The sequence below is a fragment of the Rousettus aegyptiacus genome, unplaced genomic scaffold (genome assembly GCF_014176215.1).
Source record: "Rousettus aegyptiacus isolate mRouAeg1 unplaced genomic scaffold, mRouAeg1.p scaffold_m13_p_1, whole genome shotgun sequence".
Lineage (NCBI taxonomy): Eukaryota > Metazoa > Chordata > Mammalia > Chiroptera > Pteropodidae > Rousettus > Rousettus aegyptiacus.
Genome location: NW_023416284.1, coordinates 121,967,945 through 122,256,302, shown reverse-complemented (window position 1 = coordinate 122,256,302; position 288,358 = coordinate 121,967,945). Strand labels below are relative to the sequence as shown.

Sequence of the window (288,358 nt, the reverse complement as noted above, 5' to 3'; positions counted from 1 at the left end):
CTCCTCACTCTTGTCTTCATTTCTATGCAGTGTCATTAAAAATTACTATGTAGACATTTATGTTATCCATGGACAAAATGGTTTTACTTTTCTCCTTCTAATATTTGTGAAATTTTGTCTTGCCTTAGTGAACAGACTAAGATTTTTAATATAATGTTGAGGAGAAGTTGTAAGAGCAGATAACTTTGTATTATTCCCAATCTTAATATTTTACCAAGAATGATGTTAGGAGTATTTTTTTTTAGTAGGTACTCTTTATTATATGAAAGAAACTCTCATTCAATAAGGAGTTGCTGAGATTTTTAAATTATCTGCTGAGATTTTAAAATTACGAATGAGTGTTGAAGTACATCAACTGCTTTTCTACATCTACTGAAATTTATAGACATGTACACATTTATTCTGTTAATGCAGTGAGTTACATGGGTTGGTTATTTGATGTCTAGCCAATCTTGTATTATTGTACTTTTCTTTAATACATTGTTGAATTTGCTTTGCTAATTTTCAAAATTAATTTTGCCTATATAATCAAGAGTAATATTGGTGTGTAATTTCCTTTATCTGCAATGTCTCTGTAACAAGATTATATTGACTTTGTATGATGAATTGATAATATTCACTTCTGCTTTCTAAAACAAAAATATATAAGATCTGTATAATTTCTTCCCTAAATGTATGACAGAAATTACCAGTGAAGAGATATTGGCCTGGGGTTTTCTTTGTCAGAAGTTTTTAGTTATTAATTAAATTTATTTAATTCTCTACATTTCAATCTGTTTAATAACTACATATTTATTTTGGTAAATGTTTTTTAATAAGATATTTAAAAGTATTACTATATTAATAATTATATTTTATGAGTATATATATGTTCTTTTATTCATTTTGATAAATTGTGTTTTTCAAAAAATTTGTTCATTTTATCCAAATTATCAATTTTATTACCATAAAGTTATTCATAATGTTTTTCTCATTTTCTTTTTATGTCTGTAGAATTTCTTGTGATATGATTTCTTTTATTCCCAATGTTAGTAATTCGTGATTTCTCTGACTCTTTTTTTCTTTTACACATTTTAATAGACGTTTACTGTTTTTAGTAATCATCTCAGAAAATAAACTTTCACTTTGTTAATTTATCTGACCGAAGGTATGTTTTAAATTTTCATTAATTCTGCTTTTATTTTTACTATTTTCTTTCTGTTAATCTCCTTGAAAACTTATTTGAGACTGACATGGTTTTTATTTGTTTTCTTCATTTTTGTTACTTTATTTTTTTTCTGACTTCTTTTGTGTTCATCTATTTTTTTTTTTATTTCCTCTTATTAGTTTGTTAGTTTTTTGTTGTTGTCCTTCATTTGTTTGTATTGGTCATGTTTTTAGAAACATTACTTTACTGATTATCCTAGAAATTACAAAATGTAACTTTAGCTTAAAAGAGCCTACCTTATGTTAGTATTTTAATTATCTCCTGCAATATGAAAACTTTAATATAGTATAACTTCTATTGTCTCCTGCCTTGCCTCTGTGATACAAATTGCCTCTATTAGATATCTTTATGTCTGATATCTCTGTTATGTCTTTTGATTTTTAAATTTTTTTTCTCAGTTTCATTCTGGATATTTTCTGCCTTTTAATTTGCTAAGCCTTTTTTCAGCTATATTCATACTGCCGTTAAAGCTATTCATGTACTTATTTTTATAGCTTCAAAATGGTCATCGGATTATTTTCCTAGATTCCAATTTATAATTGAAGTTACTGATTCATCCAATTTATCCACATTTAGTTCTTTTTTTCCTTTCACATATTAAATGTAGTTAAATTCTTGTTACTAACCACATTATTAGAATCACCTCTGTGTTTACTTCTACTGGCTGCTTTAACTCTTCATCAGTCAAATTTTTCTGCTTCACAACATATCTAGTAGTAAATTTTGATTTATAAAGGACATTGAGGATAATATAATCTAGAATTTATGAATAATGTTATTTTCTTCTGAAGATCTTCCTGATTTCATTGAAGTATGATTTTAGAATTTATTAGGGAAAGTCTATTTCAGTTTTTCCTTTTCTTTAGAGCATAGTCCTTCCTCTTAGGTTTCGCAGCTAGGATAGATGTTCTCTGGAACCTCAACTCAATGCCAAGGCATGCATCCGGGTCTCTCCACTATGGCTGGGCCTGAATGTCAACATGTCTCTAACACTTAGTGACTTTAAAATATCTAATCAGTGCTCAGCTTCCCTTCAACTGTATCCTTTCTCTCTCTTTCTTTCTCATCTCCAATAGTCTTAATCTTTGCATGAACAGTTGGCCAAAGACCTAATAGGAATATTTCACAGGATTTTAGGACTTCTATTCTGCAAATACCTTTTCTCTAGTACTCTGTCCCCTCCTGCCATCTGTCTGTCCTGCCTTAGCAGTATTGAAGTCAATCTTTTTCTTCCATCCTGTGACTGCCTTTCTCTGCACTAAAGTTCAGAAAATTCCTTCGAACAGATCATTGATGTAAATATGGAGCTCATCTAATATATTTGCTTCCCCTCAAGGATTATAACTCAGTCTTAGTTGTTGCGTAGTGCCTACAGAGAGTTCTTTATAACTTTTTACATCTCTTTATTTAGTTCAGCTTACTTTTAACTTTTTAAGATTGGAGGGTAAGTCTGTCATAGCTAGAATCAAAAGGTACCTAGTCATTTAATTATTTAAAAATATTTATCAAAAGACCTAGTTTCTAAGAATCCAGTGATGTACAAAATAGCAGTTTGACTTTCAAAATCTTACGTTTTCATGGAGGAGAAAGGCAACTAGAAAGATATAGCATTGTGTCTGTCAAGGAATTTATGAGCTCATAAAGTACTCTAGAAATTGACTAAAAAATATTTTAAACTCTTCATGTAGCTTAGATTTACTGTCCCGTAATTTTCTACAGAATTGCTTTTGCAACAAGGTATAGTTAAAATATATGGCTCTGAATTTCTGGCGTAAATTATTCATCTCTGAAGCTGTTCATTAAAATATGATGAAAACTTCAGGTATACCATACTTTTTTTCTTAAAAATATAACATATTTCAATGTGCTTTTTGTCTTTACATACACATTTTGAGATTTATGACTATACAATGGTGGGGGATTTTTGTTTGTTTGTTTTTTGTTTTTGTGTTTTGTTTTATTTTGTTTTGTTTATGTCTACAGCACCCAGTCTTCCTAGGTAGTCCCCATCCAAGTACTAATCAGGACTGACCCTGCTTAGCTTCCAAGATCAGAAAAATAGTGTTTTTTTAAAAAAGAAATGTAGAGAAAATAAACTAGTCAAAGTAAGTCTAAATAAACATCTAATTAAAACAAACAATAACAGTATGCATTGATATTAGATAAAATACTAAATAATAGGTTGGGTTTGTTTTTTTTTTTTGCATAAGCAGCTAAAGTTGATTTTTCTTTCAACATACCAAGGAGTTAGCTAGCAGTTAGAACTTCCTAAAACTTTTCATTATAACTTCTCTCTTTTCAGTCAGTTAATGTAGGTTAAATCAGACAGTATAGAATACCTATTCTAGTTATAGACAAGCAGGTTTTAAATGCCCTTCAAAGTGTTGTATTTTATATACTAGAATTTGGTGAGTGACATAAGACTTTTATCATTACCAATACTTTCTAAAGGCAAGATATTTCTCAAATAAGTTGTAACAAATTAATATAATTATAGTTATGCTTATATTCTTCTTAATGTGGTTTTATATACCAAATTATTTGACATAAATTATAGTAATGCTTCTGGTATTTTGATGTGGTGAAAGGCTTACTATAGAAAGAATGTGAAAGCAAAAAAATAGAGCATTGCAGTTAATTTAGCATTTGTGTTATTTTATTAAGATGTACTGATTTGAGTTATTGCTTTCTGAAGCTTTTACCATATATCTTAGAGTACTTAGAAGACTTTACTTTTCCTGATCCTTTGAAAATATGACCTCCTAGGTAAGACTCAGGCTATCCTGGAATTATAAATTAAATTAGAGTCTTTTAGTTTTCTTTATCCTCCTTAAAGATCAGTCTGGGAAGGAAAATACTAGCCAAGGTTTCTCAGCCTCAGAAGTACTGATATTTCGGATGTAATAATTGCTTGTCGTGATGGATTATCCTACGTCTTCTTGGATGTTGAATAGTATCCCTCCCTTCTACCCACTACATTTCAGTAGTACTTCTCCAACTCAGCATGACAAACAAAAAAGTATCAAGACATTGTCAAATGTCCTTTGGGATGTGGGGAACCTATAAAATTGCTCTCAGTTAAGAACCACTGTTCTAAAGGGAACAACTTAATTCTCATTAGAGACAATGTTACTGGGGAATACATATCCATAGCAGCAAGATGATAGAGAAGAAATGGTACAGAGTATTAATAGGAACAACAGAACAAACCACTAACACATATAGTACTTACTATGTGCTAGGCACTGCTATATGCCTTTTACCTGTGTGAAGTAACTTAATACTTTCAATGAGCTTTCAGTTAGGTAATATTACCTGCATTTATACCTAAGGAAACTGAGGAATAAAAATCTAATTGCTCAATGTCATGCAACTAAGTGGTTTCAATCCTAAACAGCATATTTCCATCATAAGAGTTTGTTTGGTTGCTTGTTTTTAATATATCTTTTATTTAGAATACTTTTTATTTCCAAAATGTTGAAATGATAGTACCATGAGTTCCCACATACCTCATATCAACTTTTTCCTTTTCTTTCTCCTATTGAACATTAGTATGATACATTTATCTAAATAATAAATATTTATACATTACTATGAACAAAACTTCATAGATTATTCTTTCTTTTTTTTTTTTTTTTTTTTTTTTTTTAGTTTTACTTAATGTCCTTTTTCTCCTCCAGAATCTCATCCAGGATCCTACATTACATGTTGTCATCATATCTTCTTGTTTTAGGCTTCTGTAGACTATGACCATTTCTCAGACTTTCTTTGTTGTTTTTTTTTATTTGTTTTGTTTTTGTTTTTTGTTTTTTTTGTGACATTCATAGTGTTGAGGCATGCTAATCAGGTATTCTGTCATCAACTGGAGTTTGTTTGATATTTTTCTCATGAGTATATTGGGGTTATGGGCTTTGGAGATGAAGAGCATAGAGACAAACTGATCTTATCACATAATATCAAGGGTACATGTCATCATCGTGAGTTATCAATGTTAGTGCTAACCTTGCTCACCTGGCTAAGATGGTGTTTGTCAGACTTCCGTGAAGTTACTCTTTTTAATTTGTTTGTTTAAGTCATTCTTTTTAAAGTATAAAATTACTCTTTTTTCTCTCGTTTTACTATAGTACTTTCTGTAAGGAGGTCACTATGTGCGGCCCAAAATTAAAGAGTGAGAAGTTATGCTTTCCCATAAATTTATGTAATTTGTGTACATAAAGTCCTTGGAATTCTTCAACATGTGAGATTAATATCCCAATTCTTTATTTTTTCAATCATTTGGTTATATCAATATAGACTTATGGCTATTTATTTTGTATGTTGTATTACAATTCAGTACTTTACTTTTCATGTTACTCAAACCATTGAGCTTTGGCCATTGAGACTCTTTCAGTTGGCTCCTACTCTTTTTTGACATACTCCCATCAATGTGTGTGTGTGAGTGTGTGTGTGTGTGTGTGTGCGCGCACGCATGTGTATATGTTTTAAGCATTTTCTTAATTTCTGGCATTATAAGATGTTCCCTGTTCAGCTTGTATATCCCCTGCCTTAGCTAGAGTCAGCCATTTTCTCCTGGTTGATTTTATTGGAGAATGGTATTGGAAAACAAGATCTGGGAACTGGGTGTGCTCAATGCTACTGGAGAATCCTTGCTTCTAGGCCATCTCAAGTAACAGAGTAGGGGAATGTATGTATGAATATATGAACACTGTTTTGTGTTGGTCTCAACATATAATAGCAAAGCTATTGGCTCAAAGTGCATGAGACAGTCCCTAGGACTCCTACTACTTGTGGGCAGTCCCCACAGACATTTCTCCAACCAGGACCAGTGTTGTATTTGGACCAGACCTTGTGGTTTTAATGATTGCAAGATGCATCTCAGTAACAAACACCAAGGGACTTTCAAAAAACAAGATTTATTACTCACAGATCCTGGAAGGTATGTGGCATACCCAGATCCACACAGTGAGATAGCAGATAGAGAGGGAGAGAGAGAGAGATTAGGAACCTGGGGTTCTACCTCTATTGAGGTCAAGGATAGGGTGCCTGGAGTTTCATGGGTTCACTCTTTATTGGTGAATTTAAAACAGAAGAATGAGAAGGTAAAAGCAGGTCACTCAAGTGGTCTTTCTAAAACAGAAGCTTTATAGGTGGGGCAGCCTGGCTCTTTATTTAGTTGTGTAACCAGCAACATATTTATTCAAGACGGATGGCTTTAAAATGGATGCCTCAGCAATAAAAGCTTACTGTCAGACACATTCATTATAATCAAAAAAGCTAATTGAAAGATACTTACACTACATATACACATCTATAAATATTTCTATACATATCTGTCTGTATTTATAGTAAGCTTAATGTGAGTTCATATAATGTCTTCATATATAATCCATTCCCTCATGAATCATTCAAAGTTTCTTTCCTTGCTTACATGTAACCTCCCACTTTAACAGTGAAAAACCTGGCTCCAGATATCCTCCATTCATCTACTTAATTATTTAATTCTAATATAAATGTATAATAGTATAAAATCTTAATCTATACTTCTGAAGGAAAAAGTTTATTAACCAAAATACAATTCTTCTATGCAGTTCCTTTACCTTTAGTCATATAGTCTCTACCTATTTTAAAGTTTAATCAGCGAATCTTCCCCTCATGACCCTGAGTAAGTTTATTTTGAATGTTAGTAATATAGTTAAATTATTTTGTTACAGTCTGCATTCCAGTCTCAAAGATTTTTTAAAAATTATATACATTAAGGTTTACCATGTATGCTATAATATTCTATAAGTTTTGACAAATGCATAGTGACATAGTCACCAATACAGTATCATATACAATAGTTTTATCACCCTAAAATGTACCCTTTGTTCTACCAATTCAACTTTCTTCTCACCTCAAGTACCTGGCAACCACTGATCTATTTACTGTCTACAGCTTTACCTTTTCTGGAATACTATATAAATGAAATTATACAATCTGTAACACTTTCAGAATGGTTTCTTTCATTAATAATTACTCATTGAAAATTAATCTGGGTAGTCGTAGAGCTTCAGAGCTCATTTTTTCTTATAGTTGAGTAGTATTCCATTGCATGGTCACATAGACTTTCTCCTAGATTTCCATCAATAAGTTTTATAGTTTACGTTTTTACGATTAAATCTATCATCCATTTTTAAATTAAATTTTATATAAAATGTAAGTTCTGTGTTTAATTCTTTTGCATATAGATATCTAATAATTTCAGCACTATTTTTTGAAAGACTATACTTTCTCCATTGAATTATTTTTGCATATTGTCAGAATAAATGAAATATATTTGTGTTGGTCTGTTTGGGGACTATCTTTTTTTTCATTGATCTGTATGTTTATTCTTTCACTAATACCACTCTCTAGAATAATGAAGCTTTATAGCTTTTTTATCAGTATTTTGCAATTTTACACATAAAGGCACTGTACTTAATTTATAAGATTTTCCCATAAATACTTCATTTTTTGGGTGCTATAGTCAATACTATGCACTTTTTCTTATTTCAAATTCTACTTGTTTATTACTACTACATTGGAAAGGAATAGACATTTATATATTAACCTTTTATCATGTGACCTTGTTATACTCACTTATTATGTCCCTGTTTGTTTTTTTTAATTCTCAACAGTGTTTTACATAGATAATCATGTCATTTGAATAAGTACAGTTTCCCTAGGAAGCATAGCCTATCAGCTAAATATCAGGTGTCTTAGAATTGAACTGGCTAAAGTCAAAGGCCATGGGAGGCTAAAAGTTCTAGACACTATTCTTTAGTCTCATTAAGTGAGGTTTGAAGTGTTAACTCTCCTTACTTTATGAGAAAATTATCTTTGGAGGATATCAATATGTATGTCTGAAAACTTGTGGTGTGTACTTGAGTCAGTGTTAAAGAAGTGCAGATAAATTATAACTAATTTAAAAATAAAAAGTAAAAAATATAATTTTCAAAAAATATTCTTCTTAAAACATATGGTTCAAAGAACAGTTAATAAGACTATTTCTTATGAGCTGACAATAGCTACACAGAAAATGGATGCAAGCCTAGAAGACAAGGCAGCAGAGGTTTTCAGGTTAAAATTGATGTCATTGCAGGCTCCACAGGTAGGTAGACATTGGAGCCAGGTGCTCAGTCCCGAGCGCAGCTTTATAAAAGAGGTCTTGACAAATGGAAACTTGATTGGAACACTGAAATGTGAGTAATGAAGGCCTCTAAAAATATGCCATATAAGGCATTTTGAAAGAAATTTAGGGAGTTTAATCTGTAATAAAATATTTGGCAGGGGAGGAAAATATGCTTGCTATCTTTATGTACTTAAAGGTCTATCAGGTGCAAGAGAAATAAACATTATTTTGAGTAACTATATAGGGAAGGACCAAGAATAATATATATAACTAGAAACAATCACACTTTCAGTGCTCTATGACAACATATAATAGGACTGTTTAACAAAAGAGTGAGCTACTTTCATGGTGATCTCTCCACATGTGATTGAGAGCAAAATGACCACCTTTATTGATGTTGTGGAATATGAATACATTCTAAAGTACCTTTTGGTTGCAGTTAGGATATAATGTTAAAAAGAGAAAAAAGGAGGGCCACTGGGAGGCCAGAGAAAGCCACTGTTGGTGGTATAAACTGCAATGCTGCTAGGAGAAAGGTCATCTGTGGTATCATACTCAGACAATGAAGGAAGACCCTTATCCTCAAGCTCTACTGGGTAAGTAGCTTGTATAACCTTAGAAAACTCCCTTAGTTTCTCAGTTCCTCAGGTTTCTTATTTTTAAACAAAAGAATTGGACTGAATGGTAATTAAAATCCATTTTTCCCCTAAAATTTTGTCAGCGCAATCTACTTAGATTGCAAACCTCTGCCAAAACAACAGTAAAAACTTATTGGCATACTCACGTTAGCTGGCTGTGCATCATGTATAAATCTGTAAAGCCCTTATTATGGCTAGGCACTCAGTACATTTTCCTTTTACTTAGGAGCTCTGCTTGGGAAACTGAGCTGTTATAAAAAATGATCACATCTAAGGAAATGTTTTTTCACATGCAATATAGTGTATTTGGAAGGGAATTTTGTGGGTACTTATTTTAAATCTCTCATTTAGAAAATAAGAAAACTAAGGCAAAAAGTATATTCTGAAGTCAAAAGCTTAAGGAATTTCATTTAGCTGTATTTTAAAATTACCTGAAAGCTGAGCTTTTCTAATAATAAGAATATATTTTACTCTCACCTAGGATACTACCACTTATAAGCAAACTCTTTCCATGCTAAACCCATAATATTTGTGTGTAGTAGAATCATGCTCACTGATATCAAATCTGGCATTCCTTCTGAGGCTCAAGGAACCTCTATGTCCAGCACCTTTGCAGCCAGGCAACCAGTGACAGTGACACTTCACTTCTGGGAAAAGGCAATGAATTCCTGAGTGACTTTGAAGTTCTTTCTTCCCTGAAGAGAAGGGAACTAGCATAGAATTATCATTTTGTATTAGTTTAATGTATTTTTATGGCAAGAAATTCCATGATCAGGGACTAGGCAACTAAGGCTGCCTTAGAAAAAAGCAACTTAGATTATATTACTAATAAAAGAGATGAATGCCTAAAGAAGTTTTTATTAGTCCTTAAGCATATAGCCTGTGGAGATGTCAACATCCCTATATTTTTGGTATCTGAGCAGATTCACTAGTTTAATTGATGTGGAGTTTCCCTTCTTCACTTGCTGCTTCACCCAATTTTTTAAAATTACATTTTACTATTTTCACTCATTGTGATAGTTATCAGGCATAGCCACAGCTCTTAATTTTGCCAAAGAAAGTGAGAGAAAATGCTGCGTATCATTTCTGGGCTTTCAGAACAACCATATGATTTATTTCCTATCTTTTTTCCTGACTTGGTGATTTTGGAAGCATATGTCAAAGTGGAGCCTCCATCAGCCTGGGTCCCTGTGAGACTAAGTAGCACAGTCTGCCTCCAAAACATTAGACATGTTACATGAGCGAGAAATAAATGTTGATTGATAAGCCTCTCAGATTTTAGAGTTGTTCGTTACCACAGCATAACCTAGACTATCCTGAACAATGTGTATTCAGGTATATTCAGGCACAGTAGACCATTCTTCAGATAAAACTACCTAAGTTAACTCCCATTATTTTTTTTCCCAAGCATATCATAGCCTCTCAAAAAATAAGAATTGTATTTTTTTCTTTTTATTATTTCTTACTGCCCAATGTAGAGCTTAACATTTTGTACATTAATAATGATAACAATTATTATTATTAAATGGCATTGATAACTGAGTGGCTATGTTATGGGTATACCAAGTGATTCTAGACATGAATATCAAACTAAGTGATGTTAAACGCCTGTCAGTAAAAGCAAGGGATCATCTCTGGGGAAGAGGGGAATTGTCAGTCCAGATTTAGCACTCTGAGGGAATGGATTCAATTTATAAATTCAAGAGAATTCCAGGAGAGTAATTCAATTCCAGTGGAAGAGTTTCAGATACACTTGAAAATAGGAATGGCTAAACTAGAGCCCATAAACTGGTGACAAGGATTTTAAAATGGACACATTTAGGCAAAGTGAGAAGAGATTTTACACATGCACACACACACACAGACACACACGCCCAATTATCATTATGTAAATAATGAAAACTTCCTATCTAAATTATATCACAGCAATAGTTGCTTTGAAAATTTTACCCATTGATGGCTTTGCGGAAAATGTAATTGCTTTAAATTAGTTCAAATTGTATTTGATAACGTCTCAATGGCAACTTAAACGTTTTGTTCAAGTAATATTTTTTATTAAACATAGTTCTACATTTTCCTTCAGGGATATATTTGACATTGAAAAACTGAACCAATACACATATTCAGTCCCCTTCTATAGCTAGAATCTGCAAGCTCCCAAGGATATAAAAAAATGAGAAGAACTGACCATGTAATCACAGAATGGCATTTGTTCTAATGCAATCCATCCAGACTATACTGAAATCTTCAAAAATAAATAAAGTCATTTCTGGAATATATGGCAGTATACTTTTAGCTTAAGTTATAAAGATTCTAAAATAAAACAGTAAAATTAACTTAGTTCAAAAACAAACATTCGGATACAGAGTATTAAAGAATGGATATCACATCTCTGAGGAACTTAAAATCAGGCAGAGAACAGAAAGACCATAGGAGGTGGATATGCAGTGCTATGAATACAGAGAAGTGGGAGCAAATGTGGTTATGAGGTGGGATAGGGAAAAGAGGACAAAACAGATAAAACTAAGATTTTGTGCTATCGGTTCATTGGTCAGCAATTTAATGCACAACTCTTAGATTCTGACTGTACTAACAAACATCTATAATCCAAACATTGTGAAATGAGAATAGAAAACAAAAAATGGTTTCCATAGTGCAGTCTTCTAACAATGATATAATCTTGGAGATGTCCGACACTAAAATGGGATCATAATTATCAGGGCTCTTTTGAGTCTCTATTTTTTGGAATAAGAGACCTCCTGGAGAAAATTATATCACATTGCATAGTTTCTGACATGAAGAAACATAAATAAGTTATGCAATAGGAAACTAGAGGAAAAAAGCTGGGTTTGAGTTTTTTTTACTCAAGAAAACACAAAATGTTTCCTTAGTCCATCAAGATTGAAAAGATACGCTGTACATCTATGACAATAATTTAATTATGTGTTTCAAATATTACATAAAAATTAGGTAGACAGAATTAGCAAAAATATGAGCAGAAGTTGAGAACCATGTATTGCAGCCTACGAATTTAGAAATGAGGAAAATTAATTTTTATTTTAAAAGATAAAATAAGCATAAAGGAGATGAAATCATGAATGCTAACAAAAGAGAAAATGTTTTTTAATGCTTAAGGACCATCGAATGAATAAAAGGTACATGAACATGTATAAATGGAAGTGTAGGACAAGGAGATAATAGCTAATCAAGAATGGTCCAGGGAGCAAACAATAAATTGAAGTATGCTTTGTGGGTCTGGCCCTGTTAGAGAATAAGGCATAAGGAGGCTGAGGCCATTAAACATTCAAAATTACAAGAATTAAAAATGCATAGAGACCCTCTTTATTCTCGTTCCACGCTTACCAACAATGCTTCTTTTAATCTGACTTCATATGAGCTGCCTTTAAAGAGATTCTCAATCGAGTCACTATACGACAGTTATATTTCTTGACAGTTACTTTTCTCGTTGTAATGTCATGTCATCTTTTTTAAACTTCTAGAAATATTTCATATCCCATGCAATGCTCACATCAAGATAGTTATCATTCAATGATTAAATGTAGGGAGGCTTGTAACTTATGCTCATTAAAAATATAATAACATTTCTCTAACATGTGCGCAAAAGACACAAAAATGGAAAATTGGCAGCCACCTCAACCGAACTGCAGCCCATTTTGATATCTTCTGTTAACTAGAGGGACAAGGAGAAAATGTTATGGTAGTAAAGAGGCACTTTATCTAGGAGATGGTAAACACAGGACATAAAAGCTATTGATTCTTACTTTGATGCTTATACCAGAAGTGAGTGTTTGAAAAGTAAATGTGTTGGAGTCCTGAAACTCCTCTCGGTATCCCATTACACCTGTATTCAAAGTTTATTTCAAGCTCTGATGTACAAATAAAACACTTGAGTCCTCTGTGATCACAGAGAGAACAAAAATGTGGGTTGTGACCAGAGCCTCCCTACCAGGGAGTGGGTTGAGAGCCATGCAGTTTCTTCATTCTTCCATCATTCAGCTCCACCCTTGGACAGCCCAGCCTGTTGTGCATCTGATACAAAACCTGAGGCTGTACTCCTGCGAAACCATTGCTATTTTCTGAACCGAGGGCTCTAAGAACGATTTTCGTCAGGGAAATGGCTTTGTCTAGCAAAATTAAAAATGCCCTGGGAAGCACAAGGTGGAGTGGAAAGTTTAGAAAGGATGCTTCATTTCTGCTTTATTGGTCTGTGGGCAGCTGTTGCCATTCTCAGGGCCGTTAGGCATGGCAGTGGTGTCAGGAAGTCTAAATGTGTCCTGAAGTGGTAACCCTCCTTTTTGGCTTGCCTCACCTCTCCTCAGTCTCTGGTCTTGGGGTAATTTCCCAAAATGCTCAATATGTTTTATTTGGTTAGATGTAAAATGTGAACAACATGTAATCAGTATTGTAAAAACAATAATGATTTTAAATAATTTGAAAGCATTGAGTTCTAGAGAATTAAGTTTTAGAGAACTGTAAATCCGTTACTAATAAACTGAACCTCAGTTTATTATAGCTTCAGAGTGAGGAGGGCCCTTTGATAGCCTCTTAGTTCAAACTTCTCATTTAGCAGGTGAGGAAATAGATCTTTAAAGAGAAGGTAGGAAAAAAGGAAGCTAATTTATCATTGTTTATATTAAATTTAAGTGGCTAGTAAAATGCCTAGTGAGAAATATAAACAGGGCATCATAGTCACAGGGCCAGGCTTCCCTCTCTTTCTATATTTTCTGAGATATTATGGCTCTGATAAAGATCACACATTTCTGCCACCAAAAAAAGATTGTATTTCTTTGTTATATATTGGTAACAAGGAGGTTAAAACAACATCACTCCTGAATTTTCCACTGAATACTTACTTTCTCTTCAGGGTTACAAATGTGGCTCTGTAGCAGTCTTACCTCTTCTATGGCTACTCTTCACTCTTTGAGAAATTGCTCTCCAGATTTATAGACACAGTTTTTTGTAGAAACTTCCATCCTCTATATGAATGTCAGTGAAGTGTGACTGTAAAGCAAGCTGGGAAAATCATCATCTTGGGCTGTCATATAAAGCAGAATCCTTGGCAATATTCATAACCTCTAGTTCTAAACCTAGTTTCCTAAACTAATTCATACTTAACACTTTTCCTCTCATAATGGAGTTTGCTTATCATGTTATTAGCATAGAAGTGCTAGATCCTTTACTTTTTTATTCACATGTCCTCACACTTGTAATTGTTTCCTTAGTCCTGTGAGGAGCAATACAAACCCATTGCTGAGCCAGATATCTCTAAATGGTTACTCCATAAAGAGCCATCTAAAATTTGCAATTGCATTTCTTAAGAACTTCATTAATTTCTTGGCCAGGGGCCATTTTTATCTCCAGCCTCTGGAGAGGGTGGAAAGAAAATTTTGCTTATTTTTTGGCTCCTCTATGCCCACAGAAGGTAAATTGCTCAGAAATCCAGGATCAATCAACTACAATGAAAGCTCACACAATGTCCAAAGTGTAGGCACAAATTACTATTTATTAGCATATTTGTACAAATTTATGTCTTTAAATGAAGTACGACGTGGTGATAATTAGTGACCTATCATGACATTCTTTAAAGGTTTCTCTATGTAGTCCCCCAACAGAAGATAAAGCAGTTACAGGAGAATATTTTGTATATATTTTTCTTATCTTCTCAAGAAGAAAGCAAGTACTTTGAAAAGAGGAGGTATGCTTTAATCTATTTTTGTGTAGTACATAATACTTATACAGTATTGGACACATCACAGGTAACCAGTAAGCATTAGTTAGATGACCTTTAATTCTGCATTTTGTATTATACAAAAAATTACAAGGCATAGTCTCTCTCTGGGCTGATATAAGTATATAGCCAGGTTCTTTTATATCCTGAGAGAGACTGCACGGATAATCCTTTCAGGACTAATGGACATCGCTACACTGTAACAGTCCCATGTGGTCTGCCGGCAACCCTAAAAAGGTAACTTCAGCTCTAAATAATATTAGAGACAGCTTTATCATACTCTTTTTGTTGTTGTTGTTCTAGAATATTTTGCAACCATTTTTACACATTACTTTGGAAATTTTTACACTCTAAGTTTCCCTTGTAATATGCCTATAATTTTTCAGAAGTCACTATGACTAAACAAGGATACATGTAAGCAAGAAAAGTTACTACAAATACACTTCATCATTAATTCAGAATTTTTATTGATGCTCTGTGATGTATTTTTCAGGAAATTTGGTATATATCAAAAACAGAACAGATATCTCTGTCATCATTGAATTTTTATTCTAATGGAAGGAATTTATTTTTTAGGTGCAGTTAAATTTTGATGAATATTAACCAATTATTATAGAATACAAAATGTTAATCATTTTTGCAGATGTTTAGTTAAATATTTATTAAATTCAGTTATGCAGTTTTAGCATTTTAAGGCATGTACATACACATGTATATATGCATACATGCACACACTATATATTTATAGTCAATTCGAATTATCTAAATATAAATTATAGTATACATAATTTTATACATAAAATTTATATTTACACGAATATATATTATTTATATACTTACATATATAACATGGATATAATATCCTTTTATCTTTTTTTGGGCCCATGAAAAGCCCAAAGTTTCTAGACATTCTTTCTAGTTTATAAAAATGATAAAATGATTCTGATTTTAGTTCAATGTCTTGAATTAGAGAAATACAGTTTGGCTTAATATTAAAATTAGTTAATAAAATACAATGAAGAAAGAATTCTAGACTGGAGTAATGACTGTTACAGAAGGAAAAACACTTGTATACTTCTTCCTTATTACTCAGCAGAATACTTCTCTTCTGGCACTTCTGGTCACCACATGTGGGATTTTACCCCTACACAAAGCAATTTTCTGTGACACTAACAGGATGTACTACAGTTAATTCAATTCTGACACTAACCAGAGTTACTGCAGACCCCACAACTTAAGGACTACTCCCACAAGACTTTTACCTACTTCAGGCACCAATTGTAAGTAGTTAAGTCCCCAGGCCACCCACTCTGCTCGACTTGGCTACAAACTGGAGGTTCCCATGCCTCCCCTCCTTGGATTTGATAATTTGCTGGAACAGCTCACAGAGCTCAGAAAACACTTACTTACTTTTATATAATAAAAGGTATGATAAAAGACACAGGTGAACAGCCATATGAAGAACTACATAGGGCAATCTCTGAATGCAGGCTTTTCTGTCGGGATGTACCACCCTCCGGGTATGTAGCTACATTCACCAACCTGGAAGCTCCTCAAAACCTGTAGTATTGGGATTTTTATGGAGTCTTCATCATGAAGACATGACCCATTATTAACCCAATCTCTAGCTCCTCTTTCCTTTTTGGAGGATAGAGGATGAGTCTGAAAGTTCCAAGTTTTTAATCATGGTTTGGTCTTTTTGGTTGCCAGCCCTGATCCAGAATCCCACCAAGAGTCACCCAATTCAAACAAAAGACATTTCTATCATCTAGGAAATTTTAAGGGATTTAGGAGCTTGGCATCAGATGTTCTTATCACTCAGAAAATTGTAAAGGATTTAGGAGCTTTGTGTCAGGAACTGGGGCCAAAGACTATTTACAAGAGTTTTAAGAGCTTTGTTTCAGTGTGGGGATAGGGAGCAATATAGATATTTCTTATTATTTCACACTATGATGTTACAAAGCTTTAGTACCAACATGATAACAATACAACAATATAATTCACATTAATATTTCCATTAAGAACTAAAGCATTCAAACATTAAGGACATTTTGATGTTAATTAAATTGTGACATTTGGGTATAAATATATCTTTCACTATTTTTAAAAAGAGGAAAAACCCACACTAAAACTTAATTTCTTTTGCCACCTACTAAATTAAGATATGGATACAGAAGCAGTTATATTTGCTATTGTAACAAAGCACATTTTTAAGCTTAATATATTGGCAAATACTTGTCCATGTGAAATGTATTCTTCACTTTGATCTTTCCAAGACCTACAAAAAGAATTACAATCATTTTTTGTCATGGCGTTGCTTTCTGGTAACCTTTTTGGAGGTAGAACATGACAGCCACAGCTTCATTCCTTGTTGCCTGAAGTCACAATAAATTGTGTAGACATGTTCCAGGGTTAAATGTCTCCTATAAAGTAACTGACAGTGTTCCTGTAACTGACATTCCTAATACCAGATATAATCCCCTCACTTCAGAGAAGTAATTGTAGCATTCAATGTGTTTCTGTAGAGAATTTATACTTTTCAAGAACTGAAACTCTCTTAAGACTTTCTATATGACTGAATCTCAAACATCATATTTTAGATTTCGCCTTACACCTGAGAAAGAGAATGAAGCAGAACAACAGATCCACAGAACACAAAGGATCAACTGTCTCATTAAAGAGTAATCAAGAGAAAAGAGCACCAGAAAGACAGTAAAACTGAAGTTTCCAACTCCTAGAAATGCTATTCTACCTTCTTGTCAGCGTTTGGCTACATCACACCTCTGTATTTCATCAAAATATAAAATAAATAAACAAACCTACTGTGGTTTTTCCTTGAGGGCTTTGAAGAAGCAAATAGCCATGTGTGGGAGGTCCATATGGCAAGAAACAGATCAGCCTCCAGTTGATAGCCAGAATGAAATGGAAGCCCTCAATTCAACCTTCAAAAAACTGAATATTGCCACCAACCACATGAGTTTGGAAGTGGATCCTTCCCCAGTCAAACCTTCAGGTGAGAACTTAACCGTTGCTGACACCATGATTGTAAAATTTCTGAGGGCCCAGTGAAGCTGTGCCTGCCATCCTGACCCACAGAAACTGTGAGGTTATACATGCATTGTTTTAAGTAGCTAGGTTCGTAGTGATATTGTTATGTAGTAATAGATAACTAATATGTTGTTATTAACTATATTTCAGATGATGTGCTAAAATAAATGAACAGAAGAAAATAAATGTGGTCTGTAATTTAAGAGACTTCAAACTTGTTTTCTATGCAAATATTTAAGAACAGTATGAGTTCTACAATTTTGTTAGTATAAAGATATAGTGGGAAAAAAAACAGATAAAAATGGATTATTTGTCTGCAGATTGAGGATGTCTTCAAAGAGAAAGTAGGTCTTGAAGAATAAATTAGTTCAATGGACAGAGAAGACTGAGAAAAACCTTTGGGCTGTATGTCAAATAAAGATGAACTGACATGAGACTAATTTTTCCTTTAAATAGAAGAGAACCACCAAGTGATAAGTAGTTTTGTCTTTATGAAAGGGTATTTGTGGTGACAGGGAATAGGAAATTGTATCATGTGATGAAAAACACCATTTCATAAAATCAGCATGACTCACATTTTTTATCATTTTTTTCTCTTTTTTTTAGCCTTCCTTCATAGCTGCCAACTACCAAACACTCATGTGTGTGAATACACATACATACATACACAACTCTACTTTCTGAATATACATAAGAATACAAAGCATCAGTTTTCCAAAGGATGATTTCAATGCCTAGGATGGGTAGGCTATGTAATAATTGGGAAATGTGGCAGGACATAAGGGTAGGATAAGAATGCTTCTTTCTTTCTGTCCAGAAACTTGAAATCAACCTACAGAAATTAGAAGTCCACTTTTTGATAACTAATTAGAAAGTATTTCCCAATCTACCAATGTTCTATATCTACATATTTCTGACACTGCCACAACTTTATTAAAGGAAACAAAATTGGAAGCCCATATTAGATTGAGATTGGAAAACCAATCCTCTTAGCTTCATCAATAGAAACTCTCTAATATTAATGAAGGAGTAGAATTTATTTACGTTCTTTTTTTGTTCAGACTTTTGTTTTAATACACAAGCTTTGTCTAATGAAAATTTTTATTTACAGAGGAGTAAGTTTCCTATAAGTGTCCTCTTCTAATATACCATACTCAGCCTTGACTATCAAACCAAGAATACACTTTAAGGCAAAATACTGATCCTTTTGTCTTAAAGTTTTTTTGGTTGAACATTTGATGATCTTTTAATCAATATACACTTGTCATTTATGCTTTAACTTTAAGGAATTACATTTTTAAGCAATTCATTCACCAAATTCATAGGGAGATGAATTATATTATTTATATATTTTACTCTGGTTCATAATAAAACACAATTTGAAACATGTTTATGTAGGCACTTAAAGGAAATTATTAAAAATTAGTTTTTAACCTAGAGTCTATGGATATACTCTCTTGTCAGCCTTTCTTAAAATAAGTTAAGAATCCAAGTGTGGTTTTATCACTGGAGAAAACATACAAAGAAACTCTGCTCTTGCAGTTTCATCTGGGTAACATTTCACTACATCCCCTTTTGTCCATGTGGAGCATGTTATCAACTAGTTTCCTGCTTTAGCAAACAATGGTATATTTGTTCAATTTTTAACAAACCTTTTTCTATTAGGACTGCACACTCTAGCAGTCATGATTCTACTCATCGCTTTGTCTGCTGCCTTGGCTACAGCTGACTGGACCAATGTGGACACATGCTCCAAGTTGGTATAATTATATATATTTTTTAAACCTGGAAGTTGATATAGAGACTAAGAGATTTGTAACAAGTCTGCTTAGATCAACAAAAGGAATTAAACGTGAACTCAGGAAGCCAGTATTCTGATATGTACATGAATGAGTGAATAAGTAGTCAAGAAAATAAAAATGATTCAGACAAAGAGATGAAAAGATGAGAGATAGAAAAGGATGACTATCTAGGTTTCTGGTGACCTTCCAGTTACTAGTTCTAGTCATGACTCTAGTTACAAGGATCACCTGCCTTTGGTTTCCATGAAATAACTAAAATTTCATTAATTAAATATATTTAATTGTTTTTGCCTAAGTAATTTCAGTAACTTTCTGTTACTTATAATTCAGTCATGACTAAGACATTTCCTAGGTTTCTTTCACATGAAAAGAATAATTTTTAAAAAATTAAACAGAGGACTCAATGTATATTACTATTATAGATAGATGATGGATAGATATAGATAAAGATATGTAAGCTTACTCTCTCACCTACTGAATTAATTTTACCCCTTCAACCAAATATGTTACCTCTCTTTCCCATTTTTGTGCCTCCACAAACAGTATTTTGTTTCAGTATCTAATTGTAGATAAAAATATTATATAGCGCATGTTTTAAGACAAAGGTCTGTACCACAATGCTGGAAATACCCCTGAGTTATCAACATTCTGTCAATGAACAGTTTTCTGGTAACTTTTACTTAAATAGCTATTCTTTTATCTTCTTTCGTCAAGATCACAACCTTCAGGTTGATAATATCTATATGTGATTCTACATGTACACCTACACTGATAACTTAGTTTGTATCTATATCTATACTGATACCTATTTCTGTATCAGAAATTTCATAGAAATTGATATAATTCTTGCTAAAATGCAGATGCATTAGGCAAATAACATTCCCCTGATATAATAATTTTAAGAAAGGGGAGCGAGTGTCGGTTTATTATAACATGTACTTAGGTAAAGTTTATCTTCATAGTTTTCATTTCTGGATCTTCTCTTTGTTGTTGTTACTTCCTCTCTCCTCCATTTCACTACAGATGTCTTCATGAATTTATAGGCTTTCCACAGATGCCCTACAAACCCTACAAAATAGATTGTGATCTATTCTTTCTCCAGCAAGTTCAGTCCTAGTAGGAGAATAGGTGAGTGGTTGGTCAAATACTCACTGTCAGACATGAACATCATAGCTTCACACACAGGGACATTACAAAGAGGAAACGGCACTTTTCTTCAGCAGTCTTGATTTCTGGAGAGATAGTGTGGAGCTATGGCAATGATTAGTGTATGTCAGTACAGCCTATGATGATTGCATTCAGACAGGGAGGTCCATGGTGTGTGAGCAGAGACCAGCTTTGCCAAAATTCATTAAAACACCTGGACTTTCTTTAAGGATTCTTTTTGAATACAAACGTATTTCCCCATTTTGCAGCCTCAAAACTTCATAATACTTTCATCATTTGCCCTAAGCTTACTGCAAGGGCTTCCTAATACATGCTCTTGCTTTCAGTTATTCTTTTTCTTGGATTTATTAGGCAGCACATTGTCTAATTAATCTTCTCTAAATCTTATATCTTAATATCTACTAGTACTTTATATACAACCTAAGCTCTTATTAAAGTAAAGAATTTTACCTTAACTATAAAATGTTCTATCATCTAACCCATGTTATTTTTGTAATTGTTTTTTCTACTCTCTACACAGCTATTCCAGAAATTTTGCCATGCTAGTTACATTTCTCCCATATTTCACCCAGCCAGAAATTCTATATCACATTTATCTGATGACCCTCAATTTTTGCTACTTAGTATTTATCACTGTATATTAAGTGCTTTTCATATATTATGTCATTTACTCATATAAAGCCCTAGGCAACGTGCATTATAGTTCACATTTTTCAAGTGAGAACAGAAATATTTTACCCAAGGTCATACAATGAATTATGATGGGTTCAGATATGAAGAATATTTGTCTGCTCCAGAAACTACATTCTTAATGATTATCCCCAAAGATTTGCCTTCATTTCTCTGTGATCTTTTTTTATAACTTAAATTGAACTGGTTTCTATTTCAGCAATGTTTACCATATATTCATCGACTTTTCTATATTGACTTAGGATAGCCATGACAAAGAGAGAATTCTGAGATGTCCTCAATTAAATTATAGCAGGCCCAAGGGTACAAGAAAGAGAAAAGAAAGTTTAATCAGTTAACAACTTCTGGGCAAAACTAACAAAAGACTGCTTACATTACTGAATGTATGTTGAAACTTTGAATTAACTTCCAGGCAGCTCTTTCTGAGGTTATCTGGAGAAAGGCCAGGAGCCATAAACCACAAGATGCCTTGGCTTCTTGTTTAGGATGAACTTTCCAGATTTTTGTCCAGGACCAATCCAAAGGAGCAAACACTTCTTAATTATCGACTATGCACCTATTCTAGAACTAGCCCTGCTTCACCTCTTCCACCCTCTTTATCTATAACCAATGTAAATTCTTTCCAAACAACTTACATCTTTTTTCTCCACACTATTTGCATAAAAGAGTCTCTCAACTCCAGGACAAGGGACATGTCTTCTCCATCTAGCTCTGCTGCTGGTGGTGTAGACTTCATGCCCCAGGACCCAGTCCTTTACTGGCTAGCATTCGGCTTGATAAATCCTCTCTTTTTAAAAAGCTTTTGCGATGAAAGTTAATGTTTAATAGCCGTGATCATCCAAAATGGATTTGAGACGCTACTGTGGGAATCATACGTTCATTTCTGGATGAGTTCCACAACTCATTAGGTTGGCAGGGAGACGCAATAATGAGGAAAATATTCCTGTCTTCTAGTAGCTTAGTGCAGCAGAGACTATATACACCTGAAAAAAACATTTATCTTTAAGTTTTATAATTTGGGATAAATTATGAGACCAGTTAATAGTGGAGGAGTGGGCTGTGCTAGGCAGAATCAAGGAGACCTCTTACCCAACCCTCTCTCCTGGCTCCAAGTAGGTTAGTAAGATAAGAACTAAGTATATTTTAATGCCTAAAGACTATCCTGAGATTAAATGAAACAATGTATAGGAAGCTTCTATCTTGGCAAAAGGCAGTTCAATGTGTCTGTAAATAGGGGAGAAACCTAGAATTCATTTTGGGAAACTGTTTTTTTTACTAGCTTAATCATGATTAGTATGCAACTATAGATATAATTTGTATTCTATTGCTGGGCTATAGTAACTAGCAAATAAGCATAATTGATGTCACAAGTAATAATGGCTTGCTCTTGTGATTGACATATATCTTTGCTAACCTGCAATTTGTACAGGGAAAACAGTCACCATATTCATAAACATGTGGGCAGTACAATTTTATAATAGGCTGGATGCTTTAAAATTAAAGTGGAAAGATTCTCTCAATTTTAAAAGTGATAATTCAATAGGGTTCACAATGCCTGTTAACAATAGCATTTACTGTGCAACACCCACTCTGTCCTTGGTGTCATATTAAATGTGATATATCAAAAGAGCAATCCGCTTCCGCCCTTAGGAAATTTTCACCTCAATAAGGCAAAACCATTATACAAATCCTTTCCCCCTCTGCAAAATGCATTAGATGAAACTGACAAATATATTTGCAGTTGTCATACATTGACTCATTTGTTTGTGGACATAAGATAATCTCCAGAGTGATACCCATCTCACATGAGTTTGTCACTTGAATATATGAGAAAGGGTGGGATTGGCTTCACAAGTATAAAGGAAACAGTTATGAACAGAATCAAAGAATGGGCCATCTAAAAAGCCCAGGAAGAAAGTCGGAAGAAGCATAGGATTGAGGAAAATTAGCCATAGGCAAAACTTTGATTAGCGAAGCATAAACAGTAACCCAAGAGAAACATGGAATATCTGAATATCTTGAAGATAAGGCATTTTTGACAAAAGATCTAGAATCAGAAAATTATTTAAATTTACTAGAGAGTTTCAGAGTTCTGTGAACTTTCCAGTCCAAAGGACAAGATGAGAAAAAGTATTTTGAGAGCTTTGTTAGTTTTATTTTTTGTTTGTTTTTTTTTAATTAATAATTTTATTTACTTTAAAAGGATGTATTTACACTGTGTGTTCACTCCTCATAGTTAGATTTCTTTTTGCCACCACATATTTGACCCCCTTTACACCATCTGCCTCCACCCTCTCACTCCCCTCTCCCCTCTGATAACCACTAGTCCATTGTCCATGTCCCTAAATCTCTGTTTGTTTGTCCTGTTCATTTGTTGCTTTTAGGTTTATATACCACATATAAGTGATAGCACGTGATTTCCAGCTTTTTCTGTCTGGCTTATTTCGCTCAGCATGATTATCTCAAGGTCAAGCCATGTTGTCGCAAATAGCAGTATTTCATCTCTTCTTACGGCTGAGTGATACTCCATTGTATATATGTACCAGCTTCTTTAGCCATTTGTCCATCATAGGGCACTTCGGTTGCTTCCATGTCCTGGCCACTGCGAATAATGCTGCTATGAACATCGGTGTGCAAATACTTTTTCAAATATGAGTTTTCAAGTCTTTGGGGTAAATACCCAGTAGAGGGATTGCTGGATCATATGGTAGATCAATTCTTAGTTTTTTGAGGAACCTCCATACTGTTTTTCCACAGTGGCTGTACCAATTTGCAGTCCCACCAGCAGTGTGTGAGGGTTCCTTTTTCTCCACATCCTCTCCAGCATTTGTTATTACTTGTCCTGTTTATTATAGCTATTCTAACAGGTGTGAGATAGTATCTCCTGGTGGTTTCGATTTGCATTTCCCTAATAGCTAGTGATGTTGAGCATCTTTTCTTATAGTTGTTGGCCATTTGTATGTCTTCTAGGGAGAAGTGTCTGTTCAGGTCCTCTGCCCATTTTTTGACTGGATCTTTTGTTGTTGTTGTTGTTGTTGTTATTGAGTTGTATGAATTCTTTGTACATTTTTGACATTAAGCCCTTATCGGAGGCATTGCTTGCCAATATATTTTCCCCTTCAGATGGTTCTCTCTTTACTTTGTTGACGATTTCTTTTGCTGAGCAGAAGCTTTTTAGTTTGATATAGTTACATTCATTTATTTTTGCTTTTACTTCTCTTGCTTTTGAGATCAAATTCATAAAATCCTTTTTAAGTCCTTTAGTTTAGTTCCTATGTTTTCTTCTATGCATTTTATTGTTTAAGGTCTTATATTTAGGTCCTTAACCCATTTTGATTTAATTTTGGTGCATGGTGATAGACAACAGTTTAGTTTCATTCTTTTGCAGATGGCTTTCCAGTTCTCCCAGCACCATTAATTGAGAGGCTTTTCTTTCTCCACTGTATGTTTTTGGCTTTTTTGTCAAGTGTTTTTATCATAAATAGATGCTATATTTTGTTGAAGGCTTTTTCTGCATCTATTGATATAATCATATGATTCTTATCTTTTTATTTGTTTATATGGTGTATCACATTAATTGATTTGTGTATGTTGAACCCCCCCTGTGCCTCTGGGATGAAGCCCACTTGATCCTGGTGTATAATCTTTTTAATATGTTGCTGCATTTGGTTTGCTAGTATCTTATTTAGGAATTTTGCATCTCTGTTCATGAAAGATATTAGTCTGTAGTTTTCTTTGTTGTGTGTTATCTTGACCAGGTTTTGGTATCAGAGTAATATTGACCTCATAAAATGAGTTGGAAAGTACTGCCACCTCTTTGATTTTTTTTTTTTGAAGAGTTTGAGAAGGGCAATGATTTTTAAAATCTGACACCAAATGCAAAGGCAACAAAAGCACAAATAAATAAGTGGAACTACATCAAATGAAAACCTGCACAGTAAAAAAATAAATCATCAAGAAAATGAAAAGACAATCTACTAAATGAGAGAAAATATTTGCAATCATATATCTGATAAGGGATTAATATCCAGAATATATGAAGAAATCATACAACTCAATAAAAAAAAATCTGATTAAAAAATGGGCGGAGGCTCTGATTAGACATTTTTCAAAGACGACATACAGGTGAAGACGACATACAGATGATTAGTGATGTTGAGTATCACTAACCATTAAGAAATGGTTAGTTATTCCTGAAGTTACAAATGCCATATTTTGAGGTTAGTCATCAGTGTTTGCTAATTGCCGTCCATTGAAGTTAGGCTCTCCCCTCCACAGAAACTCAGAGGTAGAAGTATTGTCTTCCTTGATTACACTTTAAAAGGATGGCTCCCAGGTCTTAGAAAAATACACTCCTCTTGATAAAATTGGCTGGAGGCTATGAGAAGATTTACTGCATTTCAAAGGGACAGAGAAGGGATTTGTAATTACAGTGTTTCTAAAACTTCTGCTCTAAGAAAAGAGAAATCAAGGGCCTAGAGCCTGAAGGAAAAAAATCAAGCTAAGGGGAACATTAAGGCTTTCTGGGGGCAACAGTTCTAAAATTGCACACTTAGAGAGATTTTTTTTTTTTCTGAAATTGGTTGTATTAATTGAAAGTAGTGTTGATTTTAGATAAACACTTGTGAAAGGCTTCAGGGAGAAAATTAGGTCTGAACAGAGCTTTCTTTATGAATGAGAGTTTATCAGAGAGAAGGGGCAAAGGTATTTATGAGCAGAAGAAACTGTACATGAAAAGTCAGAGGCATCGAACCCCTCGGACATCGATGAGGGGGAGGTTGGTTTGTTGAGTTTTAGTTTGCTCACTGCTTCATCTGTAAATGTGTGTGATGAAGCCACCTACAGAAGTGGTTTGTGAGTATACAAAGCACAGGCCCTGAAATATAAGAGATAGACAAGAAATTTGTATATACTTTTCTGCTAGTTCTTCCTTCTTCTTATTGGTCAAGAAGCTTTATCTTTTATCTCTTTTTTTCCCCTGACTTTTACTTCATTTTATTTATTATTTTTTTTCCCAGAGTGGGGAAAATACTTCTGCTAGAGTTAATATTGTCTCCTAACTTGTGATCATTAATACCAAAGCATTTGTATTTATATCATACATTTGAGACATTTTACTTTTTTATATTGCCACCACTATAATATTGCCCCACACTAAAACAATAACAACAACAACAAACAACAACAAAACCCAGTTGCAGAAGGAATAGACTCCTTCTACTCGGGGGTAGAATTTTAGTGGCCAGGCTGTGGCTCCTGAGTCACACTCTAGGAAGCTGCCTTCTCTGCTCTCTTAATCAGGTTTGGCAATGAAAGTCTTCCCACCACCATTTTACATTGCTCCCAGGAGATCTGGGGTGAATACACCTTATGGAGATGAAATGAATATTGTTCTTTCCATCACCCACATTCTATTCCCATATTCTTACTCATCTTCCTTGTTTCCTCTGTATTTATAAATGCTTCCACCCCATCTTTTCCTCTATTTAGTTATTTTACACCATTTTATTTTCTTCCTTCACTCTCCTGCTTTTCTCTTTCTTTCCTCAGGACATACCCAAGCTCCTTTTGCACACCTTGGACTTCTCTCTTTTTCATTCTTTTCCTTAGCCAGTGAAATAGGTTAGAGCTTCATTCTTCAAAACAGTAACAATATAAAGCTGCACAGCAAAAAAAAAAAAAAAAAATCATCAACAAGGTAAAGAGAGAACCATCTGAAGGGGTAAATATATTTGCAAGCAATGCCTCCAATAAGGGCCTAATATCCAAAATGTACAAAGAATTCATACAACTCAATAACAACAACAACAAAAGATCCAGTCGAAAAATGGGCAGAGGACCTGAACAGACACTTCTCCCTTGAGGACATACAAATGGCCAACAACTATAAGAAAAGATGCTCAACATCACTAGCTATTAGGGAAATGCAAATCAAAACCACCAGGAGATACCACCTCACACCTGTTAGAATAGCTATAATAAACAGGACAAGTAATAACAAATGCTGGAGAGGATGTGGAGAAAAAGGAACCCTCACACACTGCTGGTGGGACTGCAAATTGGTACAGCCACTGTGGAAAAACAGTATGGAGGTTCCTCAAAAAACTAAGAATTGATCTACCATATGATCCAGCAATCCCTCTACTGGGTATTTACCCCAAAGACTTGAAAACTCATATTTGAAAAAGTATTTGCACACCGATGTTCATAGCAGCATTATTCGCAGTGGCCAGGACATGGAAGCAACCGAAGTGCCCTATGATGGATGAATGGCTAAAGAAGCTGGTACATATATACAATGGAGTATCACTCAGCCGTAAGAAGAGATGAAATACTGCTATTTGCGACAACATGGCTTGACCTTGAGATAATCATGCTGAGCGAAATAAGCCAGACAGAAAAAGCTGGAAATCACGTGCTATCACTTATATGTGGTATATAAACCTAAAAGCAACAAATGAACAGGACAAACAAACAGAGATTTAGGGACATGGACAATGGACTAGTGGTTATCAGAGGGGAGGGGGTGGGGAAGGAGGAGAAAGGTAGACGGGGTAAAAGGAATCAAATATAGAGAGGCAGGGTAGAGTGAAGTGGGTAAAAAGAATCAAATATATCGTAGCTGAAGAAAACTGGACTTTGGGTAATCACACAATATATATAGATGTCAAATTATAATGTACACCTGAAAATTATATAATCGTATTAACCAATGTTATTCCAATAAACTTAATAAAAAATAAAAATAAATAAAAATCATTGTCAGTACCCCCATCATGGAGTTTACCACCTAAGTTTTCTTCTAGGAGTTCTATGGCTTAGGTTTTACATTCAAATTTTTAATACATTTGAATAAATTTTTCTGTAAGTTGTAAGGCAGTGGTCCAGTTTTGTTGCCTGTGTCTGTCTAGTTTTTCCAGCACCAATTACTGAAGAAACTGTCCTTTCTCCATTGTATATTCTTGGCCCCTTCGTCATACATTAATTAACTGTATGTACGGGTTTATTTCTGAGCTCTCTGTTCTGTTCCACTGAGCTATATGTCTATCTTTATGCCAATAATATACTGTTTTGATTACCACAGCTTTGTAATAGAGTTTGAAATCAGAGAGCATGATGCCTCCAGCTTTCTTCTTTTTCAAGATTGCTTTAGCTATTCAGGTCTTTTGTGGTTCCATACGAATTTTAGCATTGTTTGTTCTATTTTTGTGAAAAATGCCATTGCAATTTTCATAAAATTTGCATTGAATCTGTAGATTGCTTTGGGTTAGAGTACTTTATTTATATAAAATAAATATCCCTTTCCTAAATCTCATGAGGTAGTCTTTATTAATCTCATATTATAGATAAATATACTGAAGCCATACTGATAATTTGCTCATGTTTACACAGAGATGGTTGAAATAGAAAGTTATAAATTCCATATTCTTGAATATATATCGTGGCAATAAAATGAAATAGAACAGAATTTACAGATCTCAATCATTTATGAAAAATATAACAAAGAATGAGAGTATGTAGGCTTAAGAACATTGAGAAGACAAGCACTTAGATAATCATTACATTTTGTTAGAATGAAGAGAAAGTGGCAAATATGTACATACCCAATGCAATAAAATTTAAATTAAATATGTACTTATTGTTTACTTTATTATAACTGTTGGGTTTTCTAAGCTTGTTTGAAAAACAGAGTGACAAGCTAATTTTTACTATAAAATATTTTTACTCATTTCAAGGCTTACTGACTGGTAACATTAAACTGAAATATATTTGTTATACAAAACCACATTTGTATGAATATTCACTGAAGGAAACTGTTCACTTGAAGTTGTAAACTATCTTTGCCATAGCAAGTTAATTTTAGCTACCAGCCTTGATAATTAGCTTAATATGGTCTAACTGAAATTGCTTCAATTAACTATATAGATATAAAAAATCTATGCAGAAATTCTTCACATTAGGTATATTAGCTAAAGGGAATTTCTTCTTTATAAAACATATATTTTACAGTAGAAAAAAATAATTAACTGTTTCAATAAGCAACATGGTACATTCAAGTGAGGGTAGTTCAGAAAAGTTAAATACAGAAACGGTTAATGAAACAAGCTGGCAAGGCTCAGGAAAACCAACCAAACATGGTAAATACCCTGGAGTCAGCAGGGAACTATTCTTACCTTACTTCTGAGAAGTTAAGAAAAGGAAGCAGTTATAAGCACTCAGAGAGAGAAGCTGTAGCTGTGGGCAGTGCTGTTGGACAGGTGTTGAGACCTTTGGTGGATAAGTGCAGTTAAAACCAAAGCAAGTGTACCATGAAAAAATGAAGAAATAAACATACTTCACTCTGCCAACTCTCTGATCTTCTGGTGACTCTCATAAACCCAACCCTACCAGAAGTCCTCTACAGGAGTCTGCATTCTAGGATATAGAATATGGCATCGAAGGAGGAGAATGAATATGGAGAAACAGAACAAAGTCTGTGGCTTTTATCCTTCAGCATCTACCCTCTTTCTTCATCCAGAAAAAAAATAAATAAATGTGTGTCCTAAACTCAGAGGATATGCAAGATCTTATCAGCTACCATATCATAACAGGGTCAAGTCAATTTAATCAAAATCACGCCAGAGACCTAAGCCAATAACCAAAAAAGGGAAGGAGAGGGAACTAATTAACATAATATATAGCTGATACAGGCTCCACTTTTGTAGGCAGTCAAAAGACCTTTACCAAGTAAAGTTTCATTCTTCTCTCCCCATTTCATGTTCTCCTTATGTTCTACTTCTAGTATCATAGTTGGACAAGTTGGGATGACCCAATATTTTACTTCTGTATAATCTGAGTCTTTGTTGTTCTTGACTTTATTGGACGTCTGTAGTTATTTATTGACAAAGATTACATACCAAGTGAGTCCAAAGAGGAATCCCAATGAATACTCTAGTTTTCAACATAGTCCTCTTGCACCTATTGTATAAATTCAACCCAATTTACTCTTAGTAATTCAAATAAATATGGGGAGCCATTGACCTCATTCTCTGCTTATTGGTTCAGTGACATGAAGAGCCACAAATTGCCAACGAGAAGTATCAACTTCCAAAGTGATGAAATGATAACTAAGGTCCCTGGTAGAAACAATTCCTTCCTGTACAGTACCATATAAATGAATTAAGTTCAAAATCAAAAGGAACAGTAAATTTTTTTAAAAATTGTTAAATGGAATATACTACTCTCTATGGGAGAGGCAATACCCTATATTGACTATTAATATAAGTCATATGTTACATTCTGTAGGATAGCACCCCAACTATACAGGGTGTGGTCTCTCAGTTGGGTTTTTAAGTGAAATAGGTTATTTCACCACTCTGTCTAGTGCCAGCTTTTGAGTAATAGCATGTATGTGAGTCTTTATTTAATAGGTGTGAGCCCTTCATGCACTTTCTTTGTCATAAAACGAGTTTTCTGGTTAGAGGCAATGCTGTATTGGTATAAAACTTTTTCATGGATATAGGAAACGAATTTTTTAAGTCAATGAATGGTGGCATTAGAAGTGTTGTGAGTGGTAAAGACAAGGCGGTATCTACTTCTATGACTCTTTCAGCTCACAGGCTATCTTCTTCTCGACTAAGCCTTGTACTTCTCTTTCTGGGTTGTGTTGAACTCTAACTCTCATTAAAGGTCTAGAAGCAATGAGGTCCTGAGAAGAAATACCATCTTTTTGTAAGATGAATGAAAAATCATTAAAAGCTTTAATATGAAGGATAAATGGTTCTCCCAGGTAGGGAAAGCAGGGAATAGGCTGCTTTCACAGATAGCAATTTTGGAGTTCAACATTCTCAAACTTTTCTGGGTATATTTATCTACCCCTGTCTTACATATTAGGCTCCCATTTCTTCCCCACTAGTGTCTTTATTTTACCGTAAGAGATTTGGCATTACTGTTCACATGATCATTGCTGGAATTATACCCTTATAGACCCCGAACTTGGTCTTCAACCATATCTATCCTTGGGCTACTGGACATAAAGGACTTTTTCAAAGATACCATAGATGTTTTTGTTTTCCCAACTGTGTTTTGAATTGGGCAATAATGTTCATTATTTCCCTTCTGTATGCTCTCTCAGGCTATCAGAAACAGCCAACCATTGCCACAATCTGTTTTAATCACTGTTGCCACCATAGTGACTAAGTACCACAGCCAATTCTTTGCCTACTCTTTGCACATCATGTACCATAATACTACCTGTGATGATCTAAATAATCACAATGACACTATGCAACTTATGTTATGAATTAACGCTTTCTTATTCCCCACCTGGCAAGGAAGTTATCCATGTGCTTCTCGAATATATGAGCATTCAAAACTGGGTTTCCAGATTTGGCAGAAGAATGAAGCTACTTCTAACATAAGACCTGGAAGGAAAGGTGTTGGTCTTTTTCTGAACTTGCTCTTTTTCTACCTTCCAAATTTAGGCTTATGATTTTCATTGGCCAGAGTCAAACTGAAGGTATGTGACAAGGAGCCTGTTGATGTAGTCCATACATCTGGAAAAGACAGCAGGGTGAAGTGGAATAACATGTATTTGAAAACTAGGCAAACAGAATAGTTAGCACATTTGTAGGTTATTTTAAAACACGATGCAGTATTTTAATCAGAAATGATGTTCCTGGGAATTAAACCTCAGTTGTTTGACTATGTCAATGTACTTCCCATTACCTATGAGGTATATACTCACTTTGATAACTGTATATGTTTCCTAGCTCACTGTCAAATCTCCTTGCAGACATTTAAAGTGAAATAATTAAATAACCAGTAAGCAGGATAAGATAAGCCAATAATCATCAATATCATAACTTTCTCTATTCACAGCAGGCTCTTTCAAATTTTATTTCTTATTTCTTTGCATACCATATTTGACTTGGGAATATAAATGGGGCTAAAAAAAAATTCAGTGTGAGTAGCTGCTTCAAAAAGAGCTAGCATAAGAAAGTAGGCCTCTATTCTCATTAGCATTTTTCTGATCCTTCGAGATTTAAGAATTATTCATTTACAGCTACTAAAGTCATTGGATAAAATAACTTGTTAAACAAGTAACAATCTTTCTCTCTTTTTCCCCATTGCCTGTCAGATCCAGCCACCGCCCTGAGAAGGCCAGGTTGGCATCCAGACCACAGGGGGGACTTGGAGGGTTCAGTGAGCAGTGTGTGGCCAGAATTGAATCTGCAAACACGATAACTGATTATGTCCATCTCATTTGTCTCTTCCTTGTGGAGATTTGAGGAATGTCAACCCACTACTTCTCCACTTGTCTCACTTTTCTGTTTTCCTGATTCTTTCTTTGTTTTCATTAGACAGATGTTTTCACATACAGTTAAAATTGACATATTTCTCTGAAATTCTACTTTAAGAAAATATAGTAAACATATTACAATTCTAATGTACTTCTAGATTATGAAAAAAGTCTAGATTCTCAGTTGCCTTGTTAATAGGAACAACAAAACTACATAAGTTCTTTGTAAATCCAGTGTTTGAAAAAATGATTTGGGAGTTCTTCATGAACTTAAAATGTTAAATTAGACTAAGTAATGTCTAATTTATATATAACACAGGTTTGAAATGAAATGATTTGCTACAACTAGCCTTTGCTGTAGCACATATACCACCGAACCTATTTGAAATAAAGGGTTTTTTTCATGATTCAAAAAAAATGTTAAATTAGTAAGTGCTTTCTTGAGGATTTTGCCCTTGAATCTACTAATAAATAGTAGGTTATAAGTGATAGAGTTACTGCACTCTTTTGTGCTTTCACTTAAGTACATTTAAAAAAATAGAGTCCATTTCATCTCTCGAAGACTTTTCCCACTTAGTACGGGACTTGACCAGTTAGTAATCCTGGTCCTTAGTTCTCATAACAAACTCATCTTGGTGATAGGAGCTTTCTCATTGACTCATGCCAAACCTACAGAGCCTGCACATTGATATCGGGCTTACTTCAGCCCTGTATCTATATTGTTGGAGTTGTGGTTTCTTTTTCTGCCCACACCTTCAAAACACACCTGTCCTTCCTCGTCATTGTATATCAAAAATCTACTTCTTTTGAGACATCTCAAATCCTTTTCATGAAACTTGTCTCAAGGCCTTCAACCCACACCAACATCACCTACAAAATGACTGCTTTTATATTATCATTAGTACCTCATTGCACCCTGGACTATGTGCTGTGGTCTAATTATCTAAACCACACAATGGAGTACTTTATTAAATCAGAGTATAATGTATTTTCATGAAATTCAACAATTTTCAGTCAATTTGTAATTCAATGCTTAATTTAGTGTTTTCCGGACTTCTATAACCTCAAAGGGTTGGATGCGGGTGTAGTTGGAGACATTATTGTATGCAGTTGGGGCTTCAGGGACCTAAGGACTTTACACTGAGCTGCTCTGAAATGCTCACACTCTCAGGTCAATAATTTCCTTGACTCCATGAATCAGCACCAAAATCTTCAATAAGGTAGCTGTAGGGACATGAGAAGGATTATCTAAACATGACCCAGGGAACCTACCTAGGGTTTTCTGGACAAAGTAGCTGGGACTGTGAGATCCAATTTTCCTCAGAGGTAGAGGCTTCCCCCAAGTTCAGCTTTGCATGGGACTCATGACTTGCCCTATGGCAAGGGCCTGTAATGTTACTTACGCCTTCAGGTTGCCAAATGCAGGGCATTTTATATTGCAGATAATGTCTATAAGGAGCTGAGACATTAGCCCTGACTCCTTTGTTCCAACAACCTCTAATCTCCTCATTGGAGAGGCTGCTTTCTCCAACCTGATCTTTAAAAAGGGGAAAAGAGGGAGGTATCTGTCCAATGGAACAGACATCCACACTGCCAGTTCTGCAGTACTTTGGCCCCAGAACACACTAGCGGATGATGAGGGCATTGAGGATCATGCACTTGAATCCTTCCTACTCTTGCTGACCCTTGGCTTTTTAAAAATTTCCATATGAGTTCTACACTTAAATCTTGCTATATAACTTTGACATTTGTCTTGAATTCTAGTGCAAGATAGACAATCTAAAAGAGCCTATCTTTCATAGCATAGGCTAAAAAATAATGTTAAATGTAGAGAGTGTTTTAATGTCTTAAAATATGATCAAAGCATTGTCTTGAGAGAGGAGATTCCTATAAATACCCCTCCTTTGTATGATAGGATGCTTTATAAAGCAACTGATCCTCTAAACAAACTTATGAGGAAGCAGAAAAGATAATCACCTCTCCCAGTCCTAGGCAGCACAATCTGCCTATGCATGTTTAGGTCGCCACATTGATATAAACCCTGTAAACTTCCCTACAGCCTATGGAAAATAAGTCCAAATTTCTTAGCTTGGCATATGAGATTTTTTAATGATCTAGCTGCTGCTTATCTCTCCAGACTCATTTCTCTTTACTCTCTAGCAACAAAAGAAAATCATGGTTTCAAAAACTTGCTATGCTCTTTCATGTTACCATGCCTACTCGAAGGCTCTTTCCTTTGCCTTAGCTGCTTCTAGTTCTGATGCCCTGACACTAATTAAAGAATGTGTTTCTCAAAGCCAGCTCCAGGCCTCCCTTGCAAAGCTTTCCTAACTCTCAACTCAAGAGCTATTCACCTTCCTGCTACACTTGTATTTTGGAGCATACATCTGTTTTACTCACTATTCTATATTGTATTTTTTTAAATTATTTTCCCCTACTGGATTGCTGCACACTTTGGGGTTTTATTCCTTTGTATCTCTAGCATCTAGCATGGGGCTTGATTCTCCCTAATGATAACTGATTATATTGAATCGTATTATTATTTTTTTTCCTTTGAAGGAAGAAATGGAAACTTGACCACTGCCATAGCTAACAAAAGTTATAGCTGATATATTTGAGGCTGTCTTTTCCCTAAGTTCCGAGTTTTTTCTACCAACACCACCACCACAACCACCACCACAAGAATAATATAAATGCTTTTAAAAGAAGTTACTTTTAAGCAACAAGAGGAGAATGACCAGATGGTTAGGGAACAGTTTCCCTTTTCACTTGATTCAGTCAATGTAACAGAGTTAACACTGAAAATTTTCTCAAAATGTAGCTTGGTGTCTGATAATTATCTTAAACTTATTATTTGATGATGAATAGTAGTGTTATCGATATCTAAATGCAATTATACCCTTATTGGCAATGTAAAATGATTTTTCACAGAACTTTAATTTTTATCTGATCATTTAAGTAAGAAGGTGGTATATTTACATTATTAGGACCAGTAAAATACTATTTTTCAATTTTTCATAATTAGTTGAAATCTATTCTGTAGTTTAAAAAACTTTGGAAATTACTATATACTATATTACCTTGTGTAGATTTATGAAACATATTAACAAACCAAACCAAGAAAACTCCCAAAATCTTAAAGTAAGCTATTAATTTGGTTTAACCCAATACTTCTCAAACGTATTTTCCCAGAACCTAACCTAGTATAACATCTAACAAAATCCTACTGATACTACTTGAAAAACACTTTTTTACACTGCACAGGGACTTGTAACTTAAAAAAAAAAAACTAAAAAACAGTAATTTATAGATCATTCATTAGTAAGAATTAAATGTGTCTGCAAAATCACTACTAACGAGACTAATTCTAAAATTCTAAACCGAAATGGAATCCATCACAAATAAGGTGAGACATTTCTGATAAGAAATCATTTTTCCTTTGCTCTAAAGCCCGGATATAGAGAATGGTCTAAGACATCTAGGTCACCTTTCCTTCAAGGAAAGCTGAATCCTGGGGCTCTGATTTAATCTGAATTGTGAGGCCCTGACTAGGGACAAAGGTTATGATGAGGAATGAGAAGCTGAGACCAATCAATACTAAATTATTGACTTAACTGAAATCTTTTAATTGATTTCAGTGCAACTAATGAATGTACAGTTGTTCATTCTGATTTTCCCATGATAGAAGTGACCACTTATGGTTCATTTCACAGCTGTGACAGAGTACTTGTATGGTTGTGTGTTGTCTGCTGTGCTGTATTTTACCATAAAAGTTGGGGCTGAGGCAACTGTATAAACAGTTAGTGCACAAGTTTCCCCCCCGTCCCATTAGCTTCAAATCTAGGGCAACCTAAATTTAAGTCAGTGAGAGATGAAACCAAATACCTAAAGTGCCTTTCATGTAATTATAAACCTAAAATAAGTAAAATTATCTTACAGTGCTAAGGTCTGTTTTAGAAAGCACCCATAAATAAAGGCTCATTTATTGTTATATAGAATGAAAATATAGTCTAGTTGAATTATAGCTACCTCATCCTTTTCATTTTTGTTAATATTTAATCTTTTCCCTAAACATTCCCTTACAAAACTTCCAGCACTGCTGGGGAAAAAAAAAAAAAGAGGTTAATTTCATTTAAATTATCAGATGCAGAATTTTGGCTTCTTAAACAAAGAAACAAAAAATTATCCCCTTTTAACCAAAAGAATTTTGAACACATCCATAAAGCAATGATATATTTTCAGTACCTACAGGGACTCTAAGAGCTAAAATATATTTTTTCTGATTTTGAGAGGCTATTTCCAAAGTTACATTATTATTTCGTTATATCGATGAATCAATATATTTAATATATTTAGTGATGGGAATATTATTTTACATTTCCTCACAAAATTGTTCTGGAGTAAAAATGCATTTGTTGAATGGCAGGATTCCTTAAGGAATGGGATCACTGGCTTCCCAATGGCAGTATAAGAAACAATTCTACATGGGTGCTTTTTCTCAAAGGGGATGCTTACCTCTTACAGCCAAAAAGCCTAGCAGAATAAAAAGTATAGTAAGATTGATCTGGTTCAAATCTCTCTTTAAAGTCCCTTAAGCATGTAGATTATAAACTTGACCCTCTGTAAAAAATATATATATATTTTTACAGTGACTTGAGATAGTAATCCAAAAATACTCGAGTTGAGCATGATAAGGAGGATTGTAAGTAAGGGATGTTGCAATTGTTGAGTGTTGAGGATAAACCTTGTGGGAAAGGTGCCATTTGAACAAAAGTAGGAATGAGGTAAGGAAAGTAACCATGTGGCATCTGTGAGGAAAGACTTTCAAGCAGAGGGAACAGCTCTTATCAAGTCCCTAAGGTGGGAGTATGGCTCAAGTATTAAGGAATTGCAAGGAGAGCAGTGTGGCTGAAACACGGGAAGCAAAGAGGAGAATAACTAGAGATGAAACTAGAGAGCAAAAGAGGGGATGATGGAGATCACATTAGGCCTGGTAAACCCTTAGAAAGACTTTTGACTTTTACCCTGAGTGAGATGAAATGCCAATAGTAATGAGCTGAGGAGCAACTGAATTTCAAAGGATCAGATGGAAATTGTGTAAAGAACAGAAAGTATAGGGTGAGAGTGAAAGGAGAGGGACCAGTTATAAGGTTTTGCAGTAATCCAGGTGAAAGATGATGATGGCTTAAAACAAGGAAGTATAGCTGCAAAGATGGCGAATAATAGTCATATTCTGGATCTATTTTGAAGATAGAGCCAAAAGTATTTCCTGAGAGGCTGAATAAATGGTGTTGGAGAAAAAGAATCATCAAGGATGCTTCCAAGATTTGTAGCCTGAGAAAATGTAATGATGCTATTTCACGTGGACTGCCATCCATCTGGGTTCCTGGTTAATGTGATATCCAATTATGGAGCTTGCACTTTAATGACAATTACCATGAGCTGCTTTTATTCAATTTTGTATCAACTCAGAAAATCTGATTTCAGGATTTTCTCCCTGAAGTTGTATAATCTTTGGGGTAAATCCCACTGAACAACTCAAAGCCAATCTAAAACAATGAGAAAAATGACCTTCTAGCGTTCCAGCGTGACATGTGTGACTACACTGTAGGTTTGGATATTTAATAGAATTCATCTGCACTAGGACTGGGCTGAGGACGTTTCCAGGACTGGCTAAAGAAAAATCTCTGCCATGGTTGGTGTCCAGAGGCAGATAATTCCAAGAGTCAAACATGAATCTTGGAATGAAGCCCAGCTAAGTTTGGATTCCCGTTCTGGCCCTTATGTAGTTAGCTTTAGGCTTTAGCTTTTTAAGTTAAAATTTAATGAAATCCTATAGAGCTCTTATAATTGCTGGTTCTTATTCTCTCCTCAGCCTTCTCCTGCTTCTGACCTGTGATCAAGTGCTGGTATTGATAGTCTTTGTTCTCTACTTCAGTGTCTACCACAAACGTAATTAAAGCCTTTATCCCTTGATGTTCCACCTGTTCCCTCTTGGGTACCTTTCATTAATTTCAGAAATGTTTTCTTCCCAGACTTGGTCAAATTATCATTCTTTCAAAGTAGGTTTTCTGTTGCTGTAATACAAAGCTTTCATTTTTAATTTTACTGCCCTTATGATTTATACAGTTGTTCCTATCTGGTATGTGGCAAATAGCAAGAACCTAATACATGTTCTCTCTTGTTATAATTATTATTATTAGGCAAATAAACTTCTGGATGCTCATAAGTAGGTGAAACATGTTTTTTACTAAGAAAAAGTAAGCTATAGATTTTTGTGATATTAATTGGGAAGTGTAATTTTAATAAAGCTTGAACCGAAGACTTCTTTTAGGCATACTTTCCCAAGTTATTGTTGCCTGTTTTCAGTCAGGAATGTCCCCATTGTCTGTCTCAGGAGTAATGCAACAGAGCTGGTCTTGGCTTTGCTTTGCAAACCTTTTGTGTTCTCATGTGCTCTACTTAGGTGTGGATCTGAGAGTTGTTCAGATGAACGAAATAAAAATAATGGGGATTGGGTAATGTTAATGGGAGTAGAAACTAAATATGCATCGAGGATCTGTGTAAAAGCAGGGGTTGAAAAATGTACTAAAAAGAAAAAAAACAAAGTCAATTCAGACTTTCCATTTTCATTTTTATCTAAAGTGTTAATTTGCTTAAAAACTTTGTTGTATTTTGATAGGCAAAGTCAATCCTGTTCACAATAAAACTAACAAAGTAATTTTAAATTAAATGTTAATTTCAGTGTTAATTGATAACATTTCTGACTCAGTTATTTTTCTCTGAAAGATAAAAAGTTTTTTTCATAAAAATGTTAATTTCATGTCTATTTTTAAAACTGAAATAATCTTTAGCACTTTTAACTCTCCACTTTGACATAGGGCTTCCACAGATTTTCGACAAATTACCGTTTGTTGTTTTTCCTTAAATACATGTCAGATCCAATTCTGAAATTAGTTAAATTTAGATATACAGTAAATGTAGAGTTTTCCAGAGAAAACAAACTCCATCCTGTGATTGCAAAAGTTAATTCATCAGCTTCAAAAGAATAAGAATTCTCAAGTCAATATTATTACCAAATGTGTTCATATTATACGTGAATGTAATGTATATAAGTTAATATATACATACATACACACACACACACACACACACACACACACATACATATTTGGTGAACAAAGATGCAGTTCTGAGCAGAGGCCTGGAAAATTCTTACTTTTGGGGTTTCTTACAAAGTCTTTGAACTATCTTTGTATTTCATTTTTATTTCCTTACTGTTAAGATAAAGATTTTATATGCCTTCCAGAAATGCTATAACAATCTTTCTTTAATTATTATTTAAACTTGTAGAAAATACACTCTTTGGCCATTATATACAAGAGTCAAGTAAGACGACAATGTTTTGCATTATATAAACTTTCCCATCAAATAGATTCCTGAATACATATTATTTGGAATTATATTGCATTTGGAATTGGTGACTCATGCAATAATAAAAAAAATGTAATTTAATGATTTAAATTTTTGGAATAATTTTAAACGGAATGTGATCTATGGATGTAATTACTTAGGTAGGCATATTTCTCAAAACTATAGTGCACTTTTGTTTACATCATAAGAGAGAAAATTAATAAGGTTTCCTGGGTTACTTTTTCCCAGACAATGTGGGAAGAAGTAGACAGACATTAACACTTTTATGAATCAAAGTAAATTGATTAGGAATTTATTTTAGAGTGCCTGAAAGTACAATGAAATTTCAGTCATTAGCCAGCCTGTTGTTTCGGTAATCTGTTCTTTGTTATGTTATTTAAATGCATATATTTTCCACACAGTTCCTTTTAGAGACTGAATGCAAAAGACAGCTCCCCAATAATAAAATACACTTTAGCTTTCCTAAAATAAATAATAATTTTCATCAAAATGCTTGAAAAAAGACTGTACATACTTTTCCAATGAATATATAAACAAAAGACAGTATTTATCATCATCAGTATCATCGTATTTTCCTGGCCATTTTTTTCCTCCTGAGTTTTTGGTCTTGTTCCTCTATCATAATCTATCTCAAATGAGTTTTCAAAAAACAAATAAAAATTAAAAACTGTTGCTCATTTAACCTCAGGTTGATATAATGCAAAAATTCACTAGTAGTTCACCTGCACATGGTATGTAAAAATTATGTGTGTAAAGAACATTATCATGTTACTATGAAAATGGAACGCTTGCAAAGATTTTCATTAAGCAAGGTAAGAGCTGCCTTACCCTCACCCCTGAAGAAATGAGCACATCTGGAGGACATGAATGCCGACTTCCACATGGATGATATAGTCCAAATAAATTCAGCACTCCTTTCTCTTTGCAATATCCACATTAGTATAAAGTTAGAAGGTTATCTTACCAGAATTCAGGTATTTTAATTTCTCGTTTTTCAAGCTCTTCCAATTTAAAGTGATTATTTCATCAGTGGCTTTTGAAAGTGTGGACAAAAAAGGCACCACATACTAAACCTGACAAGCTCAGAGGAGGCCAGCACAGGGGGCCTACAAATTCAGAGACAAAAAGTAACCACATAGGGTGGTCCAAACATAAAAATTACTAACTACAAGCAAGCCAGGGCAGGTAATCACATCCTGGAACTTTTTCTTTTTTTTGACAAAGGTCGATCTTCACCTTAAGTAAGCTTGTCTATTGTCTTTTTACATCTAAGATAATATACCCTTGGAATGTTACAGTGATTCTTCTTTCCAGACTCCTAGGGGCACAGTTCACCTAACAGAGAATGAGACCACAAGGTCCTTCATGGTTATCTTGTCCTCTGAATATCATTTCTGTATGCTGTAAATGTTAATTATTAACTCTCTCATGCACATCAATGTAAAAAAAGTATGTCCCTCTGACTTTTTATCCAATCTCAGAGAGTTCCCTGCTTTGCTTTTCCCCCTCCCTTTAATCTACCACCAATGATTTCATGTAACCCTCCTTATGTCTCCTCCTTTAATTCCATTGTATAAAACAAGCTGCAAAACTGCCATTCTCTGGAACATTTTCTTAATCTGTTGAGATTTTGCTTCCCAGAAATTGTCATCAGTTTAGCTTAAACTCACTCATTAAAATTCTCTACAGGTTTGGACAAGCACGAGCTGATTAAAGTCTGTACTTTGGTTGCAGAGCTGGTAAGAATGTGCTCTTAATTTGATAAATGTGCTTTCCTCAGGTGCTGTGCCATTTTGTTAAATATTCGAACATTATGAATTGTAGGATAAGTTAGATCAGTGGTTCTCAAACTATTGTGTGCATCAAAATCAGCTGGAGGAATTGTTAAAATGCAAATTGCTGGGTCTCATCTCAAGTTCCTGATTCAGTAGGTCTGGACTGGGGCCCAAGACTTTTCATTTTTAACAAGTTCCCAGTGATGCCTCTGCTGCTGTTAAAAGAATCACACTTTAACAATGAACCACTGGTTTAGAAATTAATTTTCATCTTCATTATATAATTTCTGTAATGCAAGTGACGTTTTCTTCTTTCCTGGATGACTATTCTCATTTTAATTCCCATCCTTTTTCTATGGGAACTCTTATCGCAAAATGATATGCTATGTTTGTGCTGAAGTTATCAAAATTAGCAGATGAAGAGATTCACTTGTTATGAAGATGCAGCACCACTGGGCTATCATGTCTTTGCTAAGCAACTGAACTGATCCTCCTTGGAGAATACTCAAAAGTGCTCATTAATAGACATATATTGACATCTGGTTTCTTTCAAATGTCAGGAGGCTTGATCTCATGCTTACAATTTAAAAAGAGTCAGATTAATTTCAAAATCATAACTTTTTTCAAAACCATTGAAGAACAGAGGTCACAGAGAAACCAACTAAAGCAAAATTTAAGAGATGATGGGGACTACAGGGATAGAAAAGATATGAGCATGTATTCACCTGCAGTAAATGCATTCAGACAGCAGTATGAAAAGTTAAGCTACAATAGTTGACAAAGCTGTCAGGACAGAGTAAAACTTCTGGGAAAGCAAAGCTATTGGAACACCTGTACTCTCTTGCAGGCTTTGTCTACATGAACTCTACTAAACATTCACAGAAAGATCATAAAAATCCTTACCTGTAATTGTGATTCAAAACTAAGATAGGGGAATATGAATCCTGCAAGAGAGGCAAGAATCTCCTCCCAGATGCTCCTCAGCTATCTCCTCTCGGAAGACTTTCTGTGTGGGGAATAGGAAAGAAGTCAACAAGTACTTCTCTAATCTGATAAAAGATGTCTACAAAAATCCTTCAGCTATTATACATTATACATAACTATGATAAATTATGAACAAGACGAGGCTGTCCTTTCTCACCACTCCTACTTAATATTACACTGTGAGTCTAAGCACAATAAAATAAGAAAAAGTAATAAAGAATAGAGGTTGGAAAAAAATAAATGATGCTCTCGCTCTTGCAGAGAATACGACGGGGCTATATAAGTAGAAAAGCCCAAAGAATCTGCTAGAAATAATAAATGAGTTTAGGAAGTTGTAGACTATCCCATCTAATAAAAAAAAAAATCAACCATATATCTACATACTAACAAAAAGCAATTTAAATTTAAAAATTTTAAAAATACCATTTGCAATAGCATCCCACAAAATGAAATATTTCAAAATAATATAACAAAGGGTATGAAGAATCTCTATGTTAAAAACTATAAAACACTAATTAAAAAACATCAAAAGCATAAATGAAAAGAGAGACGTACTGAGTTCATGGATCGGAAACCTCAATATTGTTAAGATCTTTGTTCTCCCACATATATTCAACAAAGGTTCTAAATCAATTCATTAGGAAATAATAAAATTTTCAAAAAATGTTGTTAGAACAATTAGATATTCACAAGCAAATAACAAACTGTATGTGAAAACTATAATACACTCTTTTCAATCATGCACAGAACTTTTGTAATTAATCATACATTGAATAACAAAGTCATATTGATGAATTTCAATGACTTGGAATTATAGAAATCATATTAGCTGGCTACAATGTAATTGAAGTAGAAAAGCTAAATTTTTATATGTTTACGTATTAAGAAACATTTTCAAATAATCTTTGAATAAATGAAAAAATTAAAATGACTGATCACATTTGAATGATCAAAATGCTACTTATAGAAAAGTTGTATATAGTTAAAATTAGTATTTGTGGTGAAGTATAGAGAGTTAAAAGCTAATATTATAAAAGAAGTAACATAAAATTAATAACTAAAATATATATCTTAATTATAAAAAGATGAAAATAAAACATTAAAAATAGAAGAAATAAAATAATTCATAAAACTAGAGATTAATTAACTATAAAACAGATGTATAACAGTGAAGATAAAGAAGGGAATAGTTGGTTCTTGAAAAAGATTAATGTAATCTTCTCACGATATTGACTAAGAAAATGAAAAAAAGAGGACCTGAAATCAAATTAAAAATGAGACATGAATACAGATGCTGTAAAAATTAAAAATATAATAATAAGAAATGTCTTTGTGTCAATATATTTGAATATTTAGATAAATTAAATAGATATAACTAATACATGTAAGTAAAAACTGCCATATGAAGACAAAACATAATATTATAATTATTGAAGACATTGAATTATTAAAATATTTCCACAAAGAGAACTCCAAGCACAAGGGATGTTACTGGTATATTCACCCAAAATTAGAACATTCCACTCTGGTAGATGATTCATCAATAATTTCTAGTCTCACAAAACAATCCTCAAATGTAAGTAAAGATAAAAAAAATTATTAACTTTTTTTTTTTTTGACTTTATGATGGTTAATTTTATGTGTCAACTTGATTGGGCCACAAGATGGTCAACTATCTGATTGAACATTATACCTGGGTTCATCTGTGAGAATGTTTCTGGAAGAGATTAGCATTTGAATTGGTAAACTGAGTAAAGCAGTGTCCATGACCCATAAAAATGAGCATTATCCAATCTACTGAGGGCCTGAATAAAACAAAAAGGTGGAGAAGGTCAAATTCATTCTCTGACTGGTTGAGCTAGGACACCAGTCTTCTGCTTTCAGTGTTCCTGGTTCTCAGGCCTTCAGACTTGGACTGAAATCTACACCATAGGCTCTCTGGCTCTCAGGTCTTTGAAGTATGTCACTGGCTTTCTTAGGTCTCCAGCATGCAGAAGATAGATTATGGGACTTTTTATTTTTGCCTTCATAGTCATGTGAGCCATTTCTTTGTGATAAATCTCATTAGATTATAATATATATTCTATTGGTTCTGTTTCTCAATAGAACCCTGACTAATACAGACTTGCATAACTTTGATATCAAAACCCAACAAGGAGTTTTAAAAGGAAGATCACAAAGAAATTTTACTTAGATACATAAATGGTAATGTACTAAACAAAATTTTAGTCAACAGAATATAGCAATATATGAAAAGTGTAGTTTATCATTATCAATATAGTTTATCTTAGGAAAGAAATGTGTTTAATGATATAGTAACTAAAACAGTAATCCATGTAATCATTTCATTAGATTCAGCAAACACATTTAAGAATAATAATACCACGTACTTTTATGAAAAATCTGTAGCAAGATATTAATGACAGAGAACATCATTAACCTAATTAAAGATACCTACAAAACCTACAGGAAACTTCATGCTTAATGATAAAAAGTTTAAAAAAATTCTAAAGCCAGAAATGAAACAAAGATTCCTACTTCTGCCACTTCTATCTATAATAGTACTAGAAGTTCTAGGCAGCTTAGTTAGACAAGAAACACACACACACACACACACACACACACACATAAGAATTGTAAAAAAAGAAAAACATCTTATTCTAATTACAGAAGTATTACAGTAATACCACTATTGACTATTCATTGAAATGTTTTATGAAGGGAACCTTGTATGTGGTATTTAATACATGGTTTAGCAATGAAATCATGGAATTACTCATGGAAGTATGTATACCTCCTTTTTTATGAAATATTCAAGCATATGCCAATACTGATAATATTAACAAACCATGAAAACCTAAAGTAACCTTTGAGGTGAGTCAATGTACCAACCCCACCTTTCTCACTGATATCCCTCTTTACTTTCCCATGTGTGAGTGTTGTGTGGTAAAGTCAGACCATCTTTGATTGTAATCCTGACTTTACCATTCACTAGGTGTGGGACCGCTCTCTCTAAGCTTTCACTCCATTAACTGTAAAATATGAACATTTACCATGTAGATTTGTTGCAAGAAATAATGAAATAATACAATGTATTCTATGCACCCTATCTATAATATATAATTATTTATATTACTGTCTAAATGTCTATAATGTAATTTTGATATATGTAAATCTCAGAAATAAAATGATTCCAAAAATAAACATTTGTTTTTACTCAGTTGTGAAAAAAAGCAAACTAGAATTGGCTTTTACCATTTCAGAAAAGTTATGATTGGCTTTAAAAATATTAATTTTTTGTATTGATTCAATCTTCAATTGAAAGTGCAACTGTAAACTAAGTGATAGATGGTTTATTTTCTATTCTGTCTGCTTTTCCTCCCACCTAACCAAGAGATAAGTGTAGTTTCAATCTGAGTGCGGCTGTTCAGTTGGCAGAGTCCCTCAGCATATAGACATCTGAATAACATCTGAAACCAAACCCAAGCATCTCTTAAATTGCCATAGTACATGCTTTCTTTTTGCAACCAAAATTCTTTTTTTTTTAAGTTGTTTATTTTTATCGTGCATCCAAATTTTTAAACAGTTCCACTCATACCACTCCTTCATTCTCATCTGTTGTAGTCATTAAATTTGCTACAATACACCTGTTACATCATCTTATGTTACTTCTACCTGGTTGCCTTCTCCTTGACAACCTTAGATTCTACTCCACAATAGTTCTATATCTCTTATCCCCGTCCTATGGCTACCGCCTCCAATCACACTTAGTGTGCTCCTCTTGGCTTGACAAAATCTCTGGGATTCTTCTACTGCCTTCTACAGGAGATTCTCTTAACTGACTCAGTCTATTCTCCTAGGTAGAACTAGAGAGATGAATTTAAATTAAGAACATTTGCAGTGAAATCAATCATCCTCTAAATATATTGCTCTAGATCAAACATGTAGGTTATCTATAGCCCTAAATCAAGTATGTGCAAAAGTTGTGTTTCAAAATTGGTCTCACTCAAGGCTGAATCACAATCTTTCCTCTTATAGTCTTTGTCATTGTAGTCTTTAACTGACTCTATTTTCCCACTTACTTTAGCCTATAGGAAAAGTGGGGTAAGATAAACACTAAAGTATATAATTCTTATTCTGCTACAGGGATGGTTCCGTGTGGAATAAGTGTTCTATACTGACAGAACTTTGCATTTTTTAAGAGAATCATAGTATTAATATATGAAATACTCTAATGTTTGAATGTTTGCAAGTAATAAAGATTCTTTAAATCTCACTGTAAGTCATATAAAAAGACACACACACAAGCCACGTTTGAGCAGTAGACCACCAATTTGAGACCTCTATTTTGGGATTTGACCTAAGGGCAAAGTCTGTTTTCTAGCATCTCAAAGGATATTTAACCTACCATGACTAAGTTTTGAATTTTATGTTTGGTGTAAATATATCATAAAGTAATAGCTATAATTCCGTATTTCCTCTTAAAGCTTTGAGAATAAGAAGGGTTATTTTTACTTAGTCTGGTGTATAACCTTAGCTCCATTCAGGTTTATGATCAATTTATATTAAAATTTTTGGAATGCTGTTTGCAACATTAACATTTCATATGAATTTGAAAAATGATCCATTTCTGGTTGCCAGGTTTTAACCACTAATAATATTGTTTTCTGGTATAACTCAGTTTATGCTTGAATCCTAACTCTTTTTGCTAAGCTATTGAAGATGTGACAGCAGTGCAAACAAGATTATTATGATGCATCAAGTCATTCCAAACCTCTATAATGAGAAAAATGCCCTCACAAAAAGGAACAGATATAAAGGAAGGAATACATATTCACCAGTTTCACAGATTCATTGACATTTCCTCACTATACATAGGAGACAGTCATGACATCTGAGATAAAATATATTCAAAATCTAACTGTTATACCTAAGGCATAACAGCAACCACAGATGTAACTCATGGAAAAAACCCTAAGAAAATTCATTGATTGGCAGATGTGTCTCTCCCATTCCATGAAGTTCAAAAAAGGTCCTGAATGTTGCTAAATAAAGCCTATGCAATGAATTTAAATAAGCAAACTCTTATAGGTCAATTTTATTATTTTTTAATAAATCAAGAAAGGCTACATTCTTTGAGTTAAATTAACCTTAATAAAATCTTTAGGCAAAGAGCTTAGCATTATGGTCAATGCCGCTAAGGCATTTTTCTACTAATGATTATCATTCATGGAAACTTATAATTCAAAGAGATCCTTGTCATCTGCCGCTAAGGCTTTGATCAACTAGTAAAAATCTTCTTGGCAATTTTCCCAAAGATTCTTATTAAAATGTTCATTTTTGAAATTTCAGAGGAGTCTAGCTTCCATCCAAGTTTTCTATTTCTCTATTTTGAATAATTATGCAGAAGGAGTTTTTCCTTCATTCTCGCAGTCTTCATTTTGTGCCCTATTGGTGGAACCTAATGTAGACCAATCTGCTAAACAGAACGCAAAGAGTGGATTGAGAGCTCAGAGTCAATGGGCAACCCACAGAATAAAAATCTATATTTTAATGAGATCTCCTCATCACCTTTGCCCCAGGATTCACAAAAATATTCAAACATGAGAAGCTCTCATTCAGTGGGTGTTCTAGGTGGTCGATTATCTTATTTGGAATGCATAATTTTAATTCTTCCTCAAAGATTAGCATTACTCAAACCTACTAATGTTAGTCCTTAGCTACATATCTTAAGCAACATTAATTTTCAGTAAATAGTTTCCATTTTTTAAACAATTAAGTTAATAGATTTCCTATCTATGACATTATATAACAAATTCACAAGACTCTGATTGATTTGTCAAGATACTCTGATATTTTTATATTAAGAATAACTTCTAAATTATGGTCTCTGAATCCTCAAAAAAATCAAGTATAATTTCATAAGTACTGGGAACTCTAGTGTAAGAACCAGGCATATTTGCAGGTAAATATATAAGGCATGTTTTTGGCTTCACCATTGATTTGTTTACCCTTTGGAGTAAGTCCCTTAACTTGTGCTACTACAGAAATGGAGAAAAGGTGATTTATTCACTCCATATATCAGAGGCTGCCTAAAGATCACTTGGGCTTTAAAGTTGTACAGGTTTTTTAAGAGAAATAATGCATGTACAAAAGTGAAGTATACCTATAAAGAGTAGTTTTGAGCAAAAATTCCAGACTTTACTTACTAAGTTTAAAATTGTCACCCTGGGAAGAAATAATGTTTGGATATTCTTAATTAGGACTGCTTCCTGGGATTAAGTTATAGAATCGGCATCAGTTTCAGAGGCAAATTTATCTGAATAGTCTCAGTTGCAGCACATTGTCCTTTGAACAGAATTTATTTTAGAAATAAACCCTTTCCACACACTTATTAGCTTATTCCTCTATAATGACAGGAACATCTAGATTTTGATTCCCATAATTGCATTGCTAAATTTGTGCCTGGCATGTAGAAGGTTGCATAAGTCAGGAGGAACCTTGAGGTGACACACAGGAAAGTGATGCAAAACTTGATTAAGCCTAAGTGTCTCATACTTCTGATTCACCTTTCATTTTTTTATTTCTATTTATTTTTAATTGCAAGCATTTATTTTTAAAATAAAAAATTATATATATTTAAGATATAAAACATGATGATTTGATAGACATACACGTAGGTAAATGATTACTGCATTCAAACTAATTAACACGTCTTCTCACAGTTACCACTTTTTTTTTTATCTGTGAGAATACACCTGAAATCTAATCTCTTAGCAAATTTCCAGTACTCCAGTATAATCAAGTATAATCATCATACTGTGCACTATATCTCTAGATCTATTCATCCTACATAACTGCAACTTTGTACCCTTTGACCAACATCTCCTTATTTCTGCCACCTCCCTGCCCCTGGTAACCAACTTTCTACTCACTTCTATGTATTTAACTTTTTTTGATTCCACATAAAAACAAGATTAGTGCATTTCTCATTATCTTTCAGGTTTTTCTTGTTCTTTCAAATGACAGAATTTCTCTTTTAAGGCTTAATAATATTTCTCACAATTTCTGAATCTCCTTTTTAAGGTAATATGTAATGTGAAGAAGCTTACCTTCGGTGAACTTTTATGAGCGTAAAAGAGAAGAAAAACTACCCCATCTTTCTGAGTGTTGGTTGGCTTTATAGCTTTACGTATGAAGGAGAAACTTGTTTGAAAAGAACGTTTTTGCTTAATTCACGGAATTTGGCTTATTCCAGAGAATCTGCCTTTTAGATTCTTTTGCATCCAGTGGAATACTATAAATCACAGTCACAAAATGTGAGAAATCCGAATTTCAACATCAAATCAGAGCTCTCAGCTAAAATTTATAATCACACCAAGTACAACCTCAATCATGGTTCAGCTGCAGCAGAGCAGGATACAGCACACTGGGCCATGACATTCACCCAGTGGAAGCTAGTCTGCTTGGGGTTTGACCAGAGAGGTGCGGATAAGAGGATTTGTAGTACAGCACACACAAAAAGGGCATATTTGACCTGGATATCAGTCACTTCACTTACATAAAGAAATGAAGACCCAGAAATGGCAAAGGCGTTGTCCATGGCCTCATAAATCTGGCCCTATTCCTATTTTACTACCTCTGGATTTCTATCTTTACTCAAGGTCAAAGGATGTATCTAATTACTTTCAAAAGGAATTATATTTTTTTTTGTGAAATCTAGATTATTTTTCTTGCCATACATTTCCTTTCCTGCTAGGTGTTTTGTTCCCTGCCCCGTTCCACCTGACCCTTTCAGGTATAATCTTCTCCACTGTCCCAAGAGTATGGGTCTGAGAATGAACGAGCTGTGCTGAATTTGCTCTGGTAAAAAACAAACAAACAAAAAACAGTGATATAATTGGGTCTAAAAATGCATAGTATTGCAAATCTATATGGCATATAAAAAAAGAGGTGATATCCTGCCACCCTGGAATGCTCTTTGAAATGTTATCATATATGTGTTATTGTTATGTTCATATGTGTTCCTTCTGTAATTTCTTTTGGAAGAGCTTCTTAGTTGATGTAGCATTTTAAAATCAACCAACCAGTAGTTAACCCAATCCCATAAAGAAAATAGAGACTGCCAGCAGACATTTAGGACCAATTCTAGTAGTTTCTCAAAATCATAGGCCACATTTGCCATCTACCCACCTGCACAGTAAAATCAGTAAACATTGGCTAAGTATGATGCCAAATATGGTTGATGAAAATCAGATTTTCAGTCATTGGAAATCTGTGGAATGTAGCTCTGTAGACAGATACAAAAGTCAGCTGGCCTTGGCAATAATATCAGTAAGAATTCTTTTAGCTGCTATCTGGCTCAAATAGTAATGACACTTATTATATGACATTACTGAAAGTTGGTTGATATCAGAGTTGATTGATTATTTTGCTTGGCAATGAATTCAATTCTCAGGTTCTTTCCATCTGTCTTCTGGAGTGTTGGCTTCATCCTTAGGTTCATGGGTGCAGAAGTTTCACATTCCATATCCAGACAGACATATCTAGAGGTTAAAAAAAAATCCCTGTCTTCTCTTATCAAAGTAAACTGTCCAGTAAAGTTTTTTATCATTGACTTATCCTCACTTTTTACTCTTGAACCAAATTCTTAGTAGGAGAATGAATTGCTCTGATAGGACAGAATGTCTACTGAAGGTGGGAGTGGGTGCCATGCACGACGTTCATTACAGCAACCCTTTGGATTTAAAGATCCATGTAGTCCACATTAAGGAATTCTCTAAACAGGTGAAAAGTAAAGACACATTAGTTTTCTCTCCCCTTCTTGAGTGCTACATGATATATATTTCCAATTCATTGTTGTTTAATATAATTATTACCTGTAGAATATTAAAATATTTCCAAAGTATTTTCCAGTACATACCAAATAAATTATCTAATTTGGTCCTCACATCAATCATGTGGTCAGAGTGTATTAGTTTTCTACTACTACTGTAACCATTTACCACAAACTTAATGGCCCAAAATAACATACATTTATTTTCTTGTGGTTCTGAAGGTCAGAAGTCTGATGCAGGTTTCAATGGGCTAAAGTCAAGACATAGGAAAGGCCAGTACCTTTCTGGAGACTCTTAGGAGGAATATGTCTCCTTACCTTTTATTGGTCTCTAGAAGCTGCCTTCATTCTTTTGGTCATGGCCCACTTCCAGTTTTAAAGTTTACACCAGTGAGTTGTGTCTTCACATTGCATCACTCCAATCTTGCTCCCACCTCCTCTATCTCCCTCTTCCATTTTTAAGGACTCTGTGGAGACTGTGTCCATATGGATAATTCAGAATGATTTCACCATTTTAAGGTGGGCTGATTAGCAATCTTAGCTCTGTCTGTATCCTGAAGTCCCCCTTGCCATGTAACATAATATACTGTCAGGTTTCTAAGATTAGCAACATCTTTAGGGGGGCACTATTCTACCTACCACAAATAGGTATTTTATTACATTCCCACATTGTAAAGCAACAAGGGCACAGAGAGTCTAAAATTTGCACAATGTCAGACAACTATTAACTGATAGAGTTAGGAATTCAACTCATTTACTCAGACCCCATACTCAGTGGCTTATTTTAGAAGACAGAACATTTTCTCCCAAACAGATTTCTAAAAAAATGCTTTATTTTCAATGTTTAATGTAGCATACTCATATTATATGTAAATATGAAATAGAATGTTCTGAAGATATAGTGAAAAAATTGTGTTTTTGCTGGATGGATGCACAAGTATTAATTTGACCACAAGTTTGGTCTGAATGAATGTAGAATGAGGAACAATCACTTTTCATTATCTGGTTCTCAGCTTAAAGTTATCTCAGAGAGGCCTTCCTTGAGCTATAATCTCAACAGTGGCCTATCCTCCCTCATGAAGTTCCTTTATCATATCACTTGTTATTTCCCTCAGGGTACCAATCACTATATAAAATAATTGTTGTGATATATTTGTTCAGTGTATATGCGCCCCCCACCTCTCATAGACGGAAGAATATAAGTTTCCTAAAAATAAGGACCATATCTCTCTTGCTCATTCTACAACTAAGGTAGAGCTAGAATTTAGCAGAAAATTGATAAACAGCTGTTCAATGAGCATTTGCAAAAATTATCTGCTCAGAAGAGGGCAGATGGAAGTGAGGTAGAAGAGGGTCTTTTACCAATTCTGTTTCTATATCATAACTTCTGCAGAACTGGCACCATCTATATGAAACAAAATTTACTTCATCATCTCTTTATGATTTGTGCCCAATTAACTACTTTTCCTTCTCTTTTTCTATTAAAAATAACACAATGATGAACATCATTTTACAAATCCTTTTTTTTATCTTGATTTTTATCCTTATATTAAATTCTTAGAACTGAAATTACTGAGTTAAAGGGTCAGTGTATTTTTAAGGTTTTTGTTAAATATTGTCTGTTTTCCAGAAAGGTTGTGTCCAATTATATTCTTACCAGCACATGTGGAAAGATCTCTCTCTGATCATATCCTGGGAAAGGATGAGTGTTGACTTCTGAAATATTTCCTAATTTTAAAAGCCAGAAGAAAAGAATCTCATTGCTTTGGGGGAGGGTTTTTTGCTTTGTTTTTTTGTTTTTGTTTTTGTTTTTTATAATTACTAACGAACTATACAATTTTCACGCTTGCTATTTTTTCTAAGTCTACTCATTCTATTGATGATTTCATGTGTTACAAATTTTTATATCTTTGACCATTTTTTTTCTTTTGGATTCCATTTTTTAGCAATTCATTATACTTTCAATGGATTAATAATATCAAATCTCTATTAATTTGGGGTATTTTCCCACTTTGTCTTTTATCTTTTGATTTTCTTTGACATACAGCAAATTTTATTTTTTCCAGAACCTCAGGAATATATTGATTATAACACTCATCACATGATATGCTGTCATCATCATCTGTATGACTCCTCTTTTTCTTCTTTAATATGTTTTCAGTGTATGTGTAGAGAACATACAGTATTTTATTTTATATGTGTATTTTCATTTAAAAATTTATTATTTTTCTTAATTTTCATTCAACCTAGTTTTTAAATCAATCCACCATGTTATGTACAGTGTATTGTTAAATCACATGTTATAATCACTATAGTAGATGCTGTTGGAGTTCTGCTTATACTCTCAGATTTTCTTACCATTTTTGTGTTTATTAAATGGATTTCAAATGCCCAGCACTGGCAGTTTTGCTGGTAGTTTGACCTTAGGAATTCATTTTGCTGAAGTGCGTTGCAAGCCAGAGTGTGTAGAAATTAACATCCCCTGGATAGCACTCAATGATGGCTGCTGTATGTAGGTGGATAAATACCTCTGCTCCCTTGCCCTGGGCTGATGTTTTCCACCTCCTATCTGTGAATTTAGGCTTCAGTTGTCTTCTGTAGTAGTTGGCTTAAAAACAGTCTCTGATTGGCTGCTTTCCTTCCCCACTTCTCTTTTGGCTTTCTTAGTCTTTGTCTCAAGGTCTGCTTCTGGAGGGAACCCTACCTAGTAAAGCAGCTATTCTTTTTTATCTGCATTCCTAGTGGTTGATTGATAGATTGTTTCCAACACTGCATTACCATAAAAAAAGTGTGATAAATATAATTATCTTAATAAATCTATGTAAGATTTCTCTAGGCTATATTATCTAGGAGTAGGTTATATAAATATTGAGTATATTACCTGGGGCCATGAGGTATATTCATATGTAATTTCACTTCATACTTCCAGATTGCTTTTGAGAATTGCTGTTTAGTTATATTCTCAGTACTACAGTATACATCTTCTTTTTATCCCACATCCTCATCAGTATTTCATGTCATTCAACTTTCCAGTTTTTGCCATACTGCTGGGTATTTAAGTATTATTTGATTTGTATATTTCTACTTGTTAGTAAAGTTAGTGCTTTTCTTTCCTAGTCTTAGTTGAAAGGTGTCTGTTCTGTGAATTCTCTTTGTCCTTAGCCCAATTTTTCCATTGAGCCTCCCAATTATCTTGCCGATTTATAGAAACTACTATATATTCTAGATTCCAATTTTCCTTCTTTTTGACATGATAAATATCATCTCCTTATGTGTCAAATCTTTGTTTTAGTTATATATTGTGTTATTTATGGAAAAGACAACTTTAATTTGGATTTAGTAAAATCTATCAGTCTTTCCCATTGTATCTTATGATTTGGAGGTCTTAAGAAATCCTCCTCTACCCATAGGTCACAAAGATATTCTCTAGTATTTTGGTTTTCTAATATCTTTACTTTTATATTTAGAACTTGAATACATTTAGAGTTATGTCTATATATATTCTGTGATGTAGAAATTAAATTTTTCTTTCTTTAGATCATAAGCTTATTTTCTTGATACCATCTGCTATGAAGTCAATTTTTTCTACTGATTTGTGATTCTATACCTTTCTATTTTGTTGGGCAGGTCTATTCGTCTGCACAGGTGTTAATACAACACTGTTTTAATTACTCTTGCTTTATAATGTGTAGAAAAGCAATCTTTCCCTAGCCCTCAGGTCTTTATTTTCAAAATTGTCTTAAATTTGTTTCCGTATATATTTTGGATCATTTTGCCAATTTCCAAAAAAAAAAAAATTTTTTTTTCTGTACAATCGAATTGAATTTGCGAATAAATTAGCAGAGTATTTACTCCATGGTAATTATGCTTACCTAATCTTGTCTATTCTGAGAGCACATATATATTCACATATATTTTTAATTTACAATGAATTAATTTTTGTACATTTAACTTATTACATCTTTAAAAATTTTGTTAAGTTATGGAAGTAAAGATTTTATTATATTTTTGCAATAAATTATTCTTCATCTAATTGCTTCTTCATTGATTCGTGATACAAATTTATCCCACTTTAACTTATCGCAATGCAAGAATTATTTTTTCTTCTATTTGTGCTGTTGCGATGATTTTCAACTGCATCTCATAATCATTGTATGTTTAATATTTGTAATTCTTGGAAAGGCCTGGCCTCACTGATCATTTTTGTTTCTTAACATTTTGGGAGGCTTGTCTCATTCATTTGTTCTTTTGTATAAACAATTGAAATACCATTACACGTTTAATTCTAAAATTCTATTAGAATATTGTTTATAATTATGTGAAATGTCAAATTAACTTTTTAAATTACATTTTTATAAGTCTATATTTTAATGTGATTTTTCATTAATCAAAATTTCTGTGTCATTCATATGTGTCTTTTCTAACTGTCTTGCTTTAGAGATGATATTTCTAAAGTGCTCTTCGGTCCCTCTTCTGGTTGTAGAAGCTGATAAGAATGGGGAATTATTTAGAGAGATCTGTCAAACTAAATATGTTGCATAAAAATAACTTTGAATGTTAGCAGCATTGACTCAGGGATATGTCACCCCTTAGATTAATTGTGGGATATTAATAAGAAATACCACTTTATCCAAAAGCAACATATAAATAACTCATGTATTAACTAGGAATGGGTTTTGTACAAGGAATGAACTCAATAATTACAGAATCGAATTATCGAATGCTGCAATTCTAACTTTAAGCTTTCCTTTGTCTAAGTTTTATTGACTAAGATAATTTATTTAATGATGTAACAGGATTGATCTGTCACAATTTAATAGTATTCATCCAAAGGTTCTGTCGTATCAATGCAAATAGTCATCCTTTTGGTTGAACTAATTAAAGCTTTCCAAACCACATATTGTTTGCATTCATTTTTTGATTTAGCAACAGCTTCGGAAATTTTGTACACTACAAATATTTTCTACACATGACTTCACTAATCATTCCTGAGCTGGGAAAGAAGCCAAAACACTTGATACTCATGCTGCTTTTTGTTGAAAATCTGCATGTGCAGATTTTGTGTCTCTTTATTTTTCCTGGTATGTGTTATTTAATTATTTTAATTGCATTGTGGGAGAGGTCTGTATAGACTGAGTCAGGAAAATAAGACTAAGGAGATCCCTGAGGATCAACTCTGCAGACAGCTCATTAATCTTTACATCAGCAGCTAATGTTACAGTGGCAATTCCAATCATAGAATGGTACAAAACATAATTGAAAGTTTAGAGCAGTAACAAAGTTATCAGGTGAACAATTCATATGCCTGTATCCGAGTATCTATTGGTAACAGCAGAGAAGTTGTTGCAATACACAAGAAAGAATTTCAATTCAGAGAATTAAAACGCAGAGCTATAGGTATCTGTGCCTTTTTTCACTACTAGTAGACCTGTAAGTGCCTGAAGTGGATTGAAACACCTGCTAAATTCCAAATGACATGTCATTCTAAGTCTGGGTTCATGAAGCCTCGCTTTGTCTTACCCTTGAATTCAGATACAGGGCTCAACTTAAGGTTTACAAACTTCAAATATCCTGCCCTTAACACATCCATCCCTTACCACTGTTTTGTCTCTACACAGCTACCAGGTTCTCATATATTTAAAAAAATAATGTTGCACTATTCACGTGTTCAAAATAAATTTAAAAAAAAAAAGTTGCTAGATGATCTTATTCTAGGTTGCTTTCTGAAGTCATCTTCTTTCTATCTCCTTTAGGTTCAATCCACTGCAACCACACTAGCTTATTTGTTGTTCTTTGGACTTGCTAAACTTATTTTTATCTCAGGTACTTTGCACACTCTTCTCTATTTGTGATCTTTCCTCAGGTTTTCACATATTGCTTCTTTCTTAATACAAGTATTTTTATTAATCATCTCCCAAATGATTTCTGTGTGAAACACCTGCCATCACTGTCTTGACCTGCCCTGTTTTTTTTTTTTTATTTTTGTCTTCATAACCCGTCTTCTATACTAAAATTTCAGGAAAGTGAAGCAAAATTTATTTTATATTGTGTCTCAATGTATCCCCATCTATCTCTCATAATTTATGAACACCAAATATGTGTAAGAATCAAAATCATAAAAAGTTAAACTTTATCACCTTAGACTTATTCAGTCATGGAAACATTTGACTTCCATTTATTAACTAGTCAACAAATGTAAATTGAGCACCTGCTATGAGTTGGACATTGCTCCAGGCAGTGGGGTAAGTAAAACAGATGTGGTCCCCAATGTCCAGAGTTTATTTCTGGTGACATTATTCATGTTGAAATTATGTCAAGTTTTTACTCATTAGAAAAATCTGTGTTTATCTTGGATTTCAATAAGAAAGAAATCCTTTGTTCATAATCAGAGGTGGTCTTGAGAAGCTATCACAGGCCTCCACTGAAAGCCTCAGTTCACCTTCATAATAAATACAGTAAGTAAATATCACATGTGTTACAAGTGTAACTCCTTTGACTACATATTCTAATGAAATATTTTTCTAACATTTTTTGACTTCTGCCAAATCAACAGAAATACACAGTGAAACATGGACATCAGTTTTAAATATTTATTAATTTGTTAGAGCTGAAGACAGCAGCAGCACAAAGACACTATAGTGTCTTATAGGTAAACATGTACAAAAATAGAGTTTTAGGACCATTTTATCTCTGCCAGGGGCAATAATCCAAAAATTTTCACTTGCTTTTCACTTTTCATTCATAAAATCACCAGTCGCTTTTATTAATATCACTTCCAGTTGCCTTAATAAAATATTTCCTGAAGAGCTAGGGTAATAACAGGGCTATTATTGAGATTTTAAACAGTTTACACCAGCAGTGTATGAGGGTTCCTTTTTCCCCACAACCTCTTCAACACTTGTCCTGTTATTACTTGTCCTGTTGATGATAGCCATTCTTACAGGTGAGAGGTGGTATTTCATTGTGGTTTTGATTTGCATCTCCTGAATAGCTGGTAGAGAATCTTTTCATATGTCTATTGGCTGTTTATATGTCTTTTTGGGTAAAACGTCTGTTTAGGTCCATGGCCCTTTTTAAAATTGGATTGTTTAGGGTTTTTTGTTGTTGTTGTCGAGTTGTATTAGTTCTTTCTATATTTTGAATATTAGCCCCTTATTGGAAGCATTGATTGCAAACCTCTCATTCAGTTTATTGACTCTGCTTTGTTGAAGGTTTCTTTTGCTGTGCAGACGTGTTTTAGTTTGATATAGTCCCAGTGATGTATTATTGAACTGTACACTTATACGTATATAATTTTATTAACCAAAGTCACCTCAATAAATTTAATTTTAAAAAAAGTTTGAATCATGGTCTCAATGGAAAACATTATCCATATCAGAACCTCATTACTTTACTATTTTATGTCCCTTAGATATGCACTAAAAGGGAAATATCTATACCTCTAAACATTTTGCTTTCAAATTCTCCCATAGTGTAGAATACTGTAGTGTTGAAAATAATTAGTTTAGCTTTTAACCTCTCCCCCACCACACACAGTGTATTTCTGTTCATAGTAGATTGGACTAAGATCCTTTTCTGATTGAAAACCCATAATCAAGTCTTCCCCATAAAATCCCCAAAGGGCTCAGCAAGGAGGTTTGCCTGGATTCCTTAAGTAATTAACAGCATTAATTAACCGCTCAACTGTGCCTCAATGTGCTGCCTTCATAATTATGTTAACTTATATATCTTTTTTATTCATGGACAGTTGTGCATGTGTCTGACTTCCCAGTAAGATTCAAGACATAGAGCATCTCTGATTTCTATCTTTTCCCCCATGTTTTTCATGATTCCTAAAGCATATGTGATAGATGCACAGTAACATTTTTTTTTTTTTTTTTTGAAATCTACTAAGTTAAAGACAAAGTAATACTCTGGTAACAGGAGGCTATTATAAAATGTTACAGTGGTTCAGAGTAGAAAATGTTTTTGGAAAACCATTTACAACTTAATTTTCCATTTAGTTACTATACTCTGATTTTCATATATAAATACTCTTGTGTATACCTAGATAATAAATACTCCACAAGTGTTTGTTGGCTATTTAGGCTACATTTAAAAAATTATAACAACTTATATTTATAAAGAATTTAAGTGAGTCTCGTGGAAGCTATAATTAGAAATATATGTAGAAATTCATTGTCAACAAAATTAGTTGTTGTGGAGATTAGATGGACTTTTTTGGTGGAGGTAGGGAATTTTTTTTTTTTTTTTTTAAGGAAGTTCTCTTTTCTCCTCAGACTAACTCATTGTTCTTCCAACAATCTAAACTCCAGGGCTGATAGTACCATAGGAAATATGTAATCTGCAGTTATAATGGAGGCTGCTTTAAATTGGGGGAGTTGGTATGATTTATCTCCATTAAGACACCTAGTTTAACATTGTCAAAACTTTTTACAATTATCTACTTTTCACACTATTCTCTCCAGAATAGGCAAATAATTTTTTTTTTATAACATGAGAATATTTGTCATAGAGATATTTAACAAAACAGCCAGAGTCACAAAATTTTCTAAATTCTATCTCCACAACTATTTCTTGGGAGCTCTTTCAGCAATTAATATTCTAATGTAGGGGATTTCTCCCTGAAGTAATCACATGAGAGGATAAGATTTAGAGTGGCATGACTTGATCAAAAACCATTCTCTCAGCATGTGCAGAAACCACATTTCTTTGCAGGTCATTTAACCACTTAGGTTTGGCATTCCAACAACCTTTTGGTCTGCCTTTAGATGCATGACTATGTCTGTCACCAGCTTTACATCTTGCTTCCTAAGAAGGAAGAATTGCCCTGAAAAATAACATCTGTCTTAGGTAAAAAAGATCAAAACAGAGTAAGTGAAAATAAGACACAGAAACAGCCTCATTTAATGTGACCCAGAGTATGAAAAGCATTGGAAGCAAAATTGAATTTGATTCAGCAGAAGATAAGAAAATCTGTGAGTTGCTAGTCGAGAATGGGTTTGTTCTGCCCTTTCATTTATAACTGTAATCATAGAAGTATTATCACAGACAAAGGGAAATTATCTTCAGTAATCAGACCTTTAGAGAAAGTATCAGAATAGGCTGGTTAGAGTTCAGGAAGATCAGAGGCAGTTATAATAGGATACTGCTCAGACAGGGGTGACAGACTCATGTTTTTGGAGGAAAAAAATTAAATGAACTATTAAAGTGGTTTAAAAATAAAACAAAACAAAAGTTAAGTTACTTCTGATACAAAGAAGAATTCAAAGTAAAATAAACAAAACAATTAAACAGGTATTATCATCTAAGGATCAAATGTTTCTGAACAATATTCTGTACTATATGTTGAAACCTTTAAAGGTGGTAAAGAAACTCTTCAAATAAGTAATAGGATGAGATATGACATCTGGTACAGTGACATATACTGAACTTCTGAGATTTTGTTATACACAAGGTGGCAAATGCATCCACTGACCCAGTCTGTGTGCTCTCAAAGAACACATGTTGATGAGCTCCCATGGTGATTACTAAAATGCCTCCACATTTAGGACACAGTCCACACCAGCCTTTCCTAAACTAAGATTGAGGTTAGTCTTCCATCTTCCCACTTCATATTGGTACACTTAAAAAGAATCTAAAGGAAAATCTACACAGGAAGACATTCTAACTCATGACAATGAGGAACTGATACAGCTGTGACTGCCTTTTCCTTCTTCCTACTACCCCAACACTTAAGTCTCTGCAAATCTCAGGTTTGATTTGTTTCTTCATGAGAGAGATTAAGTGAGGTAAATAGCTTGGAAGAATAATTTATTCCATACTACATGAAAGATATAAGGCATATAGTGTTGACCCCAGTCTATGTTGAAAGAGGGGGCAAAAAACAAAGTATTGCAAAATATTCTTAGAACTGTTTTTTTCTACTATTTTTCAAATTATGGTCATGTGTAATATTAGCTGTATTTTCCTTATTAATTAATAAACTAAAACTTAGCTATTCTATTGGTCTCTTTAATGTATATTTTCACATATAGTTAAAATCATTGAGTGTTATAACTTTCCTAATTTGTGTAACTCAACAGTGAAGTTGATTAAGCAAGCTGAGAACCCTGAGGCAGAATGACCAATAAAGTCCAAATAGCTCAGCCAGTGTAAAAGAGAGGACACGAAAGCATGTAATTCATGAAAAAAAAATTAACAGTAACAGATAAGATGAAATCGTTCTATAATATAAACCAAATCTGCATATTTGGGGACCTTAGATACCTGTTAGTTCCTTTCACCCTCTCAATTAGCAGAGGAGAGTCTCAGACCATTAGACTTCTCCAAGCTAGAGAGTCAACCCTGGACAAAGTTAGGGCCTGAAGCTTGATCTACCTCCTAAAGTAATAATATTCATTCTCTTCCAGCATGCTGCTTTATGTAGAGATCATTTGACTAAACTTGCTCACTTGTGATGAGAAAGCTGAGACATAGAAGATTTGTGAACCTAATTTTTAAAGAAAGAAAATTTGAATGCTCCCTTTGGGGAAAATAAGATAAACACTATGAGAAATGACAACAACAACAGCAACAACGAAATCCTATCTACAATGAAAAGAGAAAACCAGGAGCAGTAGTGAAAGTGGAGGCACTCTGAAATAAAGTCATCAGAAGTGAAAGCCAGTCTGGCAGAGTGGACTGGACTGAGGATTAGAGCCCAGATTCTGGACAGAACCATCAAGCACAGGGCGTCTGTCTTCTCTTGACCATTCCTCAACACAAATACACTCCCCACTCTGCCAGACAATGTCTGAAATCTCTTGAAAGAGGGTAGCTTGGTAAAAATGAGAGTGTTTGTCACAAAAGCTCCCAAAGATAGTGAAAGAGATGGTCATGCAAGACAGATTTTTTTTTTTTAAACAGCTAGACAGAAAGCAGGAAGCAGTGCAGGCAGAAGACTAAGGGTGGTGTGAATATCTGTATATTCAATAACCTATGAGCAGCAGATTGACAACAGCCAGTGGAGTAGGACTGCAGACTGGAAGAGTGTCTGATAATTTACAAGGAAAGCCCTTCCTACCTAGGGATTCTTTAAAAAAAGTTAACTAAAGACCCACAAACTGCTGGAGAGACAGGGGATAGAAATATTCTGGTAACACAGGTACACAACACCAGGGGTTCATGGGAATATCAGGGAAAGGGTATTTCTTTAAAAACATATGGGCTTCCTACTAAGCAGAGGGCTAGGATTCCAAACAAAACAACTTGGCACATTTGTTTAAGTATGATACTCTTATATTCATAAGCTGCCAAATGTTGTTCATTTGGTTATGTGTACACAAGATGATTGGTAATGGAGAAAAGACACAAGAAATAATAAAAATGGATAAAATAAGAATGAAAAAGCACAAATCTGAGATCATTTAGCATAGGCAAACAACTTCGTAGAATTGATTAACCCTTCCTGCCTGACATCAGAAATAGATTTCCATTTCCGTATTTATTTATGACTTAAAATGGTTCGAATGTCTCTTCACTTTATCTACGGAGCTCTAGTTTTTCAATGTTATTTCTTTATTTTTGTGGTTAATCAAGGAGAAAACTGTTGATAGTCTTTAACACTTCTTGATCTCCTTTTTTACAGTAAAAGCTCAAAACATTTGGAAAGTGTGGTAGTGAGCAGAGAACAGTCATCAGAGAGAGGTAAGAATATAGAAGCACTATAAATAAAAGAAGAAAAATAGCAAGAGCTACAAGGCTCAATGTACCTTATACAGATCTTAGAATTCACAAATAAACACACACACACACACACACACACATACATAAATATGTGTATGTATATATACTTGTGTGTATATGTGTGTGTGTGTGTGTGTGTGTGTGTGTAGTTGCCTAAGCTCACTTCCCCCACAATGTGATCCTATTTGTAAATTGGATCATTGCAGATGTAGTTAGTCATAAGATTATAGTAGAGTAGGGTAGGTCTTTAATCCAGTATGAGTGGCATCCTTATAAGAAGAGGGCATTTTGGATACAGAGAAGACAGTCAAGAGGCAGAGTTATGTATCTACAAACCAAGGAATTCCAAGGATTGCTGGAAAACACCAGAAGATGGGAAGAGGCAAAGAAGGATTCTCTCCTAGAGCATTGCTCGTTTTCTGTTAATTTTCACATAATATAATTTTTTTATGTATCGCATCCACTGTACTCAATTTAGTATTATATTATAAATAATTTTTTGAAAAACGATTGCTTTTGACACATGTCAAGGAGCAAGTTTGACGATTAATCTGAACTGTGGAGATTATGTGCAGTGCTTCCAAGCTCCTTGAAGTTAGCATAGGAAATGCATCTTAAGAACGTGGTTCTGCTCACTAACTTCGAAGTGTTCATTATTGTCCGGAAGGTACTAATGAGTAGACAGAAAAACTTGAGAAAGAAATGCTGGAGGCAATGCTTACAAAAGACTCTTACTTCTTTTAAATCATGTAATGCAGAAAGTGATTCCAAATACCAGAAACGAAATGTATTTAATTTGTCCTAGATTGTAGTAAATTCATTAACGTGTCCATTTAAAAACATACAATTGTCATATGTTTCCAAAAGGTAAAACCACATTTATTTTTCTTAAATGTAAATTTCTCTTTGACTCTAGAGTACTTTAACTAAGGTCACTTTTAAGGCTAGTTTTATTAGATTTTTTTTCAGTGGTGTGCTGGCGAGAAGAAAATCAAACTCCAGTGTAACATGATCCAGGAATATATTTTATCCATGTCATAAATCTATGACAAAAATGGATGTCATCTTGAGCTTCATGAGTAATAATACAAATGCACTTTTCTTTTTTTTCTTTTATGGTGATCCACAGTCTTTTCAAGCAGTTACAGAATGGCAGCAAATCTCCTACAAAGTAAAGTAAAAGAATTTGTTGAAAAGGGATAAGTGGGTGGAAATTCTCCACTAAAACATTGCATTTTAACAAGGATGGTGATATTTAAAAGAAAGTGTAGATTGTTAACTGATAGTACCTAATAATATATATATTTTTGTAATCACGATCTTCAAATTCCAATGATGTTGAATTTGAGGGTATTATGAAGTTTATACCATAAATGTTGGAATATTGGAAGGTATACCATAAATATTGGGTTTGAAATATTGGAGTAAAGTCAAGGTCATTTTTTTTTTTCTGACCAATAGTCAATTATCATCTCAATGGGAAAAAATTACCAAATGATATATTGGAAGAAAACTGTGAATAGTATTAAAACTTTTGTAGCAGTTTTTCCTCCCCGCCCCCCCCCCAGAATGAACATTTCAGTAGTAAATGTATCATGGTTAAATTGGGTAAAGCACCTGAACAAGGACAAACATTGTAATAAGTGACAATGTCAATTAGGAGGTGTTTGTGATAATAGATGACTATTGGATTAAGCGTTTGAAATTTTGTTTCCGATTTAGAAATACCTACTCTTCAAAGGCATTTTATAAAGTAGGAGTTCCAGAAGTAGCAGATTTATTTTAAAAATGTTTAAATATATATTTTCAGTACACTTTATACTTTGACTATGTGACCACAGATCTAAAAAATTATGTAAGCAAAAATATTGCATCACTTTTCAGAAAAAATTATTTTCCACAACTAGAAATTTGAGAATTTAATGACATGATCATCAACTTTAGACAAGTAAATTATAACTTATTAAAAGATTACCAGTAGAAAAATGAAGCAGCAACATTTAAAACTTCCTGTGCTGTCATAAATTTTGAACGCATATCACAGCTGTCATCTTTCCATTCACATGTAGGAATTTATCAAGTGTCATTATGTGTCAGGAACTGTTCTCGGTCCTAAGGAACAAGAGTTGATCCTTGATGTGAAAATTTTGTGGCTTTATCATTTCAAATAGATTTTTTTTTTTATCAAACAATTCAGGTTTTGTCATTTATTTATGACATTTTTCTCTGTTTCTACTCTTCCAAATATTTTGTTCTTACCTTTATTTGCATTTCGAATTTAGATTCTTTTTTAAAGTAACATTCTTCAGATACACAAATCATGTTTAATATCTATGTTTTGAATATTGTTTATATTCTTTCATGTTTTCATCTTTAATTGTCTTATATTTCAAAAAAGTACCTGGGTAATCTTACATGAAATACTAATTTTATTTTCTCCTTTGTGTTCATATTATGAAATATGAATAATTAAATCCAATATGTTTCTTCTATCAAGAGTAATTTGAAACTTTATATCTCTAAACATTTTTTTAAGTTTAAGAGGCTAACATATTTTTCTAAAAATCATTTAATTCATTGGTTAATAAATTACCCTTGACAAAACGTGAAAATAGTAAAACATTTTTAAACTGTTTTTCAAGCAAAAGCATACACCGATATTTTACATTTATTAATTGTTTTGTATAGTTAAAACCTAAAAAGCAGTAAGAAAATGTTAATGAAATCAGTTAGAAATTGCTGTCACAGATATATCATTTCATCAATGGATGGCAGATTACCAAAAACCATTAAATGGCACATTGCATTGGATTATTAGTGTGCATAACTATCGTTTCTAGTCTGATCTTTAGGTTAAAATATGAACACTTTGTTTATATAACTCTTACTTCGAGGTGTGAATAGTATAGATCAAGCCAATTAACTGTGATACATAGTATTCTGTGGTGTTTTTTCAAAGCCAGCGTGTACTAGAACATAATTTAATACCTCTCCTCTCTAAGAACAGTGATGTATATCTATTTAAATATATTAAATTTACATTTCTACTTTGTCATTTTATTGGGTGTGGGGAGTGGCAAAATTATATGGCTGTGAGCTAGCCAGTTGTACCTATACTATTTTCATCTTTAATAGTGTCCTTAGATATGCTCAGACTCCATTTACTTAAATAGTATCTACTTCTCATTATTGAATAAATTTTGATCTGAAAATTAGTTAGGAATTGTTGAACTCCTTATCTCTGTCACATGTGTCACTTTTCGCTAAGCCCCTGGGATGCTGTGATTTTCCAGGACTACTTTCTCTCTTGCCCTCTCCCCCTCACTAACGTTTTAATAAAAACTTTGGGTGTCTCTTTTTAATAACCGTGAAGGAAACTAGCTACATATATTTCAGCCATCATGCAATCTTTCCCAACTAGTTCATAAAATGGGCTTGCTGCCAGATTTCCTGGAGCTGGGTTCTCCAGCAGGAGTTCAGTTGTTAACACTTTTTCCTTCATTCAAAGGATTACCAAGATTCAAGACCTAAAATGAGGAATTCTAATCTCATGCCATTGCCATATTCCATTGATATTTCTTGCTTTTCTCTTGAGGTTGCATTTACTCTCACCCCTAACCCCCCAAATGACACATGATCCAATACATATGCTTGAAAACCTGTCAAAGACATTTCAGCCCACTGGCTTTCTTGGTGTTCCTTCGACAAGCTGTCTTAAGACATTCATCAAATTACAATTTTTTAAAAAAAAATAGTTTTATTTGTCATAAAAGTTATAAAACAAATTGAAGATAATAAAAATTATGGCATAGTTGGGGGTTCCCATTGAAGAGCTGCTTCTCTCGTCTTTTTACCAAAGAAACTTCAATTTCCTGAAGTTTCTGAGCAGCAGCAGGCTGGAAGTGAAAACACCCCTGAAATTTCTTGTCTAGTTTTCATCATGTTGCTATGAGCATTTTTCTAGCAATGGCTCCCTTCAGAGCAAACACTAAGCCTTACTATTACACAAGCCAAACTCACTCCAGAATCATGGCCTTCCTTCTTGCTGTTTTCCTCTGCCTGCTTTATTTTCTATGCAAAGATATTCAAGGTCTCTTATCTTCCAGTTCTTGGAGCAAAGCCAACTCCCTCCTTATCCATTCTAGAGTACTCTCCATCCCTTGTCAGTCTCTGTTCCACTGCCTTACTTATTATATAAACAAACAAACAAACAAAAATAAGCACTCAATGAAACCTGAATTTTATTTATTTTCATATTCATTGTCAGTCTATCCCCATCGGAATGGAAGCTTCATTAAGGCAGAGAATGTGTCTGCCTTGTCCTGTTCTCTGCTAAATCTCTAGATGTTCAACAAACAGTTCTTAAATCAATGAAATAAAATTGGAAGGAAAATATAAAGCTACCAAAATGCATATTTTGTTGGAAACATTTATCACACACATATTTCTGGTCCATTTTCTGTGCTTCTGTAGCACATCATTTTTTCCATTATTGCAATACTGTTCGTATTGGATTTAATTGTTCATGAATTTATCATTCTCCTTAGAATGTCGGTTGTATAAGTGTCATGGCTTTGCCTCAACTGTGGCACTCTGTCATAGTTTCTAGAAACAAAGAAACAGTCTGTTCGTTGAATTATTGAGTGGGTAGATGAATTCATTTAGTATTTATGAATGTGTTGCTATTTAGTTATTGATTTTTCTAAGTAACTGTGTCATATTTGTAAAAATAATCATTGATATCTACTGGATTGAATACAAGGCACCAAGTGATTGTTTACAATGTCTCAGAGCCTTGTTACTTAATACCTAATACCAGATTTATGCCTGTATATATTCAATTACTGTGGGAGGATGCATTAATTGAACGTAAATATTAATGATTTGGCTAATAATACTATAGCTAAATTAGTCCCTGACCTCCTATCATTTAGTTTAGGAAGTGATTCAGGATCTTCAGGATCTAATAGAGTCCAGGGTTCTTTTCATAAAGCTACCATTCTCATATGTATCTTCATGCAATAAATATGCTGCATCTTCATAAGCTAAAATTTTTCTTCTATTTTTCCTATATTCTTTGTACTCTTTCTGATAATTTTGTAAATAGAATCTTGTTTTTCTTTAATTCTGAAGTTTAACAGTACATGTCCCTAGTTTTTTATTATTATTATTTTTATTTTTTGCTGAGAGTAGAAATGTAAATAAGCCATCTGTCCTACATAAATGGCTTCCCTTAAGTGCTTTTTGAGTTAGTAGATGGAAGATTATCCTTTCCTTACATTACAAATGCAGTGCTAAGGACACGGGTAGTGGGAACACTTGTCATTTCTAAAAGCTTTTTGAACATAAGGCTCCCAGATTAGGCTGTTTTCTCTTCAAATTCACCTTCAGACATTTGAGAAAGTGCAACCCGAGGATCTCTTCTGGTGCATCATTCTACTGCCAGCAGTCCTAAGCTCTTTCTGAATGCTCTGTATATAATCGGGTCTAACTGAAGAGCCTAGAAGTTGCAAAAGAACAGATTGGGTAAAAATTGGTAGGTCTAAACAGATAATAAGTGGCTGTTAAAAGAAATCAATTTTCATGAATGAGCTAAAAGGGTTGACTATGGAAACAAATAATTAGAAGGCCAACTCTAATCAACTGCTTAAGCAGGTCATTAAAAGAATTTTATTACCATATTATGACTTCCAGAGAAAAGCCACATGCTGTAGATGAAAAATGAAATTTACTGACTTTCAAAGGAATCTGGATGTCTTTTTTCTTTCTTCCTTTGTTCCAACCTTCCTTCCTCCCTCTCTCCTTTTGTTTCTTCATTTCTTCTTTTTTGAAAGAAATCTGAATATCTTTTGACTTTGGAAGGAATTTCTTTCTTTTCTCATTTCCTCCTTTCCTACATTTTTTGGGGGTGTGAGGGTTTAGTTGAGGACAAAAAGAGGCTGTGGAGAAGCAATAAATCTAAACCAAGATAATGAATAAAAGCTACTTTACTTGGCATGAGATAACACCTCAGATTAGGATATAACTAAACTATGGAATCTTGAATGACACATTATAACTAATGGATAGTTGTTATTATTTTTGAATTTTGTTCTGATAATGAGATTCAAGAAATATACTTTTTGTGTTTCCAGTGCTGCAATCTTTAATTTCACTGTTCTCAGAGGTCTATCCTCCTTAATTATAGTGTTTCATAGGACTCCGACAGGAATTTTTTTCTTGACAGAAAATGTGTGGGCGACATTTTATATTTGTCTAGTTTAATAATTATTTTTGTTAAATGAAATATGAACATTTTATGCCAACAAATCAGCTTTGAATAATAAGATTTTTCATTTTCTTTTTTCTATCCAACAGGCTAACGGAGTTATTTACCAATGTTTCCTAGAATTCTTTCTTTTATTTATCCATCCATCCATCCATTCATCCATCCATCCATCCATCCATCCATTCATCTATCCATCCATCCATGCATCTACCATTTATTGAGTTTTACAAAGACTCTCTCCTCGTAAAAACTATATTTATGTTATTCTGAGAACCTGTCTCAATTTCATCTTGACCTTAATCTTTATCCATTTTCTACCTGACTAGCCTAGTTTTAGCAACGAAGCTTGCTAAGTCAGTTTAGCGAGAATCATCCCACTCTTGATATCTGATCACCCTTGATATCTGATAAAGTTCTTCATCTCCCAATTTTGATGTCTAAGTCTTTGGCATATGTTTACTAAGAATCCTTTTAGGTCAGTACAGAAAGAATCCCCCTATCCTTTAGGAATTTTCCATCCACTGACCCACCTCATTCTTTTACTTGGCTATAAAACCCTATTTTTCTTGTATTTGTAAGTAAGCCTGATTTCTCTCCCCTGTTACAATATCCTTATTACAATAGCCTTGAATAAAGTCTTCCTTACCACTTTAACAAATGTCAGAATATTTTTTTCTTTAACTATATTGTGCCCATAACTTAGACAGGGTCAGATTCATCATTGGACTCAGAGACCTCTCACTCAGGACTCCAACTGTACACCTTTGAAGGTCTGTCTTCATCCCCGACTAATTGATTGGGGATCCATTGGTGATTCTATCTTCTGATCCAGTCTAATGCTCCAAAATGATAGGTAATTGAAGCATGGTAAAGGCAGACTCTGATTTCTAAGATTATTAGTATAATCTCTGAGGCCAGGTTAGAGGTCCATGCCTCTTTGGTTAAAAAGTAATGTTTGAACAAGAATTTCCCTTGATGGGAAACTTCTTGGTTCTTTTTGAGTGGACACTTACTTTCAAGAGCTTGAGCAGGAAATTCCTGCCCCTTTCGTTAGGCTTCTCTGTTGGTAAATTACAGAAACTTAGAGTCACAGGCTTCTTTGTTGATAATTACAATTAGTTAAAAACAGTGAAGCTAAACTTCCTTTCTCAAATCTCTGCGCTATGTGCTCCACCACTATGACACTAATTGCCCACTTTCTTTCTCATTGGCATGATTTTAAAAATAATTTGGGACTTCAGTGGCTTCTTTGAGAAACTTTAGATCTCCCCAAAATGGCTTATCTAAGACTCCTGCCTTCCCATCACCTCTGTTCCTCCTTTTTCCTTTTATCATCTTTAATTTTCCCTTTAGTGTCTTTAATATGTTATCCTTTAAACCGTTACCATCCTCTATCTTTCCTTTGTCAGAACTTTCCTTTCCCACTCCAGCCCCTCAGCTTCATACAGTCACTTGAACTTGAGGCTCCTCTTTCTTCAGAGGCTCTCAAGATATTCAGGAACTCCCCTCCCCCGTCCCCAAAAGCAACTACGTATCAGAGCAAAGAAAAATCTTTAATGTCTCATTCACAATAAAGTTTCGTTGAATTTTTTCACAAAAATTAATAATACATTTGTATTACTGGAACTATTTATTGGATTATATGTTTATAATTTTTGTACTTTTGTCTTTAGAAAAAACCTTGCTATTATAGGAAATATTCTATTAACTTTTTAGTTGGCATATGAGCATTTCTTGAGGTGTGATTTAATTCAATAAAAAATTACTCGTAAGATGTGAGGACTTGCAGCCTCTAACAACTGGAGTTGGTTCAGATAGTCTGACTGGCTGGCAAATATCCCCTGCCTCCTTGCCACATGCCACGTAACATTGCTTGGTGCATTAAAAAATATGAGATTTTCAAAGACAGATATGTCTTCTAGATATATCACATTTAGAGATGGATTAAAACCCTTATTTTTAATCTCAAAACATAATTTTATGTGACAGAAATTGCGCTGTATTTACCTTACTTAATCTCTATAATTAATAGTTATCATTAAGCAGTAAATAACATGAAAAGCATAGTGTATATTTATAAATTTACCATCATTAACATATTTTGTTAACAAGAGTCCTTACTTAATCTCTATAATTAATAGTTATCATTAAGCAGTAAATAACATGAAAAGCATAGTGGCGTATATTTATAAATTTACCATCATTAACATATTGTGTTAACAAGAGTCCTTAACTTTTCAAATAAATCAAAGCTGAACTACATAAAAATTGAAAAGATAGAATAAAATAAAGATATACTGTTTGTAAATAAAGGTATACTGTTTGTACTTTTAATTTTCTCTGCATAAAAATAGTAAATGGCAATTGAGGAATTTTAGAAAATTTAAGACAAAAGTGAAATAAAATGTATCTAAAAATCTTACCACCCAATAATTACTACATTGAAGAGTGATTTTTGTCCCTTGTGTCAATAGCCACCCACACCCCTCAATAAGATGATACAAGTCAAATTTAATAATTAGAATATGAAATATACTATATTTTTTCTTAAGTATGAAATTTTCTTGTCACATAAAATTTTTTTAAATGAATATTTTAATGTACATTTTTAGGTATTAATTAAGAAGAAATTGAAAAAAGTCTGCTTGTAAATGTTTTTATGTAATATTTTTAATTACAAAAAACTTCTATCACTTGAGAATCTCATTAAATAAATATCTTCTCTGTTTTTCTTGCTTACTGAACCTCATATAAAACATTAAAAAAGGTATAAAGTATTTTTTTTTAATTCTTGAAAATATAAATTAAATTATGTATTTTTAAGCATTTAGTACTCTGGTTCTCTCTGTCTCTCCTCTGCCATAATTCGACTTTCGACTTGAGTGATAGCTGCTTCCTAAATCATTTTCGTGAATGGTAAAATTTGTTCTACCTTATTACAAAACTCTGTATGGACTTGTTACCAAACTCTGCTTCCATATTTTTTCTTCCTACATCACTCTTTTTTACTTCATTCATTCAGTGTCTTCATCATTTTAATGGGCTCCTGAGGCTTCGGGATCACCAATTTATACTTCCCATTTGTTAGATCTGTTCAGGGAATATATATATCTTCTCTTCATCCTCATAGAGCACTTTTGCTAGAGGAAAGAGCTACAGGCACTAATTTTTATTGTTCCTACTTGACATCAATTCAGTCTTCACTTATGGCATCTATTCTTCTTTTGGGGTGGGGAGATTGTAAGTCCTGGTTTGCACTTGTTTATCCCAGCATCCTTTCCATTTTAATGTTTGTTCTGTATTTTTCATTTTTCGAACAAAAAAATTTCATTTTTAAAAAGCAATAATTTAAAATTTTTTTTTTTAGTAACTACAATAATTAAATCGCCAATAGGCCTTTTGTTGGTCATTCGGTTTAATTTTTATTTATTTGATACTATATTTTAGAAAGCTTTGTATTTTTTTTTTCATTTAATGCTAGACATTTAATCAGAAAAATAAATAAATAAAAGCCCTTAATAATATTATCTTTTTCCTAAAGGGGGCAATTTCTCTTTGCAAAAGCTATTAGAGTACCAGACATATAATTGATGATCTTAAAGGTTAGATTTCAGCTGTTTTAGAGATAGCATATGTTCTTTGCTGTAATTTCTCATTTCCACCATGCGATCTTTTTGAAGCTTAAACAAATAGACCAGGGGTTTTTCCAAGCTTCCCCAAGTCCTCAAGTTAGCAGGGTTTGTACTCCAAAGTTTACCTCTCAAGGATTTTGAGTCTGCTAAATTTTTCCTTGGCTCTTTAATCTTCCTGTCAGTTTTAATCTGGAGTTATTAAAATCTTACTTTATGCACTTTTGACTTAGAAGCAAGTTGGCTTTTAAGCTCCCTTCACTGAACACTCACTTTTCAAAATTTTACCCCTAAAGTCTTAGATTCTATGACAGTTTCAACTTTAACCCCTCTCTGCTCATCTTAGTAAAATTGACCTTCTTTCACTTGAACTTTACTCTTCTTGTTTTAAATTGAAAATGCCCCTCCCCCATCCATTTTTTTAAGTTTAAGAGACTAACATATTTTTCTAAAAATGGTTTAATTCATTGGTTAATAAATTACCCTTGACAAAATGTGAACATAGTAAAACATTTTGTCTGAAAATGTTTTTAATTGTCCTTCATCTTTGAAGGATATTTTTACTGGCACAGAATTCTAGATGGTAGTAATTTTCTTTCGGTATTTTGAAAAAGTCATCTGATTATCTTCCAGCTTTTATCGTTTTAAACGAGAATTCAGTTGTCTCTCTTATAGTCGTGTCCTTGAAGGAAATGTGTTTCTATTTTTCTTGTTAATTTTAAGATTTTATTTTGTGTTTATTTCTCAGCAGATTTGCTGATGTATTTAGGAGTAGTTTTCTTTATGTTTAATCTTTTGGAGGTTTGCAGAATTTCTTAAATTTGTAGCTTGATTCTTTTGGTCAATCATGAAAAATTCTTAGTTGTCATCCCTTAGATTTTGCTTCTGCTTTACTCTTTTTTTCTATCTTGGGTTCAAATTACATGCATGCTAGATACTTTAATAGTGTCTAATATATCTCATACTCTTTTCTATGTTTTGTGTCCTTTTTCTTTATTTTTACTATGGCCTCCACATTTACTACTGACCTATATTCAAATTCATTAATCATTTCTTCAACTCTTTAATTTGATGCTAAACTTAATAAATACTGTGTTCTCAATTTCAATTATTCTATTTTTTGGTTTAATAGCTTATAATTGATTCTTTTTTTAAAACTCTCAAATTCAATTTTTCTGCTGAAATTTTCTACCTTGATTTTCATTTCTTGAGATTTATTTAAATTTTACATTTGATAACATCAATATCTATATCTCCTTAGGTATCTTTTTGTATTTTTATTTCCTTCAATGTTTATACATTTGATCTTGTATCTTGTATGCTGAGTAATTTTTAATTGAATGGTGACATATTGTTTGAAAATTTATAGGAATATTTTTAGAAAACAGATGATGTTATGTTTTGCTTCAGAGAATTTTCTTTCTGGCAGGTTTTTAGGGTGAGATATCTCATACCAATCCAGTTCAAAACTGAGCTAATTTGAAGCAGGACTTCAGACTTTGTGATAGAAGATTAATTTCTAGTTACCCTTATGTTTCAAATGAAAAGGTAGAGTTTTATAAGGTCTCCTCCTATATAACTGTCCCAACTCTGAAGATTGTTCCATATCCCCATAAAATGACTCACCTTCTGTGTCTCCTGAATTCTAGTTTCTGCTTGGTTTTACATCTCCACTTAAATCCTCTACTACTAGGTTTATTCAACAATTACCTTTCAACATTTAAGCTGAAATTATGTAAAAACTGGCAAATGTCTCGAGAAATAATGCCTCTAAATGTGACATTAACACTTCATGTTGCATTGGAATCCTGACCCCCTCAAAATGTTTATGATTTGGTGAAATATAATTTCATATGTAATAATTTTATGTATATTTCCTTGTTATTCACAAGATTGTCTGATAAGAGATAGAACACTACAACCTAAAAAAGGACTTCTAGTAATTGTTAAATCATTTTTTAATGCTTTAATATACTCTTTCAGAAATAAAAACAATATATAATTTTTAAATTTCAAAGTTAGTTGATAAATAGAATTCAATATGGCTGCCATAGTAATAACTCTAAAAAATAGCTCTTAACAACCAGAAGTGTATATGCATAACACTCTTTGAATCTGATTTTAAAATTTAGATCAAATCATTGTTACTTTTAAATAATTTTACTTATTTTTGATTCAAAGTATTTTTGTGTATGCATAGAATGGGAAATAATAACTGAAATTTGTTAACTATATTCACAGAAAAACATTTCAAACAATTTCTCTTTTCGTTACCTGCCACAAATATAATTTTAAAAAATTATTTAACCTTTGAAGAACTGCTTCATAAATGTTACAAAATTCAACCCTAGGATCAAAACATAGAATGTTTTGAATATTTAATTTTTTTTCTCTGCTCATCGTCCAGGTAGCACTTGAAAATTTTTATTTGATAATTAAAATGTCCAAACAACTTCAATTTTTCAAGTTTTTGGCAAATTACAATCACTGAAAGAAAGCTTGTAAATAGATCTTTAAATGTAGCCCTAAAAACAAATAGAAATTGAATAAATTAAACAGTGGGAGCTCAAAAGTGATATTATTTAATTTTGAAATATTATAATTGTGTGTTGAATATTTTGACTTGTGGGAAGAATATTTTAATGGAGCTCCAAATTTTAGATGAATAAATTTATATTTTATTCTAGAATAGAATAAAATTCAAAGGCAAAACAGTTGACATAATCATAAAGAAAAATTACTTGATGGGTTTTGTCTTCAAACAGGTTGTTGAGGAAAGGTAATTTTATATAAGTCAAATATAAAAACTCGAAAATATTGCACCAAACTTTACACATTTCATTATGAAAAAAAGTTGAAATTGAGGATATCCTACACTTTACATACTCATTGTGATTCCCTGTTGTTCAAGTTGCTGTCAGATTGAAATGTCTCTTATTTCAGAGTGATTTTGCTTCTCCTACTGAAGCAATATTCCTAGAAAAATTGCTTGAAGTTTTATTTTGTTTTGGAATGCTACCCTTGGAAGTTTGTGATCTGCACACCTGTCAGTCCTCTGTCCCTTAATAACATTCTTCTTTCAATATTTTGTAGTCCTCGAGGCAATAGAACTCTTAGGAACTTGCTCTCCTTTCCCTGAGGTGCTATGCAAAGTACATATATAAGGCCCCCATTGTTACCTTTGCTACAATCAGAAGAAAAAATAATAATAAAATGATTAGGAAATGATGTTATTATCCAATACTTACTGTGCACTAGGCACTGAACTAAGCATTTTACATATGGAAATTCATTAAAAACTCACAAAAATTTTGGAAAGTAAGCATTGCACAAAGAAATAATTAGCCCAAGACAATTTATAACCATGGAAGAACTTATACTTCAAATCCAAACTAGTCTAGCTCCAAAACACTGTCTTCCAACCTTGCGCTACATTGCCATAGGAAAATCACAGTAGCCTTAAATCTTATACCCACTAATCTCATCCATACATCAAAGACACGCAAAACCTCCCTAATGATTGTTTCCCACAAAAACAATGATGCTACACATGTCTGATGCCTGGGTTGATAAACTATCTTAGAGAAGGGCCATGAAATCACATTTGCTGAACAGGTGTTTATTTTATGTTTTCAATTCTTAAGTAGCCTAATTCTGATCTTAGCTTTCAAGAGTCTTATTTTAAGATCTGAGCTTTTATTCCTGTGTCTTAACATGGATTAGTGTTTGATTCACATCTACATTTTTTTTTAGATTATGAACCAGTCTTTTAATATTTGTAGGCATTTTGTAGTATCCATAGAGATCCCCAAATCACTAAATGCCTTGTACTCTAATGATAAATTTGGGACCTTGGCCCATTTTTTTTCCCCTTATAGTTTAAGTCTTTGCTTAATCCCTTTCTATAAAGTATGTTCTAGCAAAGGATTTGCTGTTAAACTTCCAAAGCATGAGTTTGTTTCCATAAGCATATTCTGCTTAATTATGACTTTCTTAAATATGATTGCATTAATTCTTCCAAGAAATAAACTAAATTTAGAGGCGAATCATCTGGGAACATGTTATGAAACAAAACCAGTAGCTACTTTAATTTTTTACTTTAATTCATTTGACCAATTGTTCATTATAATTTAGCTTGAGCACTTTAAAAATGTGATTGTCGCCCCATACATATCATAATATCATGTAATCTACTATAGAAAAAACAAATCAACACATAAACTAACCCATGACATATTAGCAAGGAAAAACAAAATATACTCATAATTTATCTGTAGGACTAATAGGTCTTGATCACATCCAAAAGAGACCTTTGATTTCCACACACCTATCAAATCTATTCCCCAAGTTTTAACTGTCTCTATAAGTGGTAGCAATATCCACCTAGTTGTTCAAGCCAAAACCTCAGCTAATGCTTGAATTTTCCCTTTTTCTCCCCCTCACATCAATAAATTCTACTGTGAATCTGTCCCCTCCTGTTCATCTTTGCTACTCTCATCCTAGTCCAGGCCACATCATATCTCGCCAGGACTGCTTCAACAGCTTTAAACTGTTCTCTCTAGTTTCATTTGTATGCTCCATTCCAAAAGCTTCTCCCAACATAAATCAACTCATGCTACTCTTTTAACATATGCCCTCTAATAAGTTTGCATTACACTTAAAATAAAATCCAAAACCTAACCATGACCTATAAGCAACTGCTTTATCTGTCCTCTGACTTTCTCCTTGACCTCGTTGTACCAATCTCTCCATGTGCACCATGCTTCAGACACATTGACTTTCATTCTCTTTCTGGGATGCACTAAGCTCAATACTTTATTAGGATTTTTGGTCTTGGATACATTTGGTTGGCTGGTCCTTCTCTTTATTCAGTAATCAGCTTAAATCAATTCCTTAGAGAGACTTTCTCTGATACCCAAATTAAAATTAATGTTTTTCACAGTCCCTCTGTCACATCAAGCCATGGATGTTTAATATTTTGTTATTAATGTTTTACTTATTTATTTATTGAGTTTCTTCCTCTTTAAGAGCTGGTATCAAATCTCTTTTGCTCAATACTATGCCAATAAAATTCTTAGGAATAATTGAATAAATTAATGAATCATTCATATATGAATATTAAGGCAAACATGGAAATTGTGAAATTGAACATTAGGGAATATTAATTATAGGAAATATTTATGATGATCATGGCTCTAGAGGATTGAAAGAATTTCACAGAAGTGGCAGTAAAAAGGAAAATCTTGCACTTTCTAAGGCGTGGCATGAAAGAAAGGACTCAGAGTTGAAAGTAAAAGCAAGTAAGGAGAACTAATCACTTGATTATTTCAGATGATTTTTTTAAATTATTATTATTATTTTTTAGTCCTAGCTCTTGCTGTCCCTGGTTTTAAGGCCTAGACTCTTTAACACCTGGATTCTTTCACTGCCTCCTTTTATTGAGTTGAAAACTTAGTAAAAGAGTCTACCTATAATTGAACCTCAGCTTTGCCATAAGCCAACATCTCAGAATCTTCCCCTCAGCTCCCCATAGTGAAACCTATAGACATACTATGCCTTTACAAGCACTGGCACTGGTTGTCAGGAAGCTTCACCCTTGTCATGACTCTGTCCCTACTTAACTGAGAGGGATATGTAGAAGAGCTGGCTAGGAACTGTGAGACAAAAGAGGGAGAGGAACCTAGTAAAGATATTTGGAGATGAATGTCAAATTTTGATTCTGATATGATATTATTTCAGTGTCCTGATAAGAACATACTTTTGAGCATTCAGGATTGGCATAATGTGACTTAGGTATGCCCTCTGTAATTTTATTAATAATGGCTTGTCTAAATAGTTTTTAACAGAAATTATGCAAACAATGGTGATAATAGTTATCAATTAATGGTCTAACAGTGAGGCTCTAACTCTGAAAATAACAGCTGTAATAATAACCATGGTGGGTGATAAATAATACCATTTAGTAATTATTAAATAAAAATATGCACATATTTTCTATGATTAATGAATAAGCATAAGAACAATGAATGATCATGAACTAGATATTTCAGTACTTGTTTTCAGATAGAAGAATTGACTCTCAGTCCCAAATCTGAAAACTGGTAAGTTCAGCCAAGTTATTAATGTTTGATTCTATATGTCTATGTTAATAATAAACAGCTAAAAGAAAATCACTTATCATTAGCTATGACAAAAAAAAATTAAAATTAGAATTTTGAGAATATAGCTGATATGTTGTAAAACAAAAAGTGTGTACATCTCTTTTTCTGGCTCAGTCTCCAACCAAGAGCCTGACCCAAAGAAGAAATTTTAATAAAACTCTTTATCGAAATGTACGAAATTTTTGCATACACTATAAGGATAGTCAAAGATTGCTAAATAAACTATCCTTTATTAGCAGGAAGCATTTAAGGTAACTATCTTCTATTCTAAGACTTTAATTTCTGATGTGGTAAGAATGGAAAATATTAATTTAAGCATCAGGTTTTCAAGATGTCAAACAAGAAAAGAAAAGAGCTAGCAGGGCTTTCAAGATTCTGGTTAAAAAACTACAGAGATGATACCTGTCAGAGGCATTCAATTAACAGCAGTGAATAGCAATCATATTGCAAGAATTCTACTGTTTTTTACTAGAATTGGCCACCCTGTGATGATCCACATACTACAGTATAATTGACAGATATAAATATGTATTACATTCAGGCAGCTAAGGATGCTATCATAGGCCCTTCGCATTAAAGGGTACCACTTTGGCCCACCTCTAACTGCATCTCATCTCCAATTGCATGTTCATCTGGAGCTCACACTTCAGCTTCACTCTGGAATTCTTGTCCTAACAAGCTCCCTCGCCTATATATACATTCTGCATGATCCTCTCTCTCACATCAGATTTCCTGAGGCTGATTTGAGCTGTCAGTATTTGGAGCAAGGTAAGTAGAAAGAGTTTGGACATGTGGCTGGGTATCCACATGCACGTACAAAAACTACCCACAACTTGTAGTAGTGTTGGGGTTGCAAACACAGGAAAATGACCCACAGATGTATTAAATATTGAGTGAACAAAAATTGGTGTATAAATAAGAAAGGTAGATGCATATGTATTTGTCAATGTAAAAGGGTGAAACTATGCTTCATAAACCTTCAAATTAGTATATAACATCTGAAGTTAACTGATAAAGATGCTTTCTTTACCAGATAATATTCCCATATTTCCCCTTACCAAGATCTCAAATTATATCAGTCTTATTTTATTATTAAAGTGACTGCCAATACAAAATCTGGACTATTTAAGGTGCAATGATAGAAAAGTACTGTTTTGCAAATACAATCCTTAAATTTGAAATTTATAAATAACTTTATGGAATCAACTTTAACTTTGTTATTTCTGTTTATTATTGAAAAATTTTATGATGGATCTAATTATGATTATATAATTTTGTCTATTAAGGAGAAAAATATTGCACACCGAATAATGTGAGTATAAAAAGTATATTAATTCATAGAGGTTTATCTCAAATATACTAAAGGAACCCCTTTGTTATGCCTCCAAAAGTTCAGTGGTTAGGCTATACCCATACTCTATCAAAATAACAATATCGATTTTATCAGACTACAACCAAAAGGGAGAGAATTTGAACCTATTATTGAATCATAATTCATGAGGGCAAATAGAGCTGGCCAGTAAATTTTTTCAAAAAAGCTTATATAGTAGTTCTTTATGAATTATTTACCTTCCTTCTTAATATTTTCTTCTCTTTTTTTTTTATAAACAATTCTTTTAACACCTCAATAAAAATTGTGTTTAGTTTTAGGAAAACAAAAATATATCTAAATAATACCTTTGTTTTTCTAAACATTGAACCCTAAATTTTACAACTCAAACAATAATTGTTTTTTCTATTTCTCAAAAGACTTTATTCAATTGCATATTTATTATTCTAGCTATTCACATTTGCATATACTTTTTAAATTTTATCAGTATGCAACTTGAAAAAAAATAATTTGTTTCAAATAGGGAAAAAACTTAAATTTGATTTTCAGTTCGATGATACAAAATAACGTACTGAGATAATACATCTTAGTTTAAATGATAAATAATTGAATATATTGTTACAACTAAAAAATAAAATCAAAGGACAACATCTTTTTCAATGCTCTCTATCAAGTAAGATATGTCACTGAAAAAAATGACTAATCACCAGATAGATACAGGTCTGCTCAGGATGCCGACTGACAGCAAATGAAATGTTAAGAAAATATCTCAAAAAGAAAACAATGTAGTCAGGGGCTAAAACATAATATAGTAAAAAGGATGCAGACTAAAAATTAAAACGTTAAAACAATGTACTTGCTTAAGGAAAATACGGAATATAAATATCAGCAAGAATTCAGAAAAATGTAAAGAAAAGATGGCACCTGACAAAACACTGGATCTTCAAAATGACTAGAAAGGGGCAAGAGAAATAATTAGTAATTTAACAGTGCTGGAAGATCAAATGAAAAACTTATTAATAGAAGAAGTAATTTTTGTAAAGAATCTCAAAACGAAGTTAATGATATGCCATAGTCATTCAAATCGGCTTTGTGCAGCTCTTTACTTCTGTAAATTTGACTGGATCCCCTACCTTGTGCAGCATGAGATAAAGTTATTAAAAAGTCTGTTGGAGGAATTGGGCTTCTGGTATACAATCTTGTTGAGAAGTGTCTCATTTGGTCCATCAGATTAGGAAAAATCTCTTAATTCTGGGTAGGATATTGCAACAGGGAACCAAGACAGGACTAGGCCATTAATGTCTAAGAGACTTGCTATGTGTGGATTGTTTTCAATCTTGGGCAATTCATTCAAAGCCAAGCTACAAAGTCAAGGAAATAGACTGAAAAGAACTAAACACTTCCCCAGGTTTTTTACTGTTCCACTTGGAGAGGGTTTTTGAAATTTAGATTATTTGGCCCTACCCAAAACCTTTTAAATAAGAATTTATTAAGGTATAGACCATGAATATGAATTTTAAATAAACACCTGAGTGGTTCTGATACACTGATACACTGATAACTGTGGAGGATCTGATAAACCAGGTAGGATTACTTAACAAGACTTCATGATGTAAGGTCAAAGAGAATCAAAATACAAAAATTAGAGGCCCTAATGGAGGAAGTGAAATAAGATATAAGCATAGGAATTGTGCTAGCCTTATTATTAGAAGGAGTAGATGTATCATATCAAAAAATATTTAAATCATAAATTCAAGGTTTAAAAATTTAAAGTCTTCCTTGGAGCTGAGTTTTTCACAGGAATGAATCTCGGTATAAGCAGAAAATATTGATCAGACTAACAGAAAGATTAATCTTGATGCAAACATGATAACTGAAAAAACACACTCAAGAAAATATACCCCCAAAAGATTTAGTGTTCCTGCAACAAAATCACAAATAAAGTATCGATAGCAATTGAAAAAAAAAAAAAAGGCAAAATTAATGGATAAAAGTGAGTTAGACAAGGTATGCTAACTTTTGTAATAAGTAACACCCAAGTCTCAGTGGATTATTATGATAACATTTATTATCCATCACAATCTAATCAACTTGTGAGAAATCATAATGGGCAATAAGATCCTATTGCAATATAGAACAAAGGTCTGCTAGCCCTGGGTGAGAAGAGGGAAAACTCTTCTGTATAAGATGAACAACAGATTTAGGTCACAGTTTGTGCCATGCAGAGACATGGCAGAAATGCTAAGAAAAAAGAGTAAACCCAGCACTAAGGTCCAGGCTCACTAGACCTATTAAGACTGAGGCTGAACCTGGACCATAGTCACCCTTTCTTCCCTACTAAAAACTCTAGTACCAAATTCCACTTCTGGGTATTTATCTGAAGAAATTTAAAACACTAATTAAAGAAGATATTTTCACTCATGTGTTCACTGCAACATTATTTAGAATAGCCAAGATAAGGAAGCAACCTAAATGTCCATAGATAGATCATTGGAGTAAGATGTGGTACATATATTCAACGGAATATTACTCAGCCATAAAAAAGAATGAAATCTTGCCATTTGTGACATCATGGGTGGACCTAGAGGGTATCATGCTAAGTGAAATAAGTCAAACATAGAAAGATAAATATGCAGAATCTGAAAACCAAATAAATGAACAAAAAAATGGAAACAATGTTATAGATACAGAGAATAAATTGGTTGCGAGATGGGAAAGGATTAGGGGATGAGCGAAAAAGGTAAAAGGGATTAAGATGTACAAATTGCTAGTTATAAAAATAGTCATGGTGATGTGGTGATTGCTTCATAAGGTATATAAGTGTCTAATTGCTATGTTGTACACCTTAAATTAATATACTGTATGTCAACTGTAATTGAAAATTAAATACATTAAAAAAAATCTCTAGCGCCAAGAAACAAGCAGTATCAGTCTACCGCTGGGGGAGGGTAATGCCATGGACAGCAACTCCCCTCTGGTGAGTTATAGGATAAACAACATTGTAGAGAGCCAACACAGGCCACACCACACAGGAACAACTACAAAAAATAATATAATATAATATAATATAATATAATATAATATAATATAATATAATATAATATAATATAATATATAGTAAATAATTAGATATTTTAACATGAGTATGAATTTTGTAACATCTCCTCCACTTCCTACCCCCATCATCAATAAACCAGGACAGCCTGCAGAGGCTTTCAAGGAAGCAGAACTGCTAAAATCGGAACAGTACTGGGCACAACGGCACAGTTGATGACCCCCTATCTGATGTGCAGAGACTGCTGAAAACAGAATGGAGTGAAATACCGGGAAAATCTCTAGAGTTAAATTAATCTAACATTCCTGGCATAAATCACACTTGTATATGGTATAGGCTTTCTATATTGGTGGATTGTTTTTGCTAATATTTTGTTAAGAATTTGTTAAAGATCTTTGAATTTATGTTAATAGAGAATATTGGTCTATTTTTTTAATAATATTTTCATCTGAGCTGGGAATTAAATGAACCCCAAGATCCATTCGGTCACTCAGATATCCTCCTTCTTTTTACCTAGATCCTATCACTCTATTTCAAGTTCCATTTCACCAAGATTTTTTTTTTCTATTCCAATTCATTGCTAAGTTTCTAGTCTTCTCTCTTTACCCAGTCCCAAATGCATACTACTGTCAAGTCAATCTTCAAGATGCACAATTTTATATGTTATTTTTGTATTTCATAGACTCCAGAAGTACTATATAATAAAATATAAATTGCTTAACCTCATATATAAAGTCATTTTCCATCATCTGTAATTTTCCTTCAGATCTTCAAATTCTCTATCCCAGTATTCCTTAAAGCCAAGAGTATATTAAAACTACTTAGGGAACATTTAAAATATACTAGCTATGTCATATAAGGAATTACCTTGTTGCAATGGTGGTTTTCAAGTATGCTACCAGCAAGCTATTTCAGAGGTCACAGAACAAAAAAGTTCACAGACAAAACGCTTCTGGTTATTAAACTGATTTTAAAGCATACGGCAAGAAACAAGTGGGAAGATCTGGGTGAGTTAACACATTTAGGATAGGATACAAGCAGGAAGAACTCACTACCTGAATCTTGAGGTATTCAGTGTTCATATACACTGTATCTCTCTCTGCCACATCAGTTTTTCTAGCTGTCGATGTGTTCATGAGGACCAGAATTAGGTTTGGCACGAGTGAGTTCACCGACAGAAGGGGCCTTGGTCTTGCTTTTTGAGTAGACACAAGGACTTATTACTCCTGGCCATGCTGTAGCTTGCCAATTCGCCTGCAAACTGCCATGGATTTTATTTTTGCTTTAGGGTCAGAGGACACATGAGACAGGATTAGTGTCACCAATGTGTGGCCAAATTAAGTAGCAAATGGTAGTGAATATTCAAAAAAATTCTGAATTGATAAGGCTGTTCTCAGCCTTAGGACCTATGTGTTTCATGAATATAAGGTCACTCTTGGTACTTATTCCTTATACTTAATGCATCTAATGCATCTTATGTTTCTGTTTATCTTACACTTAATATATATCATTAATTCCAGATAAGTCTAACAAGTATTCTGCTCACTAGCTTCTTATCTATACTGAAAATATCTTTAAAAGTTTTGCCTATGCCTTACAAACTACATACTTATTTATCTAATAGATTTGGATGATATCAAAGCCAATGCATACTATGGACTGGGTGTCTGAAATTCACTGCAACCCACTGGATTGGAACCTCTGTGAGAGGATCTAGATGCTGCATTTGTAAATGATTCCACTTGCAGCCATGGTTGAGATTCTCTGCTCTATTCCATTTAGACTGGCTAAGAAATCATGTCCTTATGCACTGAGAATCCTCGCTTCCACTTTTATTCATGTGCCATTTCATCTCATCCACCTGGGTTTTCTCTAACTAAATCTTATGTAAGCACCATTCCACCTTCAAGCTCTGTCTAGTCATTCAACTATATTACAACTGCAACTTATTAAAGGTAAACTTGCAATCAATTGAGAACAGCCTTATCAATTCAAAATGTTTTTTGAATATTCACTACCATTTCTACTTAATCTTATGCATGTGGAACTATTACTTTCACAGTGTGTGTGTGTGTGTGTGTGTGTGTGTGTGTGCGCGCGCGCGCGCGTATGTATTGGTACTGAACTCCTTATTTATGTATATTTGCATTGGGCAGTGGCTGAGGAAGGAGTGAAAATAAAACAACCACAAGCAACTCCAGGAGAGTTAACCTTATGGAAATGACCCTGAGACAAAGCAAGCAAACTTGGCTATTTTGTCAGGAGTGAGAGAAAGGGGGATAAGGAGGGATGAAGAGAGAGAATGAGACTTTAATTTTTAAAAATGAAAATCCTTCTAACTCAGATTTAGAGAATTTTCTATGTCACTTCAGTGGGTCTGAAGAGAGAACCATCTTTAGTGAACTGTCCAATGTTTTGCATGTCAACATTGACATCTAATGAAAAGTGTATTCTTTGCATTTCATTTCAAATTACCCCAAGTATTTCGTACAAAGATCATACTTTTTCTCTAAAAAATTTCTGAAGACACATTCGTATTGAAATGATTGTGGCATATACCATCTTCATTCAAATTCTCAGTAGCACATAGAACTAAATTCATATAGAAAATGTCACACACTAGAGCAAAAATTGGAAAGCTTTGTAAAGAAAAAACTATTTTAGCTATTTGACACCAATTAGGTTAACATTCAGAAACCTGTATTCCTGACTTTATTTTTTATTTTGCTTGTTTAGATTATCGTTTATGAGACCATTTTATAAGTGGTTTGTTCTTAATACAAAAGGAAAAGCATCTTATATTACACAAGATTTACAATTGTCCCTTTGATATAGCTGTTTTAACTAATTGTTATATATGTTATCTCAAGATTTTATCTGAACGTTATGTTTGATTGACCTGATTCTGTTTATCCGAATCAAGTGGAATAAAGCTCCAATCTATTGTCAGTTTCATTATCTATATAAAGAATACAGTCCCAATAGGAATCTTAAGAAATAGAATTTTCTATTAGATTATCAGACTTGTTGTTCACAACTCCAACTCTTGCTATTACATTCCATGTGACAGGAAGTATTAAGAAACTATTGATCGCAAAGTGTTAGTCAACAGTTTCCTAATCCATCAGGGAGTGGGGCTGGAGTGAAGGTGTGTTTGGCCTGGGCTAGATGTTAGGTAAATTATAAATTCATCTTGTCAATGGTTAGATTGCATATGGATAGAATTAAAAGTGCCTCTTTCATTACTTATACTTTTTACTCTAAACAATTAACTTCATTAGATTTTTTTGATGTCCTAGATTCCTGTAGCAAGTGGAACACTTTAAGTTTCACTTTTCTACTTGAATAAGTATTATTATTAGTTTATAATATCCTAATAGAGCTAATGTTTTATCAGGATTATAACATGTTTATTTCATTTTATTTGGGCAAGACTGAATTACTAGTAAAAGTGTTATTAATTTTTAATGCCAAAATAAAGCCAAATTAGTGGGCCTTTAGATGTATTGGACAATTACGGAAGACAGTAGATGGCTTCTCATTGTTAGAAATTGCAATTCATGACAAAGATGCAACATTCCACATTTTGTCACTGTTCAAATTAATTTATAGTAGTAAATATCATATTAACTTATTCTTTATGATGAAGCTATATATATTTAAAATATACATATTTTATGAAATGTCCACTTTCTTTATTTTAAATGTCATCTGTCCTGAAATGAGAAACTTCTTTAAATGAACAGATCTGCTCAGCTTATGCCATTTATAATAAATAGAGATTGAAGGGAGTAACTAATCCATCTCCTTTTTTTCTGCCTAGTCAAAGACCTTTTAATCTAAAATAATTTCTAAAACCTTGTTTTATAAAGTAATGTCTCACATGGTATTATTCTGTAATCACATACACATTTATCATACATCAGGGGAAATACGTTTATCCCAAATTCTCATCTTTGCGGTTTTTTGGAACATAGAAAAGCAAAGTCCTTAGTATTTTATATTCCTCCTGAATTTATTAAAACCAAGAGTTTAGTTGTAGTGTTAATGAGGATATAATTTTACCATTTCGGGGAAAAAAAATAAAAGAAATTATCCTCCACTGAGAAGATATTCAAGGTTAAATTACTTTTGTTAATCTAATTATTTCTCTGGCTTGCTAGCAATGTGCATATCAACATGTGTTAAGAGGAAATATCAAGAGAATCGACCTCGCACTGTATACATCAAAGGAGATCACCAAGAAAATGAAAAGATAACCCATACAATGAGAGAAAATATTTGCAAATCATATGTCTTAATAGGGAATTTGGATTCAGAATATCTAAAGAACACTTAAAACTTAATAATAAAAATACAAATAGCACAATTTAAAAAATGGGTAAACTATTTAAATACATATTTCTCCAAAGGAGATATGCATATTGCCAGTAAGTATATGAAAAGATTCATTAGTTATTGGGAAATGTAAATCAAAAACCACAATGGCATACTACTTTACACACACTCAGATAGCTAAAATAAGAGATAAAAATAAGTGTTAGCACGGATGTTGACAGATTAAAACCCATATACATTTCTGATGGCATTGGTAAAATAAAGCCACTTTGGAAAATATTTTGGCAGTTCCTCAAAATGCTAACTAAACAGTTACTACATGACCCTGCAACTTTACTCATGGGTATATATCCAAAAGAATTGAAAACATGTGTTTATGCAAAAATTTGTATATGAATGTTCATAACATTATTCATAATAACTCGAAAGTGAAAACAACAAAAATGTCCATCAACAGATGATTGAATAAACAAAATGTAGCATATTCATACAATGAAATATTATCTAACCATATAAAGAAATGAAATACTGATACATACTACAACATGAATGAACTCTGAGGATTTCATTCTAAGAGAAAGAAGCCAGACACAAAAGGTCACATATATTATTATTCCATTTATATGCAATTTCCAGACTAGACAAATCTAGAGTAGAACTGGAGTAGGAAATGAGAAGTGATGGCTAATGGATATGAAGTTTCTTTTTAGGTGATGAAATGTTATATAATTAAATAAAAGTGATAATTGCACAACTCTGTGAGTATAATAAAAATTTCTGAATCATGCATCTTAAAAGATGAATTGCATGGTATTTGAATTATATATCAATAAAACTATTATTATTTTTTTTAAAAAAAAGACTTAAAGGCTTAAAAGAAGCATTTTATGAAGCTCACTGAATCTTTGGCTCCAGAATTTGGGCCAGGCATTGAGAGAATGGTTTGCCTATATCTCATGACATCTGGAGCTTCAGCTGGAATAAACTCAATGGGCTAGGTATGACTCTATGGTTATGGACTAGAATCACCCAGAAACATCCTCATTTACATATTCATCAGTGGATGCTGAGACTTAAGCTGGGCCTGTTACGAACACTTACTCATTACTTTTTCATGTGCCCGGCTTTCTCACCACACATGGTGGCCATAAGGTAATCGGACTCAAGGGTCCGCAGCAAGTGTCCCAGCAGACAGGGCAGAAGTGATATTGCCTTCTCTACGAGTATCACAATTCATGCAACATTCTTCTGCTTCATTCTATTGTTTTCAACAGAGTCAAAAGCCTACCTAGATTCAAGGGGAGGGAACAGATAGCTTATTTCTCATTGAATGTCAAAGAATTTCGGGCTGTTTTTTTCATTGTGGCAAAATACGGGTAACATAGAACTTTCCGTTTTAACTATTTTTAAGTGTACAGTTTAGTAGTGCTAACTACATTGCTGCACAGCCAATTTCCAGAACTCTTTCATCTTGCAAAACTAAAAATATTCTCTATCCATTAAACAAAAAGTCCCCATTCTAACCATGAGTAAACAGCATTTTACTTTTTGTCTCTTGAATTTGACTATTATATCATATAAGTAGAATCAAACAGTATTTGTCCTTTTGTGTCTGGCTTATCTCACATAGCATCATGTCCTCCATGTTCATCCATGCTGTGGTGTGTCAGAATTCCCTTCCTTTATTAAGCTGAATGATATTCTATCATGTAAGTACTCCATATTTTGTTTATACATTCATCTCATAATGGGTTGCTTTCCATTAACATTTGGATTTCTTGCAGCTTTTAGATTATGAATAATGCTGCTATGAATATGAAGGTACAAATCTCTCTCTGAGTTCCTACTTTCAATTTTGGGGGATATGTACCCAAAAACGGAATTGCTGGATCATATATTCTTTGTTTAACTTTTTGAGAAACTGCTGTATTGCTTTCCTTAGCAACTGCACCACTTTACATTCCTACAGATAGTGTACAAGGGTTCTAATTTCTTCAAATCCTCACCAACACATTTTTTATTTTGTTTGCTTCTAATTTATAGTAGTCATCCTAATGGGTATGAGATGGTATGGCTGTATTTTTAAATACTAATTGGGCTTATCGATGCAAGGGAAAAATGCTTTCTTATCTAAATGGTTTATTGCATTGAATTTAAGCTGGCCTTGTGATTTACCTTGGTTGACTAATAGAATGCAAGGAGAGGAACATTATGAGACTTCAGAGCAATGTCTCAACAGGCACTGGAGTTGCTTCTATTATCCTCTTGGAAATCCACCCTGGAACCACCAAGTAAAGACCCTCATAAGTCTGCTATATAGTATGAGGGTCATGAGAGGACATTCATGGTATCCCAGCTTACACTAAATGAACACTAAATGCCAGGTGTGTGAGTGAGTGAGTGAGGCCATCCTAGGACATCCAGTTCCTATTTGAGATGCTAGTTAACTATAATCACATGAGTGATTCCAGGAGAAAACAGCGGAGGAATCACCCAGTAATCCCAGACAAGATGATCATCCAGAATTGTAAGCAAATAATGAGTTTTTTTTTAAACTGGTAAGTTTGGATGGTTTGTTATGCTACAATAGATAAATACTACTGTCAAGTGAATGGTATGTGAGAGACTGCTTTTACTAGATCACAAAAGCCAAGTGCATGCAACTCTTCTCAGCTCCTCATACTCTACATTTAGTGATGTCATATTGCTAACATGAAATTAGCCATGCTGTATTTACATGTGAAAATCAGCAAACAAACCAGAATCTTTTTGTTTGTTTTTTTGTTTTGAGAAAGAGAGCTATTTAGACATTTTTAACACACCACTAGATACAATCATTTAGAGGCTGAGAGGATAACAGTTATGTGGTGACAAAAGGACTGGCTTGAAAAACCCTGTGAGCACTGCTGACAGAAGCAACTGTTAGAAACTGCTGGAGATGCTGGTCCTGGCTGTAGAAGTATCCAGAGCTGCTACTTCTGATTGAAGTTGTACTGCCAGCAGATATTGGCACGGGTTGCTGGTAGCACAGCTCACTGTATGCTAGTGGGAAACACGGCAAATAGAGAGCTGATATGATATTATTTATCAGATCTGAAAGTTGCTTAAGATACCTCCCATAGGACTAGCTGTCTCCACACAAGGCAGCTATATTGCATAGGATAAAAATATTGTATAGAATATAGGCTATGTTTCTGTAACAAAGAGATTCTAAGTAGTATAGTTTACTTTTCTTTCTCATCACAATCCAGGATGAGGTGAACAAACACCTTATAGACAAGTGGCCTTGTTTCATGATGTCTTCTAGGTACTCAGTTTATTTTTATTGTATTGGTCCTCTACCCCTCATGGCATGGTCCTTGTCTGCATGCCAAAGCAGCCTCATCAGCATTGCAGCTGATATCTAGTCTGTGATAAGGTGATGACAATAAGGAGAAGTTATGCAATTTCTTTGTATGGAAATGACACAGAAATTGCACACATCACTTGTGCTCACATAGCATTGGTAAGAACTCATTCACTTAATTCACTCAGGGATATGGAGAAATAAGTTTCTAACTGAGCAGCCACATGCCCAGCTAAAACTTGAATATTGATGTCTATTATTAAAAGTAGAGGAGAAGAATAATGTTGGGAGATGACTAGCAGTTATTCCCTAACACTGACGATTTGGAGAATCACACATTCATCTGACGAACATGAATCAAATCCTATCATGTATTTGATACTGTTTATGTACTCGGATCATAGATGAGAAAGACTCAGTGATTATCCTTAAAGTTCTCACAGGGTAAGAGATATCTAAATAGAGGGAATGTAATAACATATGAAGTTATAAAAGTACTATGGACAAAATAGCATGGAATCACAGAAGAAAAATCAAACAAATACCTGAGGGGGTTATGAAAGCTTTATTAAGTTGGAATTTAAATAGACTCTTGAAGAACAACTAGGCATTCACAAAACAGAAAAAGAAAGGCAGTATAAGCAAAACAAGTTCCTTAACATCTATGATATGTCCAAAATTAATTGAATTTATGATAAAATCTGAGAAAAGTGGAGGCTCTCAGAATCGTGGAGTAAAGTAAAAATTGAATAAAAAAAGAATAACAAATTTATTTCTTAAATTGCTTTGTGTAAAATGTATAAATTATACTTTTATTTATGAAGTTAATATAAAATGTCATTTATTAACTTAGCCTAAAGTATGACTATCTAAATTTTAAATTTAGGCTGGTGTGAGAATTAACAAGGTATTGTCTCCTGAAGCCTTTCTACATGTTGCTACTTTGACTCACATCCCACTCATTGTTCCACTGATATCATTCTGTTTATTCTCTCACAAGACACTTTCTGAAATAATCATTCATGGCTCCAAAGCCAGCTTTTGCTTACGTCTTAATCTCTTCCATAAATCTAAGAGTATTATGCCCTTTTAATTTAATGACAAATTTATATATTGCATGTTTTGGAATGGTATCACTAGGGTGTTTTATTCTTATAATTATTTCCAGAATTCGGTCATATTGTTTTCTTTTTAATCAGATTAAAAGAAAAGACAGATTAAAAGAAAAGAATTATTTGTGGTCAGGAGTATTAGAGTAGATGAATATCGATCTCGAAATAGACAATTTTGTATACTTTACTGAAGTACTAAAAACTCTAAAATAATATGAGATAGGAGCATATCCAAATTAATTCACTTTGATAAACATTATTTTTACTTCTAATCAGTTTTCTGTTTGAATTCACTACCCACTCCACTCACTTTTGCTGAAATAGTTTTTGTAGGTATAATTAATGTGGCAGTACATTGTTGAATTCTTGACAAATTGTTCTTAAAAAGAAATCAAATGCCAGTTGTACTGTGAACCACATTTGATAAAGTAGCTTTTCCTGTCATTTTACTGGAGACAATGGAATCACTAGGAAATTCATGTTTCAAAAGCCCTAATTAACTTTGTGCTGTAATAACCTGGAAGCTAGGATTCTTAGGCAATGCAATTCATCCACACAATTCTGGCATAATGGTTTCTGTACTTCTGATAGGAAAGGAAGAGGGAGGTAGGAACTGACAGGTTCCTACTGAGTGGGTGCATGTTTGGAAATAGATAATAGGATTGGGTTCATTCTCCAATTACACAGTAGAATAATGATTCAATATGCTTAACGAAGTGGAAGAGAACCAGTAAAAAATGTCTTAATGTTCTAAAATTATTTTCAATAATGATTATTAATGCATCATGAAATTATATTTTGCAGGATTTGGAAGAAAGCCAGATTCTATATTACTGCAAGTTTCTGCATTATTTTAAAAATGTTGACAATTTTTTTGTAATTCAGTAATCATTGGAGATTGTTCTGAAAAGAAATTAGAATAAAAGTACTGAAAATGTGTAAGAAAAACATGATTTTTATTTATATCCAAATAATGGTTTATTACGATAGAATAGTATTTTTTAAATATAATTCTGTAGGAACATTCGATGACTTCTTCATAGATCTTAAAAAGGACTGATAGAGGTATCAATCAGAACAGATTGGGTTATACTATGAAAACCAACAAGGAGAAAATTCTCAGTGGTTTAAAATAGCAAACTTTCTTTATTGCCCATGCTACATGGCCTCTGTGTGCTAGAAAGATTGATGGAGGCATCGACTTGACATTAGCTTCGATGATCACAGATTTAAGTACAAGAGAATATGGCATACCATATTCTGGTACTTAATACCTCTGCCTGGAATTGACATGTAAAACTTCTATTCATGTTTCATTGGCCAAAGTAAGCCATAAGGGAACCTCTGACCTAAAGTGGCGGACAAATCCAACCCTACCACATGTCTGGAATTAAATGAAGGTAGAGCCTACCCTTTAGTTATAAATATTCAAGTCCCTATCCTTTCCACATGTATTATATACCTACTTCCCCTGGAAAAAAAATCCAAAGTCCCATCTGATTTGTACTCAGCCTCAAAGTTCAATGCTTTAAAATAATTTGTATCAAGTCCAACATGGTTTGCTTGGTTTGAAAATTTAAAAAGAGGAAGAAGAAGAAAAGTTATCTGCCCCTAATAAACACTATAAAAGTAGTGAAATCAGTAAAAAAAAAAAAAAGTAATGGTGTTGAAACACTCCCATTCTTGTGCTATAAAAAGGTGGAAACCCTGAAATCTCACTGAGTAGACACTGTGCGGAGTCCTTCCTCTGGGCAGAGTGGGGAGGGAAGTGGTCTTTCATTAAGCTCCGGATCTACTGTCTGTACATAGTTTCCTCTGGTCATTGGAAACTCGTATTCCATGACTCCATAGTTACATCCTCGGGGCTGGGCTGCTTTCTAAGTTGGCTTCCTGTCTCTAGAGGATTCAGGTCCCAAGGTCTATTTTAAGTATTTAGTTATTTTACTCTTTTTTTATTCAAACCGTTGATGTCTTAGTCCATACACTAAGGCTTTAAATCTTTTAAAAACTTAGTTGTATTCTTACCTATTTAATTATGATCAACTTCATGTGCTATAATGAAACTCCTAATTCTTTTAGATACATGCTTCTCTCGCTAGATTTAATTATGAATTTCTCCAACCTCTAAGGTGTCCATGACATGACTAAAATCTTAATCTCCTCTCCCTGAGCTGGTCCTGAGCATCACCATATTAAACTTAGAAAATTTAAAAATATAATCCTTATCTGATTTATTCTACAGAGCCCAAGCTTTAATCAGCTGTGTTGAGAAGTTCCTTTTCTAAATTGCCAAGTAATAGATTTCAGAACTCTGTCTTTTTCATTCCTGCAAGAAATTTTATTTCTTTTTAAAAAACACATTTCTTTTGAAATGCTAGAATATCATTTAATACATGCTAATATTCTCCTATTGTCCAACCTCTTCACCTAAAATCTCAGACTCATTAGAGATATTATCTTCCTTTTAATTTATTCTGGTAAAGAGATATTTTATCAATTATTTTGCAAACATAAAACCTATTAGTATTCGTCGCATGTAGTGAAGACATGCGATACATCTATTGGTATACTGATAAAAATAAGACATTTATCTATACATTTATTCAGCTAATTTATGCACAGATATATATATATATAAAGTGCTTACCCAATATTATTCATGCCTCTGAAATTACAAACCATATATTATGGCAAATAGCAAAAAAAGTTATATATATTCTTTGCTATCACATGTATCATTGAAAATGGTGTGCAAAACATGTTCACTGGAAGCCTGAATATTTTCAAATTATTAAGTATTGATTATGTACCAGACATGATTTAAGGAATTTATATGCATTAACTCATTTAATTAAAATTGAAGACATATCTATCTGGATGCTGAATTTTAAAAAAAGTTCTGCATGATTAAAAAATTTTTTCTTCTTAAATTACTCCCATGAAATATACAGTGAAATTATACTTAATATTGCTACTTTTAGTTAAACTCAGTCTTGAATTTCTAAAGTGAGAATTACATATACCTATTAGCTCCTTACCCATTTTCCCTACATGGTTATGTTTAATATTTTTCACTGATTTAAAATTTTATTTTACATAATTATGTGATAATATAATCAGTGGTTCTCAAACTGGGACATTTGACCATTTCTAATAAAGGTGTTTTTGATTGTCACTACTTGAGGAGTGGGAGAAGGAAGTTACTGGCATTTAATGGGTAGAGGCCAGGGATACTGCTAAATATCCTATGATGGTCCCCAAGCAAACAATTATCCAGCTCCAACTGTCAATAGTCGCAAAGTTGAGAAACCGTGTAATAGAGGGTTCTACTGACTTTGACAATCCTTGGAAGTGAAAACTAGGTTTAGAAAGCTTTAGAAGGTGAAATTAAGGTACAAGACAGATACATCATACGGTGAGCACTGAGAAAGATAAATCTGGCAAAAGTGGTTCTCAGGGATTTATATCTTATGGTTAAGTTTCTAAGTCCTTTACATGCTTTTTCCTAAAAAGCCATAGCATCTCAGGGTTGGAAGAAATTTAGCTAATGTGACCAAGCCTGATTTCTCACTCATGCAATAATAACCTCTGCACCACCATCGCCCCACCTCCCCAAATCAGGTGATCCTCCTCCTGAACACCTCCAGTGATACTGTTGATAAGCTCTGAGTATTTAAGTTTATAGTAAATCCCATTCTCTTCCTATTACTTCTACCATTTCATTCCAGAGTAAGTGTGAACAAGTTTATTCCCTGTGTCATAAGCATTCCAATTTTGAAAATAGTTATCTATCATGGCAACACTACTTAATTCCATTGATCTTCCCCCGCCCCGCCCCATTTTTCATGTTTGTATAGCTTCAGATATGTTGCAGTTCCTCAATGCAGCAACACTATGTCTGTCATAACCTAATACGTATCAATGTATATAATGGTGCTTAACTGTCATAGAATCCAAGTTAGTTATGGTTCCTCTTTATGGGTAGCATTCACCATTCGGCTCAGTATTGCAGTTGTGACCTAAGTGATAAAGGGTCCACCTGAACTAGCTATTATTGTTACTGGGATATTATACTGCTCTTCAGGTAGTCTATGACTAAACGGTTACTTTTAGCAGCTATCCTATACATTTAATTCTAACTGAACTGAAACCTGAAGCCATTTTCTCCAAGTTTTCATGCTCTAGTTCTGGCTCTAGTACTAATAAAGACATTTAAAATCTTTAAATATCACAATACCTAAAAAAATACCAGGACAAGGGGATGTAATGTAGTGGTAATGTACACATAGTGTAAATATAGATGCTCACACGTTCCAGTCCCAGTTCCCAAGACTGTTTGATTGTGGGAGGTTACGCAACCTCTCTTCACTTTAATTTTCCCAAGTATACAATGGGAGTAATTTTACCTGCCTTACAAGATTATAATAAGGATTGAGTGAAGGTTTGTTAAACCACATAGAATGGTCTGACCTATTGTAAGTGCTCAATAAGTATGTGCTAGAACGAACAAGCAAAAGAAATTTTTTTCCAATGAAATCATGATGAACAGAATCCCAAATAAAATCTATTCTTCCCAAATTCCAATGACAAAATGCATATTCCCTCTCTGTACATTGAATCAACTCGAACTTTGACAGTGAAAATATGTTGAGTCCATAGTATAGTACTCTAACTCTTTATGATTAATATTTACCCTTCTCTAGCTGACAACCACCATAATCCTTTCAGCTATTGAAGCAGCATGGCTTTCCAGTGCTCTAAAAATTTGAAATACATTTCTAAAAGATGTTTTAATTTTATTACTGAGATGACTTACAATAGATTACTTGCTTATGGTGACTCTCACTGTTGAAATGGTACATCTACCACATAACATGGGTCTAGATGGTATTATAACCCCTTAGTCATCAAAAGTTTTCAGACATATTTGTTGATGGAATTTTCCACATTGACACTTTCTGATTTAATTCAGTGGAGCAATAGAATCCAGTGAAGAAAATTAATTATATAAATTATGTAACATTACTAGGACATTGATGGCTCCCAGTATCTATGTAACTTGCATGTGTGAAACCTTTCCTTACTCTGCAAATCCAAACACACCTAACAGAGTCTATCAAGCCTCAGAAAAGAATGGTGCTTGGCATCAGAGCAGAGCATGGATTCTCCCTGTCTGCTTTGGCTACAATGATCCTAAACTGAAATGTAATGTTTAGGCTTTCCAGACTCTACCCCTTCTCTCTTTCCCAGTGTGAAGCCTAGTCCTCGTATATATCTCACTGTCACATTTTCTTGATGCTGCTGATTTTATATATATGTGTGTATGTATATATATATATATGTGTGTGTGTGTATATGTACATGCACACATACGCACACATAAACACACATATATATTTATGTACACATAAATATATGATATATTTCTGTCATCTTTTATCTTTTATATTTGTGACAAACTTGATAACAAGCCTAGCAAGATGAATAACAGAAGGATTAATGGCTCTTCGCTTTGAAAATGGATGCCTGTATGTGGATGTAGGTTCTACTCACATTCCGCCACCCCTCATTTTAATAGCTATGGACATTTTTGAGTTGTTCTGTTATAATATGAAGGAATCCAAACTCTTACCGGCTGTAAGAATCTTAAGAGACTTTACCGAACAGATGTGCATCTAAACTATCTACTCAGATTTATAAGCAAGAATGTTAGAATTTTCCCACTTCTCGAAAAATTCCCTTTTCCTTCACCATGGCATGAAAATAATTAAAGGGGCAACAGGATAGTTTTCTGATGTTGCCTTGTCCAGGGCCTTGGTTCACTCAGTGATTTGCCAAGGTTCTTACCACCAAAATAAGTCATGATTTATGCCTTGAGGAAGCAAATTTCCTTAAATATATTTATTATTAATATTGTTTCCCTTAAGAGAGTTCAAAAATGAGTTCTGGAAATAATAATGTTATTCTGAAGCATTAAATTAATTGAATTAAAATAAAGGTCACAAGACAAATTTCTATGCAAATTTATGTCTATTTAGTATCATTCCAAAGTGAGGAATTTTGGTAGCTTGGGGGAAGATTGTCAATTTGAAAATGTTCATGCTATATAGATTATTTATTCTAAATATCTGCCCTTCGTGTGTTTCTTAGTATTAGTCCTCAATAAATGTGATCCAGTTCCTGATTGGGAAAATAAGGTCAAAACTAGTATCTAGGAACTAGCCGCCTAGAACCTGGAACTGAGCAGAAGATTAAGAATAAAATTTAGGCTAGGCCATAAATAACGATGTAGAAACCCAGACAGGCTGAGTGGAAGAAGAAAGGTTGTGGAAACATGAGGAATACAGAAATTTAGGTCACAAGTACAAATCGAGTTGAATCAGGAATTAAATGACACAAAACAAAGGCAGGTTTAGATTCAAAGTCTCAAAATTAAATTAGATTATAAATAGATGGCCTCAATAGAGTAGATAGATGGATAGGTACATGATAGATGGTAGAGAGATAGACTAAATTAAGTTAAATTAAATTGCATTGCATTAATTTTTTTTAAAAAGCAAGCACCCGATCCAGACAGAATTTTCCTGGACTCCTGTATATACATGATATCAACATACATACAAACCTTACCTAGAAACACCAAGTAGTAATTGATCCGGTCTGTGCCCTTTCTGTCCTTCCTACTAGAATGCAAGCTTTTTGAAGATATTTTTTCTGTCTTGCCCACTATCGAATCCTCAGTGCCTAGTGAAGTTTTGCATGAAGCTGAATAAATGAACTTACACAGAAGCATTTCTATTTCCTATCCATACGATGTCATGTCTTTGGCAGACTTCCGTCAACTGTAAACATTATTCCATGAACAACCCTCAAGAAGTCGCCTATTCATAAGTGCCACAGCCTGGGAGTAGCTAAGGAACAATAGTTCAAAGTCCACTTAACTTTCGTCCTCCGCCATGCTTGATATCATCGTTAATCGCAATAATTACCAGAAGTTCATATCTCTATGGTCACTCATCATCACCCAGAGCTTTTTTAAGATACAAGTTTCTCCCACTATCTGAAAGTAGAGCATTCCCATGAAACCTTTCATAAGCTGAAATGGTGTAAAGTGAAGAAGCAATAACCTCAGGATGCATCATAATAATGGATGCACAAAATAAATCAAGTTAAAGCCCAGATGCCCATGGACACAGTTCAAAACTCTGGCAGCTGAGATGCTGAGTGTGGTTCCCCACGAAGGAGCTCAGCAGGGCCACTCTAGTTGCTCAGGGCACGCTGCCTCTAGAATGGCTATGTGCAAAACAAATGCCGAACGCTATTTTTGCTTTTTGCCTTTTTTCATAAAACTGAAAATCCTCTTCAGATTTCTTTCAGTTAGCAAAAACAGGTACTAAAGTAAGTATTTCTTAAAAAGCAAAGTGGTGTAGCATGAACTTTGAAAAGCAGAGGATACCTGTACTGCCACATATGTCTTTTAACTCCCTACTTCTGCCATGCTGTATGTAACTTAAATTACATATTCAGCAAAATAGAAAGTTTCCCTTAAGGAAATCACTACCTTACAGCTTTCTCAAACACAGGCTGTTTATTCTATCACACAAGATGTCTTTCAAGGCCAGGAAGTAGGGTTTGTGATATTCTTGTTAAGGGTTGCCACTTTAGACTGTTACTCCCACCTTTTGCCAAACTTTTCTTTGTGGAATTGTTCTCTCAGGAAGGGCCTGGTGGACACCTAGGCTCTTGAAATTCACTTGAGATTTTTGTGAGTCTTTTCGCATTGAGAATATATCTCTTACTTTAGGATCAATCTTCAGGCAAATTCTATTGGGGCATTCTTTAAATTTTTATTCACAAGCTTTGTTCCAACTTTGGTCCTCATCCAATTCTGCTTTTGCTTTCACATGTTGACCTTTCTCCAGCAACAGAGTTTCAGTTCTGGCAATTACTGTGGTTGGTAGCCTTGGTTAATTGTTTCAATTGCTTTTTCCATAGTAACAACCCAATCATTGCCATGGTCAGCTTGTATGATTGCTTCATTTAGAAGCAATTTTCTAGTTTGTATAAAAGAGCTGACAATTACAGTTAGTGAAATACATTTCTTATGTGCTACCCAAGTTAATTAAAGCACCCAAAGTCTCATTGATTTTGTTTATTATAACAGTGTACATTTATTTGAAATGGTTCAAGTGGACACTATTGACTCAAAGAATGATGATTCGACCTAAAGTTTTCAAAGTAATTTTTACATAAAACGATATATTGATTAATCAAACTTTATCATATCTTTTCATCTATTTGTTGATAAGATTCTAATAAATTTCAATCATTGCAATGAACACCAATCTTTGTTGAAATATATTTCATCCTACAAATTTAGAAAGCTGAGATTTAGAAAGTGCTAAATCAATGTTGATATTTTAAGCTATACAATAATTTTCTTTTACTATTTTGTTTAAATATAAGCATGAAACACAGTAATCATAGACTAGGACTCAGTGCCTTGAAAAAATTATTTACCCAATAATTATTGTATTTCAAATGTTATAGAGTACAGACTGTCTTATCAAAAATAGTAAATGGCAGAGGTATCCTTTATTTATTTCTTTCCTGCAACCAAACTCCACTTATTCTGTGCTGCAAAGTGTTTATGTTGTTATTCATTTCTTACTTTTTTTTAAACTCAAGCTTTTTAAATTAAATTTTTAATTTTGAGATAATTGTAGATTCTTATATTGTTATAAGAAATAGTACAAAAAGATCCCATTAACCCAGTTTCTACATGGTAACAACTTGCAAAACAATAGTGAAGAGGAATTTTCACTCAAAAGGCTAATCAGCTCTTTGTTCTGCTTCTGTAGATCTGCTTGCCACATAGGCCTTATTCGAAATAACTAGATGAAATAACTAGACACTTCTTCCCTTTTGGTTGTTCTGTCTAAGCAACAAATGTAACTGCCTGCAACTCATAGCAACTCCCCTGTTTTGTAACCAACCGTCTGAGGACAAATTAACCAATCGGCCCATGCCAAATAAGTTCTATTCAAGCAATGTTACAACTGGGGCCCAGATCTTCAGAGCGCTAGCTCCTCTGGGACCACCAGCACAATAAACCTGAGTTCTCCAACTCTCTGATTGCTGCTTGGTTTCTCGCCAGTTTGATTTTTGCAACATTTCTGTAACATGAGTACAATATCGCAGCCAAGATGTTGAGTTTGATACAATCAGTACGGTATCATCATATGATAGCATGTCTTTTTTTTTTGTAACTACAATTTATTTCCCTCCCACCTTACTTATTTAAACACTGGAAACCAAGCATTTGTCTCCATTCTATAATTTTTCATTTTAAGAATGTTATATAAATGAAATCCTATAATACATAATATTTGGAGATTGGCTTTTTTTTTTTTATTCAGTATAATTATTTGGAAATTTATCCAAATTGTTGTGTGTATACTTTTCTCCTTTTTATTGCCAATTAGTATTTCAAGTATGGGTGTTTCACAGTTTGTCTAATTATTCACCAAGTTAGGACATTTAGATTGTTTTCAACTTGGGACTATTATGAATAAAGTTGCAGTCTACATATGCTTATCGGTTTTTGTGTCGATAGTTTACATTTCTTCATTGCATGTTTATTTTTTTAAGAAACTGCCAAATTGTTTTCCAGATTATCTGTCCCATTTTTACAAATATTGACAGTTTCATTACATTCTCACCAGCATTTAGTGTTGTCAATACTTTTTACTACAGTCATTCTGATAGGTATGTAGTGATATCCCACTACGATTTTATTTCCTTAATAGTTAACCATGTCGAATACCTTTATATGTGCATATTTACCATATATCCTCTTCAGTGAAATATCTTATGTTTTTGTCTATTCTCTAATAGAATTTTTAAAATTTTTTTAATGTTTCTGCTCTTTACTGTTGAGTTTTATTAGTTCTATATATATTTTAGATAATAGACTTTTGTTGGATATATGATTTAGATATATATTATTTGTAAATGTATCCTCCCACTCTGTTACTTCTTTTCTTATTCTCTTAATAGTATCTTTCACTGGGCAAAAATATTTTGATGAAGTCCAATTTATCATATTTTCTTTATATTGGTTATGCTTTTGGTGTCAAGGACTCTTTGCTTGGCCATAGATTCTGAAGATTTTCCTTTGTGTTTCTTTTTAAAAGCTTTAGAATTTTATATTTTACATTTAAGTCTGTTATTCCTTTCAAGTAAATTCTTCTATAAAGCGTAAGGTGTTAAGTTGAGGTTCTTTTTTCTTTTTTGCAGCATAAACCAGTTGCTCTAGCACCATTATTGAAAAGGCTATCCATCCTTCAATGATTGCATTTGTGCCTTTGTCAAAAATCAGTAGCCCATATTTGTAAGGGAGCTATTTTGGTATTTTTATTCTGTTGTTTTACATGTCTATTCAAAATCTTGTTTGCTATAAATATGTAATGTCTTGACATTGGTTAGATTATTCCTCCTAATTTATTCCTCCTTTTTCAGAATTGTTTTGACTATTCGATTTTTTTCTATAAAATTTTAGAATCACTTCATCTATAGCTACAAAAAAAATCATGCTGAGATTTTTGTAGAAAATATATTAAACTTGTTAATCAATTTGAGAATTGACATTTTTACTGCGTTGTCTTCCAATCAATGAACATGGTATGTCTTTCCATTTATTTTTTTACATCTTCTTTGATTTCTTTCATTAGTGTATTGTAATTGTTAGTATTCAAAAACTGTACATATTTTTAAAGATTATTTCTAATTATTTCATTTAGTTTTGAGTGACTTTAAACCATATGCTGTCTTTACCATCCATGTGTTCATATACAGTATATAAAAACGTAATTGATTTTTTTAATCTATCTTGTGTTCTCCATGTCTATTGTGTCAAGTCTCAGCCTATTGATAGTAATGCTCTGGGCTATAAATGCCAGAATCACTAGCTTAGGCCCATCCAACTTGTGATGAGCTCCCATAGACATTTCCTGGACAGAAGCTAATATTGTGGCTGGACCAGTCTTTGTGGTTCTTCTTATGATTGTAATATGTACCTCAGCAAAATCTATCAGGCAACTTTGAAGAACCAGATTTATTACTTACAGGTTCTGGAGGGTACAGAGCACACCTGAGGACCACACAATGAGGTCAAGTGTAAAGAAGGAGGAAGCACATACCTGAAGCTCTGCCCTTATTAAGGTTGAGGTTGGGGTGGCTAGGATTTCATGGGTTCATTCTTCATTGTTAAATTTAAAGCATAAAAGTGAGAATTAGGGCATGAAAAGGGTAAATCTGGGTCACTCAAAAAGTCAGTTATCTAGGTTGCCCAAGCTGGGTAGGAACAACGTGGTATCTTATTTAGTTTGTTTTGCTTTGTTTTGTTTTGTTTTGTTTTGTTGTGCTAATAGCTGTATTGTAAGATTAGCACTTTGTTTATTCAAGAAGGATGTCTTTGAAATGGGCGATTATGGTCCTTGCATTTCTATATGAATTTTAAGATTTGCTTGTCAATTTCTGGGGGGAGGGGGAACAGCTGAAATTTTGATAGGATTTACACTGAAACTGTAAATCAGTTTTGAATGTTTCAATCTGATCAACACTAAATCTTCTAATTCATGGGCACCAATTGTCTTTCAATTTATTTAAATATTCTTTCATTTCTTTCGGTGATGTTTTGTGGTTTATAATGTGCAAGTCTTGTACTTTGTCAAATTTATTTCTAAGTATATTTTATTTTGATGGTTTATAATTGGAGTTTTTATCCTTAGTTTAATTTCTTAATTGTTTATTGCTAGTGTATAGAAATAAAATTAACTTTTTAAAATTGATCTTGGACCTTCAACCTTGCTGAATTATTTATTAGTTCTAATGGTTCTTGTACGGATCCTTAGGATTTTCTACATGTCATTTGTAGATTGAGAAAAATTTTACCTCTTCCTTTACAATCTGAAAGCCTACTTTTTGCCTTGACTATTTACCCTAGCTAGAACTTCCAGTACAAGGTCAAATAAGGGTGGTGAGATGATAAATTAACTACATGAAGAATCAGCCTATAAACCAATGAAAAATGATATTTATAAAATGTATTTTTAAAAAAATAAATAAATAAACCTGGCGTGTTTGAAGCCCAGCTGGTAATTCAGAGCAAGCAAGAGATGAGGTCAGAGAGGACATAGAGTGATGAAGATGATGATCGTTCTTAGAGATTATTGCAAGGGTTTGAACTCATACTCTAAGATGCAAAGCCATTCATTAGAATCAGGCAGAGGAATGACATGATCTGATCTGAATTTTAAAAGGATAACTTTTATGAATAGCTATGATATGACATTGCATGTAGATATGATATGACATTGCTCTATTTATCAGTTCACTAAAGACCGGTTGGCACAAGAATACAAAAAGCATGGATTTGGCAGTCACATTAATAGACTATTGTTGACAGCTGAATTAGATAATTTGAGTCCCAATGTAAAAATTTTGGCTTCAGGTTTTGTGGATTAGACTTATACTTTCATTAACTTAATTTGGTTTCCCAAAGCTCTCAGTTACGTTCACAGCTACTGTCTGAGCTTGTGGTTTCCCAAATTCTCCAAAATAGAGTCTAGGTCACATAAGAAGCTATAAAAATGCATATTTCCATGTAAAAGTAAATCTTTTTCAATTTCAGAAATGTATTTCATAAACATAACCAAATGAAATTGTTTTTCACAAATCATAAATTTTTCAGTGACTATCTCATAAAACCTTTAGTACTAAATTCTGTCAAAGTACAATACAAAAAGTCAGTGATATGATGCACGGGATAATAAAGCTAAATGAAGAAAAATGATGTACTAAGGGACTAGAAAATACTGCATCATTTTAATTTGCATTTACAGGCTTTGACAGCTACCTTTCCTTGAACATGGAGCATATTCAAACAAACAGCTAAGTTCTACTAAAATTAGTACATCGACTTACCTCTAACTTTTGAAGCAGCAAGACAAATGGCATATTTTATTTTTATATTTAATTATCTGTGCCTAAAAATAGAGTAAAATGTAGAGTTTGAATCTGACCAATAAGACCTCAATAATGTATTTTGCAACAACTCTTCCTTAAAGCATTCTCTAAAATTTCTTTCTTGAAACCAAAGGATTGTTAGGAAGAGGCTTAAATAATTACAGGAACAGAAGGAAAAGAGACTTTTAATAAGAAATTATAAACCAATATAACCTTAAAAGTGCAAAAATTAGGTCTGAAGGGAAATAGATGCTCAAAAATCACTTGAGCATGATTTTAAATTATTTTCCCAAGATTCAGACAAACATCGGTAGCAGGATAAAATATTGAAATATTAATTTTATGTGTTACACATTCCCTCTACTTCCATATTCTGAGACCTTTGATAATTCCTGACCTTAGAGCAAGGGTCCCCATCCCCCAGGGCAATGGACCGGTACAGGTCCATGGCCTGTTAGGACCAAGGCTGCGGAGCAGGGGGTGAGTGGCAGACAAGCGAGCGAAGCTTCATATTTGCAGCCACCCCCCAGTGCTAGCATTACCACCTCAGCTCCACCTCAGATCATCAGGCATCAGATTTTCATAGGAGCACTGGTTACTGTTGGCAAAAAGACTGGGAACCTTAGAGAACTTTGCTGTTAACAAAGCAGAAATTGCTTCAAACTTTCATGTAGCCCACACTTCCAGTTTGCACAAACTTTTTTCAAGTTGTCACCAAGCTTCATTTCCAGGAGTTGTTTTCCTAGAGCTTGAGCTATTGCACTCATTATGTAGGCAGTGCCTTGAAGAAGCATATAGGCAGAGAGATGAGATCGATCCAGCCTGAATGGTATAAGTTTGTCAGTCCCCTGCAAGGATTAGCTTCTGCAAAGATGATTTGACCTCAATGACAAGCAGTGAAGTATACCAGGGAGCCTAGACATTGGTTTGGAGTTTCCGAGGTCACCAAAGATTGGGGTGCATCTATTAATGTCCAGAGAAAGCAGATGCACTGCACTGACCATTCTGAGCAATCGAGCCTCATTAGAGAAGTTTTCCTTCATATCTTGATGACTTGTATACAACTCTATGGTACCTAGCAGGAACCTCAACGCTGACTGAAATTGAATAGTCACAATTTGCATAACTGGGCTGTCTTTCTCAAAATCAATTCTGGAAACCTTGGGAAGGAGAGTGCATTGTGCAATTCAGTAACTACTACTGCCAACTAGATAACATAGAAAGAAAACTTTTGGGAGACTGAGGCTTCTTTGAATTACTTTATGTTGGGGTGCTGGGATGTGTGTGTGGGGCATTGCAGCCTGAGGCAGAAGGAGGTCAAAGGTGGCAGCCAAAAGAAAGGGTAGGAAAAGCTTTTAGTATATTTAAGAAGATTAATCTGTAAAGTGAGCTGCAAATATTTCCCCCCTAGATTGTTATTTGATTTTAAACTATTAGCTCATGTAAAAGTTTTGTGGATCGGGGTGTGTGTGTGTGTGTGTGTGTTTAAAGCTATCTTTTTGTTTATGCCATCTTCATTTTGGTCTTATATAGAAAGACTTTCTTCATGGCAAAATAATAAAAGATTTCCTCATACTATACTCTTATAGTATTTCTTTTTACATTTAAATTTTGATCCACTTGAATTTTATTCAGGTATGGATTCAAATTTATCTTTTCCCAGATAGTTATCAAATTTTCCCAGTACTACTTTAAAACATTTTTTAAAAAGAATTTTATGGTTTTATTGACACAAATACAATGTGCACACAAGCTGTCTGTTCACTTTCTTTGCTGCACAGCCTGGCATTGGGATTGGTGACTGATGGCCAGCTGGGCTGCTCTTTTCACAGTGGCCTTGTTGTGAGCAATCTCTGCACAGTCAGATTTGTTGTACATCAGCATCATTTCGAGTTCCTTGACAGTGTGCACCAGAAACTTCCAAAGGCACCAAGGAACGTGTGTTTTGTTTTCTTCTTGCTCCCATAACCAATGTTGGGCATCAAAACCTGCCCGTGAATCTTCTGCACACCCTATTGTCAATGCTTCTGGGTTTCCACCAGTTACATTTAATCCTGACATATAAGTCTTACTGGTGCTGGATGAACTTCTTGGTCCTCTTTTTGATGATTGTGCGCTTCACGAGGGGCCTGAAGGCAACAATGATGCCGAGTAGGAGATGGCTGCCAACTCTGTAGGCAGTACCAAGGAAAAGAGCAATACTACTTTTTTCAAGGTATTATATTTAACTATGTTAAAATACACATAATATAAAATTTGGCTTCTTAACTCTATTGAAGTGTACAGCTCAGTGGCATTAAGTTCATTTAGATTGTTGCGCAACCATCACCACCATCAATGTCTAGAACGCCTTCCATCTTGCAAAATGGAAACTCTATACCCATTAAACAATAACTCTCCCTTTCTCCCTCCCTCAAGCTGACTCTGTGACTCTAGATACCTCATGTAAGTGACATCATATGGTATTTGTCCCTTTGTGTCTGGCTTATTTCCTTTAGCATAATGTCCTTAAGGTTCACCTTTAGCAGGTGTCAGAATTTCCTTCCTTTTTAAGGCTACATAATTTACATTGCATATATATGTGATATATATATATATATCATATAGTCTTTTTCTGCCTATATAGCAAATAAGAAAACACAGGAAACTTGCCAGTAGTTGGAAACTGTACTTTTGGCATTAGCCAGTGCATTGGAGAAAAAAATAAAGTTCTAAATATTTGAAAGAGGAAGTAAAACTATTACTATCACTATTTGCATGTACTATCAATAATTTTATATATACATCTATAACTTTATAAAGTGTAATAGTAATACATTAAGTATGTATACCTATATAATACAATATATACAATACTATGTATATGTGCACATATCTATATAAAATTATGCTAACATGTGCATATAAATTTACATATTATTTTTAAAAATTTTCGTTATTTTTTTAAGTGTTTTTTTTTTTTCTTTAGATGGATATTGAAGGCTTGTCAAATGCATTTTTAGACACCATGGAACAATTATAGAGATTTTCTATTTTGCCGTACTAAATATAATAAAGGTTATACTAATAAATATTCCAAAAGTGAAGCGTGCTTTTATTCTCAATAATTCGCATTATCAAGTTGTATAATTATTTGATATAATGTTAAATTCTATTTGTTTACAAATTATTTCTAATTTTTTATCAATTGATCTATAGTTTATTTTAGAGATTTTGGTATCAAGGTGGTATTACATTATTAAAAATAATGAAAAGCTTTCTTACATTTTTTTAGGCTCAAGGAGACCTTAAATAACTTTGGAATCTGCTCTATAATTATCTGGTACAAGTGACATATGAAAGCATCAGAAACCGGGACTTTGGAAGGGAGGGGTTTTAGCTCGTTTGCAATATTCTCTGTCCTCTTACGGAAATCTTACCTTTTAATCTGTTTTCATAAATTGTAGACTGCTTTAATAAATAAATATTTTCTCAACAATTATTTCATTCAATATATTTTTCACAGAATTGTGCAAAGTAGTCTTTTATGAGTTTTAAATTTTTCTGTTTCTGTTATCTTTTTTCATTTTCCACTTACATTATTTATCTGTGATTTCTCTTATTTTTTTCCTTGAGCAGGTTACCTGGTACCTCAGGGTCAAACTACCTTACTGACTTTCAAAGAATCAGATTTTTTAAAAATTGTTTTAATGTTTTTCCAATTGTCATTTATTCATTTTAGAGTTTTTTATTAATTTATTCCTGCAGTTTTTGTGTTGTTTTTAATACTACATGTTTATTACATGTCTATAAATACATTTAATATATAATAATAGTGCAATTTAATATTATGGATGCTCCCATGTGTACTGTTTCATGTTTATCCCAGAGATTCTGATATACTATTTTCTTTGTCATTTTTTTCTACAAATATTATAATACTTATTTAAACTACCATTGGATCAACAGTTTCTTAAAATAAATTTTTAAGATCTCTAACCAGGAGGACTTTTTCCCTCTGACTTATAAAATTTTAATTTCTATTTTTATTAAATTGCGATCCAAGAGTATTATATTTATTATTTATTTTTATTTATTTATTTAGTTTGCTTTATGGACTTTTTATCTGGTAAAAGAAAAAAGCCTCTGCTTTAGTTTATTTCATTTGCTTGGTATTCAATTGTTCAAACCTTTATTTTAATGTTTTAAAATATCTTTGTTAATGTGACACCTGTATATGATGAAGCTATTTTTAGCTTGTGATAAAATATAAAACTTTTTCTTTTAATAGGTGAATTGAGCCTAATTACATTTATCAAAACCACATTTCTTTGACATTATCCCTGTCATATTATGTAATTTTCACTTTTTTAATAATTTTAAGACTTTCAATGTGTTATCTGTTTACATAGTTCTGTGTATAAGTGTACATATAACTTTTTTTAATGGTAGCCATTATATTTTTATAGAATTTCTTTAGTATCCTTTCAATTAAGTAATCCTTGTTTATTCTACATGGAAAATGTAAGTAAAATTAACTTTTATCTCCTTCCTTTCACTACCTAATTTTATTCAATACTGTTATCATTCTTTACCTTTGTATTCTTAAACAAAGCTGCTGTATTTATCAACTTTAATTGATGTTGTTGATTCTCAATTATTAAATATTTGGAATTAACTATATCATGTGACTTAACATCTGTCCCTTTGTTTCCCTTTTCTTGTTAGTGGTATCATTTCCTCTTTGTCAGAACAGGTGGCATGTATATTTCATTTTGTCACCGATGCCACCTTTATTTTTCCTTAGATTTCAGCTTAAATTCATGGCTCTGTTTTTTTACTATAGTTTCCTGAAAATTCCTATTTGGCTAAATGCCATTCTCAAATTCCCCCAGAAGGGACTATGTAAACAATATTTCTTGAGTTCTTCCTTTCCACCCCTATTTTGCTTTTTTACTTGTGGGACGTTAAATCTGATACACTGTAGATAGCCTCAGTGGGGCAAGGAAGAAAAAAGTAATGGGAATAAGAATGTGAATAAGGGCACCTATGATAATATGACATTAACACTGTCATATTAAAACAATATTAAATGTTACACTTGGTGAACATCTAAATTTGAGACCTGAAATTTATACCACTCAATATCATCATTCTAGGCAATAAATTTTTAAGTGTCCCAGGATGAAGTAAAACTGTGTGTATTAATTTATTTTAAATGATGCTAATATATGACTTGCAATTACAAGTTCCCTTTCATTCAGGTATTTACTGTGCAACATATGCCTAGCACAGTTCTATGTGCTAAAGTTCAACAGGGAATAATCCTTGCCCTCTTAGGGTTTTACATTTTCATTAGTTAGACATCTTTGTGCTTTGGAGCCTTTTTTTCACATAATCTTTGGAAAGTCAGTTTTTCTGAGTCTAAATAGGCACAGAATTTTAAAATTTGTTTTATTTATGAAAGAGCTTTTAGTTGTAGAGAACTACATACAAGTCGTTCGTTTTATCTCTTAAGTGCTGTATTTGGGAAGAAGGATAATCTCAGGTGTGTATTTAATAAAATATATTAATCAATAAATAAAAAGTTCTATTTTACAATGAATAAGATCTACTAGAACCCTGTATGTTGATGATAGTTTACCTAAATTAGCCAAGTATTTAAATAGCTCTAATTATTTATATTTCTTAGGTATTTTATTTAGTATATGAAAAGAAAAGAGGAAAAGGAATATTGATTTAAATAGAATTGGCGAATAGTGAACCTCACTTTAATGGAGAATATTCAACTTCTACTTTTATACTCTTTAATAGCACTTTATGTACACTAGTATCTTAGTTCTTTCCATTTGAGACTGAAATTATCTATTTCTGGGTCCAACTCCCCAACTGAAATATAAGCTCATCCATGAAGGCAGATGCAATGTCCCTTCATCTTTGTATCTGCTGTGTTCATACAGGGTCTGGCACATAATAGGTCCTTCACTATATTTTTGCTTCCTTGAACTACACCTTTACCTGCAGGATAGCAGCTGCAATGACATTAGATTTGCCATGAAAATACTCATATAAGTAAAAGAATACTCCTCACCTGGGTCTGACTCTTGTTTTCCTCCAGGCAAAGCAGAATGCTTTGCTTATATTTCCAGATGCAGGTAGCCAGACCTTCATGGTAGAGAAGAAACTAGGTCACAGAGATTTCTTAGGTTGTATACATGAATCTGTATCTCAGCTCCGTGAAATGTTGCCCATTGGTGAGATGTCCTCCAGTGCCCTGCACAGCATGTTGTGCACAGGGAGTGGGTTTAATGGTTGTTTGGTCCAGATCAGTTGCCACTCTCCTGATTTTCATTCCCCTAGTTTTTCTGTGGTGTCAGGCTCATACAGAATGCTTTCCTTAAATTTTCTCCCCTGAGCTTCATACAATTTAGCGATGTCCTAAATAACTAAGAAGTGGAAAATGGATGCACAGGGATTGGCATTTTCTGCCAGGCAGCTGTAAATAGTGTGCCATCAAGATGTGAAACGAAACTGAGAGCATCAATAATGTGATTTAGCAGTGAGCAGGAGGTCAATGAGAGAACAAACCCTTGCTTGCTTAGGGCTGAAGGCTGATACCCACACACCTACAGAATCCTAAGACCAAAGAGACAGAAAGGACTTCACGTCAGCTAGAACCTTCTAGTTCTTATACAGACACCCCTTCTGCATCGCTTGAGCCATTCTGGAATATTTTCACTGAAGTAGGTAAATGTAGATATAGTGACTCTGCTCTGTAGAATGTGACTCCTCAGAACATGTACTAATTGAGACCAAGGGACCAAATGCATACTTATGTATTACGTTTTGGGGGGTAGAAAAATTTATTTGTAATCTACAGAAGTAAAATTTAATTATTGAGGCAATGACCTAACCAGTTGAATTAAAAAATACAGATTTGCCTAAAATAAACAGACTATTTTGTACCTTGTATTATGTGAATAAATCATGGTTTGTTTGCTTTCTAAAGCAGCATTATAAATAGAAACAATTCCTCCTGACATCTAAAACCTTACCTTGTTTTTCCAAAATTTTTTAATTGAAACACAGTAAGAAATACATTTTCCAGCACATCTTGGTACAAACGCACACACACAACAGAAATTAAAATAAAAGTTTCACAGAACAACACTTCCCTTTGTATTAATGCAACCTGATGTTTTCTATATTTACTTCTCTATTCTATTTCATTTGTTTTACGAAATCACGAAAGCATTAATTTTTGCTCACACTAATTATGCATTCTAAGCTAGCTGTGGCTCTGCTACACATTGTCTTCACCCAGGAGCTAAGCTTATGGAGAAGTTTCTACCTAGGATGATGTCTTTTCTTACGGCACATGGAGAAACCATATGCTGGTTTCTGCCCAGAAATGAAACACATTTCACTCACATACTTTGGCAAAAGCATGGCTAAGACTGATGCTCTCAGGTTGGGGAGATAATCCTCCTTTAGAGATAATTAGCCGATGTTTGTAAAAATAATGTAGCCTACTTTCGAGCATTACGTACATACATAGTTTCTCATAAATCTTTAAGCCATGTTTATATTGTTATATATTATTCACCTATTTAAATGATGACAGAAATGAGGCTTATAGACTTTAGAATTAAATGACTAAACTGGATTCAGAGCAGATATGTGATACACAAGAGCCTATACTTTTCTTGAACATGCGCAATGACTTTCTAAACTCTCCTTTACATATGGTTGCTTTTGAATGTCCCAAACCTTAATTGTCTGCCTCCCAGAGAAAAAAGAAAAAAATGAAGGGAGAAAAAAACAGGCATCTAATCTTTAAATCCCCTGGAAGCCATTTCAACAGGAAGCGGAGGGTTTTGCAAAAGTGGTGGTAGTGGGGATTGCAACGATATCGTCTCATTTCTGTGTCTGCATCGCCACAATTAGAAGCTGCAATTAGCAATCAGGAAATAGATCTCAATATTTGGAGGATAGGACCCTTATTGCCTACCCTGACACCCAGAGAATGCATGTAAACTGATCCAGATACACATGCATGGCTGCCTGCCATGCGGCTGTGGTATGGGGGATAGGTAGCTACTACTGCCCTAGGAGCTAAAATTGACCAAAAGTAAATGCAATTCCCCATTCGAAACATATTCCAATGTTTCAACTTTCAATAGGCTGCAGAGTTCCAAAGTAGTTATATCAGACAGATGCTGCCATTGTAATTGTCTCCATAGAGAATCAGATTCCTGGTACTTCCTACTCTGCTGTTTTAACTCCAGAGAATATGCTCTTAACTATTATACTCCTGTAGTTTTATTTTTTTCTCTTCTGAGCAAAATTTGCTAATTGGCTTCTTTATTCATGGGATACATGGGATAAAGAACTAACTGTCTGGACTTCAACATGAATCAAACTATGAACTGCCCCCAAGACTCAAGCTTCTCTGTTAGTCTGGGAAGCAATGTGACTTCCCAGCCCCTGCTCAGGCTTCACTAGTGCCTTGCTGTAGTCTTTCCTTCCTTCTGGAGTTAAAATAGGTCTCATTAAATAAATGTCTGAGAAAGTTTATTTCCTAATTTTCCTAAAAATCTCATTCATGATACTCATTTCCTTTCGACATCACGAAAGGGTCTGGGAGAAAAGGAAAAGGGAATGTCTTTCCTAAATGCAGAGAACCTTTCAGTATAGTCCTGCTGATTCTGTCTCCTTAATATTCCTCTGTCCCCTTTCTCACCATAACAATTACTAGTGTGATCCTAAACCAGTCCTTTCTCATCTTTCTCCTTAATTATGTTATTTGTCTCCTAACTGCTTTCCTGCCTCCACTCTCTCCTCTTCTAACCGATGTGTTATAGTGGCACGAATGTGATCTTTCAAAAATCAAATATTTGATCATGTGACTACTCTACATAAGAACTACGTTCTTGGGATATGAACACAGATATTCACATGGTACTTCCTTTGATCACCAAGAAATGGGTAAAGCCTGACTCTCCATCATTAGAGACATGGACAAGTAATATACTGAGAGATACAATTTATGGATGAGCACTTTCCTGCAGTTAGAAGCAGAGAAACTAAGGTATGTGTAGTACCAAGCTTGAGTCTTGGGTGCAGTTCATAGTTCGAATCATTTTGAAAAGTCCAGACAATTAGTACTTTATCCTATGTATAAAGAAGCCAATGGTAGATTTTAAAAGCTATGTTGAAGGAAAAGAAACAAAGTGATTCTAACAGAAAAATGCCATATATGCATATTTAAAGCACATTCCCAATCTTATTATCTATGCAGCATTCTTGAAAAATGTTTAACCTTAATCCAATCATGAAGAAAAATTAAGTACGTGGACTTTCTAAAACACAGCTGGCATACTCTCTTCTAAGATTCAGTATTATGAAAAACAAAACAAACCCAAAGGCTGAGGATAGTTCTAGATTATAGGCAACTAGAGAAAAGCTTTCAACTGCAGTAGATGAGCTTTGAAGAGATTCTTGATAGGAAAACACATGCTCACGTGCACACATCCACACACAAACACACATCCACACAGCAATAAAAGTCATGGTATAACTGGGGAAGTTAAAATGTGTTTACATACTAGTTAATAATTCTGCATTAGCACTCATATCTTCAGGTGAGATAATGCTATAGGACGAAGTTAGAATTGGCACTGAAAGAAGGGGAAAAATAAAAGAGAAAGACCCCTTGAACTGACAAACATAATTATTTCAACACTTTGCACCTCATATTTAGCTGGAAAACATACAAATAAGTAACCAAAACCTCATGGGGCCTTCAGCATGGAATCCAAGTCCCTTAGCATTGTCCATGAATCTTTCAAAATTCAACATCTGTCTACTCCTCCTCCTAAATCTCTTCCACCTTTCTATCCCACATGGGAAGCCAGGCCAAATTACAGTGATTCTTGCAGGCTGTTATGATCACTCATGTTTCTGATGCTTAGTTCACGCTTTCTCTGACAAAATGGTTCTCCTTCTGTTAAATACCATAATCTCACCCACTTTTCTAGATTCAAGGACTTACTGAAACTTTCCTACCCTCCATTTCTATTATTTCCTTAAACTCAAACTTATACACACACACACACACACACACACACACACACACACGCACGCACCCCTCTCCCCTTTAGACTCCATAGAGTCTTTATAACTCCATCCTAGACTCTGACTTTTTATTGCACTGATGAGTTTGTATGTCTTTCACCCTATTCTAGATTGCAATTTTCTTAAGGTGAAGGCCATATTTTATTCAAGATTGTTTGCCTAAAACTGAATGTATATGACTGGGAGGTGGATATTCAATAAATATTTGTTAAATAAATGAGTCAAAGAAAGAAGAACACCATGGTCTTACACTGTCAGGCTGTTGACCAGAAAAGTGAATTATGTGGCAAAGTTACCAAGCTAACAAGTGAGACAGCACTAGCTAAATCCTAGAACAGAGCTTCCTGATACTAAGATTATGTAATCATGCTGCCTTCATTCATTTGCAAACACTTATCCACTGCCCACAATGTGCTTGAAATTGTTCAGAGATCTGGGATAATAAGAGATGAGAAAGAGACAATTACTCAATGTCTTAAAATCTACTGGAATCAACAAAACATATCACATATTTATAGCATTGTTATATCTTCAAGGTAATATGTTCAAGGAAGAAAAAGAGAAAATATTTGAGAAGTTTAGAAAAGAAGTTAGCCTAAATTTAGTCTGAGATAAATGTTTACAAAAATCTTGAAAGATCCATAGAATTTAGACAGGGAAAAAAGAAAAGCAAAGAAATAGTGAAAATACCACAGAGGCAGGACAAAGTGTGGCATAAGTTAAGTGAAGAAGAGGGTGGAGTGAATACCTCTAATTTTCTCCTTTCTCCTTCAATTTCACAGCCATCATTGCCTTCGATTAGGATCTTGAGTCTGGTCTGGTTTGCTGGTTGCTATTCCTCCGTATTACCTCCATTCCTCACCCCTGATACCTTTTCATTCTTTTCCACTTTACCACATGAATTATCTTTCAGATACAATAACCTTATTAACATTTTCCTTAGTATCCTTCAAAGAGTGAATTTTCCCTTCAGGTAAAAGTTGCACACCTCTGATTACAGAAACTTCCTCATGATGCCCCCACTGCCTGCTGCCTCGCCTCAACTTCTACATATTTCCAACTTAAACCCTATGTGTCAACCAGACTGAGCTCTTAAATGTACCTGAACATCTTAAACTTACCCTTCGATCTCTTAGCACATATTGTTCCCAAAGACTTGCATGTTCTGTATTCCCTCTCCCTTTCCTTGCCTTCGTAACTCATTCTTTTTTTACAACAAATATTTACTGAATACTATGCGTCATATAGAGCACTAGATATAGAGGTACAATTACAAAGAATATATGTGTATTATTTTTCCTCATAGCACTTGGGTACATTGTCCTTCACAAATATGCCCTCGTCCTCCCAGCTAGAGATAAACAAACTCTCCTTTGATCCACCAGTAGTATGTCGTGTTTAAAAATATGCTTCTGATTTCTGCTTTATATAAGCTTCATGATAATTATCTACTGTCTACTGTTTACTACTGATAGTATTCTGTGATATCCTTGAGGACAAAGACTGTGTCTTTTTTCCCCCATGAATACCAAATTTATTGGTAAAAACATGCTCTAATAATTGATAATAATACTCTTTTTAGATTCTGTTTTAATCTCTTTTTCAAGTATCTTGAACAAATAAAAGTTTTTGAAGTAAACGAATGAACACACTATTTTTATTCATTTATTTATTCAATGATTATTTATGAGCTACAACTACATGCCATTTATTAATGAATGAGGGTATAAAAGAGAACAAAACAGGAAAGTTTCCATATTTGTGGAACTTACATTTTGCTGGAAACACCTTCAGTTATCTTTGCTAAAATAAATTTAATAAAATCAATCAATCATCTACTCAATATCTATTCCCCTCTTCTCCTGAGAGAAACCTATGCTTTGAGAGTGGAAAATTACCCACATAAAAGTACTTTATTATTTCCCTTTAAGACTAGGGTAACAAATTTATCATGTAAAAAAAAAAATGTTGAATGAGGTCTTCAGGAAAGCTTTTCAGTGGAGCTGACTATGCCAATCCACATTACCACTTCCCTTTGCCTTTCTCCTTTCTGCCTGGCTGCCTGGGAACCAAAGATGAATTCCACAAGGATGGAAGTCAAGCTCTAAGGTTGGCGGGGAGAGTGTGGAGAAGGAAGACAAGCAAGGTGGAGGCATTGGTAACGTTGCAGAGCTACTGCATTCCTCACGAACTGCCTTACTGCCAGCCTCCAGTCTTAAGTGAAAGGGAAACATCTTCCTATCTTGTTTAAAATGCTGTTCTTCAGGTTGTAGTACTAGCAATTAAATTCAATTCCTAACATATACAATAGGCATTAGGGAGCTATTAAAATATTTGTGAAGGACTGACAGAGGGACCAGATGGGAGACAAGAATGATACTTTGCATGAAAGATAATGTGATTGTCTCAGAACAGTATGGTAGAAGGTAGAAAAGAAAACAGGTATAAATGATATTCCAGATTTTATTTGAGGAAGCACCAAGGGAGGAATCAAAGGTAAAATAAAGAATGAAGGTAAGGAGATTGAGAGAAAGTTAAAAACATTGTCTGAAATGAGAATATTGACAGGCATCTTATTTGGTAAGGTAGTCTATGGTCATGGTACCCTGAACAAACCTGAGCCAGTCTGATCTCAGAAGCTAAGCAGGGTTGGGCCTGGTTAGTACTTGGATGGGAGACCACCTAGGAAGACCAGGTGCTGTAGGTGTAAAAAATTAAAAATTTTTAAAAAAGGAATTGTAAGCTAACAAGGTCCTTGCAATATGTGAGGTCAACCAAGGGTTGCCTTGCCTAAAAATAAATAAATAAACAATTATTTGGTAAGGCAGACTCAAAGCCATTTAGAATAAACTGGTATTGGGAAGCAATGAGATATCCATGAAGTGATGTCTACGAGGCTCAAAGACACTAAGAAATAAAGTGCACAGAGAAGTCTGCAAAAGGACTGATCGCTGGTTCTTGAGGAGCAAAAATCATGAGAGGCAACAGGAAAAGAAGAAGCCAGAAATATCCTTTTCAACAGAATAACCAAAAGAACTCATTATTATGTAAATAAATAAATTTTAAAAGTGGTGTCATGTGTGCCTTTGTACATGTCTTTGAATTCGATCATATATCATAGTTAGATGGTAGGCTTGTTAAATGTAAAAGGTCAAGACTCTAGCTTAAAAATATATTTTTTAATAAATTTGTTTTTTGTGGTGACATTGGTTAATGAAATCCGATATTTCACCTGTACATTTTAACAGTAAGGAAAATATATATATGTATATATAGTCGCACTGTTCACCTCCCATAGATTTTTTTCTGTCACCACATATTTGACCCCCTTTACACCATCTACTTCCCCACTTCCCCTGCCCCCTACCCTCCGATAACCACTGGTCTATAGTCCATGTCCATAAGTCTCTGTTTCTTTGTCCTATTCCTTTGTTGCTTTTAGGTTTATATCCCACATATAAGTGATACATCTGATTTTCAACTTTTTCTGTCTGGCTTATTTCACTTAGCATGATTATCTTGAGGTCAAGCCATGTTGTCACAAATGGCAATATTTCATCTCTTCTTATGGTTGAGTAATATTCTATTGTATATCTGTACCATAGCTTCTTTATCCAATCATCTATTGTAGGACACTTCAGTTGCTTCCATGTCTTGGGCACCGTGAATAATGCTGCTATGAACATTAGTGTACAAATATCTTTTCAGATATAAGTTTTCAAGTCTTTGGGGTAAATACCCAGTAGAGGGATTGCTGGATCATATGGTACATCAATTCTTAGTTTAAAAATATTTTTAATTACCAAATTTTCCAGCAAAATCTAGTACAGAGTTGAATCTGAAAATTTTGCTATTTTAATTTTTGTTGATTCAACCAGGACAAGAGAAGACTCCATGCTTTGCAAACAGTGAGGTACTTTTGGATATTTTCAGACTTCTGATACTGACCTTTGCATGTAACTTGCTGTACTCTTTCTTTGTGATGCTTTAGAAGTGAACTACAAATATTTAAAAAGGAAAGGGTTGTTACTGTGTTTTCTTTGATTGATATACATAAGGAAGGAACAACTGAATTTAAAGATATTCTATATACTCTGTTTTTAAATCGACTGAAATAACTTCAACTCCAATCTAGGTTGCTCTGCTAATGAGTCTTTCCTAAGGTGTTATCTTAATACAGATTCTACATTATTATTTTAATGCATGACGAGATTCTGAGAAAAACAGCTTCTCCCTGCATACATGTTAGAAATCAATAAATATTAAAATAAGCAGACAGCTATGAAAATGGATCTGATTTTTAAGCACAGCAATTTCTCTCAATTTGCAAAGAGGAAAAATCTTACTCTAAAATGGTATGAATTAGAAGTGAGAATTTTTCAGCCTTTTACTATAAGAATAAGAATGACAGAGCCCATAGTGTGTGTGTGTGTGTGTGTGTGTGTGTGTGTGTGTATGTGTGTGTGTATATATATATATATATATATATATATATTTTTTTTTTTGGCTTAACCTCTTGGGTAGCAGTAACATAATTACTGGGAACATGTCTTTTGATCTTTAACTTCAAATTTCTGAAAAGTGTTTAATAGAGCTATTTGGAGTCTATTCATTGTTGTAGAGCAGAAATTAAGACCCTGGAGCTAGGTTCAAATTTCTGTTCTTCCAGTTACTGGCTGTGCATACTTAGGCAAAGTACTTTGGCACCTTGCACCTCAGTTTTCTTATGCACACAATGGACACAAAAGCAAAATCCAGACCAAGAGTTTTACGGGAATTAATATATGTAAGGCCCTTTGCAGAGACAGTTCCTGGATCTCAGTAAGCCCTCAAAAAATTTTAGCTCTTGTTATCTAAACATTCAGCAAGTAATTTCTACTCCTAAAGCATACGAGTATTTTGCCATGGGAAACAGAACGAAAAATCAGTTTGTCGTTCAGTCACCTGTCATGATGATTGTGTTATGATAATGACCCCTATTCTGAAATATGCCACGTTGAAAATTTGTAACCATATACTACAGATAATTTATAGTCCGAAACAAATGCCCACATACAAAACAAGCCTTGAGATTATCATGTTAATCTCTGTATAAAAGTCACAGCCCTGAATATTTATTTCATTTGCATTTACATTAAAAGTTGTTTTTGCTTGTCTTTCTGTTTTGCCTTTTAATAGTTCCAAAAAAGGTAAGATTGCCAATAAATGCGGTCACACGTTGATAGCATGGAGAGTATCATTTTATAGCAATTAAGAAAGGCACAATTTTATATTTTTTTATACAAATATCTAAGAGTGGATCGCCAATTCTCCACAGCTCTTTCTCAGACACTTCATATTATATTCTTTCAGAGAGACTCTCAGCAGATCTCTTGATGGCTTCAATGCACTGAGTTGAGAGAAAATGGTTTCCAGTGGAATTTTAAGTCAAATTGGGACAAGCTGAACATCAGTGGAAAATGCTGGAAAAATGGAGAATAGAGTCTCAACATGCTCAGTCAGTTTATTTTTTAAAAATTATATCTACTTTAAGTCCACAATTTCCTGTACTCTTTAGGAAGATTTCAAAGAGGATGTTTAAATTCACAGTCTTTTCAATTTAAAAATTAGCATGCCATGCAGTAGATGAAAATCATTTTCTTTCTTAACATGTGGCATATTCATACTACTTTTTTGCAATAAAATTGAGAATGAATAGTTACCTTTCATGTTTCAACTCAAATAATTTTCAATATATGATGATAACTTCTGTATCCATGAGCTGTGGCTGCCGGAGAATGGTGTAAAGATTTGCCTTTATATTTCAAATGTACAGACATAATGTTTCAAAGTCAGTACATCTTTGAACTTTTACGTCTTTTGTTCACAGTAGTTAGATATCATCTCCCTCCCCACCCTCCCATCCTCCCTCCCCCCTCCCCCCTCCCCCCCCCCACCCCCCGGAACAACTATAAGTAATTAGCATTGCAAAAGCAAAAGTAAAATGGTCCTACATGCCAGTTGTAATGCATAAACTTGTAAATAAACTAAACAAATGAATTTTAGGGGGAAATAAAAGATGATTAAAAGCATTAATGGTGAATGATGTAATTATTCATCCTTTTAACAGAGCTTAGAGTATATCAGTAGGTTTTAGGTACCAACAGCAAAATGGCAGGTAAGAGAGAAAACTTGTCTTCCTGGAAACTGGCATCATAATGACAATGACGTCTAAAATTTTTTAGGTACATACACTTAGATAAGTTAGAAGGCTGGAATATCTCCATGCTGGAAGATAGAGTTACCTTAGAATCCTTTTCACTTTACTATTTTGGTGTTTTGAATAAGCTGTGGATCTTTCTATATAAAGATAAATATCAAATAATAAACTAAAATACTCTTTTCTGCCTTTAGATTTATAATGTCTGCATACAGAAAGTGTAGTCAATAAAATGTTATAGTCATAATATTTTCAAACATTTTTATGCCTGTGTGTGTAGCCATGAGTTTAATTTGATAAGAAGGGTAAGTTCTGGCATAATGATGGTAGCTTGAGTTAAGGGCTGTTCACAACAAAAAGCAAAGAAGTGAAATGGATATTAGAAATATAGAGAGTGATTATATAAGGGCTAGTGATTTTAATGCAGATGTGATTCCTGGAGATGTAGCAGTCATTTGTGACCATGAAGCAACAATTCTAATAAAGAAAAGCAAGCGTGGTGAGAATGGTGGAAATAAATAAACACCTATTTATTTAAGCCGCTGTGGGGTGTTTTCTTATTTGCAAATAAAGGTTTCTTCAGCGTTGAGCTAGTATAAGTAAAAAGCAAGATTTGGATTAAGAATTTGTCATACCTTGACATGGAGGCCAATTGACATGCCGACAACGTGCCTACACTGGGGCCACGGGTTGACCGAAAGAGAGTAACCGAGCTACTGATCCTATGGGAGAGAACCAGGCTGGGATGCAAGGATATTCAGCAGGCACAGAACATAATAGGTGGATTTTGCAAACATAGTGAAAGTGGCAATTTGCTGAGGTAAAAGAAGTTCAAAGAAGGCTTTGCCTGTGATGAAGGTTTAAGCACAGGGGGAAAGGGCAAATCCTACAGCTATGGTAATTCCCATTTCATCTTTACGCTCTGTATATCCAGCTGTGTAGCTAATCAAGCTTTCCTTTCCCTTGTGTATATTCATTTCTTCCTGGTATTAATTTGTATGTGACATTGATTGCATCAAGCAATGAACCTTCAAGCGGTAAGCATTATTTTCTCACTTGAAAAGAGTAAAGTTAATTAACACCTTTGGCATTTGAAGGCTATAAAATTTGCCTAAGGTCACCAAAAATGAGCCCTCATGGGTCTTTATTAGCAACTTTTGCTTATCCCACTGGGTACCTGTAGGTCTATTTTGTCAGAATTTTTAAAGAAATAAATTATTTATATACTAATTATGAAAAGTTATTGTTTTAGTTAGTTATTAAAAATGGCCACAGGAAATATATTAATCTGTGAAGTAAAACTGTATTTACTGAGCACATGAAGATAGAAAAAGAAAAAAGAAAAGAAAGAGAGTGATGGCGGTGTTTAAAAAAGTCAAGTAAAGGTATAAAGAATACAATTGTTGTTTTAGGAAAACCAAATAAGAAAACTAGGAAAAATTCTAAAAATAGTATGCTGTATTCTAAAGAGATTTTAGAGGAACAAAATAGAAGTCTAAGAAAGAAACTATAACAAACATCCTTTCAGTTCATCCTTACAAAGAAAACATTAAATGTTTAAAGATTTTGTAAATTGCTCCAGCCACTAGAGTACCTGAGTATGACTTGAGTTCTTCTACAAGATATAAGAATGTTGCAAATAAAAGCCCTAAAAGCATATATAATACAATGTAAAATCCCTTTTTCAGAAATATTGTAAGTAATTTTGCTTTCCCAGAAAAGTAGCAAGATAAAATCAATTCTGAGTCCCCACTTTATTACTTATTGTTCTTTGTTCAACATGTAAACTTTCCTGTTAAGAAGTGTCCAGAATGGCCAGGAATTCGGTGAAGGGAATAATGATGTAATGCATCTGTTCAAAAAAAAGCTTTCAATTAGAATTGTAGACACAGTGTCATTTGAGAACAATGCTACATAGTTAGGCACCACATTTTCTTCTCTTTTTAGGACATCTAACGAGAGTATAGGTGGTATTAAACACAAGGTAAATTAGGATCCTAAACAACCTGTAACTCATTGCCAATTAATTGGAAAGTAAACTACTACTTTTCATAGCATCAAACTGAAATGGTCTGTATGCCGGTACTAGTTACCCCCATCTGTATGCCTTAATCATTAAAAAATAAATAAATTTAATTTATATAATAAGTGCTAAATTACAAAACTATAGTTTATGATTTAGGAAAAATAAATTAAACCTCTCGCAATCTATAAAAGATCTGCATAGTAATTTTCCTTCAAAAAAATGTTCATCTTATTGTTATTTGTAAATGTCAGGAAAATGCAGATAAAATCAAAGTTCAGAAAACAACAACCTGGCTAAATAAAATATAATTATCATCCTGTGAAATATTATGCAGTATTTAAAACGTTTCCTGTAGAGCTCACTTATTGGTCAAAAAGATGTATACTGTATTTTAAATGAGAAAAAAATCAGGTTTTATATCAATAAAATCCCACTCTTTATAAAGGAATTTGGTTGTGTATATAGTTTCTGGATCCTTGAAATACACAGAGGAAAAAAGTGTGAATGATACAAAATTGTGACAATGCTATCTTTGAGTTGTGAAATTTTTTAGCAGAGTTTTGTTTTCTTTGTTCTGTTTCTGACTTTGATAAAGAGACATTTAAAATGCTTTAAAATGGATATTTTAAAACTTCAGATTTAGAGAAAAGTTTAAAGCTTATCCAGTCCCACCTTTTACCTAATAGTAGAGTGCTTTCTGCTATATTCTTTTCATATAACTCAGCTGCTAGTCAAATGCCTCTAGGCAAGTATGGCTCACTTAATTTCTAGGCAGGATGAACGAAAATCTTCCATTATCAGAATTGTCTTTTTTTTCTTTTTCTTTCTTTATTTTTTTTAAATTCAAATTCCGTACTTGTAACCTCTCTTTGGCTCTTGTCGTCCTCTGTAAATGGTAAGTGAGTTACGCAGGCTTATTCTTTTTTCATCTTTTATTATCTTTTTAAGCGGTCTTCCTGATATGTAAGGACTTCTTTGTACTCAAAATCCTTTCTTTTTCATGTTTCTTTAAACTCTTGGCACAGGCAGACGGTAGAGGATGTGGGAGAGCAGAGAGATGAAACAATCAAGAATGCTGCTTGAGCAGCCCACCTATCCTGAACAAGGTGCCAGGTGGCCCCATTTGCAAACACCCTATTTTCTGCAAGCAGTTCTCTTAGGGGTTCTTTAGGGGATGGAAGTAGGGTGGAAAGTACTTTATGCAAGGAAGATAAAAACATGCACAGCCATCCTTGTTTAAAATGAAACTCTGATTCACCTTCTTCCTCTAAGAACTTTTTAATATCCAGAAATATCCAAATGTTTTTTGATGGACTCACAGTGAAAGAATGGAAAGGAGAATTAGACATAATACAGAGGAAGACAGTACCTAAAGAAAAATTAAAAATAATTACTTTTGTAATCCACAACCGACTTCACTTGTTTTAAATATTGTCAGCTACTTGAGCATTTTATAGCTGAGGCGTTTCTTTGAGGCATTCACAGCACCTGATTCAGACTCTGCATGTGTTAACTAACACTCAGCGGTATTCCCTATGCTTAATACATGTTATGTTAATAAACCGTACATATCATAGTCACCACACATAAATCCTCACTATTAAAATAACAGGCACACAGGCTTTCTTGAAACAAATATAAAAGAAAGTTGATTTATTGATAAATAAGTCATTGAGAAATAAACAACCCACAATTATTCTAGTCAGTTGAAATATACAAAGAACATAAGTGAATTCACAATTATTCCATCCTCTGTAGTCTGACTTTATTATAGCATTACTAATAAATTATCTTAGAAATTAATTGAAAAAAAATTCCTTATACTATCTGCAAACTCCCTCCATTATCAAATTGACATCTGCTGCTTAAATTTAGGTGTTTTTAATAGTTGTGCTCTCAGTGTGAACTCTAAGTTTGGATGTAAGCATTAGTTTCAAATCGTCCTCAGCATCCTTCTGGTTGAGGAAAATATATGAACAGATTCCAATTTAACCTAAAATATGGTGTGAAAAAATTATATACTTTGGAAAATATTAAGTCATGTACATTATAAAAGTAAATAATAATTCAAAATACTATTTCCCAGTATTTTAGTACCTAAAACTTCCCCACAGAGGGCCTATTTTTGGACTTTCAAAATATCTCTGCATAGGATAGAGCATGAAATGCATTTGGGCCCTTTTGTATATAGAGGAGCATCACAATGAGTCACAGTTTTCTATCCCATGGGTCATAGATTAGTCTGTTCAAAGCCCTAAGTGAGAAAATTCCTGTCAGGTTATATAGGGTGAAAATTCATCTCTCACTTTAGCAGGAGAAGAGCAGATCTCCACAGGACCGTTTTAGTCCTGCTACTCACAGGTCACCCAGGGACATCACCAGCTCGGATTCTCGATGGTAACCAGAGAAAGTGGGTGTCACTCACCCGTGCCCCTCAGAGAAGAGCAGAAATGTGGCAGAAGCAACCCCGGTTCAACAACAAGGCCTTTTGCCTGAGGAAGTACAAAGGCAGCCTCCTGAGCCCAAGGAAAAGCAGAATCGAAACAAGAATAGAACATGCAAGCCTAGATCACGGGTAGGAGGAAGACTTGTAAACATGGAGAGATATTCCTGAGTGCAACTCTGTAGTAGCACGATGTCTGCCTCCCTCCCTCCTTCAGTTGTGTCTCCAAGGTGATTTAATCTGACCACAGTTTTTAATTTCAATTACTGTACACATCATTTCTATAAGTGCTATGTTGTGCTGTGTGTTCTGCTCTGTTGTTCTTTCTCAAATTTGACTAATTTTGGTAGTCACTTCTTTGGTCACATTTTCACTTTTTAAAAATTTCTTTAAGCATGTTAAACTTCACTGTTTTATACAGTGTCTAATAATTCTAACATCAAAGTATTTGTAGGGCTGTTTCAACTCGTTTCTGCTAGTTCTCACAATTAGGGCCTTGTTTTGTGATTTTTCTATTCTAAATAAACATTTTCCATTCAACTTTATTTATAAGAGTTAGGTAAGATGTGAGTTGAAGTAAAATCTCTCAGAGAGACTGTTTTCCTCACACATTCTATGAGGGCACTTCTGATCCTGAGCCTTATGCAGTTAAATCATTAGCTTGAGCTTTTTCAGTCCACTCTGTGTGAATTCAGGCTGCAACCCATGAAAGATACCCAGTGTTATGAATTTTCAATATGGATTTTCAATACAGCTCAAAGCTACAGCGTGCTATATCTCTCCACTTGGCAGGGTTCACCTTATACTAAGGGCATAGTTGCAGGAGTCTGTTTTTAGATTTCCCATCATGCCAACATCCTAGTTAGTCTTCATCCTCTGTCTCCTCTACCCCATGCAGCTACCAAAAGATAAGGCTAATTTCTCTCCCACAATTCTGGCTCTCACATCATTTATTTTTCATTTTGAATTTTTTTTTATTTTTTATGCCAGCTCAACTCAGCATTTTAATTGTTTCAAACAAGAGAGAAATTTGTGACATCTATTTCACCAAACTGCCTGAAATAGAATTGATTACTGTCTTAAAAAAGATTCATGTTCTGATATATTTCCCTCATTGGACTATGTTTATAAGCTGTCTCTTTCCAAGACCTTGCACAGAGCTGACCCAGAGCAGGGCTAAATAAAACTTAGATGAGCAGAATGAATACATTTCATGACAATTCTTCCTGCATGGACTCTGACCTCAGCTGCACTGGGCCTTAGCTACACTGAACATATTTGTTATGCTCATTCCCACGTCAAGACATTCCCAAGACTTATTCCTTTCTCATCTCTCACCTTCAATAATTCCAGCTCAGAGAGCTCTTCTTTCAGAATCCTTTCTGACGTGCAGACATGGTCAATTCTGCCTAACATATTTATGCAATACTCTGTGCTCCTCTTTCATGGTATTATCACAATCACAATGAAATGATTAGTCTAGGGATTAACTGCTTGATGTCAGTCTCCCTGACAGCTAGAAAGTAAGCTCATGTGCGAAGGAATAATGTATTTTGTTCATGGAAGGATGCTCAGTGCCTAGCACAGTGCCTGGCATATAGGTCTTTTGTTAATTCTCTGTTGAATGAACACTTAAATGAAGTGTTCATTTAAACAGTGTGTAACCAATTCTCCCTTCCAATGAGGCAGGAAGGTAGATGCTCTTAGGAAGGCAGCCAGGAAATTGTCCTCTGTTCAGTTCCCAAAGGTCGCATTACCTCTAACCTCAAGTATTTAAAGTGGAGAACACATATCTTAAAACATTTGTATCATTTAAGCTTTATGACCTCAAATTTATTTAATTTAAGACATTGCATGCTTAACATATCTATTTATAAGTCAACTTCACAGTATTTCCTATGGGGCATTATCAAATAAAGATAACTGCTAAATGTATAAATAAATAATGGAACACACCAAAACACTACCTCTGGTAATCAAATACATATTTTCCCCTTCACTGAATTGTATCATTTTTGGTGCCAAATAAAACCTTAACGACAGTCTCACTTATAGAGTCCCATTTCATCCGAGCATGAAACAAAACTCGAAAAAAAGAAAACTCAAAGTAAAGTAATGCTGCAAAGAAATATTGTATTTATTCCTCATTCTTTTAATTATATTCTTTTTATGATCTGACAAATTAGGAAAATCATCTTAAGGATACTGGAAATAAATTTATGCTAAACTCTAAAGCAATAGCTTAACAGTCCATAATAAAGTTAGTATAATTGCTTTAATTACAACATCTATAATTACATTTTACTCCATATACCTCTATGACAAAAAAACTTTTTGCTTTGTATTTTTCTTGTGAAAGACAAAAAATAAATAAAAAAGCAAAGGCAAAGCAAACCTTCTAAACCAAACATATATAAGTTTACATTAAAAAAAAGAATTAAAAAAGATAATTTCAATCCAGAAATGAATATGTAATTTTCCTTTGTGGCATTTATACTAAGGGATTGCTGACATTTTCTTTGTAAACAAAACTGAAAATAAACAAATAGAACCATGTATTGTTTAAAAAGAAATAGGTCACTTTCTATGACCGGAGGATCCAGAATATCCCAAATCGTGTGTGATCACAGGTACAGTGATTTCAAATAGCCACAGCCAAAAATTCACTTTACAGAGTCAGCAAATTACTTGTTCTTTTTACTTTGGTAAAGGAAAAGTTGAAGAGTTGAGGGTGGGAGGTGGGGTGGGAAAGACCACCTGGAAGGATAAATGGATCTAATAGAGGAGATCTAATCAAGACAAAACCAAGTAATACCTTGGACCCATTTCATGGTTTATAAAGTACTCACACAACATGTTACCATCCGACCCATACAAAAATTATATGAAGACATCAGCCCACCTTTTATTTATTTTTTTTAAATGAGGCATCTCAGAGGGTAAATCCCTTTTTCTCAAGATCAAAAGCTAATAAACAGTAGAATCAAACTGGAGGCAAGATCTTTGTTCTACAACTAGATGCTTTTCTTATGGGCATCTGAATTTTGACTGAGAAAATAAACTGTTCTGGCCTAGCATGGAAAGATATGGTTTTGCAACAGACATGTCAAAAGTACAATACCAAAGCATACTGTCAGTTAAATAATAGACTAAGTTAATAGAAACATAGACTAACATGAAGGAGGTGATCAACTAGCTTTAGTCTATTGTTAGACCAATAGGGATATTATGTAGAGTTCTGAGACCTCTGCTCTAGGAAAATTATAAATCGAGGGTCACCGCATTGGAGGCGCAGTGAAATCCAGCCTAGAGATATTATTTGCCCAGCCAGAAGAGTACCAAAAAACTTAAAATATGCATTCCTTTAGGTAGTTACAGGCATCACCCAGTTTCCACGGGCATTATCACTCTCTGCTGTCTCATATTTATTCTCTCCCTGCCTCTTGTAGGGATTTGATTTTCCAGACTACTGATACAAATAAACTAAAGAATTTTTCAAAAAGAGTGACCAGCTGATGAAAGGATAAACTGTGTTATCAGAGAAGTGATTAGAGAAATAGGTAAATCTAACCTGAGAAAGATAAGTCCATGTGATCAAATTAAATAAAATTTGAAGGCAGATTTCGTTATGTGTCTATTCTGCTTTTAGACATTTAACATCTGCTCATGGCTATAGGACAAAGGCTAAATGTTTGAGAAGTCAAAATAAGTTCCTTCCTCTATAAGCTAACCTCTCCCTAAACTCATTTCCTCTCAATGAGGAAAACTGCAACTGACCTCTTTGAATGTCATGTTCTTATGACTCCACGTTTTTGCACAGAGTAGGCCCAGTGGCTTTAATGCTTTGCTCACATTTGCCTAAACTAATCATCTTCTTGTTGCAATGCAGCTCAAGCACCTTTTTCTCAGAAGCCCCCCTTATTCTCTGCAGAGCTAAGTGCCACTTTCTCAGGCTCAAGTAATACTACACTATATTTTCACTGTGCATCACTTTTCCTAATCCTACATTACTCTATGAGAACTTTCTGGGATCGGATTACGTTTGCTTAGGTTTTGAGCTCTTAGTCCTTAGTGCAGTGCCTGGTTCATAAAAGGTGCTCCAACAAATAATACTGACACATCCTTTTCAGTATTTGAACACCTGACGGATGGAAGAAAAATTAAGATTATTCGCTATGAGTGGAGACTTAAAACAGGACCGCTGAGTGAAACTCGCAGGAATATAGATTGCTGTGCAGGGAGGAGGAAATCTCAACAAATCAAAACTGTTCCAAACACAGAAAGGCCTCCCAGGTGGATAAGTGAGGGGGACAGCCAAACATGCACTGAGGACAGAATCTAGCTTTGAAAAGTGAGTTGATTCAGTGAACCTTTAAATTCTCTTTGATACTGAGTCCAGTACTTCTCTAAATGTATGACTGCCCATGCCGAGAAGCTGCTGTGCACAGAAACACCATGCTAAATGTTTGAGAGAAGCAGTTTCCTCCCAGGGGCTGCGAGCAGGAGGAAATTCTACTTCAATAAATTGGATCTTAAGGGAAAAGAAAATAAGAAGGGTCAATCTGGTAATTAGTGTGCTCCTGATGACTCTTGCTGAGGTTTTCAAAGTGTTCCTAAATCACTATAGTATTTCACACGGAAACACTGCCAGACAATATAGCTTCTTCAGGTTCACAACCAGAAATAGAACCCACATGCCTTCTCCTATTGAGAGACAGACATTACACTATTTAAAGGCTCCAAAAATCTGGGCACCTTGAATTAAAATTTATGAATAAAGACCAAAAATAAATGTGTTCCGTAATCTGGAGAAGAAATAACTTTAGAATTTACATTCTTTTTTTTTTTTTTTACTTGCTTTACTCTCTCTCTCTCTCTTTTTCTTTCTTTTCCCAATTTTCTGTCAAACTTAGGTCCTCCTTCCTTCCCCTCTCTTATCTATCCATCTGTCTATCATCTCTATCTATGTAGGTTATTGCTCTGTTTTTAATGTTACTTTTCTTTCCTGTGTTTGAACATAGAAAGATTCTGTGCATTCACTTCAAATTTCACTGAATTACAATGCACAGGATACTGCCTGTAGCATTTTTTCTTCTAACAGAGACACAAAGATTCTACTTGGAGGCTACCAAGATGGACAAAAGGACAGATTTTAATTCCTGCTCCACATAGCACCCCAAATTTCTAAAAGTTCCAAATAATGTTATATATTTCTGCAATTTCTGGAAGCCAAAGATTTAAAAGATTAGTGAGCATAGTGGTAAAACTGAGAAATCACCTACCTGATTACAGTTAAGATTCACAAATATTGACAGGTGCCACTTTATAAGGCAACTAACTCTCTCCAGAAGAGTGTCCATGGCCTTTTCTCTGAAGCAGTTGCAATGGAATGCTTCAAACATGGGAATCAGACTGCCTGGATTCTTGGATTACCAGATTTACCACAATAGCAGTTTATTGTGTTCTTATGGGAAGCTTTATGTTTCCACGTATATAATAATAACAATAATAATAATAATAATACTTAAACCATGTTTTTTTCTTTTGATAAGAAGTAATGAAATTAATCCCTGTGAAATTACTAGATATTTTAAGTGTTTAAAAAGAGCCTTCAAACATTTCAGTATTAGAGTGTTACGGAGGCCAAATAACCCCAAGGTGTTGAATTCACTACAATACAGTTATTAGAATGAACCTCAAATCCTGTTGTACATTTAAATATAAAAAATTGGTTATAAGAACTACATGACATTATAAATGAATCACTATAAAATTATTCATACTACTCTGGAGAAAGAATTTAATCATATTGAATACACATTTATTCATTCATTCATTCATAACTCATACATATTTATTAATCTCCATCTAGCTACTAAGGATTTATGTAAAGGCCAGCTTATTCCCAGAAGAGCTGATGAGATGCAAAGTTAAACTGTCCTTTAGCAACTGTGGGACAAAATGAGCAAAGAAAACCCAGCTTAAATCTTTATTTTAAACATAGTATTTTCAGGTATGATGCTCCCAAAGAGTTTTCCCCATCCATCCATCAGTATTCTTGTTTCCTTACGTAATAGTAAATTGATTCCATATTGTATTTATAAAGTTAACTCCTAAGTGATGTAAGGAAATGAGATATAAGCCAAAGCCTAAAGAAGCATTTTCATTATCTGTGTATGGCTAAAATTTTATTGTAGTTCAACGTGATTACAATGCCCAATAGACATTGAAATTCTAAATGGTGTATGCATAGGGAATGGATAATGTTGTTTCTGGCTTTAGATTTCATAGCCCAAATCCACACAAGTCATGCAGTAGTAGGATGTCACAAATAACACCCAATTTTCCTGTCCCCCACTTTCTCATATGCATGCACATGCACACACACACACACACACACACACAGACACACACACACACACACACACACATGCGTATGCATGCACACACAAAAATATCACTAAATAAAAACTATTTCCCATGAGAGAAGAGCAATTGCTTGTTAGCTCTTATTTCCTGAAAATTTATTGGATTTAGACTAGAAATATTTTATTGAAAAATTTCATTCTTCCCAATGAACATTTCCATTTAAAGGATTTGCCTTAGATCATCAGTTAAAGGAGAAAAAATTCCATTCTATTTCTATAATAAGGGATTCTAGTTATTCCCAGTAATGCCAGAGATTCTGTTTCACTTTCATTTTCTCTTGATTTAATCAAGGGTTTCACATTTAATTGTAATTTGAGAAATTAAAATCTAGTAGTTTCCCACCCTACAAATAAATTTTCATCAGAGCTGGCCTTTCATTCCTAAGTCTGCTCCATTTATAAATTTTCACTTCTCTTCAGCTTCAATGGTTGATAAATTATCCTAATCATGCTACCGGTGTTGAATATAATTACCCGTTTAAAGGAATTAGAGATTATTTTACAAAGTGAGAAATGTGACTACTAAAACGGCAAGAAAAACCGTCTGAAATGACAGTGCTGGGGCTGGAGTGAGAATTTTTTTTTTTTTTTTTTTTTTTTTTTTTAGATTTACTAAAATTATACCATCTGACTTGTGGTTATAGTAGATATCAAAAGTGAGCATCAGCATATTGAATAAAATTCTTGGTAGAAATAATACACAAGGGACACAGCTTTAAGAAATGAGAAATGAAAAAGACAAGCGTTTCATGTAATTTTACACAAAAGATAAAATTAGATTTGCTTTAATACAGAAGATACAGGAATTTCAAAGAAAATGGTTTCGCATGGTTTAGATTTAGTGAACTGAAAATGATTTGTTTCTTAAAGAATAAAGGCATTTTATCTGATGGATGAATTGTTTTTTATTCAGAGCAGTTCTCTATGATTCTTTATATAAAATGTTCAGAATTTGACTACATCATTCCGTGCCTTTGCTGAATTCGACTTTAATGTTTTTCAGGTGAAGGCTCAAATCTCAACTTGAAATATCAACATTAAAAAAAAAACCCTCTCCTCAGTCTTATATTTTTGGTTTTGGGCAAGCAAGTTGATTTTGCTATCCACAGATAAATTTATGGAATTATCTACAGGTTTTTTAAATGGGGAATTTGTTTACTATAGTGTAAGAATATTACAACTACACACACATAAAAAAAAATCCTGAAAAAAACAGAAAAACAATAGCACACATCTTAAAATCTATTTTTCTGAGAAATTCAATAGAGAGAAATCTATGTTGTAAACTTATAGTTGCTATTTAAACAACTGGAGAACAAAAGAGACCAGATATTATAACTTAATTTATTATAGAAATTTGATAAACCTGAAATAATAGCTAGCCTAAACATCAGTCAAGGCCATAAATCTCACAAATTTTTTCTTATGAAAACAATGTATATTTGATCTGAAAATTCAACAAATAACCAGGAATGCCAGTTATAAATGTATTGCCTCTCAGATCCAAAATTATCCTTCAATATATATCTTATGATAATGATATACCTTTAAGCATCTCTCCTTCTCAGTGAGCATGTGAAGAGGGCACTGGCTGGATATGAAAGAAGAAGGAGCTCTCCTGATGTTTCCATCTACTGCTTGGGGGTCAACCATGTATGTATGAGAACATCTGGTGGATCTCTGCCCTAGAGTGTGGTGCCAGAATGTGCGGTCCCTCAGTAACATTGCAGCTTGCTCTGGCAATAACCTTTCAGCAGCGCTCTCATTCCAGCATTCCAAAGGGTTCTTATCCAAACTGTTCCCCCAAATCCACTTCACCATAAACACTAACATCCAAAGTTCCGCCCATATTCTTGATGCAAGCTCACTCACAACCTGCCTTCCTTAACTCCAGGGGGTTCCTGTGCTCAACCTCTGCTCTCTATATGCCCTGTACATCTTGCCTATGGTCTGGGAACATTCCGATCACCCTGCTCCCTACCTGTGTTCCAGGTCACCTTTGGCTTACCCAATAACTGTAGACCCATGACCAACTCCAGCCTAGCCAAACCAGTAAACTTCTTTGCTCTCCAGTGAGTGGAATCACACCTCCAGCAAGCTCTGAACACGTCTCAAATTTGTCCTTCTTCGGTACTCTCTCTCATGCCCAGAATACTATATTGAGTTTTCTTATATCTTATGGTCACTCTTGAGACATATTTAAATAATTACTTATATTAAACCCACCTCATTTAATCTATTGTGGGGTTATAATCTTCTGAATAAACCCAGGCTGATACATCATAATATATAGCTTTAATCTGTATATCCACGTTAGGAATAAAAGTAAAATAGTATTGCAGATTCAAGTCTTTCAATCAGACTTCATGGAGTCTCTTCTCACTTTTCACTGAAAGGTGGGTCTATTCTCTTGCTATAAAAAGTAATCTGGCCTACAATTTTGCTCTAAAGAGAAAAGAAACAAGTAAGTTGCCAATGTTTAAATAATCATTATTTAATTTTATTTTAATTAAAAATAACGACCTTTTAAATTTTGTATATCGCTGTGATATTCACTTGAGTATTAAGTTTGTTCACTCCTACACCCCAAACAACTAGAAAATGGACAACGTATATGAAAAGATTTTTTTTTCAGGCTTTGAACAGCATGCAACACCAAAGTTTCCTGCATAAGAGTAAGAAAACAAACAACATAGGCCCTATAATAACTCTGATTTTATGCTTCGAGGCATTTTCAGATCTCAGCATAAGGAGAGGTGACCCAAGCAGAGAATAGTAGTGTCACTAGATTGAGGGCACAGAGATCAAGTACAGGCAAGACAAGATGTTAAAATTTATGGACCATAAAATATGAAGATATATTCCAGAAATCTGCCTTTGGGTCATAGTGAATCTACGATAGATTCTAAGCTGCCTCTATGGTGAATGAAACTCTATCAGAGCAGACAGAGAGTGACTGGGTACCTATGAGTTGAGCAGGCCCTAAAGCTTATACAGAGCTAGTAGATATACAATTTATAGTGAGCCAGAGTGGAGACATGTAGTCGCATATTTCTAATATTCAATTGAGACAGGAGAATCATACTGTAGTCAAAGGGCTAACCTACTCAAAAGCAAAGACTACTTTAAACTCGCTCTATCAAATCTTAAAAATAAGTCTTCATGGGCTAAAGAGAATTTGTCTTAACTTGTATAAATGAGTTCTCTTGACACCTTTCTACTTACAGCTACCACCTGAAAATAAACCGAAAACATTACTTGCATACTCATCACTTCAGAGTCACATAATTATTGGTATCAGCCCATAGTGCAAAATCTAAATTTAAATTTTTAAATGAATAAAGACTAAATTAAATGTATTTCTTTGATGAAACTATTGGACCATTAACTGGATGCTAACAGAAAAGCCTTATCTTCAAGGTATTTTTTTTTTTTATTACTGTCCACTCGATGGCATTGGGATTGTATCTTGTACAACATTTTTCTTGCAAAATTGATATAGTTCAGATAATTAAAATGTAAACTTAAAACACATCTCATATCTTGGTTTTCTTTTCAAATGCATTAGGGTTAATTGTGTAGTATACTGATAGTGTTGTTTCCCTTTTAAAATGTAATCAGAATAAGATATTAAAATAGACTTGGCAAAATTTATCACCATCAAAACACATGAAGAATCTATCTTCATAACATGCTTTATTAGTTGCTGTGCACAGCAAGTTAGACAGACATAATCTGTCTCTTGGGAATTTACAATCCAAACCTGACAATGCTGATACAGATGTTGCTGAGACAATTCAAGTAAAGAAATTAACATTAAACAGATAGATAGCATGAATAAGTGGATTTTTTTTTAAATCACTAACAACAAACAACTCTAATTACACAATAATTTATATTCTGACACTTCCAATATTCTTGCCTTTCAAATAACTCATCAGTCTCCCAAGACCTGTGCCTGAGGTTCATACGTGAAGGCATCAGGGAGGGCATAATGGAGACTGATAAATGAAGTTGTGGCTAGATGGACCACAGAAAGAGAAACATGAGAGGCTGGAAATTCCAAGGAAGGAAAGGAATTAGTTCGATGTGTCCTAGTGATTAAAACCAGATTAGGGATATAAATTTGCTTTTCGAATCAAAATAGGAGGAAAATTTAAATTCAATATTGATCTCTCAGGTCACTCCTGAGTGCTCTATGTTTGAAATAATTCACTAAAATAAAAATAAAATAAAACAAAACATCCATTAATTGAAGCCTGGGATCAGGAAATTTTATGATGATCTTGGAATAAAAGATGGTCTATTAGATTTTATTTGTTCTCCGTAGAAAACAGTCATCAGATTAAAATAGCAGGAACAAGTGTTTATATATTTTGCATTTTTTATCACACTACATATATTCCCAAAACAAATAATTCTACATGGTTGAATAAACACATCACACAAAACTAAATACATACATACATACATACATACATATATACATATACACATATACACATATACATATACATATATATAAATGGGAGGAGCCTTTGGCATGGTACACAATGTTAAAGGCAACAGAATTGTGATAAAAATGAGAAGCAATTAAATCTGCTTTACCATGCTCTATTTTCTTCAAGAAACCCATATTTGATACTAGAAGAAATAAGATGAAGCTGGGTCAGAAATACTGTGGAAATGTCACAGCTGGGTTTTATTCACTTAGGTTTAGAGAAAAAGCAAAAAGCTTATTAGTGACTATTTTTCAGAACAACAAAATAATTCTCTTTAAAATGCATAAAATATCAGACTTTTAAAAGATATGCTCGGTGCCCTCATTTTAAAAAGTTAGCTTTGGAATATGAAATTAAGATATGGCATATTTGTTACTTTAAAATATTTAGCATAAGATTCATCCCCTTAGAAACAAAATCTGGTTAATACTCATTCACATTTGTATATGTTAACTGGGCTCTTCAGTTTCCTATATTAATCATGGACAATAAATATGAAAAGACATAAAAGAAGAAATAGGCAAAAAAGTAATTAAGTTTATGATATATATATATTCTAAAATTCTAAAAATTATTACAGAGAAAGTCAGTCTTGAGAAAGAAAAAAACATTTCAGTAGACTAAAATAAAACAAGGGAAATTTTTGAAAAAAAAACTGAATTTTGAGCAATGTGAAGTGCTGGTTTTCTCCACCATATGAATAACCTTCTTAAAGAGCAGAACTATTAAGACAAATATTTCAAATCACTATTGAGATGTCCACACACAGATGTTTTCTAGGCCAACAGAGTGCGTTGTCTCTCATAATTGCTTTTTTCCACCCGGTATTCCATCCTTTGCCTTTGACTTTTTAACCTCTTTGTACCTCATTAAATCCCCTGCTTCTCATGCTCAATGAATGCCCTTCCAGTTAAAAGTTGATGTTATCCAAGCTTCTATTTGTACTCTGCAAATTTTACAACTTGCAGCCCCAGCTTGGGTCGTAAGCTAGAGTTAATCTCTCCTCCACCACCTGTACTCCTGGGAGAAAGAGATCATGACAAACCGAATGCCAGGAAGAAACAGAGAGAAAAAACAGTGGTTGTTATCCTGCACTATGTACTGCATTCTATGTTTTTTTTTTTTTTCCTCCCAATATCTGTTTGCCTAAACATCTAGGAAGAAATACATCTTACACAAAACTGATCTGTCTTTTGTCAGTAGTCTCCATATACAAACTTCACATATAAGACACATAATCAATCGTCTTGCCAGTAATTAATTTATGTTCAAAGAGTACTGATGTCTTTCCTGGCCTTGAGTTCTCTTTCAGAGTCTTTTAGTCTTTTTTTTTTTTTATTAACTTGATATTAGAATGTACTGTGCCCAAATCTTAAGTCTTTGTTCTGCTTGTGCCCACTATGGGAATAGAGATAGGGCACAAACTTTTTTCTTAAATAATCAGCTAGAAGTGGTACCTTTAAAGTTACGCGATTTCCCTCCCTCCCCCCTCGACACCTCCCGCTTCCCGCCCCCCACCGTCCCGCCAAGTGTCTTACATGACTGCATTGGAGGTCATACTGAAAGAAATGACAGCGGATGCTCTGATTCTTTCTCTTTCCTGATCCTGGTAACAACAGCTACAGCAGTGACACGGAGTTGTGGTAGTAGACTCAAAGGAAGGCCTCTTTTAATTCTTTCTCTTATTTATCTCAATTACTTCCTCTATACAAAGATCCTAGTGCCTGAAGCATGGAGGTTTATTCTTTTTTGGTTATGGAATGTTTTACTGTGCTCTTATCTCAAAATATCACCATGCATCAAAATAAATAACATTGGGCTTTTGTAAACACAAAATGTTAAAGATCTTTTTCTTTGCATGGTGCGATTATAATGAGTTTTATTTCCTTTATATTTTATTTTGCAAGTTTTCTACTTCCATAATCAAAAAAAAAGTTATCTTAAAACAAAAATATGAGTTTTAAAATCATAATAAAGTGAAAAAATGGTTGCAACCAATTTGATAGACAATGTACTCATATTCTCAATAAGTGAAATATTATAACAAATAAATAATATAGGTACCTTATATAAAAAATGTGCAAACAAATGAAGACTTCATTTAAGAAAGAACAATTATGGAGACATTTACAACTCCAGTTACAATAAAAGTGCTAATTAAAACCAAATAATATATTTTTTATTTTTCAAAAATGATATTTTAATATTTAATACCTAAGGTTGTGAGGTTGCAATGAATAATACTTAAGACAGAAGTCAAGTAGATCACAGTTTTGAGGAGGGAAACTTGACAAGCTATGAAGAGCCTTAAAAAAGTTCATAAACATTGATCCAACAGATCAAATACTAAGTGCTTATTCTAAAGAGGTAATTAGAAAAGGATGTAAGAATGAATCTCGACAAATTATTTACAGATATTATAAAATGTAACAACTTTCTTGGTTATTAATATATGAATGATTAAATAAAATGTGATAAACTTTTGACTGAGTAATTTATATATTCAAAATCTTTTTTAAAAGAATATATAATGTTATGAAAAGTCACAATACGATACACTATAAAAAAAGAAAATGCAAAAATAAACATTCCCATACATGGATTCCTTTATAATATTTATAAACATAGAGAACAAAAAGACTGAAATGTTAAATGTGGTTTTGTATGGGTGACGGTATAAAATTTTAGAACCTCGGAAATATTTCTATCACAGAAATTTTAAGAAAAAGAAAAACTCTATTAGGGTTTTTCAGTACACACCCCAAGGAGATATTGTTCGTCTCTGGATGAAAATGAACCAGGAGAAAGTTCTGTAACTCTTTCAGAATCTAAGCTGTACAATGCCACATCAAAGACTATTTTATTTGAACTTCAATACAAAAGCACATTCCAAATGGAATTAAATATTTCACCATTTTGAATAGTCTAGCATTGTTCAGTTAGTTAAGGCATGGGGAAAATATGTAGAATGTTTAAGATCAGGTTCCTTAATCTTTAAATTAAAACCTCTACAATGAAGGCCGTGCATTGCCTTTTTGATCCCTCTAATACAGCTCTGTGATGCGTCTGTGGCCTCGCCCTCCAGAATTTGTGCAGTGAGGCCCTTAAACGTCCTCTGGGCAGTTTACGTATTCCCTTCCCGTGGTACTCTTGCTCTGGCCCCTCTCGGAATGTTTGCTTTTCTCTGGATTGATTTGCAACTTTGACAAGTTTCCAGTACAAATTCTACCTTCAACTTGAGGGTTTCCGTGACCATTCTTGTTCATAAGCTTCTTAAACTATGACAGACCCATTTATTTGATAGTTTCAAAAAAATATGTCATTTGACAATCTCGTTTTTGTTGTATAACTTTTAAATTAGTGTCAAACTTTGCATGTTCACAAAATTTTTTATAGAGTAAAATTTAGTGAATTTAAATTCTATGTAATCCTTTCATTGCCAAAGGAGTACAAAGAAAGTGTTTGCTGAAAAGAGTAAACAAAGAAAATGAATGAAGGGGATGACCTTAATTCATTGCGTAGCTCTAAGATGTTGTTTTCTTTGGATAAAACCAGATGTGAATCTTAATGACAAGAGGAAAGAGGTTTGTCTATTGATGCCAGGTACACAGAATGCTTGTGCTTGAAAAGACAGCTAATTAAATACTATGAATAATAGTAGTAGACATTGTGTTTCTTAATGGATTAAAATTAGTCATATGTCCAGAAGTCTTGGCCAGAAATGCACTTTTACAAATTGGAAAATAATTTATAATAACAATTTTTTTAAAAGGACAGGTTGGATGAGAAAGAAAAAAAAATAGAGCAGTCACAAGTTGTTATTTGAGACGTTGAATTCAACATACACTTTTTAATTGGCAGACACTATCTTCATTCTTTTTTTCCTTTAGAAATAAACATAAATGACTATTTCTATAACTGAATTTTGAAGGGCAAGGAAGTTATTGAGAAACAATTTTATATCGAGAGACAGATGTTTGCCAGTTTAGGGCAGGGGCTTTTCATATTTAGTTCACTTTATTTGCTTGTTTATTTTGCTTGCTTATTTTAACTAAAATAGTGTATAGACATATAAGCATGCACACACACACACACAAAAGACAAAATTGAGGTGACTATGGGAAAAAAGACAAACCATAAAGAGAAACCATTTGTGATTTTTAAAGTATTTTGTTTTGTAGTGTTTTAATATTTATAATAATAGAACAGATAAAACACAGTAAAGGAAAAATATATAGTATTGAGGGAGAGAAATATAAACTGACCTTAACTTCTGCGGGCCTTCTCTTACAACCACAGTTCTGTTCAGATTTTGAGTCCAAAGCCATTATGTCCTTGAGAGCCATATCTTGCTAAGAAAGGCTTCTTTCTTATCTCTTTTATTTTTCATGTAGACCATGTATAGCTATATGAAGTTTCTTGTTATGTAGCAAAAAAACTGAAATAAATACACTAACATTTTATGGGAAACTGTGACTTTCTTCAATAACTTTTGTGTTTCACAGAGAAGGCCTTACTGTATTTTGTGTCGTGGCTGCTAATTTTGTGAAAGTCCTATATTTCTCAAACTGGGGTTAGCAAACATATATTCAGGATTTTCAGGTTATATACAATAATTTTTTTTAATACAAAATTTTTATTTCAATAATAACTTTAAAAAAAAGATAAATATAAGTACAGCCTGAAAATAAGCTGGAGTGTTTTACAATCCATTTTCAGTTGGATGTTGCATTTACCATAACACAGATAGTAACCAAAAGAATTAAAATACATTTCATTTTTTTATTGACATGTCTAAAGGGCATCAAAACCAATCCAACTTATAATCCAAAGTAACGCTCCATGGAAATTCTCTCTCCTTTTCTTCTAGCTTTCAATATTGCTTACCCCTTCTCTCTAAATTTTTCTCCCAGCTTCTCTCTCTAAAACTAAACTCATCCTACTAACTAACTCTCCCCTAAGATCCTTCCTATATAATAGTTCTTTTCTTTCTTCCCCTTTCCTTTCACCTTTTTCTTCCTTTCTTTTTCCCCCCTCAGAACACTGAATATTCTTTTTCCTCTTTCAGTATCTCTTGATCATATTTCCCAAAACCAAAGATTATTTTAATATGATGAAGAAAACCTTTTAATCTGTACAAGAACTGAGGAGAGGAGAAGGAAAATGCTTAGCGGGTGAATCATACAGAAAGACTTTTATCTCAAGAAAGAGAAGAAACTGCAGATAATCATATACTAATAATTTTTGTGACTCTTAAATAAGCATATTCTGACCTTGTTTTAGATAGCTAATCAATGTCTATTCTGTATTTGAATCACAGTCTCATTTGTGTTATATGGCCACATAAATTAAGAGTATTTGTGTTTAAAATCACATTTAAATTTTTTTTCAAAGTAGGAACTGAAGCTCCTGAGAGGCCCATGGTAATTTTCTCAACAGCTCTCAAATTTTTTCATTTATGAATGAGCATTCTGAATTGAATGTGGGATGAACTCTCTAAAGTAAGGTTATAATTGGATAGACTTCACAGTATGTTTGAAATGGAAAGCATGTGAGAATAGTAGTAAATGGAAAAATGAAAAATTTCAGGTGTCTTTGGACAGAAATAGAAGGGAAAGTGCCAAGTGTGTCCTGTGGGAAGAAGGAATAATTTCTATAGCCATCTACACTGGCCTGCTTGGGCCTGTTAAGGGAGCCAAATTAATTAACATTATTTTAATAATATATACCCACTTATCCTTCAATAATCTTCAGTAATATTTATATTAAAAGTATGTAAAGATTTTATTGAAATAAAATGCAAGCAGAAAAGTACATGCACCTTAACTGGAAGCTTGATAAATCGTCACAAAATGAACACAGCCGTGTAAACATAGACAGATTAAAACACCAGTGAGATACCACATCCCACACACTAGGATGGCTATAATAAATAAATAAATAAATAAATAAATAAATAAATAAATAGCAAATGTTGTGAAGGGTGTATAGAAGCTGGTAACCTCATACATTGCTGATAGTAATGTAAAATGGTACAGTCATTGTAGAAAATAGCTTGGAGTTTCTTCAAAAATTTAAACATTGAATAATCATATGATGTAGAATATCGACCTCTACCTCTATATCTCCCCAGAACTGAAAACAGATTTTCAAACAAATACTTGTACATAAGTGTTCATAACAGCACTATTCACATTAGTCAAAAGGTAGAAAATACTCGATTGTTCATCAAAGGGCCAATGGGTAAATGAATTGGAGTATATACATAAAATGGAATATTAATCAGCTGTAAAAAGGAGTGAAGTACTGATACATGCTACAACACAGTTGAATCTCATAAATGTTACATTAAGTGTAAGAAGCCAGACACAAAAGGTTGTACATGATTCCATTTATAGGAAATGTCCAGAATGGGTAAATCCATAGAGACAGAAAGCAGAGTGGTCATTGCCGGGGCCTGGGGGAAGGGGAGAATACGGAGTGGTTGCTTAATTGGGGTGGGATTTTCTTTGGGGATGATAAAAATATTTGAAACTTGATAGAGGTGGTGGTTTTACATTGTGAATGCACTAAATTTCAATAGATTATACACTTTAAAATGTTTCATTTTGTTATATAAATTTCACTTATTTTAAAAGATAGATATTTTTAAAAACTATACTGAGGTCATTTTTAACTCATCACATAAGAAAAATGCAAACATTTGATCATGCACGAAGGCAACTAAATTGTGAGGAAAGTCACTCAAATGCCGGTGTTAGAAATGCAAATTAGTACAAATTTTGAGGTAGGTAATTTCTTTTAATATAAAAATTCCAATTTTACATAATCACATCATGTATAATAAGAAGATAAGGCATAATTCAAATGGTTATATAAAGTATGAAATAGTCATACAATGGCATGCTGCACTGCCTTCATAAAAAGAACAAGGAATTCTGTATAAACTGATATGGAAAATTTCTGAGATATGCTGCTAAGCAAAAAATCAAGATTCTGGTTCATTTTGTGTAAAAAAATAGATTGTATATTAATGTACATTTGTGTAGGCAGATAGAATCTTTGGCAGAAAAGAAAACAATAACAAAAAGGATTTTACATATAGGTCTTCACTTTTCTCCTTTCTTAATCCCAATAGCCATTCCAACTTGGCTGCTGTTATTCCATAACACATCATTGAATATGATGGTCAAAGATACCTCTATCCACCCAAAACCTCACATACTCCTCTGTCTGCATCCTTCAGGAACTCCATCTCAGCAACTCTTAACTAGATAGAAGCATCTTTCCTCTTAAAACTCTTCCCATTACTCGGCATTGAGGACACCACACCATTCTGATTCGTTCCTATGCTTCTGATTGCTCCTTTTCAGTTCTGGTTTGTTTTGATTTTTCCTCTTTGTCCCAACCTATAAATATTGAATGCCTCAAGACTTAGTCCTAAATCCTTGATTCTTTCTATATAGAATCTTCGTCCCTAAGAAATTTCATCCACCCACATGGGTACTATTTAATTATCATTCATTCCCTGTGGATGTCCTGCATGTTCTTTTTCACAAAGTCCAGAATTATATTGCAACCAAGTACTCAACATCTATTTTTTTATTTAACTTCTTTGTGTGACAGAACATTTGTTATACTCTCTTAACAAATTTCAATTATACAATACAGTGTTATCTATCATCTACAGTCATTATGTTATACATTAGATTCTCAGACTTCATTCATCTTATAACTGAAAGTTTGTACCCTTTTACATTCTTCTCTTTACTTTTCCCACCCCACTCCCTCTAGCCCCTAACAACCACTTATCTACTCTCTGTTTTTATTGACATTTCCTCTTGGCTGTCACATAAATATCTCAAATTAACATGTCAAAATGGAAACCTTGATTTTTCCTTACACATTCATTCTTCCCTCAATCTTTCCCACATTAGTAGAGGAACTACTAATAACAAGCTGTTATTGTAAGCCTTTGTTTTGAGATAGTTTGCTTAGAAGTAACGGATAACTGAAACACTGACTACTTTTTTTTTTAATATAGTATTGATAGGTTTTGTTTGTTGATATTGTGACAAGAACAGAAAAAAAAAAGTGTAACTGTTTAGCTGAGGTCAACTGAGGCTAAAGAAAACATTCCCATCAGCTTTACACTGCTTCGTGGAAACTCAGGTTCACTTAATGCCTCTGAAGGCACCTTTCCATACTTCACTCTACCCATGTTCTCATATGCGTATTCTCCCAACCGTCCAACCATCCATCCATCCACCATCACCCCACCAATTCACTCATTTAATATCATAGAGCTCCTACTTTGAGGCAAGCCCTCTGCTAGATAATATGAAAGCAAAATTGAATGAAACAAGATTTTTGTTCTCAAAGAGAATCTCTGTGATTGAGAAAACTTACCCTTAAAAAAACTGCAAATAGGCTGTGAGAATTATAAAAATAGAAAATAGCATTTTTATTTGTTTTCTGTTTGGTAATTTTGAAAACAACTTTCCCCTACATTCTCAGTTCTCAGTAAGACCAATCTCAAACATACTTCTTTGTTCTCCACATGTAGTGGAAGAAAAACATCTTGACCAATAATAGAAAATACGGGTATCTACTGAGGAAGATGGATTTCTGTGGGGGCTGAGTCTGGAAACAGAAAAGACAGAGAAAAGGAAGGTTTATGTATCATCCCCTTTAGTCGCTGACTTCCAAGAAATAACAGCAGATGCAGGAGAAAAGGAGTCAGAGAAATAAGGAAACAATTGTCTGTTTACCTTAGAAACATCAGGTGCCCTATTAACATCAATTATAATTTCTGAGCCTTTATCAACATTTATTATTCACCTCATTTTACATGTACAGTTTATATCTACGTGGCTTCAAATATTAAGGCAGGTGAGTTATTTGGCAATATTCTGTCCACCTCATCAATGTATACTGTATAATATAGTTGGTAATAATTTGAGGGCCATTTTCAATTTTCTACAGTTTTATTATCTGGGCAATTCTTCATTTCCAATACATATTTATTATGTGTATACCTGCTACGGTGATACTGAGAGTAAACTGAAGTGTTTTTATGTGATGATAAATATTTCCACTTTTTATTTTATGTGTCCCTTCTATCTGCCTAGTCGTTTTTTTACAAGTATGTTTATCTTTGGTAGTCAGACCATGCTGCATGCAGTTAAACATAAAAAATTCATGTTTCTCCTGTTCACTTCAAAAGCACAACCTGATCTGTCAAAACACATTTTTAAATATCAAAATGCCTTTCCACTAGGGCCTTATTTGATGCTGCCGTGCTTTATAACCCCATGCTACAGAGGGGAAAAAGGGGAAAAGACACATAGATACTCTCAGCTGCTAAAGGACAACCAGCAAATGCATTGACTTTAGCAGGACAACCGTAAACCAGCAATGACTTAATTTAATAATTCATGTTTGTAAATTACGTAAATGCACATTCAGACCTTGGGGAAAAACATGTTTTCAAAAACTGAAATAACATTAATCACTATGATTTTCAAGTTGTTTAAGACACAACTAGCAAGATTAGCTCCTTACTGTTAGCACTCTTAATTTTAAGGTGTATGTTAATTAGCAAAAGTTCTCTCTGCAACTAGTTGTGAAGGTACTGAAAGTTTCAGTCTTAATGTGTACTTTCATATGCAACCTAGATTTGGGGTATTAAAAAGCAGAGTGAGCATCAAAGAAATTGATAAAGAACTGCTGAATCATCACTCTGCAAGCCTTAGGCATTGCATTTTAGTATTTGCCACTCAACTTAATTTACAGTTCAAGATACTTCATCATATGGCTTCTAAGATCACCTATTTCCTGTCCCCATAAGGCCAGTTAGTTTTGTTCAGGTTCCTAATCTTAAAGGACTCTAACCCTCAACCTTACTGTTTTACAATCTGTTCGGAAGCCTGTGTGATAAAGAATGTATAATCTGTACCTTAATTCAACTTCATCATTATAGGAAAAAAATTAATCTTATGAGGAGGCCATTCTAATGGTGAATCCATATACAATTACATGTAATTCATAATGATTATTATGAGAGCTCATAATCATTATTACATGAATATCTACCTTAATTTTATATCCATGTTAAACAAAATGTTGTGTTATGTGATAAGACACTTTGCTGAGAACTGAGTATACTATAGCTGGAAAGCAATATAGGCCTGTTGCCTGCTCTCCTGAATCATATATCCCAGTAGGGAAACATGGAGAGGGACATTGAGGGATCTGAGCCTCAACCTGGAACCACAGCAAAAAGTAACATAAACACTAAGCCATCTATGCTCAGCTTGCAACAGCCTATTTTAACAAGTGACTTAATTTATATGATCTCTTGCCTTGTGAGAAAAAAAAATCAAGGCCTAGAATAGATTGAAAAAAAAAATTCTATTAAAACAACAGCAGCATATAATAAGCATTAAGTCAATAATGGTATATGGAGATAACATATGCCAGGTCCCTCCCCTCAGCCTCAATCTCTGGTTGCCCATGGTTCCAAACACAGTGCCAAGGAGAAAAATATCCTTGAAGGGTCTTGGGATTGGCTGCTGAAGTGCTTCTTAATAGGCCGCATCTTATATCTCAGCTGTGTGCATCATATTCAGTCTTTGTAGAATCCATAGGTAACAATATCATATATGGTATTATTTCCAGTCCTTACTATAAATCCTGGATAAACTATAAAATCTGATACTTATAACTTTATGGAAAAGAAAAAAATCTATAGCTTTTCCTTTGAATTATTATTATTTTTTTCCTGTGAACATAGTCATCTTTGATTATTATGTGAATAATTTTGAGACAGGGAAGATCAAGATGAAAAGTAGGCAAAACTCCAGTCTCCATTGGGGGTCTTGTTGACAGTTGATATGTCTTCTCCTGTCTCAATAATCCTGTATCCCTGACACTAATTAGGGTTGCCTATTCTTTAGATTTAAATGTCATGAGTTTTAGTCCCTACCTTACCCTCTAGAGGAAGTCCAATGACCTTCTCAAGATTTCTGTGACACAGAGGCGCTGAAGTCCACCCAGTCCCTTCTGGCTCTGAATTGCCACCTTTGCTGAACTGATTTCACTCATTTTTCAACTCCTACTGCTGTTTATTTTGTCTTTTACATGTTCATCCAAAATTTCTATGTTAGCTCTTTTTCTTTGATTTCCCCAAGATGACTTCATTTGTACTCATTTGAATGTACAGATCTAATGAAAAGTTTTGAAGAGATGAGCTTTAAAAACATTTTTAAATATTAGGCTTTAAGATTTTGACCATCTTTCTCTTAAAGTTATGATTGCCCATTTCTTCCAGGTAGGGTAACAAAGTTTCTGGCGCACAACATCAACGCCCTTGACATTTATTATGCAAAACATTTAGGTCCCTCTTCCCAGCTCACTGTTGTGTGCTGAAACGAAGGATCATCTACTCTAGACCTCAGTCTACTAGCACAGAAGACCTGCTCGAAGTTTTGTTTTTTTTTCTTAATCCTTTATTAATCAATCTCTGATATAGAATAGATGAGACTAGTATTCTAAGGTGAGTTACAGGGATTGAAGGAAATGGTGGAAATTAATATGTCAATTTATATGTTAATCAAATATATGTTCATTTTATGTGTTAATTTATGTAAATAAAATAATAATTAATTTTCACTAATATGAATTATACTGCTCTCAAATAAGAGACAGTGGTGACTAAATCCACATTGGGTTTTAAATGATTGTTCACTTTATTACAAAACCTTGCTTTGAATCTAAGTTAGGTACCTCCTTCTCATTTCCACAGACTTCATCAGGGCACAGATTATACACTTTATTGTCATTATCTAATTGTCTGTATCTTCCATTAGGTTGAGATTTCCATGAGCAAAAAAAAAAACACCTGTATATTTTTGTACCATCTCTTTTAAAACCTAGCATTGTCTGGAAGTAGCTACTCAACGAATATTTGTTACATGAATGAATGAATAGCATCAATTCCCTAACAAGGACCAGGATTTTTGACATATTCTACATTTTAAGATAGCAGATATTACAATAAATGATCATAATAAAAACTATGAGGAAAATCACAAAAAGGTGCTCCTATCTAAGTTATTCATTCCAAAGCTGAGGACATTGTGGCCAGAGAAAAGAAGTAATTTAGCTTAATCTCACACTGTGAGGACTACACTGGGGCTAGAAATCACACTTCCTTTCTTTCTGGGTCCTGCATCTTTCTTTTATACTGCAGCTGCGTCTGGGGAGTCAGGCATCCCGTCTCTCTGAGCAGTGGATGAAGCTAGTGGACAGCTTTGCAGAGGCAAACATTGATTGCTTTTGCATCTCTTTACAAGTAGTGTGGGATATGAAACAGCTTCCCCACTCCTGGTAGCCTGAGATGTCTTTTCAAGTTTAGAAAAACAACCTGAGGGAGCACCATTCTTGGCAAAAGTATGACGACTTTCCAAGGGCCTTTAGGGTTTTCAAAAACTGTTCTTGGATGGACTCTGGGAAGCTTTAGTTCCATGAAGGTGATTTAGGCTCTTTCTTGTGGGCATGAAAGGATTAAGATTTAAGAATCACAGGTGAAATTCATTTAAGAATAATAAGAATTAAACACCAAATACTGCTTGCTTGTTTACTTGTTCCACAGATATACCTTCCAGGAAATATTTCCATTGCACATAACAGATGAGAATTGTTGGAAAAATATAATCCACAAGATTAGAAAAATCTCCTTGAGGATAACCACCAGATATTTAATTTCCACTGTCTTTCCTATCCCTTAAACTTTGTCTGCCTCCTGTCTCTTTCTTTAGCCTAACTTGTAACCTCTCTTTCATTCAAACTCTGCATGCAAGCTACAGATAAGCAGCTGGAGTGTATTATGAGAGAGGCAATACATCAGAAATTACCTCCATTTAAATTCCTGCTCCATCATCTTCCAGCCGTGTGATCTTTCTAGCTGTGTCGACTTTGCTGTTATTCCTCCATTTGAAAAACAGGTAGAATGATAAGTAGAACTAATTGAGTTATTACATGTAAGACACTTGCCTAGCACATAATAATTGATCAATAACTGTTACCTAAGATTGACATCACCTTATCTGCAATTCCAAAACAAGTCTGAACTCTTAAGTTGTTCTTTCATAAAAAACCCTGACCTGAGCTGAACTCTTTTGACAGCAAAGCCCAAATTGAATTGATGTGAGACTGTATCTAGTCTCCATTTATTCCACTTGGTACAAATATACATTTGTTTTACTGAAGAAATTAATTAGTTTGACTACAGGGTGCTGTGCCAGACCCCACTAGATATTGTAGAGTGTATTATAACTCTATACTGTGTTTCTCAAAACTAAAAAGATCTGAATTCTGAAAGGCATTGAAACCCAAGTTTTGTATAAGACAGTTTGGGCATGGATTAAAATTATTTTAATACGTGCATCCCAAAAGACTATGTTTGCAACACATACCGCTGCCTCCTTGACATAGTATTTATGTTACTCTCATCCTACCCTTGTCCTACTTATTCAGTGAGACCCAGCTCCAGTGTGTACAGCTCTGTAGAACTTCTTTTACTATTCCTAACAGTTGGACTTTTCTCCTTTGTGTTCCTCCACAGTTCTTAATGTTGCACTCCGTCCAATTTTCTTTGCTATATTTTGTGAATTGTAAACATAAAATTGCCCCAATGAATATTTTCTGCTATTTTCTTAATAAAAGTAAACATGGAATTTTAAAAAAATCTGTTTTAAACTAACGCCGAAGGGTTAAATATTTTTAATGACAAAATTAACTATGTAACTAATAAAATTGCTTTCTTCTTTGTGGTTTGAAAAATAATTATATTACTTTTATGAAATATGTCCTGAGAAGTACCTGCATATAATTTTGTGAAAACACCATCATCAACAAAACAGCAGGCTTCCCACTGCCAAAGGAAAAACTATCCCCGTTGAGTACTGAACAATCGCAGATGTTCCCATGATATACTACTTGAGATAGTCATTGAGAATAATTCCAACAAGATATCAGAGGGCATTTTGAAGCTTTATGGATCTAAAAAGTCATTACGCCCTATAATCTTTAAGATTCTCTGTCAACATGTTTTGATAATTTGTTCTTTTATTGTCTTTTTACAACATTTATTTTTCTTATTATAAGAACATGTCTGTTGCAGAAAAATTAGAAAATACCTATAAGCAAAAGAAAATAAAAGTTGCTAATAATCTCACTATTCAGAAACATTACATATTCATTGTATCATTTGCCTATAGATGAATATGTAAATAATGTATTTGTAAGTATGCATGTGTGTGCTTGTATATCATAGACCTCCTGTGTTTTAGTTATAGTGAAATGGTTGTATTATACTACAAAGGGAGCAACTATATGATGGAACCTCTAAATGTAATTAGATATAGTCTCGGGAAAAAAAGAGATTGATTGGCTGGGTGAAAAAAAGTAAAGGGATTAAAAAATACAAATTAGTAGTTATGAAATAGTCACAGGTATGTGAAGCACGGCACAGGGAACACAGCCAATAATACTTTAATAACTAAGTTAGCACCAGGTAAATACTAGATTAATGGAGGTGATCACCTCATAAATTATATACATGTTAACCATTAAATCTGAAACTAATATAAAATAATATTGAATGTCAACTATAATTGAAAAATAAAAAAATAACAAAAATAAATAAATAAATTGCAAACATATACGTGTATAACTGCAAGTTGTGATTTTCCAGGAAGGAAATAAACAGAGGATTGACATGTAGAAAAATAGTGACAAGGGATAAAAGTGTTAGGGAGGAATGTCTGAAGAGGAAATTTTTAAAAAGCAATGTGTCTAGAAGACTGGGCAAAGTAGAGAATGAAACAAGTTAATGATGGAGAGATTGATAGAGACCAGACCATAGAGCATTTTGCAGTCCCTTGTAGGGATATCAATTTACTTTTAGGAACAATGAGAAAACAGAGAGCTTGCTGAAAAGAGACTGGTGTGATTTGGCTAAATCTGGGTTATTCAACCTCAGCACTATTGACAAATTGTCTCAGATAAGTCTTTGTTTTAAAAGGCTGTCCTTTGTATTGTAGGATGTTTAGTAACACCTCTGACCTCTATCCAATAGATTCCAGTAACGTCCCCCCCTGCCCTCACATATGACAACCGAAAATGTCCCTAGATATTGTCAAACATCGCTGTGAGTTAAAATTGAAACAGTTTTGCTTAAAAACAACGAGTTTAAATGATAAAAAATTATTCTAGCTACTAGGTGAAAGAGATTCATTCTTTCTCTTGTGGGAGCATATCTCCTGATCACAAAAGACAGCCATCTTGTCACTATGAGGGAAATCAGCCTTAAAATGACATTAGTCAGTGGATTTTAAAGCTGCGAGATGCATCAATGAGCTGCTGAACCAAATGACCTGAATCTGGCACACGAGAAAGCAGGTTAAAGACCAGTGAGTTCCTGTGTGGAAGTAGCTAGTGGTCCACGTAGAGAGAGTAGTATCTTGGACTATGAAGAAATGTCTTGCAGTTGTGACCATGGAGAAGTTGTAATGGTCAAGATTCTTTTTGAAGCCAGAATAGACATGACTTGAATTTATACCTCATGCCAGCTGGCATCCCATTCCGCTGCTCCATTTCCCAGCAAACCTTCTCACAAAAGTTGTCCATTTTCCATATAAAGAAAAACTATACATAGTTTGTGCATCATCTTGGTATGTTACCAAGGTTATTGTATAAATCAGGTGGCACTAAATGGACTGTTCAATAAATGCTGGACAGATGGCATTCTGAATAATTTTTTAAAAATAGATTTCCTATGCCACACCTTAAGAAAGAAAATCCAGATTAATAAAAGACATTAATTTGAAAAGCAAGACTTTTAAAACTATGAAAAATAGTTTAGAAGAACTCTTCTATAATATTGGGATAGAAAAGATATGAAGAGATCATATAAAAGGAAATCTCATAAAAGAAAAAAATAATTGAAATGTATGATTAAAAAGATAAGAATTTTGTTGTCTCATGCAAGAATCCATAAACTAAGTATAAAGATGCAGTCTTAAAAAATATTTTTATAAGACATCTAACAGACACAGGATTTACATATAGAATATATAATCTCTTCAGATTCAAAAGACAATGGCAGGCCAATTGAGATACATGTTAAATAATTCCAAATAGAGGTATTGCTAATCCACTCCCCCACCCCCGCAAATATGAGCAGCTCTCCAACTTCACTATTAATTAAGGAAAACACAAGTCAAAGCAAAAACAGTCAACTTTATTCAAAAAATATATTTGGAAATTATATTATACTCACAAAAGTAATCCTGACAATTCCCAGTTTTGTTAAGCATATGGGAATCAAGAATTATTACAATTTCTAGTGAGGACAAATTAGAATAACTAATTTGCAGAGTGATTTATAAATATCCGGTAACAGTTAAAATATGTTGATTCTAAAAACATCAAGCAATTTGGTTTTTCAGTATATGCGTACCTTAGAGAAATTCTGTGCAAAGTTATCATGAGACATTGCAATATTATTTACAACAAAAACAAAATTTTAATATTCACCCAGTGTAAAGGTCTATAGTAGTTAAAATAACTGAACTATATCCACATATGAACAGACTAGAACCAAAAAATATAATGTTGGTTATTCTAAATAATATTCTATTGACCATTCTGTGCATTTTTGGGTGTTCATTAATATGCGTTTCTGTTGGATACTCATAGAAGGTATTATATGTTTTGCTTTAGTAGATTAGATTACTAGATTTAGTAGACGATATTGGTTTCAAAGGTTTTCAAAGTGGTTATGCCAATTTATACACTCTCAAGTAGTGGAAGAACTAGAAATAACCTAAATATCATCAACGATAAAATGTATCAATAAATTGTAGTACATTCATAAAATGAAATGCTATTGAGCAGTGAAAGTGAAAAAACTACTGCTTCACACACATAATGCTGAGTGAAAGAAGCCTGAACATAAGAGTTTATGATTTTATGATTCCATTTATTTAGAGCTAAAACAATAACGAATCTAATACATAGCAATAGAAGTCAGAATAGTGATTATTTAGAGGAGTTATGACTGGATGTGGACCCCGATACAGCTTTCCTGTACTGATAATGTCCCCTACTGCACATGATCTACCCGAGGGTTTACTCAGTTACAGCAAAATTCGACCAAGTTTACACTTAATATCTGTGCACTTTATATACATGCTAATTTAATAAACATTTTAAAATTATAATGTTATTTTTAAAAAGTAAAGTACATAATACATAATTGATAGACTAAACCAACAAATATGTAAAATTTCAAAAGTGAACAAAGCAGAACTACGTTTTATGACTCTCTAGAGAGAGGGAGAGAGAGAGAGAGCCATAAAACATAGTTCTGCTTTGTTCGCTTTTGAAATTATATATATATATATATATATATAGAGAGAGAGAGAGAGAGAGAGAGAGAGAGAGAGAGAGAGAGAAAGAAGATTATATATATATTTTATATGTGTGTGTATATATATATATATACACACATATAAAATTCGATTTAGTAAATTATATTGGCTTCAATGGTTTTTGAAGTGGTTATGCCAATATATATACTCGCCAGTAGTGGAAAACTATAAATAAATATATATATATATATATATATATATGTTTAATTTTAAATTTTTTTTCTCCCCTAGGGAGGAAAGTCAGAGAATGAGCCTGGGAATTTGAAAATAAAGGCCTTCATTTATCTGTAGGGACAATGATAACACCTAACTTACAGGAATGCTGTGAGAATGAATAAATTAACAAATACAAAACACGTAAAGCATGTTCAGTAACAATGTGGGCACTAACCGATATATACCATCATTCTTGGTTCTGTCATGGAAGGGTAGTATTTCAGCAAGAAGTATGATTAGGTCTTTGATGATAGAACTTTGGAATTGTCACCTACTTTGTCACCACATGACTGAGTTCAGTGAATTGACAGTTTCTACTCTTGTCATATACATATTTAATGTGTATGTTCTCTGTGTAAATAAATGTGTATGTACAGATATGTATTCTCCATATATATGTGTATATATTCTCTGAACTGTATCGCTTGTTGCAGATCTGAATATAATTAAAGAAATGTGCCTATATTCAGTAACTTCAAAATGTAATGAAAAATGCTTTAAGTTAAAGTTTAAAGTTTAAACACTCTGAGCAACATCATTACCCTTTCTCCATAGAAAAATTCTGTTATAGCGAAAGATTTAAATGTTCAATGTTATTTGTTATTTATGTTTCATAATTCTTATCTTTTATTTCATAAGTCACAAGTGAGATAATCAGCATAGAGAACAAGTTTAGGTTAGTTACAATGCATATAAATGTTACTGAATTGCTTATTTACCAATGTGTTCAAAGCATGGTGTGGTATGTTTTTTTAGCCACAGAAGTAAAAAGATGAAACGAAAGAAAAGAGGCACATGGTAAAAAGATATAACATGTATGACTGACATCCCAGAAAGAGAGGAGAAAATACATAGGGCATAATTAAAGAGATGTGGCAAAGAATTTTCCAAAACTAATCAAAGACATTAACCTACAGATTTGACACACCTATTCTGTGCATATCATAATAAAAGTTCAGAAAGTTAAAAACAAAGAGAAAATAACAAAGTCACCAGAAAAAAAAATATTACAGACTATGAGAAGTAACTTATAAGAAGTAACTTATGAAAAGCAACTTCTATATAAACAATGGAAACCAAAGACAGTAGAATGACATATCCTAATGCTGAAAGAAGATGACTACCACAATAAAATATCATACTAGTGAAAATACATTTCAATAAATAAAGTGAAATATAGATGTTTTCTGTCCAAAAACCCAGAAAAAAATATATACCTAGAAGGCACTGCACGAAGAAAAAATATTATAAAAAAGGATATTTTTCATCTAGAAGAAAACATAAAAGTCATGGTAGTTTTAAGATGCAGGAGAGAATGAACAGAAAACCAGTAAATCTGTGATGACATAAAAATAAATATTGATCAGATAAAATATTAATAATAATGAATAATAGCACATTAACTATAAATAGTAGTATATTCATAAATAATATTGAAAATCATAATAAATCATAAAAGTAGTAAATGTAACTAAACTATTTTAAGATTTTAGTGTTGGCTAGAAAGAAAGATTGACAATTAACATTAGATTTTAATTTACTAAGGACATGCAACACAGAAAAGCCCAGAAGATGGCTTCACTGCTGTATTCTACCAAACATTTAAAGAAGAATTAATTAGTGCCAATCCTTCTTAAACACTACCCAAAGTTTAAGAGTAGGGAACACTCTCATACTCATTTTATAAGGCCAGACAAGAATATTATAAGAAAAGACAACTCCAGGAGGATATTCTTGATGAATATAGATATAAAAATCTCAACAAATTCTAGCAAAACAAATTTAACAGCAAATTAAAAGGATCATGCACCATGGTAAAGTGGAATATATTCCAGGAATAGAAGAATAGTTCATACACAAATCGATACATGTAATAAACCATATTAACAGAATTAAGGATTTAAATCACATAATCATCTCAATAGATACAGAAAAAACATTTCATAAATTGAACAAACTTTCATAATGAAAACAGTGAACAATCTATGTTTAGCAGTAAACTACCTAAACATAATAAAAGGCCATATATGAAATGTCCACAGCTAACATCATACTCAATAGTAAAATACTGAAAGCTTTTCAGGTAACATCAGGCATGCTCACTCTCATTATTTCTATACAACATGTTACTGAAGTTCTAGCTAGAGAAATAAGACAAGAAAAAGGAATAAAAGATATACAAGTGTAAGAGAAAGAAAAAAAATGATCTCTGTTTACAGGTAATATAATCTTATATGTAGAAAATCCTAAAGATTCCACACACACATTTAAGAAAATCGTAAGATCTAATAAGTGAATTCTACCAAAAGGATAGAAAGTTAATGCACAAAAATTAGTTGTGTTTCTATACACTAATAATAAAAAATCTGAAAGAAAAATAGAAAATCTGCAGTAGAATCAAAAAGAATAAAACAGGAATAAACTGAACAATAGTACTGAAGAGCTGTAAACTAAAAACTAAAAAACATTGTTGAAAGAAATTAAAGGAGACACAAATAAATGGTAAGGCATCTAGTGTTCATAAATTGGAAGACTTTATATTGTTAAAATGTCCATATGACCCAAAGTGATCTACAGACAAAATGCAATCTTTATCAAAATCCCAATGGAATTTTTCGTAGAAATACGAAAACAATTCTAAAATTAACATGGAACCACAAGATAGCCAAAAACAATCTTGAGAAAGATGAACAAAGAAACATTACATTTCCTGGATTCAAAACACATTTCAAAGCTACAGTAATCAAAACTGTATGATACTAGCAGAAAGACAGAAAATCAATAGACTAAAATAGAGAGCCTGGAAATAAATCCATGCATCTATGGTCAAATTATTTTTAACAAGAGTACCAAGTCTATACAATGAGGAAATGATAGTTTCACCAAACGGTGTTAGGAAAACTGGATAATCACATGCAAAAGAAGGAAATTGGATGTTTATTTTATATCATACACAAAAATAAACTCAGTATGGACTAAGAATTAAATGTAATACCTGAAACTGTTACACTTCTAGAAGAAAACATTAGAGGAAAGCATTATATCATTGGTCTCAGGAATGATTTTCTAGATATGACACCAAAAGCACAGGCAATAAAAGCAAACAGAGACAAATAAAAACTTCTGTATATTATAATTTTACTGTTTTATTATGCACATAATCAACAAAATGAAAGGCAGACTGGAGAATGTTAGAAAATATTTGCAACTCAACAAAATATAAACAAATAGCCTGATGAAAAAATAGGCAGAAGATTTGAATAGACATTTTTCTAAAGAAGACATACAAATAGGCAATGGGTATAAGAAAAGAGGCTCAAAATCACTAATAATGAGAGAAATGAAAAATCAAAACCATAATGAGATATCACTTCAAATCAGTTGGGATGGATACATTAAAAAAAATAGCAAATGTTGAACAGAATGTGGAGAAATTGGAACCTTTCTGCACTGTTGGAGAGAAAATAAAATGGTGCGGCTTCTGTGGAAAACAGTTGAAAGGCTCCTCAAAAAATTAAAAATAGAACTACCATAAGATCCAACAATCTCACTTCTGGGTATTGTATCAAAAGAATTAAAATAAGGATCTCAAAGAGATATCTGTTCTCCCATGTCATTATAGCACTATTTATAACAGACAAGTTATAGAAACAATCTAAATGTCCATGAGCAGATAGATAAAGAAAATATGACATATACACACAATGAAATATTTTTAAGTCACATTAAAAAACCTCATCTTGTCATATGCTATAACATGGATGGAACTAAAGGATGGTAAGTGAAATAAGCCAATCAAAAATAGGCCAAAGACTGTGTAATTCCATTATTTGAGGCATTGAAAGTAGTTAAATTCACAAAAGCAAAAAATAGACTGTTTGCCAGGGGCTGGTGGTGGGAGAATGGAGAGTTGCTATGCAATGGGAATACAGTTTCAGTCATTCAAAATGAAAAAGTTTCAGAGAGCTACATTACATAAATATGCAAGTAAAGAAGATATACAGGTGGCGAAAAGTTACATTAAAAGATGCTCAACATCACTAATCATCAAGGAAACACAAATCAAAATTTCAGTAAGATATCACTTCACACCTGTTAGAATGGTTATTATCGAAGAGAAAAAATAACAAGTATTGGTGAATATGTGGAGAAAAAGGACTCTTGTGCACTGTTGCTGGAAATGTAAATTGGTGCAGCCATTACAGAAAACAGTATGAAGTTTCCTAAAAAACTTAAAAATAGAATAACTGTATGATCCAGTATTTATACTTCTGGGTATTTATTTGAAGAAAACAAAAAACACTAACTTAAAATGATATACGCACCTTGCATTCATTGCAGCATTATTTACAACAGCCAAGATACAGAAACAACCCAGTGTCCATCAGTGGTTGAATGGATAAAAGAAAATGGATGTTGTGTTTATCTATATCACATTTTTTATGCATTCAGCCATGAAAAGAAAAAAATCTTGCTATTTGTGACAACATGAATGGACTCTAGGTGAAATAAGTTAGAGAAAGACAAATATCGCATGATTTCACTTACATGTGTAAAAAACAAAAACAAAAACAAAAGACAAAAAAGCAAGTTTATAGATACAAAGAACAGATTGGTGGTTTCCAGAAGTGGGAGGTGAACTGGGGTGTCTGGAGACGAGGAACGAAATGAATAAAGGGGTTCAAAAGGTACAAACTTTCTGATAGAAAATTAAATAAATCATGGGGATGTAATGTACAGCAGAGAGGTTACAGTATTAGTTAATAACTGTATTTGAAAATTGCTAAGAGTAAATCTTTAAAGTCTCATCACAAGAAAAACAAATGTAACTATGGTGGTAGATGTTAGCTAGACTTACTGTGATCATTTTGCAGTATATATAAATTTCAAATTATGTTCAACTGAAACTATGTTATACGTCAGTTATTTATATCTCAATAAAAACAACAGTGTGAATGTAGTTAACATTGCTGTACACTTACAAATTTTTTAACAGGATAAATTTTATTTTATGTGTTTCTTTTACCATGAAAAAGGAAAGGAAAGAAGAAAAGAAGGAAGAGAGGGAGGGAAGAAGAAAGGAGGAGATAGAGAAGTTTGCAAATTAACGGCCTTATTATTTATCTTAAGAAGTTTAATAAAAAGACAAATTAAGTATAAAAGAGAAGAAAATAATAAAGAAAAGTACAAAAGATAAAGAATAGAAAACAAAACAAATATACAGAAGAGAATCAATATAGCAAAGGATACTTCTTTGAAAGGTAAAAAATGGTAAAATTATTATTTTTTTCAAGAAAAGGATATGTACATATAAATCAGTTAGAAATTAAAAAGAAAATATCACTAAGTACTTGCGGATGTTAAAATGATCACAAGATTATATTACAAACAGCTGTATCCTAATAAATTTGAACAAAATTAAATAATACATATACTTATTAGGAAAACACACTAGAACTAATATGTGAAACTAGAAAAATCTAACTTGTCCTTTAATTTTCTAAGTAATTTAAAAATTTGAAGAAATCTTCAATTTCTTTCTACCATGGAAACTTCAGGTCCAAGTGTCTTCAGTAATAATACTATCATTATAGAAAATACCACCATTTACTACTAGTAAATTATTTAGGAAAGAAATAACCCAGTATTGGAAAAATTATTCCAAATATAGAAAAAATGAGAACATTATCAATTTTTTATGAGGACAAGATAATCTGGATTCCAATACATGAAAAGACATATAAGAAATAAAAACTGAACCAATCTCATTCATGATCATAGATGAAATATCCTAAACAAAATATTTGCAAATGCAACACTATATAAGTAAGACAATTATATGAAAAAGTTGAAAACTCTTCCTCCCAAAATGTAGTGTTGGTTTAACATTAAAAAATATCAATGAATATATTCATTGATATAGGAGAAAAAATATAATCCTTGAATACATGCATAAAAGGAATTTTCTAAAATGTAACAGTTGTAACTATTTTAAAACTTACAGATTTGTAATATATAGAACATTTTATTCTAATATAAAAATTTCTACACAAATCCAACATTTTGAAAATTTTCTTTGAACATTAGGAACAAGGAATGAATCACCATTTCCTATTTAATGTTTCATTATTTTTCCTAGTTGTCACATGATGCAAGAAAAAAATGTAAAGTTTGAAGAAATATAATATCACATCTTTCTGTATTAGAAAGTTCAAGGGAATCTACAAATTAAAATAATACTAATTATTAAAATAATACTAATAATACTATTAAAATAATACAAATAATTTGAACTATTAAAAGATCAACAGGAGTATATTAAAATTTTGATTTTTTTTTTTTTTTGAGCAAACAAGATTTGAATATCACAACACCAAAAAGTGGTAGAAGCACTCCACTAACAGAAACTAAGATTTTTTAGGGAAGACATTGAAGGAAAGCATAGAAATTATTTGATTGGTTATAACTTAAGCAGTTGCCTTATTTGGGAAAGCCTAATTAACCATTTGTGATTGACTGTTCTTAAGTTCATTTGACTCAAGCTTAGTTTTTACTTTGTTTACTGAGACTACCAAGGCATTAGACCCATCCCAGTACAATGGCTTCCTTGTCAACTACTTCAACAGAATAATTTTAAGAATTAACACTAGATATAAAGTTACAATAAAACATAAATGTTTTCTACATTTTGGCAACAAAGATTTAGAAATTAACAGTTTAAAAAATATTTTTAAAATAACATACAAATTGTGTATTTAAAAATGTCAGAAAATTGAGCATAACTCTATATAAAAGAAAATTAACCTTTTCTGACAGAAATTAAAGAACACAAATAAATGGTGATGTATACCATATTTATAGATTTGAAGTCTCAATATTATTAAGATGTTACAGTAATCTCATCTGAAATCTGGACAAAATTTTTTATCTTATTTTCTTTGACTTTTTCCTTAGAACTTGGCATATTGATTCTGAAGTTTGTATGAAAATACATGCAATAATTCAGAAATTGAAACTGTCTTTAATAACATCAAGTAGAATACGCTCTCTATCATATACCAACACTTGTAGTAATCAAGTATATTTATGTACTCAAAGATAAGCCGAATCCAGTTAGCAAAAATCCAGTAAGAACAGCCATATATACATATATGATTTAAAGAACAGGCTGCCCAACAGAGCCATGGAGAAAACACAGGGACAATCTTTTCGAAATATCATGCTTGAACACTACGACATCCATATAGAAAAAAATTAATTTGAACCCTAGTTCATATCATGACATAAAAATAAATTCCAGGTACCTCACAGAACTATATGAGAGACATAAGAGAATAAAAACTTTAGAAAACAATGTAAGTAGATAGGTTTCTTACTACTAATAAAGTTGAGGAGCACATAGCCCACATAGTCTCTTGAAAATCAGTTTAAGATTTAATTTTCAGACTCCACTTTTGAGCAGACTGAGTGTATTATTGCTTTAGCAGGTCACTGGACAGAATTTCCTGAGCTGTGATATCGATATACCCTTTGCAAACATCCTAAAGGAAAAGTTGAATCCTTCCCTTTGAGCTGTTTGAACTATCTTTTCCTACTTTATTATTTTTTCAATTAAATAAATTTATATTTTAAATTAGAAATAATCTGGCTTGACTAATTATTATATGTCCATATTATTATGAATATTCTTGACAAGCTGAAAATTACAATATAAATGAGGTATGATATATGAATGAAGTTGCAAATCCATATTTATTCATCATACTTGTTGCATGATTTTATTCATGCTGTTCTGTACAGTCTTCTCAAATTAATCAGTGTAATGTATTTATAAAACAGCACATTTAGCTAATACAAAGAAGCATTAGTTTTTCAAAGGAGTATAGAAAGACTGTTTTAACAGAGGTGACCAAACATGACATATAAATGCTTCTTAATTATTTAAGTATATAAAAACAACTTGAACTTAAAGTTGAGCCAATCCATAAAAATACTTGATACTTAAAGAACACATGGTTTATTGATCATTTTCTGTTCCAATGTGATATATATACAATAAAAATAACCCATAAAATAACAGCTATGTCATTCACTATTCAAATTTAAGCATCACTCCCTCAAATATAGAAAACTAAGCTCCTCAAATTAGTGATTTGACCATGTCATGTTTCTCACACAGTATATTTGTCACACAGTATTATACAAATACTTCAAAATATAGATTGTACATAATATAAACTAAATATATACCTAAATCTTTGTATATTTAGTACATAAGTACATAAATGTGTCCTTCTGTGAAAAATAAAAATTTAATTTATTTAAAAATCAAAGTGATTTTTCTATTTATTATTTCTCATCCAAATGCAAACTTTCTTTTAAGCAATAATTGTTATATTTACATGTCTACAAAATTAAAAACATTTTATTCTGATTACAGAATTAATCTATAATTCTGTATATTCTGAAATGTATAATTCTGAAATGTATGATTAAACATACATTTATTTGGTAAATGTTCTCTACTAGTAAGAATGTTTCCTAATTGTGTCTGCACAATACAGTGTGGGAGGTCATTTTCTGAGGATTGTGTCACTCTGCAGGAATCTGTTTATAGAATAAAACTAAGCTGATTACTGTTTCATTAATCTAAACTTATAATTCTGTTTTCAATAAATGCTGGTTTTATCTCTTTGGCTTCAATTGTTTAAATGCTGCAGTTTTCACTTCATGTGCATTGCTTAGAATCTCCATAGTTACATGAAGTTATATTTATCAACATATTTCCAGTAGTGTGCCTAGCTGAGAGCATGCCTGTAGCTAACACATCTGAGAGTTATTTCCTTTCTGTCAGAAAACAGCAACTCCTTGTATTGCCCTTCAGTGGCTAAAGTGGGGGCAGCTTGTGTTATACAAGAGTGACACCATGATTCAATTTTTAAGGTTCTATCTTTATGTATTTTTTAATCCCACATTTCATTTGTTTGCTCTTATTCTGTGACTGTAACGGTTAACTAACCTCTGACCTCAGCTATTCTGCAGTCATTTTCCCAGGGAAGAATTTAAGCTTTTTCTGATCTTGACATTATGAAGCATTTCTAATAATGTAAAAAAAAAAAAAAAAAAAAAAAGGATGAGGAAAGCATCGTCAAAGCTGTAATATGAAAAAGACCAAATGTCAAACTAAATAATGATAATTTGATTACTTAATATTTCTATACATATTCCAATGAGAGCTCTTAATTAAACCTCCACCCATATTCTTTGTTTAAAACAAAGGGCAGCCAACATCATTTAGAGAAACAAAGTATTACGGAGTGGAAATTTTCACCTGACCTTGGTATACAAAAATGTCTTCTGGATTTTTCCATCTTGATTTACAATGTCTATGTTTAGAAATCTGGCTGTGGGATGACATTGCAAAATAGCACACTAAAAAACACATAGTCAGTGCTTAGGTAACTCACACTGGCTCTTATCTAGGACAAGTGCTTAAGTATTCCTTTTTTTTTTTTTTTTAATTCAAAGTCGTTATTCCAGCTTGAAAGTACTCTTTAGTCTCCATAGTAATCCTTTGACTATACAATAACATGATCCTAAATATCTTCGTATGTGTTCTGAAATAAAAGATACTACTGTCTTTCTTATTACTTAAACACTTAGAAAGAAAAGAAGAAAAATGGTTCAGAATAATTCTATGACTTTATAAATAAAGGATGGAAGTTTTTCAACAAAAGTTCCGGTTTCTCACCTATCAGAGCTCTGGAAAAAGAAGAAATCTGGGAACAAGTGCTCATAAATATTGCAACCCCTGTTCTCAAAATAGTTTAACAACCAAAGAAAGATTTAAATAACACATGTACTTAATATACAAATATAATTTATGTATATACACATACTTTATATTCATTCATATTTATTCATATATGATATACATACCTTATATTCAGAATATGTAACTACAGAATATGAAAACTATGTAACAACAGTATATAAAACATTTTGCAATTATATTGAGGACTAGGCAGAATGAACAAAGGTGGAGAAGTTTACTAAGATAAATTGAGATAAATAGGGAGGTAAAGAATTATTTTGTAAACTCTTTCTAAGATCGAGATATTGATACCTGCTATACCTAATAAAAACAAGTGCCTGTGTATTTGTGTTAGACTTAAAAGTTACTTGAAGTCAGATATAAGCATAATAGATATTTTAAATTATAAAAAGACTAGATTGTCTTCAGTGAATGATGACGAGAAAACCAGGGGACAGCAATCAGGGAGTAGCAAGATGGTGAATTATAATGGTGTTAGCCTCAATGTATCAGTAGACGTTTGTTACAAAAGGAAAATAAAGTAATAGTTTTCAAGAAAAAGGGCGTACAAAGAGGCAAAGCTATTACTTGAAAATATTTTATTTTGAGAATGCAGAGTATTCATGAGACAGCTCAATACAGCTAAATCTAGAAAGTAGGAGTGTTTGGAAAAGAGGCTGAAGATACAGTACTGATCACCTAGCCACAATTCTGGAAACACAATGGAAAGATTTGAGTAGCACCAGAGGAATGCACAGATCAGAGCTACACAAAGGTAAGAGTTCCACTGATAATAGATGACTGTGGAACCTCGGAAATCTCCCAGTGCCTAAGTTAAATGTGCATGGAGCATTATGGGGTTTGTTCTCATAGTTTCTTAGGTGAGAGTGGGTGCTCATTCCAATGCTGGCATAAAATGGCATTGGCAAGATGACTTTCTAGAAACCCTTCTTTCAAACAGTATGTCTGGCAATGTTTGATGGCTTCAAAAGGAAACAGAACAAGAGATGAGTCAACAAATGAACTGATGATTGCAGAGGAATAAGTTTAGGAGGAGCATGATAATAAAGACAGCATTGCTAACAAATAAACCTGAAACCTCTAGAGACTCCAAATAGTTAAGTGTGATTTAAGTGAAAAGTAGTAGCTTCTGAGAGAGATTAGAGAGAAGGAAAGAGAGTGACAGAAGTACCTAAACCATGAAAGGCCTCGGTCTACTAAGGTAATTTTTCTGAGTGGTCTAAAAGCCACCTATATCTAAAACACCTTGAATATCTGTTAAATTTGCACATATTCAAATTCCTTTCCAGTCCTAATAAATGACTCTAAGCAACACGGCCCGAGTGAGATTCAGGCCCTTAGAAGTATGCAAGCGATTACGAAGGCCAAAGTTTGAATACCACTGCTTTAGTACTTAATTTTGTAGGCAAAAGGAAAAATATGAAAAGTATCCAGGAGAGGAATATCACCATCATTGTCACTGCTGTCATCATTATTATATCTAGTGTCCTATATAGTGTACATAAAAATTATCACTGATTTAATGTACTTTATAAGTTTTGAGCTAACATAAAATTTAGGCATAGATGTTTTTACTTTTATGATTTTTTGCTTTTACCAGCTATTTCAATTAACTCACCCATCCTGAATATGTCAGGTAAGAGGGCTTCTAATATATCTAAAAATATTAACAGTGGCTGGCTGTGAAGTTGGTATTATTAGTGATCTCTTTTTTCTTTCATTATATGTTTGGTGCTTTCTCAAATTTATTAAGAAATTATTTAATTTAATAATCAAAATAAATAATTTATATACAATAAAACTTAAAGAAGAGGAAAAATGTCATCAATCTAAAGTACCAATATCCAAATTAGGCTGGGATATTAAAAAATAAAAATTATTAAATGAGAAAGAAAAGTTATTTCACAGAGATAAAACTAAAATCTGCATCTTTTATGGGCTATCAAATCACATTATATAAAGAAAAAAATTAGAAAGTTACAGAAATACATTCGTTGTAGGTAATGCCTTAATTTAATTCTCTTTAGAGATTACAAAAATAAAAAATTTAAATGAGACAAATTTAATTATATGAAAGAATTTATATAACAAACTCTGTACTGTATAAATAGAGATTATCTATTCTCTTAGGCCACCAGGATATTAAAATTTCTTTGCTAACTCTCTTGTTTAAAGCCTTGGCAGGAAACAAATTGCACACAAAAAGTGGCTAATTTGAGATGAGTTTTATAAAGAAACCATTTACAAAGAAGTCAAAGTGCAGCAAAACCACAAGGGATAGTGCAACATCCAGAAGGTAATTCTAGATTTCTAAGAGTGAAGAGAGTAATGTGTAAAACCCTGAGCAAAATAGATAGTTGTATGGAGAGATGAACTCCAAAATAGCTGTAATTTTCAGAAAAGGGAAGAAGCTAAGGGAATAAATACTTAAGTCATCCTCTCTTCTCTCTCCCTGCCCCTTAGTGGCTGAAGACAATCAGTAGCCAGTGGACATGGGAGTCCACTGATTCAGACCACACTGTCACCCTCCTGGGCCACAAACATGGTAGAGAAATGTGGAGATTTCATCTATCGGGTCAAATGAAAGATATCCAGCACCATCACAGAGAATAACTCCAATGTAAGAATAAAATGAATAAGTCTTCTTTTCTGATCATAATTATTTCAGTTTACTCCAAATTTAGTTAAAATATTAAAGTTAGGTAAAACCATTATGTTGCTCTTTCCTAAGGTATTCACATGGGCTAATCATATAAAAAACTCCTCTTACTAGAACCATAAAGAAAAGAAAGCCATTTATTTTGATATACTGGGGGAAAAAAAGGCTTAACATATATGTAACACTAGAGACAATGTCTTGACTGACCTCACTAAACTCAGTTTACTTGGTCAGAAATAGAAAGTTGAGGGATCAAGCTATCATGGAACCCCAAGACCAGGTTCTAAGTACTTTTTAGAGTTTTCCAAAACGTCTATCTGTACAAAGTAGGACCTGATAAACTGTTATTTCTCGAAGGGTGGCAAACTACATCTCAAAAGCCACATCCAGTCTACCACTTGTTGCTGAAAAACAAACAAACAAACAAACAAAAAATCCAAAAAAACCCCACAAATTTTATTGACCACAGTCACGCTCATTCACTTACATTTTAACCTATGGCCTATGGCTTCTTTCACACTATAATGGCACAGTTGAGTAACTGCAACAGAAACCATATGACTGGCAAACTGAAAATATTTACTATCTGGTCCTTTACTGAAAAGTCTAGCGACTCCTTCTCTGTTCCCTCTATATTCGTTACATCTACAATAGGGTATATTTTCCATTGACATATTTACTTTTATAGCTTACCAATTAGAAATAGAAGCTAAATTATATTAGCTAAATTATTTTATCTTGCTTAATTGGACAAAACTCAGAAATATTAAAATATTACTAGAATGAGTATTTTGTAATTAGTACATAGAATTTTCCCTTTTATCATACTGCTTATAAACAAATTGTTCTCTGTTCATGAACAAGTTTAAAATTTGTTCTCTTTTCCTCTAAGTAGGAGATTATTATGAATCTAAACATGAGATCATCACAAACAGAAATGTATTTCCTATAATAGGAGTTGAAAGATCAATTATTTGGAAAGAGTAGGAGAAGTTGGTTAGGTATAAAAACAATAAGTGTTGAATTTGTAGAGTTAGAACCAACTTCAAACCTACATAGTTATATTGCATTTTAAAGACTGTTCAGACATAACAAAATTCCTAAACAAAAGACATCTACAGGTAGAATGCAGCCCTAATGTCACATGTTCAAGACACCCATCACAACAGAATAATTTTAAAATGTAAGAATGAAATTTCACACAAGTAAGCTAAATTACTTAAAAAAATAAACTTTTCCTATGGAATACTAGGTCAAAAGGTAAAAAAAAATAGCAGATAATTTATAAAATTATAAAAATAATGCCATTTACTAAAATATTATAAAATTAAGTTCCCACATAAATATAAAATTATTGTATGTATTATTAAACAAAAACCATTTGTAATAATTGTTATAAAAGAGTAGAAAATAAAAGTTAAATGAATCTAGAAAAAGCAAATGGAAAGAAAGGAAAAAGAAATTAGTGAGATTGGTATATGGTTTCAAAAATCAGAATGGTCATTATAAAGAATGAGAAAATTATTATATTTACAGATGATATTTGTTTTCTGATGACACAAGAGAAATATCTGCAAAAAACCTGTTAGAAAAATCAATACAATTAGCTGCCTAGTTACAAAGCAAATATTCACAAATTAAGATTTACTTAAGAATTAGAAAATTTCAGAAAATTTAATGGGAATAAAAATATTGTCTCTTAAAATTCTACCAAGTTATTGAAAATAATTTTTTACCATCTTGACAAGAAATATAAGACTACACATAAATAACTCTAAAATCTTTACTGCGAGCTCTTAAAAGAAGACATATAAAGTAGGAAACAGATGCTTATTTTCTTTCTTTTTTTTATTTTCTTAAAAATTAAACCATGATATTGTAAAATTTCTTTCCAACAAATATTTATAAATATTTAAGGCACTTGCAAGTAACATCCCCATAGATTTAAAAAAAAAAAAAAAAAATTCAAGTTCATCATGACGGAATAAACAGGAGCAAATAGTTTTTTTTTCTCCTGAAACTGGAGAGTGAAACAATTTCTGTAGAATATTAAAATGTAATTTAAAGACAAACTAATTAGGTTTCTGGTTATAGGTATTAGATTAAACACATGCATTTTCTTTTGCTCTTTCCTGAACCCCGTGAAGTAGCAGTAAAAAGTGTTTTGTTTTCTTCAGTCACAAAAGGAATGAAGATTCTTGGAAAGGAGATGGTAGAAACAAAATTTGGGAAGCTTAAAAACAGAAGATGTGTAGTAACTGAGAGTATAATCCAGAAAATCAAATACTATGCAGGCAGGGGAGTGAGTCCATTTGCACTATAGAACCTTCTGAAGCCTGAAAATGGATAGTATTACATACCTCTGGAAGTGGGGATGAAAGTGAACAAACAAAAGGATTAGTTAAAAATGCAATTCAAAGTAAATTAGGTCTGTAAATCACCTCCATGATTCCACAAACAGGGCTCCCTCTTACTCAACTCTTTTATAATAGACTAAGGATTTTCTCTGGTGAGGATAACAGAATTCTGGCCTAGAAACCACTAGTACAGTTGAGGGTGTGAGTCCAGCCCTTTCTATAAACAGGGGCCTCAGTGAACCTTTACTCACTGAAATATTGACACATCTAGTATGCTTTCCCCACTCGGCTCCCAGAATGTTGGCATCTTAAACTCTGCAGATAGCTGACTGAAAAAAATTCTTTTCTGGGGAATCTGACTAGCCCGAGAAAAAAGTTCTAAAGATAAACTGAGGCCAAAGTGCCCTTTTCCAAAATAAGTTCCATGAGAGAATTAAGCCCTAATGTGTTAGGGCTTCCATAGCACAAAAAAATTAACCTATCTCCTCTGAATCTAGAATGATACTAGCTAAATAACTCCCTTGGGAAAAATGAGAAAATAGTCCTTCAGATAATATTCTGCAGCACTTATCTCTCCCAGAACCCTGCTGAAAAAGGCCAGGCCAATTATAAAGTCAAAAGTCTACAAAATCTATCCATGCATGGAAGATATTAATCAGCTTCTTTGTGTTCTTCTCTTATATAGAAAAAAATAGGCAAGGAGAATGTCTGAGGAAATACTTTAACATAAGAAATAAAAGCCACAACAAGCAAACAAGCAAACAAAAAAGGAGGTGTGGGAGACAGAAAAAAAACTAAGCAAAACATCTAAAATATTCTATTCTTGAAACAACAAAGTACATTGATAAATGAATACATAAGTAAAAAAGGACTTTAGAAATCATAAATGAGTTAGTTGAAATGAAATAAACCTAATAAAATGATTGAAAGATAAAATTAATACAATTTCTGAAGAAGTAGATTAACAATGAATGTTAGAAAAATGAATGTCTACAGCCATACCACCCTAAACAAGCCCTACCTCATCTGATCACAGAAGCTAAGGAGGGTCAGGCCTGGTTAGTACTTGGATGTGAGACCATCTAGGAAGACCAGGTGCTGTAGACATAAAAAATAAATAAAAAATAAGGGATTGTAAGCTGACAAGGTCCTTGCAATCTGTGAGGTCAGCCAAGGGTTGCCTCGCCTAAAAAAAGAAAAAAGAAAAATGTAGAAAAGTAGTGAAAAGATTTTTTAAAAAAGAATATGTTCAGTCTAGAAGTTACGACATGTGAATTAGAGTTCTAGAAAGAGAAAATTAGAAAATGGAATCATCGAAAAAATTTCTCAGAAGTAGAATTATAAATTTCATTTTGAAATAACCCAATGAGTATTCAACACAATGGGAAAAATAGACTTATACTAAAGGTACGTTCTCTTAAAATTTTTAAATTAAGGGGATGTAGAAGAAAAATAATAAGTACCACTACAAAAGAATCTGAATGTCAAGAGCAACATTAGAAGCTTAACCACAATATGGTGTCAGCTTTAGAATTCTACAGGGATAATGATCTCCTGTCTAGAATTCCATCCCTAGTCAAACTAATATAAATATGTCAGAGCAAAACAGAAAATATTTTCAAATATAAATTACCTCCCAAATGCAGCCTTCTCAAGAAGAAACAGAAATTAAAAGAAAGAGGAAGTCATGGGATTCAGAAGACAGGAAAACAAATACACAAGAAAGAGGTAAAGAAAATGGATAATGGTGAAGAGAAATTCTAAGATGATAGCCTTGCAGCAATCTTAGGAAGCAGCTAATCCTAACTGACGCAAGTATCTGTTATAGGAATACAATGCAATCTTATTGTGCTGCATGGTTCTGGAAATTCATTTACATAGTCAAATATATATAAAAAATAAAAATAAACTGACCAGTCTTATGATATGACTACTTCGGGAGCACAGGAATACAGTATTTTTGCATATGATTGAGTGGTAGAGAGATTGATAGTACTCATTTTCAAAAGTGCAAAGCAATAGATATTGAAACATTATGAAGCAGCCATATAAGCGCACGGTTAAATGGTTTAGAGATAAAGAAATAAAAAAAAATTATATATATATATATGAAAGAGTGGCCGGGGCTTGCCCTTTGGACCTAGATGCATTACACTGCTCCTTATTCTGTGTTCTAGCGTCTTCTGCCAGAGTTTAGACTGATGGAGTTATTCCCGATTCTCTAATTCTTTCATACTTTGACCACTACTCAATTTTCAGCTCTCACTCAATTGTCACTTCATCAGAAAAGTTTTCTGAATATTCAAAAATTCCGAACTAGTTCAGATTAACCTAGTTTGTCTTTCATGGCATTGTAAACTCTTTGTAAAATGCACCATGGTTCCAATTGTACTTTACACTGTGAAATCCAGGAGTCTGGGGACCACATTAGTTTTGTAATTCACTGTACTCTTGGTGCCCAGCAAGAGTACTGACTGCAGCAAAGTGAATTCTTTGTGAATTAAGTATTTATGAAATAACTGAATTAAATACTACAACTAATTAGTTAAGAGGCACAAAAACTCAAATCATAAGCCAACTGTAAATATTATGAAATTGAAAATCCTAAATCACATATTTGCAAATAAAATTCGGTCATATATAAAAGATTTAATTTACCATAATTTAGCAAAATTAGTGTCTAGAAGTAGTTCCCATTATTAAAGAAACTACATTTTTTTAAAACAGAAATATAATAAATAAGATATCAAGTCATCATTCTACTTGCTTATAAAACACTAGTTATTCCCTTTCACGTAAGGAACAAGAAAAACATGGTTATTTTCTCAGTCTTTGTGCTGTAGACTACAATTGCAAAACTAAAGTAAAAGACAAAAACTACTAGAAAATCTTTTAGTAGGGCCATAATTTTTTGGTACCTGTCTACAGGAACCAGTTGGAAAAATACAATGAAAAAGTGGGAAAAGACCCACTTATAAGAGTGAAAACAAATATAAAGAAGCTAGGAGTAAACTCATGTAAATGAGTAGTCAGAGACATTGGTGAAAAACCAGCAGTGAGGCATCATTAAATCAAAGAGAAAAGAATGTTTTAATAAGATGAAAATTTAGAAAAGTGTCAAAGCTAGTCAGAGTTCTAGTAAAATGTGGACTTAAATATAAATATTGGCTATCATTGGACCCTTAGTGAAACTCCTATTTGAAGAAAACCCACAAAATTTTACCGAAGAACATATAATACTTTGCCAATAAGAAGGTATGCTCTATTTCATGATAAGATTTTTAATTATCTAAGACTAATATTTTAAATTGGTACAATCTCATTCAACATCATGACTATTTTAAAAACTCAGTAATAAAGGCATAGATTTTTTTTTTTTTCAGCACGTTCATGTCTATCTCTATTAGCCCGAATTCTAACATTATCCTTAATGGAGAAACACCAGAAGATTTTCTAATCAAATAAAGGGAAAGAAAAGAGTACTGCTATTGTCTGACATTTTATTGGAAGTAAAATGAAAGAAATTAAAGCTATAAAAATTGAATGAGATAAAATTATCACTATTTGCAGATAACGTGACAGACTATAAGAGAATTCAGTAAGGTAGCAAGACATAAAATTAATACACAGAGATCAATGTCATTTATATAATCATAATCTAATGTGAAAAAGACTCAATTTCTAAGTGACAAAAAATATAAATTACCAAAAAAGAACTTAATTATAATTATGAAGAAAATTTTTATATACTACTAAAGGACATAGGCGAAGACTTGAACAAGTAGAAATACATAATATGTTCTTATCTGAAAATTCAAAACCCAATGTTATATTTCTAATTTTTTAAAGAAGAAGATTTTTTTGAAAGTTGACAACTGATAAAATAAGTATAAAAAAATAAGCAAAAAAGAAGAGTCAGAAAAGTCTCTGAAAAAAAAAATGGGCATGAAACACACTACCAGATGTTCAAATGCATTATAAAACCTCAGTAGTTAAACAGCGGAAAATGTACATGAATAGACAGACCAATGGACCGGGAGGGGGGCGAGGTGCGGGAAGGCCAGAAACAAACTCTAATATGAGCTGAAATTCAATATATGATGACGGTGACATATCGAATCAGTGGGAAAATGGGGTTTGGACAATTTCATAACCAATTAGACAAAAAAAAAAAAAAGGTCAGATCTATATCTCATCATACAGCAGCATAATTCCAAAAAAAATCAAGAATTTATATTTTAAAATAAAATAATAAAAATATATAAAAAAAGACAGTCTTGTTAGAACTCAAACTTCAAAAGCCATAAAAAAAGATTGCTATACTTTCACCACATTTTTTTAACCTGAAAAAAAAATCCAAGTTCAAAAGACAAATAACAAACTAGAGGAAAATATTTTTGGTTTATATCACAAAGCATTTGTTTCTTTCTCATTTATAAAGAGCTCCTAGAAAAAAATTCCATTAACAAAATTGAAGAACCTTATAGAAAAATGACCATAAACTACAAATAACTAATTGCTGAAAAAGAAATACAATAGCCCTTAAACATGGAAAAAGATGTTTAGTATCACTCATATAAGAAAAATGTAAATGTGATGCCACTTTTCACTCAGAGTAGCAAAAATTCAGAAATTAGATAATACACAATATGGATAATGTAGGGAGAAAACACATGCTCACATATATTGTTAGGAAGAGTATAAGTTTGACCCCATACAAAAGACAATTTGGTAAGATCTATCAAAATTATAAATGCTTGTGTGTTTTTGACCCAACAATTCTATTTCTGATGTTATTCTACTGATACCATTATTCTTGCACTAATTTGAGTATGTACACGTTTACTCACTCTAGTATTATTTGTAATGGCACAAGATCAGCAAAACATGAATGTCCATCAATAAGGAATTTGTTATATACAGTATGATGCCACACAAAATGCAATCAATTTGTAAAAAAGGAATAAGGATGTTGTCCATATGCTAAAATTAAGATATCCCCAAGGTATATTAAGTGATAAAAGTGTATTGTTAAGGAGAACTTTCTGCTTTCAAAAGAAGGAAATTAAAACTCTATAATTGCTTTAACATGCATAAAGAACCTCTGGAAGGATAAATATTAAACAAATGTTAATGCTTACTGGTTTATGGAAGGTGGGTGTCATGAGAACCAGGGAGATGGCAAACAAGGAGGAGAGGAAGTATTTTCATTGTAAAACTTTTAATACTTTGTGGCTTTTGAATAACACAAGTGTTAAAAACATTTATTCTCATATGGACAGTGATTTTGAAATTTACTAGAAAGAATAAATTATTAGGAATAGACAAAATTGTGAAAAAAGATGCCTTCCCCTACTAGATATTAAAAGGCACTCTAAAAATGCAGCCGAGTTAAAAATAAAACTGTGTTATATTGGCCTGATATAAATAGTTTGGCAATGACAAAGAATAATAGAAACACACCTATATATGTGCAAGATATAGTATATGAAAAATATGATAAATATCTGGAAAAAGAATAGATTATTCAATAAACAGTAATGCAATTAACAGGCACTAATTAAAAAAAAATCAATTTAGATCCTTACCTCATATCATGTTGTAAATGAATTCTAAGAGAACAAAAGAGAAAAATAAGATACTTATAATAATGGACTTAGTACTCTAAGAGAATTCTTTATATTGGTTATGAAGGTATATTTGAAATCCATGTCCAAAACCCACTTAAAATGTTCTGTGAACAGGTCAAATTAGAACTCCCTCAGAGAACCCTTTCAGAACTGTCTCAGTCTCAATGACCCATAAAAAAGAAGTTATTTCAAATCAGTTCTTCACAGACAGTTAAAGAGAAACTTCTGATGCTTATTCTGCAACCTATTTTCCTCACTAAAAGTTCACAGCTGTTCTCTGTTTGTTTGAACTATTCAGCGATAGTTTTGATTATTCTTTTTAGGCTTCATCCTACAACAGTCACCTAAGTGGTTCTTGTAATTGGACCATCTTTTAGGTTGTTCTGCTGATATCTGGGTATTTTCCTAAAAGGGCTCTTGATTTGCACCGGAACTCTCAACCTAGATTCTCAGTGTGAAATTGTCTCTCTTTAACTTAATTTCTTCCATTAGTTTTCTGCATGAATTTATATTTTACTGCTAACTGCACTGCCTTTAAGTCTAACACTTTATCTCGTAAGTTGGACAAATGACAACAAAATTAAAACTTTTATCTTAAGATTTCTTTTCCCTTTTTTTCTCTGCTGTCCTTAACTATCAAGGGCTTTATTCATTAATCCTCACATCTCTCAATTATCTTTAAAGAGAAATACTTGCAAACAAATAAGGTATCTGGATATACCAGAAGTATTTCTCCTACTTTACTTGTTTGTTTGCTCAGTTGGTTGGTTGATTTGCTTGTTTGTTTCAATAAAATAGAGCTAGGGAGTATAGGTGGAGTCAAAATACATCTGAGTTTAATTCTTATATTTGCTTGTTCTATGTGAAATCACAGACATATTCTTTAAACTTGTTGAAATTCAGATTCCTCACCTAAAAACCAGGGATACGATTGCTGGGAGGATTAAGTAATATGATTTCACTGTAACACTAGGTATGTTGGTGCTAAGAATAAATTTTTGTTATTTATTTTACCTTCTATATACCTAAAAATTTTGGCAATTATGAATACTGATACTGTTTTCTCCGAAAGGATGATGTATAAAGTGAATCAGTGACCTCAGCAATCTAATGGCCTGTGTGCGAATACCCATCTATTGTTATACAGTTCTTGTTATCATCCTTCTGATGTATGTCACACAAATTTATTCCAGGCCCTAAGAAAGTAATGTTTTTCCCAAGCTGAAATTCCACGGAGATACTTTCAGACAGGGAAGCTGTGTTCTTTGGAGCTATCTTTCCATGCCAGAAACCACAAAGGCCAGTTTACAGCTGCACATGGAGATATCTACTCCTACACAGGGTGAGACATCATCTCTTTGGAGTCAACCTGAGGTGATAGGGTAGAGAGTCAGTCAGGAAGATTAGGGAATGAATAATGAGTAACAAAGGCATTCTACCATTGAACTCTGGTTCAGAAACCCACCCAGAGGCCCTGAGTGGGACAGCCAAGTGCACAGAACAGCACTGCACGCTCCCATTGAAAATGGTAACTGATGCATTGCTCCACAAGAAGGGATTTGCTTTAGGAGACCAGACGAGGTGAGAATAGGCTTCTCTTATGAATCATAAGTAATAAGCAAGGCCCTTAGAGCTGGACCTGGATGTCTTTGATAAAGTAGAGTCAGTATAGATACATTGATATTCTTCCTCAGATATTGGCTATGAGAGCTAGATAAGGCTATATAAAGATCTGAGCTACTACAGAAAATAAGAGGGAATTTCTTTAAGGAAAATAATACAGTTTATCTTCTTCTAAATTTAATTGTTCTATATCTTCTCCTGGAAGGCTCCGTAGCCAGAGGTACCAAGAAAAACCTGATAGAGTTGAAGGATGGGGAGAGAAATTGCCCTCCCTGACGTCTCATCTGTGTCAGTGTGGACATGGTGATATATCTTACTATCCTTAAACATGCCATCTTGAAGCATTTTATGAAACAAAACCAAGCGTAATATCAATGAATATCACTTAGCAAAGTGATAGACTCTTAGAGATTTTACTTTTTTCCTGAGGTAAAATAATATCTGACTGAAGTCTTTAGGAATTCTACTTGAAGAAATACAAAAAAAAAAAAAAAAATACATTAAAGGCAGAGAACACAATGTCTATAACTTCCTCAGGCTCAACTTTTTATACATTTTGTATAATAGATTTACAAATTTAGAGTTACAGAAAACTTACAAAGATAGTGCAGAGTTCCAATGTACCCTGCACATAGTTTCAACTGCTGCTAACGTCTCACTTTGCTACATACAGTACATTTGTTACAGTTCACGAACCAAAAATACTACCTTATTATTCACTAAATTCCATATTTTCATTAGTTTTACCTAATGTTCTTATTCTGTTCCAGAAATTCACCCAGAACACCACATTATATTGAGTCATCATGACTTCTTAGGCTTTTCTTGACTGTGACAGTTTCTCAGATTATTGTTTTTGCTGAGCTTGACAGTTTTGTGGCACCTCGGATGAAGTTTGTCTGATGTTTCTCTAATAATTAGACTGAGGTTTTAAGTTTTTTAAAGAAAAAAAAATTTCCCTTCTCATCATATGACATCAAGAGTGCACACTATCCACTGAACTTATCATAGATTATGCTAATCTTCATTACCTTGCTAAAGCAACATTTGTCAGGTTTCTCCACTGTGAAGTTGTCCTTTTTTACCCTTTTCCATATCGTACTCTGGAAGCAAGTCACTAAATAATTATTTGGAATTTTTTTATACAAGAGATTTGTCTCTTCTATTTTTATTATTGCATCATTTACTTGTATTACTATGGATTCATGAACATTTACTTTGGGTTATAATTCAATACTACCTTTCTGTTATTGCTCAAGTTGATCTAGGTTTGGCCATTAGGAGCTCTTTCAGTTGGCTCCCACGTTCCTTTGACAAACACTCATCATTTTATTCTCAGAGCTCATCACTACTTTGCTCCATAGTCATCTTGTATATTCCCATTCCCTGGCCCAAAAAGCTTGGTTTTTACCCTATCATGTTATTCTAAGATTTACATAATATATTTTCATATACAGAATTAAACCAGGAGTTCAGAGAAACTATGTCTTTGCAGACTAGTTCTCACTAAATATAGTCAGTATGCCCTTCGGCATATTAAACAAATTAGAACATTATATCCAATACACTTTACTGATTTTCCATTTACATGGGATATGTCTGGGAGACCTCTTCAAATTCTCCTGAACTGGTGGGGAAAAAAGATATTATTCGAGGTCCTAGGAATATCCAGAAATATTTTTACAAAAAAAAAAAAGGCAAAGAGAAATAAAGACCGCACACCAAAAAGAAAAAATAAATAAATAAAGACAACACACACAAAAAAGAAAAAGTTAGCCAACAAAATGGGTGAAGCTGTAATATAAAAAATGTTCAGAGGGGCTGACAAAATCTAGGTGGTGTGGGGAAGGGTAAAGCTAGGTATGGGGTCAGAGGAACTATAGATATACAAGCAAAGGGTAAAATCAGCAACAAGTGGACCCATCAAGCAGATTTCTGGAACAGAAGTTGTCTGCTGAGGCGATCTTACAACTTTTGTAAAGTAATAATGTCAACTAGAGAGAGCATTAATTTTAGAGGTCAATTTTTAAAACTTGGATTTTACTTGTATAAAAGAGAAACTTTCTTAGTGCCCTTACATAAACTGTATATCCAAAGTTTTAGCACTTGACTAAAAAAAATTTGCTGCACAAGTATTTCCTAGCTACCTATTCCTGTGGTGGGACCCATTCTAGGTACTGTGAATATATCAGTGAAAGAAACAAAATATCTGCATTTGGGAAACTTACATTCTAATGGAGAGAGATAAGCAAAATAATAGCAACGATGATGATGATAACAATGATAATTAAAAAGAAGAAAAGGAAGTAGTTTCGTAATGGTTATAAATACTAAAAAAAAAAACCAGAGAAATGAAAATAAAGTGATGGAAGGGAGGATGCGAGTTCTATTTTAAACATAGTGGACAAAGAATACCTCTCTGACAAGTATTGAAACAGAAACCTAAGGAAGTGATAAAGTAAGATATATGGATAAGTAGGATAAAAGCATTATAGGCAGAGAAAAATTAAATGCAAAAGCTGCATAGTGGGCAGCTTGACTTGTTAGGAATACCAAGATGACCAGGAAGGCAAGGAGGTCAGAGAAGTAGCAGAGAAGGGAGGAGTAGAATCTGTCATGTCTTATAGGACCTAATAGAAATGGAAAGTTTCTGGAAGATTTTAAAAATAGAAATGACATGATCTGACATATTTTTAAAGGCTCATCTGGCTGTTCTATATAGATTAGACTGCAGGATGGAAGGGAGGGATGGCTTTCAAGGATGTTTTTAAAATGTAGGTTTTATTATGATTTGTGTATGGTGAGGCTGACAGATCAGGAGACTGACATTGAAAAGATAGATTGTTACAGTTTTCAAGAGGAAGGGTCCTGGCATGACATGTAGAGGACATGCAGGAGAAGCACTGGGGTTGGTCAGGAGGAGAGGGAGCTAGAGGAAAATATGGGTAAGAGCCTTGATTGTTGTTTCTGTAGGGAGGGTAAGACAATGCAGGCTGTGCAGGTTTAGGGTTGGCTAGTTTAAATAATTTCAGCAGGTCCTATAGGGGCTGATTCTAGTCGTCTGGTAGCTGGCCCTAGGGTAATTAGGGCAGGAAGGTAGTAGTCTGGAGTGTCAGAGCTCTGTAAAGGAAGCAGTTGTGAGGAAAGGGGCTTGGATTTCTTGGTTTGTATATGAAAAGAGCACTTCCAGGCAATATTATCTCTCTCTCTAGAAATTGGCCAGCCCTGGGAAGAGAAATCTCTCTAGAATCAGCAAAGTTCCCAAAGTAAAAACATTAGAAATGTGTGGTTAATAGACTATGGAAGCAGAGGAAATATTTAGGAGGCTATTCAATAACCCAAGCACATAATTTAGGTGATTTAGATGTGCTATGTGAGAGAAAGAGGGAGTCAACAATGACTCCAAGATTTTGAGTCCAATTTACTGGAAGAATGAAGTTTCCATTGATTATGATGGAGAAGACTACAAGAAGAATAAAATCAAGAGCTTGGTTTTAAACTTGTTAATTTTATGAATCCTAGTAGATAATTAGATATCAGCTAGGCAATTGGATAGATGAATCTGGAGTGCAGGAGATGGTCTTGGCTAGAGACACAAATTAGAGTCACTAGCATACAGATTACATATAAAACTATAAAAAAAAACAATTCAGAACTCAATTTGTTATTGATAGACAAGAAGTCCAAGGAAAGAGTCATGGGTTACTCGAATATATGCACCTCAGGAATATAAAAAGAATCCAGAAAACAAACAAACAAACAAAAAACAAGAAATTGAATGAGCTGCCAAACAGAAAAGAAGAATACAAAGAGTAGTCCTCATTGCTGGAGGATCTAAACCTTGGTTTTCCTCCCTATTTTGAGTTTCTATAATCTTCTACTAACTTTACTAGTAGATGTGGTAATATTGGAAGATACCCAAAGAATTCTCTGAGATCTAGACATATTTTCCCTTCCTTATTGCATAGTATCTATCATAATAATTTATAATAAAATACAATCCTCCTAGCTAACATAGACTTTTTTGACTTTAGGGTCCCAACTATTACTGTGATGTCCCAATTCCTAGTTCAGCAACACAATTGTTGTTACTCAACCTTTAAACCAGCAGGGTTCAGGGTCAAGAGAAGAGAAAGCAAAAAATTTTGCAAATGGGTCATCAAGCATAAAATGGAAACGTGCACTAATGCTTTTTTATATTTTCTGAGTACCATATATTCGCCACAAGTTCACGGAATATGTTGAATACTGTGGTGGGACACAGTATTCATCAGCGTTAATGCCATAACTGAGTGTTAAATCATCTACTTCTCTATATTTTGAAACCAGCTGCTTCTAAATACATTTGAACTTAGTAATTCTCCTGAGAGCCAACTCGCTACCTCACTTTGGTTACTGTAAAATAAATTCCTTGATCAGAAGCAAAAATGTGGGATACATGACAATGAATAAGTCATTCAGTAAAGCCACAAGATGGTGCTCCCTATAGACGTATGATGGGCAAAGAAAGCAAATTAACATTCAATATAAATATTCATCAGAGTGAGGGAAAATTATTCCCCTCCCAACACACACATGATAGAAGAAATCCAATATAATCAGCCACAACCAGGTAGATGACTCCTTTCTTCGTATTCTATATTGGTAGCTCAGCACCGTCCTCTCCCATCCGCAGATGGGTCCACAGCAATGACAGTAGCCAGATGAGCCTTGCATAGAGAACCACGTTATAAAACCCATTCATTGCTTGCATCGCTACCACTATAGCCACTTTTGTTCAAGAATCATTGAGCAAACATGAGAATTGTAAAAAAGGCTGATAAAGTAAATTATTTGTCGATGGATTACTTAAAGCCATCTCTATGGTGGATGCCATTAATAAAGCATTTTTAGACAAAAACAAATTTCTTACCACTCTGAGACATCCATCCACATAGCTCTTCCCTCCTGCCCATACCTTGTGATTATTGATCTTCCAAACTTATTCTTCCAACCCCCTGACCACTTGATCATACCATTAACCAGATGGCATAAATCAAAATCTCAGTCATCTGAATTCCTGGGCAAAATGAATAACCAGTTCTACCTATTGGATGATTTATCTGCCTTTTATAGTCACTCTTTAATGGAATGCACTTATTGCAAGTGCCAGCGTATCATGTACAACCACTCATAAACCAGAAACTAAAATTTTCTTCCTTATTCAAGTGGTGTAGGAAACTCCCTACATGGCTAGTGGGGAGTTAAATTGGGAGTGAAAGTGCAGCAGGAGAAGGTGCACTGCAAGTAAGAACCAACCACTTACATAATGTACAAGTACCAGTTCAGTCTTGGGTGAACCACCATCATTTGATCATGGCATGCGACTTAGAACACCCAATATATTTTGGTGAATCAGATAATACCCAATTATGACAGGCATCTCAGGTCACCTGATTATGTTGCATCTCATCATTAGACATTTAATCTCAATCAAGGTTAACTTTCAAACCAGGAAAACCAGGAATTATTTGTCAAAAGAAGAGTTGTTTATAGAAAACTGCATAGCTCTGCAGGAAAGACTGAGGGACAATACTATGGTTCCCTTATAAGGGATTTTCACAGACTTCATTCAGCATCCTGTTCTGTCATGCATGCGTAGAACACCATTAAATATACTCTGTCATAAGAACCGAATGACAGAGCCTCTTGTATATAAGCCAGAATCAGCTGAAGAGACTTATCTTGTTCTGCAGTTCACACAAAGCCTTAGGGATTACTAAACAAAAAGGTAACACATACACTAATCTGTATCGTATATCCATATACCTTCCATAGTCCAAAGATTCCAACAAAGCTTGCTCTCTTAGTTACAGTGACTTGAAATAGCAGCATCTTATTTTCACTTTAGACAAGATACAACAACACATCACAAACCACTGTATCCAAGAAACTTTACTGAGATGTCAGCCCCTGAATTGTTTGTGGGATTTTATTTCCCATCTTCTGAAACGAATATATTCAAAGGCATTTATATTTCCTCTTTCTTGCTGTTACTGAAATCCCATCAGTATGACATTAACATTACAGAAGACTTGTTTTACTGTGGGTTGGTATGAAGATCAAACTAAGGCAAAATGTCCCATTTTTACTGTACTATGAAGAGTCTAACATTTTAGATTCTGGGAATCTGAAAAATGCGGCTATTAACTTTCCTGACTCTAGTTTTCCAGTTAGATTCCTGAGAAGGAGATAAAACAGATGTTGAGTGAACTAATTCACTGTTATTATAGTATAGTATTATTAAAATAATATTGTACATTTTTTCTGTCACCAGATTACAATTATTACCTGAGTACTACAGGTAGGATGAGACTTCAACTGCCTTTTTAAAACATCATAGGCCTCTGACCAATTGCATGAGAATGCTCTGGTACCTTGTTAAAAAATATATATGTTTAGTCTCCACTCTAAACAAACTCAATCATTTTCCTCACTCTTCTTTTTTTGCAAATTACTTTTTGGACTAATTACAGACATACATATTTATAGCAAATTTAAACTGAGATCAAGTAGGATCATTTTTTTAAGTGGCTGTTGGTTCTGGTATTATGTCTCTAAGTATCATACTATGCCTTCATTTAATCACTGAAGAAAAAAAAAAGGAAAAGAGAAAACGTTTCCTATGATACAGTGCTGAGAGCCAAGCTTTGTATATCCTTCAGCTGAGCTTTATACCAAGTCATTTATCATGACACTTTGTGTAGAAATTTGAGATCTGTTAGGTGTCCTCTTAATGATGCTATCTCCGTCTTATAAACAACATCGCAAGACATTGTAAAATGCCTTTCTGAAATGATTCTATGATGTTTATAGGATTTACCTGGCATATCGGCCTAGAGACATTATTTATTTACTATTAGATTTATTCTTTATTATTCCCTTTTGTAAATGCTAATTCAGTACAAAACATTTACCTCACTAAAATACACCAACTACTTTCTTGTGTCATGCATTCTTTCAGTGCCTTTATTGAGACATATTTAACATACTGTATAGTTCATCTATTTAAAATGTATGATTCAATGTTCTTTAGTATAGCCAGAGAGGTGTGCAAACATCATCACAATCTAATATTTGAACATTTTCATCACTCCAAAAAGAAACATCATCCTTATTAGCAGTCACTCCCCATTGCCCTCCATCCTACCCAGCCCCAGACAACCACTAATTTACATTCCTATAGATTTTCCAGTTCTGGGAGGCTCATAAAATGGAACCATACAATGTGTAGTTTTTTGTGACTAGCTTCTTTCATTTAATATAATGGTTTCGAGGTTTATCCATGTTGTATAACACATATCGGAACTTCAATCTTTTGCTCCTAAGCAGAACTTCTTTCTTACCAACATGTGTGCTCTGAGAGCAATTCTCTACATGGAGATGACAGCTCTTGGTCTTCCAGGCTTGCCTTTCCTGGCATGGAACCACTTCCCTGCAGGACAGTTGGAGCACAGGTGTTTGAGTCCCAAGATTCTTGGCCTGTACCTGGAGGACAGCTTCTGTCCTATGTGTAGGAGCTACATGTGGGAAGGGAGCCACACTGGCCTAGAATTGAGCTTCAACAATGCGGAGCTGGCGAGATGAGATATACTGGGGGACTGTTCTTCAGAAGGTGAAACTTTAGTCCTAGATTAGGAGCTAGGGGTAAAGGAAGTCTTTTAGTCTTAGTTGCATCTGCTTGGAGTAGAGCTTCTATCACACTGAGTCCAGATGAAGGAGGTGAGTGGGTCATGGCTCAAATACCACAGACTCTCACTGCTCTTAAAAAGATTTACTAGATTTTTCTGAAGAAATATTTTTTTCATTTGCTAAATGTTCTTGGCACAATTTCTATATCTATAAATTTTACTATTCTAGACATTTCATATAAACGAATTCACATAATATGTGGTCTTTTGTGTCTAGTTTATATCACTTAGTGTAATGATTTCAAGGCCCACCTGTGTTATAGTATATATCAGTACTTAATTACTTTTTATGGCTGAATAGTATTCCATTGTTTAGATATTCTACATTCAGTTTATCCACTCATCATTTGATGGACATATAAATTATTTTCACTACATGGATATTATGAATAATAATGTTATAAACATTCATGAACAATTTCTTGTGTGAACATGTTTATGACTCTCTTGAGTATATATAACTGCACCATTTTACACACCCACCAGTAATGTGGAAGGGTTCTAATTTCCCCAAAATTCATGTCAACACTTGTTATTATCTCTCTTTTTTATTACAATATCCTAGTCTGTTTTAATTGGTATCTCATTGTAATTTATATTTGCATTTCCCTAATAACTAATGATGTTGAGCATCTTTTAATATACTACTTGGCTGTTTGTATATCTTCTTTGAAGTTATGTCCATCAAAATCCTTTGCACGTTTATAATTGGTTTATTTGTCTTCTTATAGTTTAGTTGTATGCATTAGTTATATATTTTAAAAACTAGATTTTTACTAGTTATAATTTGCAAATATTTTCTTCTATGAATGCTCATCACTTTCTTGAGAGTGTCTTTTGATACACAAAAGCTTTTAATTTTTATTAAAAAAACAATTCCCTGTTTTCTTCCTTTGGCTTCCTGTGCCATTGGTGTCATATTTAAGAAACCATTGACTTAATCAATGACTTATGCTTATTTTCTTCTTAAGAGTTTTAATAATTTTTGCTCCACCAATAAGGTCTTCTATTCATTTTGAGTTAATTGTTTAATATGCTATGACGGATAGACACTGAGGTTTCAGCTTGGTTGGCATACTGGTCAGCTAAGGACTGAACAAAGGTTTCCTTAATGTCTGGAACATTAAGCCTCTTGGTCTTTGCCAAGGGACCTAGCATGTGTGGTGGTGCTCATCTTGAACACTCAGCCCATTGTTTACAACTCTACCTTATTAGTCTTATTTCCTAGTTGCAAAGAACTGCAAGGTTTGCGAGAGATGAGAGCTTAGGACTTTCTCAGGTCTTTTCACAGCATGCACACATCTGTAGGCATGCATAGAGCTATACACATATGTGTGACCTTCTAGGTTGCCAGAAATATGTCAGAGCTTTCTAAGCCCCTTGTGGACTTCTTATTCTCAACCTTTTTCTTTTAAGCTTTTTAGTTTGTCTATTTTTTGCTGCAAATGTTAACCACTGCCTCAGGAAGCCATAATGTTAAACTGTTGCCACTGACTGATTTTGACCAACATTCCTGAGAAAAAAGCTTTCCACACTGGGCAAGCTCTGACTCAGGTCAAATAAGGATGGCCTTGTCCCAAATCCTTGGGAACAAAGCTTCGAATAATCTCCAACGTCATCTGCCTCCTCCAGTGGCTCCCAGACTTCTGGTTGTTACCATGACTGTGGGTGGTGGTTTTTAAACCAACTGTAGAGCTGGGGATGAAGGCATGAGATAGGATAAATTAAAACACCACAAAGTTCTCTATTATTACCTAAATTCAGCCACTTTTCTTATATAAACATTCCTTGGGTTGCTGTAATTCTTTCATTAATTTCTAGAGTTTTGAAAATTTCTGACCATTTTTCGATTCTGACCATTTTTGCTCATGTTCTCATTTCTTTTATGTAGAAAAGGATTTCTGGAGGTCCTTACTCTGCCATTATTCTCATGCATTCATTTTTAATATTCTACTTATTTAAGTTTCTCTGATATCATCGTCAGTGAAATATCCACAAAATTCATTTCTAATTCCACCTCCTCAAGATAATCTTGCTTTAAACAGAAGATATTCTTTTATTCTCTGAATTCTCCTATATTTGTAATTGATTTTAATAAAATAGCATCTCTTCTAGTGGTAATCTTAACTGTTATTTAAAATTAATGTTGTTTAGCTTTTGCTATGTGTATTTATAATTTCTCTCTTCAGCTAGATTGTAGTTATTTTAAAAACAAGAATATTATCTGACCCATATTTGATACCCCACAATTTCTGAAATAGTTCATAACTTGAATTCAATCAATCTCTTATTTAGGTCAGTTACATAATAGGTTATGAAAAGTATCAAAATTTATATATTTGTATATATTTACAAAACAAAGACTACACACACACACACACACACACACACACACACACACACATATTTCCAGAACTGGAAATATGTTTTTACACCAGACTATCTAATTACATTGGCAGAATATCACTTCGACTATTTTTGAGGCATTTTCCATGTGACAAGCTTTATATCTTTTCATCAGTTTCCTGGGGGGTTGGCCTCGATCTTCACAGGAATTTAAATATTTAGCATACCCTAAATTTTCATTGCCACAAAATCTCACATATCTTTTCTTTTTATACTATAGGCACTGCATTCATATTTCACCAAATAAAATACCAATGGCATATTTAGTTATATTTCTTTATAGTTAAATTGCTATACTTTTCTCATCTAAATTCATGTTAGACTTTTGGAAACTTACTTAATATATTGAAAAGTTACTTAGTATAAATGAATGTTCATCATATAAAATGTAATTGCAGTGAAAAAAGCTGAAGAGAATATTCTATGGGCATTTTTAGCCTTTCAACTGGAGGAACCATAAAAGATGATATATACCATACTGTTGAAGTAATTTCAAACAATACACACACACATACACACATACACACACACACACACACACACACACACACACACACACACTAATGTAATTTTTGTCCTTGAAACAGATACTGCCACTTAAATGCCAGGTAAGGCTGCCTTTCCCTGAGCCTCACTGAAACTTTAAAATATTCATGGCAAATAAAGCCATGCCTCTTCTGATCTAAGTATTGTGAACAAGAGTAGTTATACATAAGTTGACAATAGCTTCTCTTGTTTTCCTTCAAGTATGTATTTGGGTTTTGCTCAAATTAAAAGAATAAGCTCCATTTTCTTCCCTTTCTTCATTCATTCTCTTTTCATAGGGAAAGGGAGCAAGCACATAAAAATAAAATCGCTCTCTGTTTAAGCAGAGACTAGAAGCCACTCGATGTGGTATATTTCTCATTCGTGCCACTGCACCAGAATTAAAAATGAATGCTCTCTGTATACTCTCTCTCATGCTACCACATCCCTATACACAGAAATCATTTTCTTTCTATTCAGCTTGAAAGGATGTAAATGAAAAAGCACAATGTAAACCTGACCCAATCAGAAGGCTTTTGTTTTTTTCTCAGGAAAATTCTCCTCAGCACTGACAGAAAAATCATTTGGAAACAATGGATGAAAATAAAGAACATAAATGATTTCCATGTCAAAATGCTAATGCACCTGTTAATTCCCTGACATAGTCATTTTTTAAGTCAACATTTAAAAATAAGTTCTATCCCAGTGATTCATTAAATCTGCCATAATATATTTAACTAGAAACAATACTTATTTACTGCCTTGCAGAAGTAGTCAGCCAAAACCAAGTTATTATTTTTGAGAACAACAATGTGAGTTGTGATGTTCAAAAACTAATGAAAACAAACTTTATCAAAGTCTATAAATTTCACTTGCACAAGAAAATATTTTCACATTCTATGTGTTCCACTACTGCACTAAGATTCTGATCAAAGGTTGAAGACAAATTAAAATTTACTTTTATTACTTAGAAATTAATTTTGCAATAATTTTTATCAGGGTTGGTATATGGTCTGATTTCTTTCATATCTGAACTATGTCTACTGCCTTCAAATTGAAGGGCAACTTAGTTACATATAAAAAGCTAAAGTCATAAGTTTTCTTTTCCCTTCGAATTCTGAAGAAGTTTCCCATCACTCTTAGAGTTTTATAGTATTAAGAAGTCTGAGGCCAGTTCAATATTCCTGTTTTGTTGCTTAGTCTGAATTCTGGTCACGGTCTTTATAAATAACATAAACTTCAAAAAAATACTTTACAGTAGTATTACTCCGTCAGCTTCCCTTATACTCAGAGGAGCCTTAGAAAATGCAGGTTCAGATCTTGATGCTATTCAATAGTGGTTTTATTTTCTCTGAACTATGTTTGTATATTTCCATTTTTCTTCATTATCCACCCTCTTTCTCAACATTTCCTCACAAAATTTGTGTGACTTACTGAGGTTCTGCTAGGCTGTCCTCGACTAGTCCAGTGATAATGACACCTATTAGGAGGGAGTTGCAAATTGACTCAGTGTATCTTTGTTATCTTATCTTGTGTACAAATTATCAAAATATTAGTAGATATAAGGTATTTATCTCTCTATCGTCACTAGAAATGAAGTGGGTTTTCTTTAATTTGTGTCTTCTATTGGTGAATGAGAATCTGGAATCAGGAGGAAAAAAAAAAGGCCCCAATAGGGCTTGTTTTACTCTCTTTTCTGCAAATACAACTGACACTTTTTAACCTGATTTTGTTTTCACATTAAAATAATACATGATTATTAAATAGAAAGTTTGTGGAAAACTTAAAAGGCATTTGGTTGATATATTTGATGCTGTTGCTTAAATTTTCAAAATTATTCATCATAATCACTTTTGTAGAAATAGAGAAATTAGAATTAGAATACAAAGCTATTTTGTACTGACCTCCAGAGTGAAACATCACTAAGGTTCTCAGATCCAACTGGTATTCAAATTGGTGTACTAGATACATAAAAAAGTTTTAATTTGACAAAAATAAAGAAGTATTACACTCAACTGTTAATCCATGAAACCATATTTAGAGGTAGTGATCCTCTGACATGTTGGTAGCAGTCCACATTTATTTGTATTTTTAAAAATAAAATATCTAGGATTCTAATAATCTTAAAGATGGAGTAAGCCAACTACAGTCTACCTCTCCCATTGATTACAACTAAAATCTCGGACAGACTATCAAAAGCAACTCCCCGAAGACTGAAAAGTAAACAGTAGCAGGAGGATTGAGGAGGATTGAAAATTTTAAAGTGACTCATAGCGGGTAAGAAGTTTCATGTTTCCTTTCTTTGTCCCTTATCTCGGGTCTACCTGAGTGTCTCCGATGAAAATCATTGGACTCCAATTCCAGTTTCCCAGCTCCAAGACGGTGTTAACATCTCTGCTTAGCTTTTTAGCTTCTTAGCATCTGCTTCTCATTTCTAATTAGCACAGCGTAGGATTTAGCAAATGTCATGTTCACTTCTCTGTGGTTTCCTTTTTTCTAAGGCCTTGGCCTAACTTTATATCCCTTGATTATAATTTTTGTCAGGAAACTTCTAAAAGCGCTCAGTCTCTGCTTTCATCTTGGCCTCTCTGTCAGACTTAGGAAACACGGAGGGGAAATCATAATGGAGAAGGTTGTCCTCTCTTCTCTCTGTGGCCTTGCCTCACAGGTCCAATTTCCTTTTTTTGTTCTGTTTTTCGATCTAGCTTTTCTTTGTTGTGTCAGTGCAATAATTATTTGACAATTATCTTTTAATTGTCTCAGTGCATCAGATGCCAAGCTACTCTGATGTAGTCGGAAATGGAAGTCTTAAAAATTTATAGTATGATAAGTTGTTAATTATTAGTTTTATTGTACACTTTCCAAGAAAGTTTTAGAAATTAATAATCCTTCAGTATTTGATATTTATCATATGTTCTGTGACTTTCCTCCACGTAGGCAGAACTCACAGTGGACTAGCTGATATATTTAGCTGACACCCACTCATTTGCTGTAGAACCAATGCAGTCCCCTCCTCCTTTTCTTAAAAGTTCACTAGACATATAGGTCCCCTTTAATGTGAAAATACATGTATGCTTAAGGAAATATTTTCTGATCCTTTATAAATATCCATAAATTATTTTTAAGAAAGCTTTCAATACATTGAAGTAATTACAAGCAATTGAGTGTAAATGAGTATATCTTTACTTGGGGATTTAGGTGAGTATTGGCTTTTAGACGTCTCAAATCCTATGTAATCCAATGTGAAAATCTATACGTTGTATAAAATGGATTTAAATTTAAAACTGCCTCCCAAAAATCTATTAAAATTGATGAAACATGCTTTCAAACATACCTACAGAAATTTTAAAGTCAATTACTCTAATAATCTCTGTAAAGGATATAGAACAATAATTTGATAAACTGCATTATGCCAGAAAATTCCAGTTCTGCTACTGCAACAACTATAAATCGAATCTGATTTAAAAATTGGATGGGTAACATTTTTAAAACTATAAGATCTGAAATATTAGTTATAAATGAAGATTCTTTATGGAACCACTATTTTCATCAAATAAAAAGGCTTCTTCAAAGTATTTTATATATTATGTGATCCCAATGTCTGAAATAGTCACTGACATAAAGTATTAAATTATTTTAAGTTTTAAGTGTCAGCTTTCTATTGGCTCTCAGCTCAGAAAAGTAAAAATATCACCTTTTAAGAAATATGTCACACTTTGATTTACAAATTCTTAACTCAAATAAACAAGAAAGGTAGAGGTGAGGGAATTCGATTGGCAAGGTACAATGAAAACTTTACCCAGTGTCTTTCACATGCTAGAGTTTCACTGAGAGAGACAGCTTCAGTCACATAAGTTCCTACCATATTCTGAAAGGTAAGCTACAGAGTCCAATCACCAACTTTACATGTGTTATTTTTCCAGTCTGTCTTCTCCAGTTTCTTAGACCTTGAAAGTCTCTAGGACATTTCGGCTTTTATCAGAAAGACGTCTGAACTTTTCCCTCATAGTTTAAGTAGTGACTATAACCCCACAAACCAAAGATTTCAAATCAAGGTACTGGTTTGGGGTGATAATCACTATATAATTATCCTCCTATCTGTAGATGAGAGCACTCAGAACCATATGTTGTCAAAGTGTACAAAGTTTCAGTATGTAGGACAAATAAGTCTAGAGATCTATTATATAGCATGATGACTATAGTTACTAGTATTTATTGTATACTGGAAATTTGCTAAGGGAGTAAATTTCAGATGCTTTCATTAAACACACAAAAATTGTAACTCTATCAAGAGATGGATATGTTAACTAGCTTAACTGTAGTAATCACTTTATTATACATATGTATATCAAAACATCATGTTGTATGCCTTAAATACATACCATTTTTATTCAGAATTTTTTTTGAAAACTATACTTTATATATCTTTACACTAAAGAAACCTGGTCTTGATTTACCAAAGCTTCATCAACACTCAGTCAGATCACAGGAAGACTGACCTCACATCAATTACTTACCCCAACCTAAGTGGCACAATTGTCTAGATCACACCCAACCATACTTGAGTTTATTGTCATCCAGCATATGTAGCACATACTAAAGTAGCCAGTTAATTTACTAACGTTTCCAAGTAAGCAATGCCTCGTGGAAAGCATGTTCAAAGAATTGCTCTACTTCTATGATAATTTATAAAGTGGGGAGCTAAGAACCAACTTTAAATAAGACAGTTACTGCCTAGATGGCATAAATATAAATGCAAATCACAGTTTGTGTTTCATTCATGTAGAATAAAGATAAAATTATCAAACAGTTTTAAACACTCTCAATAATGCAGTATTTCATTCTCAAGTATTGCTGAGGTATTATGTAACCTTAGCAGCCATATTCCATAAAATTTAACTTCTTTCAGTTTATGTTAAGCTTTTATGTATTTTTTTCTTTTCCCAATTTATATCAGTGGTATAGTGTAATGTACTCATACACAAACATTTGGAAAGGATGATGACTATAGAAAGTAAAAATGAATAGTTTGTAGGCACAAGAATAGCATATTCTAGAATATATAAAAGGACATGTTTTGAAGACATGTTTGATCAAAGAAATGTCAGTGGGAACTTGAAGTAGCTGTTTCTGTACTGAAGGTTAGAAGTTATTCAAATAAGATTTTATAATTATACTGTGAAGTTCATTTTAAACATCAGCTTGTTCTTTTTATTTAATATCAACTTTGCTCCTTTTCATTAAAAAATAACTTATCACTAAATTTCTGTTTTTCTGAAATAGAAATACACGTCTCTTAATAGTAATGTATACAAATTCTAAAATTTTTGATAACAAATATTACATCATCTGCTATAGATTTATTTTCCTCAAATTTAAATCTTCAGTGTATTCTAAGGGTCTTATTTTCCAGCAACACTGAGAAAGTGTTTCCAGACAGTCGCAATATTTTTTTGGTGTTTTCTATGTAAATATCTTTAATTGTTATCATCTTGATTTGTATTCCACTATTATAATGAATTTCTTTTATTTTTTTTAGCTTTAACTACAACTCCTTAGCCATGACTATAGCTCCCTTTCTCAGGAGAATGTTTTGTTTTGTTTTTCCCCTTGCTCTGAATTTGTGTTTTTAATAGAGATGGCCTTTAGACTTTGTTGAGTGGCCTAGGAGTGAACTATCCCATGCTATATCTGTATCCTGCTATGCTCTCAATGTTTGTGCCTTCCCTCCCCTCCCCCAATTCATATGTTGAAATCCTAATATCCAATGCGATGGTATTAGGAGGTGGGGCTTTTGGGAGGTGCTTAGGTCATGAGCATGGAGCCTTCATGAATGGAATTAGTGCTCTTATAAAATAGACCCACAGAGCTTCCTAGTTCTTTCCACCATGTGAAGATACAAGAAGTCTCTAAGATCTGGAGAAGGACCCTCAGCCAACCATGCTGGCACTCTGATCTCAGATTTCCTGAAATCTGAGGAATAAACATGAGGAATAAATTTCTGTTGTTTACAAGCCACCCAGTTTGTGTTTTTGTTTGTTTGTTTGTTTTTATTGCAACCCAAATGGACTAAGGCTTCCTTATTTCTTTTTTTTAATTTAAGAATGGTAATGGTTAATCTTAATCACTTTTTGGTGAAGAAGTTGAGAACTACCAGTAGCCTTTCTTGCATCCTCATGGAAGGAATGCATATGAAATAACATAGGTGAGATAAAGAGAGAGATTCACAAACAAGTTAAAAAAAGAAAGCTTTACCAGAGTTGGAGGCCTTGGTGTGGCTTTCCTGAGGCCTAGTTGCATCCCTGTATTTCTCAAGGGATAATTAGGTAAATAAATTAACCTCCTTAACTAAGCTGATCAAGTTAGATTTCTGTCAGCTTAAAACAACAAATTTCTGATTCATCTCCTGTTTATCGCACATTTTACTGTCCCTATTCCTAACAATTTCATAAAGATTGACATATTAGATTTCCTAGATATTACCTACATTTTTCTCGTCATAGAACTTTTGTCTTGAACATATTTGGAATTTTGTCTTTATTTTTTCTTTATTTTTTATTCTCATCTTCAGATATTTCCCTTTCCAAAATTAATAAGGCTAAATGAGTGAGTGATTATAATAGTGGAGTACAAATCAATTACTAAGACACACTCATTGATTTAATGATTGAACATTAGCAAAGATATTTTTTAGCTAAAATATGCTCACTATTTATAATATTTGAATTCCTTTTGTCAGTTTATTCCAAAAGCTATATAAAAAAAGTACTTTTTACAACACATATGCTAGTTTTTGAAAATTACTACCTGTGTTTTAATGTTTAGCTTACCACCAAATTTCAAGAATAAAATGAAAATTTGTCTGTAATAACATCAAAACCTTAGGGGACTAAATTTATATTTTATTGTACTAGCAATGTAATGGTCAAAAATTTTAAATTTTAATGAATCAGGAGAAAAATCAATAGGAAAATCATATACAAGAAATAATAACATGTATAATACTGGAGGGTATGGATTTAGTATTTAAATTTTTCCTAACTTAGAAATAAATTTTAAAATTCTGTAAGGTAAACTAAACTCTAGGTGTTGTTTTGATGGCCAATAAGTTGTAATAATGTAAGTTAAACTTCTGAAGTAAGAGAGCAATGAAACAAAAATCTCCTAATGTTACTACTCAAGAACAATCATGGCAGTGAACCAAAAACATAACAAATTATGTCTCTAAAAATCTTGGCATGGATTCAAAGAGATGCTGTAGAGGGGAGGTGGAAAGTGGGAAATAGATGGGGGAAAAATTTAAATCATTTCTTCAATTAAAAAATAAATAAATAAACAAAGAGACTAGCTGCTAAATAAAATTAGTGTTTAAAGGAAATTATTATTTAAGTATTTTCTTAAATACTTTCTCATTCTTTTTATTATCAAATACATACATATTTCAAATGTTTATTTTCACATGGCAATTGAGAGATTTTACTGTATATATTAAAGGCTCATTGTGGGATTTTAATATTTATGTGAGAAACTGAAATTATATTTAATTTCTAGGTTTAAGCCTGTTGAACAGATCTTGCATTTTATCAAACATCTACCATTTTATATTGATAAAATGTTTCATTTTCTCTGTAATATGAATGAGTAATTATTTAAAAGATTTATTGATGACCTATCTTTAAATTCCTGGAGAAAATCTCACTTGATTATGAATTATTATTCATTTAAAATAATTTAATTCCTCATTCCTATCTTTAAATTTGTAAATGTGCTTAGTCAGAAACTTTTTTTTAAAACTCTTTTTTAAAGTTTTAGTGCAAGAGTTATATTTGCATATTAGAGAGATTGGGAAGTTTTTCTTTGGCCTAGTCTCTAGCTTTATTATCTTAAAGAGTATCTATTCTGAATCAACTCTTAAAATCCTTGATCAAAACAATTGTCTTGAAATTTTATTTAGAAAATGAAGTCTTTAAACGTTGGGTTCAAAATGTAAGATAAAATTTTATGATCTGTTTGGAGTATTAGGAGAAGCTCCATAAGTGCTTCTATTTCAGAGGCAGCATAGTATAATGATAAAACCTCTTATTTCATAACTAAACAACCCCATCTTGGAACTCTGTCTGTACTATGTAGTGATGAGTTAATGTATCTGAGCCACATGTAAGATGGAATAATAATAATGATTAAATAAGACAGTATAGGTAAAATAGTGGCAGAATGGTATAATAAATAGCATCTTTAATTATATATGCAGTAAAATTCATAAAAATATCCCCCTCTAAAATAATGCTATGATATTTTAGCAAAAGAATAGAATATAAAAATGTAGTAAAATGTTATGACACAATAGAATCTACCAAGATTTAAATATTGGCTTTTTCTCACCTTAAATGCAAAAAACAGATAGTAACTATGTTGAGCATCAAAAATAAAAATGTAGGCTTCTTGGCAGGTGAAATATAAGTAAATTTGAAGCCCAGGACCCAGATGGAGATTTCTGAGTCATGAATCATTAACAGAGCCCTTTTTGGACTCAGAAGAGAGCCAGGTGCATCTAAGAAACCATTAGAGTAGTGTTTCTCACACTGTATCTTTCATCAGAATCACCTGAAGGGCTCCTTAAAGCAAAACGATTCTGATCCAGCAAGTCTTGGGTAGGAGAGACAATCTGCATATCTAGCAAGTTCCCAGGTAATGTGGATGCTGCTGGTCCAATGACCACACTTGAAGACTCACTGCTATAAAGAAATTAGTCCTTTTGTCAGTGAAGTCACCCCCTGAGACAAACTATCCACAGTAGTCAAGGCTTACCATAAACTGCGTCTCTTTTGGTAATTATGAATCTATAAGGTAGACAGGTAGTGGTGTCTCAATTTTTTACATAAGAAAACAACCATGTGCTTTTCCCCATGCGCATAGCTAATAATAATAATAATAATAATGAAAGTGTTAGAACTTTGGCCTCTGTGAGAATCTCTCAAAAATCTTTAAGACTAAATATTTAGTGCACTTCAGCTACCATGTTTAATGATAAAAACCCTAACAGGCAGAGAATTCATCCTTTTAAGAAACACAAATCCCTGAGGGTGGGTGGGTGGGCGTATGTGTGTGTGTGAAGAAAAACTAAGAAAACTGGAGACTTAAAAAAAAATAGTATTGTAAGCATCTTGAAAGAAGGAAGAATATTTCCAGATCACTAGCACTTAGTTGCATATTTGGCATAAAATAGAGATTTAATTTAATTTTTTTAAATAAATAGAATGATTCTATATTTGTTTTAGATTATTTATGTTCCCTTTATTTTTGTGATAGCTCCTGTTCTATAATGAGATACTTCACAGTGAGAACTATCTGGAATGCCAAAGAAACAAATTTAATTTTGGCATGTCATCTGAGGGAAACCCACAACCAACTAGGAAATTTGTATTTTAATAATTAAATAAAGGTCATTTTTATAAAAACAAGACAAAAATATAAATCTAACCAGAAATTTTTAATTCCAAGAACAAATGTATTAAAAAAACTGAACTTTTTATTGGTTTTCTCTCCAAATTATGTGTGCCAAAACAATGAAAAAAAAAAATTTAAACAACATTAGTAATGATCTAAAAGGATTTATGAAAACTCAAATTTTCTAATAACTGATTTAACAAAACATATTTCCTCCTAAAATATAAATGGAGGATCTATTATAAAATATTTCTCAGAACATAATTAATAATACAGAATTTTTTTAAAAATACATTTTTATTTCAAACTTCTACTGTCATAAAATTTTTAAAAAACTGCTTAAGACTTAGGAAAAACATTCATCTGTTAAAGTATCAGTCATCCAAAATGAATAATAATATAAGCAACAGGCCATTTTCTAAGGGACTACCATTTTATACAAGCAGAAAATACAGAGACAATACAATGACCAAAATGCATCAAATGAGTGGGAGGATCACACTGTAATGTGTATCCTGACAATGCAGTTCTCAAGGGACTGCCCACAACTCAACTCCCTCAGGTAGAACTAGTCAACAATACCTTGGATTTATTAGATATGGAGCAGGTTACCAATAAAAGAAAAGAAAATACAATTTAAAAAATTAGAATTAATAAAAATAAAATAAAAAATAAATTGGCCAAGTTATTAAGATTATTCACAAATGAAGTTCTCTGTCTATGAAGGTTACTATTTTAGGGGAAATTTATTGCCATTCTACTATATGTTTCAGTATTTATCATTCATATTTTGCATTGATATACCCTTTGAGACTTAGGAAAAGCATTCATACCCTTTGAGTTTCCTAAAAAAGAAAAAGCATGCAACATGACACGAACTTACTTAGCAAGTTGTATGAGTATCTTATTGTTTCTATAACAAATTACTACAAATTTAGTGGCTTAGAACAACACAAATTTATTCTCTTACAGTTATTGATTCTGGTATTTGTCAGAAGGACTGTGTTCCTTCTGGAAACTCTAGGGGGAAATACATTTTATTGCTTTTTCTAGCTGCTGGAGGCCACTTGCATTCCTCAGCTCACAACCCTATCCTCCATCTTCAAAGCCAGCGACATAGCATCTCCTAATCTTTCTCTCTGTCCCTATACTTCCACTGCCACATCTCTCACTCTGATCCTCCTGTCTCTCTCTTACAGGAATCTTTTTTATTACATTGGGCACACTCAAATAATCCAGAATAGTCTCCCCATTCTTCATCACAGGCGCAAATCCCTTGAGCCATGTTAAGATAGTATATTCATAGATTCCAGGGATTAGGATGCGGCCATCTTCAGAAAGCCATTATTCACCCAACCATAGCTCGAAATCCCTTCTTTTTTTTTTTCTTTTCACAGAATCACAATTACAATATTGTTGAAATATTGTTCTGGAGAACAAAGTTTGGGAAATTTGTGTCTTTATAAGAAGATGGACAAGCTCTCAGATTCTGGAAGCAGAAATGAGATAATGAAGAATAAGCTGTACAGAAAAGACTGTGGAGAAATCACAAATTGCTGGAGCCCTGTTGTTTGTGACTCAAACTATGTTTGTCAACCTGAATAGTCAAATGAGGCAAAGAAGTGTACTGGGACCCTATCCTGACAAGCCTCTAGATTCTTTAAATGCTATGTTGAATGCTCCTTGATTATCAAATTATGAAAACATATCATAAAGGAACAAAAGATAAATTTGAATACTATGACCTATTGGATTGAGGGAATTTGTATGCCTAATGAGGATATGTCATGATGCCTGATAATGAGGGGTAATTAAAAGATGGAATTTGAAAGGTTCACAAGATTATATGAGGGTAATATGAGCTGGATATCTTCTGTTATGCTAAACAACTTACTTGGCTAAGTTAAGACAATAAAAAAAAGGTAAAATGTAGTTTCAATTAAAAGGCAGCAAGCATAGTATAGGCGTTACCAGCTCATGCTCTAAGGTCAAGTTGCCACGTAGAATTGTTCTACCACTTTAACTGCCCTTTTTACCTCTTCGTGTCAGTTTCCTCATTTGTAAAATTAGAAATATATCTATGTCATAATATTTATTTTACAAAGATTAATGGTTAATTTAGGTGCATTACATACATGAGCTCAGTACATATTATCTATTGTTTTTACAATTGCTCTGGTTTCCCAGAAGAAAAGTGAACATCAGCAACTTCAGGAAAAGATACCTCAGAGCTAAATGTGAGCATGTCTTCAGACAATATCATCTCTGATAAGAAGTGAGTGAATATCTGGCTATACACCTTCTAGAACAGAGAGATGAAGGAAAAAATAATTCTCTTCTGGCCATCCTATTGATTATGTGAGACTGTTGTTTACCCTACGTGCATAATTAACATAAAAATGTCTTGAAAAAGAAAATTCCCTTGTCACATGGTTCATAAACATTGATGCATTTTGGAATCAGCTTGGGACATTAAAGAATACTGGTACCCGTCTCCCACTCCCAGCCATTCTTATGCACTTGTGCTAGAGTGCATCCCTGGCACTGGGATTTATACAAACTCCCTCGATAATTCTAATGTGCAGCAAAGTTTGGGAACCACTGACCTTGCTGGTTAAAAAAATCGTTAACGACTGAAGAAGAAACAGAGCAGTGTGCTTCAGGTCTGCACTTTTATCACTTTTGAGTTAATATTAGTGTTTGATCCTTTTGAGTTACTGTACATATAGTATATTGAATATATTAAATTACTGACTATTCAACTGCTATGATCTATAAAATGATAATTTCATAGGCAGTGATTCTGAGTAGTATTTATGAAGAATAACACTGTCCTAAACAACTTAAATGGCCATCAGTGGATGGATGGATAAAGAAAATGTGATATATACATATAATGAAATATTATTGAGTCATATAACAAAAAGAAAATTCTGTCATTTGTTACAGCATGAATGAACCTTGAGGAATTAAGTGAACCACAGAAGGATAAACAGCATGATTCCACTTGTATGAGGTATCTAAAGAAGTGAAACTCACATCAGAAAGTAGAATGGTGGTTTCCAGGGACTGCAGCAAAAGAGAAATGGGGAGTTGTTACTCAATTAGTATAGAGTTTCAGAGTTGCATGCAAGATGAAAAAGTTCTATAGAACTGTACAATGTTGTGCTTATAGTTAACAATAATGTACACATGAAATTTTATTAAGAAGGAATAACTCATGTTATATGCTCTTTAGGACAATTAAAAAGTACAACTTAGTGAAAACTAGATTTGCTAGGAAATACAATACTCCTGCCAATTCTTCCACATAGAACGCCTTCTCTCAGATTTCCACCCATTGAACTGTTGTCAAATATTGAAGTCCTAGCTCCAATGCTACATTCTTCATCAGTGCCTTATGCTGCAGCATGTAATGAACCCTGCCCATGGAGATAAGATCTCAGGGATACAACAGTGACAAAGAAATAATTAATAATAAAGGACATGGGCTTCCTCTAAAAAATCATCAATGAGTTTAGTAAAAAAATCAGTTTAGAAAACTAATAAGTGAGAAATTGTAAGGAACAGAATGTTTGTGATAATGGGGAAGAGGCAGTGGAAATAACACTGAGTGCACAAACTGCATAATGACAATAGTGAGGACAGGTACGGTGGGAATGGAAGTGGAAAGTACAGCCACAAGTGACATTGTAAAGCGTGAGCATCTAATTGATGGCTTTGAGATTAGCTGAAAATAGAATGATAAGTGTGTGCGTTGGGATAGTATGATAAAAGTACAATATTGTTAGAAGAAATTCGATGTTAGAATTTAATGATGCTTACTGCTTTTATATTTATGTCCAATTCAATTGTGTGGAATTAAGTAAACTAGTATAAGAGATTGGCATAAGCTCTTTTCTTAGCTTCCTTCTTGGCACACTTTATTGAAGGAAGCAAGCAGATGGTGAACTAAGGTGATGAAGCACCACTCTCTATTTGAGCCTGATCTATAGAGGTCTCTGTGTAACAAAAAATAAAAATAAATAAAATAAAATAAAATAAAAGTGTGAGGTTTCACAGCACTCTCAGAAAAATGAATATTTCATTCAGGAGCAAAATGGGCCATTTCCATGGACTCCCATCACTACCAGATTTTAGCCATCCTCCCCCTCACCCAAGCCTTCTCTTTCCTGAATCAGGGAGGAGTGAGGATGCCTCTAGTCCTCATGTCCTCAGTGTTCTGGGGTTCAGGGAGTGAAAAAGCCAAATATTTTTATTACTAACCTCAGATGTAGGTGGCCACCCCTTATTAAAACTCCTTTGTACTTTTTTATGATACTCATTGCCAAATTGTAGATAATCTTCAACTGAGGCATCCTGAGGCATCACCACTACCAGCTATAAAAAACGGGGGAACTAAGATGATGCCAGGTAAGAGAAAAGCAATCCAGCAACACCACCAGTTCTGAGGGATGGTAAACACATTTTAATATGTGGTAATAAAGTAGGAGAGAGCAGTGTAGGCTTATACCCGTCAAGAGCAGATAATCCATGAGATTACAACTGCCACTGGGATAAGAAAAAGGTGCAATAGGTGGATATACTCTATATTAAAGTGCTAATTTAATATTTCCAGGTGATTAGTATATGACAAACAGATATCCAAGTATGTGAAAAAAGAACCATGTTCCCTGGGGGAAAAGGTTTTCTAGAGATACTCTGGGCATTAAAAAAGTATTCACTAAGACACAGTGGGAAACAGCAGTACTAGGTAAGAAAACGAAGCCAAACTGTCTAGCTGAGGAAGCTGGCACTTGTGTTTTGAGTACATTGTGTCCAGAGTGATCAAAAGTACACTGAATTCTGGGTCTGAGCCTGTACCTTCCTACAGGACTTTAGCCAAGAAAATATCAACAACTAAGAGGTTCTAGACTTTCTAGACAACTGAACTAGGAATCAGTAACTAGAGGTGAAAACATCGAAAGCATAGTCATCCTTGTATAACAATTACTTTATGTGCTTAACATATTCCTTAAACTAGACAATAAATATCTCGAGGGTATGAATAATGCCAATTTATATTAAACCAAGGAGAAATGTGCTAATTATGAACATGGAGGATAAAAACCACAGAAAATTATAGACGTTTCTCTATAATAATAGCCAGGGCTTCTTAACAAATCTCAATCTAGTTTTGTTCTTGAATTATAATTGAAACATCACTGCCATCTGGCATTCCATAGCTTAACAGAGCCCCTTCTCTAGAAAGTGAAAGGTCAGTGGTAATAAATAGCAGTGTGTGTCCACTGTGATATAACAGTTTCTGGGCCTAATTCACTGCTCTGAAATGGATAAAGAATAAAATATAAGCATTAAAAAGTAATACCTATCATGATACATAATGCCAAACAGAGGAAAGGGTGTGAGGAATGGGTAGACTGTATTCAGGGAATGATGAATACTCTAATCTGGCTGGTGGTTAAGTGATTTGTTTATCAAATCACTTTCCACCCATGTGATGTTGCTTCTGGAGCTCTTTGATGCCTCAAATTCGTCTCGCCGGCATTGCCGTGAAAATGCTGCCCTTACTTCAGGTTTAGGTCAACTGGTATCTCTTACATGAAACTTTCCCTGATCCTCAGATCCCAGATTCCCCCAGTGGAATTGCATTACCTTTTTTGACCCTCCTTATTATATGTCTACATGTCAGTGGCCCCTGGTCTCAGTGTTTGGGCCTCTTCTTTTTCCATGATACAATTGATAAGTGATCTCATCCAGTCACAAGAGTTTCAATGTCATCCATGATTGATTATTGAGTTTCCTTTTTTTCTAATCCTGATTTCTCCTTTGATGTAGTTCACCATCTACTTTACATTTACACTTGTATATTAATAGAAATCTCAAATTTAACATGTGAAAAATAGAACTTTCAATGTTGTTCTCCCAAATTCTCCTCTCCTACTTTTCTAAAAAAAAAAAAAAAAAAAAAAAAGAGCCGTTTTTGATTCTTCCCATTTTCCCACACTGCACATTCAATATACTTTGAGAGAGCCTCATCAGCTCTATCTTACAAATTCACTAAGAATCAAATGGAGCATTTCTCATCTTTTCACCACCATCTGAGCTTAAACCATTTTCTCTAGCCTGGACCTCTGCTAGAGCATCCTCATAGTTTATCCAGATTTCACTCCTTCTCCAGCTTTTTGCCACAGAACCATCCAATTAAACCTCACCACACTTAGAATAAAAGCCCAAGTCCTTCATTGCAGCCTCACATCCTTTTGTCCCGGGACTGTCTTCTGAACTTGACTTCAAACACCCAACCTTCTTTAGTCCATTTAACTCCCCATGAACTTGCCTCCTTGCTGCCCTTTGGACATTCAGGTTCATTACACCTTTAGGTCCTTTCATTTGTTATTCCTTCCCTATACCCTCCTATGGTAGGCTCGTTCACTTCATTAGATCTCTTTCACATGTCCTGTCTTCTGAGAGGCCATCCCTAACTCCACTTTCTGAAAAAGCTGCCCTGATCCTACTGTGACTTTTTATTCCCTCATCCTAATTTGTTTCTATGTAATTTATCGCTATCTGGATAGTCATTTACATACTGCATAGTTATTTACTTATTTGTTTACTACCTTTCTAACTTCTTTGGAATGTTAGCTCCATTAGGGTAAGACTTTAGCCTCATTTGATCCCCAGCACCCAGAAAAGTGACAGGCACAGAATGAGCTTTCAATGAACTATTTGTTAAATAAATAAATGGAGAGTTCTGCAGTTTTTTTAAAACCTATTTAGAACTTCTTTTTTATAGTTATTTCATTACATATTTAATCTTCCCTGGAATACTATGATATTGCTAAGGACAGGAAAGATGTCCATCCGCATATCTTGTACAGAATCTACCATTTAGCTTTAATTCAATGATACATATTTTTATTAAATTCATTTCATTAAAGGGCAACGGGGCCAGTGCTTGAAAGTTTACCATTTTAAGATAAGATGGGTGAAAGAGGTAATCACTGAAGAACAATTTTTATAGCTTCTAGGAGAAAAATATGGCTACTTGATATCTAGATTCAGAAATGTCATTTTCTTAAAAAAATATGATAGATAACTAAAATACTTCAGTAATTACTACTGCATTATGCCTATGATATAGGAAGAATTGAAGGTGAGGGAAAAGTGAAGACAAAAGATCAGTTTAGAGATTATTACAACAGCTTAGGTAAACAGTCATGAAATTCGAACTAGGTAATGCCAATGAGATTAAAAGAAAAAAAGGAAAAAGTACAAGAGGTTCTTTAGAGGTTTAGTTGGTAATGAGGGGTCACCTTGGTCACAAATTAGAGGTGAAGGTCATGGAAACAAGAGGAATCAAAGAAACTTTAAAATTTTATACCTAGATAACAGAGGACAATAACATCAATAAAAATAAGAAAGTAACAAAAAGTCAAGAATTCAAGGAGAAAAATTAATTCAGTTCAGACATTTTGAATTTGAAAAAAGAGATGGGGTAAAAACATAAAAATAAAAATGGGAGGAAAAGCATAAATGATTATTGTGCCGAAGGACTAAAAATCCACTTTTTAAATCATGACCCATGTTTAAGATGTTGCAACTTGAGAGAGATAATGGGTTAATATTCACCCCGAGTTCTAAGAGCTGAAAGAGGTGAAAAACAGGCACTGTTCTGAAAATAAAGGAAATGCTTTGTGATCATTATATTGTATCCTGTATAAATAGCCTAAGCTAAATGATCTTAGAAAAAGAATAATCTACCACAATGCCATATCCCTTGTGTTGAATATAGCAGGATTGATATTCTGCTGTTAAAAAAGAAACTATGACCTATGTGATATGAAATTCTGAAATGATCTTACAAAGGCATAAAAAAAATTATCCTATGTTATAGAAGGAGATATAAAGAGAACCAAATTAATTTTAAAGTCATTAAAATGAAATCCAGGATACCTGAGTTGCCAGACTTATAATGTAAAAACACACCTAAAATAAAACAATGTTGAAATTCCTTATGAATGTGCATTTATATAAATAATTTGAATATGCACAAAAAATTATTTTTCTAAGAATGATAAATCATTTAAACCACTGTTATCAGAGACTACACGTGTGATGCAGTGTATCTTAGCTTGACAAACGTTACCAAGCTCCCAACTGTCTCTTTGGAGTTCCAGTAAGAGCCTTTTTGATACAGAGTTATAAATTTTTGTCTAATATAGCCTCCACCTTAGGACTCACTCCTCTAGAATATAATTCTCCAGATTAAGTTAATGTAATTAAAAGCATGTGTCTTTATTTATGTTAAATCTCAGATATTTTGACAAGTAAATCAATTTTATGATTATTTTATTACATATTTTAAATGGTCTTGGATCTCCATACTGTATTCTGAAGTATTCTATTTTCATGTTATCTACTGCTCCTACTTCAGTCTAGAAAATTTGCTCAATACTTATCATTTCTAGGTACATTCTGGACAAACCTGTGGCATAGATAAAATTTGCTTTTCTAATTGTTTGCACATTTTAGTGTCTGTTTACTTCCAAGCATATTATTTCTTTATGTTTCATATTGCTTGCCTATATATTCACTATTTGAGGATCTTTAAATATGCTTGATCTGAACTCACGAACTGCAAATTACATGCTTTGAAGGGTGCCTGCACCTTTACCCATAAAGTTCCCTGGTTTTACTCTCTTGTGCCTCTGCTGATAATCTCTTTCCATTTTCCCAAACTTGCCTTCAATGTTAAGAGCAACTTCCCTTATAAGTACAGTCCTACTTAGCAAGACTCTTGTCTGAGACTGAGTTTCCAGATGTGCTTCTAGTTAGTAAACATGAAGAGCGAAAACATGATGATAGTTTGCAATTGCACCTAGCTATATGTGCCACTGTAGCTAATACATATTACCTGCTGTCAGATTCCAATAACCCCAAACTAGTCCATTATAATTCATAAATTCTGAGCACTATGTAATCATATGTTATATTGCCATGATTTTCCTAGTAATCTTCTCAAATAAGCTATGGAAGCTCATTGCATTATTGCGCCTGGAATATATTTGAGCATCAAGAGATGGTATGCTTTATAAGAATCAATACAAATAGAGAATTAAAAAGAGACTGGCGAAAATTTCATCTTCTTAACTCTGCTCCCACCCTTTATAACAGGGAAAACTAAAGAGTTAGGCAGATCATTCATTTTTGTACAGATTGTCATTACATGCTAGCATACATGGCATAGTCACATAGTTTCTGCTGCTCCATGTTTTCTCCCTGGTAGGTAAATGTGGGAAGTTTACAAGTCTCACAATATTTTCGCTGATTCATAAGCAAAAAAGTGATCACGAAAATCACCAAATTTATTTTCTTCAGATCTAACACCCAGAAACTGTTTGTAGACTTAAACTAAATGTTAAAAGTTTCTCAATATGATTTGAGCAACTGAAAGAGCAGTTGTAATGAAAGTCATCTTTCAACCTTGCACCTCTTACTAACTCCCATGAACACAATAATAAGTGACATCAGTTTACACAGTCAGGTATAAATGTCTCCACTATACAGGAAAGATGAGACTATCCCTACGACCTAAATATGGCCTCACCTATGTTATACAATCAGGAAACATGCTGACAATAGCAGCAACAGAACAGTTTTTCTTACACTTGGCAAATCAACATTGACCAACTTGCTTCTAGGTATTCTTGCTGTCCCTAGAAGCCATATCATAACTAGATCATCTGTGTCTGAATCATAAACCCCTAATATACAGTACCAGAAACTTCTGATCACCTTTGGAAGCTTGATCAAAACACTATCTCAAAAATATTTTCAATTAGTTCTTACATCGATGTTCAACTGGGCTCACCTGACAGCAGAAACTAAGATGAAAATTCTCAGGAACGAGATCTCCAGAGTATAACTTGATGAAAAGTTTTTAAAGTTTTGTTTTTTTTGTTTTTTTTTTTCACACATAAGATAAATAAATAAATAAGTTAAAATATGATCCCCAGATAAAAGAACAAACACTTTTAAAGTTTAATAATAGCTCTGGGTTCTGAAGTTAAGCACGGTAGGAAATGAGAGTTACAAATTTTAAAAGACATTGCACACTCTTTTTCAGGCTTCTGTTGGCATATTTCTGTGTAGTCTGCGACACTGTTGTATAACTGCAAACAGTATGAAGGCAAGATGGAAACTATGGAATTCAAATGGGTGCACTGAAAATTTTTTAAAAATCTACATGTCCCTGGAATTTCTTCATTTCATTTCATTAAGAATTCTAATGTGAAGATCAACATAAAGTCTCTGATTGAGTGCTAGAAACTCCAGTACTATGGATCTATTGATGGTGCTATATAAATGATATATTCCATTAACAAAGATGTATTCATCACTTCACAAGGGCCAGGCAATATCCAATATGCTAGGAATATAGTGTGAATAAAACAAAATAAAATGCATGTCCTTAAGAAGCTTATATTCTAATTGAGGAAGATAGAAAATAAGTTACATGAGATATCTATACATAAGACAGTAGTAGTTACTGTGGAGAATAATAGAACATGAAAGTGGAGAAGGAGTGTTGAGGACAGAAGTAGGCCCTAGTTCTGAATAAGGTTTCCAGGGAAGATTCACTGAAATGATGAGCTGAACAAGAATTAAAATCATGTAGATGTCTAGGAAAGAGCATTCCAGAGAAAGGGAATAGCAAGTGCAAAGCCTTGAGGTAGGACCATGGCTGGTATGACTAAGAAGGGTGAAGAATCAATGGAAATTTATGGGAATGAGCAAGAGTATGGAGAAAATAAGAGATGAGGGTCCTACGAGCCATTTAGTAAATATTGAGTTTTACTTTGAGTGAGAGGATAAGGAGAGATGGGGTTTGATTGATGTTTTTAAGAAACACATTGGTTGCTGGGCTAAGAATAGACAGGAACCAAGGGCAGAAATAAAGAACACTTAGAAGTTTATTGAGATAAGAGAATATGGTAGCTTATACCACGATCTTGGCAATTGAGGTGTAAGTAATAGTCATATTCTGAATATATCTTGAATATAGAGGCAAAAAATGTTTTACTGACATTTTGGATGTGGGATGTGAGAGAAAGAGAGGAGTCAAGGATTCTAAGGTTTTTGACTCAGACATCTGGGAGAAAAGTGTTGCCATTCAAAGAGATGGAGTACACTGAAGGAGAGTGAAATTCAGGAGTTTGGATTGGAATACGGTATGCTTACTACAACTATTACATGACTAGTTGTTGAAGTTGAATGATGAGATATCTAGGAAAGAGACATAAATCTGGTTGTCACGAGAATGAAAGATTTTTTTTAAAGCCAGGACCTTGGCTTTTTTAAAGCCAAGATATGCAAGCAAAGGGCTTAGAAAGTGGCCCCAGGACTGAGCCCTGGAATACATCACATTCAGAGGAAAGAGAAAAGAGAAGACATAAGCAAAAAAAAGGGGGTGATTAGTGAGGTATGAGAAAAAGTGTAAGCATGGATTGAGCCTTTGAAGCCAGGGGAAGAAAATATATCAAGGAGGACATGGAGATCAAATTTGTCTAAAAATGCTGATAGGTCAGTAAGAGGGTCATTGAATTTAACACTATATAAGTCATTGGTGAAATTTACAAAAACAACTTCAGTGGAGTTCTGAGAGGGTGAGTTGGTTCAGGAGAAAATAGGCAAAGAGCAACATGAGTGAGCAAATATATGTAAGTTTTTTAGAAGTTTTGCTATGAGGGCATCAGAGAGATGAGAGTCACTAGAAATAGGTATGTGAGATCAAGAAAAAGTTTTGTTTTAGTAAGAAGAAATAACAGCGTGTGTGTGTGTGTGCTGAAATAAATGATGCACTTGAATGCATTATTAACAAGTTGGCTAGTAAAAATATCTAATATGTTCTAATAAATGACATACTTCTCTAATAGTAGCCTGGACCACTAAACCATCAATTGCTAAGAAGAAAATTTAATATATTTTTACAATATTAAATTAAGGGAATAACTTGCCATTTTTCACTGTGTCTATTCAAATATTTATCATTGTTGATCATTTTGTCAAAAAAAAAAAATTCCACTATCTTGATTATCACCATGAGCAACTTGCCTGATAACTGTACTTCAAATTCTTCCCAAATATTTGATATATTCATAAAGGCGGAGTTCTGATTTAGGAACCTTCTCTAAAATTATAGTTTCTGGGAAAAGGAGCAGTGCCTTTAGTAGATGGATGTTACTGAGGAAACACAGGGGTTACCCTGAGTGAATGAGAATCAATCCTGAGTAACAGTAAAATTATTTGGGAAGTTTTTTAACTATCTGGTTGAGCAGACACCAGAGCACAGAAGTAAAGCATTCCCTGGGATGTTCTGACTCTGTATTTAAATGGCACCCTTAACTTCCTTTTTCTGACTTGCTTTTCCTATGTTACTCTAAATTGTTCTTCACCAACTTTAGCTTATTGTTTTTACCTCTCTCTTGCATTTTTTTCTTTCTGCATTTATTTTTATATTTCGCTGCCTTTCTTTTCATTTTGTGGTCTCTGCTTTCACTTTTCTCCATTATTGTGGGATAGGCAGAACAGAGGGATGGAGGAGAAAATGAAGTCCAGGAATGCTATATCTTGGAAGGTCCTTATAATCTTTTAGAAAGGCTTTCATAAAAATGGAGGTGTTAAAAAGTATGCATCGAAACAATAAAGGTCAGGAAATAAGTTCCAATGCTGTTGCACCATCTACTCAAAATGAACAAAAATAAAGTGGAAAATCACATATACCATATATTCACATGCATTTTAAATGTACAGTTTATTCAGTAGAGAATATTATTGCCTAATTCCTGGAAGAATGATTTGTAATGTAGTCACATTATAATCAACATAAGTAGGCTTTTAGATCTAGTGCATATATAAACAAAATTCTTCAAAAGAAATTATGAGACTAAAGATAAAAAAAAAGTATGCATTACCATGTACGGTATGGGACAGCTCTTAAGTCCTATGAACATATTAATTTAGAACTTACTTAATATTAGTAAATGAATGAAGCTCTATAATTCGTACAGAATTCAGGAAAAACATTTTTTAAATCCTTTTTTACTCTTGTATTATCACATCTCTCTCTATGATAAATCGAGTCTTTCGAAAACCAGTGAGACCTTAGGCAAAAGTATGCTAGAAATCTAGGGTATGATTTAATCCATTAAAATAACTTTTTATTAAACAGGTTGAGATCACAGACACCAGCTGATTTAGCATGAACCTAAATACTATAAAAATGGTTTTAAAAGACAGGAAAAAATAGGTAATTGAGCTCCACAAAAAAAATCGTCTCTATGATTCTAGTCGAGATAGTCATTTCATCCTTTATCAACACTATTTGGAGGGTAAAGTGAAATTGCAAAAAGAAACTTTACTAATCAACCATGAATTACAAAACGTTAGTCCATTTTTTTCATTTATAATAACTTGGTCAATCAGAATTTGAGTGTCTTCACATAAAAATACTAAGGATGTTGAAGCCATCTGAATTTAATTAAGCCTTAAATGAGATGGCTCATTATCCTACTTTATCAATGTCTAAAACAAAATACCTTAATGTCTAACAATAGTCCTAATCAGATGTCAAAAATCAAATGACATTTCCACAAAGCCAATGGCAGGTTAGAAAATGCAATTTTAAGTTATTAATCAGGGCTGTGCAGACTACTATCAAGGTTAGTTTCTTCCTGGTGAGCTGCATTAAACTCAGAAGTCTATGGTTTGGCCACCTCTAAACCAGATATTGGGAAATGATCGTGTTGCTGGAGGCCAAAAGTTCTCATTATCAAAATGAACTACTAATCTGTCATTAGAGGAAGCCATAACTCTTGACCTTAATCTATAGTAAAATGCTCCTCAAACAGTGACTATATATCAACAAATATGACTAGAATTCTATATTTTATGAAATGGTCAGATGCTATTTTTACACATATAATGTAAAATGTATCCTCAGCAGTTAAGGTATCAGCACTAGTTTTGGACCTCTCATCTTTTTTTCATTGATTTTTAATTGTGGATTATGTATTATGGATATGTTATATAATATGTAAAGTTATTATCCTGTGTTGATCATATATCTTTCAAATAATTTTATCAGTTCGTTATTAGTCTTTGATTTGTTTATGCTTTCTTTTTTCATTAAAACATTTTAAAATAAAAAGGATCCTACCAAGGGTATACATTTTGTACACATTCATTTATTTGTTCTCAATTGTTATTTACTTTTTAAAATATTTTTATCCCTGGAATATTATGAGTTGCTTAAGAACAGAGCTTATTCAAATCTTTTTTTCCAGTAACTAGGACAGTGATCATACATAGTAAACATTTGATAAATGTTTGTGTATCCAATTTATTAGTTACTTAGCACAAAAAGAGTATACTGTTTTAAATTTTATTTTATAGATGGTATATTTTAAAAATCCTGTTCATTAATTATTGTCCTTGGTAGTAATCCTAGAGCAGAGTCTCCAACTCTGGTCCACAAGATTTATATAGTCATAGAATGCTTCTGGTTATTTCATTTGACATGAAGCGTGTTTTAAAAAACTGTAATGAGGCAGGCAGTGTGCCTGTAGTGGTAGTAATGGAGGAAGTACTGCCTTTGTTGTTTTATTTTAGCACCTCTTTGCACTCTGTTTCACAATATAAATCCTGAGTTTATGAGCCTTACCTCCTGCAATCCAGAGTTTTAGAATTGACAGAGCCACAGTAATTTATCTAGAGAAAGTGTCTGTGATTCTACAAGAATCTGTGGCATATACAGTCAGGTTCTGCGTCCATGGATCTGACCAAGCACAGATTGAAAATACTCAGGAAATAAACAGGTTACACTGTTGTTGACATGTACTTTGTAGTTAGGTCTACAAGGGTTGCACCCATACTGAACATATACAGACCTTTTTTCTTGTTATTATTCCCTAAGTAATACATTGTAACACCTATATAGAATTTACATTATATTAGTTATTATAAGTAAGTATATTTACATTATATTAGGTATTATAAGTATATTAGGTATTATATTTATATCAGGTATTTAAAATAGGACATGCGTAGGTGATATGCAATACTACACCATTTTATACAGGGGATTTTGGTTTCCATGGTAAGTCCTGGAACCAATCCCTTGTAGATACTGAAGGAAGATTATATTACTTTTGACTAGGTCATAGCATTTATTGCTTTTATTGCCTTGTAACAAATTACCACAAATGTAGCGGCTTAAAGCAAGATACAGTTTGTATGTTTCTGTGGGTCAGGAGTCAAGGCACAGTTTGACTGGGTCTACTGATAAGGGTCTCAAAAAACTGCAATCTAGGTGTCAGCTGAGCTACACTCTTTTCTGGAGGTCAAGGTTTCCCACCCAGCTTCCATGATTGTTGTCAGAGTTCAGTTCCTTGCAGTTGTTGGACTGATGTTTCACTTTCTTACTTGCTATCAGCCAGCTGTTGCTCTTAGCCCTTTAGAGACCACACCGTTCCTTGCTATGTGACCCTCTCAAAGGCCCTCCCATTCACAGCATTTTACTTCTTTAAGGTCAGCAAGAGGTTCTTTCTCTTCAGGAAGAGACCTTTGCCTGATTAAGTCAAGCTCACCCAGGATACTCTCCCTTTTGATTAACTATGAATCAATTAATTTAGGACCTTAATTACACCTGCAGAACCCATCACCTTTGCCATATAACCTAACCTAATTATATCTATAACATCCCATCGTATTCAGAAGTATCACTCACACTTAAGAAGAGGGGATTATACAGAGGCTAGAAATCTTGGAGATCATCTAGAATCTACCTACCACAATAATAGATATCTTTCAGATAACCTTGTTGCGTAGAATGCAAAAGTGCATTAACATATATATGTATACATGCATATTTATATAGTACACAAAATATATAGCATGTATTATATTAGTTTAGTTTAAATATCACATATATTTATATATGCATACATGAGTAAGTATGTTTGAGTGTCTATGTAAGTATATATATGTTGTATGCATGTGTAAGTATTTATACATATACATATATATTTTTTCCTTTTACTTCTTTCTCCTCTATCTGCCCTTTTTGTCTTTCTCCTTCTCTCCCTTTCCTCTTCCTGTTTTATTTCTTCTTTATCAATTAAATACCAAGTAGTTAATTTCCATACATCTCCAAAAAGAAAGAGATTTTTATCATGATTTTAAGAAATGCAGCTGAGGCTTTCAATTTCATTCATAAGAAAGCATTTAGTGGAATACTATGGTACACCATGTGTTTGCATGCTATAAATGAGATGAAGTTTACTTTTTACATTGGAGAGCTCTCTAGGAAAAAAAAATCAATGTATCTTCTTAATCATGCATGATTATATAAAGAAAAATACACCATCTGTAAACGAATTTCCTTAAGTAAATTAAGGACATTTTTAGAAAATTCACAATAAAGTGAAATAAAAGTTTGATAGAGCCAATTATCTATTTGTTCAATAAAAATCGCTGTTTTAAGAAAGTGGATTAAAGTGTCTTTGCTCAATGTATTTGTCTAATGGATTTTCTCAAGTTTGCAAAGCTTGAGAAGATAAAATGAATAAGAAAGTAAACTCTAGAGATTTTTCTATCTAATCAGAGATTTAAAAGTCATTTTATTCATAAGTATTCAGGAGTGTGAATTAAAAGGAAGATTTCGTAGGGTGCTTACTTTGAGATGGTAACAAAAGCAAAAGGACACATCACAAATGGGGCCGGTGAGGGGTCCAGAAGGAGCACCACTGAGTGAGATGTGACAGAACTACTAACTAAGTCTGTCATTTAAGACAAGATCTCACTTTCTTCATTTATGGATTAAGAATAATACTAATTTCTCTGTCTGCTTCTCAGGGTTATTGTAAGTAACCAGTATGGCTTAATGGAAAGAGCATGGAGACACATTTCAGAGAAAATTTTGTCATAGTTTTGGTTTTAGCACTTTCTAGCTATGTAGACCTGGGCACGTTGTTTATCTAGTCTTAACCTTAATTCCCTCCTATGGAAAATAATATCTAATCTCAGAATTATTTTAAGAATTACACAATTTATATAAACTAAGTAGATAATCTGTAAATTCTATCTATTATTAGGATTATTAATTTAAAATGTAAAATGCAATTTTAACCTGGGATTAGAAAGATCCTCAAGGATGACTAGTGGAATTTATTCTGTACATGCGAGAATCGGCACAGAGAATGCATGTTTTCACATTCTCCCGCCAACCTATTTTTTCATTTCAGATCCAAATGTATAAAGAAAAAAATTGAGGAATAGTTAGCATTTGTTCTGTAATCTGAGAATATTCAAAATGGTTCTATATATCTTGACTTTGGAATTATGATTTTGTATTATTTCAGAATATTAATCAATATATTGTATTGATTTTATTATACATAAGTGCTTTGGAATACCTTTCCTTCAATAAAAAAAAATAAGTTTTGTGACACCCACTCTTTCTAGATCATAATAATCCTTTTGTATAAGGTGATGAAGGTTTATCCATGCTCTAACATTTTTTTATAATATAAACAAAGAATGCTTTTCATAAAGAAAACATAAAGAATGCTTTTCATTGAGGATTCTACCTTTTTTTCAAATTTTACACAAAATATGCTTTAGAAAAATCTTTTAGATAGTTATCAGAATGGTCCTCTGATAGAAAACAATAGCATGTTAACAGGTAACATGGGGAAAGAAAACAAATTCTGAGTCTAGGTGTTTGAACTGAAGAGACAAGACTCTTTCATTCCAAAGGGTTTGCATATGTTCAACATGAGAAGTTTTTCTATCAAACCCTCACTGAAATACTCTCCTGACCTTAAGCTGTTGCTGAGGAAGATGACGAATGTCTACCCTCTTATAATCACACTACCATGTTTTCAATGAATGCAAATTTCAGACCAAATGCTGCCACATATGTACCATTTGTAAATCAAATCCTTTCTAATAAGCAAGCACATAAACACTCACATGACCTATTCCTGTCAGCTTGATAAAGTCCTAGTGTCTTGTTGTTACACATCAAGCAACCACTTTCTGCATAAAAGTTTCTCTCACCCAACAATATATTAGAGACACAATTCAGTTAACTGAATATTTGACACAGCCAAAAAAAAAAAAAAAATGCCAACTCATGACTACATTAGAATCATGCCTAGAATGGCATTCTGAGAGATGAAGAGGATTAAGCTTCCCTGGCTCTTTTATCCTATAAATACAGGAGTGGAAGGTCTAAAATACTTCACTGGTTTATGTATGTTGAATACAATTAAATTCACACATAACTTATAAGTACATGTTTAATACTCATTAAAAAGCCATTAAATTCACTAGCAAAAACTCCTATTTTAAATAAAAATTTATCGAGGTAGCATTGGTTAATAAAATTATATAGTTTCAAGTTTATTATAATCTATAATACATCTTATGTATGTTGCATTGTGTGTTTACCACTCAAAGTTAAATCTCCTTCTAACACTATGTTTTTGACATCCCTTTATACTTTTCTACCTTCTCCAACCTGGTAACCTCCATACTATTGTCTGTGTCTGTGAGTTTTTATCTATTTGTTTGTCTTGTTGCTTTCAGTTTTATATCCCACATATGAATGAAATTATATATGGTTCTTGACTTTTTTTCTTCCGACTTATTTCACATAGCATGGTATTCTTGATCCATCCATTATTATCGCAAATGATGGCATTTCATCTTTTCCTATGGTTGAGTATTATTCCATTAAAAAATAGGCAGAGAACCTGAACAGACACTTCTCCCAAGAAGACATGCAAATGGTCAACAGACATGTGAAAAGATGTTCAGCTTCACTAACTATAAGGGAAATGCAAATCAAAACCACAATGAGAGGGGTGGCTCCATAGTTTAGTGGTTAGCACGTCTGCTTTATATGCAGAAGGTTCTGGGTTCACGCTGCAGGTGGAGCCACGGACCACATCCCGGTTGCACTTGGCCCCAAGGGTGCCAGGCCCCGGGTGCACCCCAGGTGAGCGCTCTGACCATGTGAAAGGAGACACCCCGCCTTTAGAGATCCAGTTCTTAAGGAGAGACGGCAATATCCGTAGGTCAGGAGTGGAAGGGGGGGGGGTTAAAGTGGGGAATGGGAAGAAAACCACAATGAGATACCACCTCACAATGGCTATTATCAACCAGACAAGTAATAACAAGTGTTGGAGAGGTTGTGGGGATAAAGAAACCATCATACACTACTGGTGGGAATGTAAATAGGTACAGACACTAAGGAAAACAGTATAGAGTTTCCTCACAAAATTAAGGATAGAATTACAATATGATTCAACAATCCCTATGTGGGGTATCTACCTGAAAAATCTGAAAACATTTATTTGTAAAGATATATGTACCACTATGTTTGATGCAGCATTATTCATGATGGCCAAGACATGGAAAACACCAAAGTGTCCTTCAACAGATGATCAAATAAAGATGTGGTACATATATACAATGGAATACTACTCAGCCATAAGAAAACATGAAATACTCCCATTTGCGATAACATGGATGGATCTTGAGATTATGGTGAATGAAGTTAGACAGAAAATGTCAAGAACCATATGATTTCACTTATATGTGCAATGTAAAACTGAAGGCAACAAATGAACAAATAAGACAAAGAAAAAACTCATAGATACAGACAACAGTATGGTTATTAGCAGAGGGAAAGGGGTGGAGGAGGAATAAAAGGGTAAAGAAGGTCAAACGCATGGTGACAGCAGGAAATTTGGGCAGTAAACATACAATGCATATGATGTATGATAGAATTATACATTTGAAACCTATATAATTTTGTTAACCAATGTCACCTCAATACATTTAAAATATTTAAAAATATACAAATCATTTCAGAAAAAAATCATGACAACTATAAGGTAAATGTACTTAAAGAGTTCTGACTTACCTATATTTTAGGAGAAGTAGTAAAATACCAATTTAAAAAGAATTATAATAAGTGAAGGATACACTCCAGAATAGCAGTAAAAGAATAAATAAAAGGCATGACTAACAAATTACAACGTGGGAGAAAGAAATGTAATAATTTTAAAATCTTAAGAAATCTAAAAGAATGTCAGAAGAAAAATAACATGAATAAGAAAAACTAAATTTTAAGATGACTGATTATATGTTAAATTTAAAGATAAACCATTAAATAATAATTAAATAAAATATTAAAAAGAAAAAAGTTGTTCAAATCTAACTATATATTGCTTACATAAAACATTTAAACATAAAACAATGGCTAAAAAATAAACAAATGAAAAATATATACCATGTAGACACTAATTTTAAAAAATCAAAAAGCTTATGTGGTTCTACTAACATCAGACAAAGTCATTTTTAAGACAAGAATTTTTGGGCCATTTTCTAATTGGGTTGTTTTCTTCCCATTACCTTCGTAAACTCATTATTACTCTTAATTCAAGTCTTTTATCAGATATGTGATTTGCATTTACTCCCAATCTTTATATTGGATTTTCATTCTTATAAAAGTGTTTTTCACAGACACAGACCAAAAGTCCAATTTATCTCTTTTTTAAAAAATATACTTATAGGTAGTTATGCTATTGCCATGTCTAAGAACTCTACCTAATACAAAGCAAAAGATTTTTTCTTATGTCCTCTTCTTAAAATTGTATAGTTCAATGTTTTCCATTTAGATCGATGATCCATTTTGAGTGAGGGTAGAAGTTTTCAGTAGAAATATACTTGTGTGGTTAATATCTTAATCCCATCCACATGGAAATTAGCAGTTTACAATTGGTTTTATAATGATATAAACTAGTTATGCAGAAAAACACTCTTCATTTCGACCATGTAGTTGCCTTCATCTCGACTTTAGGGTTGTCAGTTAACAAAGGATGTTCCCCTTCTTTAAAATTTGGGACATTTCAATGAGCCTTGAAGGTAAACACTCAGTCCATAGTAAATGAGTCTGTCTCCACCATCTTTCTTAGCTTCTCTGTATTATCCAAGAGTACGATCTTTTAAGGAGGGCACCATGACTTTTTATTGTTGTTCCCACATTTCTGCACTTTTCACATATTTGACACTCAACTAAATGCATTAAAGAAATATTTGATGCCTGTTCCTCTCCCACTATCTTTTCCTCCCCACCTACCACACTTCCTTTCTCATGCTATCTTTTAATTCAAAAGTAAAAAAAAAAAAAAAAAAAAAAAAAAGACTGTTCTGCTCTTGGCATAAAATAAAAATATTCTAATGAAATTTCTAATTTCCTTAAAAAAAAAACAGTTCGTTATAGAACACGTGCAAATTAAACAGAAATATTGTTGAGGAAATCTAATTAAAAACAAAATGTTCTCTCAACCTAGAAATTTGCTCCATAAAGGTAGCAGAGAAAGGAAATACTTTATTATTTAACAAATATTAAATCAGAATGTGATGCGCATCATGGTCAGTCTGCTGAGATTGCAAAGACAGAAAGAAATCTCACCCTTTCATATAGCCAACCAGATACAACCTATTACGTGTTTTCAAGATAAATAATATCTAGTCCTCAAGTAAGAGGACTTGAGAACTGCATTTGTCGCACATCGTTCATCCTAACTACACCTGGTAATCGGAGTGATCATCTCTATGTTAGTTAATTAGCTGTAACAGGAGGGAAAACAAACTCTTCATCTCTTTATGACAGGAAGCAGTTTTGCTGTCTTGGAGCAACGCACCCAAGAAGGTTAGGTTCCTACCTTCCCACTGGAAGACAGGGATGCTAACTCTCTTGATGTTTGCAAAAAGATGGCTCCCAGGTTGAGAAAGGCATTTCCAAATGTGAGCTATACAAAAGCCCTATCTAGTTTTCAAAAGTATTTACATACACTTCAAAGAAATGAGAAAGTACTTACAGTTACAGGCTTTTTAAGGTAAATACTTTAAGGAAAAAGGGAGGAGGAAATTTCCCCCCCCCCCATTTTTTTTTGACATGGAGAATTAAGCCTCATATTTTTAATCTACATTGTCATTACAATATATAAAATACATCTTCGATTTAATTAATATCACTGCGAAACTTGGTATATTTACTCTATTTCTTTCCAATCATATTTGCATATTAATTGATATTTTTACAAACCATTTTATTATTTATCATTTATCACTTATTATTACTCATGTATTTCTTCACACATTAAAATCTTTGTTACTACAAATGTTAATAGCGACTTTCATTTCTGTGAAAGGAATTAGAACCAAATTAGATTTTCTATAGCCAGATACTCTAACCTCCAGAATTTCAGTGTGATGCTTGAAACGACTGAATCTTCTAGCTCAGTGCAAATTATATTGTTTGTATTGATTCTTTTAAGAATCTTATCAGATTAATAGATATGTAAGCAAAGTGCTACAGGAACACAGAGATGGGAAAGGTTAAGTGAGCCTGAGAGGTTCAGGAAGACTTCACAGAGATTAAAAGCACCTTCTAAGGGCAGTGGTCTCTAACTATTTTGGCACTAGAGACAGATGCTCCTTTGAAAATCTAATACCTGATGACCTGAGGTAACAGCTGAGATGGTGATGCTAGCGCTGGGGAGTGGCTGCAAATACAGATGAAGCTTCCCTGGCCCACCTACTGCTCACCTCCTGCTGTGCAGCCTGGTTCCTAACAGGCCATGGACCAGTATGGGATTGGAGACCCCTGGTCTAGGAAGAGGAAGAAGCATGAGCTAAAGAGAGGATTTATGGAAAGATCTGGAAAATTTGAGCAATGGATTATAAATTGCAATGGACTTGTAAAAGAATAACCCAGAGAGTTTGTTAAAGATATGGATCCTGAGGTTCTTTAAGAATCAGATTATCTATGAGGTGGTCCCAGGAATCTTTATATTAATGTCTACCCATATGGTTCCAATGTGCACTTAGTTTTAGGGATTGTGCTTGGAGCCCAGAGCAGATAAGATGTGAGAGAGGCAAGCAGAGGCCAGATAATGAAAAGCTTTTGGGGATGTCCATAAAGAGGCTGTATTTTATCATGATGGTTTCTGACCAACACTAATCATTAATTTCCAGCCAAGCTGGACATTAAAAGCCCCAGGAGATGGAAGGCAGAAAGAAAATAAGAGGAGGAAAGAGAATGAAGAAGTATTAACTTATGCTCTCCTCCCCACTCACCAGCGGCAAGCTATTTCTGCTACTTGAACTGCTTTCTGCTCTGGCAAGGACTTAGCACAATTTATTAGGAAATACTTCTCCAAGGAAAGCATTGTATATCCAGTTGTGAATCTGACTGCTGCTCTTTGAGTCACACAGAAGCCTCTGCTGGTAGATATAGCTGCTGTTCCAAGGAAGAAAAATCTAAAAGACTACATTTTGGAAATTATGGGGTAAGAACATCTTTTTCTCTCAATGTATAGAAAAGATTATGTTAAGTAGAAAAATATGTTGTATAAACGGAGTGTTCAAGAGAGACGAACTCACCACCTACCATCAATTTTGACAGCATAAGGAATCCATTACATATAAAAGCACAAAATAAATTTTAAAATGTACAAAAGGTCGTAGAAAAAAACAGTGACATTCCAACATCAATTGAGGATGCTGAAGATTTTGTGAAATATATCATGAATTAAAATGACATTAGAAACTGCTAAAGCACTAGCTGTTACACAGGACTGCTTATTGTATAATTTCTCAACCTCAGCCTATTGACATCTGGGGGCCGAAGAATTCTTTGCTGTGAGAATTATCCTGTGTATTGTAGGATATTTATCAGCATCCTTGGCCTCTACCCACTAGATGCCAGTAGTACCCTTCCCCAGTAGTGACAATTAAAATGGTCTCCAGATATTGCCAAATGTTCCTTGGGGAAGATAAGGACAAAACCACCCCTGATTGAGAATAAATGGCTTATTGGTAACATTTGAAGGTGAGATACTTCCTGAAAATTTCAGTAATTAAACCCCTAAGGATAGAGTGTCTCAGTCTAGCAGGTCCAAATTAGGGAATTAATGCTCACTAAATTCCACCAAATCCAATGATATTGATGCATGAATAAGTGATCCGCTCAATAAGCAGCCTAGAATAAAGATTAGGGAGTTGGGTCTCGAAGACAGACTTTCATAAAAAGCTTAATGACACATGTGCCAGTGATTTCTTTCCAAGCATTAAATTGTATATCATTATTTTCAAGAGTTAATACTTTTCAAAACTATCAGGGATATATTCTTTTCTGGGCCAAATGACCTGGTCCATGGTATAATCCTATGGTCCCCAGAGACAGGATAGGGGAATATAAGGCAATAGCATCCTGCATATATAACTTCTGTACAGTGCACAGACTCTCACAAAGCTGATACAGTCAGGATCTCTGAAATCCAAGTGTTGCTGATTTGTGGTGGCTCCTCTAGCTTGTGGCCCTGATCTATCTTTGTAGAATTTGGGATTCATTTTCTCTGAAATGATCATAGTTATGCCTAAAGGTAAATTTGGCTCCAAAAAAAAAAAAAAATCAGGGGACTAACTAACAATTTTTATTTTTGGTTTCTCTTTCATAAAACTCCTAGTGATCCTAATAATCTTTTTAAAATTAAATTTACTTGCGTAACATTGGTTAATGATGTTATATAAATTTCAGATGTACAACATTATGACAGTTGTGTACTCCACTATGTCTCACCACTCAAAGTCTAGTCTCCTTCCATCACCTTGCAAAAATTCTGAGTCTGACTTCTACAGATCTCATTTCAATTTTTGCCTCCAAAGAGCCTTAAATCTAGCATACTTATTTAAATTTGACAGTAAATCTGGCACCTTCCCCAGTGTTTATAATTCCATTCCTAAGTGCATTTTCACTGACATATTGCTTCAGTAAGATTTATGTATTCTATATTTATGGAAACAACTCTCCAACAATAAGGGGATGGTTAAATAAATTATTCTACATCCATATACAGCCATTTAAATATTGTAGGTGAGAAGAATAATTAATAGCATGTTTATGATATGAAGTGGAAATTATAAAAGGAAAATAGAAAACTACAGTTTGATCTTGATTTTGTACATAGTACATATATGAACAAAAAAATTATTTTTGCTCATCAAAGCGACAAATATTTCAATTCACATACTTATTTTAGATTTTTTCTTGGCTGTTTTCAAGGCCTTCATGAAGGAGGAACCCGCATGTCCAGAGCAAGATAGACCTGCTGTCCCCTCAACACTTACTTCAGCCTCCCAATTCAGGGTGAACCTCTGCACGCTTCTTTCTCGTTATTCTTCAGTTTCAAGAAATGCTGGGCATCCTTCATTTCCAGCAGACTCTAATCACCATCTGACTCTGTCTGTCCTTTTTTGTGACTAACTCCCTGAAACTCATTCATAATTCATTTGAGAACTCAAGCTCAGTCATCAGTAAAAGCCCCCTTATTCGCAGCCACTTCTGGAGACATTCCTTTCACCTTTTTTCTCTAACAGGAATCTGGCTCTCTCCTGTGGATACTGTTCCCAGAAATTCACTCGAGTGGATTTATCCCATGTACCTCCCAGCGTGGAGGTGGGCTAGCTGTCCTTTTTATTCCACGCTGTCACACACAAACCACTTGTCTCTAAAGTCTTACTGTTCCCTTCAAGCACATGCTTTCCAACTTTGCTACTCACTCACCACCCCTACTAGGTGGCAGTTATTTACAGTACTCCTGGTCATAACATTCACAGGTTCCTTGATTTTATATTGGTGTCAATTATTTTGATCATTCTAAGCATAAATCCTTTCTATCATTACCTAGCTTAAAAAACAACTCCAATTAAATCCGACTCTCATATATAGTTAGAATATTGAATCGAGGTGTGAGACTACTGTATTAGAAGAAAATATATATGTTTCGGTAAAGATTCAAAGCGTTGCATCAAGGAATTTAGAGCTAGCATTTCGTATAGTAGTTAAAAGTAGAAAGCCAAATTTTTCAACAATAAAGGAACTATAAGAACAACAACAACAAAAAGAAAACAATTTTAGAGCATATATTCATTTGACCGCAAACTGAGGTGATACTGGAACACAGTGGTGTGCAAACAAATGGTTCAGAGGATGGACATGAGATGGAAAGGCGAGGCCAGTGATCCTCAGAGCCCTGGTATAAATCCCCCTCCTCATGTTAATGATTTCGTAATGAAAAAAGCCACATGCAAATAATGTGCACTATAACTAACGGTGGAGTTAGTCATAACCTAAATAAGTCCTCCTTGGAAGGGAGTCCAAGTAGAACTTTGGGGAGGGTTTGAGTAGGTGACAAAGGATGATTTTCCAAAAGTATAACCTCATGTGGTAAATAAAAATTGATTTTGTTTGCGATCTGAGTGAAGTTATTTATTGGGGCCTGCTGACCTATTGAGTCTTTCACTAATATGGTCATGATCAGTGAAAATATACTAAATGCTTATCAATCCACTGTCACCTGTGTTCTGCCAGGTGACAACGATGACTTCCCAAGAGGCTCAGTACTCAAAGACTGTTGAGCTCATCCTCCTTGTGACCTGGTACTAGCTGGCAGAATTAGGTAGTATAAGCAGCTGCATTGCTGTTTCTGCTCCCTTCTGTCACTAAGAAAGAAAAAAAATATTAATTATAAGCAACCCTCCTGAGCTCTTACTGTCAGGCACTGTTCTCAGTGCTTCACATGCATCATTTCTTTTAATTCTCTCAACTCAGAGAGGGACTGCTGTCTGTAGATGAGAAAACAGACCTACAGATATTATGTAATTTGTCCAGTCACACGTTTAGGAGGTAGAGGTGAGTTGAGATCTGATCCCAGGTAGAAGGGCTCTAGAGCCTGTACTTTTACTCATTAGGTGATACACTAAGTAAGATCAAAACTAAGGTAGAGAATGGAAAAAATAGTCCTAAGTACCACTTTTTACCCAGTATTTTTTATTTTTTCACAACATGTAAGTATATTTAGGAAAAAAATTAATTATTTTATAATTTTATTTTCATTAATCATAGATATTTTTCACTTCTGGCATAAAAATGGATTTGAATCTCAGAACTGTAAGTGAGCTATAGTGTAATGTTTAGGCAGATGCACAGATTGAGGTTAAAAGAGAGACAACATGGTTTCGCTAAGTAAAATCAGCCCCAGGTAGGAATGGGAAGAGCACAGATGGTAAAGGAACCAAACTCTCTGGGGGAGTCCATCTGGAACACGGTGGAGCGCTCCATTCTTAATAACTGCTCCACGCAGTACTACGCCCCTATTCTGGACTCTGTGACCTCAGCATTCTCGGGTTCATTCATTAGATCCAATAAGAGGCCATTCTTCTCCACCATATTTGCTTCTATATAAAGAAAGGGAACCTATAAGATTTTGTTGCAGCTGAGCAGTATCCCCAATTATCAACAATTTGATCCCCCTTCTCAGAAACATGAAGAACCAGATACACTAATGTAGGCATGCCTCATTTTTCTACTTAGCTAATCCATCATTTGCAACCACAACCAACCCATACACAAACCACCATTTATGTTTTCTGCCAACCTAAAAAAAAATCTCCTAGTCTCTTCTCTACTATTTTTTTGGTGAACTCTCTCACCAAATAAACTAAAATACTCTAAAGTTAATTAGGTCTTCCACTACTTTTGCTTCCCATACGAAACATAGCATAGTATTAATCAAGGATTAAACAAATGCCTATGTGTATTTACACATGTCTTTTCATACATATTTTATTTAACTTTGTAAAATAGTGATTTGTGTTTATGTATTCACCATTAGCACTTCAGAGAGAGGAATAAATCCCTCTATCTTTTTATAATGTAGAGTGATCTGCAGTCACAGGATCACAGTTGACTTTTAACCAAGGAATGTAACACTGGGCGCTGGTTCTAGCCCAAACACCAAGACGCTGGGCAACTTCAGACCAGCTCCTTTAGCTTCTCTCATGCTCAGTTTCTTCACCTGAAAGCGCTAAACAGAATAAGAAATGATTACCAAAGAACTGTATTTCATATTCAACAAGTAATTATTGAATACCAAGTTGAACCAGGGACTATGCTAAGCACCATGTCAACATTTTGTACTGACTTATAGATTTATTTCTTGGTAAATGTCCCTGTGTTTTCTAAAGTTTATTCTCATTATATTTTAAAAGAAAACAGTTATGACTGATTCTACCTTGTAATGTCTAAATTTTAGTGATTTCAAGGACTGTTCGTTTAAAAATTTTTGTTAATATATTTTTAAATATTATTATATTATATATTATATAAATAGAAATGTTCCTGGCTTTCAGGTATCTGGGAGCTATTTAAAGAAGGATATACGTGGCTAGTGGATTTTGTTAGGGATGTGAAGTAGAAATTTATGAGTGTGTACTCCATTTACTGGATTCTGTATATATGTCTACTCGTTTAGACATTATTATTCTTAATATACAAATGACGAAAGAAGACAGGATTCAGAGAGAGTAAATAATATTCACAAAGTCACAATGGCATCGATTAGAGCCAAGCTTCATTCTTTGACCTATCTGACTGCAAAGACTTCAATATATTAAGAGTATTGCACCTCTGTGAAAGTGTAGTCATTTATTCTGGTCTTTTTCTTGCATATATAATATTAGGTAAACTTACTAGTAACCTACTACTGTTTAAATAAAATGCTACATAGCCTAGGGTCAAATGGTCATTTCTTCTGTTGACTTCCTTTTTACCTCAATGTCTTACTGTATTTTACTGGCTATCCTCAAAACTCCTACAACGCCATTCTTGCTGCTAAAGTGCAGACTGAAGTAGAAGTTTAAAAATGTTTGAAAGAAAATCAGAAATGCAATATCTACTTTATTAAGTATAAGAAATTGCTATACACTAAGTTTAATTAAATCTATAGATGCTGGCACAATAGAGAGACAGATAATCCAGTTCAGACCAGTTTCCACAAATTTTACTCCCTTATTCTAGCTCACACCCTGAAAAAAGAATAGTGTCCCCTGGCATCAAATAAAATTTCAAGATCTCACAGATTAACCCTTGTAGGTACATTCCACAAACTAAGAAAGTTTTAGTATGATCAGTGCTAGCTTCAAGAGCATTAATGAAATAGCAAATAGCTCTCTTTTAAAATGCTTTCAGAATTAAATAATGCCGGAGCGAGATATATGCTAATATGCATTTTACATGCATTTTATTCTTCAACAGACACTGTTTTCTAAATTTTCATTAAAATCTGCCCGATTGTAATGAGCTATATGCAGGGATTTCCTCATGACTGATGGTTCTCTAATCCCAGTCAAAATATGTGGAGATTTTGTAGCTAAATATAAAGGAGGCCAGGAAAAAAATTATTGCTGGTCTTCAGATATTTGGTGTCAAATTTGGCATCAAAAGGGTCTCTAGGTGGCAAGATGCAGGAATACTTTTGAAAACTCAAAAAAAATATATAGAATGAAATCATGTGTCTTTCAGAAATCTTACCACTTGCCCATTGCCAATCACTGCAAGGATCTGTAATAAAATTATCAAGTTAGCAGTAAGTACAGATTGGGGAAGGGGATTAACATGCTCAAAAAAAAAAAAAATGGGTGATTCAAAGAATATATAACAACAACAAAAAGAAGATATAGAATTTAGTGTAAAATGTATAATAATTACAGTGTATTTATTTAGTTAATTATATTATTTGATCTTTATCAAAGCTTGGAATTAACTGCCAGACTTAGGCTTTCAGTGGCGTCTCCTGCTCCTCCCCATCCACCTGCTTCCACATGACTTTTTTCCCAGCCGACAGCACACCGTGGACCCTCAGCTACCCAATAACTCTGCAGGGGACTCACTCAGAGGTCAATTCTTTTTATTCTCTGGATCACTTTATGCTTATCAAGCTTTCCCTTCACCAAATGTATCTAATTCTCATTCCATACCTTGGGCTCTCTATATTACTGCTGCTGGATGGTTCTATTAATTTGAATGAATACTAATGAATACTCAGGTCTACTCTTCTGGTGTAACTTTAATAAATGTTCAGTGTTTAATTTTAATCCAACAGAGTATGTCCTGGAGGGAATTTCCACATCATGGCTTATGGGTGAAAGCGCTGCCAGGAATATAATATATAGTTAAATGTAGCAGAAATAACACTGAATATTTGGATAAGAAACATTAGACTCTACTTATGCCTCTACCATTAACCACCTATCTGATCAAAGGAAGCCATTCCCCATTCTCTGGATTTCACTTTTACCATTGTAAAAAGAGGCTTTGAGCCACGCAACCTCAAAGGGTTCATCTTAGCTTTTAAGAATCTTGATTTATAGAGCCATGCATAGGAAATTAAGACATTCACGTATGTACTAACAAAGGGCCAAATTCATGAGTAATGTTGTCTTTAGATCTAATTGGTGAAAACAATCCCTAATTATAAAATGCACTTGATCAATTTAACTGTCTTCGTTGCATATCACTGTAAGACAGGTTAGATCATGCTGTGTAACAAATAACCCTTAACTCTTATTGTCCAAATACTACTTTGTTCTTACAAAGTTCACTGGAGCTGCAAACAACTTTCCAGGATTGCAATCTTGTATGTATTAGTTCAATATCTCAAGTTGTTTGGATCTTATGACACCTCTGTATCAACATGTAATTCCGTAAACAATGAGGTAGAGGAAAAGAAGCGAAGAGCTAAACGCCATCGATGTTCCCTCATTGTTCTGAGAACATAGCCCCATTTCATTTTCCAAAGAAAGTTATGTGGTCACACCTAACCTTAAAGAAACACTCACTACTGCCTACTACAATATAGCATGATGATTATCAGAAATTCAAAGCAGCGGGCATAATGGGTAAGTGTGAACATAATGCCTGTCTATGTGAAGACAGTAAATACAAAATGCAGTAACAGGTATACAAAAACCTGCTGGAAATGTTGTTGTAAAGATGTACTTGGGCCTTTTGATTAATTTCTTCATTCATTTAACATTCGCTTAACATTTATTATATATTTGCATGCCCATAGTGTGCCAAGTGACTGGAATAAAGTTATTCCTATTTAACAGATTTAATTCATTCCTGAAAACTCTACTGGTAAGTGAAAAGTCATTAAATGAAAAATATATTTCCATTAGTTTTAATAGGAACAATTATGGTGCTTTCCATTCCAACTAAAGATGTCCAACAATTTTTACAAATGGAAAAATCTATCAACTGAACAATGAAAACAAGTTTAAAAGGGTAATAAATAACAATTTGAAAGCGAAAATTCACAGTTTCCATGTAAATGGAGAAAAAGAGGCTTGTCATAATTGTGGAACCAAAATAAGACAGAGCTAGAAAAGGAGATAGAAACTATTATATATAGTAGGTATGTAAGATGATCATTTAATTTATCACTGGAATGAGAACAGTTCTGAGAACTGAAGTCAGTGCCATCCATAAACATACTGGGACAACAGGAGTAAACCAGAACCATCCTTTGAAAACTGAGAAGTATGGCCACTCTGCTCAAATGAAATGTTGTTTATAAATAATCTAATCTTTTTTTTTTTTTTTTTAATAAGTAAGTTGATCTTTTGGATTACACCCCACTGACGCACATGCATCACAATTTCAGTTTATCTAGCTTGGTACACATTTAACTCTGATGAGAGTAAGAAAGCACAAATGGAATAGTCGACAGTAGTCTTATTTTGGCCAAGATCTCCTGATCGTCTATTCCTCAGAAACACACTAGCCAGCAGACTAAAGAAGACTACCTGAGGCAGATTTCATTGCAATTCTGAGTGGCATCCACCCCTTGCCACAGGCCCTTATTTTCCAGCAGGTAGGTCTCAGCTATAAGAAACCCAGTTGATACTTATCTCAAACTAATCTATATAAATGAAGACATCTGTGTACAAAAACCTCAATTGAACAAGATTAACCTATAGACAAAACTTGAATATAACTTATTTATATCCTTTCAAGACTACTCTAATGGAACTTGCATTCTTGAATTCCACCCGAATCCCACCTTCCTCATAGAGAATCACTGAAAAGTTTGATGCAAGGGAGTGAAATAGTCCTCCCTGGGGTGAATGCCTTGTTTCTCACTGATCATTTATTTGATTGTGAAGAAATTATTTAATCTATATAAGCCTCAGTTTCTTCATCTGTAATGTAAAATAACAATTCCTATATTTCAAAGTCATTGGAATACTTAAATAAGTCAAGGTATGAAAAGTACCTGGATATTAGTAATTGTTTTCCTTCCTTTTTAAAATATAAAAACACCAATACAGAAATCAAGATGGAGACACAGAAGGTTCTTGAATTTCCCTTCTCTCACAAACACAACAAATGTACATCAACATGTGAAACAACTCCCTCAGAGAAAAATCCAGAAACTAGGTGAGTGACTCCTATACATAAGGAAACTAAGAAAATTAGTTAAACTTTTAGCTAAACTCACTAAGAAAAAAGGACAGAAGACTCAAATTAATAAAATAAGAAAGGGAAGAGAAGACAATACAACTGCTAACATGGAAATACTACAGGTCATAAGAAACTACTGTGAATAATTATATGCTAACAAATTATATAACCTAGAAGAAACAGATAAATTCCTAGAATCACCCGTTTAATACTCTTAATAACTCATGTAGTAAATAGCAGTTTATACATAAGAAAACTAAAACATGGTGAGGGAAAGAGCTGTAACTAAATTGCCAGCATCCCAAAGTGATAGAGTTGGGATGTACACCCAGGTAGCCTGATTCCAGAGTCTGCAATTTTAGTCATCATACCACCATAATGTCTCCTTTCCTGGTCCTTGACACTGATTTGTGCTTTGTTTTTTAATCTCTAATTATATGCCAACTCCATTGCTTGACCTACTGCTTTCTTTGTTCTCCCTGATATCACAAAATGGGTTAACTACAGGCTCTTATGACCAGGCAACTTTTCATGGAAGTTATAATATTTAAGCTGTAAATCATTCCCTGGTCCAATTTTTGAGCTATCCCAGAACATCACCTGGTATGTGTTTTTAAAATCGCAATGATTTTATCAACATAAAATTTTAAAAGTAACCAATATTCTTGTTGTAATTAGAGTTAGGAAAAAAAAAAAAAACTGCAAAATAAGTAACGTATACCTGCATGAGATGTTGAATAAATAATTTAGTCTGAAAGAAGTTTGGCATTTTATTATTATAAACATCCATATCATGGTTCTTGCTCAAGACAAGAGAATAATTGCCAAGTACGGAATTCAGTAGTAATATTGATTTGTTCAAAATCTCCCGATTGGTAAACTGTGGTATGTTTTTCATACATCAAGTTACAGAATATGCATTTACTGAGAAATATTTTGTCCCATTATTTTCTCTCCTGTAGACCATAGCTAATATCTTAAATCTGCAGTACTTTCCAGAAAAATGCTCTGAGAAACACAGCCAAAAAAATCATAATTCGAACTCAATTCAAAACTGAGAATCTGGGAAATGACTTAGCTGATAAGGAAAGAGAAAGAAAAAAAATGGGTGGGGGTATATTCTTCTCATATTGAACTATGTAAAATAATTCCCAGGAAGTTGACTACCCAGAAAACGCAATGCCTGCCTCTCCCCTCCAGTTCCTGCTTTCTCACTGCGCTGACCTTAAGCCAATCAATTGACTGGCACAAGACCACAGTTTCTGACAGAAACTTCAGGATATATAAAATTTCTTGTTGCTGTAGTTAACATAAGTTCTAAGCTCTACACAGTAAATCAAATATGTCTCTAATAACTTAAAATATTAGAACGTATATTTCTGGAAGTCAGAAAATGAAACAAAACTCAATTTATTAGAAAGAAATGGAAGCTTTTCATTCTAATGAGTTTCATTATTTTATTAAAAGTGGTCCTCTCTATTAGTATTCAAGAAGTGGTTGATGCTATGCTATGTCACCCAAACCCTCCCTTCAGATGTAGGGACTTATGATCCCTCCTCAGAGTACTGCCATTAGACAGCCCTTAGCCAGGACCAACTACATAATATGTGAAGTCCAGTACAAAACTAAAACATGGGGGATGTTGTTCAAATGATATTAAGAATTTCAAGATGGTGGCAGTGGAGAATTAAACCAAGTGTGGGGCCCTTCTGAGCACAGGACCCTATAAATCTGCACAAGGTGCATGCCCATGAAGCTGACCTGCCCTTAGCTGCCAGTCAACTACAATCATGGTCTCGGTAGGAGAGAGCTGCCTCATCCAAAGTTGTGCCCCTTCCCAGGGTAGGAAAAATTAAGTAACTGGACTGACATAGGGGTACAAAGGCCTGGAGCCTTTGCCCCAACTTGGGACAAATCTGTGTGGCTATCTCAGCTTCAAAGCTGCCCTTAGGTCAGCTGAGCACTCCATTGAGACTGCCACACACCTCAGTTTCTCCCTGTACCTGCCATTAATTTATGTATTATTCAGGGTTTGATCCAAAAAGAAGGCCTAATATAAATAATATAAAAATAATGGATTCATTATAGATTGGCTTTACAGTATTGGAAGAACTTATTAATTTTTTTTTTATATATATGCCTGTTGCTTCTACACCTGAGCTACAGTAGAGGCAGGCAGTGGAAAAGGACAGATGGATATAAAGAGTGTGGTGGGGCAGATATGAAGAAGGGGAGGAAGAAGCAAGAACAAACAGGAATCATGACTGCTGCTTCACTCTCACCTTCCCAGTCTCATGTAAATACCTCTTGATACTAAGACTAGCTTAGTACCACATAAAGAAGTGAATTTCATCTTAGATAAGTTGACACAGAACAAAGCCAACAGAGGTGGTTTGCTATGAAAAAAAGGATAGCTAAATATATATATATATTATATATTTTTAGTTACTTGAATTTCTTGTGAAGAAAAGACAGAGACTATGTTTTGCATTAAATTTGGTGTGTAGCATAAAGAGAGAGCCCATGGTAGATGGACTGGATTGGGGGAATGGGAAGCAGGTGCACCTGGAGTTGACTCATGAAGGTCACTATGGAACTAAAGAATAGGATATCCAGAAAATTGGGAATTCAGTGATTGGCATTCACATGCATGTTCCTAAGGGGAGAAACCCTGAGTTTGGTCAGGTGCTATGTTGTGACCCCAAAAGAGGATAAATTAGAGAGGTGAGATCACAGAAATAAGTTTGGCCAAAACCTGTTAAACAAATGTTTTCTGCCAAGTGTCTGCAAATAGGATTGACCTATAAAATGGACTCCCTGACATTGAAAACCACTAACTCAAGAAGAGTTGTTGACTTTCAGAATCTGAAGCAGAGAAAGAACAAGATACTTTCTCATGAAGTTTGGAAGCTCCTTAAATAGGGAATGAGAAACAACACATGCCGAGGAGACAGAAAAAGAGGAGCCCTGTGTCAGCTGAAGCTCAGACAGTAGGATCAGGAATCTCCCTGTCTATCTGTGGTACCACACAAGACCAGTAAGCACCAACATTTGAGCAAAGCCCGAGGCATGTGCAGGGAGTACCAAGCTCCTGGTAGATGGAGAGTTGTCAGGTGACCATGTTCACCAGACTCAGCAGGGCAGTACCTGCTGAATGTTTCAGACCAGACCACAGCACAACAGAAAATGAAGGTATTTGCCCACATTAAGGTTTCTATGGTAATCATAAACCCCGCACCTAACTGGTTATTTGTAAAAATGAGGAGCTAAGAAATACACCTCTGACATGGGCTGTGCCTCTGATAGGAAAGGTGGGAGGTTTGGTGATTAACTGAATTTTGGGCCATTAACAATCAAGAGTGATTCTAACGAGCATTCAGGAAAACTAGCTTTCTCCAACTGAGATGTGATTCTTAACGATATCAAGGTGCTTTTGAAATTCCATTTACATCATGTAAACATTAAACTGAAATCCTATTGCTAATCTATATCTCAGAGGTTAAGCTTTCTGATTATATAATTCCCAAGAGCTGTTCACATCTTAAATGACTTGGTTGTCTATGATAACAGAAAAAAATATGTTTGTTTAAATTTTGCTCCCTGGACTCAACTAGAATAGTCATACATTTTTGAAAGTGTAAATATTTTTCTACTTTATTCTATAAAATATGCATTATATTCAGTGATAAATATTATGTCTATATTATGAAAATTATAGTTCTAATATCATTTAAATAGTAATTGAATATATTGCTGATTATAAAATTATTATACTGTATTTGAAAAGAGCAGAGAAGCTCTAGGCTGCTAAACTACTGCTGCATAAACATAACTACAGGAAATATGAGGAATATGAAAATTGTGAATTTAGGTCTTCTATAACTTTGTGAACATCTGCTAATACATTTTTCATGTATTTATTGTTTCAAGATATTCTCATTTTTGCATTCTCGAATAATTACCAACATTTAAGAAGTTTTCTTATTTTTTTCAGATACACACAAAACAAAAATTTGCCCCTCTTGCTTAATCAGCATAAGAATGTACATGTGAAGCAGAGAAAGAAAAAGAAGTACCTACTTGTGATATTTCTCTAAATAGTTTTGTTTTGTTTTTTTCTGCCTGAGAAAAAAAGGGAACTTTCTCTACTGCTGCCACCTTGTGGTGTAATATGTATGAACGTACTGGAAAAGACTCGGACACAATATTGTGAATATTTTCTTTTGGGTTTTTCTTTTTTGTTTTTTAATAGAGATGATCTTTCTAGGAACTACATGACTAGTTATTTAAAAATAAATAATTCATCAAACATTGATCGTACATGACAATCGCATTGACATATATATCGCATTTCTCCCTGCCTATGATATGTAGAATACATGTTAAGTAGTACAGATTCACAGAAATTTTATCTTGAAGGAATCCTAAAGATAGCTAACAAATCCTTTAATTTTCATAAGTGAGAAAGAAAATCAGGAAATAGTGACAAAGCCTTATTTTGTTCTCTACTATATCATGATTGGGAAAGAGAAAAGGAAAAATATACAATATGGTTGTTTAAACTGTACAGTACAAATAATTTTAGGAAATTAACTTTCTTAAGTGTTATAAGAATATTTTCAGGTGTTCAAAAGGTAAAAACTGCCAGTTATAAAATAAATCAGTCATGGGGATGTAATAACGTACACTAGTATGCCTATAATATTGCATTGTATATTGAAAATTTTTAAGAGACTAGATCTTAAAAGTTCTCATCACAAGAAACTATGTATAGTTATGGATGTTAACTGCTTATTGAGGTGACTATTTCACAAAATATATAAATATCAGATCATTATGTTATACACATGGAACTAATATACGTTATATAAATTATATCTCAATTGTTTCAAAAAATAGGTTAAAAAAATAGAAAGGATAATGATAAGATAAAAACAAAGTGAGAAATTAAAATAAAACTTTTGTAAACAATTTTCTTCTCTCCAATAGTAGAATGTACACTTTTTATTTGGTCTCATTCCTCATGGCCACATGACTAAGTCCTGATCAATGGTCTGCACAGGTAAGTGACATGCAGTTTTCAGGTTACTTCCTTAAAGGGCCGATTGTGCCCTTTATTCCTCTTGAAATGCAGACATGAGGTGAGCTATTTTTGGATATGTGCATGTGGAAAAAGGAAAACAAGGATAGGAGAGCAAAATTTTAGAAAGAACTTGGGTGCCTCACACCATGGAGTGATCACATCAGCTCTGGACTTACACCCAGATTCTTAATGCAAGAAAGTTTACTTTGTGAGAAAAGTAAACTTCCACCTCTTCTCTGTTATTTTGGAACTCTTTTACTCCAGCTAAATTGATATCTACACTTAATAAAATGTGATCATTTTTAATGGTTAGTTGACAATTTCAGATTCTACTGAAAAATGAAAACAAGGAGTGCACATTAGTTTGTAGGGCAGCCATAGATTGAGTGGCTTAAACAATAAAAATTTCTGTTTTCACCATTTTGGAGGCTAGAAGTCCAAGTTCAAGATGTCAGCAAAGTAGGTTTCTTCAGAGTTCTTGCTTCTTGGATTTCAAATGAGCACTTCTCACTGCGTCGTCATGCGGTCTTTCCTGTGTGTGCATGCATGTCTGTGTCCTGATTTCTCTCTATAAGGGCACTAGTCATCTTGGATTAAGACACACCCTAACAACCTAATTTTAACTTAAGTACATTTTTAAAGACCTTGTCTCCAAATACAGTCACATTGTGAGGTACTAGGGGTTAGGACTTCGAAATAGGAATTCTGGGGACACACAATTCATCTCATAACAAAGTGAAAGTATTGGTTAATTTAAAAATGTTGCTTAGAAAATTTTTAAGATCAAAACACCGGCAGCCCATGTCAAAATTGGAATATATTGGGTAAGTAAGTCTCTCTTAAAGAAAAATATCTAAAGCTCTGTTTTTGTGCCTCCCTATTAAAAATTTATTTATTCTGGCATGACTGCCTATGTCTCCTACATTTCCATTTCTGCTTCCTTTGTAAACCTCAAAAGGTTGGCCAACTCTTACTCTCCCTCCCAGGTTTCCAAGGCCCTTCTCACCCCTGAATCTACTTTCTCTAACGGTCACCTCGTACAGTCGCATAACTTCTAATATTCCCTGCCTCAGTTCTCCCACATAGCTCCAGACTCATGTATTCATAAATTGTCTATTTGGCATCGTTACATGGATATATAATAGGTATCTCAAACTTAATGTGCCCCCCAAAAATTCTCGATTTCTTCCCCTAAGCCAATTCCTTCCCAGGCTTTGTTGGCACTGCTAACAAGAACTTTTCTAAAGCCAAAACCTCTGAATAATCCCTGAGTCCTCCCATTCATCAACCCTAACTCTCCATCACCTTCACACAATCAACCATAAAGCTGAATCAATTCTTCTGCTAAAACATACCTAGATCCCAAATCTTCCAATGTATCTCTACTCAAGCATCGCAATCTGCCAGAGACCCCTGCAGTAGCTCCTAGTTGGTCTTTGTGCTTCTACGCCTGCCTCTTACAGCTCATTTTCAACTCAACAGCTAAAGTCAGCTTTTAAAAATATAAATCAGATCACGTCACGCTCTTGTTTTAAAATCGGTAATGGTTTTCCATTACACATGAAGCAACACCCAAATCCCTCACCGTGGCCTATGTGGGGCCCTAGACAATCAGTTCCCTATCTAGGCCTCTTATGATGACATTTCATCTCATGCTATTCTCCCCTTTGCAAGGGGTGCTCCTCCACACTTTCTTTTTAATGTCTTATATTTATTGACAGTTTGAGCTCTTTACATTTGTTATTTTTTTTCTGATTAGAATGCTCTTTTTCCAGAAAGCCATTCAGGTCCAATGTTACATTTCAGTGAGATCTTCCCTGACTCTCTGCCAGCACTCTTTATCATATTACCTTCCCCCCTTTTTTAAAGAATAATTACCACTATCTGAATTTGCCTGGTCAGTTTGTTAATTAAGAATTATCTTCTCCACTATAAGATCAACTACCTGGAAACAGGGACCTTATCTACTTTGTTCTGGCAGTAAACACTTTTGAATGAATGGATGCATGAATGCTGTGAGCTGCTTTTTGGAATACATATTACTATGGTGGTTGGATAGAAGCTAAGTTGATAGGAGCTTGAAGAAAATAATGCAAGTCACGACTCATAACATTTGTGAAAAATTTCTTTTGAGTCAGACTGCAGATATCTAAGTGTTCTCTTTAAGAGATATTCTTCACATTCATCTATATTATAATAGGTCTGAAATCTTTACACTTTGAATTAACCATTTCCCTGAAGTCCAGACATAATTAACAAATATTTCTTAGACATCATCTGTAAATCTCACTAGCACCACAAACTCAGCATGTCTAGAAAGCAGCGCTTTGTTTCTCCCTCTTCCTCAATTTGTTTATAATTCCACTACTATACATATGATCTTGAGTAATGCATTTTACCTCTTTGGGTCTACTTCATCTATAAAATAAAAGGGTGCATCTAGGTGATCTCTATTGTTTTTTACAACTTTATCTTTCTATGATGTAATCATTTAGTAATGTTAAGCCATGTTCCTTCTAAACCACTACATCTGAGTAGTCACAAGAATGAACAAGCAGCCAGCTTTCCTATTGGACCAACACTGAACATTGTCAAATGAACTCTGACTCTAAGATCACCTGCTGATAGGGCCCATCATTCAAAGTACACCTCCTGTAGTTCAAGAACATTCTTAAATAGATATACCTCTGAAGATTACACTCTCCACTTGTTATTTATGTACCAGATAATTCATATTTTGACCCAAAACAGATCCACATTTCCCTCTATAACACTTTACTTTCTTAAGTCCTATATATGTTTAAAATTTTAGCTAACATCTTCTTTTTCTTTGAAGAGATCCTAAAATACTGCACCTTCTTCTTATTACCTTTAAGATTCATTTGTCAGTTAATGCCTTTCTTCTGAGTTACCTTTTACACACACACACACACACACACACACACACAGAGGTATAAATATATATATATATGTCTGTATATGTATATGTATATATATACATATGCATATATTCTCTCATATAGTATATTTTCCCCAGACGTCCAGTAGTGTTCCTTGCATATGGTAGGTGATTGATAAGTATTACAGAATAGGGATTGCTATTGTACCAGAAACCCCATCCTTACAAAAAACATCATGAAGATCAATTTGGGTGCTATAGATGAAGAAAACTACAGCCCATGTAGTGCCAGCTGGCAACGCAGTAACAAAAAATGAAATGTCTCAAGCTCAACTCAAAAGAGAATACTTCCACAAAAATTTTTATAGATTACTCCTGCACATTTTATATTAACTTCTCCAATTCTAATTCCCCTCCATCACCATAGCAATTAACAAACAGTACAAAATAGTTAAGATAACGAAAGGAAACAAACAAACAAAAAAAGTAATTTTGATATTTCTCCGTAGGACTAAATCCAGTATTTTTATCTTCTCTATGCAGAATATTGCAATATCATCCTTCTATGCCTGTGAGCCCATCCTGTAAGAACTTTCTATGCTTCCAAGGCCAACAATTCAGTGGGTATAAAAGTATACTTATCATGGAGTCAAGAAGGCCAACTCTTGAAGACCCTGACCTCACATGATCCCCTGCCAAATTCTGAAATATGTATTCATCATTTTGTATTCGTTTTATTAAAGTGAGCTGCCCAAATCCTATAAGCTTTGTACTCTGCAAAACCTGAATGTGCCTTTAGATACCTAGTATGCCACTTAAATCCATGTGTCTTCCCACAATGTCTAGAATCAATCCCTCAATATATACCAAAATCATTTAAATTCTACAGAAAAGAAAACATAAGTCAGAGAAGTGATTCATAAATTAATTTATTACAAAGAATCTTTAAAACTCTTTAAATGTTGGAATAAAAGGTCAAGCACCTACAAATAGTCTACTTTTCTATTAAGAAAATGTAGTATGTTAAATTAAAAAAATTATTAATATAGTTACCAAGTATGGTTTACATAATGAAATTCACTTAATAGAAGCTCTTATTAATCAGGAAGTTTTCTTCATAGGAAAAAAAAATATGTTGGTGTGGTAGGACAAGAAAATGGAATCAAGGGAAGCGGACCAGGAAAAGCTAAAGGGATTCTCTTTTTTTTTCTTAATTAAATTTATTGGGATAACATTGGTTAATACAACTATATAATTTTCAGGTGTACATTATAATTTAACATCTGTATATTCTATTGTGTTTTTACCACCCAAAATCCAGTTTCCTTCAGCTACCATATATTTGACCCCCTTTACCCCATCTACCTCCACCCTCCTCCCCCACCCCCTACCCTGTGGTAACCACTAGTCTATAGTCCATGTCCATGAGTCTCTGTTTGTTTGTCCTGTTCCTTTTCTGCTTTTAGGTTTCTATCCCACATATAAGTGACATCATGTGATTTTCAACTTTTTCAGTTTGGCTTATTTTGCTTAGCATGATTATCTCAAGGTCCATCCATGTTGTCGCAAATGGCTGTATTTCATCTCTTCTTATGGCTGAGTAATATTCCATTGTATATATGTACCACAGCTTCTTTAGTCAATCATCTATCATAGGACACTTTGGTTGTTTCCATGTCCTGGCTACTGTGAATAATGCTATGAACATCAGTGTGCAAATATCTTTATGGATATGATTTGTTAAGTCTTTGGGGTAAATACCCAGTAGAGGGATTGCTGGATCATGTGGTAGATCAATTCTTAGTTTTCTGAGGAATCTCCATACTGTTTTCCATAGTGGCTGTACCAATTTGCAGTCTCATCAGCAGTGTATGAGGGTTCCTTTTTCTCCACAAGGGATTCTCTTTCTTAAAGTGTTATCTAGCACAACTACCCATACAGTGATGAAGGCTGCTTTTGGTGACTTTCCCATGAATGATAATTTTGTGACAGAAGATCAGAATTATGTGACTTCTCTGTGGACCAAAAAAAAAAAAAAAAAAAAAGTGTTCTATGGAAAGCAACCTCACAGGATAATCTGATCATAAATTCCTAACTCGGCAGGCTATAGTAGGTAGTCACGTCCCAGACATATAACTTTTTAATAAAAAGTTAATCTTTGCCTTACTCAAGCCCTGTCCTTTGTTTCTGTGCCTCTAGGTTAATATCACTTTTTTGAAATGAGACGTTCACCAAATACAGGAGAAAATTAAAGATACTAAGAGTGTGAACATCCAAAACATCTAAACCTGTAGCTAATTTTTTAAGAGTTGGTGTGAGCCAAACTGATGACATATACTGGGGAGCAAAATCTCAAATGCTCCAGAAAATAATAATTTTGCAACTTCATTTATGCATCTGAAATTAAGGAACACACGTACATAGAGGTGGAAGAAAGCAAGGCAGGGATTGGATTACAGGATAATTGACAAGATTATGTGCTCTCTTGCAGGTTAATACCCCTTTGCGGGGGTAGGGAGTATTACCTCTGGCATTTCAAAGGTGTGCTAACCTAGATGTACAAGAACAATGGACAGGGCCAGCTTAAAACCTTTCACTAAACAGGTTACAGGCCTGGGATGTGACTACCCATCCTGACCTGCCCACTTAGGAACTGACGATCAGATCACCCCATGAGGTTACTTTCCATAGAAACCCTTTTCTTTTTCATCCACAAGAGAAATACAAATAGAACCTAAAAAAGAATACAGCACTGGCATTGTCGTCCCCACTTAATACACGGTGAGACAGAGAACTAAGAACGCTATGCTGCCGGCAACGAATACGACACACATAAAATAAGCAGCCAGTTTAAATTTAAGCTATACTTGCAACATAGAATATCAAGGCCAAAATAATACACTGAATCTATTGGGGGTGTAGGGCTTTTAATTTTTAGAGAAAGAAGCCTACACAAGCATCTTTGGTAGGTAAAAAAAATAATAATAATAACGATAAAAATGAGAGATTAGGTGAATTTGTGAGAAAGAAGAAAAAGAGAATGGCACCAATATTCTTTCTATGTTGAGTAAATAATGAAAGGATGAAGCAGCAATGAGGAAGAAACCTCTCTATATTATTCTCTTTATAGGATTCAAGAGCGATACCCCCCTGGTACCCATGGGGAACCTCACTATTTGAAAGAGGCAAACAATAAGACTGAAGGTCAGGAAACTGTAAGACAATGATCACTGTATATGGATCTGAAAGTTAAGTTCTCAGGGTAAGAAAAGAGTGTATGACAGCACAGAAAAAAAATAAGATTTAGTGTCAAAGTAATTTAAAATTTAATTGTGATAACTTTACAAAATTCAGTCATCTGAATAAATAGAATACTATTCAATGAGAAGTGCTAAAGGACCCAAAAGTTATAAATGAAAATTTCTGTTTAGCCATTAAAAATATTTACTTTATCAGTTTTGTTTTCATTGACAAGGGAAAGATGTTTTTTCTTTTGTTTTTTTCAAATGCTGTGGCAGAAAACTTCCTTAGGACAAATCAGTTTCACAGATAGGATGCATCTATAAACTTAAATCTGTTCTGGTCTTTAGACAATAGATAACTTTAGATCTGCTTTTTGCTTAAAAATGGGTAGTGAAGCTGAGCACCTTGAGACTTTATAGGGCAACTTAAGGCGAAGGGTGGGCAAAGGATCATTAATTGCACCATTTTACTAACATGATGATCTCAGAATTTGCAAGAAATTATCCCAGCATAATTTATTTCTTGTTACCCTTTGTATTATTGCTTCTATTATTTGATGCTGAAATTCACTGAAAATGCCTGACGAAATTTGTATTATAGTTATTAACGTATTAAGTTATAATATGAATAATTAGAAATTGATCAAAGTTGTATTCCATAAAGGAGGGCAGAGTTTAGTTAAGCTACTTCCTCAGCAGACTTTCTGATATGTTCTAAAGGTTAAAATAAATTAGTAACCCGTTCTCTAATAGGAGTTATGTAACTTGTCAAGCAGACAAACTTCAATTTCTGCTTACTGTCGCTTCATTTTATGACAGCTTTTAGTTCCATAAGACACAGGTTTTAAATTGTTAGGTTACATACAACAAAAATAAGTTATCTCAATAATACTCAGTCCCATTTGACTACCATTGTTTACATTAAACCTATTCAAAATTTGATAGGTAGACTGGATCACCTCTAATAACAGAGGCCCATGATAGTTTGCCATTATATCCTGAAAAAGGATAATTATTAAAAATAAACTTTTAATAATGCTAGAGGACATACTGAAATACATTTTTAGATGTTAATGGAAGGTTTATAAATTGGTATGAAAGATTTCTGGAACAATTCAACAAATTCTATCTTAAAAGGCATTACATTTTTATATTTCTTACGAATAATTTTCCTTCCAAGAATATACTCTAAAAGAAAATAGAAATTCAAAGATTAATATAAAATTAGAAACGTCACAGTATTATTTGCAATATTGAATTAGAGGAACCAATTTTAAGGATTAACAAGTAAATTGTTTAAGTATTCGATATTCAAATTGAAAAGTATTAAAAATATCCTTAATCATGAAATCTATAAAAATATTAAAGTCAGAAAAAGTACTTACATTATAATATAAATTATAACATAGCATAAGATAGTATATGATTAATTCATCATAATTTCAACTATTGCTAAAGGTAGAGCTAGAAAGAAAAATAAACTGAAGCATAAATAGTAGAAATATCTTGGAATTATGAAAAACTTTTATTTCTCCATTTTCTACAATGACCGTGTATCACTAATATAAACATTAACACTGAAAATGTGACTCTTTCCTCTACTAGAACAAATAGCTCTAGTCTTCATAAATGCTAAATTTTGTATGAAACAGAAGTTAGACACAAACTTGTCCTTGGCAAAATAATTTTCATCAGAGAATCCTAAATATATAGCTTGGAGTTCTAGGAAGGCCTTGTTAAAACCACGACAGTTGGAAGAGAAAAAAAAAAATGCATGAGTATTGTTAAAGAATTACCATAGGATCTTTAATATGGTGTAGTTTCGATGATATCTGAGTGTTAGAGTGGTTTATTTTAAAACTGAAAGACAGGAGAAAGAGAGGAGGAAGAATTAGGCAGGCAGACAGGCAGACAGGCAGACAAGCAGGGAGAGAGAGAGGGAGGGTGAGAGAGAGGAAGGAAGGAAGGAAGGAAGGAAGGAAGGAAGGAAGGAAGGAAGGAAGGAAGGAAGGAAGGAAGGAAGGAAGGAAGGAAGGAAAGGAGGGAGGGAGAAAGGGAGGGAGGGAGGGAGGGAGGGAAGGAGGGAGGAAAGAAAGAAATAGAAGGGGAAAAATAAAGAGAAAAGAGAAAAAAAGGAAAAGAAAAACCTCTAATTCCAGGAGAAAAAAATTCATGAAGCCCTTTCACATATAACCTATGGGTTTGTCCAACACTCTGGATGTAATTGGACCTGATATCAAAGATTGTAGGACATCATAATCAGTCAACAGTATCTCCTTTCTAATATTTCCAAATCTCTGTTGTCCATGGAAGTGAGAAAATATTCTGGGATCTAGACTAAATTGGGAATGATAAGACATGTTTCTCCAGATAACCAAGGCTATTAGATGAGGAGAAATAGAGTTTGCCACTCCAAAATATTCCTTTTGAGATACTGACTATTTTAAGCTGGTTAAGAAGCAAAAGTCTGGGAGGCAGGGCAGGGAATGTTTGACCTTACCACTAAATGCTTAAAAGGAATTTAGATAGAGGACCTATCCAGGAAGGGAGATACCATCACAGATAAATATAGTTTAATATGACCTTGTATGTGTGACAGGCAGAGAAGAACTTAACAAGACCCATTTGATCAAAGTCTTCTCTGTGTCCCATTGTTAACCAAACACTTGCTTTTCCATCTCCAATGTGAATTGCCTTCCTGGTTATAGAAAACTATAGACCAATATCAATAAGTACAGGAAAAGCATTGGACAAAAATCCAATATCCATTTATGACAAAAATCTTCAGTAAACAAAAAAGATAGGGAAACTTTCTCAACTTTCTCAAACCACAAGCCCCCTTTACCTTAGCTCCAGATGGTACATAAGTCTAAACTGTTCAAAGTGTCCTTGGGTCTCATATTCTCATGGAACCCTGTGTGCACATGCATATTAAATTTAGACATTGTCTCCTGTTAATCTATCTCATGTTAACTTGATTATTAATCCAGCCAAAAGAACTTAGAAAGGTAGAAAGAAAATTAATTTTTACTCTCCCACATAGTGTAGAGCAGGACTACAATGATGCTTACAAATAAGACAGGGATACAAAAATTCCCTCTAGAGCTCTCCAAATTCCATCTTTCTGCTCAGCACTTGGAACACCTACGACCAAGAATGACTGGATCATATCAGGAGATCCTCTGGCTATCACACAAGCATTCATGAAAAGAACTAATGGGAAATACAAAGCTAATGATAACTAGGTATTGACTCTATCTCAATGGACCATTTGCCAAACACCAGAAGCCAAAGACCAGAGTGCTAATGTAAACCAAACAGTGAGTCTAAAATCAGTTACCTATACTTATGGGAGTCTATTTGTGGGCTCTCTATTCTTTTCCATTGATCTTTTTATCTATCCTTTCATCAATACCACACTGCCTTGATTACTGTAGCTCTACAGGTAAGCCTGGAGGTCAAGTAGTCTTCCAAATTGTTCTTCCTCTCCAATATTATATTGGCTATTCTTGGTCTTTTGCCTCGCCATATAAATGTTAGAATCAGTTTGTCAGTATCCACAAAATAACTTCCTGGGATTTTGATAGAGATTGCATTGAATTTATAAATCAAGTTGGAAGAACTGATATCTCAACAATATAGATTCAGTCTCCCTATTCATGAACATGGAATTTCTCTCCATTTATTGAGGTATTCTTTGAGATCTTCCATCAGAGTTTTGTAATTTTCCTCATATCAATCTTATATATTTTTTAGATTCATACCTAAGTATTTCATTTGGGGGGTGTGGTGTTAATATAAATGATATTGTTTGTTAATTTCAAATTCCATTTCTTTCCGTGCTGGTATATAGGAAAGTGACTGACCTTTGTATATTAACCTTATATCCTACAATCCTGCTATAATCACTTATTAGTTCTAGGAGTTTTTTTTGTTTTTTGTCAATTATTTTAGAATTTCTACATAAATGATCATGTTATCCATGAACAAAGACAGTTTTATATCTTCCTTCCCTATCTGCATATCTTTTATTTCCTTTTTGTGCTTTACTGCATTAGCTGACTTCCAGCACAATGTTGAAAAACAGTGGCAAAAATTATAAAGGAAAGAACTGTGTCCAACAGCTCTAATGTAGATTCATATCTAAGGGCTGGTGGAAGAAAAGTGAAAGGAGTTATTCTGCAAGATAGAGAGGAAAATCTGTGAAGGGCATACCAAAAAGGCAAGCAGCCAGTGGGAGGTGAGGATCAGCCCAGGAAGACAGCAAAAGCTATGGATACTCCAGCAGGGGAAGTAAAAGCTTCAGACAGAACCTCACATTTATATATATTACATAGTGGTTCAGAGAACCTCTACATTTGGGGTTCTGCTATAAGTATGATAACATTCGCACTTTCAGTAGTAAGTGATGCAAGAGAAGCCTGAATTCACAGTGATACATTCTTATGTCATCTCCCCCTATTTTGTATGTTTTAGTATAATGAAAAAAAAAAAATCCTGCTCTCCTTAAAATTTTTTTAAAAATTAAAAAAAAAAATTAAAACAGTGGCAAGAGAGGACATTTTTGTCTTGTCTTTTATTTTAGTGAGAGTCAACCTTCTTACCATTAAGTATGATGTTAGCTATAGGTTTTCAAAAATATTCTTTATCAAGTTGAGAAAGTTTCTCTATCTTCTTTGTTTATTGAAGATTTTTACCATGAATGGATGTTGGATTTTTGTCCAATGCTTTTCCTGTATGTACTGATATTGGTCCATAGTTTTCTTGTGCCTTTTTCTAGTTTGGTAATGCTGGGCTCATAGAATGAGTTAGAAAGTATTATCTCTGCTTCTATTTCCTGAAAGAGATTGTAAAGAATTGGTGTGATTCCTTTATGAAATATCTGTTAGACCTCACCAGTAAACCTATTTGGGCTGGGTGCTTTCTGTTTTAGAAAGTTATTAATTATTGATTCAATTCTTGAATAGTTATAAACCTATTCAGATCACTTCATTAAATTTTGAAAGTAAGTTAATAGGTGATAGGAAGAGTCTTAGAAAGTTTAATCCTACAGATGCCCCAAATTAAACTAAATGTGGATGTTTACATATATTTGTAATAAAACTCATTCCTTACCTGTCTATGAGTCCCACATTATGGATTAGTTTTATCAATCCTCCCCAAACAAGAATTGATAGTAGTTATGACATAAAATTTAAGTCAAGCCAGGTAGAGTATAACTTATAACTAAACACCTACAATGAGGTTCAAGTCTAACTTTAAAGAGTTTAAAATCTTCTGGGAAAAGTAATTTCATGAAAATAACTTTTTTTAAATATTACAATTTATATTTAATTAAGAATGTTTTACGTAATTTAAGAGAGGGAGAAGTAATAAAGGCTAAGACTTTCTGAGCACTTGCTGTGTGCAGGACAATTTTTCTAAGCACTAAAAGGCTTCAATTATGTCATAAAAATTTTAAAAATCAACAATTAGAGAAAACATTAAAAGATAGTCTAGGCAAAGAAAAGAACATGAATAAGAAAAGTAGCGAGTAGGAAAACAAAGAATATGGTTGATAAAAGTTAATTGGACATGACTGCTCTATAAGTAGGAAGAAAGTAAAAAATAAAATCTGGACACCTAGGCAAGAGCCACCGATAGAAATCTTGGATGTCATTTATCTTAATAAGTGTGTTGAGCAGAGAAATGATCGGCCATTTCTCTAAAAATTACATTTTAGAAACTATTAGTTTTGGTTCCAACAAGATAAACAACAGGCCAAGTTTTAAAAGTACAAGTGAATGTTTTATAGGGTACCATAAAAATGAACCAGTTCAATCACTACAAATAAATAAATAGACAGACAGGTGAGTAGGTACGCAGGTAGACAGACAGACTGTCTAGACAGCTAACATATCAATTAGGAATTGTATTCTACTGCCTATAATACTTAAATGATGGCTCAAATAATTATATAATTTTTACTGTTTATTTGTTTGTTTTTTTAATTATTTGCCAGAAATCCAAGGCTGGTAAGGAGGCTCAGTGACATCTCCAGAGACTAATCCTACCCTTTTTCTGTTCTGCCATCCTTAGAAAGGGCTTTCAATCTCATATTTGCAAACTGGCTCCTGCACCTCCAGTCAAGCATCTGTATCTGAGCAGAATTAGAGAACAAAAACAAAAAGTGAAGAGCAAAAGGTAAATAAACACCTTATGCAAGTAAAGTTTTATTTTTCTTATGCAGAACAGCCAGTCTTCCTCAGAGACTTGGGCTCATATCTCCTCGCCAGAAATGTGTCCTGTGGCTGGCTACCCACAGCAATAAGAAAGTGGAAATTAACTTTCCAGTTTCTATAATTATGAAGATAGAAAAGAGAACTGCAATGGAAGAGAAAAGGATCCTTCAGTGTCTGCCAAACCAGTGGATTCAGTACAGCAAGCATCACAACAGTACTTGTGTCTAGCAGACCCCTTTGTTTACCTACTCAAAAGTGATTCTCTCCATCTTCCTTTTACTGATTTTTTTTTTCCAGAAATCTGGAGCCTTGTATTCAGGGAAGGTGAAAATCATAATTCATCTTAGTCAATCAAGAAAACCCCAACTTCTTTGCCAATGATTGGTTTAAGAGTGGTCATATGACCCAGTTTTAGCCGATGAGACATAAGGAAAAGTCTACCTGAAGCTTATTGAATAAGGTTTTCTCACTCATAGAAAGAGAAATAAGAGGAATGTCTCTAAGTTACTAAATCAGCCCCAGAACCACTTTCTCCTGGATATTTTATTATTTGAGATAATAAATGTTTAACTTCAGAGCTTGTGCAGCCTCAAGTATATTAACTGCCATAGTATGAATGCAACATCCAAATCAAGATTCTAGGAATCTGGTGGAGAAATCAGGGAGCCAATTCAGGTCACAGATAATGGTCAAGGACTTAAATTCATGGATACAGTTGTGCTGGAGAGTAGAAGAAGTAAATAAAAATGAGAAGGTTTCACAATAAAATGACTATGTTTTGAATATGATTCACTCGAATTCAAATTTTAGATACATAAATAAAATTGTAGCTCTCATTACTTGCCAACAGAGAATGATAGTTTTATTGATTTATTTATTGTCCATCCAAAAATCGCCATCATTGTGCACTGGTTCTGGAAGTTGCTTAAGAGACAGCCCCGAAACTGGCTCTGATGGGAATTGGAGCATGATCAAGGCTCATGCAAGTGTCCAGCAGGTTTGCCATGGCACAATGGCAGAATAGCAATGTTGTACCAGGAACTGGCATGAAAAAAAATCTGGCATTAAAAGCATTTCTGTAGTAGTACTTTTATTCTCTCAGGCCATCACTCTACTTGCTTTCATAAAATATAAATCTTCATTAAGCTGACTAAAATTCATAGCAGAACTAAGATGATGATAAATAACATATTATGAGGTTATTTCATTGTGAAATGTATTTTCAGGAGCCATCAAAGGAAGAAAACACAATATAGCCAATGATATTTTGTGATAAAGTCTATTTACAATTAGGGTCATTTCTAGTTGTCGATGGGGGTGTGATTGCTAGGACAAATCATAGTATAAGCTGTTCTCTTCTCATGCTTAATATTTATGTCCAGTTAAAATGTGTTTAGAATAAATCTCAAGAGTATTCTTAAAGAAAAAAAGATGTAAGGAAAGATGTAATACTCAGTCTCTGGAGAAGAGCAGAAACAGTTCTAGTTATTTGATGACAGTGAAGGGGTTTATAGGCTAGTGAAATGTATTAGAATTCTATCTGACTTTACTAGAGATGTATGTTTACAAAGAACTTCAACATAGAAAATCTCACTTAAAACTTGAATTAATTATGAGTACTGGGCACAAATAATCCTTCTCCTGGTGTTCTATATAAAACTCACCAATGACATTCATGTTCCACCCTTCTCTTTATGTCTGTGACCAAAGGGGATGAACTACAGATTGTATCGCCTGAGCTCCTTTATCTTGTAGCTCCTAGTTGGATATAGCCAGAAGAGGGCGGGGGAGGGAAGGGCAAGACTGGGAGGTCAGAAAGCAGAAGGGGTACTTCTTCCCTAGCTCCCTGCTTCAGTACTGTGATTTCACATCAGCTGTATCTGTCTTTGCCTCAGCTCTTGAAAGGATTCCCATTCTCCATGGCTCCCATTCTCATGAAGCTCCAAAAACACTTTTCCGGTGGCTCTTTAAGCCTATCGTGAACAGTTACTCTGCTAATTCCTAGGTATATCTGTGTTGATTCCTTTAACCCTGCTCACACCTCTAAAAATAATCCAACTGAGTGTGACTCTATTCCTAGACTCACTTCCTTATCTTTTGTTCTTAGTTCACAGCTCTTTTCTTTATACTATGTTATCTTTATATGTGTATACATCCAAAATAACTGCTTTCCTCTCTATACTGCCACCAATTACCAGTAAAACTCAAGTTATCAATATTTAAGACCTAGAAGATAACTCAATTTGGTGTAACTTAAAGGCTTTGATCGGTGTTCTTTTTAGAGAAGTATCTGAAATGTAAGCTCATTAAAGCATATTTTTCCATCACTTTCATAAAAATTCTTCTAAGTAAGATTGAAAAGCTTTGAGAATAAATGACTTACTGAGAAGTAAGCAGATCAACACAATATGACGATTTCTCTTAAATTATATTTTAGAAAACTTTGATTAAAAAATAATAGGGCAAAGTGTCCCAAAATAATCATTCGATTGTTCACTGTCAGAATGGCCTGGAGGTACACAATATTTACAGAAGCATTTAACTGACTTGGGCATTGAAAACAGCTACAGGAAAATCATATAGAGAAGCAGAGCTATGTTCTCTGTTTCAGTTTTGTGCTTTGCTGTTTTCTGTAGTCAGTTTAAAGTGCATAAATTCAATCATAGAAATAGTTATGAAAAAATTACAATAACCTTTCCATTCTATTTTGCTCTTTCTGAAAGCATCATGATCTCAGCTACATGTAGAATGACACTATTGAAAAACACTGCAATGGCATGAACTAAAAATTAGATCTCGTGCCTTAATTACACAATAGCCTTTTCTTAGATAAAATTTTGTTTTTATTTTGAGAGCCAACTAAAATTTTTAAGCTGAGAATGGACCAAATTATTGTAATTTCAATTTTTTGATTATGTGAGTGTTTTTCTTAGACTGTAAGTTCCTTAAGAGCAGTTACTAGATAGTAATAATTTCTGTACTCTCAGAACTATCCTGAGTTATAGTGGTACTCGCAAAATGTATATTGAATTAATTGTAATTTTTGTGGCAAAAAGATGCTCTGATGATTCTTTGGCATAGTTATACTAAGTTCAGAATGTTTTCTAATGGCTATAATGTTGTTTTGTGAAAAAAAAAAAAATATGTGTTCTTTCTTTTAATATTTCCAAAGACAGTCTGCCAACGATTCCTGAATATTCGTATTTTTTTCTTAGAGAACTTCAGCCTCCCTTTCTCAAAATTTACAGAAACAATGTAGGTGGTAGCCTCAGTTCCTATTTAGAATGCGTGTTTTTATGAACATGTGGGACATAAAATACTTTTGTACTTATATAATTGATGTCACACACAGACTGGAAAAAGACTTTGGATTTCTGCCAAGTCTCAGAGCAAAGGAAAGAAATGCCAAATCATAACCTGTCCCATGAAGCTTCTACACTGACATTTCATTAGTCAGAGCAAGTTACATGACCAAGTCCAACACCAAGGGGATATAATCCTCAGCAAGGAGTCATAATATTTGACAAATCATGATAAAATGTATACTCTTCTTCCTCCTTTCTTCTATTCTTTTGATTTGATTGTTTTTTTTTTCTGATTCTATTTTATCTCTCTGCTAATTTGGAAGTTATTTTTAATGCTTGCTATAAAATGTCAAATGCATTTTATATTTAACCCTTAAAAAATTAAAGTTACAATTTTTATCCTCCTAAGTAATACAACTTAATTCTAATATCTCAAAATTGATGTATAGGCTACTGTTTTCCAATATTTATTTAGGTCTTTTTTTCTTACTCCACAAATCATTCTTTGTTTTTCAGGTTTGCAGATGGTGTTTGTTGAGATTTATCCATTGTTACCAAATAGTCTGTTAACCTTTTCTTCTTGTTATAAATCTTCCTTGTAGGATCATTTTCTAGCCTTCTAGCATAAATAGTATTTTTAGTAAGGGGATTTTCATAAAGGGTTGTCGTTAGTGGTAAACTCTTGTCAGTTTGGATTTCTCTGAAAATGTCTTTTTAATCTCCCTCTTATTTATATTGTTAGTTATATTATTCTGAGTTAAATTTGTTTTCACACCACACTTTGAAAATGTTATTCCACTGTCTTCTTAATAGCCTGTTGCTCTAAATGTTTTCTCTATTTAATCCCATCTTTTCTCTCTTGGTGTTCATAAGATTTTCTGTTTCTTTGATGATTTTCAGTTTCAATATAATGAATCTTGGGTTTGACCACACATCTTCTTGAGGGTCAAAATCTATTTAGATGGTCTTATCTAAATAGATTTTATTTTTCTTTCTCCATCCAGAACTTCTTCAGAGAGTACTTATATTTTATTCACTCTTTAACAGAAGATGCAACTTTCCTGGTCTGGCCTTATCTGAAGGGTCCCCTAATAGACTACTGACATGGAACAGGGTCTAGGCTTTGCTTTTTGACCCCACAGCCCCAGCAAGCCATCAAAATGATGGTCATAAATCTAGTGATAAATAAGTGGATTTCTCTCAAGCAGCCAGGGATCTGATGCTTACTTGCTTACCTCTCTGGATTTATGCTCTTCACTGTATTTTTGACTTCGGAGAATTTCTCTTAATTTTTTACTGACTCAGCAATGCATTTATAGATGTATTTGAAGATGATTTTCAGAAGGGGTGGGCAGGGAAGCTAGTGTGCCAAAGCACTGAAAAAAAGTTCCTGGTAGGTTTAATTAAAAAAAAAAAAAATCATAAGCCTGACAAAAAAAGTTTAATTTAATCAATCTCACATGATGAAATAAACCATTTACAAAATACACACATAAAATAAGAAACTCTGTATAGCATTTTCCACTATTAAATATCAGTCACTTCTCAGTAAAAATATGTGTTATCTCTAAGCCTGATATTTTGAAATAATCACTACCATGGTAAATATACTATAAGCACTGAGAAATCACTGACAGAGAAATTAAGAACTCTCCCTAATTGTATATCTGTTTCTGGTCTAGTGATACATGAACTTCAGCTTTTTCTAATAGATGATATATATGCTTTCCTTTCCAGCACTCATTGCTTTCTGCTTTTATGGGATATCTCTACAATAGAACCCAGCTCTGGTTCTATTGATCCCAATGTGTTTCATTGCCCTACCCAATCTAATTCAGGCATGCAACTGAAATAATTCATCCTCACTGCACCCCCACCTCTACTCATGGTTCTAAAATGTATCCCATTTTCAAAAGGCCCTAGCAATATTTCTATGTCCCATTCCAACAATGAATCATAGTGATTTTTCATTATGTTATAGATTTGTATCCATAATCTAGAAGTTGCTAAGAATATTCTCTTCCTCAAGTTCTCCATGGTATTAATAAGGGAAAAATAAAAAGATAATCTATTTCTAAAAATTAAATATCTAAATGTTGCACAATTCTAAAAATAAAAATGTATTATTAGTCAGACTCGTTTACAGAATGTCATTTTGTTTTTAAGTTTTAAAAGTTGATTATATAACCCAGAGCAGCATTTAATGTCTACCAAAAAATGTTTTAAAACATATAAAACGAAGGAAAGCTGTTGAAAATCCTGGACATTTATTTAAATGAGTTTAGTTTCCCCAGATTGATTAGTCTCAGAAATAAACAGTGCATATTTTTTGCTAAGATCACATGATCTGAAGTGTGCCATCTGGGAAGTTCTTCCACTAGTGGTTACTATCTTAAATTTGAAAACTGAAGTTCCATTTTGGAGCAATTTCGACATTTGATTCCCTATTAAAATAAAATCCTCCCTACTTTTACCTGCATCTCTTTGGTACCAACCTCATTTATTCTAGTAATACCCTCTGGATAATTAGTTTATCCAGTGTTTTGAAAACAATGATATTTCTATTTTGATACCACAACAAAAAAAGAGAAGCTCTCACTTGGATTAACAAAATAAAATTTAAAAATATATTTTAACAAACTTATGTAATTAATAAAGCTAATCTCTTGTAAAGAAATATACGTAAACTTATTTCTCTGATATACTTTAGAAAGTAATGTTGAAATAAAAGTCATAAAACAAGGGAATCATTCATTTGGTGTTTATATTATTGCTCTTCTACAGTAGTAACAAAGCCCTTCTAAAGGTTTATTTGTAGCCTATAAAGAAAGAGGCATGATGAAATCATACTAATAAAAACTTTATCTAAGACTAAATGTTTAATTACCAGAAAGTCAAAATTGAGTTAGGTTATACCAAATCGGTTATCCTTTCTCATGAATACATGAATAGAATGTTGACGATATGACAGTACTAAATACATTTGTGATTTTGTTTTCTCTCTTAGGAAACAAAACAAAAATGCTCAGTTGCGAAGCAGCGAGACAGATTGCTAATTTTATAATGATGGGCCCCAAAATTAAGCAGCAATCATCCTCTTTGGTTATATAACTGGTAATTCAAAATCACTCAAAAAAGAAAAATCTCCTAACATAAAGATAATGGGCCTGGGATGGCTGAATAGAACATCTTGCCTAGATTTGTGAATTCCAGTATATACTACATTGAAAAATAATGCTTTGGCTTGAGAATGTAAAATTATTTATCCTCTTCATAGGTTTGGTAGTGAAAAAAACTTAATAAACTAACACAAACAAAGGAATGTGAAATAATTATAACAAAAAGGACATTTGGTAAAATAGAAATTGTACACGCACTAAGCAAAGATAAAACTATAATTATGAATTCCATGAGTGTGAAGAGCTCACCTGGCACTGCCTTTTTCTTTCTAATGGCCCAAAGCCATTGTGACTTCTGGAATATAAACAAGGACAGTAATCAAGGTTTAATGTTCTATCAGAGAGACATCATTGACTCAGTGTCTTTGATTCTAAAGTCCCTAATTAGTGATTTGTTTGTTTGTTTTTGTTTGTAGTTGGTGAGAATGTTCAGGAGAATAGCAATAATGTAATAGTTTCTGAAGAACCGGAAGATTATTACTTAAAATGACATTTTTCAAATAATTATTTGCTTGTCATGTATATATGACAAGCTGAGGCAAGCAAATAATTATTATATATCATTAGAAAACAAGATTTATGGTTTAGGAGAGATACAAATATAAAAGCAATTAATTTAAATAAAAACATAACTCAAGTTATAATAGGAAATGGCAGTATGAACTTAAGATGCATGTTTTAATTAAATTTTAAAAAAGTGATGGTGAAAATCCAAAACACTGACAACACCAAATACATGCAAGGATATGAAGCAACAGGAACTCTCATGGTGAGGATGCGAAATGGTACAGTTACTTTGAGAGGCAGTTCAGCAGTTTCTTAAGTCACTGAACACACTCTTATCATAGAATCCAATAATCCTGGTCTTTGGTATTTACCCAAATAAGTTAAAAATTTATGTCCACATAAAAAACTGTGCAGCAGTGTTTATAGCAAATGCCCTTCAGTAGGTGAATGGATAAATAAACTATGGTACATTTAGACAATGGAATACTACTCAGCACTAAAAAGAAAGGAACTATTAAGCCATGAAAAAACATGGAGGAAAAGAAGTCAGTCTGAAAAGGCTACAAACTTCATGATTACAATGATATGACATTCTAGAAAAGGCAAAATTATGGAGACCATAAAAAGATCAGTGGTCGCCAAGGATTATTGGGGAAGAAGGGATGAATAATCAGAATATAAAGGATTTTGAGAACAGTGAAACTATTCTGTATGATAATGTAATGGTAGACATATGTCATTATACATTTGTCAAAAACCCACAGAATGTACAACACCCAGAGTAATATAAACTATGGACTTTGGATAATAATGATGTGTTGAAATAGTTTCTTTAATTGTAGCAAATGTCCATTCTGCTAGATGTCGATAATAGGGAAGACTGGGAATATGTGGGGGCATACGGGAACTCTCTGTGCTTTCTGCTCAATCTCACCGTGAACCTGAAACTGCTCTAAAAAAATAAAGCCTATGTTCTAAAAGTACATTATCCCTAACTCTGTCCACTGAAAAGGTCTAGAAAAAAAAAAAAATTAGACCAGCAGTAGTGAAAGCCCCTAGTGCCTACACTGTAGGATCAAATGTCTTTCCTCACTAAAAATAAACCAAAGCTCGCAAGGAAACAGGTGATTACAAGGCTGGCAAAGGAAATACACAAGATGTGTCTGGGACATCTTATCATAACAGAAAGTAATAAAGCTATTAAGATTCCTGTGGCCATGTCCAAAACACTCAGGAATCAAACTGAAGAGCCTTATACTAGCAAAGGTGGGGTAGTTTGAGTCTCAGAAAAAAATAATAACTGCAGTAAATTGAAATAAGTCAAATGAATTCATAAGTATATTTTAAAATTACATTTAGTAGTGCTTGGTTTGGTAGCACATATACTAAAATTGAAATGATACAGAGAAAATTAGCATGGCTCCTGCACAAGGATGACACTTAAATTCATGAAGCGCTTCATATTTTGGGGACAGATGTTTACTAAGAATTACTGTGATGATTACTTTATAAAGTATATAAATGTCAAATCGCTATGTTGTACACCTGAAACTAATATAATATTGTATGCAAACTATACTTTAATTTCTAAAAAATAACAAATGAAAATACATTTAGTAGTGTCCTTGGAAAGATACTAGGAAAGTAATTAATTTTGCTAAAAACTGGTACATTAAGAAAAACAAGCATTTATCCTTTTCTATGTGAACACGACTTTGGAGTAATCAAATCAAATGGCTGATTCCTGACAGCTGTATTTCAGCTTAATTAAAGGGAGGGTAGTAAAATTAGAATATTCCACTTTGCAAACCTATAATGAAATAATTAATCTAAATGATGACAATCAATGCTTGCCAATATCATAAAATGAAGGACAACCAGACATTAGGTAGGTACCTCCTAATGGAAGTACACAGCAACATTCATAAAATACTTCTAACTAAATAAAATACAAAATCAAACCTGAATCTGATCAGACCGCTGTATATAATTACCAATTTAGTAGGAAATGCAAGGAAAAGAGAAGCATGTCAAACAGTGTTACAAGGGACACAAAGCAAATTGGGAGGAAAATTTTTATTTTTATTTAATTACTCTAAAAATTGCTATTTCTATATGGTATAATGGTATTATGATTGTGGTTTTAGAAGGGTCTTTATTTTTTAAAAACATTTAGTGAAATTTTAAAGTTGAAAGATGTTCCATCTGGAATTTGCTTCAAAATAATCCAGTGGGGCTGAGTGGGTAGGGACAAAATGGAAACAAGTTTGCCATTAGCGATCATTGTTGAAGATGTGTGATGGGTACACAGAAAATTCTTTTATATGTTTGTACTTGTTTGAAATTTTCCATAATAAAAATGTTTTATAATGGTAGTATTATAACAACATGAAAATAATACTTGATATTCTTTTGTACATTTTCCCTATACTTAACATAAAAAGCAGCAAATACTCCAACAAATATTCAAATTACAATTAGAATGATTCAACCCTAATTTAGAAGAGATTAAGAGATCTAATTTATTCGATTGTTCAGGTAATAAATTTAAGCTTAACCTTAATTTCTAACTGCTGTCATTTGAGTAATAGAATAAAAGAAGTTTTGTTAAAAAATATCTGTAATCAATATTTATTTGAAAAGTATAGGTAGAAAAAATAATCTTAGGCAAATGAGCTTCCTTGTAGGAATTTTGAGAGAAGAAATTTTTTGATTACCTTTAAACACACAGAGCCCCCGAGACCTAAGAACTACTTCTGATTCATATAAAGAAGCAGGTGTCAGAATAGCAATTATCAATTAAAAAAATTATCTATTAAACATAAACTTTATATGATAAAATAAGATAAAAATAATTTAAATATTTAATAAAGCAGAAAACAGTTCAATAAAGGCAAATGAAACTAGTCACGAGATGGTGTGAGTGGCTGTAACCTCAGAAGAGGGGTGAAAAAGAATACGGAGATGAGGATATTTTATTCACTTTCACTGTTTGTAGAGAATAATAACCATGGGGATCATCCAAGCTCACATGGAAGATAAAGACTAAGCTTAATGAATTGGGAAAAGCTCTGTAATATTCTACTACAGAATAATGTATATGTAATAAGAGATATTAAGACTATAATACAGATTAACAGATTGATGACTGAGATAAGTACAAATGAAATGTATACCTGAGATGTGAGGCTTTACCCAGCCTATCTGGAATTGTCAAGACTGATAACAATACTTGGGAGATGCTCAGTAGACAAAGTTTGGAAATGGAGAAACTATGGCAATATGATATGGTTAAACTTCGCATCAACTAGATAATCTTTCCTCCCAAGAAATTCATGGTTTCAAGATTGGATTTAGTTAGAATGCCAAAAGTTGACTACTGCCTCATCAATGAAAAATCAAGACCATGGTTCCTAAACATGTTATTGAGTATGAGTATTCATATAAATTAAGCAGCAAAGAGTATCCCAGGACTTTTCAAATAATTGTGTCTATTTCTTTTGGAACCCATAAACACAACCAGAGCATCCTGAAAAAAAGGATACATAGAGCTATAGTTTATAACACAATCAACTACAGAAGGATAACTCAGCTTGTCATCATCAAGGATATTCTCCATGATGTTTGATAAATTTGAGGCCTACGTTTCTGTACACTAGACTAACTTCAGGACAGCTCACAGATAGTAATAATCAAAATATTAACCATATATTCGAGCTAGATTACTTTCATTAGAATCCTTGAATGAAACAGTATCTGATGTAGACTGTGTTTTTATAATCTATTTACTCGATTATTACATTAAGAAGTATTGTTAAGGACTCCAGAGTTTCGTTTTTACAGGATAAGAAATCTGGAAGTAGATGTGGTGATAGATGCACAACAACGTAAATGTATTTAATACTGCTGAACGGTACACTTAAAAACCAGTGTTTTGTTTATTTTCCCATATTTTAAAAATTAGAAAAAAATAAAGAGACATTAGTAGGGGGAAAAACAAGTATGGTACAGATCAACTCATGTTGCATATTAAAATTATTGTGTATAATTTAGAAATAGTCATGAAAAGTTAGGTATTAAATTCAGGTGAAAAAAAAAACAGAAAAAAAGCTAAACAATGCAGCATTAAAAAAACATATATATTAGTAACAATAAACTCATGCATCTAGAAATAAAGCATCCCTAATAGTTACTATAAAAGCAAACTTTTATTCAATTACCATTTCTCTCTATATGAATATTAACATACATTACAAAGGTTTTCTGTATGTTCCATTGATTTTTGTATCTCGTACATGAAGAAACCATTTTATATATCTGATACCCTATATTGGGAGACAATTCTCCATGGTCTCTCATGTTTCCGCACAACTTTGTGAGCAAAAGCACTGGCTGAATGCCTTTGTTCTAGACTTTTTAAGGATGTTTATATTGAAAACAGCTTTTGAAGATACAGATAGTATCTCCCTTGGAGCTAAGACAGGTTACAGCCTTGAAGGATTTACCTCTTGAGAAAAGGACAGATAGGTGACATGTATTGCCCACTACAAGCAATTCAAATTTCCAGAGCTACTTTCATACAATTCACAGCATAAATAGTATCATCTTGCTTCCTTCAATGGTGACTTGGGAAACTGGCACAAATATGCTAATACTCTGGGCACTGCTATTGCTGTAAGTAATAAATGGTCCTTTGTCTCTGACCCAGGAATCTTGTGTCTCTAACCAGCATCCATGAAATTGTCAGGATAATTTGTTGCCTTGAAATTGGGTAAAATCTCAGATCTTTGTTACTCTGTAATGTGTGTTTTAATATACTAAGTAATGTTTAATTATAAAATATTAAAAGAAATTGAAAATGTGTTATTTCTAAATATTTGGAAGTCTATTTAATAGTAGTTCCAGCAAATACTAAAAATGAAGTATCACAGATACTCTACATGTGTTTCTTCTATTCTGCTTTTACTTCTAATTTCCTAATTTTAATTATTTCCTTAGAAACTATTACTTGGAGATCTTTCCAGCTTGATCAAGCTACCAAAGTTTAACTAATGCTAGTTGATATACATAGTGGTGACTCAACAAGATATGGCCGAATATGAGAAAGGAGGAGATTATATAATAAAAATATGACTTTCTAAAGCTGTCACCTTGAACAGGGGCTCTTGAAAGGGCAGATTCCATTTTTCTGAAGAGTTCTTTATTATTCAGTCACCAAGACCAGCATGTCTCTTAGTAATTCACCCTATTTAAATCACTTCAATAGCTGTAATTACATGTCAATTTCTCTATGCCTCAATTTCTTTGTAACAAAAAAAAAAAGAATTACAGTTTAATAGTCAAATTACAAGTATGTTCTGAAAACTATTGAGCAAATGTGCTGAGCTCTTCAGCTAAAAGGCATTATAGATAGAAATTATTATTTGATTTCAACACTCCTCCTGAGGGACTGCCTTTGTGTTTCTCTCCAAAGAAAATGCAATTTGCTCCCAGTAGGGAAGTTTCTTTCCTGTTTAGTACTTGATGATATAGGTTGAGTACCGTATCTTTCTAAATTACATTTTCTCTCACTTCCAACAGTTTATAAATTTTATAAGTCAATATCTTAACTAGTCTCTTAGCAGGCATGGATTTTGCAATTCACCAAGCCTTTATTTAGATTCCCTCTTTTCTACTAGTTTTCATGAAAATAAGTTCCTATAATCATTTTACTAATTGGATTTAATAAATATGTGGAAATTACCTAAGATTCATTAATATAACTTTTTACTATTAATTTTCTTAAACTTTATAAAATACCCAGTGCAAAAATAAGCTTTTTTTGGTTTTGTTTTTCATTTTTTCAGTTTGGGATAAGTGCCATATGGAGAGAAAAAATAGCAAAATTAAGAAAAGCTGAGGCTTATGTGATAAACTACAGGTAGTACTTAACTTTGTCTTGAGCTAGACTTAAAAATAAAGCCAAATAACAATCTCCTTTGATATATAAAAATATGCAGAAGTCACATGAAAGAGTTGTCTCCTTGGCTTTGCTTAGAGCCATTCTTTTCCTACTGAAAATGTTTTCATGGCTAAACTGCTGTTTTAAAGGATTTCCTCTATACTAAGTCCAGAATCATTATACCTTAAAATAGATTTATAGAATGTATTTTTCATGAAATTGGTCTAAAGAAAAAAAAATCCAGATTAATTTTTTTATATCACCAAATTTTGATTACTTATGTGGTTTATTTGTTTTGAGTCTTTTTTTTTTTTTTTTTTTTTTTTTTTGCTACTATCAGAAAGTCTAATACTAAATTTAATGTACCATTGAAATAAAGAACTACCTCAAGGGCTTGTTCTATATCTTTTATCCTTTTAAATGATCTTTGCACTATCTATTTCAATATCATCACATTTTATTAAGTTTGAAAAGCACTTCTTCCCATCTCAATGTTTCTGAAACAAGAACAGGTCTCACATTCAATGATATCCTGCATATTATCTGGTTGCCCCTCAACATCCACTCTCACCCAATGGAACTGCTGTCTGGCCTGAGGTCTAGCCAGAGTGTGAGAGTGTGCTGTATTCTCTGGGTGCCCTTGTCCTCTGGATTCTGACATGGTTGTTGAGTGGGGTACTCCAGCAGTAAATCAGAGGAGAAAAGTTAGAGATTAGCAGCCAGACGAGAGCTCCCTATTGACAGGCTTTGGTATGGCAATAACTGTATTCCTCTACCTAAGACCATAGCTTTTGTCTGGCTGCTAATCTGCTATAGTATTAGGTTCTCACAACAGCTTGTTCCCGTTAGCCGTTTAAACTAAGGTTACTTAGGACTTCCAGTTGTTGCTAGATTCTGGTGGCTTTGCAGTCCTTGTTTGTTTTGTTAACCTTCCCACACCTCAGTAAATTCTCCCTTTATTTAATTTTCTTTACCTTTTTGAATGTATCGTTTCCTTCCTGATGAGATCCTGACTAAAATTATAATTTATATCAGAAGTGGCTTCAAGTAACAACCATCAAAATGGAATTATGGAATTTGTTTGCACATGTCATCGATGATCACATTTGCTGGAGAAAATCAATCACTGGTAATTCATAGCATGCATTGGCATCATGATTGCTCAGTTTGTTACTAGTATTGGTAGGGATAGAGAGCAAGGAGAAAGCAAGACTGGAAGATAAAGGGGCTGTGGTACATGGTCACTATGGTGACAATGATAATTACTAGATTGTAAAGTATGTTGGCTGCTCTGATTACCCTTGAGAAAGTACACAAAGGAATGTTCTAAAAGCACAAGTAGGAAATCAGAAAAACTACATCAGTTTTAAAGAAATACAATATTGCTTGTCATAGCAAATCATTTATGAATGAAAATCAAGTGCAGGTATTAAAGAGTTGCAGAACTGCTGTATCAATCTTTGATGCCTTTTAAGCTAAAGAAACATCCTTGCTAGTAGAAGCAGTTTCTCCTCCTCCAGATGGAAGAAAATCATACACTGATTTCACTTGGGGAATTTGTCTCATGAAGTCATATAAATTCTTCTCAGGAGCCATTTACCACCTCCTTAAATAGAATTCGAATCCAGAATAACCCAGACGATAGCCAAGATGTGTTTTTTGAAGACACAACTTATAGACCAAATTGGTAAGATCTTGTCAATCTGCAAATACAGGGATTCAAAGAACATATACAGGTTCAGTGGTAGAGCATTTGACTGCAGAGAACATATATGACAACATATCTCCAACATGTTAAAACAAAGAGGACAAAATATGTTGGCTAAATTTATTTAAGAAGGTACATTTACCTAGGATTCAGGATTCAATGTGCTGGCTCAAGCACCTGAAAGCAATACCAACAATCTGATGCATTGATAATTGCAACCTGGACTCAACAGTACCTACAGTCAACTAGATGCTAGAACTCTACTGGCATACTAAGACAAAAGAAGCATTAAGACCTTGGTATATAAAACAGATCCATTACAACCTAATCAACCATTTCCTAACCACATCTTATAAAATAGCCCATAGGACACTTACTTCACTATAACATTAAGAAATATATTATCAAGGAGTCCCCACTATTATAGAAACTCTACAGGCTAGAAATGAGGGGAGGGGTGCAGTGTAAAAAAAATTTTAATATAAACAAAAATAGTAATATCCCAGAATGATGGAAGCCAGATAGCAGCAGTCAGAGCCAAAGAAGTTGACTGAGGTCACAGGGAAAGAGTGGTAATCAGAGGAGTTTAAAGACCGGGGTTCTGTGGCAATGGCTACTTGATCATGGTATTCCTAAGGCTATAATAAATAGCCAGACTCCCAAGTCTACGAAGATGCTTATTGATGAAAATTAGTGGAAAAATTATAGATTTAGTAAACAAAAATGTAAGTTCAGTTATATGGATTCACAGACTCTTCCCCAAGTCACACACTTGAAGCTCCTCCAATGAAAAGGAGGCCATGTCTATTCAATGAGGACTCTACTGTATATATTCTTCGAATCTTCTCAGAAGCCTTCTCGGAGAGAAGCTCAGCTATTTGGCAAGGTGTCTGCGCATTAGAGGAAGGGAAATATCCAGACTGTCTAAGAGATACTAGATATTTGCTTAAACTCCTGCTAATCTCCAGAGACAACAAAAAGCCAACATAGACAACTGGTCAGTGAGTTATACAAGTCAGGTGACAGATAGAGCTTTGGCCTCAGTTCATCTCATAATAGGTTCGGTGGGACTGCAGTACTCTCCTATAGATACTTCTCCAAGCCCAGAATTGATAGTAAGAATAGATATAATTAGTAACTGGCAGAAACTTTCATTGGTTCCTCAATCAAAAGAGTGATGACTCTTCTTATGGGAAGGGTCAAAGGACATCTTTAGAACTACCCTTCACTCATATCACTGATAAGATTAGACTAAAAACACTGCATTCCTGAGAGTATTGCAGATATTAGTGCCATCACTAAAGATTCATAGGATGTGCAGGTAGCAATGGATCCCATATCCCTGTTTATCATATCTTTTGACCACTAAAATAAATGAGATTGCTCCAGTTTATAAACAATAATTGTAGATTGTCATCTTAATTAAGTGATGATACTAATTCAAGGTACAAATTTTGCTGAGCAAAAACAAACGAAAAAATCAACCCAGCTCCTGGCAGCTAACAGGCAGCTATTAACCCAGAAAATTGTTATTTTCTATGCCATTTCATAAAGATAATCAAAACACCTTGGCATCTCATATCAGTGATAGCGGTACACCTTCAATATCACATATCAAGGCAATATTAATTGTTCTGCTTGCTGTCATTATAGCGTCTACCAGAAATACAACCTCCTTCTTATCCCACAGACCATCACACTGGTTCATTAGAGACATAAGCTAGGAAAAAATCCCACAATTATCTAGAGTTTCCTGTGAAATAGTCACTACAGGGGCCTGTCAAATTACAAAAAAAAAAAAAAAATCGGGAAAACTACATTGGTTACAGATTTTCTGATCCTTTTACTTGGTAACCCACAAGGTTTTCTAGCTTCGAGGAGAAATGTCAAGAAAAAGAAGGCAGCAGAATCTAAGAAACAAAAAAAAACAAACTAATCAAAACGGACTTACAAATATAGAGAACAATCTAATGACAGCCAGTGGGGAGGGGGTGGAGTGAGGTTGAGGATTGAGAGAAAGGGGTGAAGGGTCAAAGAAGCACAAATTAGTAGTTGATAGATAGTCATGGGGATGGGGAGCACGGCATAGGGAATGCAGTTGGCATTGATGCAATGGCTATGTGGAGAACCAGAGGAGAGAAAGAGCAATTAGGGGATCATATTATAAACTATATAACTGTCTAACCAATGTACCGTATACTAGAAACTAATAATAAAATAATATTTTTAAAAAATTAAAAAGGTGTTCCTAAGTGATTGGCACATCAGGTCATTTTGATTGACATTCGGCTCTTATATAACTCTCTGTCTACTGCGCATGGGCTTACCCAGAATTCAGTCTGTTATAATTATATTCGTGAACTTCTGGGCATAGAAATGATAAAATGATGGTATAATGAGGCTGAGGTTGTGGGCAGATTAGTGTAGTACCTTCTGCGCAAGGGTCTGTGGCTGGATTAAACCAGCTATAGGTTTATGGCCCGCCAGTCCTTTGTCTGTCAGGATGCAGGAGGGATTCTTTAACTACCAATAGGGTGTTCTTTGGGTGGTCTCTGGACTGTCTGGGCTGGATCTTCATTTCTTAGTTCTCTTTTGCTCATGTCTGATTAACTACCTAACATTAGCAGAGACTGTGTTATATATATTAGGAATTTAATTTTTAAGGTAATTTTATCATACATATCTATTCATATGTGTTTGCATGGGTATGAGAAAAGGTAACATTTTTTCATTAAATTGCCTTCATATCTTTGTCATTTGCATATGTCCAAACTCATCAAATTGTATATATTAAATATGTGCAGTTCTTTCTATATCAATTATATTTCAATAAAGCTGTTATATAAAAAGGATAGAGAATTAAAGTTAGCTGTCAAGGTAAATGAAAAAAGAGAAAATGGAATTGAAAACAGCGTGCACAAGTCACCTTGACATTTTAACCACGTAGAGTATAGATGTAAAGTCCTATCTGTCATGTTTCCAACTAAAACAAAGGGGAAAATAACACAAAGCATCCCTACTTTCTCAACAGAAAGATTCTCAGAAGCCAGAAAACAAAACAAAATACATTTAAGACTGTGTGAAGTTCAGGGATTTCTGTCAGGTCATTTCAACATGCCTTGGGGAATTACTAAACTCACAAGTATATACTGATATAATTTCCCTCATTCTTTATAGTCAACACTGAATAAAATTAGCAAAATCAATTTTAATAAAAAAAATCCTGTAATGATTCCAGACAAGTTAGATTTAAACCACTCCTTTTCACTGTCAGAAAAAAAGACAGCATCATTCTAAGCAATGAATATGAATATAACCACCACTCACTTTTTTTCTGTATAAGTATCAGTTCAGTCACTATCATTGCATTCAAAGATCCTACACATATTTGTAATTTTATACTTATTGTATCTCATTTTAATAATTTTTTAACCTACTGTGTCTACCTCATACTTAACTTAAGGGTGGTAACTTTATCATTCATCTCTGCAACCAGATCTCATAACACAATGCTTGAGAAATAACAATTAATAAATATTCATTAAATAAGGAATAAATTATGATATTGGTTTTACATATCACAAGTAGTTTTCATCTATGATGATAATAATGATAGTTGCTCAAATATTGATTACCATGAACTAGACTCCTTTTTAAACATTTTACATAACATTAATTTAATCAACTATGCCATGAGATAGATAGTATTACCTTTTTGCCAGTTAAAAAAGAGTACTTGCAATAGCTTAAACAAACGGCCATTCATTTTCATTTGTTCATAGAGAGAGAAGACAGAATGAGTTACATTCCATCCCCATTCCCTTGTTAAGTATCCCTGAGGGCAGAAAAAAAATATGGACTTGATATTTCTCCTATAATACCACTTTTTTACCCCCTTACTCTCTACTTAGTAGCTAGAGATGGCAGACCCACTATCCTAAGGCAGACATTTTTTCATCAGAAATTGTTTATATAAAAGCTGTTTCCAGGACATCAACTATAACATTGGAACATAGTAAACAGATTGTTTGTTGGATTTTCTCAACATTTACGTGAGTGTAGGGGAGAGTCTAAATGGGATTTTGGAAACAAATGAGTTGCTTGAATAGGTCCAAATCATCTGTGGAAATACTAAAAGCATTAACACACTTAATTCTATACATATCATACAGATGCTTCACCTTCTTACTGTCACCTTCTCTTCTCTCACCATAGGGACTTAAGTGAGAGCTGTGATCTTGCTTCTTGTCCCTTTTTCTCATGAGAGCATCTTCCTCTACTTGTTCATCTTTTGTTTTTTACCTGATGAAATAGCTGTTGTACTTCCTGCATTCACGAATCATCCCGATAATAAAATACTGTATAAGAATCTTCCATACTTAACTACTGAAAACTTCTATGTACTCATCTGTCACACTTACATATTTTTGTGTTCTTCTATACTTTCTTTGTAACTGCACAATATATTGCCAGAAATCTATTGACTGCTAAAAGAGAAACAATGTCAGAAACTTTGGGGGTTGTTTTTTCCCACAACATAAGGCTATCCTATATTGACAAATATAGAACTTTTACTTACCTATAGAAAAGGATAAAACAAGTCAGAAAAATAAAATGACTTAGAATTATTCAAAGCAACTGGTCTTCTGATCAGTTTTAAAATCAATTCTGATCACTTCATCTAAGCAACTGGTCTTCAAGATATCTCTTGACTTTAAAAAAAACATTCAGACTATATTTTTTACAAAATTTTTCAGATAAACAGTGCCAAAAATATAAATAAACACCAAATTAAAGTTAACCAAAGGTTTCCTTAAATATTGCCAAACATGAAAATATTTGGATGCATCCAATGTTTAATTAGTTTTCAGATTTAGTCTCGTTTAGTTCATTTCAATTAAACATCATTTTATTTAGAGCAAAGTGGCTTTAAGATTCTTCCAGACTACCATGAAAAGGGTATAATATTCAGATATTGATGCTAAATGTATTAGGGTTGATATCTGATATCAATATGATATCATTTATCATATTGATAAATGATAAATGGTACTTTATCATTTTCTATAGTATAGTATAGATAGATGGATCATCCTGATTTATGCCCACTATTTGCTAAGTATGAAATTAAAAATAAATGTATCTTTCAAAGTTTAACCATCACCTATAGAAATAGAGTTTCAGAAATACTTGTACATTAGCACAAAGATTTATTTTAAGATTTTCATCGCAGCATTGCTAACAACTCTGGAAAACTTAAAACAACCTTAATATCCATTAATAGGTAAAGGGTTGAATAGACTATAACATATCCATATTATGAAATATAGAAGCTTCTATTTTTAACCAAAAGCATACATACTAAATGCCCTTCAAAACATTTTCAGTTATAGTACCACTAAATAAAAGTGAAAATCAAAGTTACAAAGTCTTCACTCAATTATTCAGCTACTTATTTTTTGAAAAATGATTTCAAAAAGCAGTTTATCATGGTCATTTTGTCTTGTAACATTTATTGAGTGTTTATTATTCTGATCACTGTGTTTTCTGCTATCCTGTGGATTATATCATTTAATTTCACAACACTCTTATAAAGTTTTTCATTCCTACTTTATAAAATTAATAAAACCTGGCATAAAAGGCAATTTGGCAGTATTTATAAAAAATATTAAAAATGGTTTTTATCATTTAGCCCAAAAACCCTACTGATAATCATTTATTCTAGAAATATACATATCTATGAAGTACGTAGGGGGTTACTCATTGCTGCTCTGTTTGCAATAGCAAATTATTAGAAATGATCCCAATGTCTATCAACAGAAATGGTAAGATAAATCATTACTCTATTTCAATTACCTAATGCTGTTTAATAACTCACTATAAACTTAGTGACTTAAAATGAACAATCACTTTTTTTTTAAATAAAACTGCCATTTCAGCAGGACTCAGCAAGAATAAGTCATTGCTGCTCCATGCAACACAAGCTGAATCACTTGACTAGAGATTCAAGTCGCACTTTCAATTTGACTTATTCACAACTACTGGCAAGTAAGAGCTGACTGTCACCTAGAAGCTCAGGTGGTTCTATGAGACGAGTGGCCATGGTTCCTCTCCACCTGGATTGCTTGGGCTTCCTCACGACATAGCAGCTGAGTCCAAGAACAAGCATCTCATATGAACCAGAAGGAAGCTGAATTGTCCTTTATACCCAGCCCCTAACTTCATAGTATCACTTCCACTTAAGACACAAGTCCTACCATATTCAAGAGAAGATATTCTTTCACATATTCTGTGAAAAATTAGATCTCAATATAGCAAGTCTGGCATACTACCTTTAGTGTAAGACAGGGAGGAAAATCATAATATGTATTTGAATTTACACTTGCATTAAGAAGTCCAAAATGTTATATAAGTTGTTATATTTTAAGAGAATTAAGTGATAGTGGAAGGAATAACTGAAGATAGTGGTAAAAGCAAGATTTTTAATTTCATATCTTTTCATATTGTTCATTCTTCATTGTGTGAATGTATGGCCTATATAAATCTTTTTAAATGCTTGTGTGTGTGTAGCCACAGACACTTAGAGATGTTAAATAATCTACACAGCTCAGCTAGGTATTAAGTCACAAGGTTGAGAATGAAAGCCTAGTATATCTAACTTTGAAGTCTAAGCCTTAACCACAGTGTTATACTGCCTCTCTATCTGGAATCGAACCCACTTCTAGATCAAGGCAGCTGTGTTGCAAAATAACTCCCTGACATATTGGAGTATGTCCCTTCTTTCCCAAAGAGAATGATCCTGAGTTAACACTTAGCACATTCCTGATTGCCATATATCTATCTGCCTGATGCCTGGTCTCCTTCATGTTGAATATAACGAATTGCTTTGATAATGTGATATTTTCATTAGTTTAAAAGAAAAAGAGAAAAATGATGCCTAAGAAAAAGCATTTTTTTAAGAAGGATTTTTAATAGCTAAATGAGATCTCCTAAGACCATATGTAAGAGAAATGAACAGTGTCAACTTTATACATCTCATTTGGACTCTGAAAAACCCATTTTCCGCAACGAAGTTTGTTGTCAGCATTATTTATTTTTAAGAGAAAGCAAAAGACAAAATACATACATACATATATATGTATACATACACATATACATATATGTTTATATACATGCATATATATGTGTGTGTGGATATATATGTATATCCAAAATTAAAAGCAGTCTCATAAGAAAAACAAATTGCTTGCCACAAATGCTTACACTGTTAGGTGTCTTCTCCACCAAATTCCACCTACTGGTGTTCTTATAGGATGGTGAGAACATGGAAGGGAATGACTGGCTTTTTTATTAGACAGGCCACAGTACCACATGGACTTTGAATTTTAGCAAGTAACATAGACTAAGGCAGGAAACAGGACAAGATCGATGGGTAAAATTAACTAGAACCTCCTCCTAGCTAGCTTTCTGCTCTCCTCTCTAAAACAGATTTAAACCATGGAGAGACCTGGGGTACTTATTTGTGCTTTGATGCATATGTTAGGCCACATGTTATGGACTGTGTGAGTGTGTGTGTGTGTGTGTGTGTGTGTGTGTGTGTGTGTGTGTAAAGGAACCATTGAATTTATAGCTAGAAGACGTGTTCAAGTGAATAATAGCACACACCTGCTTACTTCACGAGGTTGATGTGAGGCTTCAAAGTACTTTGTAAACCGAACGACAATAAGCTTTGTTATTATTAAATTAGGAAACAGAGACAAGCAATAGCTAACTTAATGGAGTTATATGACTTAAATCAAAACTGTGTCACAGTGTAAATGAGGTAAACCAAAGTTTCTTTTTTACAAAGAGAAAAAGAAAATTCAATTTCTATGGTAATTCCATCTTCAATTAACCAATTTTTGCTTTAAACACTCTAAAACGAAATCAAATAAAGATGTTGATGATGACTATAAAGACATGTACATCTATCATTATTATTGTCATCATTATTATTGTTTCCCCAAAATGGTCAGTTTGGGGAAACTGAAAACAAAGAGAGAGATGTTTTTTGCTTTTTAATTATTTCATTTCTTCATGTACATGGGGTCAGTCCTTTTCTTCAAGACCGTCTCAGACAGCAGACTTAGAGTAAGAAAGGAGCCATCAACTGTAAACAAATGTTAGCTTGTCAAATGACAGAGATGAAGTAGCCTTACTAAATATGAAATTGTTCATGCACCCTGAGTTCTCTGTTTCCCTGGAAAGTTACCAAGAGACAACAAAAATACCATAATAAGTCTGTAACATCTAAACCATCAACAAGAAACTGAAAAGGTTGACTTGGAACACCCAGCTTTTTAATGAAGAGGCTTAGCTACTATTTCACTTATCTCTGTGTGGGAAATAGAGGCCTTTGGATAACATTAGAATCTAAGTTGGCTTAATTTAATCTTCTAGAAAAAAAGAACTATAAAAACTAAGAAACTATGATGGAGTCTTGCTGAATTAAAAAAATGATTTCAGATATTTTGGATACCAACACTTGGATATCATTGATCAAGTCTTTAAATGGCAAATATATTCATCAATGTACTTCAACAAAGAAAAAAGTGTTACTCAGTTTAAAAGAAATGAAATGATGATTAAGGTAATGTGATTCAACATTTAGGCAGTCAAATTATCAGAAAATTGCTTCAAGTTTTCCATTAAAAAACAATCAGACATTTGTTTTACTCAGGATAAAATGTCTTTATCTTTGCTGATATAAATCACTATTCTCAACACAGTTTCTATTTGACCAAATCCACAAATGACTTGCAATTTGTTTATAAACTAATAATAGAAGTTTTCAAATTTTTGATTTGTACATGTCAAAAGAACCCTGCAGGGTAACTGCATGAGCTACTTCAGGTAGGAAACAAACAGAATTTATGATTTCACTGCCTTTGTCTACTTCAGCTGAAAATGAGCATGGGGAGGGAAATGCAGACAGGCAGAGGTTTAAGAAAAAAACATGAAGAGGAATGTAATGGTAAGCAGAAGCATCGAAAGTCACATTCTGTTGGAAATGCCTTTGGAATATTTTGTATTTCCATCTTTTGGCAATAATGTTTTACATGCTATATGGGGTACTTTTGTTAATAATAATGGACCCTAGTAAAACACTGACAACTCTTCTGATGAGACTGCCCCGCATTATTGGTTGAATTGAATAAATAGAACCAAACCTATTAAGACAGTGTAGGTTTCTACAAAATAAATCTCTTAAAAAGTATTTATATACATAAAAAGTGAGAAAAGAAGAAAATTACAGAAGTCAAATCCTTTTTGCATATGCATCTTTACTAGAAATCCCTACACATGCAATCTATACTTGGAGACACATTAGACCATATCCACTCACTTTAATTTTTCTTATGTTTTATGATGTAATTTCACACTTAAAGCAAAAGTTTTTGGTATAAAAAACATCTACTTGTTGTTAAAGAACACTTTACAAACATATCCACTTTGAGAAAATGAATAACATGTTTACAATAGAAATATGAATGGTCATTTTATTTGGTTAGTATACAGCAGTCATCAACCCCCTGATGCAGGAGTATTTTGCTACCTACACAACTTATTTCCTCTAAAATACATTGTGCTGTGTTGTGCTGCACTATACTGTGCCCCAAACATCTTCAAGCTGTGATCTTTAAAAGACGAAGGAAGAAAATGAATTTTGTTGGTAAAGTCCTTATTTCTGATATATTTTGTTGAATGCCACCATAAAATCCACAAGAACCCGAAAGAAGCTTTTAGAAAATGTATTGTTGAAGTTTTCTTGTTTTCAACTAAAGTACTTTTTAAAACCTTCCTAAGCAGATGGACTACTACAGGCAGGAAAATTACACATATTTGAAACAGCTTGACATATTGTGCATGTCAAGAGGGTTCAAAAGGCTAAATTAATATATGATGGTTTCCTCTTCCCAACTCTTTATTTAATGCTTGCTGTGATGAGTTTGAAATCTGGGTGTTTCTAGCTTTCAGTATTAGAACATGGTAAGGTTAAACACAGTACTGGCTTCTCCTCTGCTTTACAAAGCATGTCTGTGCATTTTTGAACGCTCTGCCTGTGGTCTCTGTCAGTGGGATGCAGAAGAACCCAACCAGCCACAGCAAGTAGGAGGCTTAAACTACTCTCTCAATAAAAAATATTGTTTTTAACAGGAAAACTTTACTGAATTTTGTCATCTTCCTAGTATTGAAAGAGTAAATTATAAGTATTCTCTCCAGATATTTAAATTCAAAGTGTCTTTGAAAATAAGTTTGATATTTCCTTATATCTACAGATACACTGATGAGATCACAAGAAGAAGCTCCTCCTTATACTAGTTTGTTTTCAAACACAGTTGGCTTTATAGCTGAATTTTTTAACCATCTAAATGTTTAATTTTATAGGTAAACTTACATATGAGATTTTCTTTCATTTTTTAAAGCCGGCTTGTCATTTGCAACTAGAATATCCATGATAATTATAAGTATAGATATTAATTAGGGTCACAAGAAACACACACATATCCACACACATGCACACACACAACTCTGGTGTCCATAAACACGATTTGAAATCTTGAAAAATTCATTGCTTGAGGTCTATTTCAACAGCTGCTTTCTTCCAGCCATATCGCCAAGTCACTGAGTCGCCACAGGAATTTTTTCCACACCACTTCAGTGCCACTGCTCTTGTCAAAGTCACCAGTTACATCCATGTAGCCAAACCTATTGATTACTACTCCGTCTTCATCTCAATGAACAACTCCAAAACCTCTGGCAGAGTTAACCACTCCCTCCCTGTCTTCTCTAACATCGCCTCCCTACCTTCCCGATCCCCCGTCTCCCCGCAGGTTTGCCCCCTCCTTCTCTGGCTTTTCCTTGCCCGGATTCTTAGATGTCATCTCCTCCACTACTCAATCACTAAATATTGGCTCCATCTGTTAAGTGACTGACTTCTTTCTAAGTGACTTCTTTCCATCAGTTTAAGTCCCATTTATATGATGGTTACGGCCTAATTTGTAGAATCGACTCAGGTTCATACATTCACCTGGCAATCTGACATCTCCACCTGTCTGACAGATATCTCAAATTTACATGTCCAAAACATGTCCTCTGCCTTCATCCTTCTTAGTAACACCATCTGTGAGTAGTACCTACAGTCAAAATCCAAAGACTCAACTTTGAGTTTTTCTCTGGCTCTAGTCCCTTCATCCATTAGCAGTTACTGTTGACTAAAACTCCAATCTATCTCCCAAATCTACCCACTTCCCTCTATCTTCACTGTTTCAACCCTCCTTCAGGACCCTGTCATTTTTATATTAGACCACTGAACTATCCTCCTTCTCCTACCCTCTATATACCATGCCAGGCAACAACTAAGGTGATCTGCATTGAGTGAATCAAATCAGGTTGATCTCTTGCTTAAAGAGAAAATCCATTGCTTCCCTACTTTGGCTTATGGAGGTTATATGTGAACTAGCTTGTCTCTCTAAACTCATCTCATATAATGCTCTCCTATTTTTTACTGTATTCCAAGCCACTCTGGCCATCTTCTGTCACTCCAGCACACTCTGGCCATCTTCTGTCACTCCAGCATACCAAGCCCTTTCCACCTACAGACTTTCACACTAGCTATTCTCTCAATCTGGAAAAATCTTTACTCAGATCTTTGCAGATTATTTTATTCTTCTCATTCAGACTTTGGATTAAATTTCTCTTCCTCAAAGAATTCTTCCTTGGGACCAAGTTTTAAATAGACTCCACACCAAACACTCATTATTATACCAATATATTTTTCAAAATTTGTCACTAATGATTTGTTGTTTGTATTCCTTCCTCTACGACAAGTTTTGAACAAGCAGGATCCTTGTTGAATTTGTTTCTAATTGCCAGCATCTGGAACATGGCTCAGAAGATAATATGTGTTCAATAAATATGGTTGAATAAATATGTGTGTTGGAATGCCAGGAGTATCCTCAAGAAAGCTTTAATTAAGGAAGGATATGGTAACCTTTGGAGATCTTTTTGTATATGAAATGACCTCTGGCTTTGTTAATAATTTACCTTACTTGGTTTTAGTCTTGCCTTCATCAATCACTTAGTAACTATGCCTGAGGTCTTTAATTAAATGCTTATTGCCTTTGAATATGTTTCTTTAAATAATAAAAAAAAAAAAGTTCATTTACTAACTAAATTGTTTTTTTACTATATATGCCAGGCACTGTCCTGGGTACTCAGCAGTAAATAATAGAGACAGAAATACCTGCCTCTATGGATTTATATTCTATTGAGAAGACATGACCCATAGTTAAAAAAAAAACAGTGAATATAATATAATATGTAGATGTTAAACATAAAAATAAAAACAATAAGAGTGTAGGGATCCAGACTTTGGCAGGGGAGTTTAATTTTTAACTAGAATGAGCATTAAAAGCAACATTTAAGTAAAAACATAATTGAAGTGAAGGAATGAATGGCTCACAACAGTGCAGAGAGAACAAGTGCAGAGAGTTCGAAAGCAGTGAGTGAGGAGGAAAGATGCAGGAGAGATAGTGGCGAGGAACAGAGCACAATCTTTTTAAACAGAATACACTTTCTTTCTTAGGGAAGGTACTGAAGTAAGATTTGTGGAGGTCACTAAGTTTCACTGCTTATTTACCAGCTTGGCGCTGAAGTAATCCACTTCAGATAATAAGGGGAACACTCACAAAGGTACAAGGTGGTCATTACTTTGTAACGCAGTTGTCTTGAAAGCATTAAAGGAAAGAGAAACAGAAACATATATAAAAGGACAAAAAGCAAAGATAAGGAAATGAGAAGAGGATATATATTAATTTTTCACAAAAACATTGCCTGCATATTACCATAATAGCAAGCTCCTATTATTGAATGTTCATATAATAAGCACATTTTGGTGATCTCTATGTAGTCACAGTTTTCAGACTAAATTTTTTTCAATACAAAAAGCTTCCATAACCAAAGAATACTACTCTATATTTGCATCATAAAAAGCTAAGTGGAAATACTCTAAAAATATTTTTAGAATACCTGATAGTAAGCACATGACATATTTTAATCAGACTGCCAGCCTTCACCATTGTCTATAAGTTTATGACATGCAGGTAAAGTAAAATATGCTCTGAAAATAAGTTTTATATTATTAATGTTAGGGAAATACAATTAAAAACAAAATCTTCTCACATCCCAACATTTTTCCCCACAAAGATAATAGAAAGAGAAAACATTTTTATCATTGGATAAGCATTAAACCAGAATTAATGCATATCACAGGAAATCTGTTAAGAGATTGCAAAAACTGAAGAAATCTTACTCTTTTATATAGCCAACCAGTTTACATATATGTCCTCAAGATAAACGATAGCTAGTCCTCAAATTAGAGGCCTTGACATCATCATTTATAACCGCAGGTTCATCCTAAATTTATCTGGTAACTGGAGAGGCCATCTGTGTTAGTTAATTGGCTTTATACAAAGGAAAAATAATTTTCTCATAACTTTATGACAGGAGTAGTTTTATAACTTGGAGATAGAACCAACTGAAGTTAGGGTTGTACCCTTCCACTGAAACTAGAAGATAAGGCTGCTATGTTCTTGATGTTTACATTTTAAGAACATGGTTCCCATATCCTTAAAGACATTCTTGGTCTTAAAGCGGACAAATTCCCTATCAAGCTTTTAAATGTATTTAAATACATTTCAAAGAGATAAGAAAGAACTTATGAGTTTTTTAAAAATAAATGCTCTAAGAAAATCTCTTCCCTTATATTCAACAGGAAGAATTACGCCTCTTATTTTAAACTTGTATTTGTCCTTACAATGTTGGAAAGCATTCTAGGCAAACGTGCCTATAGGGAAATTAAATTGTTACTACCTGGAAACACATAGGTACAACTAGATGAAGTAGAAAATATTTTAGAAGCAGAGCAGCAATTCAGTTGAGTGTCGAACTACTATATTTTCCCAAACAGAAAAGCTGATTAATCTTAATGAATTGTTTTTGTCTATTTCTAGCTTAAAGCATTTCCTTTAATAGTTGAAAAATGAAACTATTTAAAATTTATAAACATACATCTTTTCCCTTTCCTCTTCTATCTCTGAAATTCAGGTCAATTCAGATGACTATCTCATCTTTTAGATCATTTTTCTAATTCTTTAAAATGGAAATTTAAAACCAAATACTTTGCAAAATCACTGTTGTATTTCCTCATTTGAACTTGAGCATTATGATTAAAACAGCAGCAGCTTCAAACTAAGGGGGAAAAATACTGAGTTAGATTATAATTTGGTGAGTGGTTGTAAATGCCAATGGAAACTTTTTTGCCATTATGCCTGGTGGAAATAGAATACAATCAGCTGTAGAAAAAATTCTTATCCATATTCTCATTTACTTGATTCCCATTTCTCATGTTATAGTTATTAGGTACCAGACCTTTCATCTCCCTCTGTTCTCTCGTATCATTACAACGCTACTGAGGGCAGCAGTCTCTCCTTCTGCCTCCATCCTCTTCATTAGTATTCTCATATCTATCTCATTGCTTTCTCTCAGCAGGCTCAAACTGAACAGAAACTAAACCCACTAGGCACTCACAGTCAATTAGCAAGTGATAAGAAGCCTCAGAAAAAAAGAAGAAAAGAAAACAGAAAAAAAAAAAAAAAAGACTAAATGGTATTTGAAAGCAGTGATGAGGAAATGTATGGAAATATAATACTTTGTGTCCAGCATTTCTCTGTGGATCTAATCATTTGATGTCCTTACTTAACCTCTGCCATTCTCCCAAGTATATTAGCCTCTATTACCTGGTTTCTGAATCAGGAGGTAGAGTGAATAAGGAGAGAGTGAGCAAAACAGTGCAGCAGAGGGTGTAAGAACTGCAGATTGCACCTTTCTTTATAAAGCTGCTTGCTGGTAGGACTGAAACTTTCATTATCTGATCACTTAGCCTAAAATAATGCGATCACTCAGTTTCGTATTTATTTCATGTATCACTAATAACCAACCTTGTTTCTATAAAAGATTTCGAGCAGATCATGGACTTTAATTAGCTAATATTGCTTTTTTCAATATTTTTATTAGAGTGCAGGTATATCTGTTGTATCTGTAAAGGTCAGGTTTTAAATTAAAGCAGAGGTGGCAAACTGGCTGCCTATCAGTTGCATATGGCTGTCACAAGTTTTCTCTGACAGACACAGGGCTTTTATAAAATTTGAACCGAAGTCTCATCAGGTGATGCATGCAACTATGTTCTCTCCAGCCTCCATCCCTCTCTATTAATTTGCAGTTGGCCTGATTCACATATTGGTTTATCTACCTAGTTCTTATAGATATTTCAGATGGAAACCTCACAGTCTTTCAATCCATGCTGATTTAGATGAGCCAAGAAAAGTAGTTTGAAGCCATAATATGTATCTATCTGTTCGATATCAATGCGCTTACACGGGCATTAGAACTTTTCAGGTTTTCATGTCCTATATACTCCATCTCAGTTTATCAGATAGTAGTCAAAGAGCTAATGCTTTCTGTTTCTAATTCAGATCCATTATAATTTGTTTTACTTCTCGTTTTCTACCAGGAAAGGTGGCAGACTATAGCTTTTTCTCTTGTCTTCAAAAATAAGGGCTAAGTACTAAGGATGTAATTTGAGATTGAAATATACATTTAAGAGTTAGAAGTTTGTGCTTTTATAAAAAAGAAAAAACTTTCTTTTGACCTATTAATCAAATAGTTCAATTTGTATCCTGCCTGGCTAAACTCGTAATATATTTTACCAATCAAAACAGATATAATAGATATATTTTGTACGGAGCTGAAAATGATGCATGGACCCCTCTCAGGTTCTTCTATCACTTCATCTACCTTTGCCATGTTATTCCAAAACACTCAAGTGTTTGGTACTCATATATTGCTATAGACCAGTTTATTTTAACCTTCTTCATCTTCACATTCAAACTGTTCATTCAGCCTAAAATGAACTGCATTCTCCACCTCACACATTCTGATCTTTCCATTCTTCTCTCTCAGCTGCAACACTATTTTTTCCCCTGTAAGTTGTCCCTAAAAAATTTTACCCTCAGGATTATCACTCTTTATTTTGACTTAGAATTTTAAAATGTTCAACATTTTGCTTATTTTATTTTAAAATTATTCTCCAGATGTTTTATCAATTTGTCATATGTTCTGAATTAGAGTTTCAGTTTCTGGAGGAGAGTAGCTATATATCTTCTACTCTTTTACAGCCACCACTAGTTACTCTAATTCTTAGATTACTCTAAAAAGAGACACATTTCATATTTTGTTTCCATTGCTATATTATGAACCATCGTCATGATGCAAATATTCCAACATTTCAGCCTCTTTATTTCCTGAACTTCCACTTATATTAAAAAAAGAGTATACAAATCTTTTGTTATGTCATATATCCTGATTTGTAGTTAAATATAACTGCCATTCATCCCTGCCTAAAAATCCACCTAATGGCACTGAAGTTATGCAACAGCTTGCTTGGTTGGATTCCAGCAAATGGATGAGGCCATTTAACCTAAGGGTCAAGTTATAAGGAAAAGCAGTTAAAAACATCACATAATTGTCTTTTCTTAATAGTACTTCTATTTGGTCAGAGCAATCAGAGGGGGTGAGAGGGAGGGAGTAGAGCCAGCTTACTCTCCTGTCTCCATTTCCCACCATGAGGCAGATGTCATAAACCACCCCAATGATTTTGTCCCAGAAAAGGCTGTGGCAGACCTTGTAGGAAGTATCGTTTCTCTCCTTTCATATATCTGGTTGTAAGTGGTAGGATCTGAGCCTCAGCTGTTACTTAGGGGGCTGGACAGAGGGATGGAATATCCTTTTAGAGAGGCATGCTTTTGTGTTCTTGCTGTTGCTATTGATTAGGAGAAAAGAATAGTTAGACTTCTAGCTTGGTATATACACACCAGGTAAAAGGGGTCCCTGCTATTACAGGTAAGTACTCAAGCCACTTAGCAACAAGAATTATTATATACTCCTAAGCCATTATTCTTCATAAATTTAGCTTCCTCAGTAATTTCACTGGGATGGATAACTATAGTACATGACACGATTTTTTGATTCCTGGGTCCTTTGGCCATAATACCAACAAAAACAACCTAATTGTTATTGTCAGCATATCTACACCAAACACAGTAATATTCATACAATAAAAATGCAAATTTATTGAAAGTTATGCAGCTTGCTGAAGATATATATTTAAGTGTATTTTCAGAGTACATCTTTTAGAGTGCAAACTTTACAAAGCACACAAGTCAAAAAATAGAGCTATTTAAGATATCCAAGGGGTTTCTGTCTAATTAGAGAGAACAGAAACATATTATCAAAAAGGAGGATTCTTAGATAATAATGTGAGGGAAAAGCTGTATCATAGATTCTTCCTCTACCAAATAATTTTTTTCAAAAAGCAAAAACATGTTTACTATCAATGAGCAACCATATAAAGAGCTAATGCATAATGTGACCTGCATTTAAATCAACAGACAACAGTCACTATAAAAATCTTAACCCAACCTTACTCCAAAAAAGAGAGTCAACCAATTCTAAGAATTTTGAAGAGAAATCTGGAGAAACTGAATGTTCACCCACACCGAAATCCCAAAATTCATAGAAAAACAAAGTGAATACTACAATTTTTAACTCAATCCCAATCACACGAACAAGTCAAACAATCCTAAGAATTCTCACAAATATCCTAAAATCTAAAGGGAAACTGATTGGCAGAAAGAGTAATTGTTGCTAGAGAAAGACAAGTATAATGGGGGAACTGAAGAACTTCAGTCAAGTATTTAAATCCTGTTATCTCTCCACGGGAAACAGTTCTAATAATGTGGAGTAAACCAGATTGCAGTAAATTTAACAAACAGATGTGAGCCAGTGTTTTTCAATAAACTGCTGAGTTTCCACTGAGTTCTTCACTCTCTGCTCCCCCCGCCCCCGCCCCGACCTCCCAAGGCCTTAATGATGTTTGGACAGAGATGGCCCTGATGATTTAAGTGCATGATTTAAACACATTCCAAAGCATTATGCAATAAAACATCAGGCAATTTAAAAATGTTTTTACATTAAAAACAAAGAACCCAAACTAGAAGAAAGCAAAAACAAAGAAAATTTTAAAAATGAATACGATTGCAAAAATTAAGGACAAGTAAAATATCAGAACAATATCATTACCAAACTAAGATGGATTTAGCAAAGCAGACTTGAAAATTAGTGACAAATAATAGAGGCTTCTGACAACAGAGCAAATGCAGAAGAAAACCATAAATGTAAATCAATTAAAGAAAAAGAAACCAACATAAGGATAAATTTTTCCTAAAAAATAATAGTGCCGATATCTGGGACAAAATCTGTATATTAAAATAACATATAATGTTTCAGGAAAAACTGAGAAAAATTATAAAGCTATAAATATTCTGGATAATTTATTAAGTTTCAAAAATAAGAAAAAATATTTTAATCATTCAGACTGAAAAGAGGAGAGAATAAATCAGTCTAGCATCAAACTTCTCCAAATTAAAATCTATTTGCAAGAGGAAAAAATTTTAAATGCCTCCAAAGTTGTCAGGGCATAGAATTAGAACCTAATAATATTATAAGCAGTCAGAAATGTCAAAAGTGCTTCAATTACATTATACTTTCTATTAGTTTTATTACCACTATAGCAAACTCTCATAAACTTGGTAGCTTTAAACAACACAAATTTATTCTCTGATGGTCCTGGAGGACAGAGTCCAAAATTAATCTTAATGGCCTAAACTCACCATGCCAGCAGGGATGGTACTTTTGGAGGTTCCTGAGAAAAGTTTATTCCTTGCCTCTTCCAGCTTCTAGGAGTTTCCTACATTCCTTGGGTGTTATCCACATTGCTCTTTTTTCAAATCACATTGTTTTCTCCCACACTGTAATTCTACTGTCTCCATCTTACAAGGACATTCATGATTCTATTAGACCCATCTAGATAACCCAGGATAATCAAATCTTAAGATCTTTAATTTAATCACATATGCAATGTCTCTTTTACCATATAAGGTAACATATTGCTAAAGACTGAGTGTTTGTGTGCCCTATAAATTCATATATTGAAACTTAATCCCCAGTATGATAGTATTTGGAGGTGATTAGGTCATCAAGACAGAACTCTCATGAATGGGATTATGGCCATATAAAAGAGGCCCCAGAGAGCTGCCTCTCCCCTTCTGGCACGTGAGGATATAGCCAGAAGATGGGCATCTATGAACTAAGAAGCAGGCTCTCACCAAACGCTAAATCTGCTGGTGCTTTGATTGTGTACTTCCTAGTCTCTAAAACTGTGGGGAAAATAATTACTGTTGCTTATAGGCCACTCAGTCTATAGTATTTTGTTATAGCAGCCCAAACAGCTTAAGACACATATCCACAGATTCTAGGAATCAAGATGTAGATATTTTAGGAGAGCCATTATTCAGACTCTCATGAATATTCTTAATATATAAGAAGTAAAATACAATAAATTAGAAGATTAATCAAAATAATGTCTACAGAATTTGAAGCTGTTTTAAAGGGGTGGGTAGTGAATTTTTAAGCAATTTAAACAGTTAAAATGGATCAGCAAAACAAAGAGCATTTTGTGTTTAAATCTTGATAAAGTAAAAAAAAAAAAAAAGCTACAAAATGGGAGATGGTAGTATGAGATACAGAATGTTAATGTTTTTCACCTATTATATTAAAATTTATTAATGTATAAAATTAAAAAGCATGATTAAAAATGAGTCAAATCCTATGTTTAAAAATACTTTCTTTAACCTAAAGAGCATTTTTAAGAAACAGTACTCTTTTTCACTTATGAAAAAACATTTATCTGTTGTCAGTTCAAAACTTATGTCTCATAAATGTGCTTTCAAAATACTGCAATGATTCTTTGAAGATGAAAAGTAATTGTATAGTTGTTGAACAACAGCAATAACAAAATCAAGAGTCGAAGAGATTTTAGCTATATTCTTTACTAAGAAGTTTAAACATTCACAGAACAAGCAATACAAAATGTCCTTGGTGGGTTCTTTTTTTTTTTTTTAATCTTGTTGCAATCTGTTATTTTTCCTGCACCTGGTTTTACTCCTGCACCACAGATAATTTTTGGCTAGGTTTAGATTTTACAAGTAGTTGACTAAAATGTCTGTATTCCTTTTTTAATTTTGTCATCTACCATGCAAACCTCCACAAAAAATATTCCTATCTGAAAAATAGGCATTTTGAAAATTTTCAAAGCAAACAGTAATTTTTCTCAACTCAACACAGTTTATGTGATTTTATATATATATATTATATATATATATAATCTCTATTTCTTAAAGTTACTCTCTTAATTACATGTATCAGTGTTTTAATTATTCATTTTTCATACCTAAACTAATGTGTAGTAGTTTTTGGTGGCAATGCTTGCATTCTGCATAAATATTTGCCATAATATTCAAATTTTGCTACAGTTCCTCCAAATGGAAAAGTTCCCATATTCATGCTCATAAAGTTGCTGGCTGATCCACTGATGTGGATCAGTGTTAGATTGTTAGATACTGCATCACTAAAAACTGAATCATGCATTCAATGAACTGCCACATGGCATTATTTTTTTTCTCATTTAAATACAGTTTCTGTTTTGCAGCAATAGTAATCATAGATTTTAAAAACTCAGATTATAATTCGAAATATTTAATAATATTGTTTAATGTGCATTTTTCTTTCTTCGTGTTTACCTGAAATACATGAAAAACCTATCAGTCTTGGTAAATTCTTTTCTACCTCCAAAAAGTTGAAATATAGACAAAATACAGGGTCCTTTTAAATAGAATGAAGTAACCAGATTCTTGTCATCTTTTTCCATTTTAAATTAAATTTGAAAAAAAAAACAGTATTTAATTTAATGGATTCTTTGAGAATTTTTTTTTTTTTTTGTCTTTTAGTTTTTGGTGAAATCCAACCTTTATGCTTGATATTTCTGAGTTTATTTTACTGAAACTAAAGCAATTCTCTCTTCTTGCATTCTATATTCTTCTCTCAAAATGTTTCTATGGTGCAAACAATTTTATTTCCTAATGTCTTTCCATTTTTCATTTCTGATTTTGATCATGATAAATTTTTTTTAAGCATCAAATTATGCAACAGAGGTAGAAGGACAGCGTGAAGGTTTTTACCTCTAGGGCATCCCTCACAGCTGATGCTACTGCTGCCCCTGCATTCACCCCTGTAGGCAATTGATGCCCCTGGGCCAGGGCCCAGCCTCAGTTCTGCCCTGCAAAGCCCCAACCTTCATTTGGAAGGCTCAGCCACAGTCAAAGTTGCAGCTGGCTGGCAGCACATAGAAACATGCTCCAAAATTTAACAGCAGTTGATATTTGTACTATTAAAAGTATCATAAAAACAACAATAAAACTGCAATAAAATAATTAGTGGATAATTACATACTAATAAATTGATACTAGTTATTACATTGTACTTCATGCCATTTATAATATTAGTAAGCACCAAATGGAGGCTAATTTCAATAGTTTTGATAGTCATTTGGGATATGTGAAAAGTTGACATAGGTGGAGCCATTTTAAAACAGAAGCAGAGCAGCCACTCCAGAGGAACTGCTTGCTCCTTGAAAGTTTGGACTGTTTAAACTAGGCCAGACCATTGGACTGGGCCAAACCCACACTGGCTCCCAAACAACTGTTTGTAAAACTAACGGAAAAGCAGACATCCTGACCACAAGTACTGATGATGATTATGTACTCTCTATCTGATGACAGAATCAGTAACCAGTTATATATAGCAGGTCTTCAAATAATGTCAGTTTGTTCAACACAGTTTCATTATAATGTTGATGGCATCCCCCAGGAACCTAACTCTTGTTTACATCAATTAGCCTATGTATGGTAAAGGTGACTTCATTATATGCCGTTTGGCTTAAAATTGCAGAAACCATGGACAGCATTCAGTTAGGACTTACGGCATAGCTGGAGTAACTAAGCTTGTTAACACCAATAGAAATCTTTCTTCAATTCATGTAATGATTCCCTTTCTCATAAAAACCTTTCGCCATCACCCTATAATGAGAACACAGCCTGGGTTTCTGCTTGAATCTATGCTACCTGAATTGAAATTCTTTGATACCAATAAATGCTTGTTGCTACTCGTTTCGGCTTTTTAATTTTAGGTTAACAGAGGTCTCTAAGGACAATCTATAGCAAACATTTTCACTTTTCAGTTTTTAAATATTTTAATAATCATATTTTTCATATGCTACTTAAGTTTTGTTACCACCATGGATATATTCATAATTTTCCTAGTTCAATAATCAACAATTTGTCCAACAAACATTTATTAATCGCTTACCATATACTAGGACACTATTCTAGGCAATATTATATTATTACATTAAGTTCATTAATTTGAACATTTTATATTAACCTTTCATGAGAAAATTATAAAACTATCAAAATTAGATAATTTGACATTCATTATAAATCTATATATATTTCTGAAAAGGTTACCAGTTCTAGAGAGCAAAGGCATTGCCTGTCAAGTTTTAAATATTTTATATCTTGTCTAGCATAATGTCAGTCAGTAACACAAGGATCACCAAGAAGTTTCAAATGTTGAACCATCTGTGATCCAGTGGTACTGGATATCTGGAATGCTAGGTAAAGCAATGTTCCAAAAGCTCTATATCTGGACTCAGTGGGAAAGAAGGCCTTGAACAAGTAGCAACATCAGCCAGGTATGAGCTTGTGCCAGGTAAGACTGCTCTAACAATCTCAGAGGGTTAGAGCAACAGAGATCTATTTCTTGCTTTTGTCATATGCCAACTGCAGCTCTGCTCCAGCTGGGATTCTGCTCAATACATCATCTTTATTCTGGGATCTAGGCTGAAAGACAAATTACATTCTGAGATGTGGCGAGATGTACAAAGTGGTATAAGAGCTAGTAGAAACAAACAAAGGCTCTTAAATCTTCCACCTATACAGCATCGATGGAGAGTATATATATTCCTGCCATGGGAGACACTGTAGGTCATATGGTAATGAGAAGAGATACTAAAGTTTCAAAGCTATACGTATGTTCTGCTTCCAACATATATAACCATGACTACACTTTTGATGTCTTTCATTTCTTTGTTCTGAGAAAGCACAAGGCAAGGGCCATTTATTTATGCAAATAAACAGTGAAGAATATATTTTGACCTTGTGGAATTTAAGATGATGCAGAATCAAAGGAATCAACTAGAGTGTGTAAGGGCATTAAGCATTTGTTATAAGGTAAAATATATATTTGGAGATGATGCTCTTTTTAGAAAAACATTTCCTTCCTAAATATGACTTTAGACTCCATTGTATTTGTGAAATATTGCTAGGCTTTGTGCAGAAGTACATATTTCCCTTGGACTGTTTTCATAGAGGATCAAAGCTGAAGCTCAGATAATGGTAGGAGGCATAAGCCTACATGTTTATCCTGGAGAAAGGACCTGGAAAATATTGGCCATACCAACTTGATGCTGTCCTATATTATGCTCAAGAAATGTCTAAGAATTAAAGTTCACAGTCTTTCGTTTTGTACTTAATGAAAGGAAATTTAGAGGAAAATGTCTCCATTTCTTGATATATAGTTCTTAGACTGATGTTGGAATGCTAGGTGAAGCAATGTTCCAAAAGCTCTATATCTGGACTCAGTGGGAAAGGTATATATCCAGAGCCATTATTCTGTTTGTGAGGCAGAAAGATCCCTACGGTGAGGAAGGAATATTAGTCAGGTTCTCCAGAAACACAGAAGCCATAATGTGCGTGTGTGTGTGTGTGTGTGTGTGTGTGTGTGTGCATGCACATGCATACACACACAAATATGTGTGTGCAGATGTATATAAACATATTTATTATAAGGTATTAGCTCATATAATTATGGAGGCTGAAAAATCCCATGATTTGCTGTCTGCAAGCTAGAGACCCAGGAAGGCCAGTTGTATAGTTCCATGTTCTGAGAGCTGATGATGTAGGTTTCACGATGCAGGTTTGAGAGCCAGGAGTACTGAGGGCAGGTGGAGATCAGTGTTTCAGCTCAGGAGTAGGGCAGAGAGAGACTAAATACTCCTTTAGCACACCTTTGTTTCTATCCAAGCTGTAAAGGGATTGGATGAACCCCACTCACATTAGGGATGGCGGTGTGCTTCATTAAATCTCCCAATTCAAAAGCTAATCTTTTCTAGAAATAACCTCATGGACACATGAAGAAATAATGTTCCCCCAGATATCTGGATATCCCATGATCCAGTCAAGCTGACACATAAAGTAAACAATCACAGGTTTCCTCTGAAGGTAATGGGAATTCTCTTTTAATCACCTTATGGGGATTATGGAACAGGATTTTGAAGTTAATTTTACACTGGTGTCACGGGAACACCTTGTTCTTTTTGGATCTTTGGCCTAGAATCCAAACACTTGAACATTCTTGCCTAAATGATGAGCAGAAAGGTAGCCTATCCAACAAAGAGGGTGGGCTCTACCTAATAGTTTCCATTTGCCATCCAAATTTACTCCACTCTTGTCTACTCTGTGCTCCAGGAGATGAACACTATGTCTTACTGGTTGGATTCAGCCAATGAGAAACACTGGCGAGAGATGGGAAGGCAGGAAGCTCCCTCCCTGCAGGACACAGGTTAGATGCGGCTATATTCTGCTATCATAGGTCACAGCACCGAAGAGACATTCTTCCACAGCCACAGCTACAGCTCTTGGATTCCAGTAGATTCTCTCTCTTTTTACCCTCTCAGCACCCTCATATTTCTAGGCACAAGGTGAGGGTTTTCCTTCACCATTAAACACCTAGATCTGCTGACCTAATTCTTGAGTGAGGAAGTCTTCCATCGGGGAAAATCATTGTGACTATGTTAAATTAGAAGTCAAGACTGTCCCCCGATCATTTAGGAATCTTCATGAAACTGAACCAAAGGCAGATAAAGAAGCACCAGTGACTTATTTTGATTATTAAAAAGAAATTGATATGTTGCTGCTCAAGGAGAGCAAATTAATGTCAACCACCCATATAGAGTGTGTAAGAGCATTAAGCATTGCTCTGAGACTTTAGTCCCAGTACAAAGAACAAATGGTAACAGATAAAAACATACACATATATATTTTTTTCTTTTATTCTTGTGCCACTTAGCTGTCCCCAAGTGACTTGAGAAATTAAAACACATCAAGCTGTAGATTAATTCCTGGAAATATGTCCTTTCCACAGAATCATCTTAGAATTTTGAACAAAGAAGTGTTCAAGGTCTTGAGGTTAAACAACCTTATCAATTTCTCAAAAGGACCTTTCATTAGGACAATTCACATTAGGTCAATTCAATTAAGCATATTTGTATGTGAAGCAAAGACAGAATTCTAAATAAAAATGTTTTAAATGGGTTCAAGACTTTAGGATATAAAATAAAGGTGATTCAATCTACTTTGTTTCACAATGATTATTTAAAAAGTAATTTTTATTTTATGTTCATTGTTCATTATACACTGGCAGTATTTGGTGTCTAAATAAGGCAAAAAAATATTAGTAAAGACAAGAAATTCTACTCAGTAAAGGCCATTAATCACACCTATAGATTAGGTGCTGCAAAAATTAATAAAAGTTGCCATTCATAAGAGACTTTTTACTTATCCCCTAAGTGATTTTTACATGTACGAAATCAAGGAACATTTGGATTTCTTGGACTAATACTACCCAAAATATTAAATTGGCCAATAGTAGAGGGATGGCTTTTGCAAATTTTGTTTTTCTCTATAAAAATTACTTATATTAATTTTTTAAAAAATGTTCCACCTAACAATACCAGGTAGGCATTAAAAAAAAAAAAATGTTGACTCAGGCACACATAATTGTATTAGTGTTGTGATAGTGGTATATCATTGGTTCATGGATGACCTCATTTTTAATTTTTTCTTTTTAAATTTTCTTATTTTTATGAATATAATGAACACTAGAAAACCTACCACTGAAAATAAAAGTGAACACATACTAACAATAACTTATATTTAACTATATGGTTCTCTCATTAACCCTCTGCCTTCCCCTTCCTGAATTAGGAGCATCCTTAGTCCTATGCCCATTATTTACTTCTTTATCTTTCTATATTTTATTATAATTATATGTATTTATGCAAATTTTTATTACTTTAGTTGTTTTAAAATTTGTTTTATAAAAGAAGGATATCATGCCATTTGTTATATAATGGGAGAAGATGCTTTTCATACAACATGATATCATGCAGTGACATACTTACATGCCACCATAGTTCATTTATTTTGTATGCTTTATAATTACCCACTGTGTCAAGATACCATACCATACTATA

The 288,358-nt window shown here is 33.6% G+C and overlaps 1 non-coding gene and 3 pseudogenes across 1 annotated transcript; 3 read left to right on the top strand and 1 right to left on the bottom strand.

The window, feature by feature from the left end:
- Positions 1-107,471: 107,471 nt before the first annotated feature.
- Positions 107,472-272,855, bottom strand: LOC107517004 (annotated as a pseudogene).
- LOC118606701 lies at positions 118,461-118,579 on the top strand (annotated as a pseudogene).
- LOC118605526 lies at positions 171,024-171,142 on the top strand (annotated as a pseudogene).
- LOC118606389 lies at positions 255,643-255,749 on the top strand. The gene has a single exon (XR_004952340.1). It is a non-coding gene; the product is annotated as a U6 spliceosomal RNA (small nuclear RNA).
- Positions 272,856-288,358: the final 15,503 nt, after the last annotated feature.